The sequence below is a fragment of the Phaenicophaeus curvirostris genome, chromosome 3 (genome assembly GCF_032191515.1).
Source record: "Phaenicophaeus curvirostris isolate KB17595 chromosome 3, BPBGC_Pcur_1.0, whole genome shotgun sequence".
In the NCBI taxonomy this organism is placed as follows: Eukaryota; Metazoa; Chordata; class Aves; order Cuculiformes; family Cuculidae; genus Phaenicophaeus; species Phaenicophaeus curvirostris.
Genome location: NC_091394.1, coordinates 33683911 through 33972268, shown reverse-complemented (window position 1 = coordinate 33972268; position 288358 = coordinate 33683911). Strand labels below are relative to the sequence as shown.

At 41.5% G+C, this 288358-nt stretch overlaps 4 protein-coding genes across 6 annotated transcripts; 2 read left to right on the top strand and 2 right to left on the bottom strand.

The window, feature by feature from the left end:
• The first annotated feature begins 4226 nt into the window (after positions 1–4226).
• BLOC1S5 (biogenesis of lysosomal organelles complex 1 subunit 5) lies at positions 4227–22764 on the top strand. Its single transcript, XM_069853700.1, has 5 exons — positions 4227–4376; positions 6155–6237; positions 8576–8705; positions 12314–12372; positions 20668–22764. The coding sequence occupies exons 1-5, from the start codon at positions 4265–4267 to the stop codon at positions 20845–20847; spliced, it is 564 nt and encodes a 187-aa protein (XP_069709801.1). The 5' UTR covers positions 4227–4264; the 3' UTR covers positions 20848–22764.
• Positions 22765–52869: 30105 nt separating this feature from the next.
• On the top strand, positions 52870–78669 carry TXNDC5 (thioredoxin domain containing 5). Its single transcript, XM_069853680.1, has 10 exons — positions 52870–53057; positions 58051–58200; positions 60952–61057; positions 62291–62387; positions 64704–64819; positions 67018–67104; positions 70019–70162; positions 72840–72922; positions 75996–76125; positions 76649–78669. The coding sequence occupies exons 1-10, from the start codon at positions 52885–52887 to the stop codon at positions 76769–76771; spliced, it is 1209 nt and encodes a 402-aa protein (XP_069709781.1). The 5' UTR covers positions 52870–52884; the 3' UTR covers positions 76772–78669.
• BMP6 (bone morphogenetic protein 6) lies at positions 78651–175871 on the bottom strand. Its single transcript, XM_069853679.1, has 7 exons — positions 175407–175871; positions 106328–106520; positions 93425–93573; positions 92013–92210; positions 82091–82167; positions 79776–79886; positions 78651–79685 (listed from the first exon to the last, which is right to left on the bottom strand). The coding sequence occupies exons 1-7, from the start codon at positions 175795–175797 to the stop codon at positions 79536–79538; spliced, it is 1269 nt and encodes a 422-aa protein (XP_069709780.1). The 5' UTR covers positions 175798–175871; the 3' UTR covers positions 78651–79535.
• Positions 175872–231675: 55804 nt separating this feature from the next.
• DSP (desmoplakin) lies at positions 231676–271109 on the bottom strand. Of its 3 annotated transcripts, none has more exons than XM_069853643.1 (24): positions 270834–271109; positions 260761–260863; positions 259039–259187; positions 258514–258688; positions 255594–255722; positions 254391–254441; positions 253259–253420; positions 252450–252554; positions 251146–251241; positions 250776–250901; positions 249772–249924; positions 248092–248246; positions 247563–247689; positions 246930–247134; positions 246222–246439; positions 245272–245438; positions 244916–245054; positions 244035–244228; positions 243026–243188; positions 242347–242430; positions 241429–241536; positions 240740–240838; positions 237162–239453; positions 231676–235578 (listed from the first exon to the last, which is right to left on the bottom strand). In XM_069853643.1, the coding sequence occupies exons 1-24, from the start codon at positions 271025–271027 to the stop codon at positions 232384–232386; spliced, it is 8589 nt and encodes a 2862-aa protein (XP_069709744.1). In that variant the 5' UTR covers positions 271028–271109; the 3' UTR covers positions 231676–232383. The 3 variants fall into 3 exon arrangements, with proteins under 3 accessions (XP_069709744.1, XP_069709745.1, XP_069709746.1); XM_069853644.1 differs by having other exon boundaries at positions 238488–239453; positions 270834–271107; XM_069853645.1 differs by having other exon boundaries at positions 238956–239453; positions 270834–271105.
• Positions 271110–288358: the final 17249 nt, after the last annotated feature.

Below are 288358 nucleotides of genomic sequence, written 5' to 3'. Positions count from 1 at the left end.
ATTTTCATCTATTAAACTTTCCTTTCTCTGTTGAAGAACTAAATCTTTTTTCCACGTTTCCAGGCTGGTGATCTAATTTGATAGCTCGTCGGTGATGTCTATTCCACTTCAAAGAGGCAGGTAGCCTCAGGCTAGCCAGCTGCATTGTGGATTCTGCAGATTTGGCTTGCTGTTCCTGCTGGGTGTCATCTGTCTTCTGAGTCTCGCGGTGGATAATTTTTGTCCTCCCTAGCATCATCTGCCTGAGCAGTTTCTGCCTGGCAGGCCTGTCCATCCAGGTTGAGTGTCAAATACAGTAGCAGTGCAGCTAATCTGACAAGGCACTCCTCCAAAGAGCGCAGCCCCAGGCCTGCTTTGGCCAGCATTGCCATGGCAGCCTACAAACTTCCAGCCATTGCGCCCGTGGTTTCGGTCTCCCATCACGGCTACAGCCCATGGACTTATTCTGCTGGCACAAAGACTGTCCCTTGCTTTGCCCTCTTAAGGGCCGTCGCTCCAATTCCTCCCGTCTTGGCAGATGTCTGCCTCAACAGGTTTGGGTTTCCCTGCCTGTTGCCGGCATTTGACTCGGACACCGCCACTTGGATGAAGCAATCCTTTAGTGGATTATCATCGCTAGACAGCCTGTGGGGGAAATGACAGGACTCGGCACGTTCTTCTTAAGATTTTACAATTCAGAGTGCTGCTAACGCTAATGGGAAGTGGCAGGGTGATCCCTAAAAGAGAAAGCGGGTTCCATTGCATGGGAAAAGTGACAGAGGTTGTTTAGCCCATCTTCCAAAAAAATATATGATGACTGCATATGTTGATTTTCATGCTGCAAGCCACAGCTATTTCCATGTTTTTGTGACTCGATGACTACTTCCTACAAACTGACAGGTTAGGGGCTCTGCAAGTATTGTCTTTTTATAGCCTTCACCTCTAAGTCCTCCTAAATTCTTCTAAATATGTTTTAAGACTATTTGACAGGGCAGTGAGAGTAAGTGTGGGGGGAGGGCAGGGAAGCAGGCATAAATGCAGCAAATAAAGCATATTCTTGTATTCAAACAAAGGAGAAATGGTTTCAGGACAGTACTCGTAGAAACCAATGTACTTATCTGTCACAGGATTTGCCCCTGTGGTTCGGTAATTCCAAACCTGACATTTGTGATGTGAATATGCTTTCCCAGAAATGCAGTAGTTAGAAACCCTCTTAAGTACAGGATTTCCTCCTTAGCAAATAAAAAGATAGCTGGAGCATAGGGCTTAGAGGGGGAAATAATTTGTCTGAGAGACTAGGAAAGGATGACAGCTAGACTGGCAAGGGATAAAATGAAAAGTTGAACAATTCTACCCCTACTTATTAGTGATCATCAAGCCAGCTGGAGTATCTCCAGATATTATTAATATATAAGCACTAGTGTAATTTATAGGGGATTGACAAATTCTTACATGCTTTGGATCCAAGTGGAAAAATATAAATACTAATCTATAGGTTACAAGAGATGGTTACTTTAGTGGGGTGGGGGAAATATAAGTGAAAAGGAACAATATTGTTGCCTATTTAAAGTAATAATATTTACAGAATACATAAGACTGAAGGAGTGAAAAGCTATTTTAGATTATATATTTATGCTGAATTTAATAATAACTTAGTTGAAGTGTTGAACACTTCCCAATGTAAGATTCATTTTATTACTTAAGCAAATTCTAACCATGTTTTGACAGATTTTGTGGGAGTTATTTTCAACAAAACCAACTGACTCATTTTCAAGGCTGTGTTTAGAAGTTAATATGTATTGTCAAAAAAAAAGAATTATTTCAGTGGGCAGTTTCTGGGCTTTGATGATGAGACACAGAATTTAATAATAGGAGGTTTTGTCTGTTTTAATAGCTTCATACAGTTAAAAAAGCCTTTTTTTTTTTTTTCCTCAGCCAGGCAATCGCTCCTACTTATAAAAGATGTGCAGAATAGAACATGGGCAGAATTGATTTCTAACAAAGAAATACATACTATTTCTGCTTTCTACGAATACAATAGTAATTGTTGCAGGTAAAGAGATTCCTTTCAGGTATTCCAGGTCAGGGCACTGTACGTTGCAGCAGACTAATTTGTGGTCCAGTTCTTCCATCACTGACTGTATAGAGATATCAAGCAGCGTGGCATGTACTGCAGGGAACAAGGACCAAACTATACATATAACTACCTAAAAGAGGACTAAGCTGTTCTGAGCATTGTGTACACATAACATGACAAAAAAGAAAAACCAAGAACTGAAGAATTTGATGTGCTTTAATTTAGGGGGGAAGGGGTATATTAAAAATATCCTGACACTCTCAAATGGTTTTAAAATAAACATATAGGGGTTTATGTCTTTTTTTAACCTTTTTTATAGAACCATAGAATAGTTTGGGTTGGAAGGGATCTTAAGATCATCCAGTTCCAACCCCCTGCCATGGGCAGGGACACCTCCCACCAGACCAGGTTGCTCAAAGCCCCATCCAACCTGGCCTTGAACACCTCCAGGGATGGGGCAGCCACAGTTTCCCTGGGCAACCTGTGCCAGTGCTTCACCACTCTCATGGTGAAGAAATTCTTCCTTATATCTAGTCTAAATCTGCCCCTCTCCAGTTTATAACCATTGCCCCTAGTTCTGTCACTACAAGTCTTTGTAAACAATCCCTCCCCAGCTTTCCTGTAGCCCCTTCAGGTACTGGAAGGTACTACAAGGTCTCCTCGGAGCCTTCTCTTCTCCAGGCTGAACAAGCCCAACTCTCTCAGCCTGTTCTCCTATGGAAGGTGCTCCTGTCCCCTGATTATCTTTGTAGCCCTCCTCTGGACCCATTCCAACAACTCCATATTCTTATGTTGAGGATTCCAGAGCTGGACACATGAAATGGTGATTTGTAAATGGTGGGATGGAACATCAACTGTAATGTGTTAGGAGCAAGATTAACTAGGATAGCCTTAACGACCCTTATCCTTTGTCACCCAGAGTCATTTAGATTGACCACTCAGATATGGCCACACCTTAACGACTTTGAGCTGACCTAATTGCGTTCCCCCTGGATATGCAAGAAAGTTCCCAGAATAAAGTACAGTTGTCATTTTGAGGAAATAGTATGAATTTGAAAACAATCTTGTATATAAATTTTCCGTGAAATCACTGCTCGGCAGAAGCGCTCTGAGGACAAATCCCGAGTCTTCTCCAGCATTGAATAAAGTGTACCCGCCTTAATGGTGCAATTAAACTATTAAGCGTAAGTTTCTTTGTTTCACACAGTACTCCAGGTGGGGTCTCACAAGAGAGGAATAGAGGGCAGAATCACTTCTCTCGACCTGCTGGCCAGGCTTCTTTTTATGCAGCTCAGGATACGGTTGGTGTTCCAGGCTGTGAGCGTACATTGCTGGCTCATGTCAAACTTCTCATCAATCAACATCCCCAAACAGATGACTGTTCCTAATTCTATTAGACTACAAGTTCAACAGTTTGCTATTCACGTTCACTGCACCCAAAAGCAACCAGATGTATCTGAACTTGATTCCTCCCTATTACTCTGCTCTCACAAGGCACCAACTGGAGTACCGAATTCAGTTCTGGAGTCCTCACCGCAGGAAGTATGTGGATCTGTTAGAGCAGGTCCGGAGGATGGCCACAAAGATGATCAGAGGGCTGGCGCACCTCCCATACGAGGACAGGCTGAGAGAGTTGGAGTCATTCAGCCTAGAGAAAAGAAGGCTCCAGGGACCCCTCAGAGCAGACTTCCAGTGCATAGGGGGGAGCCTGCCAGAAAGCTGAGGAGGGGCTCTTGATCAGGGAGTGCAATGAATTTAAGCTGAAAAGGGGGAGATTTAGACATTAGGAAGAAATGTTTCCCTGTGGAGGTAGCACAGGTTGCCCAGGGAAGCTGTGGCTGCCCCATCCCTGGAGGTGCTCGAGGCCAGGCTGGATACGGCTCCGAGCAGCCCGGGCTGCTGGGAGGTGTCCGTGCCCACGGCAGGCGGTGGAGCTGGGTGACTCCCAACCCAAACCTTTCTGCGATTCTATAAACGCTTGTTTCTTCTCCTAAAACACAAACCAGCGAACAAGCGAGCCCTAAGAGTCTTTCCGGCGGTTGTTTTTTTTTTTATCTCCTTTGTTTCGCTCGGTTCGGTTTCCCTGACGCGGGGCCCTCCCCGAGGTGGCCGGCGCGCGCGATGACGTCACGCGGTGGCGCCGGACCGGAAGTGGGGCTGGCGGGGCGGAAGTCGGGCGGGCAGCGCGGGCGCCGCCGCCGCAGAGCCATGAGCGGGGCCGGCCCCGCGTCCCCCGGGCGGAGAGGGGCGGCCCCGCTGCCCGGCGAGAGGAGGCGGGAGGCGCTGGCGGCCGGGTCCCCGATCCAGCCCGTCATTAAAGGTAAGGGGGGCCACCCGCCCAGCTCGGTGCCCGCTCCCTGCGCTGTCCGGCTTGCCGGGCCTGGGGACGGGCAGCGTGGCCCTGGGAAGGGACTGATCTCAGCCGCTCCCCGGCGCTGTGACAAGGCCTGAGGCACTGGAGAGTCACAGAATAGTTTGGATTGGAAAGGATCTTAAAGATCATCCAGTTCTAGCCCCCCTGCCGTGGTCAGGGACGCCTCCCACCAGACCAGGCTGCCCAAGGCCCCATCCAACCTGGCCTTGAACACCTCCAGGGACGGGGCAGCCACAGCTTCCCTGGGCGACCTGGGCCAGTGCCTCACTACCCTCGTTGTGAAAAAAACTTATTATGTTTAACCTAAATCTGCCCCTCTTCAGTTTATTGCTATTGGCCTTAGTTCTATCACTACCAGTCTTTGTAAATAAACCCTCCCCAGCTTTCTTGTAGCACCTTCAGGTACTGGGAGGTCGCTATAAGATGTCCTTGGAGCCTTCTCTAGGCTGAACAAGCCCAGGTTCTCCAGCCCTCTGATCTTTTGTAGCCCTCCTCTGGACCCGTCCCAACAACTCCATATTCTTCTTATGTTGAGGATGGCTTTTGTGTCCTGGAGTCTGGAGCTCGGGCAGCTCTGTGGCTTCATTTGAGGAAGCTGGATCTGCCACAGGGACCTTCTGCTGGCGTCAACTTTCCTGGGAAGCTCTTTCTTTTGTCTTCTCCACCGAAGCACCTGCATTTTGTCTTGGTGAATCTGTACACTGAAGCATTTGAATTTGGGAGTTTGCCCAGGGAGGTGGTTGGGCCCCCATCCCTGGAGGTATTTAACAGGCAGGTAAGTGAGGTGCTCAGGGATATTGGTTTAGTAGTGGGCTGGTACTGTTGGGCTTGATGATCTTAAAGGTCTTTTCCAATCTAGTGATTCTGTGATTGGAAGTGGTTTCACCTATGCCTTATTTACTTTAACTGTGTTGTTCCCTGTATATGAAATAATAATTCTGTGCTTTTTTTGAATGAGGTGAGAGGTTCAGGTTGTTCAACAAATCTTTGAGGACACAGTAGAGAGGGAGAAGCCACAAGGAAGAATAAACGGCTGCAGAGGGGAGGAAAAGTAGGACTGTTCCTTTAGAAAGCAGTGCCAATTCAGTATCAGTTTAAAGTGCTTGATGGAACTATGGTGTATGTTTCATAAAATAGTCTTAGAATGCTGTGCTATCAGGGTGCTTTTTAATTTAATGGGCTTTTTTTTTCCTTTCTGTATGATAGTTAAGCTAATATCTCATACATATTGATGTTGTAAGTTCAAGTTTTTGACCTTGGAATACAAGAAAATGATAAGGAGCTTCCTACATAGTGAGCTTTCTTTTTGTCTTTTGCTGCAGAAAACTCCCGTACTCTAAGCTGTGAATCTGTTTTGTGTTACACCTTTTAGTTCTGCTCTGCATCAAGTTTTTAACATTGTTAATGTTTAAATAATGGAAGTTATACTGTGGAGGAGAAGGATTGACATGGAGTGTGCTTAGAGGTGGAAGAACGAACATCCACCTTCATAGAAAGGTGTCTGTGGCACCTAGAATATTGATTCATTGCATTTTATCCAAATTGGTCGTTTGCTAAATAGATGGATGGCCTACAAATTTTATTCTGGTATTCTTTTGATAGCGTATGTATTTGGTGAGCAGTACCACCTCTTGTATTGAAGTCTGGTGTGCTGCCTTGAGTTGTGTAGTCTAGGATGGAGTGTGAGAGAAAACCTAAAAATCTGATTTTCATTAACCTTCTAGATGTTGGAGAAATCTATTCAAGACTACTGGATCACAGACCAGTAATTCAGGGAGAAATACGTTACTTTGTTAAAGAATTTGAAGTAAGTATTTGTGTTGTATCGCATGCTGTAAAGTTCAGAGTCTGAGCCTTGAAACATTTTTAGTATCTTTTTAGAGATTATAATATGTACATCATTTTCTTAAGAAATACTTGGCACATATTTCTTCCCCAAAATAGTTTAACACACCTGTAGTGTGTGTCTGCATCTTCAGTAAACAAGGCTGTAATTTAGGTCTTTCTAAATAAGAGGTTCTGAAAGGGGTGTAAATATTTTCCTGCAAAAGAATGGCAGGTGTATTGATGTAGGAGACTGATGTAGTCCTAACATCTTAGAGAAGTCTTGTTTGTTTGAGGAAAATATTGTTGGCTGGTATAGGTTTACATCTCATTAAGAAACTGCTTTGTGCTTCGGCTGGATTCAGCTAGCACAGTTGTAATTTAATTTTGCTTTAATTTTTTGTTCCATGAAAGAAAGTAATTTTTCTGGAGGAGAAGAGCAACACTTTATGCTAGGTAAGAAAATAATTAAAAATTGAATGAATGTTATCTGTTTGGCTGCAAGGAAGGCTCAAGTACAGGAAGTGTAGAAGTTTATACACAACTTTGCTTCAAAAGTGTAATTCAGTTTCCACAAGGTGGCAGCAAAAGTCTAGAAAAGCAGAATCTTACGCCAACAAAAAGTCTATTTCTGAGCAGATTCTTACAGAACATGAAATTTAAAATTAGTCCTGAAAATACAGTTATACCTCAGACTTCTAGTGTGCAGATGATATTAAAATGCTTCCCTCACCACCCACTGTTGTATCTCTTGTTTCAAGTAGGTCTAGTTTATCTCTGTACTGGTTTAGCAAAATAAGCGCCTGAAGTAACATCATGTGAGATGCGTGTCTTATGGGCTTATGTGTCTTAAGGAATTATTTCTTTTCTTTGTTTTTCTGAAATAAGTTACAGGATACAGTAAATAGTTGCACATGGTTTTTCACAGGAAGGAAAATTTTACACTCAATTACAAAATTGTAGCTCTTATCTTTATAGTTATAATTCATATATTTCTGTCATTGCACGTGAAGCCTTATTCTGTTTCTTAGACAAAATTCATCTGTTCTTAAACCCTTTATTGAAATCTAGTTTCTTTTCTATACTTCTAGGGCAAAAATAGAAAGGAGAGGGTTATTTACATTTTTACAACTTAGAAACAAGTGTGATTTTTTTGAAGAAATGGTAACTTTGAGGTACCTGAAATTTTTTGGTTGTAGTAGGACATAAGCAGTTTCTTTCAATTATTAATGTAAAGTGTGTAAAGAATATAGATTGGCATTCAGGAAATCAGTTCTATTAAGTGACTTCACTTGTCTGTACCTCTGTTTTTGGAGTTTTGGAATGGGTATGGTGATCTAGTTGCCCACTTCATGCACTGTGGTATTTTTTATGATCTAGAATTGCTTTATGATTAGCAACTTTCAGTACAGGAATGCTTGTGTGCGGCTCTACTCTTAACTGAAGAGGTGGAAAAAGACACTGATGAGGCACTGGCACAGGTTGCCCAGGGAAGCTGTGGCTGCCCCATCCCTGGAGGTGTTCAAGGCCAGGTTGGATGGGAGGTGTCCCTGCCCATGGCAGGAGGGGAGTTGGAACTGGATTGACTTTAAGGTTCCTTCCAACCCAAACCATTCTAATTATCTGAAAAAGGAGAAGGGGGCAGGCAGCAACCTGGAGCAGATTTCAGAATCCTTTTCATTGTCTAAAGGAAAGTGCAAGCGAAATTCAGAGTGAAAGTAATGTTGTGACTTTAGAAAATTGTGCGTTGTTTTTTTTTAATGTAAACAGTAAAGCAAGAGCTTGTTCTTGTAATTAATCATGATAATCACTGAGCCAGGAGAGGGGCTGCTTCTTTAGTCAGCTGTGTATATTATATTTTAGTCTTGACTTCATTGCTTCAGTAAAAACAAATTTACTTGCACCATGCTAAATCAGGAAGGTCAGACATCAGGGATGAAAAATCACTGCTATATTGTTTCACTGTAGCAGTCAAGTTATAAAAATTCAGTGCTTTCAAACTCTGTTTCTCTCTGTTGTTTGTAAATTATCTATATAAAATAGTACAAGTACAATGTTTTTATTAGAAAATACTGACTTTTCTCACAAGGGCCAGAAAGTGTCATACAAGATATTTCTTTGGTTTATAAAGAATGGAGCATTATGCTCTTTTTTTTTTACAAAACTGTTTTATCAACTGTAGTAAATAAATGCAGCAACACTTTAATAGACAACGTATAGTCTTTGAGATAAAGCTATTAGTTTAGGAACTGGGTAGCCATCTAATTTTAGAAAGTGGAATTCCTTGTTTGCCACTCACTGTCTTTCAATTCTTCTGGCAGGAAAAACGTGGCCTCCGAGAACTACGAGTACTTGAAAATCTAAAGAACACAATCTTTGAAACAAATGAACACGTTCTTCCTAAGTGTGAGCAGGCCATGCATGACAATTTGAATGAAGCATTCAAGAGATGTAAGCACATCGCTTGTTATTGTGGCTTTAGCTGCAAAATTTATGCAGTTTACATGCCAGTGTGGGGTTTGATATATTTTATGTATAGTATGTTGTATAAGCATTTATTTTCATGCAGTTTATTTAAATGGCATCTGGCAGAATAGAAAATGATGCTGTACACAGAAAACAATGGAAGGAAAGTATTTGAAACTTAAAATTTAGTCATATAAATAAGGCATATGTTCTAATACCTTCTAAATGGAGTGCAGGATGTTACTCCCTGACTTTCTAATGGTCAGCTGCGCGATACGTCATCAGCAGTAGAATCACAGAATGGTCAAGGTGGGAAGGAGCCTCTGGAGATTATTTTGTCCAACCTCGCTGTGCAAACAAGGGTGGCTAGAGCCATTTGCCCAGGGCTGTGTCCAGTTGAGTTTTGAATCTTTGTACAGGTGGAGACTCCACAACTTCTCTGGGCAACCTATACCAGTGTTTGGCCACATTCACTGGAAGAAAATTGTTTTCTTCTGTTCAGATGGAATCTCATGTGTTTTAATTTGTGCCCACTGCCTCTTGTCCTGTCATTGAGCACTGTGGAGAAGAATCTGGCTCCCTAATCTTCATTCCCTTCAATCAGATATTTATTCACATTGATGACATCTGCACCCTGGGCCTTATTTTCTCCTGGCTGAACAGTCTGAGCTGTCTATCAGCCTCTCCTAATATGAACAAAACTCCAGTTCCTTAATCATCTTTGTGGCCACATACTGGACTTCCTTCAGTAAGTCCATCTCTTTCATTTCCTAGGGAGCCCAGACATGGACACATTACCATAGGTGCAGCCTCACCAGCACTGAGATGAGAGGAAGGGGTCACCTCCTTTGACCTGTTGGCAGTGCTTTTCCAAGTGCAGCCCCAGATGCTGTTGGCTGCTTTTTTTTTTTTTCCCCACAAGTCTGTATTGTTTGTCCTCGGTATGCATTGCTACCTGGGTTTGTTCCTCCGCATATGCAGGACTTGTTATTCCCCTGTGTTGAACTTCATAAGATTCCTCTCGGTACAATTCTCCACTTGCTCAAGGTCCCTCTGAATGGCAGCACAACCATATAATCTGTCAGCAACTTCTTCTGGTTTTGTATCATCTGCAAACTTGCTGAGGGTGCACTCAGCTCCAGCATCTGGGTCACTGACTGAGACCACAGTGCTGACCCCTGTGGTGAACCACTATTGAATTGCCTCTAACTTGACTTTGTGCATCACAGACTCTAGACTTGTCTGTTCAGCCAGTTTTCAGTCCACCTCACTGTCCCGTACTAACCCATACTTTGTTAGTTTATCTGTGAGAATGTTACAGGAGACAGCATCAAAAGCCTTACTGAAGCGGAGGTAAACAACATTGCCTACTTTCTGCTCATCTGACCAAGCCAGTCACTGCATTGTGGAAGACTGCTGGATCAGTTAAGGATGATTTCCTGTTCATAAATTCATGCAGACTCCTCCCAGTCACCTCCTCCTTTATGACTCTGGGAATGCTTCCAGGTGGACTTTTTCCATCACCTTTCCCAGGACTGAGGTGGGCTGACTGGCTAGTAGTTACCCAGATCTTCTTTCTTGCCCTTCTTGAAGGTAGGAGTCAGGTCTTCAGGAACCTTTCCCAGTGACTTTCCAAAGAGAGAGTGGCCTCGCAGTGACATCAGCCAGCTCCCTCAGCACCCGTGGATGCAACCTGTAAGGCCCCAAGGCTCCCTAACCTGGTCCTTCTCCACTGAGAATAACTCATCTTTGCTCCAGACTTTATTCTGGTCTCAGGGACCTGAGATTCCTGAAAGCTGGTCTTTATGGTAAAGACAAAGATGGCATTAAATGCTTTGGCCTTTTCCATGTTCTTTGTCACCAGTTCTCCTGCCTCATTCAACAGAGGGCTTGCAATTTCCTTGTTTTTTCTTTTGCTGTTTACATACTTGTAGAATCTCTTTGCATCCCTTGCCAGATTCAACTCCAAATCAGCCTTGACTTTTCTAACCCTGTCTCTGCACAATTGGACAGCAACTCTGTATGCCTCCTGGGTCACCTACATCTACTTCTACCTTCTAAACACTTCCTTTCTAAGTCCAAATTCAGTTAGAAGCTCCTGGCTTATCCATGCAGGCCTCCTGCCACCTTTGCTTGGTATCCTACTTGTTGGGATGGACCTTTGAGTTTGGAGGAGGCGATCCTTGAAAAGGGTGCTATTTCCTTTCTGCTACTGTCATACCTGATCCTTGGTTTGCCTACCCTATCCCAAACTTCCTTACTTTCTTTTTTTTCAGGTATCACTCTATCACCTGTCATTTCTAGTTTAAAACTGTCCCTATCAGGTTGGCCAGCCTGTTGGCAGAAGTACTTTTGCTCTGTTTAGTCAGGTGGGTCCCATCTCTTCCAAGTGGCTGTTGATGCTCAGATGGGTCTTATGGTGGTGGAAACTGAAAATCTGCTGCCCACACCAACTGTGCAACCAGCAGTTAACCTCAAAGATCTGTTGAGTCCCCCTGACTAGAAAGGTTCAGGAGAACGCTGTTTGGAGCCCCCATGCCTGACCACTCTCTCCAGATCCCTTTAGTCACTCCTGATATTTCTCAGATCACATTGAGTACCACTAGTGTCTACATGGAAGAGCACCAAGGGTAACAGTCCAAGCCTCAGTAGCTTCTCTTCAACATTCTGAATGTGAACTCATGGCAAGCAGTAAACCTCCCTAGATGACAAATCATATCAACAGGGGGGAGCCTCCATCCACTGCCACAGGGAGTCTGCTACAGCTGTCACTTGCCACTGCATTCTAATGGTCCTGAGTGGCTCAGGCTCAGCCACCAGAGATGCTCTGAGTTGTAGTGCTCCCAGCTCCTGGTCAGCTACAGGGGGCAGTGAACCTGTTCTGTAACTGGAAGTCCTCAGGGAGGCAGAAACCTCCCCTCTGGTGTGAGAAGTCACCAGATTTAAGCTGATGATAAATAAGTAAGGTAGTTCTTAATACTAGGATGTTTTAGTGGAATAAATGACTGCTTTGGGGAAATTATTTTAGTCTGCATTAATTAAATCTTAAATAAGGTAGGAAAAAATCTGCGTAGGAATACAGTTCCTATTTCCATTGACAAGTTTTCCTAGGCTTAGTCTTACAAGAAAAGAGGCTGGCTCCATTATAAAGACATTCTCTATTTGAGTTTTTTATACTAAATCACATTTTACATTTGTTGGGGAAAAAAAATTTAAAAAAAGACCCCAAGTAAAACATAGGGCTTGATCACCTGTTTCTACTTACTGACTTGAGAGGTTTTTTGATGTCTTCTGAGGTGCTGAGTAGCACACACTAGCTCACCAGCCACACTAAGGAATTATGGGCACAAGAGGATGTAGCTGTCTTTCTCTTTTGGCTTCTTGAACATACAAGAGTTCAGCTTGGTGATATGTCCACATACAGTTATCAGTGCAAAACATTTTTGGCACGTCCTGACAAATCTTTTTCATGCAGAGTTAAGTGACACGATAGAATATAATTTTTGATTGCAGTAGCCTTTTAAATGCCTTTTAAATCCCTTTCAGGATTGATTTAGAACAGCAGACTGATCTAGTACAATTTGTTATTTCAGTGCAAGCTGCCAACGATATGATCAATAGACTCCAAGAGAGGGAGCGTGAAGAGAGGAAGGTAAAGAATGGATGCATAGCTTTTTATAGTGCAATCTAAGTAAGAGTCTTGTGCATCTACGGCAAGTCTCTTTGCTTTCAGTATAGCAAAACTTAAAAGCATATTTTTCTGTACTTTATATACTTGCAGTAAAACATCTTTCGGGGTGATTTCTGCACTTATAAAACACATGCTTCAGCAGCATATATGTTTTTGACTGCGAAGTTAATGGAACGCTTGCTCTTCCTACAATCTCCTGATGTATGGAAACTATTTTTTTTTATTTCCTTTGCTTTATTTTCCCTCATAGCTCATACTATAATATTTGTCACATACAGGGAAAGCTTAAATATTAAAAAAATCATTTTCTGTGGAACAAAAAACACCTACTAACCTACCAGAATGGAAATGTAAATCTTTCCTAGTTAGTTGAGAACATTTACCATATTATATATATTGCTTGTTGAAAAGGAAGTGTTTTTTTCACTTGTGGATGGGTTGTTTAATGAAGGGCTATATTATAGGAACATGCGAATCATTGGAATCTTTTCAGTTGGCTACACTTAGCTCATTTGGAATACATGTGCTCTGAATCTAAAATCTGGAAAATTATACAAGAAATTAGTGTCATGTTTTCTCATTACTCCTTCATGATTGTCTTCCTGTGTTATCTTTTTACTTGAAAAATGTTATTTATAATCATTTGGTTTAGAAAAACTGAAGACATTTCTGTGGCCATCATGCAAAACAGGCTGTACGTTGATTTATGTAAGCTGATAGCCATGTTTTTCTTTCCTTTTTGTAATCAGTGAAGATGGGCAGTCCAGTTGCAGTTGAATACTGGTACTGTGCGGACCCTACTCTGCTGAACCCTGACAAGGTTTGCTTGTGTCTAACATTAGTGTAGATATTGATAGAGAGCTTAAGTAGGAAATTCTTATAGTCCCACCACTGTTTGTTTGAAGTAAAACTTTAATTAAAAAAATGTATACCTTATAAAATGAGCAGTCACTTAGTAAGAATTGTAGCTGTTATTTTAAAAACATTAGCTGTATGTTTCCACTCATCTTTTTTATATGCAGTGGAGAAATACTAATAGTTTTTCAGGATTTGTAGCGTTTTCTTAAGCTTGTATAGTAAGACTTCTTGGCTTGAAAATTACCCAATGTGAGTAGTAACAGGTAGGTACCTTTTTCTAAATTATAGGTAAAAATTGCCATGGTAGTGGAGCCAGTTGAAGAGAAACAATTTTTCCTTACTTTTCTTTCTGAAATTATGTGTTCTGGAAAAACCTTTTTTTGGTAAGATCTGGTGTCAGGTGATTGGTGTCATCAGCCCTCAGTGAAATTAATTCAATTTCTGCTCAAGTAACAAGAGGCAAATTACGTTGTCCCTACCACATTTTCATTTAGGATGTAAAGTAATTGGTGATTACAGGAGTGTCATTGAAACAAGCATTCATGGAATACCCTGTCTGGCTGAGTAGTCTTCCCATCCATATCAATAATATTTAGTTAGTAGTACAAGCTGCGGATTGATCTAAACTTCTGTGAGAATCTAGAGAAGGCTTCAAGAAATTTTGTAAATTTTTTTTGTCTTTTTATTTTCTTAATTTAACTATTTTTATGTGGAAGGGTACAGGCATGTACTTGAACCTACCTTACACTTCCCATTATGGTCTTAGGTTGCTTGTAGCATAAACTAGTATGGTAACACTTCTCAAAGCCTGTCTCTGATTCACATGGTGGGAGTTTTGAGTTTGGGGTTTTTTTGGTTGTTTTCTTCTTTAATTTCAGCAAAAAAGGCCCAAGTGATATTAAAAACAAAGTTTACTGAAAAATTTGATGTTTCTACAAATGTTAGGGGTTTTATTTGCATAATCAATGACAAATAAAGATAGAAAGAAATACAGCCAACTCATGTGAGTCAGTACTGTATACAAGAAAGCTTTACCATCTTTCAAGTTCAAGCTGTGTATGCACTATTGAGTGAGAAAATGGTTTTATAATCAGATTAGATTTCAAAAAAACCCTAATGTCTTAACTTAGGTGTTGATATAAAAGGAATATGAATTATATCACTGCCAAAATATATAAATTTGCTAACACAGCAAAGGGAATTCCCAGAACAGGAAATAATAAGGCAGCAGCTATATTTGTAATTTAGACAAGCTTTGTTTTATATCTAAACCGAATTATGAAACTTTAACTCAAAACTGCTTTCAACTTTTTACAGGAGCATGAAAGCTGAAAATCTTCCAAATTTAGTGATGTCTAAGTATAAAAAATTATTCATAAAAGTAATGGCACTGTTACGAGCACAGAACGGATTTACACTTAATCTGAGTTTCCCAAGCCCTTGTATTTATAAAGTTATATTGAAAGACAGAAATTGAGGACAAGTGTTCAGGTTACATGTGGAGCATGAAGTTTAACAGCTTGCTATGGCTTATGTTCTGTTGCGTGACTGAAGGAACTTCTAGCAGAATGGCTGAAATGCTGTTTGGAGAAGAGGAGTTGCTGAAAGAACAGATAACCAGCAGTCAAAGACAAGACAAAGCTGTATCAGTGTGGTCTGAAGGTGGAAACTTGAGAGGATAGAGCTGGAGTTCTCTAAGAGTTTTGGGGTGAGGAGACAATTCTCTGATTAAACAAACAAACAGAAAAATCTATGCAAATTTTGCCATATCAACAGCCATGAGAAACACTGTACTACCTTGTAGATCTTTTCAGGTGAGGTAAAAGTGCAGTAGATGATAGTAAGTGCCAGTCAGTAACACAGGTAGAAGTCTAAAGCATAATCTCCTATTGCTGACAGCTAAATTTTGGTTCAAATAGAAATCTACGGCATGGCAGGAAACACTGGATTTTCCAGTGCTTAAAGCATTACAATTTATAGCTAATTATTGAGATTCAACTGTTCTGTTCCTGCCTAAATATTGTACCGATACCACACAATATCATTAATTACCTAAGGCTTCATCTTGGCTCGGGTACATCTGTCTGCATGCTTTAGTTCATACAGCAATTTACCCATGTTACAAAGGTCATGAGTTTTTTACCTGAGAACAAAATCAGTTGTTTGAAGCCTGAATGTGGTGTCCTAATGTTGGCTTCTGTCTTGTTATCATGTAGTGGTAGGTTTATACAATTAAATACCAAAACAGTTTCATTTACACTTCTTGACTGGAGGAGAACGATGGAACTTTATATATTCTCTGAGGTGGCTATATTGGCCTTATTAAGTGCTATTTTCTAATTTATAATTAAGTCTGACCTAATTTATAATTAAGTCTGAGCCTTAATTTAAGTCTGCCAGAAAGATTTCATGTTCTTTGTGTTTGGTTGGTTGTTTTTTTTTACTTGTAAGTGTAGACTATAGTTATTTTACCTTTTTTTTTTTTTTCTTGTTTTAGCAGGTGCTTGAAATAACAAAATGTAGGAAGTAAAATTAGGCTGTACTCTGAAGAGTTGTTTTATGGAAGTGTACTGATTTTCCTGTTTGTGTGCGCCCAGGGAATACATCAGGTTGGGGAAATAAATAGAGATTGATCCTGGAATATTCTGCAGCTCTGTAACACCAAAACCATCTTGTGAGTTGGAGTATGTGAACTAGAGTTTTTTTGAGTAAAAATATATTTCATCATATATTTCTGACATCTCAAAACATGGACTACTCTACATATGGCTGGCTTTTTTACCTTATGTATGCATTACGATTTTGGAAGTCCAATAATTCATTAGAATGTATTTATTCTGTTAGGAGTGAATTTACTTTTTTTTTAAACCTAAACCACTGAGACACTGTAACATGTTTGAGGTTGCTTAGAATGTTGTTAAACCTTTCCTGAATGCAAAATTTCTGAGAACATACAAACACTGGAGTATGAATTATTAACAATTATTGTAGTCATGATAGCTTGTTCTTAACTTATGAAAGTTTTATTGCATATTTGGTTTATCAGCGTTACAGAGGTGATACAGATTCTCTAGACGCTGGTCATTCTTTTTACTGGTATCATACTTGTGTCAGCAAGCTGTAAGAGATACCTAGATCCTTAACTTTTTGTTTCAAGTTTCAGTTCACATTTAGCAAGAGAATGTATGTATTTCAAAGATTGCTTCTCTTAAATGGTGTTAACATGCTCTTTTCTACTCAGCATGAGTTTAAATGTGCTGTGATTTAATGCGTCATAACTAGGAACCCTGACATTTAAGATAGCAGCACCAGTTTGTATTAATATTTAAATTCTTTGAGGTTATTTCTTGAGTTTTAAATAGTGAGGCATTGCATAGTGAGAAATATAATACAACATTGTAAAGTTTCCTCAATTACAATTTGATGGAAAATAACCTGAATTCTGTTATCTTAAAGTGAAGATACAATTTTTCTCACCTTTATGAAATCACCCTGGAAATTAATTGACCAGGCATGCTCTAAACTTTTATGTGTGTTGTTTTCTGGAAAGCAAACTTTTTGCAGATCTATATATCTGGAAATTATTAATTAATAGTGCAAAATACACTGAGGATTGTCTCTACAGTTCACTAATATATGTAGTTGTATTGACTTTTGGAAACTGCTTTTTGAGAGTGGCTTTTCACTTAGCCAGTACAAGTCAATGCCAAGGTGTCTATATATCTTGAAAAGCTTTGTATTTTGAAGATTTTTCATGGCTACCAACAGCATGTTTAAAAAGAGAGACTATTCATTTGCCTGTATAGACCTCTGTGCTTTCTAGCTGTGCTACAACTACAGTTAGGGCTCAATAGTCTTTCCACAGTGCGTTGATTTCATTATCTTCTCCTCCTGTGTGTTGTGCTTAATTGAATAAAGCAATAAACTTCATAGCACTGGGTATGAAGAGGATGTGGTAGGAATGGAAAGCTGTGGTAAGAAAGCATAATATAGGGCAAACCTGAGGGGTACTTTCAGAGCTATAGTGTGAACATTATCCTTCTGTGCTGCAAAACTGAATCTTTTTGTGGCTGGAGTATGTCCTGCATGGGAGCCTGAGTCCTCAAGAGTCTGTTACTGGTGTTCTGCTAAACAAAAAGTTGTACCATGGCAGCAGTTGTTATGAGACAGCAGAGGATACTTGGATGAGGGAAGTCTTTTGTACCCCAGCTCTAGGGATGATGTCTGTTACAGCTTGAGTCTTGCAGTTGGGCATGGGAGAAACCTGCCTTTAGTCAAGATTTCTCCTTCATGTTTTGTGATGCTTAAAGAAATGGATGTGCCCATTGAAGTTTATACCACAGCTATGGCATTCATAGGTCTCTCCTGCATGGATTCTTTAACTTTTAATAAGAAGCAAGTTTACAGTGCAACACATGCTTTTGTTGAAAGATCTATGCCCTAAGGTGAGCATCCATTGAGACTCACACTTGGTTGTTTTTGTTGTTCACACAGCTGTTCATTTGGTAGAAATAGGAAGATTGGTTTCAAGATGATAACCATCTCACACAGCGAATACACAAACATATCCACTCAGCAGCCATCAGTGTTAGTGATTTGGAGGTGCTGCTGGGAAATTCTTGGGCTTGAGTGTGTCTTCTAGGAGGGAGAGCCTCAGTGTCTAAGGTGTGCATTGAAGCAACAGCGGGTTTTTCCAAATCGTTACTAGAAAGGCAGAGTATAAACAGTATCCAAGTTGTCACTGTCTTTTTGTTGGTATTTATTGTCATTCCTTCTTGCTTGCTCTAGCATGGCCTATTTTTTTGTTTGTTTCCTAAAGGGGTTATTCATATCTGCAGTTTCTTACTTTTTTAAAGGTGTAGCTTGCAGTTACGTGGAGTTACTTTATTTCCAACATAAATTTCACTCTTAGTTACCATTTCACTAGAATGCTGCTTGCGTTTGTATGTTTAAAGAAAAAGCACTCACAACAGTTGCTTCTCAGTAGTCAACCATTTAAATGTTTATGTAGGCGTAGATTAGGCAATGTACACAGCCTGGCCGATAGTATCACTTTAATTTGCAATGTCAATTCTCCTGGGCCAGAATAAGCTGAAGACTGATTGAGCACCAGAAGGCAAGGTGCTTTTTGGTAGGAGAAAGGGGTTAGACTGCAATTTTTTGATAAACTAAACTTACCTATTGTATGTTCTTAAAATGTCTTCAGATATTTTATGTATATGATTTAATATCCTTAGGTAGGAATGGTGCAGTGGAAAATGAAAATGGTAAGTAGCAGCATGAGTTTCATGTTCCTTGCAAACAATTCATGTTATGAGGAGCATGGGTTAGTCTAGTTGAAATGTTTGGGTAGGTGCTATCAGAAAGTATGTGACACACTGGCAGTTCAAAAACCTGTCAAATATGAAGTAGTGTATTAGTCAAACTAGTTGTATATACTGCTGTATTTTGTTAGTAGCTGATATTGCATCTTTTGTAAACAAAGGGGATTTTGGCATGTTGTTACAATGTGTATAAAATGCTGTATAGCAAAAATAGTGTATTTAACCCCCGGTATGTGGTCTTGAATAATGCACAGAGTGTGATGAGGACTACATAAATAGGTTCCCATTGCCTTTAGTTGACGAAAATGCCTGATGTGTGATAGTATTTACTCCTACACAGAAGTACTTTACATACAGAATAGTCATTGCTGATATATTAAAAGGGATGGGAGAAGGATTAATCCTCTCTCTTGCCAGAACACGGAGCAAACGTAAAAGGCAACTACCTGGATTTATTGACTTCAGCATTTGTAATATAAGGAGGCCAGACTGTTAATAACTGCATGCAAGCAATCCACACAAATATGTCTCATTTTGACATGCCTATTGGATGTGTCTATGATCTGTCTTTCTGGATAGTGCTTCTCTTTACCTGCCCAAGATAAGAGTGAAAGGAATCAAACTTACCAGAAACTAAGCAGTACAAAAGTGTGACAGGAAAAATAACTTATTTTTAGAGGAAGATGTTAATCACAGTGGGAGCTAGTTGGCTGAAGCAGAAACACTAACTGTCAGTTTCAAAACATGGAATGTCTATGTTGTTATACTGTATTTCACGATTTCCTTTTTGTTAGAGGCTTTTCATCATGACTAGTATCTGATAACTATGCTGAACATAAGCATTATGGTAAAATAGAAATGTGGCTTTTTTCTAGTTTTAAAGATGTATTCAAGAATGTAAAAAATATTTTTGTTTTGACAAATGAGACATTCAAGGGGAAAGTAGCAAATGTCAAGAAAAGAGCAGTAGGTTGAAGGGTTGGCTTATAATTTATATGTATTTTATTAACTTTTGTGATTTGTTGTGAAATGCAGAAACATTCTATTTACACATATTTGACATAAAACCTCAAATGTTATTTAGACTGTTGGAAGTGGATCCTTTAAGCTCTGGTAATGCACATATACCTTAAAAATGGACATGCATAACTCTGCACAATGTGTAGTTTGAGGTGCTGAGGGGCATGGTTTAGTGATTGATAGGAATGGTTGGACTCAATGATCCAGTGGGTCTCTTCCAACCTAGTGATTCTGTGAAATGTGAAATACATTGGGCCTAGTAGTTGCCTCATAAATCAGCTGTGGTAATGCTTCCAGTACATTTTTAACCTGTGTCATATACAATAGAGACCTATCTGTTCTTATTGTACTACATGCAGATTCTCAGTTTTTTAAGACCACATAATTGAAAATTGGATGCATTTTACTTAATTATTCTGGTTACTTTCAGAACAGTGGACTCCCTGAGTCTGCCTCTGTTGGTAGGCAGCTTCTTTCTGTGTGAATGCAAGAAAAGAAAAATAAAAAAGGGCAAGGAAAAAAAAGCATTGTCTATTTATTGATTTTTCCCCCCCCATAGCTAAGGGGCTGAAAGCACTGAATGCCATGTTCCCAAAATCAGAAGTTTATTTTAAAAGAAAATCTTTGTGAGATAATACAGGTATACGTCAGTTGCTTACAGTACTTCTAACATTGTCAGTAGTCACAGGAGCAAAAAATGCAACAAGTATGCTCGTTAGAAACTAACAGAAGCAAAGTAGGTGGGCTAGTAACTTTAAAGTGCCTTTCAATTTATTTATTCAATTAATTTTCATCAGACTGTAGCATAGAAAACTATTTTTCCTAATGCTGTCACATTAATAGTATCATAAACATTTATAGTGCTGTAGATATTATACCATTTGTTTTGAATTGACTGTACTTTATAAAATATGTTTTCTTTTTAGCTTCACTTTTTCATTTGTTTTCTTGCTAGTTGCACTTTCCTCTGCTAAAGTAAAAGCCCAGTAGATCATGAAACCCTCAATTTTAATCTAGAAATGATTGTTAAAACTTTATAATTTCCCTTTCTCAGCTTCAGATGGACAAGCTGATGGCACGTGAAGAGAAGCGCGTAGCCCACTGGGAGGAATTCATGAAAGAACAACAAAGCAAACAAACAGAGGTGGATGAAGAGCACAGAAAAGCTATGGAGCGCCTCAAAGAGCAGTATTCTGAGATGGAGAAGGAACTGGCCAAATATGTTTCTTTTTAAGACCTTACTTTTTTTACCAATGTTGGGTTTGTGCCAGTACTTCATTGTTTCTGACTGAAACTGAGATTCTTTTGGAAAGCCAAAACAAGTAAGAAAGAAGGACAATTTCCTCTACTGGTTTTGTTTGGGAGAAAAAGTTTGCATGCTTTCTACTTAAGTGCCTATCTATGCTTGTTTTGTTCAGGGCAGGTGGAATGTTAGTATTTCTTCATTTGTTGGAAGGTGGAACTGGAAATTACATTGTGTGACTACATCAGCTCAGGGAGTTGCAAACTGGAGTCCTCTCCCATCTGCAGAGAGTTGGATCATTTGGGAAAACAGACTAATGTAACATTAACTATCCCAATGTGCAGGCACAGCCCTTTCCCTAAAAGTAGGTGTAATAGGTTCCAGCCATAGAGAGCGGAGAATTCACTGGGAGTACTGTAACTCCTTTCATAGATTTCAGGAAAACCAGGTTGTTTTACAGAATACTTTACTTCGACGCTTCAGCAATGAAAGATCTCAACAGAGTTTTAAATCCAGTTGTAATTCCAGCTTTTCAGTTGTATGTTCAGTATTACGAAGTAGAGTTGAAATTTAAATGGGTTTTCCTAACAAAATGGTGATGTGAGCTTGGAAAACAAATAATTTTCTCTCTGTAAATGTCTCAGATCTCTCTTGTTAAGCTTTACTGTTCTAAGCAAAGCCAAAACAAGCTCAAAAGCAATCATGAGAAGCTTATCAGTCGTTGTATTAGCTTTGTAGCTAGTACAGTATTTACCTTAAATATTTGACATGCTGTTGGTTTACTTGGGATAAGCTCATTGGAACTTTACAAAGCAGCTGGGGAAAGATTTTGTTTCTCTATCAGCATAACAAATGAGCAGATTAGTGCTAAAATGCTTGTAGTACTGATATGCTTTCTTACTAACTGTAACTCTTAGAGAATATGTGAAGCTCCTGTATTGCTTTGTTTTATTTGAAACTTGCAGTTAACAGCAATGTAACCGCAGAAGTTCACTTAATCAGTTCATTAACCAAGCAAAATGAGACACAGTACCTTAATGAAATTTGCTGCAAGCTAACCGGTACTCCAGGAAATATCTTTCCATAATTTAACTGGGGTCCAATATAAAATGGAAACAGGTAAAAATAAACAGAATTTACCATTTACCTGCAGTAATATGCCAACAATGGTTGCTTGTGTAAGTTTATGGCTTGGTGTCAAGGCTTCATTCCTGGCAGCATGTTGATAGTGTGATTAAGGTTAGTAGAGGAGATGGAATAAGCATTTGAGATTTCTTTCAATAACACTGAATTCCTGCCAAGCTGCTCTGCCTGCTACCGTAGGCCGAAAACCTTCATCAATCATCATCATCGTGTATCTGGACTGAAAAGAGGACTTGCCGACACTGGGGCATGCTGGAATGTTGTTAATTCTCTGTTGTGGATGGAAAAAATGTAGATGTCTCAAAAGTATCCTGCACATGAAAAATAAGAAGGCCTCTTTTAGAACAACCGCTATTTGAATGGAAGGTGACCTCTAATGTTTTTCAGCTTATGTACTCGTGATGAATGTGGTAACAAAGCTGAGACTTTCATCTAAAAAGAAAAAATTAGTTCTTGCCTGTCTTTAGAATTGGGTGTGGAGAACTTTTGATTGTTTTGAGCACAGACTGAAAATAGCTTCTCTCTTACCAGATTATTTCATTTATATGTGCTCAAAGCCCAAATATCTTTATTAAAAATGCATTCAACTGCATACTGAATTTTTAATTTTGCACTGATAATTTTTTTGTTAAGATTTAGATATCTATTAGCTGTGCACTGGAGCTGTAGATTTAAGTATTTAATCAATTTGAAGGTTGTCAAGCAAAGATGCAAGCGTTACAAGTTGGATATTCACTGGCAAATAAAGCGCTATTTCCAAAATCATCTGGGATGTGTGTTTCTGATTCTTTTAAAAGGTACTAAATACTAACACTGAAAATGAGAATGATACGGTTATTTTTATGCTGAAGATCATTTGAAAACACTTTTCTTCATAGCCTGTATCTGCCTTTTGGCCCACTCTTATTCATGGTGGATACTACCTGAAAACTATCTGTTGATTAATTATTTTATTCAGTAGCTTTCACTGTTGTAGATTTTGCAGTGCTTGCAAATGCTTGATTGTCTTTGAAGCAACTTGCTGCCATTTACAGGAAAACCATTTTTTTTCCTGTCCTGGTGCTTAGAAAAAAAACCCATAATGTGTCTAATGTTGCCTCAAAGCAGAACATATCTGATATATAAAAGAGATTCCTGTCTCCATTTTTTTAGCAAGTTGGGACTATGATCTGTCTGGACACAATAGTGCTCCACAGTAGTGATTTCTTCTGAAGTCAAATTCTTGTTATTCAATAAGTCCCTACTATTTGGGAGAAACAGAAAAACAAATAGTTTAAAAGCTGGGTTTGTGTCATTGGTGCATGAAGGAAGTGTTTTACCTTTATGCTTGGTGTATTTACGTTACTGAATTTCATAGTTTTAAAAATCTTGAGAATTTATTTAATCTGTGCTAAACTTGATAGAAGTTTGCATTGGATTCCGGTAGAAGCCAGAAAAGGGTGCTTGACGCTTAAGTTAACTTCTAGCATGGCAGGCGAGTTTTGCGATCCATCTTTGTACCAGACAATTAAGCAAAAAGTTATATGAATAATTAGCACTGTTTATTGTACTGGACTGTAGGTTTCTGTTCTTTGAAACTGGAAATGGGTTTGGATGTCATGTAATCACTGGAATATTTTCTTAGTATTTCTGCTCTATTGAATACATAGCAAGAAACTGGTATCTCCCTTTGAACTGCTATGTGAAATCTGCTGTTGCTGTATTTAGGAGTAATAACAAACTGAAGAACTGAAGAAATACTTGGGGGTTTGTTTTGTTTCTAACTGCTTTGTTTTAAAAATAAACCTATGTGCTGTTCTCTTTGGAATGTTTTATACTGAAGGCCTATCACATTTTTTTAATCTGAGGAAGTAGTGAGAAAGCTGATTTATTTGCTTTTTCTCTGCTTCTTTCTGTGCTAACTAGGTAATGCTTTTTATAGGAAAAAATCTGTCATTACAGGTGGAATATTGCATCTTTGATATTTTAATTTATGGCTTCTTAAATCTTTCCTCAAATCTGGATAGGTTTTTTTTCAGTAGTTAAATAGCATATAAATGGCATAATCAACCAATTGAGTGAACCATACACATTAATAGTTCACTCCCGAGTCGAAAAGCTTTCCGTGTCTCAAGGCTATGGATTTTGAGATTTACAAATACACACCAGTAGGTGTCAGTGCAAGCCTAAAGAGGAAAGTTAGGAAGCCTCAAGCGAGGTACAGAATGTAAGTACTCGTGTTCAGTTGTAATACAGTATTTTGTACAAGACGTTTTCTGGATGAAATTACATGCTTTTAAGTAAAAAATGACACTACTTATCAGCACCATTTTGCCTCAAAAAATCTTGGAGCGGGTCACTGTTAAAATTATTTATGTAAGGTGTGTTTATCTGAACAATGTTGTCTACAATATTTATGGATTCTAATTAAGATTTATAACTTGAAGTTTAACTCTGCGTCAGAGGTGAAAACCTTCAAGAGCTGCTTTCTTACACTGCTGTCTAGTTTAGTGGATGAATTTTTATGAAGATTTAAGGCAAAAGTTTATGCTTATTGATAGAGATTGTGCCTTAATAAAAGCATGGACACTTCTGCAAAAATATTTTAACAATATTATTATACTTCTAAATAGACCAATTAATTTAATTGTTTAAAATTAACTTCTCAAAGTGGTAAAGATACAGTAAGCTCAGTGCTGTTGGTCCAGTGTATGATCTGTGTGTCAGATACAGCAGAATCTGCAGGTAGATGTGAGTGCAGCTGCTGTAGTAGGATTTTAATGAGTGACATAACTTTCATAAATAGTTCAGTCCTAAGACTACAGTATTATGTGCAATACCATAGCAGGTTTTTTAGGTGGTAGTTTTATGTATAGTAATGAGCAGAGCAGAAACAAATTTATTCAAGACAATGGTGAGCATTAGAAAGAAGAAAGGCTTGCAGAAGTCCTGCTTAGGACTTAAAGCTACAGCTTTGAAAATCCACAGCTCGGATTTGTGCTTCCTAACTAGAACTCAAGTAGAGATATCTACCCCAGGTTTCAGATTGCCTCCTTAAATGCTTTATCTGGGCCAAATTAGAACCTGGATGGATCAGATTTTTATGTAACACCATTTTATAGACAGTGAAGAAAAAGCTGACCCTTTCAATGTGAATTTTCAAGAGAATTGCACTGAAGGATGGATAATACTGTATTTTAAAACTGTAACTTAAAATAGAACCTTACATTTCCTCAGTCTACTCCACTGATGACTCACTGGGTGGACACAAGGAGACCTGCAACTGAGTATTGCTGGATTTTTAACAGACACTGCATTTAAGTTGATGTAATGGAAGTTGGTGGGAACCTAAGCACTATTTATGGCTTTTGCTTGAAATTTATTACTGACGTTTTGACATGGACGTAATCTAGAAATTTATCCAATGTTTCATGACCTGGACATATTTTGTAATGTCGAGAAAAATAACCATTGCTCTTAATGCAGCAAACAGTGCAGGACCTGGATAAGCATTTTTAGTTATCTCTTGAGTTAATTATAAAATAAAGTTGCAAGCTTCCTTTGCAAAGTTTTCAGGGTAGTACTTCACCAGTGCTCTCCCAAACTAAGATATGTAGAAGCGCTACTTGCTGTAACATGTTCTAGAACATGTTTTCAGTATCTTCAGCTTTGGGAAATTTAGTTCCAGATTGCTTGAGGTCATAAGAAGTCCTTTCGGAGTGGACCCAAGTTTGTCCTTTCCAGATGTTTTCAGCCCTTGTTAAATAAATTCCGATTCCAGAAAATCCCCTCTCCAGATGGTTCTCTAAATCTATTCCAATACTTACTATGTCACCTAGAAAGCTTGTAAGCTGAATTACATAAATAGGAAATACTGTGCATCCATCCATTTGAAAGAAAATAGAGCTTAATTTAGAAAATATTTACTAAACAATGTTAAAAATTCTAGAGTTACAGTAGTACACCTAATTAGCAGTTTGGTTTCAAACAACTAATTAGCATTTGGAATCCTAAGGAGGATTTATCTTTTAAACTATCAGTATAAATGCTTCAAGAATATTTTCAAAATAAGCAGCCCACAATACTTCGCAGCAGTGGAACAGTCTTTTGGAATCAAGAAGCACTCAGAGGTAATAGGGTTTTGATATTTGTGTTCTGAGCAAGTTTAGAAGTGTTTATTATATTAGGAAAACGTGTTGAATTCCATTGTCTGGGGCACCTTGAGTGCAGAATACAAATGCTGCACAGATGGCTGATGCAGGACAGAATCTTTCTCTAATTTTGTGTATTCATGTATCCAGGAGAAGTGGGTCCAAACATGAGCTGCTGTTTCTGGTTGTAAAAAGCCCTGTGTATATATATTTCATAGCATCATAGAGTAGTTTGGGTTGGAAGGGACCTTTAAGATCATCTAGTTCCAACCCCCCTGCTATGGGCAGGGACATCCCACTAAATCAGGCTGCCCAAGGTCACATCCAACCTGTCCTTGAACACCTCCAGGGATGGGGCAGCCACAGCTTCCCTGGGCAACCTGTGCCAGTACCTCAGCGCTCTCATGGTGAAGAAATTCTACCTAATGTCTAGTCTAAATCCGCCCTTCTCCATTTTGTAGCCATTCCCCCTAGTCCTATCGCTACAAGTCTTTGTGAACAGTCCCTCCCCAGATTTCTTATAGCTCCATTCAGGTACTGGGAGGTCACTATAAGGTCTCCTCTGAGCCTTCGCTTCTCCAGGCTGAACAACCCCAACTCTCTCAGCCTGTTCTCCTATGGAAGGTGCTCCAGCCCTCGGATCATCTTCATATCCCTCCTCTGGACCTGTTCCAACAGCTCCATATCCTTATGTTGAGGATTCCAGAACTGGACACAACACTCCAGATGAGGTCTCACAAGAGAGGAACAGAGGGGCAGAATCACCTCCTTTGACATGCTGGCCACGCTTATTTTGATGCAGCCCAGGATATGGTTGGCCTTCTGGGCTGTGAGTCCACACTGCCAGCTCATGTCGAGCTTCTCATCAACCAGCACCCCCAACTCCTTCTCCACAGGGCTGCTCTCAATCACATCATCCCCCATCGTGTACTGAAAATGAGGATTGCCCCAACCCAGGCGCAGGACCTTGCGCTTGGCCTTGTTGAACCTCATGAGGTTCTCACATACATGTGTGTGTGTATGTGTTTATATGTATATAAATGTGGGATGTATTGTGTTTTGAAATTTTCTTGCAGTCTTGACATGCAGGTGGTACAGCAAGTGCAATTTCCTTCAAAAACATCCATTGACAGATGTTGAAGTCGGAAGGAAAAGAATGGTGCAGGCCAGTACATGTGGTTGGTGTAGGACAGTGGCTGGTATTTGTCACTGAAGTGGCAACTACTATCGGCACAGGATCACAAGGTGCAAAATCTTCCTTCAGTTCTTTGTTTTTAGAGTATACATGTCCTAGAGAAGTGTATCATGGCCAAACTGGAGCATGAAGAGTAACAGCAGTTTCTTTGTGCTGTCCCTTTGTCCTTTACAGCCTCTCCTGAAGAAGAAAAATTCCTTCTTTACTCTTTTTCCAGGCCTAATTTTACTTCTATGAAAAACTGAAATTCAAATCTGAGTTGCATTTTTACTATTATCTTCAGTACAAATTTATTCAGAATAAGAGTCTGTGTTGTTATGAGTTTCAGCGCTGATTCTATTTTGCCTGTCAACACAGAACTAGTCTTAAGACCGCATACCTCTGCAAGGAGGTTATCCAGCAGCTATTGTATCAGTGCTACTGTAGGTCATTGCCTCAGTATGCTCCCTCTGAAACGGCTGCCATAAAGAGAAACTTTAGCTGAAAACTATTTCCAAATAATTTTCACACGGTAAGAAATTATTCATCATTTATGATGTGATTTCCACGTGCACCTTCCCCCTGCTTTCAAGTTCCCAGGCTAGTTTGTCCCACAGAATCCAATAAAAAAGTGTAATTTCTCCCTAGGGTCTATTCTGGTCATGTTTGATATCACTTAACATAATGAGCTTTTTACTCCCACATCATAAAGGGTTTTGTTTTAGATTTCTTTTTTTTTCTTCTTCAAGAGAAAGCATTGCTTACATCCCTTCTAAAGAATGTTCTTAGTTATGTGAAATGTGGACACGTTGTCTGGGCCAACCTCTTATCTGCACCAGATTCAAAAAGTCTGGTTCAATACAGTGGCTTAGACTGTATGTTTTTGTTGTGTTTTGTTTCTTTTAAAAATATATATGTATGTGTCTTGTTAAAAAACATTGCTGTCCCCCATCTAGGAACAATGCAGCTCTCACATCATTTCCCGAAAGAATAGAGTTGGAAGGCAATTATCTACTCACCAAACAGGCTAAAACAACAGTTCCTGATATTCTTCTCAAATATTTCAACTTCCCAGGAATCCGGAAAAAATAATTCCATGAGACGGTGTTATGAATGAAGGTATGACATTTCAGTTTCCTTCACTTGGAATCAGACATCCAGAGGTAATAAATTACCCCGAACTTGGCTCTGCTGGAAGGGGGGGGTCTGGCTGTGGCAAATTGTTTTTCTTCAGAGCAGGAACAATGAAGTGGTTTTACATCCTCCTTTGTCCGGTGACAGGCACGGCTTCTTTCTTAATGAGCTTTCAGCAGCAATCGCATGAATTACCCATAGAAGGAGCAGGAATCTGACAGCAAAGCACCTTGAACCAAATTTGTTTGATGATAGGAAAGTATAATAAAGGTGGAGCTTTTCCCATTTTACCTCTGAAATAAAGCTAGGAACATGGTCTGAGAACTGCTCTGTAACAGGAAAATAAATAGAAAAGAAATGAGTGGTGAAAAAGCATCCTTACCTCTTCCTATAAATTTCAAGGAAAACAATTTTTGCCAGCATTATCCTGTTCCCGTTTCTGTCACTCTGAAAGGACAAAATACATCTTCTCTCTTTATTTATTTTATGCGTATTCTTGGTTAGTATAAAGAAGAGAAGAGTAAAAGTACTGAAGAGGGTTCAGATACTGCTTTTGCAGTATCAAATTTAAATTTAAATGTATGTCAAATGTAATTTTCAGCTTACTCATTAATTCATGTTTGAATAATTTTAATGGGATTGTAAATTTGCATCCTACAATAGATACCATATGGACATATAGAAAAGTGAAATGCTGCTCTTGATCTCCAAAGAGCTCACTTTTGATGTTTATTAATCAAGCAGATGGAAAATACTTCTTCAGAAGTGTGTCCTTGGACCCAAAGTGAAGTGTTTTAGCAAGGTGGTGCAGGGAACCTTGCACTATTAATGCATTCGCAAAATCAGAGCAAGAAAATAGCAAATCAGTGCACATCAAACTGAAATACTATGAAACCAGAAGTAGGATTCAAGCCCAAGGTAGGATTTGATGCTCTCCTTTTCACCAGTACGGCCCTTTTGACTTCAGTTTCTCACAGCGTTCTGCTTGAGAAACTGTCAGCCTCTGGGCTGGACAGGCGCACACTCTCCTGGGTGGAAAACTGGTTGGCTGGCCGGGCCCAGAGAGTGGTGGGAAATGGTGTGAAATCCAGCTGGAGGCCAGTGACAAGTGGGGTTCCCCAGGGCTCAGTGCTGGGTCCAGCCCTGTTCAATGTCTTCATCAATGACCTGGATGAAGGCATCGAGTGCACCCTTAGCAAGTTTGCGGACGACACTAAGCTGGGTGGAAGTGTCGATCTGCTGGAGGGTCGGGAGGCTCTGCAAAGGGATCTGAACAGGCTGGACCGCTGGGCTGAGTCCAATGGCATGAGGTTTAACAAGGCCAAATGCCGGGTCCTGCACTTGGGGCACAACAACCCTGTGCAGTGCTACAGACTAGGAGAAGTCTGTCTAGAAAGCTGCCTGGAGGAGAGGGACCTGGGGGTGTTGGTTGACAGCAACTGAACATGAGCCAGCAGTGTGCCCAGGTGGCCAGGAAGGCCAATGGCATCTTGGCTTGTATCAGAAACGGCGTGACCAGCAGGTCCAGGGAGGTTATCCTCCCTCTGTACTCGGCACTGGTGAGACCGCTGCTCGAATACTGTGTTCAGTTCTGGGCCCCTCACCACAAGAAGGATGTTGAGGCTCTGGAGAGAGTCCAGAGAAGAGCAACAAAGCTGGTGAAGGGGCTGGAGAACAGGCCTTATGAGGAGCGGCTGAGAGAGCTGGGGTTGTTTAGCCTGGAGAAGAGGAGGCTGAGGGGTGACCTCATTGCTCTCTACAACTACCTGAAAGGAGGTTGTAGAGAGGAGGGTGCTGGCCTCTTCTCCCAAGTGACAGGGGACAGGACAAGAGGGAATGGCCTCAAGCTCCGCCAGGGGAGATTTAGGCTAGACATTAGGAAAAAATTCTTTACAGAAAGGGTCATTGGGCACTGGAACAGGCTGCCCAGGGAGGTGGTTGAGTCACCTTCCCTGGAGGTGTTTAAGGCACGGGTGGACGAGGTGCTGAGGGATATGGTTTAGTGTTTGGTAGGAACGGTTGGACTCGGTGATCCGGTGGGTCTCTTCCAACCTGGTTATTCTGTGATTCTGTGATTTTGGCTGATTGCCGAGTTGGCAATGTAATCTTAAAGGGTTAAAAGGTAGTAAAATATTTCTAAAATACCTTCAGTGGTCATTAAGGTGGCAACAGATGTTTAACTGAAAGGTCAGATAATTTACAATGTGGAACATAATTTCAGTTACCATCCTTCACAATTAAAAGTATGTAGTTCACCTACAAAGTACTCCAAGTGTTTGTGGCCCCAAGCAATTAGGCGTGCACAAAGGATTATTACCTAAAACCTGGGCTGAGAATCAGACTCTCACTTCGTTACAGAATCATGAAGAAGAAAGAGAAAAAGAGCAGACCCAGAGAGTCTAGTAAAGTAAAGTAAGAGTCATTATTATGTCCTGGTATTCTACTATATGTATGATGATATATTTTTAAGCCCTTTGATCAGAAGAAATTGAACTGAGTGGCAAACAGCTAAAGATTAGAAGACTCAAGTGTCAGCTGGCTTGAAAACAAAGTATATTTTAGCATATATGGTGCAGAAACCTTAGGCAATACATTTAAAAGAAAACAAAACATGGTATTTATTAGAAAAGAGGGGGATTGTTAGTGTTTTTTAATGTCTGTAGAAAACACAATTGTCACCTTTTCTTACAGTGGAAATAACAGAGTCATAAAGACACAGAATTTATATTCTATAAAATTTGAAAGGGAAGGGAAAGAAATGGTGTCAAATCATGCTTCTTTCTAACTGGCAACTGTACTGTGCATCCAAGGGTAATGGAGGTGGTGGGGGATATATTGGTCATTTTTTTTCCTGAATATCTTGCTGGAGTAGCTGTGTCTTGTGATAAGTATAATGTTTTGCCTCTAGGATCTGTATAACTTCTGTGTAAGTAAGTAAAAGGATAAAACCAAAGCTGTAGGGATAGAGGTACTACCTAGATAGATAAGGCATTTGCAGTTAAATTGTCTTCCTGTATTTCTTGCTATTAGTTGTTATAAACAGAGAAGTGGTGAAGGGTAATACATACTCAGAAAGGAATTTTCTTTTACCTACCAAATGCAAATGCATTTAATTTTTAGATCAGTGGTGGCTGAGCCAACATTTAAAATAATAATCTAAAAATTCAAAATAAAACTTGACTATCTGGGGGCTGTTGTGTTGTCAACCAGTGGCCGGATGCTAGGGCAGACTTTCTCCAATTAGCAGGTTGCGTTACCCATCTGGTTGGCCAACTTCACTGTTTATGCGTCCTACACATTACCGCAGTCGAGACTCAAAACAGTAAACGCTTCGAAACACCAAAAGTGCCAGAAGCCACCTTGTTTTTGTTGTTATTTTCTGTAATTATACCTGAGAGGATTGGAGAGTTCTAGTGCTTTTTTTTTTTTCTTTTTTATGACTTGGTTTTCGCATTTCATAAACCCTTAGCAACCGGTACGACAGCTGCCTTTGCACTCACAGAAGACAAGATCCTCTAGGTCAAGAATGCTTCCAGCAATGATCGGACCCCACATTCATCATGCAGCATGTCAGAGGTACAACTGAGAAAGCACATCATGTGTATGGCCTCCTTGCATCACATGGGACTTGCCTTCAAGAGTTGTTGTTTCCCAAGGGACGCATTCACTTCTGTGATTTCCCTCCTCTCATTTCTGTTCTGTTCGTGGCTTCCCAGTGAACACCGATGCCCTCTGAGCTCTAACATTCCTCTTTTACCCACCTCGTCCCTGACTGTGCTTTTCCTCAACAAGCCTAAACCAGGGCTTACACAGCTGAGTTCTAATTTAATTTCTTTTTTTTTCTTTCTTTGCCATGAAAAGGTCAGTTTGGTTCACTTTACAGTAAAAGGTCTAAGACTTCAGTGGAAAAGATGGATGCAACTTGTTTTCACAGAGCTTAAGTAAGGTTAAACACTGTTCCCCCAAGGTTTGCACTGGTGCTGGCGTTCTCTAATGTTTAACTTGAGGGAAGACACAAGCAGTGGCGTGGTAAAATCAACACATGACCAAAAAAATGACTTGGTCACATTTAGACATGATGAAAGGAAATGTAGAAGGGCCTAACAAAGAGCAGGTAACCTGACATAATGATGGAGCTGCAACTGCAGTGTGATATGATTTAGAGAACAACATTGACTATATATACTATAAATATTACATTTTAAATTTACTGAAACCAGCTGGGAAAAACAAAGACATGTTGCAGTGAAGAACTGAGTGGAAACATCTCTTCATTGTGCAGTGTTGGCTGAAAAGCAAATAGATACATGGGAATTAGATAGTATTGAGAGAAAAGAACAATACTAAAAATAAAATAATGTAATACCATGAGTATAGCGTGTACTCACATAGATTACTAAATACAGTCTGCTTTGTCTCAGAAGGGGTGTGACTGAGATGGGACAAGGACAGTGAAAACAAAATTAAGTTTGGAGAAGACCATATGCAGGGAGAAATCTTAAGAGGTCTAAATTAGAGAATAAAGAAAATGTCCTTAATACAGTAGACAGTGAAGAGAAAGTAAATCATATCTCTATTCACGTTCCTTTATTATTCAAGAGTAGAGAGAAAAGAACTGATTAAATCTATTTTACTTTTACAACTGATTAAATAAATTGGTTTTACATAACATGCAATTAATTTGTAGTCCACATTGCAGGCTGACATTGACTGCCTCCCAGGTAAACTTTCGGGCAAAATTACCTACACTTCATTGAAGGACAACATTTGGAAACTTTCCATTGGGTTTTTCAGGCAAATTTCATTGTGACTTTTCTTAATCCTTGAGTACCATCCTTTGAAAGACACTTCTAACTTAGTTAATGGCATCCCATCATACACTTAGCTTCAGGTATGTGTTTTCCATGGATTTTACTTTTTCAAACAATATATTTCACAGAATGTGTGTGTAAGTATTGCTATCTATTGCATATTTAGTTAAGGAGCTCTCGGAGTGCATTGACAAAAAAAAAAAAAAAGATCAGAAGTATGCTATTTTATTCTTTCTTTTCTTTAAGAGTCTCCCATCCTATTTCAGTTGATGCTTTTTTGGGTAGATACAGGTTCACGTGTATTTCACAGGAAGCTTAATGAGGAGGATCACATGTCTGATCATTCATTTATTTCCAGAGTTAAACTTGTCAATGAATATTTGGCAGGAAAAAAGAACTAAAGCAGTGCTATTTTTTAGAAGTACCTTGTAGATGGTGAGGTGGCTTTGGATCTTGCATAGCATTGCAAGTTGGTACAGAAAATAACAACATAGCATGGTAACTTGGGGGAGAGGGAGAAAGATCACACTTCTATTACGAAAATACAAAGATCCCCATTTTCCCTGTAAAGCAAATAGATCCATGCCACTAGACTGACTTTCTGGAACCTTGAAATATATTTAGCTTGCAAAGGTAGTGTAAGACAAGGCGGCTGCTGTCTGTGCCAAGCTTGTAGTACTTTGTTGCTCCTATGTAGTAAGAGTTCACTGTAAACAAGCTTTCTAGCTAGCTAGCTTTGCTTTATATGGAACTTGATAGTCCAGCAGTCAGTGTTTGCCTACAGCTGGATTTGCTTCTAGCTTTTCTTCTAAAGTGTAATGTATCTATCTTGCTTTAATTTAACATCATCGAGCTGTTATGTGCTTGTGTGAGGATTGACTGTTGAAGTATATCTTCAAGAGCAAGAGAGATCATGAGAGAAAGGAATAAGTCTGAGGAGATCTCACAGATGAGGAAGATGTGAGGTTTTCCCAATGCTGCTGCAAGAAAAGTAACAGTACTGTCCTTATGGGTAGGAGGAACACTAAGTGACTTCAGAAGAGCCAGGCTTTCTTTTCACCTCTATAAAATTTTTCACGGAAAGGGTCATTGGGCACTGGAACAGGCTGGCCAGGGAGGTGGTTGAGTCACTTTCCCTGGAGGTGTTTAAAAGATGAGTGGACAAGGTGTTGAGGGACATGGTTTAGTGATTGATGGGAATGGTTGGACTCGATGATACTATGGGTCTTTTCCAACCTAGTGATTCTATGATTCTATGATAATGGTATTGCTGGCCAAACACAAAGGCACAACCCAAATCGAATCTTCTCTGGCCTACAGCTCAAGGTCTGACACAAAAAAACCCCCAGAGACTGTGCCTCTAACTCTTTTTATTTGACAAATTAAGAAAATCACCTCTCATCACCTTCAAAATAGTTCTTTTCTGAGTTGACATGCAGCTGCATATGATGCTGCCAACATTCAGAGCAATTCCATGGATCATTTTCTGAAAGGCTGTTGAACACCTCTGTCGTATTTGCTTTCACATCTTCTACCAACAAAAAATGGGTTCCTTTGAGCACCAACTTGATCTTTGGGAAGAGGGAGCCAGGTCTGATGACTAGGGAGGGTGCTCAAGCCCAGTGATGTTGTTATCAGCTAAAACCTGCCTCACAGACAAAGCTTTGTGGGCTGATGCACACTGACATTTTCCAACTGAGGCTAAGAAAGCATCTGTATTTGAACACGCGTCCAGTCATACTGAGTAAAGCAATCGAGCTGTGGCTGGTTAGAACATGTTCCATAACCATGTCTTTGTCTCTCCCCCTGACCCTTGGTTCCTGAGCTATAGGTTTAGTCTTGTGGGTTTTTGTTTTGAACCTCATAAGCTATTGACAAAGCTGTTATTGTAAGGAGAAAATACAAAAATTGTCTTTTTTTTTTTTAAAGAAAACACCAAAGCAAACCCCACCAACGCCCCCACCAAAAAGCTGCAAGCCTTCCCCCTGCCCCCCCTCAGCCAAGTTCTGTGTTTCTGAATATGAATGCATACTTCTGCTTCTACACAGAAGAAAATTTCATGAGAATTTAATACTTCAGTCCTGAGCTTCCTGCAGAGCAACTGGCTTGGGCTCCTTCACAGTGTGGGCAGGATAAGCAGTAGGTGAGAGGTTTTCCAGTTAGCATGGCACACTCCACAAAGCAGAGAAGGCATGGAAATGGAGAAACAGATATAAATTAACAATTAAAAATAACCTACCTTCACCAGTAACAACACAGAAAATACTTTCCATGCTATGTAAGTAATACATCAACATTTAAGCTGATTAAAATTTGATAAACTACTAACTTCCCCATTTTCTGATAGGAAGGCTGGGGCCCGAGATAAAGCAGTGTCATGCTGGGGAGGACAAACACCCCAGCATCCAATAAACTTTTGTATGCATTTATTTTGTTAAGACTGATACCTGTTTCCTTTGTAACTCTTTGTTTACTAATGAGTTGACTCATCCAGAGTCCAGCAGCTTGTTTCTACACCAGAGAGAAGGATTTGCACCACTGCCAAGTGGAGTCAGAGGCAGAGATAACAGCCAGCAACAACAATAGTCTGCCCCGGTCCTGTTTGCCAAGAACAATTGGCAGAAAGGACTCGGGGAGTAACTTATCACCAGCACAGGGAGAGGCTGAAGCTCTGGAAGCACAGGGGTTGCTGCTTGCCTGCCACAGACAAACAGCGGGATGCAACCAAGAGCCAAGCTTACATTGCAGGCTTTACCTGCCAGAGAAGGAAGCAGAAGAAACCCATCAGTTAACATAAAGTTCTTTGATAACCAGACAGTTATTTTCAGTAGCCTACGACACAGCAGACTAGTGCAGCAGGGTCACTTTGTAGTGCCAAATCCACGTTGACAAAACCCTGAAGAGAGTTTGGTCCTGAAGTATTTTTTCATGAATGTGAACATGTCCTTGAATTGGTTAAGCTGCTCTTCTCAGATGAAGCGCTGTATTTTAAAATGTGAGTCAGTCATCAGGTCTTGCATTATTTGTGGCATGAAATCTGCTCAGGACAGTTCGTATTTGATATTTCAACCTGCTTCTCTCGAGTCTTGTTTGACAAAACGTTGAACACCTCTTCATATCAACTCCGCTGAACTTGATCTTGATGGCTCTTTTGCTTGAGAGAAAAAAAAAGAACAGCTGAAACACCTTCTCTTACAAAAAATTATATCAAAGTTTGACCTTGTGACTGCATTACGGTTGTCTGGGGGAAAGTCCACCTACTAGGTAGTCAAATAAATTCAGACTTCATAAACATTGTAACACTCAGACAGCTATACAACTGTTATTTGCATGGTTTGCTGGGCAAAGCAGACATCTTATTAAATAGTATTTTAAATCTAATTAAAACATCCACAAAGAATTCTGTGTGACAAAAAATCACTATGGTTAATGAAATATGACTCAATACATTTAATTTAACAAAAGAATATGGGCAATTTGGGGTTTTAGATTGGAAAGCAGCATGACGTGGCATGTTGTGGATTGTCTACTACAGCTGGCCTTCATACTGTTAAACCCCCTCCAGATGAAGGACAAGTCTGAGTATGTTAATTTGTACTGTGTTTCTTTATGTGCCTTGCTCATTTTTTCATATTGATCTGACCCAATGTCATAAACCATCTTTCCAGTCTGCCTTGGTAGAGATTATTTTTTGTTAGTTTCTCCTCCTCTCCACCTATACAGCTAGATTGTATTGAGATCCTTCCTTTTCTTTTTCTATGGACCTGTCTTAACTTCAGCCAAATCTGTCAGTTGAGTGATTATTTTAACATGTGTTACTCTTCAGCTATCTGCAAGTGTCCCAGAGACTCATGCTTTCCCTCAAAAACAGGTGTTTAATCTGCACTTTTATTTGTTTGTTGCTTTTTAAACTTTAAATTTCTTGGTATTTTGAATTCTAAAGTTAGGCTTTACTGAAGCTTAGGTGTTATTTTTGTTTCACAATAGAAAGGAGAGGGGTAAAAATCAACAGAAATATGGCTTGCAACAAATTTTTTCAGAACCACTAGACCAAGAGATGACAAAATTATTGATTTATGAGGTATATCTGTGTTCAGGGTGGCAGAGTAATGATTCCCTGTGAATCGACAATATTATTATAAAATTTGAACATCCAAAACGTCCTTATGCTGTAATCTTTGTCCATGAGCCCATTTCAGTCTCCTGCTCTCTCACTCCCATTTTATCCCATCATATCTAAAGTTAGGCTGTCAGCACTAGAGGAAGAGACCACACCTTTCCCATATCTTCTTTTTCTTTTTAAGAGTTCAGCCTATTTTCACTTGCTCTATAAATAAATAATAGACAGTGTGGTGCCAGGGAAGGAAAGGAAAAAGCTACATTAGATCACAAGACAAAGTAAGAAATGGATAATCTTAAAAATAAATATTTTTCTTACAAAATGCAGTAATCACTCCTGGGAAAAAAAAATCAATGCATTTTGTGCTCTGTGCAAGAATTTAATCTCTTTGCTGTAGCATCCCTGTTTGCTGTAGCATGTGACTAAAGACACTGTAATGATGTACAAGGACATTTGAGGTACCTAAATGACAAGGGAGACCTGTGCTATTGGGCCATTCACTGAGCATCACCTTGTAAGCCACTGGCAGGCAGTGAGTGGCTGTAGGGCCAAGGCTAAAGATGCCAAGCAGACCACCCTCAGCTAGTTTTTGCTGTGGTGCCCTTCCCTTGTGCTGGGTGTTTGCCAGCAGGATTACTGCCCCAATCTGCTCTGCCAGGTGATAGTACACACAGCTGTGTCAATACAAGAGGAAAAAGAGGAGCAGAGGTGAGAAGGAGCAGTGGGGCCAGGAGCTGCTTACAGCAGCATGACTTTCTCCTTATGTCAGTGTGGTAAGTGGTGGCTGAGTGTCTGTTTGTCCTCAGTATTAGCTCAGAGACAACATGTCACCAGTATGGCTATAAAAACCCATTAGTAGCCATTCCTTCTAAAGTACTGGGATTTTCAACCCATACTCTTAACATCATGTGTTTCTAAGCATTCACTTAGAAACATTAGCAGTGGTGCAACTTGTTTGGCCTTCCTGAGTAGGTGCTATCTAATTCTTTAAAGTGTTGTCTCATCAGTAACAAAATATGGATAAGGAACATGAACTATATTGAATTCCCAAGAGAAATGTAGGGGGTGAGGAAGTTAAATGCCTTCAGTGGGATCAGAAGGGAGAGTTGTCATAAATGCCTTTTTAAAAAGCGATCAAAACATGCAACCAGTTCAGGTGCAGTGTGATACTGCATGTTTGTGTAGGAGCATGCTTAGAGCTTCAAAGCACTTTTGATAGCTTTCTAACCTGGAAATGGCAAGAAAGGCTGGTCAGTCCTGAGTAACAGCAGCAAGGAGCCCACGAGAGAAGTTTCAGTCTAGAGGAGATTTGGAAATGCAATGTCAAGACTGTGGATTGTTTCCACAGCAGTCATGATTACCAGATATATTGGATTATAATTTATCATTTCTCCATTTACACCCTCAGGTTATGTTTGGCAGCTGATAGCACTTTCTATCTTCTCACAGATTGCTGGGCTATATTCACATACCCAGCAAGACAGAGTTTTCACACAAAGCATGAATGACTCTTCCTACCACTACTGGCATTGGCAACACCCTGGTTTTTCAGTTTGAGGTGGATCTTCATCAGTGAATCTTCCACTTGGACCTCAGCTGCTTTTCCAGTTGCTTCCTCACATACTGCAATAACATTGGCTCAAAGAGGACTCTAAGAAGTCAGCTCTTCTTTCTCCAAGCCCTTCTTAGACATAAATTAGTTAAGACCACACCCAAAATGTGTATCTAGTTGCTATGCCAGGCAGTAGCTTTTTTTTTATTCCTAACAGAGTAAAGGATGCTAGAAGCTGGATAACACAGCTCCTTTCTCACTTCCTTTCTACATGGGCAGGTGCAGGTGCCTGTGGGTTTTCTCCCCTCCCCAGTGGGTTAATCTGGTAGCACGCAGCAAACGCACCTGGTAGGCGTTTCTGAGGCTGAGGAGCAAACTGCACTGAACATGTTCACTGCACAAGTTGAGAAAGAGTACCTGATGTTATTTCAAAATAGCATTTGAAAGTGGCAAAGGCAAATAACCCTTCCTCCACCTACAAGTTAAGACCTCTTCTAGTTTAACCCAGCTCTGTAGGTTTTAGTGGAATCTTCCCCTAATAGGTTGGAGACCCAGAGTTCTACAGGATTTCTTAACTTCTCAGCAAATACCACTATTCTGAGGTGTCCATGGACAATATCTTCCTCCCAAAGTATACTGATAAGTAAATATGCTTATGAAAAAACAGGGTTTTATTCTTGATGGAGAGGACACAGACAATTACCCAGAGTTTCAGATGTGGTACATACACAGCACCAGGAGAGCCCCAGCAAAAGCAAGCCATGTGTGGGAAGGCAGCTTGATTTGGAAGGACAGTTCAGAACGTCGTAGCTGGGAGCTGTAATAAAAGCCAATGACATGTATTGACTTAGAGAGGTGTATCAGGGAACTACACTTCTTTCTTCTGGTATCTGAACTTTATCAGCAAACAGAGGTCCCAAGCCAGATGTCATTGTGACAACAACTGTTAATGTTAATAGCAGATACTAAGAAGCTTATTTTTTCAGCATGATTTCTCATAATTATATTTTTTTAATCTTTGCCTGCACAGTAGTAATGTTCAAGTAGAGTTGTGTGACAGCTGTAGGCTCACTGTAGTTTGAATGAAAGGAACAGGAAATTAAAGAAAGAATAATGCATATGTTATTCATGCGCTAGAAGTTGTTCCTATCTTTGCCAGCTGGAATACTCAGAGATTAATATTTACTATTTATGATATATTTTTCCAAAATAATTTGCAGGTATTCAAAAGTAGTTGATTAGTTCGTCACACCACTCACGTGGATTGAGTATAAATTTCTTTTCAGTGAAGCAGAAGCACAGACTTGTCACTGTGCGGTGACTCATCAGAAAGGTTTTTGAGTATATTTTGTCTCCAGACCTGGTAGCACCAAAGGCTTCAGTCTGGATACTTCAGTCGATGATGACTGATGTAGGTGTGTGCAGGCAGTGCCTGTCGACTGAGACGGCTAGAGGCTGAAGTCACCTGCCTGTCAGTCATGTGCTGACAATAAAAGATCCACTTTAAAAGTAGGATCTTCCATGAAAAAAATAACTCCATTTCTAAATAAGCTCTATGTACACAGCATTATCGATCGAACCTTATATTGCCTCCACTTTGAGATAAAAGTGTAAGAAACTGTAGCCAGGAGCACACCTGAGTGGGTAAAGCAAACACCCTTGTCACAGGTGCTGCCTGCTCAAGAAGGATGTGCTGTGCGTTAAACAGGATCCAGAGCCTGTAAACATACAGGATGGCTGGTTTGTGCCTTCCCTGAGGCACAGTCAAAATGTCTTTCTGTTCTTTTGGTACTTACACCAACCAGCTGTTACTATAGTTAAAACAGTTTTTTCAGGTAGCCTTCGTTCATATCCATGTCATTCACACTTGGGGAAAAAAAAAGGTAGTTTCACTGATTGTTTTATGTCCTTTCATTGTAATGTGGTTAGTTCAAAGGCTAAGATTCCGTTTCTGATGAAAGTCTCTGCAGGTCCTGGAACCAGGTATATATTTCTAAGCAAAGAAAGGCTATTGCATGGGTCTTTAAGCAGAAATATTACTTGACACATAAGCCTGAATGATGAATGTTTATCACCATTCTTCACAGCTATTTTCTCTGCTATACATTAAAGCATGGGCACTCTGTGGGCAGGAAACCCAGTTCTGTTCTTCGCTTGAGTTATTACAAATTTACACTGCATTTGGAGTAAAATATATACATAATGGTTTCATTACATCTGATCTAAGTGTCGCATTGACTAAATGTTGAGTGGACGAGTGCTGCATCTTAACCCTGTGTTTCCCCTCTCTCCTGCTCCTGCCATCTAAAACATGCTTAGCCCTTGCCTGTTATCGTCCTAATGTTTGTGGAGGGCAGTGTAAAACTCTGAGATACTGTTTCAAAGTTGAGTCAGTTTTTCCAAATATTTTCATATTTCTTGAATATAACGTTGTAATTTGGATTAAAAAGTATATCCGCTTTGCAGAGGATCTTGCTGGTGCGAGAGAAAAGACGCTTTCCTTTTTCTAGAGGGTGAGACACATTGCTGGTTTACACTGCCTTATGTGACCTGTGCCAGTGGGAGTGACTGTTAAATGCCTTTGTTGTATTACTGATTTAGCAACATGATCTGCTTTGCCATCACAGACTCCACATAGTGCCTTTTACGCATGAAAAACAAATAGTTACAACTCAGCTTCTGTTGTTTGCAGAGGCTGAGAGTTCTTCTGTGTAAAAGAAAGTCAGACCCTGAACCAGTTGCTGGTTTTGAGTACATGAAATCATTGATATGTATAAATAATACAAGTTCAGTAAGCAATGTGTGAGGATAAATAAATTTTTAATACTGTAAAAACAGAGTGAGTTTCTCCCCTTCCTCTTCTCCTGCAGGAACATGAGTAGCAGAATACATGGAATAAAAGACATTTTATTTACCTGGAGGTTTTGCAGAGAATTAACCTTCAGAGAGGTTCATTTTGTTTGCTGGTGACTGACTGTCTTTAAGAGGAATCTTACGACCCGCAACAGAACATGAGGAACTGACAGTAGCTCCTGGTGAAGGGTTTTCAATGAAAACTAGGCTTGATAGAAAAGGGGATTTTGGTTGGTTATGCTGCTAGCTGAACGTTCCCAGGCTGCTCTTGGTATGTCCATTTCATGATCAAATGACACATTCTTCTGCATGAGGTTTAGGAAGAAAGTAGATTAAATTTACCAGCAGTTGGCGGTACAACGTTTTGAGTCACCAGTGACTGCTGCTGCTCCAGCCCCTTTGCAAGCTACTGCTGTTTTCCTGCAGGATTCCACACTGGAGTCTATATGCCTCAGTGGCAACTCCAGCTTAATGCCCCAGTAACTGATTGTCTTTCCTTCATTTCAGAATATTTCTCACCTCTCTTGAGGAACAATTCATTACCATAGATCCAAGAGGAAAAGAAGATAATTACGAAATTCAAGAGTAGCTGCCTTTGTGTGGTTGGCTGCTTAATAGTTTCCATAAACCAGAAGTTTTTCAAAACTTATTCCTGCCTAATTGTGAGATTTTTAATTTTCTACATGCAGAGCTTTAACAAATGGTGTTTGAGCTCATATCAAGAAAAAATATTTGATGAAAAAATATTTTGTATTTGATGGAAAAAGACATGCCTGCTACTTTCTGGCACACATACAGTCAATACATCCTGGCAAGATGGCAACTGGGAACAGGTTTGGTTTTTATCACATAGACTGAGCCTTCACAGAAAAACCAGCGTGTTAAGTTTTGTTAAACTGTTTGAGATACCTGAGCTTTTCATTGAGAACATCAGCATGGAAAATTAATTTCTCCCTGGCTGAAGGCCTAAAGCTACAGTCACTGATTTTGTTGTGTTTACCCAAGGATTAGATCAGTAATATAGGTGCCTAACACTTTTCTAACATACTCAGGAACACACTCAGGTTTCACAACATGAGATGAAGTTCTGTCTCCAAAAAGAGCAACTTTTCTCCTTGAGAATGATGATTCCAAACTCTCTGATAACTAAAGTAGTTTAGAGAAAACTGAAATGGCAGGGACAGAGTTACCACTCCTAAAACAGAAACCTCTGCGTGGGAACCATATGGACACATAACGGGAATGACAGAAAAGCTGATGAAACTACACTGGCTACAGGCTTCAAAACAAACTCCAAAGATCCTAACACAGCTCTTCTTCCTATCTCATGAAGGGGTAATCGTAATAAATTTGTTCAACACTGTGTTTAATATGCATGTCTTGATGTCTTTCTCCACCAAGCAGGAGTTAAAAAGATCACTCAGAATAAACTAGAAAAATCACTAAATCACTGTCTAGCCAAATTAGTTATATTTCATCATTGTTATCTGCAGTCCTTTCATTTTTTGCCTCTCTTCAGGAAAACAGTTATACTCACTTCCAAGACAACTCTCTGTGTTCAGGGTAATGATGGCAAGTTTCTCCGTTAGCCTTGGCCTCCTTGATAACTTCATTTTGTTTGAAGATCTGTCTTTTCTTGGGGTTTGTGACATTATTTTTTCCCATTTTCTCTCTTATCGTGCCTTCCTTGTCCAAAAGTGCTCTCCCTTCCACCTCCCTGGTCTCTAGAGAAATGTCCCACCACGTTACGTCTTTGACCTTCTCAACACATAGTCAAATGCTCCTGAACAATTTAGGAAGCTTTAGCCTCCCGAACATCATTCTTCACTTTCTAGATTATGGCGTGATCCCTTGTTTTAAAGTGCATGACTTTATATTTGACTTTGACAAAACAGCTTACCAGCTTACCCAGGAATTTGCATCCTCTAAAATATTTGCCACTGTGACAGCCTTTGCCTTACTCATGAGGATAACTATCAACAAAAAGGCATGGGCATTGACAGCCTCTCTTGAGTTTCTTTCATGGCAGACTGGTTGCTCCTCAGCAACTAACATTTTGCAGTGCAGAGTGTGGTGTGTCCTGTGATTCCTGATTCATGCAGCAGGCTCAGGTGGGGTCTTCTAGCCAGGGTAATTTGCAGATGCTCTCATGCTGTCAAAGTACGTGGCTGAACACTTGGACTCCAGTTGGTGAACAGATTAAGAGATCTGGCCAGGTGCCATCTCTCCAGCAATATATCCTCGGTCCTGCAGCAGGCACACACAGGTTGCTGGACTCAGGCACGTCCTTTTCAATTGCTTCTCCCTTTGTCTGTGTGGATAGACACGCTGGCTCCCTGAAACTCTGCACGTGTCTTTATTCCTTTCTACCTTTGACATTTCTTCTCTTTCTCTCACATATTCTTGTGCTCTACTGCAGTCCATGCCTGCTCACCTTTCTTCTCGTCTTACTCTGAAGCTCCTGCCTTATCTGTTTTACAAACTGTTTTTCTTAACTGTCTCCAAACTTTCTTCATGCTAGTGCTGTGCTGTTCCTCTTGTGGTGTGTAGTAAAGTCCTGTACAGTGGGTAATTCTTTCGTGTGTCTTGGATGGGTTTGTCATGTACAAGAATATAAAGGTCGTTTAATTTTAGCCCAGTTTTGAAAGAAATACAATGAGTATTTAACATTTTTTTTATTTCTTTCATTTATCACATCATAACTAGAGAAATAATTTCATAATCCATAGAATAGGTAGTGTAATATAGCAATTTCTCAATGAATGTGCTTCCATAGCAGAAGAAGGGAAATACTGAGAAGTGGAGGTATAAAGATGTTAGACAAAGCAGTAAGATGAAGAGATTAAAAAAATAAAGAAAGGACCAGTTGGCTTGATGAGAGCTAGAACAAAAAAAGTCCTTGTACCAGAAGTGCAGAATTGTAGATTGGAGGGATAGAAGAGCCGAGTTTGCAGGGAGTAAAGTGCACATAAGGAACGCATTTGTGTTTAAATCCTAATCAGCTAACTCCCCTTTAAAGAAGGTGGCTATTCGCTTCATTCTTGAATCTTTGTACATTTTTCTTTGCTTCTGTGAAACTGTAAATACTGCACTTGACATCAGTTGTTACAAGGAAAAGAAGTTCATTAGTGCTTCGAAACATCCAAATTAGTTTATGTGACATACTGAAAGTACAAAGCAAACATTAAGTAATGGCAGCCCTGTCAGCTGGAATTAGAGCCTTCCATACTTTTGGGTCTTCTTTTCTAAGGAGAGGTGGTGTCACAGTTCAGAAGAGAAAAACGAAGGGAAAAAACCTGTTTATTGGTCCCCTAAAATGCAGCTGGCTTTGAAAGAGCAACATCAGAGTCCAACTTTTCTTTTGGTGGATATTGGAGTCTGAGCCGCTAGAAGGGTACAGGGCAGGGAGAAAGTGCTGATTAAAAAATAATTAAAAACAGTTTTCTTGGTATACAGCATACGGAGTTGGCCAGAAACTGTGAGTCAGTAACTCTGTCTACACAAGTGCATATTGGTTTCTTTTTCCCTAATCTTCATTCACCTTCTAGATATCTCAGGACATTTTAAAATTCTGCTCATACCTGTAGACACTGTTTCTTGAGCTTCAGGTTGGTTTTATTTAGGGTATGTGGAGAAATCATGGGGGCTCTTTAGTATATAAAATATCACGATGGACCAGCATTCATACTGGCAGATAAAAGCAGCTGCAGGTTACTTAAGAGGGTGTGTGTAGTGTAATGGAAGAGAATTCAACCACGGAAAAAAATAGCCTCCAGTATTCCATCATTAAGAGGAACACATTAAAGCAGCTGCAAAATTAATAGACAGGAAATTCTTTCTTTATGATCCATGAAATCTTCAATCTATATTATCCTATTCTTCCTAACAGCTTCTAATTGCATAACTGATTTTCCCTGTTTATTAATTTTGCAGCATAGTGACTTACTATTGGGAGTAAATTGCCTGAAAGCAAAATTCTGTTTCATTTGACTGAACCATAAGAATCGGAGGACCATGGAGTGAGTAGCATTTCCAGCAATTATTTATTCCTTTCCTGCAGCCAGTGGAGAGAGTAACTATTGGAACCAGGGTTTGTGGCCACAGTGGTCAGAGTCCCACAGAGACAGTGGTCAGCTGACACAATGAGCATACATTTCCTCCAGAAAGAAGAGTGCTCACTTGCCATGAGATTGCTCTTTCTTTACTGCTGTGCCATTTTCTAGGCTGTCTAACTCATAACATTTTGTGGGTGGCAAAATGATGTCATTTTATTCAACAGCTTGTAGTAATTTCCACTCCTAACGCTTCATGAGAGGTACAAATTACCAAAGAAAAAGGGCTATAAGCTTACAGATGGTAGTATCGCTTTTCTTTTCCATTGAGATCACAATATGCTTCTTTCTAGCTGAATGACAATTGTGCTGTCAGTAAAATTACATAATGTTATGTCCCCTGAGGGGTTATAGTTTGGGATTCAAAGGACAGCTGTCAAAATACAATTTGCTCTATGCTGAGCTTTAGAAGTCTCTTTAGGAGTCATATATATGAGTCTATCTTGTTCGGGGAGTGGATTGCGGATAGAGTCAACAGAGGAATGTAAAGGAGAAAACATTTACATGGCAAGTTAAGCAACACACCTGAGATACAAATGACACACCAAACTGGCGTTCGCTGTAAATCATGGGGACCAAAATCAGAGCTAGCGTGAATGGCAGCACTACATCAACTCACTGGAGTTTGGTAGCCTGTGGTAAACCTGGCTTTTTCCTTTCTTTTGTATACTACCACACTGTGCATTTTTCCTGATGTCTAATCTGAACCTCCCCTGGTGCAGCTTGATGTCATTTCCTCTCATCCTATCACCTGTCAGCTGGGAGAAGACATCAACATCCACCTTGCTGCAACCTCCTTTCAGGCAGTTGTAGACACAGCGACAAGGTCTCCCTTCAGCCTTCTCTTCTCTAGGCTAAACAACCCTAGTTCCCTCAGCCACTCCTCACAAGACTTGTTCTCCAAACAAGTTGTCTATCAAGCAAGACAGTCACTTGCTGTAGATTGCTTTTGTTGCTGGTAAGCAAATCATATTTTAAAAAAACCCAAACAAACTAAATGCGTACATAATATAATTTTTTCACATCAGGCCTACAGAAGTGAAGTGGTTATCAGTGACATGACTGGAGACAGAAACATCTACAAAAGAGTCGAACTCTTAGATAAGATGTTAATCCCATTTTATGGAATCATTTAACATCAGGGATGCACAGTGACTAGGATGCGCAGGCATTAGAACGCATTTGCTGCTCAGCTGTGTGTGAATGGATGAGAGGATGATGGATTTTTTTTATTTGCCAGTCTGGATTGTGAAGAAGATTTGTGGGACTGTACTCCTGAATGAACAGGAGCTGCTGGCTTGTTTAGTCTAGCAGAAAAAAAGCTGAGAGAGGATGCCAATGCTACCTCGAAGTACTGTCAGAGAGGAAAAGAGTATTTAATCTAAAGGACAATGCTGGCACAGGAAAACCCTGGTATGAATGAGCTGTAAACAAATATAGGCTGACTATGAACAGAGTTCATAATCCTGGGCAAGGAACTAAATTTCAGAGTGGAGTAAGTAAAAAAAGACCAACCAACCAACCCTGTCACTTGCTTTAAAATAGAGCTAAAGCAGTTTACAAATTGGATTGTACAATGCTGTTATCTGGCAGAACAAGGACTAAAGTCCATGACCTCTAGGGTCCTTTCTGGTCCTACGCTGACTTGCTCCTACAAAATGTTTCCATTAGGCCTATGCAATTCACAGCCTCCCTGACCACATACTGCCCACCAAGAATTTCCTTTGGCCAAGCACAACATGTGGATGAATACCTTGTTTGTACTCTTTCACCTCTGCAAGCCAAAGCAGCAGCCAGGAATCAGCCTCTTAGTCAGCAGGAGCTGATTGCCTGGGGAGTTAGGAGGCAGAGGCTGGGTTCAGGGTATCAGGATCTGCAAAGATTTTGAGATTGATTATGCTTCCAGAACTGAGGTCAAGACCGTGGAGGACCTTAGGGCTGTAGGATTCAATGGGAGCTACAATCAGCAGTGACTGTTGACATCCAGTGATGAGACCCTCTTGCTGATAAACAATACAGTTTAATTGCTGTGTATTAGCAATTTTATCTTAATAAGGTGGTTAGTTTAGATCAATTTAGGAAAACTTCTGTGGCACAGCAGGCAGAGGCTGGACAGCTGGAGAAGCAGGAGGTCTGGTGACGTTGGCGTGCCTCACTGGGGGATAAGGGTAAGAGGATTACAAGGTAGAAGACGATAGCTAGAGCGAATGGATAAGAAGTTGGTGACTGGCTGAAGTGTTCTACATATTACCCCTTATCTGATGTATCTTCACCTTGTATGATGGGACATGAGCATGGCTTGGGTTGTATGAAAACTTTGTGGGTGTTCTTCCAAACAAACTTGGAGAGACAGCAGTGGCCACCAGACCACCTACATCTTTGTTCTTCTCCCCACCATTGCTGTGTTGCCAATACATTTAACAGAAACAGGAGGAGCTAAAAAGAGTTTATTAGCTCCAAAGGCAGAGGGAGCAGGGATCTGGAGTGAGGTGGCAGACAGAGTAATTGAGTTTTAATGAAGATCCAAACCAGCTAGGAGGAAACACTAATTTACATAAGCAATATTAATCTTATTAGCACTTTATGGAGAAGAAAGAGATATTATCAGAGAAAGATATATTCGTATTGGCAGTTCTGACCTAGCAGTATTTCTCGATAACTGACAAGAGCTTAACTGTAATGTGTACCTGTTCATCTTGGGCAGATTGAACCATTATACTTGTGTTTCTCCTGAAAGTGATGCTATATCTCTGTCATTTTTATATGGTCTTTATATTAGATGGAAACCTTAAATTAGCACATTTATTAAAAATTATTTCAAAATAGCTTATTATTAATCTATATTTAATTAAAGTAAGAGGATCATTACTTTAATTTAAAAGTCTATTTTTAAATGCACGGGGGGAAAAAGCAGACCAAAAATACACTTGTACGGAAAAGAAACCAGCTTGCTTAATGACAGGAGGTAATTTCTGTGGTTAGAAATCGCACCTGGTTGTATCAGGACATGTTTCTTCAAGGACTGAGAATTAGTCATTCTCACCCTTTCTGAAACTACCTTTTAGTTTAAGGGGGTCTGTTGGTATTTTTTCATACACTGAAGGGGAAAATAACCTGCTCTTGTCTTTTTTTTTTTTCTATTTTCTGTTGAATTCATGATTAGTTAGCCACTTAATTTAAAGAGCACAGAAATAAATCTTGCTTAAAGAAAATGCTATATCTTTGTTCTTAGGGTTACTGATTTGTACTTAATTTCTGATTCTGGTGATTTGCTAGTTTTCTGGACAATCTAAGTTTGTCCTTTTTTCTAGCTTGGCAATAAATGTAGTTTGAGCCTTTTATAATTGTTTCACATCTTCATAGTAAGGACTCCCAGAAGCCTAGTTTTGAGGCAGATAGTAGCTTTCAGAATTAATATAAATTTTTTAAAGTGAGCTGAGTGCCAGCATTAGCTCCAGGTGGAAACCGTCCCAGGCAATGAGATGGGTGTTGTGTGACATGCACACAGGCAGTGCAGAGAACTCCTTCCTGGCATCTGTGAAAGAGGTGATGTCAGAGGGAAGTGGGAAAGATATAGTTTGGAGTGAAGCCTACCTGTCTGAACACATTAGTGCACTTGACTGCAAGCAGCAGCTTGTCAGAGAGAGGAACGATGCCAGGCTGAGCCTGTCCTGCTGGGCACAAGCCCTGATGCTACATGAACAGAGATCTCTGCAGAGGTGGATGTGCAAGGTACAAAGGCCAGCCTCGTGTGTCTGTATCTGTGTGTCTGTGTGCATGCTGATTCATTTAGTCACCTGTCATTTTCATCAAAATGTGCCTTCTTGTTAAACTAAGTGAGCCACTTCACTGTCCCAAACACAAGGACCTGCAGTTAAAATTTAAACCAAAATGAGAGCGATTAGAGAAATACAACCTCTTCTCCTGTGTTATATTAGCTTGCAGCTATCTCATACTGATTATCTTTTATTATTATTATATGCTAGTGCTATTATTATTATTTACTGATTATTGTTAAACTGCTGTGCCTTGAGCATCTCCTGGCAGTGCTAGCCCCTCAGAAGGAGGTGGGGACTGCAGGGCAGAAGAGCCCCAAGGCGAAGACCTTCTTCCAGCTGGGCACAGCACTGGAGGGAAGAGCACCTCCCATACCTGGACAGGCTGAGAGTTGGGCTTGTTTAGCCTACAGAAGACAATGCTCGGGGGACACCTTAGAGAAGCCTTCCAGTGCTTGAAGAGGGCTACAGGAAAGCTGGGGATGGGCTTGTGACAGGGAGTGCAGGGACAGGAGAAGGGGTAATGGTTTTAGGCTGAAAGAGGGGAGATTTAGATTACATATTAGAAAGAATTTTTTTTACTGGGAGGGTGAGACACTGGAACGTGTTGCCCAGAGAAGTCATGGCTACTCCAGCCCTAGAGGTGTTTGAGACCAGGGTGGATGGGGCTTTGAGCTGCCTGACCCAGTGGAAGGTGTCCCTGCCATAGGCAGGGGATTGGAACTGGATGATTTTTAAGGTCCCTTCCACCCTAAGCCATTCTGTGAGAGAGTTGGGGTTGTTCAGCCTGGAGAAGGCTCAGAGGAGACTTTATAGTGACCTTCCAGTACCTGAAAGAGGCCTACAAAAAAACTGGAGAGGGACTATTCATAAAGCCTTGTGGTGATACGATGAGGAGGAGTGGATATAAACTGGATATATCTACTAAAGATTTATATAAATGTAATTGAATGCATAAATACAAAATTAATTATTATTTTTATATATATACTTTTTTATCTATTGTATATATGACACAAGTAACATTATTTTAAATGTCTTCTACATTTTTTCTGGTCCACAAAGGAATCCTAGAATGGTTTGAGTTCGAAGGCACGTTTAAAGTTCATCCAGTCCAAACCCCGTGCAGTGAGCAGGGACATCTTCAACTAGATCATGTCGCCCACAGCCGCATCCAACCTGACCTTGAAAGATCTCAGGGATGGGGCACCTACCACCTTTCCAGGCAAGCTGTTCCAGTGTTTCACCACCATCGCATGAAAAATTTCTTCCTAATATCTAGTCTAAACCTCTCATCTTTTAGTTTTAAACCATTATCCCTTGTCCTAGTGCTACAGGCCCTGCTAAAAAGTTTTCCCCCATCTTTCCCGCAGGCCCCCTTTAAGTATTGAAAGGCTGCAATAAGGTCTCCCAGGAGGCTTTTCTCCAGGCTGAACAACCCCAACTCTCTCAGCCTTTCCTCATCAGGGAGGTGCTCCAGACCTCTGATCATCTGCGTGCCCACCCACTGACCTACTGCTCACACTTCTTCTGATGCAGCCCAGGATACATATAAAAATAAATAATTAATATAAGTGAATATAGAAATTATATAAATAAAATAAATTGTATACTAATATAATGTAATACATAAATACAAAATTAATACGTTCATAAATACAAAGTTAATGTTGATATTCCTCTTCTTTATGTATAGTAATTAAGATATATAATATCATTTTAAACAATTCTATAAATCATAGTATTTCATACATTTATATATAAACCATATAGTAACAAATAACATATAATAAATAATTTTATAAATAAATAGTAAATATTTATTATTTAAATAATAAAACAAGTTATACAATAATAGAATTTAATACATAAATACAAAATTAATATGTAAATGCAAAATTAATATTTATATTCCCATTCTTTTCTTTATATATAGTATTTAAGACATAGATAATATTACTTGTAACTAATTTATCCACTAAACTTTATATATTAATATATAAATTATATAAATAAGATTATATATGAATACAATTTAATAAATAATAAAATAATGCATTCATATATAGAAAATCATTTACATTACTATTCTCTCTCCATACTATTATGTATATTATATATATGCTATTTGTATATTAAGACATAGATAATATTATTTAAAACTATATTATAGACTATATTTTATATATGAATGTTTTATATGTTAACATACAAATTATATATCATATATGAATAGAATTCAATACATAAACACAAAATTAATACATTCATTCACACAAAATAATTTAATTTCTATTCTCTTGTTTACATACATTATTTAAGACATAGATAATATTGTTTAAGACTCTGTCATAGACTATAATATTTTATACAGGAATATAATATTTTATATATTAATATACAAATTATATGAATAAGGTTGTATATGAATAAAATTTAATTCATATATACAAAAGTAGTACATTCATGTATGTAAGATTATTTATATTTGTATTCTCTTATTTAGATATAGTATTTAATACATGTAATTTAATATAATTTTATACATAAATACTAAATCGGTACACTCATCAATGCAAAATTAGTATTTATATTCCCATTCTCTTATTTATACATAATATTTAGGGTAATTATTTATTTTATTTTTATTTTATTAAGATAATTTATTCATAGTTAGTATTTCATAGGTAATATTTAAAACTGTCATACAGTATTTTATATACAAATGTAATATCGTATATATTAATGTACAAATGATATGTATAAGAGTATATATGGATAGAATTTAATATACAAGTACAAAATTAATATATTCCTGTGCACAAAGGTATTTATATTCCCATTCTCCTATTTACACATAGAATTTAAGACGCGTAATTTAATATAATTGAGGCCTAAATACAAATCCGGTGCGTTCATCGCTGCAAAATCACTATTTATATTCCCATTCTCTTATTTACACGCAGTACTTAAGGCGCAGACAATATTATTTAAAGCTGCGTTGCGGACTCTCCTATTTCATGTACGAACATAAAGTTGGATGCGGGCGCGCGCCTCCCGCCCCCCTCCGCTCCCCCCGCGTTAACCCTTCCCGTGCCGGCGGCGCGCCGGGGGCGGGGCGGGGCGGAGGCGCCTCCCCCGGCGCCGTGGCCGCTGTCTCCTCCGTCTCCGTCTCTTCTCCGTCTCTCTCTCTCTCGCTCTCTGTGGGTGTCAGCGCCCGGCGATGGCGGCGGGGGGCTGCTGGTGGCGCCTGCTGTGCCTGGCAGCGCTGGGCCCCGCGCTGGGCGGCCGGGCGGAGCCGGACCCGGACCCGCACGGGCAGCACCTGTACAGCGCCGAGATGCTGCGCCACGGCGCCGCCGCCGCCCCGCACTTCGTCATGTTCTTCGCGCCCTGGTGGGTACCGGCAACCTCTCCCCCCTCCAACCCCAACTCCCAACTCCTCCACCCTCCCCGCTGACGTGGCGCCGGGGGCAGCGCCGCCCTCAGCCCCGGCGGGGCCCGGGAGCGGAGCCGGCCCGGCCCGGCCTCCATCCACGTGGCGACCGGGCTGATGCTGCGTGTTGGGGTGGGGGAGTAGGGGGGGTGTTCTGGTGGCTCTCGCTCGTCCCGCGCCCTCTCCGGGCTCGCAGGCAGTTCCGCTGCCGGGGTTGTGTGCTCTTCGCCGTCCTGATACTGAAAGATAAAGGGGCGGCGGGAGCCGCGCGCCTGGCGCGTGCCCGAGGCGGCGGGTGGCCGTGGGTGAGACCCCCTTGGCCGTGGGAGAAGATCCCCCCCCCCTTGGCCTTGGGAGAAGATCCCCCCCATGGCCTTGGGAGAAGATCCCCCCCCCTTGGCCTTGGGAGAATATCCCCCCTCCATGGCCTTGGGAGAAGATTCCCCCCCCCCCAACCTTGGCCGTGGGAGAAGATCCCCCCCCAACCTTGGCCGTGCGAGAAGATCCCCCCCCAACCTTGGCCGTGGGAGAAGATCCCCCCAACCTTGGCCGTGGGAGAAGATACCCTCTCTGGGCCTCTCTAGTAGTTTTTCACGTTATTTTTTTTTCTTTCATCTCTTCCCCTGCCCTTTTTTATCTGGCCTATCCAGTAGAGGTTATTGGGAGTTACATGTGTTGAGACTGGTTGTTCAGGTTTGAGTTTTGGTGGTTTTCTTTGGCTCTCCAAGCTGTCTTAAATTTAGATAAAATAAATTCAGGGGAACAGTCCGCAGAAGTTTTATGTTTTGATCCCAAGTCATCCATTGGTTTGTGGTGCCATTTAGGCATGTGTTATGGTGCTCTTTGAAAACAGCAGAGAAGGATTTCCTTTCAAAACTGAGGAACTACGTTTTTTATTAGCATCGACTTGTTTGTGCCATAAGAAAGTGTTAAGTGAGATCTTGAAAGAGCAGATGGCTGCCTTTGTTCTCTGAAGATCACAAAACTGGAGGATGCCTGACTTGCTGGTGACAGACCTGTGCCGGAGTGCTGCAAGGCCTTGGAAATGCCTATGCAGAGCAGGAGTGCTTCTGCTCTGTTCTCTTTCCAGGTGATAATATCTGTGTCTATCCAGGCTCTAACTGACTGTTCCACTGGCACCCCTAACACCAGATGAGCTTTTATCTTGGTGCAGTCTTCATAGGAGAACCCGTGCCAGATGGGCTGTTGCAGAGCCCAGTGTATGCTGCACATCCTCAGCGTGCGTCAAAGAGAGCACTGGTGTTTTAAAACTTGGACCACACTGTGGCCTGGGGAGAGCTGAGGATCTCTGTCCAAATTGAGTACGAGGGAGCTGTGTTGTTTCCCAGACTTACTGCAGTTTCTCCAGATGTTCTTTTCACCCTAAGCAAAGACTTCTCCAGATCTCTGGTCTCAGCTTCAGGGCCCTTGATCCGGACTCCTGTCTCCTGACAGGCAGCAACTGGGCCAGGTTTCGGGTCCAGGGGGAAGAGGACAACGAGAACATTCAGGTGTTTGAGTGAGGTGCTGATACACAGCAGTCGTTTTATCGTCAGTGGGGTCAGGTGGCAAACTGACAGCCCCGGCATCGGTATTAGACTCTCTTGCCCTATTCCTAGGTGGTGTTAATGTGCTCATCTCCTAATGCTTCTCACAGAGGCATGTGTTTTGGTGCTGCTCCCCTTAGAAGAGAGAAGCCCAGCAAACAACTCATCTGGGATTGCCTTTCACATTGCTATGTATCGTGCTAATTTTGTGTTGTCAATGCTGCTAGTTAAGTGTTGAGTTAAACAGAACAAACTCTATAAAGAGACCATTCCAAGTCATTTTCCATGAGATGTGTAAGGTGTTCAATCATCAGGCTGTCCCCTGTGGTAGTTACACTTGACAAGGGACAGAATCATGAGCAGGTTACTGTCTTCATGCCACTGGATATTCTTAAGATGCTCACTGTGCCTGTTGTGTATCTACAGAGGAGTTAGGCTCCCCTGGTTCCTTAGTTGGAAGGAATTTCAAGTGAGCAGTTTCATTGTGTTATTTTGACCATTACAAACCTTTTTGACATGTGTGGTCTGTGGAAGTCCACTGAGATGAAGCAGACTTGATCACCAGAGTTTGTTGCTGTTGAATTGAACACTGTTGGCTGGATTTTGCCCTGGCTGGATTCTTCTGTCTGGAGCAAGACTGGTCCTGTGCTGCTTGTACTGTACACCTATCTATCTCAGGGTCTCAAACTTCTTTAATTGGGCAGTGATTTGTGCTTCATCTTGCTGTGGAGCTGCCTTTGCTAGCTGCAGAGTTCAAGCTCAGCTGGTGGCCTCCAGAAGTGTTTCAGTTCTTCACTGGCTGCAGGAGGCAGTATCAGTAACTGCAGTTTTGACATACATGGTCCTTTACATCCCTTCTTGCCACGGCCCAGGAAATGCACCATTCAGTTTTGCTCGTGAGAAGCACTGATACTGTAGGAGGAGCACTGACCTGTCAGCGTGAGGTAGAACAGCCTAGTACTGTGTACCTAGTACATTTTGCCACAGCAAAATGATCTTCAGGCATGGGCACTTGTGGCACACAGTTGCTCCGAGTCAAAACGGGCAACCTATCTGCAAACTCTTAAAAATAATGTGCTTTCACCCATACCGCCTGATGTTAATGGTGTATGAGAAGCAGGGGTTTGGGCTTTTGTTCATAAGGGTGTATCTTTCTTGCAGCCTTGTTGGTCTCTTTCGGGTCTTCATTAATGTTTGTAAATGGAGATTATGAATGCTTGCACCTTCTTAACTCCTGTAGAGAAGGAAGAACAAGGCTTCTTATTGACACCCAGGATGTTCCACCATCCCCAGTGGTGGAACTGGCTGCTTTTCCAGCCCCAGTGGTGTAATGCGGAGTGGCAACAGTGAAAGTCTGTGGAGGTACGTGGTGCTCAGGAAGGTGTATGATGTTGCATGGGCTTGCTCTCTTTAATTTTGACTTTTCTGGGATTATATATTTTGCAGCTACCGCTTGTGAATTTCAGAAAAAGTATTTTAGGGACTGTCTTGTCTTGTATTTCCTTCTGCGTAACACTGAATTTTTTTGAACACCAGGACTAAGTAGTTAATGGGAATGGTTGGACTCTGAGATTCCAGTGGGTCCTTTCCAACCTAGTGATTCTATGATTCTGTGATTACTGATTTGGATATGAGCATTTTTGCTGCTTTATTTTCAATTTTAACTCATCTAATCTGAAGAAGGAAGGGGAGAGGAGACTCTGTGTGTAGCAGAGATCACATTGTTATATATGGACAAGGCAGCTCTGTTCTGTGCTTAAAAAACAGTGGGTTAATTACTTGAGATTGCCTTACCTGGTTTTCCATGCTCTGTTCTCTAACGCCATTCATTCAGTGTTTAAAACCCCTGCAGCTGCTGAGGGAAGAGAGCAGGGAGTCCAAAATTCTTCTCTTAATTCCAGCTCCATGAAAGAGTTGACTGTGGAGGGACTTCAGTCTGAAGTTAAATATTTAAGGAATACTTAATTTTAGTAGTAACACATCATATCCCTTCAACTTGACAGTTCAGAATAAGATCATGTGAGAGGTCATATTCCCACACATAGTGGGAGTATGTGTGACCCACTGCGCCTCGCTGTAACAGGACCTTATTAAGACATTCTTTATAGAATCATGGAATTGTAGAATAGTTCTGGTTGGAAGGGACCTTAAAGATCATCCAGTTCTACCCCTCTGAGACGGGCAGGGACATCTCCCACCAGACCAGGCTGCCCAAGGCCCCATCCAGCCTGGCCTTGAACACCTCCAGGGATGGGGCAGCCACAGCTTCCCTGAACAACCTGTGCCAGTGCCTCACCACTCTCTTGGTGAAGAAATTCCCCTTTATGTCTAGTCTAAATCTGCCCCTCTCCAGTTTGTGGCCATTGCCCCTAGTTTTTTATATTAAATATCAAGGTGGGTTTTTTGCCTTAATCGTATCAGGATACCCAGAAAAGTGTGAATCCATGCAGCTTTTCCACAAGTGGACTCAAAACCAGTTATATAAGTGAAACTGCTTTAAATGGGAACAACTTTCTCCAAAGTTCTAATGGTCTTTTAATTGTTTCTTGAAGGTAGACTGTTCAGGTCATGCCAAGGGCAGTAACAGCTTGCATACTGCCAGGTTTCCTGTTAATCCATTTATGTATTTTTAGATGCCTTGAAGTGTTGGCATAACCAGACATTAAGGAGAAATGAAAATCATTCCTTAAAATTTTGTATCATAGTTACAGTAGTATGTTATTGCTGTAATGAGTTGAAAGACTAGTAAAACAATGAGAAGAATAATAGCCATTTTCTGCTTCTGGGGAGCTAGTGTTATAGCAACTCTGTGAGGCCAGTTTTCTGTCTGTATGCAGGTATAGTTAGTTGATGGTGTGCTGCTGGGGCAAAGGAAAGTGTGGGAGGATTTTGAGGAATGCTGTTCAGAAATCAGTCCTGCTGTGTTTAGTGTCTTGTGTTACAATTCTGATGCACACAAGCACAAGTGGCCTTACAAAAAGGCTAGAAACCGGTATCACCTTACCTGCTGCTAAAATACACTGTATTTTGAAATGTTAGAATGGAAAGAAAGCTAGACAGGCCTCGCGAGATTTTTCTAGAAAGCTGGAAGTCTTGAGAGCACTTTTATTAATAGCGTCACTAAGTTCAGGGAGTGTATTTGTAACGTAAAAGGATAGTAGCAAGAAGTTCTCATCTCTTGACTATTTTATAAGGTGTTAGCAGTATCCTACAATTCTTAATAGTATTCACATTGAGATTGTAACAGTGTAACAGCTTAGTGTAATAGTGCTTGAGTATGGAAGATTGCAGGCTTAACTGTTTTTAAATTTATCAAAATCGCTGGCCATTCTGTGTATGACTTTTCCATAGATTCATTTCCCTCTAAAGCAGCTATTAAGTAAATATCTTGTTCCTTCTGTCACAGGTGTGGACATTGTCAGCGTCTGCAGCCAACTTGGAATGATTTGGGAGATAAATACAACAACATGGAAAACCCACAGGTCTATGTTGTTAAAGTGGATTGTACTACAGATACTCCACTGTGCTCTGAATTTGGCGTCCGAGGATACCCTACGTAAGTATAAAAGGCTGTCTGCTCCTATTTCTTTCTTTTTGAGTTTTCCATGATCCTCTGCCAATTTGTTGAAGTTAACTTCTAAGTTATATTTTTGGTAAGTTTCTTTCTAGCCCTTTGGACCTCATATGTTCATTTTAAGCCTTTTTACGTTGTTGCCAAATATCATGTGATACATACTACTCTTTTTTTTTTTTTTTTTTTTTTAAAGAAACTGGTTTGTGTCTTGGAAGATGTCTGTGTTTAAATTAAGTCCAGAATTGTCCTTTTCTTTTCTCTGAGAGTACCTCTTTCTCAAGCAACAGTACACTATACAGCCATGTTATGCATCACAGAGCTGGTTTCTGGCAGCAGTACTTCTAAAAATAACTTGTCACAAGTTTGTCAGTACATTGTAGCATTCAGACTGAATGTATAGATTATCTGCTCTTAAATTTTTCAGTGCACTTGGTGCTTATAAAATGATAAATTAATAGCATCACTTAGCGTAGCAGTGGTGATATTGTGCAGTCTTTTGCTATGTAATTTTGCTTATATTAATGTAGGAAAATTTGGAGTTTAAAGTTGTTAGACTTACCCAGTTACAAAGGATGTGTGCCTTACTACCTCAGCTTTGGTAAGTGGAACATGATCTAGAGCATCTATGACAGATCAGCCTAGATAGTGCTTTTGGGCTGGATACATGTGCTCTCTTTCTTTTGCTGCTGAAAAGTAACAAAGAGATTTTTTTCTCATGACTTCTTTAAAGCTTCTTGCAAAAATGGATGGGGTCATTTCTACTGCTTTACTAGTTACTCATCGTAGTAGGGATAAGTGGAGAATGTAATCATCTGTAGCCCTTCCACAGCCTGTGTTTTTCAGTTTACTTCGTTTGCTCGCTTTGTCTAGTGTTACTGCTGACCCCAGCAACAGCCTGAACTTGACATACGCTCCTGGCTGCACTCACTTTGACGCATATGTGTGCGTCTGAGTAGAAGTTGAGAGTTATAAATAGTAAAGTCCTTGTTGAAATAGGAATTTTCCTTAAGGGCAGTTTGTGGCACAGTTCCACTAAAAATACCAAGAAACAATGGATTTTACAACTCTGTTTTAATATCCCCCACAGTAGGCATTGGTTGTCTTTGCATATTTGAATAGATTATATTCTGCTGTTCCCTGTAAAACAGAAAAGAGCGGCAGAGATTTTGGATAAGAAAAAAAATGAGTGGACATGTAATTGCTCCCTCTTCCCTCGTTTTTAAGGTCATCAAATATCTAAGAATAATTGATGTTAATTTTCGTCTACTTCAAAAGTATAAATGATAAGGCAGTCGTCTGCTACTTATTGAAATATAGAGAAGAAGGAGAATTCATCATGTAAATTCTTTTCCTGTCTGAGCCAGTATTTAAGTAGCTTGTTTCTAAAAGTCTCCAGCAAGGGAAATTTCACAGCTTCCTCAGGGACAGAGGGATTGTTGCACGTCCAGGATGTGCTGCTCCCTATGCTGCTTTTCCAAACACCTATCAAAGGAAAGTCTGCATTCCCTTTCCATCCTCATGAGAGTAAAATTGGCTGAGATGTTCCCAGTTGTCTCAGGATTATTTGGTGCTGCAAATACTGTCTCAATTGAACTGTACGCAATGTACCTCATTTGAAGAAAATAAAGGTGCAGATGGCTCTTTGCGGTGTATTTTTTTTTCTTGTTACACCTCATGGCAATGCTTTTGAAGTTTATTTTAGATGTTATTCTGTTTCATTTTTGGTTTTTTTCCTTCTTATTGCAAAGTTGCTCCCCCTCCAAAAAAAAAGAAAAAGATTTGACTCTCTGTCATCACAAGGAATGTTCAAGAGTACCTTAAACAGAAAAGACAGTGGGACCTCCTATCTCTTTTGGATGCATTTGCATTAAGTGTTTTTTCAACACTTTCATATGTTCATTTTTTTTCCAACTGGAACAAGAAGAGAGAAAAAAACAAGAAAAAGAAAAAGCCTTACAAAATGACAGCTTGGCAAGGGGAACTGAGGACTAGGTGGCAGAAGTAACTGAAACTGTGATTTGCTTTAAAAAGTAAGACTAGGTCAGAAGTCAGTATTGGCCCTTTACCAGATACATTTCCATTTTTTAATTAAATGTTCAATAGCGCAAGCCTTAGGTAGTTTAGGGAAAAGTTTTTATAGCAATTTTTAAGTTTTATATAAATGAAATCTTGAATCCCTACGAGCCATTGCTTATCTCCTTGACCTATTGACTTGTTTCAGCCTGTTTTTAAGAAGTTTAAAGTCCTACCTTCCAAGAGCAGTCAGGGAACAAAATGTGGAAAAGAAATTCCTGAGAAAACAAGGATTGGGTTTTTTCCTTCAACGATGGAGAGTGATGAATGAAACAAAATTGAAGCTTTTTTAGAAACGGGAATAGGATTCATAGGCAAAGTGAATGATTAACCTTAGAACTGAACTCTGCAGTATTTTACTTGCTCTTGCTTATTGATCAAAGCAATAGTATTAGGCTATGTTGATTTTTAATGTGGTATTTCTTTTTGCTATTTTTAAAATCTCCTCTAAAAGCTTACAGGGCAATGAAAAAGTGTCCCAAGTTTCAGCCATGACCCTTTAAGTTGAGGGAGATGCCTGATGCTGATGTTAATAGTAATGAGAGCTGTTACTGCTGCTGGAGCTGCATTGCTGTGGATTAGCAAAGCGTGTTAGCTTTCAGAGAATGTTTCCTGTGTGGAAATTTTTGCCTCACTCTCTTCTACGTTTTGATCCTTTAGCCTAAAGCTGCTTAAACCAGGACAAGAACCTCTGAAATACCAAGGCCCCAGGGACTTCCAGGCGCTGGAAAAGTGGATGTTGGAGAAACTAAATGAGGAACCACCTGTAAGTGAAAAGGAAACAAGGAAAGGAAATACTCCCTTCTGCAGACTTCTTTATCTATCACTTCTATGTGTTAGGCTTCATCTTCCAGGAGGAAATCTGTTCCTGACAATAAAAGTCCACGTAACTCAGAGAAGTAATTAAAACTGTCATCTTGTGACCTCTTGTTTGTTTCCTGTATTCAAAACTAGAGTACATAATGCAGTTTTTAGTGTTTAGCATTTTGACATTTTAAAATACAAGTCAATTCAGTTCACACCTCTAGGCCACATTTCTAGGATGAGCAAAGCAATTTATCTCTAATACATTATAAATTGCATTTGTGTTGAACTTAATTACTTCTTAAAACATGGATGCTATCATTAGCTCAGTTATTATCTGATAGTGTTGTAGCCTAAAGAAAGGGTTTTAAATAATCAGGTAAATTAAGCTAATACCATCTCTAGGAAGCCTCTTGATTTTAGGGGTAGCACTTGCAAATAGTAACCAAGCCTTGCCTAAAAGTGAATTTGTGATTGCCGTTTCTAATCAAGATAAATCTTTAGCGATTGCAGAATCACAGTTAGAACATGATTATATTTACCACAAGCGTGCTATTTTTAATACTTAAATATTAAATGCTAAGCTATTTTAAGAAATGTACTTTGAGGTTCTTAAAAAGCTCTGACCCTAGTATCTAGAAGGTAGTCACTTGCTTTTGCTCAAGTGCCAGTGGGTTTGCTGCAAGTTATACCTATGAAGTGTTTGCTTTTTCCACATCGTTGCTGTCTTCAGGGAACTTTATGTACTGCCTTCTGGCCTTAGGGGAGCAGAAAATAGCTTTTTCACTAGCTGTTTTTAAATATCCCTAAGACCACTGAAACTGGTGTGATGGCAGATGTGGTGGATGGGTGATGCTATGGAGGAGCTGTTACATAATCTCAAGTGTAATGCTATATGGTGATGTGATGAATGCCATGGCAATTACTGTGCTCTGTGACTGTATGACAGCAATAACTCTTGTTATTCCGATGACTATGATAGCTCCTTTCTTGGTAGTCTTTTTCATGTTTTGCTTTCAGGTAGTTGTTTTTTGTTTGAAAATATTATATACCTAAATCAAGCTAAATAAGGACATTGCTTTAGGAATTTAAAATTTCAGAGTAGAGGGTTTGCCACAGAATGGTGGTATACAGGCATGAAATATTGTGTATTCACTGTACAAGACAAATAAAAGTTACTTTTTCTCATTAATAGGTTACAGAATCAAATGTGGAACCACCAAAAGCCCCCGAACCTAAGCAAGGAATGTATGAACTCTCAGCAGACAATTTCAAGATGCACATAGCAAAGGGTAACTGTTGTTTTTTTTTTCATAAGCAAGAGATACTTGGCATACAGAGACATCTGTAGAGGGAAATCTGCAACACAATTGTTAGTTAGTACCTCCTTCCCACTTTTATTTTCCAGTAATATCTAGTGAAAGAGGATGAAAATACAGGCTGTATAAAAATGCAGTAGTTTAATTACGTTACATACCATGAAAAAGATTAAGAACGGCACTATGCTCAGAAGGCAATAAAATTAAGGCCCCTAATCACATGGAAGAAGGTAGTGGGGCTTGTGTAACTAAATTGTCTCCTTCCCTTAGTTCCTTGCTCAGTCATAGCTTTGCCACTCACTTTTTGTTTTTGCAGTTCCTGTTTCTTCTTTCCCTAGGTCTGGGCTTGTTCTTACTCCCAGGCTGCTGTTCTGGATAAATATAATCCACTCACTTCCTCCCTACTGCCTACATCCCACTTCAGTCTGGCCCCCTTATTTGATGTTGTTTAGCTTCCTTCCTCCAGAATTTAGTGTGTGCAAACACTTCACCTGTTCAACCATTTTTAAAAATATTTTGTTTGGAAGCTTTAAAATTAATGCCAGGAGTGATGCCTACCATAGGGAATCTCACCCCCCACATAGTGGATTTTTTAGAGAATGAGTATAATCTTACAATACAAACTTTGGGCTGCCGTAACAACAGATGATCCTGCCATCTCTACCTGTTTTCCCAGAAACAAAGGCTGGATTACATTAACTATCCATTCCCACGTGACGCCACCAGTGAGGTAGATACTAGAGCTTCTTAAGGTAGACATGAACTGATTTGAAATATCTTCAAGTGTAGAAGAGCATTTTGTGCAGCTAACTTAAATTTTGCAGCCTGCGTGTCTTAGCACAGAATTACATCAACATTCTTTGTGGATTCTTCTCTAAGCCATCAGAGGATTCCTAAGTATTAAACAGCTTTACAGTCTGAGGAGATATTTAAGTTTAGTGTATGTGTAAATGTTGTAATGCTGTTAGTGTAATATTTTTATTATTTATTCATTGGTGTTCATAGAGGAGATATTCTCATGGTCACATCTGATGGTTGAGCCGGTTTATGACAATTTGTAAAAACTGTTGTCCTCTCTTGACTTCAGTTACAAGAAGTTAAATGCTTAAATTTAGCAGGAGGCTTAGCATTTCCAGCTGGAAGGTTGACTTTTGTTCTTAAAAAATCTCCCTTTACCTTTTTGGTGCTCTTGGGCAAAAAGAATTATAATTTTTTTTTCTGTTGAGGAGGAGGGTATATCAGAGCATGTGGTATAGAATAGCTGATTTTGACCAGATGTTCTTATTAATTGTTGAGAAATTTTACTTGGACAAAGCAAAGCGTGTCAATCAGTTTGAAAATCTTCCATGTGCAGACCAGGCAAGTCAGAGTACACTGCTACTGCAGTTAACATTTCCTAGTTATTTTGCAATGTCTTTCCTCTGACCTCCTTTTGTGAACAAGCCCTCAAACTAGAAATGAATTCTAGTAATATTAGGCCCAAAGCAGTCTTCAAAAGATTATGAATAATTCTGTTAAAAAGAGCTTTTCTCCAGCTGCTGCCATTTCCTTCAAATTAATTTGATTTATTTTTTTCCTTATTTTAAATAAATTATTTTTTATTCCTTATTAGTAGAACCTTGCCTCAAATTAGTAGTAATCTTAATTGAAGGAAATTACATAATTCTGCAATTAAGATTATACTTGTAAACTAAACATCATTAGGAGATAGAGCAGATACTGTCCTCTATAAAACACTACAAAAATTTACTAAAAGCAGTGATTTCTGAATAATCGACATGAAAATACAAAGAGCAGGGCAGAAAAAAAGAGAATGGAAAGCTGAACAAGATTATTTAGTTAGTTCACAGACCTAATGCATTGGCGTTCCCTAAGAAATGTTTAAGCTGAAGTCTAATACTCTCATTTATACTGTAATAAATACATATTCCTTGGTGGTTCGTTGTACTCTGCAAGAGGCCAAGTGATTGGCATGGTAGGATTATACGTTGCAGCAAGTGGTTAGATTAAAAATACCAGGTTTAATATTTCTTTTTTTGGCTTGAAGTTATGAAGCTATTTGGATTTTCAGGGAAACTGGCAACACTGCGGGACTGCATACAGTATTAAAAACCTAACTGCCAAAGTATTCTGTCCTGGCCTTTGACTCATAGTGTTTCCTATCTTTAACTCAGGAAATACCATGATAAATTTGCAGTTTGAGATTAATACTTAGTCTTTAATTGCAGCCAAATTGATCCCAAATGAGTTAAATATTTTTCTTTTTTTTTTTTTCCTTTGACTTAAAAGGTAATCACTTTATCAAATTCTTTGCCCCTTGGTGTGGTCATTGCAAGGCTTTGGCCCCAACCTGGGAACAGCTGGCTCAAGCCTTTGAGCATTCAGAAACTGTCAAGATTGGCAAGGTAGGCAAAGTGCTTTTAGTGTGAAAATGTGTTTTGTGAGATTGAATGTTTCAGCCATGTATCATGGGGGTTGTGCTGTGATTTGCAAATAACAATTGTTATGTTTGTCACCTCCTAAGTGCTTTTATACTCATAGTTTCTATTTTAATTTTGGGATGGTTATGTCTTTTTTTCACACATCTACAGTTGACAGGACTCTCTCATTTTAAGCAAGGACTTGTTAAAACACAGCTAGCTCCCTGTGTTTCAGAGACAGCTGGGAATATGTCTAATACTTAACTGCAGGGGATGATATTTTGTTTTTTTTTTATTGTTTCCCCTTTGTCAGAACTTGATAGACTTCAGTATTTATTTTGAGTGGGAAAGCGACTTCTAATCTGGTCTTAATAACATTGAATTCCTTAGCAAACTTTAGACCTACAGGACTCCTTATGGTGAATTATTTATTGGTTGGGGTTTTTTCTACCCCATAGAACTTATTAAAGGTTTCAGGGGGTCTTCCACCTTAAAAACTGATATCTTGTCCTGCTTTACTATTTCCCTTAGGGTTGATAACCAGGTTCTGTGGTGTATTTACCATGGGAGCTTGTTACTTGTACGTGGAGTGACTTCTCTGCAGAGGTATGGAGGTGGTCTGGCAATTGCAGTTACTGGCTTTATTTGCTGACCCATACCTAAGTCCGGGTGGCTCATGATGTGAATCCCTCTGTATTTTCCAGTGGTGGAAAACTGATTGGGCCCAGCTTCCATGTCCTTAAGCTGTCAGAGTGGTTTGACTGATCTGAAAGACTGTGTAACAGTCAGCAGTGTTGTCAGTCCTGCAGAGGGATAAAAACCCAGCTATCTCCCCTACCTCTGCCCTCATAGCACTTTCAGCTGTTGCTAGGGGGGATGAGCTTGCCTTTTTTTTGTAATTATTTTTATTTTTAATGCTTTTGAAAATTTGGTAAATCAGGTATGCTGTAGATGTACAAAGCAGATCAGCATAGTTGAACTTTAGAGAAAGACACATGCGCACACACACATGCATATACATGTATTTAAAAATAAAATTTTGAGATCTGGTGGATATAAAATTAGATTCCCTCTGAGAATAAAATATCAGAGGCTATTGCTCCTAAGATGCTATCCATACCAAATGTTGCATCTGCTGATATACTTTGTGAACCTTGCTTGATGTCTTATAAAATCCTTGCATAGCTTAAGTATCTTCTGGAAGTTACCATTCTCTGATACTTAGTAAAAAATACACAAAAAGTGTCCAAAGTTTCTGTTATATTCAGTTGTCTGTTCTGTTTGCAGTTACTATTACTGATTGTCGCCACTTAGATTTGTCTAGATTCCTAGTCAATTTTGTGTAACTGTATACCTTGTGAAACTATTTTAAGCTGTCTTGGCTAATTGTAAGTCTGTAAGTAAACAGGAAACACAACTGTTTCTAAGAAGGCTGGACCATGACCTTAATGTAATGTGAGGGAATAGTGTCTTAACAGCAATGATACCTTCAGACAGGATGCTGGTTAATCTTTAGAGTTGATCTTCAGTGATTTGCAGCACAGTTTTTTTAATGTAAAATTCAAAATCCCAGTGCTCTGTTGAGCAAAGGGTCCAGTGCTGAAGTTGTTAGTTTATAATCTTTCTTGGAACAGAAAAAAGAACTGATAACTTAACAGACTGGTTTATGATGTGTTAGAATTGAATGTTGCTGTGCTCTCGGAACTTCCCTTGGAGTAAAGTTAACTTGCTAGCTGTTGACATGTCTTCTGAAGCCTTTAAAGAGTAGTCTTTTAAAAAATGAATGAGCCAATATATCTTCACTGTAAAGCTCTCTCTCACATTAGCATTTTGTGTCATATTGTCCGTGCAGTGATTATATTCACTAAGAATACCAAGTAGTTTTTAGTTTGAATATTTAATTAAGTCTTCATTGTTCTTTGTCGCTGTTACTACTTCTATCCATACCTCCCTCCCTGATCCCTCCTAAAAAAACCCAAAAGCCTCTCAATTATACAACCAAACCACTGTTTGGCTGGCAGACATCATCTTTCTCAAGACAGTACTTGGGACTGAGTTTTGCCAAGCCATGTATTGCTTGTTCCTGTATGTTTCTGAGATTTTATACAAAAGGGAGGCTATGATGCTTATTGTATGTTTATTTTATGTACTGAGTGGTTTATATTTTTTTCTTCAAAATGTAGGTTGACTGTACCCAGCATTATGAAGTCTGCTCTGAAACTCAAGTTCGTGGCTACCCCACACTCCTTTGGTTTAGGAATGGTGAAAAGGTGAGTCTGCAATCTCAGAAAAAGATTTTTTTCTAAACAGTACTTGGACCTTTATTGCATCCTGGGGAAGAAAGATCAAATGGGCATATATAGAAGTCTGCTTGTGAGAGAAAAGTTGTTGGGTGTTCAGTCAGGTACTGGAAAAGATACAATTTGCCCATAGATAAAAGTTAGTTTTTGGCTCTTTGTGCTCTGCAAATAAGTGGTATGATGTTCATAAATGTGCAAGCAGTATCTCCCATTATGCTATTACATGAAAGAATTCTAGGTTTACTTTATCTTAATACCTTACCTCCTATGGAACACAAAACCATAGAAATAATAGAAATAATAAAGAAAAGAAATAATAGAAAAGAAAAAAAGAATAGAAATAGAAAAGAAAAGAAAAAATAGAAATAATAAGTATACAGTTTTCACAGTGCATATCAGAAGGTTCTTAACTCAGACTGGTGCCTGTCGGCTGAGTAATACAAATTTTCTTTTTTATAAATCTGAACACTTCACATGACACTGTGAGTGAGAGTCCTGTGGTCCCAGTTGACATTTTTCCCTTGCAGCAATTCAGAGAATAAACACCTCCCATACCTGGACAGACTAAGATAGTTGGGGTTGTTCAGCCTAGAGAAGAGAAGGCTCCAGGGAGACCTGGTAGCGACCTTCCGGTACCTGAAAGGGGCTAGAAGAAAGCTGGGAAAGGGTCTGTTTACAAAGGCATGGAATGGTAGGACTAGGGGCAACAGCTATACACTGGAGAGGGGCAGATTTAGGCTAGACGTAAGGAGGAATTTCTTCATGATGAGATTGGTGAGGCACTGGCATGGGTTTTATGATCTAGAATTGCTTTATGATTAGCATATTTCAGTATAGGAATGCTTCTGTGCAGCTCTACTTTTAACTGAAGAGGAGGAAAAAGACACTGGTGAGACACAGGCAATTTTCTGGCACTCTAAAGAGTAAGTGGCCATAAATGCATACCAGTGCACGTGAGGTTTGGGACAAGGACCCCTATGAGATAAGACACTCCAGGGAATTTAAATGAAGCAGCACCTGGATTTTTTTTAATCCCAACCTGATTCACACAGAAAATACACAGCCTTGCAACTGCTTGAGCAGAGGTGCCTGGCGCATGTCAGAAGCAGAATTGGAAGCTGAGGGAGTGCTCAGATCAAACATAGTGGCATGTCTAAGTTAAAGGTGTTTTCAGTAAACTAAACTTTTGTCTCTGTATGACACGAGTCTGAAGAATGGGATGTGTTCTGCTATTTCTCAAGAATGCTTTTCCACCTGTTTTGTTTGTATTTTTCAGATAGCTAGAGATGGCAAGGTATTTTGCCAGAACCATACTATCTTGATCTAGAAGAGTTAGCTCTGTTTTTTTCTCAGCAAGCCAGGTCAGGGTCTTTTTTGACCCTTTGCAATTATTGAAGTTTGAGTTGCTTGGAATTACTTGATTCAAGAGTGCAGTGAAAGAAAAAAGGCCAGACCAGTAGTATTGTATTTGGTAAAGCTGAATCTCGGCCATTAGTCTGAACAGTATATTTCTGTTGACATCAAACTGGTGTTTCTCCATTTGCAGTGCAGTATTCCCTGGTGGCATACTGCCACCAGAATCGTACGTTCCTTTGTGGGCCGATACAATATGTTTTAAAAAAACCCCACAAAACAACCCCAACAACTTTCCAGTAATCTGACACAGAAATTCCTGGAAATTTCTCTGGCTGCTATTATACTGTTGAGTTAAGCAGAGGGGAGGAGGAGAACTGCATCAGCCATCCAGCATTGTTGTCTGTAGTACCATCATTCCCTTTGTCACACCATCCCTCTTGGTTAGAAACAGCAGAAAACCCTGGAGGAATGAATGGGCATCGATCCTGCCCTGCTGAAACGAATACATTCAAGCAAGTTTAGGCTTCTTGTATTGTAATTTTCCAGAGGAGGGCTACAAGGATGATCATAGGACTGGAGCACCTCCCATACAAGGACAGGCTGAGAGAGTTGGAGTTATTCAGCCTGGAGCTTGAGGCCATTTTCTGGGGAGGGACTTTTTACGAAGTCTTGTAGTGATAGGACAAGGGACAATGGCTTTAAATTGGAGGGGGGAAGGTTTAGACTAGACATAGGGAAGAGCTTCTTCACTATGGGATTGGTGAGGCACTGGCACAGGTTGCCCAGGGAAGCTGTGGCTGCCCCATCCCTGGAGGTGTTCAAGGCCAGGTTGGATGGGGCCATGGGCAGCCTGATCTAGTCAGAGGTGGCCCTGCCCATATGGCAGGGGGTTTGAACTGGATGATCTTTAAGGTCCCTTCCAACCCAAACTATTCTATGATAATTCCTTTATGATTTATACCCAGTGTGGGTGAGTGGCTGTAGTTACAAATAATGTTATCAAGCACAAAAGAAGGAAAACATGTATAAAGAGTTCCAGAGATACAGGAAATAGTTGAAGAGATGTCTGTTCTCCATTCCAGTATATGGAAGATTGTTTATTGTTTCTTAAAGAGTATTCCTCATCTTTTAGAGGATATATATCTTGCAGTCCACACCTCATGGGACTGAAACTCAAGAATTCTATCCAAAATGGATATGTAATGTCTCCAAGAGATGATCTCTCTCTTTATAGTAACTCGAGTGAGAGGTGAAGGTCAGAGTGGAAGATTATCTAAAATCTGGTTCTCCATTTCTAAAATGCCATTCATTTCAAGGAAAGTTTAGATTATTCCCTTTTGATAGAAGAATCTGTGGCAAATCCTGAAGATGTGGAGTGAATGGAATGCTATGGAGAAGTTTAACATGACTCAATAATAATATTTATTATGAATATGCCTGCACTTAGCAGTCTTCCTTTTTCTGGTAATTATTTATTTGCTAGATTAACTGTTTATACACACTTATACAAACTATTTGATAATTGTAGAGTGACCAGTACAAAGGGAAGAGGGACTTCGATTCCTTAAAGGAATATGTAGATTTCCAACTACAGAGCTCTGGGAAAGAGTCACCAGCAGCAGCTGAACCCACTGAAGCCCCACAGCCACCCGCAGAACCCACTCGTGTTGAGGTAAGTTCTCCAGGACTGTGCAGTGATGTTAGAAGCATATAAACTGTTTCAGCAGCTTGTATGAATCTTCCACGTATTTGTCTTTCTCTGATAGCTTGACAGTTTCTAGGTGTAAACTGTAACAAGTACTTTCCTGGTTATTTTTTCTTAGTAATTAATGAGTGGAACCAGTACATAAATCCTAGCAATACTCTTATTAACTTAATGAATCAGAGAAGGAAAAAAAATCTGTTTCCTTTATTATGGTTGCAATAGTTGTTCAGGCAGAGCAGCATAAACGTCATCATTTTTGTCTGTGGAATTGCTGCTACCTTGGTCTGTGTGACAGCGTATTTCATCGCTATGGGGATGACTGTTTCTTGCGAGATACTCACTTGAACCCAGGAGGATGGTGCATGCTGTTAAGTCCCTAAAAAGAGCCAGGATCCTATACTTTTATCTGCAGAAACAACAAACAAGCAAAGATCATAAAGACTGTTCTAAATGGGTTTGAGGCTAAATCTAATTCTGGTTGTGGGAGCTACCATGAGTGTAAAACTGGTGAGGCTGAGAAATTAGGGATGGTTTTCAAGCATACTTTTTCATGAAATGTGGCAAAAATACTTCTGCCTAGAAAACAAGAGATGGTGATTTACACTTCCTTGTGATGTGGAATTAACTTGCATAATTAAAAAGCATCAATATAAGTAATATAAATACAGTTTATATTCAGCTTATCACAGGAGAATATTAGCTTTCCCAGTTGACTTTTCCAGCAGCATTACTCATCTTGCATAATGTGGCTTACCAAACACTATAGACAACACAGATTTGTAACTTTCATGCCTCTCAAATTTTTTTTTTTTAAATTGACCTCATATTGGAAGATCCTAACAAGCTGGTGTTAGTACAATGCAGAAAGTAATTAGTTGTCTTTCTCTTTTTACAGAAATAACACAAACCACATGTGATGCAAATTCCTACTTATGCCTTGCACACACCAGCACACATACAAACAGGAAAGGATTGGCGGGGGGGTGGGTTTGCCATATAATAGTAGACACACTGTAGGACTCAACTTGTCCTTGCAGTTTTACATCGCGGCTTTGGATGCCACGAGTTCTTGGTCTGCTCATCTTTAGATACCTTGGTTCTGCTTTTGTTTTGATGAATTTTGAAATGAGGGGGCTAGCCCATGCAGGCAGTAAACAGACTGCGTTTGCCATCAGCAACCCACAGTTGGAACCACAGGCAGCAAAAGCAATGAGTTCTGACTCCAAATTTGTGGAGCCCCTGTGTGGATTCTCTTGTTTTACATGGGCCAAGTATTTGCCAGCCCTTTCATGGAATCTGTACTTTTGTGTCTGTGAGACTTCACTCCTGCCAGACATTGCTAAAATTAATAAAAAAAATTCCAGATGGATTAAATTAGAGTGACCAGAAGATGCTCAGATTATATGATTGCATAAGATGTCTTTTCTTAAGAAACTAAAGAAGCTAAAATTCAGCTGATATCAGTTAATTTGTGGTTATGTAATTCACATTGCTGTTCTGATAGTAATCTACAGACCTTTAAAATTTACTTTACTGTGCAGATACTGGAAGATGTTATTTATGGGGTGTTCAGATTTGGTATCTTAGATTGTAAATTATGTTTGGAACATCTGTTTTTCATATCCATTTAGGAAATTCAGAATAGAAGAATACATATTTACTGCTAATTTTTCCTTCATTTAATTATTTGTGACTATTTAATACTTATTGAGAATAATTTCTAAGTAATTCTTTAGAGGCAGTAAAACTTAGACTTAATGGAATAACTTAATCTCATGGAATAAGAGTTATATACAGAAATATTTAAAGGTACTGGATAATTCATAGCTTCAAGTTTCTTTTTGGCTTCTCTTCATAAAACTCTTACTGGGTTTAAAGTACAATTGGTGATACTGTCAATTGCACTCTTGTTATTCTTTAGCTTTCATTTGAATTTGAAACTTTTATAGGCATGAGGTTTATTTATTTATTTCCTGTCCCTCCCACCCTTAAGGGTCTCACAGAAAAAAATTAAGATTTTTACGGTTTTGTACTCTCATAGGAGACTTGTCTGTAAGCAATGTGCTGTCCTCCCATTTTTCCCATGCCATTGCTCCTGATGTTATCAGAAGTAAAAATTCTTCTGGGCGTCCGTTCAAGTGCAGTGTGGTGCTGTCCTCTTGACAGGCAAATATGTGTTTCTAGTAACAGTTTTTTTATGTCTGCAACACAGGGATATAGGGGAGGGAGAACAGCTGTCAAGTATGCCTTGAATACCTCATTAAACTCTCAGAGGGCCAATACGGGCTTTAAGCCAACTCTCAGGGTTGTTCTTTGAAACATTTGCATGATAATGTATTAAAATGAAGGTGAATTTTATCCAATGACAAAAATCTGGATACAGGCAAATCCCCTGAAAAAAGGAGGTTTTGTTTTTCCCATCATGGACGAGATTCTGTGTGAAAAACACCACTTTCTACATCTCCATAGGGGAGGAAAGCAGCTGAGGGGTGAAAGTGAGGTGTGCTGCCGCTAATCTTGTTTATATTGTTAATAATATTGTCTTTACCACTTTGAGTTTCCCTTTCAGGTAGCTAAAAGCTTATGTGGCTGATGCTATATATACAAAAAATTTTCACTCTTCTTTCTTTTTTTTTTTGAACAGTCTGCAGTGCTCTCTCTCTCTGAAAAAGACTTTGATGCAACCATTGCTAGGGGGATCACTTTCATTAAATTCTACGCTCCATGGTAAGGATTTCAACACCTGTTGCTGTTGGGGATCATTGCTGGTCTGTGCTGTCAGTACATTAGTTGCTGTAGGTCTTTGAGTTTTGTGTAGGGCTGTGTTTGTTGTCTGGATCTAAAACATGAACTGACTGAAGAATGTGTGTGTTGAGCAAAAAAGCTCAAACTGTTTTAGCTTTCTTGGGATCCCTTTCTGTGGAAAGGCTGACAGAGAAGCTTTACTGTATCCACCTCCAGTTAACGCTGGGAAATAATGAGGGTGATCTTTCCTTGCAGGCTTAGCATGCTCCTATCCCTTGTTTAGGATAAGCTGAGGGTAGCCTATCACCAGTGTTGAGAAAGGAGAGCATGCTGGCCTTTGGGCCCTTTCCCGCTTCAGCCAGACTCTCTTGGAAGCCTCATTTGAGCACCTGAGAACTGGTACAGACTTTAGAGCTACAGATAATTGCCTATTACTGTTCGAATAATTGACAAAAGTCTAATTTGCACGAGTGACAGTTTTGAGATGTTCTTAAGAGCATATTCCATGTAATATGTTCTTACAGTGACCCGAGGTAGTAACGTCCAATGCAGATAGTGTAGGCGTAGACACCCAATGGAAAACACTGATGGGAGGAAAGTCCTGTCTGGCACCTGCCATTACTGACGTATCCAGCAGAACCAGGGACGCAAGCTGGGATAAGACCTTGGTATTACAAACTCATAGAAGAAATTATTTTCCCCCTTTTCTTACTATTCCCTTTCTGAGACAAAAATAAAGTTTTAAGTTTCTCTCTCTGGTTTATAGATTAATCTTATTTGTGCCTGGAGTTAATTTAATGAAAATTGCATGCCATCTTTCTCATCCATTGCCCAGTCTCTTAACCAATAGAAGGAAGCCTAGTGCTGGGGGAGAAATTAAATTAAGATGTACTTCACTGTGTGAATGATAACACATCTCTGATTTCAACATTAGCCATCCCATTAATACAGAATATAAAAAAAAAAAAAAAAAGATTTTTTGTGGTGGTTAAAGGTCACCATTGCAAAGCAACACAAGCAAATGCAACCCATATTTGAATGTCTTCAGGAGTATAAAATTACTGCAGCTTAACTTTGACAGTGGGCTTGAATGTGTTTCTTACTGTGGGCAAGAAGTACCAGGGAAGGTGTCATTTTACATAATCTCAATGATGCAGTCTTTTCCAGTGTTGTTACCCTTTTTATCGCAGTGCGGTTTGCTCCTTGAGAGCCGCTTCTATGCTTTTTTATGTCTGAAAGATCTGCTTTTGGATGTGGCCAAGCGTCTGCCACCGCTGTGTTAAATACCCTGCCCATACACCTCCCCACTGCCCCTGCTTCACGTTTACTGCTCTTCCTTCACTCCCTTTACCTTTTCTGCGCACTGTGAGGAAATGAGATTAAATCTGTGCTTTTACTGCTACTACACCCCCAGCAGAACTGGCTGGTAAATTCAGTTTACGCCTGTGCACAAAGGAGATTCTAGTCTGATTTCTGAACCGAGAGATTTTAACATCTGGGTGCTGCTGGATTTCACAAATACAGTCAGTGGTGGATGGCAGGCTGAGAAATGGTGACCTAGGCTGCAGAGTATCTAATTCTTAAACCAGCGTGTGCTCCCTGGCTGCAGTGTTCAGAAGGCCACCATTTAGGAAAATACTTCCTATATTTGTGTAGCTGGTATCCTAGTTTTAGATCTGCATATAAATGACCTTTTTCTCTTCCAGTGGATTAGCTTATGTAGCAAACACTATTCTATTGCTTGCTACTTCTGTCTTTCAGTTAGTTTTGGATAAATATTAAAGTTAACTTGCATAGTAAGCATAAAACCACCTTGTTCTGGTAGTTTTTGTGCATAGTCAGAAATGCTTTTGTACTGTCACTGTGTATTAAGATGGTTTAAATATACACTGGCTTGTATTAAGAAAACTTTTGCAGAGACATCTTTCATTATTTTTGTAAATGCCCTGATCCAGCCCTGAGGCAATTACAGGGCTGTTTTAATAACCCAATTAAGGTGCAGCTGGGTTAGAATAAAATGAGCAATGCAGCTTTAAAGGCTGAAGTGGTTTGGGAGTTCTTCTTGAAGGCAGCAAGAAGTTCAGGTTATGAACTTGGCCAAGCCAAGCCAAGTTCAAAGTATAAACAAAATTAGTACTTTACTATAGTTCCTGCCATGTTACTGTATCATTTTCTCTCTTGACACCAGTGTTTCAGTGCGTGTACTGTGTGGACCGTATTCTCATGTTACTGTAGGGAATAAAACCAAAATAGGCTTTTTGGTATTATTGATGGTATAACTGGAATGATTCTCTATTTAATGCAAACCAGAATAAGGCTTGATATATTTTTATTTTATTTTATTTTCCATCTGCTAATTGAGGCTCATTGATGATCAAACAATTCCATTGCAGATCCAACTGAAAGTATAGTGGCAGGGGTTAAACTTGAAAGTATCTTTAGCGAAAAAGTGCTTTTAACTGCTGGAGTGTTTCATAAAAACAGAATCTGTGATGACAAATGCCTCTATTAAAATTGAGTTTCCGGCATTGGGCAATGCTGCGTTGGTTGAGGAGGCTGTTAGGAACTGGAAGAAATTTAATAGGGAAATTGAAATCTCATTTAAATAATTAAATTTGAGCTCTGTAACTTTAGCGTAACTGGCATATGCTACCTGAAAGCATGATTTGTACTACAGACATTCTCTACCTTACTTAGAACATGCTTGTTTCTAAGCAGGCTTTCTTTTTTTTTAGGCTTTTTTTTTTCATTTGAATATTCTCTGTTTGCCTTTATTTGGCTTTACGTTCCTCTGTGGGTAAAATGTGCATGCACTGACATCCAGAATACCATTCCAGATGAGACTAACAAAGGCCAGAAACTACTTCAGTGCTAAACTCGCATAAACTCACCTCTTTTCTTAGCTCATTTACTGACATAATAGTGCAAGGGAGTTGGAGGGCCAATTCACTGGGGGATAGGAAAGGCAGCTAGTTAAATTTAAAGCTATTGCAGCAAGACAGTAGAGATAAACTGGAAGGTGTATCTGCTAAACAAATCTCTCTTTTGTTTCTAGGTGTGGTCACTGTAAGAACTTGGCTCCAACTTGGGAGAACCTTGCCAAAGAGCAATTTCCAGGTTTGACTGATGTCAAAATAGCAGAAGTAGACTGCACTGTGGAACGTAATGTCTGCAACAAATTTTCTGTAAGTGTGAAAGATCTGAAATGAACGGGATAGTATTGTGTACCAAATGTTAGCGGCTCCAGTGTGCAGCCAAGCCAGCTGCTGCGTTGTGGCTGCCTGGTGACAGTGCAGCTGTGTTCTCTATTAGCCAAAAAAAAAAAAAAAGTGGTAGTTTAGAACACCACCTGGTGACACCATTTCTTTCCTGGACTGTTTGTTCAAACTCAGTTCTCGTTGTTGGATAAAGTTAAGTTCCTAATTTAAGAAGCCTGTATCTATGAAAGCACCCGAGCAATCTTATGGTAGCCAATGCAAAGTTCAGTTCCAAGTCAAAAAAAGTCTTTTGGTGCTGGTAGGTAGACAGAGACAGAGCTAGAGCTGCCATTCTGAGAGCCTAAAGGAACATGTATCATCTTGCTCACTTATAAATGTTCAGAAATTGCAGGTTGGCGGCTTTCAGAGTCAGGGAAACACAAGTGGAGGATACCAGTGAGTTTGGACATCAGTAACAAGTCTCTTTTTTGTGTCTGTGTGTCTTTTGAAGGTACGTGGTTATCCTACACTTCTGCTTTTCCGAGGTGGAAAGAAAGTCAGTGAACACAATGGAACAAGAGACCTTGAATCACTGCATAGCTTTGTCTTGCGTCAGGCAAGAGATGAACTGTAATAAAAGTCTGGATGCTCCAGCCCTGGCTGTCTTTTTACAGTAGCTGAGGGATTTCAATTATTGTTAATTTTCAAATAGCGTGTTTAGGGGTGGGAGGGGGGCGTGGGTATCTTTTTTGTTTGTTTTTAGGAAATTGAATGTACTAAACATTGGTATCTTCCCTCTATGTGTGTGTGTTAAAGACATGCTACCCTGTGTGTGAAGGAAAACATTAACAAGTAGTTACTGTGCAAATTGAGAATATTTTCAGCATTTGTAGTGTTACTGCGTTTCTGCATTCCCACAATGAAGTGTAAATGGTTTCCTTTGAGACTAAAATACATTAAGAAAACAGACTTAAGGGCAACAGTAGAATATTTTTGTCTTCAGGTTAATTTTTTTAAAAAGTAATCCTAACAAACTGCCCACTGTTGCTAGAAAGAGGAAAGTTACACCTCTGTCAAGTCACTTTTGCCTCTACAACTGTACTTAAATCCTATTTGTCTTAATAGAGCTGTTGGTTAAGAAATGGAAAGTCATGGGAGGCTGAAAACACACACACACCCCCACACCCCCTTGGAAGATACCAGGCCACCACAAGCTGGTTGTCTCCTGTTAATCCTTTCAGCATGGGTGGTCTAGCCATAATGAAAGTGATGGTACTGTAACATGTGCCTGAACATTACCAATGCCATAGTGTACATGTGTCAGGTGGATTTTCGTAGGCTGCTTCCATCTGGCTCCAAAGGGGTAACTGTGCTCTACTTCGATAGAGCCACACTGAACAGGCACTATTATAACTGCTCTGTTAATATTAAACAATCAGTTAAATTTCAGAGCTGATGACATGCGTTTCCTACCCTTGCCTGAATCCAGACTTTGTGCTGACCTGTTCCTTAGAGTACTTGGAGAACAACAAGCAGTACGATGCTTAATTTTTTTTATTATTCAGCTGTTCTGTAGTAGTGTCAAATAGTTCCCCACTCTTGAGCCTTAACCTTTTTCCAAGTGTAAGCATTGCTAAGCTTGAAAGCTAGGACCACGCACCCTATGGTGCCTTGGATTATAATACGGATCTGTTCTTTGGTGCATAAGATGTTCCATGTTAGACATAATTGAAAGCCAAAGAATTTACACTGCAGAGACTGTCACGATGCAATGACAGCAGCAAACCAAGGACTGAATTCTGCCCAGAAACTCATGGAATGAGGATGGCTGCAAGCTAATTTGACTTCTGTCAAGATGCTGATTTTTGTCCATCATATGGAGCAGGTTGCGGGGTTGTTTTTTTGTTTGGTTGGGTTTTTTTAAAAAAAAAGGCAAAACAGCAACGAACTTTTAAATGAGTGAATTGCTCCTGGTACTTCACTGTCTGTCCAGAACTTTTGATTCTGTTCAATCTTAACATGCGTAAGGGTGAAAAAGCCACAGTGAGAGTTAAGTGTTGTACTGGCAGATGTATTTTATCATTGTATATACTTCTGCCTTAAAGGAAGCCTTTATTATCATGTTTTTAACAACTTTCTAGTGAAGCACAATCTCACGAGTTTCTTGTACAAAATCAAAGTGGTACAATTGTTTACACTGAGATTTTTCTAAATAAAAACTTTTTAAAAAAGCAGTCTTTCTATAAATGAAACAGCACAATGAATATACAGTGACAAGTGCAATAAATTATAGCTTGTATTTACAAGAAGCCTTTTAAATGCAAGAATTAGAGGTAAGTGCATTTGATACAAGTTTAATATTGATCAAAACAATTTGCTGTTAGTTTCTGCTAGACAAACTGTGGCTACACTGCAAATGTATCCTTTATACCAGTTTGTTAGTTGCATGAATTGAAGGTGAAAGGTTGGCCAAATGCTTGTATGTGTTGTTGACATTCCGTCTTCCTGCAAATAAATTGTCCAGTTAGAGAATGAATGTCCCCTAAACTTTTATGTCTGAATTACAGCTGTAGAAGTGTCCTGACTTCCTTCCTGGGCAAGTGGCCGTAGATGAAGCAGCTCCACATGGGGAGTGGAAGGAAGTTGCATAAGAACAAGTGTATAAAGTTCTATTGCTCAGTCAACAGTGAATGGGAAAGAGCAGCCAGGGTCTGTGTTCACACTCGTCTTTCTAACGTGGGGTGCAAACCATCCAGTACTTGCAGGATCAGACTTAAACTGGGGAAAAAGAGAACTGAAATATTTGCTTTGGCACAATTTAAGATTCTTCCTGTCATGACGTATTTCAGAAGGAGACTAACAGCCTAGGTGTAGATCCTTCTATACAAAGGACAATTCCTAACCTTAGGAATTTTATATTTTCTTGTACAAGATGTATGCTTGAAGTCTGAAGTACTAACACTGCTTTCTTTACTCTAGCTTCCCTATTTCTCCCCTTGCCTTCTCCCTCACAAAAAACTCACCTGGTCTGGGTGTTGGATGTCCATCTGGTAAAACTGCAGCATACATCCAAGCAACAGCTAAGGCCAAGCTGCTATGTGAGATTAAGACCATCCCAGCCAAATCAAGCATGTGTGGGCATATTGCTGCTTTGTGTGCCCTGCCTCTGCAGAGCTGAGTGGCCACCATGGCATAAGGTCAGTGGAAGAAGTCCAGCAGTTTGCTCACGCCCCCAAGCATGTGGTCCCCACACCCCTTTCCTTGCCCAAGGCACATACATGGTGTTCTGAAAGGTTCATCAATTTTTTTTTTTTTTCCTCCAAGGTCAGGTAGTTCATGAAAGTATGAAAGGTAGGATGGAAGTTCATGGTAGAAAAACAGAGTCCGTGCGAAGACTGTCAGTGACATCCACAAGCTCTTACTACCATATTCCTGTATTTCTTCAAGATTACATTAGAATTATCATCAAAATAAAGAACAGATATGGCATTTAGTTTGGTAGGTGCACAGCATGGTTTGGGAACGTAGTCAGGATTCATAAGATGAACCTGTTGCAAAAAAGAAAACACAACTGGGACGATGGTAACTTGTTTATAAATTCACCTATTGCTTTAGCGTGGAGCTTTCTGGAGACTTACCAGCGTTTGTACAATGGCATGATTGGTTGCGTTCATATGGGCGTTGAGTGGAAATGAGCACTCCCCGTCACAGTAGTTGGCTGCATAGCCCTTCGGAGCGATTATCCAGTCCTTTTTAGGAAGCAAACAGAACGTGATTCAAAATTAAAAGTTGCCAGCTTGTACAGACAACTGCATGCAATTAGGAGCAGCTGAAATTTTTCCACTACTTTTTTCTTGAGAGTGAAAATGTGTTTTCAGTGAAACTGCTGGGGATTTGTTTGTGGGTTTTTTGTGAGCCATGAATTCTCAGTGGACACACTGAATCTAATGACCAAAGAATGGTGCGTGTCTATGCACAGCTTAACTGGCATGAACTAAAAAAAGTTTTATTCCTAATGCTGTTGCTGGGTTGCCTTGTGGGGATTGTGGTTTGGATACCTTTATGTTCCAACGTTTCCTGCAGGTTAGGCCCTCTGGCTGAACTACCTTTCCTAGGTTGAATCACAGCCTCAGCTGGTGTCCCCTCCCAGAGAAAATCACGTGCATTCATGCGTGTGCATGCACACATGCACAATTCAGCCAGTGAGCTCCAGAACAGGACTGTAAAACACTGGTGTGTGCCTCACAGATACTCTTCCAGGGATGCTAGTCTGCTGAGGCCACTGGAGGAAGTGCTTGCTGTATAACAGCTTCTCCACATCTGCCAAACTCCTAAAAGGAGGGACAGGACAGCCAGCCCTGAGCTGCACGCGCAAGCCACGGGCCCTGGTGGCTGTCTTGAGTGCCGTGCTATGGAAGAAGGTGACTCTTGATCATAGGGCTAACAAAAAAAAAAAAAGAGCCCAATTAACAGCATCACCCATGAGCAGGAGACATTTCTCCTCCCTCAGTGTTGGGGGCTGCGGGACACCCTGCAGAAGGATGTACTGGAGCATTTCACATCCACACAATTCTTAGAGGATTTCCCCTTACGTGACAACAATTACCTGGGTTAGCTTAAATTTTGCCTCAACAGGCCTGATCAGCCAGAGGCTGTTGCTGCAGTTTGCTAACCAGTTTGTTGTTTGATTGCTAACATGAGAATACCTGGGCAAAGCAAAAAACAGCCCTTCATTTTATTGTACTAGTTCACCCATCATTTGTTGCCAGTTGACCAAACTGCTATTCATAAGACACTTTCCTGCTACAGAAGTCAGTACAGACCACGTAATTAAATTTGTGGTTTAATGCAGTATAAGTGTAAGAGAAATGCCCTACTGCTAAGAAAACTGATGGATGTTCTGAAGGAGACAGCATTGCCCAACAACTGCAGGGAGCTGCTGCCCTGCCTCCATCATCTCACTACAACAATTAGGATCTGGATTCCAGCTCCTGCAAAGAGCCCTTTTGGTTTGTGGCCTCCCTTTGGCAGCATCTTGCCTACCTTTCTGCAACTAGAAAAGTGAAGGCAGCGCCTTTGAGGCTTTGATTTTCACAACCGGAATATGCTGCCTGGCTGGCAGCAGGGCAAGCAAGCTCAGAAGGAGGTGGAAAAACCGCACAAGTAAAAAGAAAAGCCACTAAAAAGTAATGGGGAATGGACTCGGCACACAGACATAGTTGTGGCCAGTGGGCTGGAGCTGACATAATGTAAAAAATGCTGCTGTCCAGTTAACTGGGAGAGGACTTCCACGTGTAGGATATTACAGAAGCAGCAGGGCAGCCCTGGCATCCAGAATTATAACTGGTAGAAACATTAGCTGATAGAAATGGGACCTCCCTCACAGAAGGGCTGAATAGAAGGAATAAAAAAAAAGAGGGCATTCTTTGAAATGTGATGTTTGATGACACTGTGGCCTGGCCCTAAGTAACTTACTCTAAACAACTCTCTGGCCTCACAGTGTTGCAACTAAACCCAGTCTTCAGTCCACCTACCACAGCCCATGCTAATTATGGGGTAGGGGTGGAGTATTTCAACACAATGGCCAAGGTTAAAATTAGGCTGATCACTAGAAAAAAAACCCTCATTTTGTCAAAATCACTGCTTAACATCAGGGTTTTTTTCCTTGTCATTAGAGGTACACAGTTATGAACCTTTGCCCATACTGCGACTCCTGTGAGTGACACAGAATGACTGTATACTTGAATCTCATAAAGTATCAAGCTTCCTCTGGATCTTATCAAATGTCACAACTATCAATATTTATTTGCCCTTCCCTGTGACTGGTTTTAGTGGGGAGGCAGAAGGGACATTTTAAAGCATAATAGCAGCCTTGAGTGGAATTACCATGACACTGTTTAGATAACATTTCATAACAGTATGTCTAGTTTACCCAGAGAGAAACATCACACACCTGCCATCCCAAGTCTTGGAAGCTAACATAAAGCTCATGCTTTCTGCACGCTGTTTTTAAGTCACTGCTGTTGTAATCTGTTAAAAGAAAAAGAACAAAACAGGAATTAGAAAGTAAAACAGACACAAGCATCACTGGAGGGCACAGCTGGCCAGATGTGTGCATGCTGCAGCTCAGCAGTGAGAAACAGTGAGCTCCCTCAGCAGCCAAAAGGCTAAAGGTGTTGAGGGATATCCAAAGCAGGGCTGAAGCTTTTAAAATGCCTGTGGGACTGGAAGCACCCAAGTAATGGTGGCTTGGTAATAATTCCTTCAGCTGCTTTTAATAACTTGACAAGCAGTGCTTGTAAAACACCTCCAGAGAAACAACTTAGTAAAAATAAATCTGCTCCCAGACCAGCAAGGCTACATCCGTGCTGGGTACTCGAGCTTGCCCTGCTTCTTTGGCTGCAGTTTCTGATATGTGCCACCCTAACTGGTAAGCTCAAAATGTACATGCTTACTGAGAGAATTACAACACTGGGAAGGTTAATTGTTGCCTTGTGCCCCTGTACCTCTTAGAAGTCCTTAAACAGCTAAGATGTCTCATAGCCAGCGAAGCCATGTCCATGTCCTTCTGCGTGCCTTACCCCAAGCGTGCCTCACACATCAGACATGGTTCCACAAACACACCACCTCTGCTCTTGGACCTTTACAAGCCATGCTCTGAAAAAGGTGTCTCCTTCCCATAACCAGCTTATCTGCAGATGACACAGGATTTGACACACTCTCAACATTAACTTGCTCCTTGGAGCCAATACTCCATGGAAGAGTGGGTGTGCAGGGCGCAAAGCCCTGACCAGAGACCTTCCTCTTTGCCATGACGCAACATATGAGGATGTTTTGACCATGCAGAAGCTGCTCCCAATGGCCCTACAAAATGCTGCTATTGACAGCCAGTGGAATTTCCCATTTATATTTGGAAAGAGAGGCGGCTCCGCATGCGAACACCTGGAACCACAGCAAGTGGAGGAACTGAGCCGTGACAGAGGGGCCTTTCACCCCCGGGTCGTTGCACAAATCCAGCCTTGAAGGGCACTGGCTGATCTCCTTGCGCCTCGGGCAGCTGCTGGACCTCACCGCAGCAGCAATGGAAAACAGCTTTGCAAGTGGGGTGGCTCAAACCCGCACTTCGTGCCTGATGGGAAGCACAAGAAGAAAAGATGGTAGCAAATTCAGCTGATCAGTGTGGGAGCCCAGGTCCCCGTCTACTCAGTGACACACGTGCGCTCCTCCCAGAGCTGGACCCAGACTGGCTGTGTTTTCCTCCAGTAACTTATCTACAGGGGCCTCCTCTCCTCTTGCACACCTCATTTGCAAGTAAAGGTGCATCTGTCAGCAGGCAGATGCCACACACTGATCCGCCTGCTGCCCTGGGCCTTTTGGCTAACCAGCCCCCTAGTGCCCCTAATGTGGCTTTAAAGGGCACCCTCCCAGCGTAGCTTTCCCCAAATGTGGCAGCTGGGATAGAAAAATATTTTTAGTGACTTTTTCCTTGGCTCTGAATAAGCCTTTCTTTTTCTTCTCTCCACCACCCCCCTCAAAGTTTGGGAACTACAAAAGCAAATATTTATTCAAAAGAAAAACTATAATACTAAGAGCACATCCAACTGCAGTTAAGGGCAGCACAGCATTACAGCTGGGTACAGTTAACACTGAGGTCTGAAAAAACTCTACACCTCAAACCTATCCTCCAAACCACCAAAGATTAGAGAGTTGTTTTTAGAAGCAGTTTGGGTTTTAAACTTTAAGGATTGCATTTCAGACTTTCAATAGCTTCACTTCAATCATGGATTTAATCAGGTGAGCAGAGCTGGTTAACAGCCTGCTGCACCATAAACATTCATTTTCAGGAGCACTCGGTAGCAAGGATGGAGGTGTGTTTCAAGCTTTCCATTTTCAAACCAGACATAGCCTGTAGAAACTAGGGTGTGGTGGAGTTTTTCAGATGAAGCTTTTCAGTCCCTGGCTCAGCCCAGGCACAAATCTCTAGCATGCGATGTTTCTAAGTGATCCGATCACAAGGGGAATAAAATGAAAAGAGGGTACTTTTAGTGGTCAAAAACTTTCATTTAAATATCTGAAAACACAACTTCATTGTTCTTCAAGGGGAAAACCATCTGTATTTGACAGCAAGTTACAAAGACGTTGATCTATTCACAACCAAGTGGGCAGAACCATGCTGCGTTCCAAATCCAGCTACAACTTAACACAAATCAGCTATGGGAAACGCGAGAAGGCAAGGGAGGCAGAGAAAACAGTAGTGGGAAGAAAGGATGTGAGCAATCACAAGTTTAAGAAAATAAAGGGAAAAAAAAAAAGAGCTGCATAACAAGCTACACAAAGCAGAACATGTTTTGAATGTGTCCTCTCTCACACTGCCTGAAACCGGTGCCCCAAAACAAGGCCTGGTTCACTGGTTAGCAACCGAGTCACCCAATTCACACTCTGCATCAAGCACTGACTATTCAAGGCAGACACAGACAGCCCTGCCTCCTCACTTGTTCAAACTCAGCCTTTGTTTTTCTTGAATGTCAATGTATCAAACATCCCTTCTCCCTGTTTAATGGCTTTAAATTGAAAGAGGGTAGATTTAGTTTAGACATATGGAAGAAATTCTACACTACAGAATCATAGAGTCACTAGGTTGAAAAAGACCTTAGAGATCATTGAGTCCAACCGTACCTGTCTACTACTATACCACATCCCTGCGTGGGGATGGGAAAGATGGGATCTACCCATCTTTCAACTGCCTCCAGGGATGGTGACTCAACCATCTCCCTGGGCAGCCTGTTCCAGTTCCTGATGACCCTTTCGGTTAAGAAATTTTTCCTGAAGTCCAATCTAAATCTTGTCTAGTGCAACTTGAGGCCATTTCCTCTCATCCTATCACCTGTGACTTGGGAGAAGAGACCAGCATCCACCTCACTACAACCTCCTTTCAGATAGCAGTAAACAGGTCTCCCCTCAGACTCCTTTTCTCCAGCATAAACAACCCCAGTTCCCTTAGCTGCTCCTTGTAAGACTTGTGCTCCAGCCCCTTCACCAGCTTTGTTGCTCTTCTCTGCATGCACTTCAGTACCTCAATGTCTTTCTTGCAGTGAGGGGCCCAAAACCTAACACAGTACTCGAGGTGCAACCTCACCAGTACCAAATACATGGGCACATTCACTTCCCTGGTCCTGCTGGTCACACCGTTTCTGATACAAGCCACGATGCCATTGGCCTTCTTGGCCACCTGGGCACACTGCTGGCTCATGTTCAGTCGGCTGTCAACCAACACCCCCAGGTCTTTCTCTGCCAGGTAGCTTTCCAGCCACTCTTCCCCAAGCCTGTAACGCTCACAGGGTTGTTGTGTCCCAGGTGCAGGACTTGGCATTTGGTCTTGTTGAACCTCATATTGCTGGTCCCCGGCCATCAATCCAACTTGTTCAGATCCCTTTGCAGAGCCTCCCTATCCTCATGCAGATTAACACTTCCACTCAGCTTAGCGTCACTCGCAAACTTTCTAAGGGTTCACTCAATCCCCTCATTCAGATCATTGAACAGAACTGGACCCAGCACCAAACCCTGGGGCGCACCACTTCTAACTGGCCTCCAACTGGGTTTAGCTTCGTTTACCACAACTCTTTGGGCCTGGCCATCCAACCAGCTTTTTACCCAGCAGAGGGTAATGCATGTCCAGGCCAGTGGTAGCCAGTTTCTCAAGCAGAATACTGTCAGAAATGGTGCCAAAGACTTTACTGAAATCCAAGTACGCTACACCCACAGCCTTTCTTTTGTCCATTAAGTGGGTCACCTTGTCATAGAAGCCAATCAGGTTAGTTTGGCAGGACCTGCCTCTATTAAACCCATGCTGACTGAGCCTGATCACCTAGTTGTCCTGTGCGTGCTGTGTGATAGCACTCAAGATGACCTGCTCCATAAACTTCCCCAGCACTGAGGTCAGACTGACAGGCCTGTAGTTCCCTGGATCCTCCCTCCAACCCTTCTTGTAAATGGGCATTACATTTGCCAACCTCCAGTCAAGTGGAACTTCCCCAGTCAGCCGGGACTGCTGGTAGATGACAGAAAGGGGTTTGGTGAGCACTTCTGCCAGCTCTCTCAATACTTCAAATCACCTCAAAATGGGTGAGGCCCATATAAATGTGAATGTCCAATTGACCAACCAGGTCTCTAACCATTTCCTCTTGGATCGTGGGAGCTTTGTTCTTCTCTCCCTCCATCTTTTGGCTCAGGAGGCTGAGTGCCCAGAGAACATCTTACTTACTATTAAAGACTGAGGCAAAGAAGTTCTTAAGTACCTCAGCCTTATCTTCATCCTTTGTCATTATTGTTCCCCTGCATCCAGTGAAGGATGGAGAATCTCCTTGACTCTCCTTTTGTTGTTATTATATTTGTAGAAACATTTTCTATTATCTTTCACAGAATTAGCCAATTTAAGTTCTAGCTGGGCTCTAGCCCTTCTGATTGATCCTCCTCTGCAGGATCTCACTTCATGCTTGTAGTCCTCCCGAGATGCCTGCCCCTTCTTCCAAAGCTCATATACTTTCCTCTTTTTTCTGAGATATACCCAAAGTTCTCTGTTCAGCCTGCTCTTGTGCCACCAGGATTTCCTTCCTGAAAAGCAACCAGCCCTCTTGGGCCTCTGCCCCATGGCAGAGGGGTGGAACTAGATAATGTTTAAAATCCCTTCAAACACAAACCCTTCTATGGTTAACCTTCACCCCAAGCTCCCTTGCCCTCTCTTCTTGTTAGGTTTGCCTACCACGCCTACTTTATGGAACGTACTTTAGACCAACTTTAGGGATGCTACAAACCTTTGATCAACACTTAGCAGTGGCTTTCTGAATCGGGGGTGGCGGGATTGCAGAAATACCAATGCACATATTAGCGATCCATCCCCTACAGTCTGGGGCTCAACATATGCCCTAGAGCCACGTACTTAATACACATAATTATGGGCCTGAAAAAAGAGGAACCCACACAGTAAATTATTTTTGGTGGTGAGCTAAAGCTTGCTGAGCTACAGAAGTTGGCCTCCACAACCTATTTTCTCCAAAACCTAGAAAGCAGTATCAGCTACCCTAATTGAGCGTGCTCAACTGTTTTAGACCAAGCTGCTGTTTGAGGTGGTTTGCAGCACAAGACCCAACAGCCAAGAGGCAACAGGGTACGTGGCCCTCCCTGGAAGCCCTGCAGCAGGGAACCAGGGCCAAGAGGATGCAGCCTGCAGCATGGAGGGCACTGCAAACAACCACTGTGGTGTGCTACCATGACACAATTTGCAAGGATTTCTTGCCAGAAATCTTCAAAGTCTCTGAGAGTTTAGGGAGCTGCTTGGGAGCTCCTATAAACTTGTTGTGGGTTTAGCAAAATCATCTCTGTTTTCTCCCTGAATGTACCAGTTCAGAAACACTAGCCTGGCATTTACAAGGCACTGCATCTAAAAAAGTAAGATTTAAAAAAAAAACCCTAACCCCCTGGTTCTGCACTTAAAATTTAACTTCCAGGGCAGCACAGTTAAAACAGCACAGTAAAGGCAGCTTGTCTCTGTGGGCTGTTTGCACTGAACATTGTCTGCCTTCACCAGAGCCCAAAACTGACTTTCTGCAAGCACAGATGTTTCTCTTAAGACTGGACACTGGCATTTGTGTTGCGGAAAGGGGAGAGAGAATAGCCTGACCCTAATGGTCTTCCTCCTACAGATACTTATACAACCACCTTAGATTTCCTATAACCTCTCCCCCATTAAGTGCTGGCAAAGAATACGTAAATATTTACTGAGGTCGATCCAACAGGGAACACCCTTGCTGCTCCCAAGGTGCCAGCTTACCAAATTCCACACTGTAATTAATTGCTTATGTGGTTGAAAAGAGCTTTGACAGAGGTCTCTAAGGCCAGCCCCTTCTTCTTGGTCTTTGACTTCGGTGATTTGTCCGGATAAAGCCAGTGTAAACTGATCATGCAGTTAATAACAGCCCACTTCACATGAAAGCGATCTGCTTGGGTGGGAAGAAGGCGAGATGGCGGGCTGATTGTGAACTCACATGTGAAGGAACATACAGAAACACTGGCCACACCACTCCAGTGTGTATCCAAACACCCTACTAATGGGAAGATTTACTGTAAGATGATGAAGTTTATTAGTAAGCCCCTTGCCACTGCAAAAGCATTCAGCCTTATTTACATCCAGTGCTTGTGCATGCTGCCCTTTGCAGTATTTAGGTCTTGTACATGTGGGGGAAATCTGCCTGGTGCCATGCATGTCTGCTGGAAGGGAAGTCACTTGGAGGACGCCTCCATTTCTCACGTAGCACCTCACACCAGTCCCGGAGACCTTGAGGTGGCTAAAGAGAAGGATCTGAAAAGGGTTGTTGCATGAGTTTCACTCAAACCAGCAAGCGCAGCCTGAAGTCAGACATTTAAATGTGACTCTTTCCATAAGGAGGGGCTGATGGGAAGGGATGTGCCTGAAGGCTAACTTGCAGAAGAGAAGGGTGATCAACACTAGACAAGGCGATAGCCCTGTACGGAAACCGGTATTCAGGTAACTGACAGAGGAGCTAGCTATGTGGCAGCAAAGCTCTTATGCTCGAGGGTCACCATCTGTTATGTTGAAGAGAGTCCCCATCTCTTCAGGTTAACTAGAGGGTCAGCCCAGAGTTTGAGAACACGAGCTAAACCCACCACAAGACACAGATGAGCGAGGGCCTCCAAATCTTGCAGCCAACAGCAGAAAAACACCTGTACGCTCCTCCCATCCACCTCATTCCTCTATGTCCTGGGCCAGAACTGTTGTATGATTTTCTTCTGCAACAGACAAAGATACTTCCTTTTCCTCCTGCTCAACCTCCTTCTGCAGAAGAACAGAGCTTGGCTCCCAGAATGCATTGACACAGGACTCTATGTCAAAGCAGTTCATTGCCATGGGGGCTGTTCTGTTCTGCTTTATATAAGTTAGTCATAATTATGTATTTATAATACAAAGAAATTATCATTCTTGGTGAAAAAATACAGACTGTTGTGATTCTTATGCCATAACCTTAGCATCTAAGCACTTGGTTACGACTGCAAGACAACAACTGCATATCAAATGAAGCACAGCAGGGTCCCAATCACACACACAGCATCATGCCTTCAAGTATCATCATATCCAATGCTAGTGCAGCAGCACACTTCATGCACTCCAAACTGTGGGACTTGAAATGCTTTGCATATTTGGATAGTAAATGGGGCTTTTTAAAACATACTGCCCTGATCTTTCGGTAAAGAAAGAAAAATCTTTTGGACTGAAGAAAGAAAACCCTGTGTATTCACAAACACATAGGAAGAACAGTTCAATCTATGAAAAAACATCAACATCAGCCAGCTCTCTTGCTCTCCAGGAAAGAAACTGCCCTTAAGCCCTGAGAACCAGCAGCAATCTGGTTCAGAGAAGAGCATAGACCAAAAATCTGACTAGATGTAAGATACAGTGAGAGAAGAAGATGTAAACGGCCCACAGAATCTCAGTTCTGCACTAACTTTGGGTCCAAATGAATCAGGACACCCTCGGAAGAGTAAAGTACTCTTCAGGGTAACCCCTAGACTCATGTCCTACTTCATCCGGGAGCAAACACTTCCCTAGGCCCATCATGCATCAGGGCACAGATGCAGAAACCCACACAACTGAAAAGGAAAAAATCCCTGTGATCTCTTTAACACTAAAAACACGTATCAGTCATCAGTGCCTCTTGGGCTTTTAAATGAACCACTTCTTAAGGAGATTGGAGTCTAAGCATGTCACACTTAGAAAGGAAAATAAGCTGATGCAGTCATACATCTTAACTTAACTTAAATTCCCCTTCTTTCCCCCACCTTTAATCCACAGAGGCTCAACTACATCTTGTTGACTGCTGAACTGCCAAATTCCAGGTTTTAAATTAAAGCTGGCTTTGAGCTAGAAAAGCTCAAAAAAGCCCATGAGACCACAAAATGATCAGCTTTTTTTTTTTTTCCCTTTTTGTCATTTTATAATTTTAAGTGTGGTGTAGTCAAGAAAGCAGCAACATAAAAAACCCTTTTTGCCCAATATATCTGCTCCCTCTGGAGCTTCGAGTCACATCATCTGATTTAACAGTAGTGAAAATTTGGTTTTGGCAATACAAAACTTGCAGAGCTAGGGAGAGAAAGTTGGAGCCTATCCTGATCCTACTACCAGCGCCACAATACAGCAATGCAGTAACTAACTTTCCCAAAGCACTGTGAATTCATTAAAAATTTGGTTCTTGCGATGAAGAGAGCACACCAGTAAAGCCCACCTGAGCGGAAGAATTGCACGCTACCTATGTAACAACTGGGTTTATTGCTTATAGCGTCCAGATGAATAAACTACCTAAGCCCTTGGCAAGCTCATCACACGGGAATATAGCCCAGTGAGCCCGTGATACTCGCCTTTAAAACAGCAGCTTGGAAACCCCAAGATTAAAACAGAACCAAAGCTGGTCTCAGTAACTGGGACCAACAGACAGCTCCACCTCTGGGACTTACACAAGGTTCTCACTCCAGATTAGATGATAACTCCTCCAGCAATGCCATGCTGGCACTGGCTGGCCCTCCTCCGGGAGGTCAGGCTGCAGAACCGAGTTATTCCTCCTGCCCTTAAAATCTGTGAAGTGACATTTCACACCCAAATGAGTCCAGTACTTGCATGGTAAAGCACAGAAACCCACAGCTACGCTGCAGCATGCATCATGAGGACACACAATAGCTGCTAGTGGGCAGCTGCTGTAGGCATGCACTAGCCCTAAGGGCAAGTCTATTTCCATGCTGGGCTGGAGCAGTAGGGCTGCACTGGCACATGGCCATACCCAGAGCCTGGCCACCAACCCTGGAGGGGCTCTGAAGCTCGCTCTGGTTCCCTACAGGCTGCCAGCGCCACGGCCAGCACAGGGCCACCTCAGGTACAGTGTGGCTCACCCACAACCCAAACAGAGGACAGCCTACTGATTCACACCGGCTAAGTTTCAGTAACGCTGGCTCATCTCCCCATGCTGTGTCTGGGCACAGACTAAAAAATACAGCTGCCTCTCTTCCTTGGGGTATAGTCATTTCTAGACATGGGAAAAGCAGGGATCCTATTGGAAATGAAGGGGGCAGCATAAGCAAATTAATCAAGTAACTTGGAACAGGCTGAAATGTTTGAGAGGAAAGAAGGTACTCAATGAAGGAAGGACTTGTAATGCAGGACAGAGTAACTGGCAAACAGGCATGACTTAGAAGACAGGACACTTAACTTTCGTCAAAATTTCAGAGTTATCCTGTAACACACACTGGCACTTACAAGGCTGCTGTACAACAACTGCAACACACAACCCTTCAACAGCAAACAGGCAAGCCTCTTTGCCTGCCTGGAAGTGCACTTTACTGTGTATATACCGCTGTTCTCACAAGAGAAAAAAAAATAAAACGATCACATACTGTTCTACCAGGGTTTTTGCTAAGAAAAATCAAAGGAGACTCTGCTGGAAATGTGTAAGTTCAATACCATAAGTCTCAGTGCAAGCAGAGATGGACTCTTTTAAACATTGCATTTTATGTGGTGTAATTCTAAGTAAATACTGAGTACCAAACAACCTATAAGCACGAAGTCCGGAGTTAAAATGCTTCACCCCCCCATGAATTCAATGGTTGCAACTTCACACCAGGGTCTGGACTCCACTTGGATTTAAGTGGACTCCTGTAAGTCTCATTATGTGAGGCTCCCTCTCCCATCCCCATGCAGATGTAACCTGTTTCTCCAAGGAAAAGCATCCCACCTTACGTCCTCCTTCTTGCTTTTGCACTCTAAAGCAAATCGAAACACTAGAAGCTTCCAGACAAAATGGGTGTTGCATGATTACCTGTGACACCAGACACCCTGGAAACATCCTGAGCCTGAGTGGAGCGGTTGCGACTCTGCTGCCTGCGCCTGCTTGTTGCTGACCTCGTGGTCCGAACGTGAACTTCGCTCACTTTGAAGAAGGCCACCATGAAAGGCTGTTTGTCATAAGGGCCATCTCGGCCTATAAGGCCTGCTTCTCCAGGATTTACACTGAAACCTTGAAATGAAACAGAAGAGTGTTAGAGAAATGGTGCTGTTGGGTTGCTCTTTCCAGAATCACGGTATCCCCATAGGCAGCATTTCCTTTCTTTTATCACTAAACACACCTCTCCTGCCATCATGACCTATGGGAGTTTATAACATCACTCCATCCATCCTAGACAAGAGGCTCTGCCGCAGCACCTGGCTCTTTGATACACCTGTGTCATCTCTACTCCACTTCAGGCATTGAAGAGTTATACAGATAGATACACAAACCACAAAGTCCTGATGTGTTATTAATTTAGTACTGCTGCCTGTGAAACACAAGAAGCAGAGATGGGATCAGGAGACCTCTAGAGAAAGCAGAGGGCAAAGAGATAGGATGCTTTTGTCAGGAGCACAGGGACAGGCTCCCTGTCCATTTGGGGATGGGGGCTGGCACTAACATTTCCTCAGGGAGAGCAGTGAGTGGCTCCTCTGGCCTCAGTTGACCCCACAGGTGTATCAAACCTCAGCACAAAGCTAGAGGAAGAAAACATAAGTTTGGAGACCAGGAAAGATGTCACTGTCATCTTTTTGTTTACCTTCTGCTTATCTAGATCCTGTCATTCCCCACCACTTGTCTTCCAAAACTCAGTTTCACACTCTTTCATAGTATCTTCTCTCCTTTTCTATCTTTTGAAGTTTCTGTGGGCTGTGAAATGCTATCACTGCAGTCACCCTCAGAAGGGCCAGCCTCACATAGCAACTGCACTGTTTCTCCAGTGCAGATCTCCTGCTTCAGGTTCGATGAGATCCAAGCAGCCACAGCAGCCAGCTGACTTGCCATAAGCCCATATGTGGAGGCACATACCCATACACCTGCCCTCTCCTTTTCCTTTCACCCCTACATGTCACCCCACCTGGAATCCCAGCTCCAAGCCCCCTTCCACCTCCAGCTCAGGAACTGGGATCCAACTCCAGCCTGTCTTCACCACCTCATCCTGCTACTGTTTAGAGGCACCTGCCCTCACTCATAGGGAAAGCCACATCTGTCACGGGGCAGCCAAGAAGCTGACCTGACAGCCCTCAATCTGTGCCTTCAAATGCTTTGTTCAAAGTGTTGGCTACAGTTTCATAAGAAAGCAGAGCACCCATTCCCCACATCGCAACTGGACTCTGTTAGCATCACTTCTAGACAGCATCCAAGAGATCTGTGAGGTTACTTGCATTAACTGGTCTATAACCTACCATCCCGGGTCACCACGCTCAGCTGCAGTCCCATGTTGTGCTGAGGGTTCATCACCCACATGTTACTGGTGGCAGTGACATCAAACTCCAGCCAGCCCTCCTCCGAGGCCCACACTGCCCGCGTGTCCAGCAGAAACAGATCAGAGGCCCTGCAGAGAAGTGTAATGACAAGATTGTGATGTCTAGGATCTTCTCCCCTGGTTTTCACTGTTACAGAAGCAAGAAAAACTGAAATAAGTAGAAGTGATGTTAATAGCTAAGGAGAAACAACAATCTCTCAAATCTGCCAGTTTTTATCCAGAGTTTTGCTATGAGATGCATACACTTCTACATGGGAAATTCAGGATTACAAAGGTTTTTCACCATTTTTGAGTCTGGAGGAAAGCAATCCTAGTCCTTAGGTCTGGTTGTTTCTCCACTGGCAAAGGATTTGTAAGCCACTCTTCCTCCTGAAGAGTGTAATTCCAGCTCTAGCAGGACAGTGGTCAAACTACCAGCATTTACAGGAATTCAATGGCTTTTATCAAAGGGGTCTCATGGTTTCAGCCCACTTTCCACAACACAGATCTACCACCCTTGACCAAAAACCCCTAAAAAATCACCCAATAGGCCAATGATTGAACAGTGAAGGAAAATGAACCTCTAAAGGCCTCTAAAAACATTCTTCTGAGGCTTATTAACAGGGATTAGAGAAAGTTGTTCCAAGGCTGCTGGTACTTAGCCTCCTTTAAGGGCTCCAGCTTCAAATGCTATCAAGCCTGCACCTTTTTTGCAGCATCAAATGCCCACCAAAATTCAGTTCAATGAAATCAGCTGGAGAAGCACCCAGAGAAATCCCATGTACACTTTCTAACTGTATTATAGACATAATTTCACATGCAATTAGAGCTACAATTCCTACCCTTAACCTTTGGCCATAATAACTAAATGGATACCATGTGTCTACCCCATCTTCACCTGGTTTTTGCCCTGGATTTTTTTTTTTCCTAACAATAACTTAATGGAAGTGAGAAAACAGGCTACCTGTCTCTTCCAGAGATCAAAGTTTAACTTCAGATAAAAAACCCAAACCCATTTTGCTCGAGTTACATTTTATTTTTGGCTAACTGCTACGTCATTCTGCCCAGCAGCTTGGTTTGCATGAGATCACATGTGGAAAAATAAGCACTTAAATATATTAGGGCTCCTCATGTGTCTAGTTTTACAGCATGGAGGCTTTCCTCTCCCTCACTAGTAGCTGCAAGCTCTATGGTTGACTCAGCGGCCTTTCCCACAGGAGTTTTTGCCACCACTCCTCCAATGGGAAGAGGGTTCAGGAAGAACTCTGACCTTCACCTCCAACAGCAACGAGTGGCTGGGGCTGGCTAGCTGCTACATGTTTTGGAAACCTTAGGGTTGAAATATTTGGGCTTTCCCAGGCAGGGTACATAAAATGAAGCCTTGCTTAAAGGAGACCACAAACAGCAGCTGCAGCTGAAACCACTCTTCCCCCCTCCAAGTTTAAGAAAGGAACGAACTGCTAAGTCATTCCCACCTCTGAATACGATTTACACATTGGTCCTCTCCAAAGCTTGAAATGGACTATAACTGAAAAGGGAGTTATTTTCCTAGCACCTGTTCTGACCTTCCCCCCTTGCAGCAATTGCTTTTTGATCTCCTGTCCCATCTCCCCTCCTCTAAGTGCCATACTCTCCCTGGTACTTGCCTGCTCCACACAATGACCCACTCACCACAATGAGCCTCAACACCAAAGTAACTTTGGTGTTATGTTCCCCCCAAACCAAGCATGTCTGGCTGCAGAGCCACTGGGAACTCCGTAAGAGCAAACTCTCATGAACACTCAACCACATTTGGATTAGTCAGGTCTACAAAAACATGAACAGGAAGCTCAGAGCTTGTATTTCTATTGCCTTGCACATTAGGAAAAAAGTGGGAAACGAGAGAGCTGTAAAGCCTGAGAAGACCACATGGCACCACATAGCCCATTCCTCTGAACTCTGGGCAGGATCACATACATTGAGATGTTTGCCTGACCTGATCATATGGATTTCCAGCCTCAGGAACTCCACCATCTTTCTATGAAACTGGAAGCACTTTTTTTTGGTTTTGTTTTTCATTTCCCTATAATATATAACTTAAATGCAACAACAATCTCCCATTCTTATTAAAACATCTTCATTCTTTCCTTGCAAGCCATTTCTTACAGACTTTGATTATTCTCATTGCCCTTTATAGACCCAGCTCAGGTTAAGATCTCAAGGATGCCGAGTACAGTGGAAGAATAATCTCAATGAGTCTCACAGACTATGCCTCTACTCATACATGTTAGAATATGATGTTCGCTTCTTCACAAACCTCATACTGTTAACTCATGTTCCCCTTGTGATCCACTATAATTCTTAGACTCGTGCTGCTTAACTACAAAGGATCCAGTCACGTCCTAAGGTACAATTACACCACTGATTTTTCATGCCCATGCTGACTTTTGCACTGTTCAACCAGATGAAGCCAACACTGAACGTTCATCCTATATGTATTGTAGGTCATAGCAGTGATACTAGCAGGTAACGCATCCTAATACTTTCTGCTTAAGCTTGTTTTCAACTAATGTTTGTCATCCAAACCCACCAGGTTGCACAAAATTGCAAAATTATTAGTTTTGGTTTTGGCACGAAGGTTTTAAAAAAATGTTCCATTATCTATTTCCAAAGTCAAAATTCAGGGGGGGAAGGAAATAAGGAAATATTTTACTCACATAAAAAAGAATCCCAACTATTTAACTGAGAGTCCTTAACCACTTGTTTATATTTTTCGGAATAGAAACATTGTATGTCCTTCCTCCTTTAAGAAAATCACCTCAAATTTGGCCAAGCAGTAAGTACTTGAAAATTACTGCCCAGAAATGCACTACAGGGATTCAGGGCTTAGCAAGAATATCCTCTGGACTTTTTGTATGCAAGGGGCATATTTTCCCCTAAGTAAACCAAATGTAAACCACATATCACTTGAAGGGCATCTGCTCTTCCCTCTAGTCACATGGCTGAGAATAAATGTCCTTGCTACTCCTGCTAAAAAGCCATATGATATCTGATCTTGGAAGAGAGATGGGGAGATCTCCTAGGTTGGCCAGAGGTGGAAAGGAAAGAATATCTAATTAGTTGGGGAAGGGTGCTGCAGTTGTGGGGGACCACGGACATACAAGGACCAGATGGAGAGAATCTGGACAAAAGGAAAAAGTCTGCAGAGAAAAGGGAGTAGAAAGTACATCTGGCCACCAGACCTCTGTTGATCAGGACCATTATTCCCATCTCTGTGCTTCTAGAAGTTGTTGGAAAACTACAGGCAGCTTCCTGCACCGATGGCTCGTACAGGGGTACAAGCTGCTGCTGCTGCATATTTGCTGCCAACAAACACGGTGACAGATGACAGTGCTGTGAATCTTACACTTCGAGTCTTGCTCTAGTGCTCATGTGGAAACATACCCAACACAACTGGTCTTTGGTTTTACCCCCAGTTCTGCTTTTTGGAGACCATGAAAAACACATTTATTTCATTCCTCTCCCACGAGGGCTGCAAAAGAAAGATGGGAAGGATGAAAGCTAAAGCTGCTGCATAGCCTTATTACCACTTCTTATATTGGACTGTTGGCTGATTTTGGCAGGGATCATTTTTGCTATTGGTATTTGCTTAACAAGTCCACACTCTACCTGTTGCAAAAGTTGGAGAACATGCAGCAGATGAGCAGAGGATACCTGCAAACCAAAGAGCAGTGCTGGAGAAAGTTAAAAAAAAACCGCAAAACTGAAAGTTTTGAAACTAAAGCTAGTGGAGCCAGTTGACTGTCACTGGTATATGCATCAGCTTCACTTTTGCAAAATAAGAACAATACCACTAGCTTCACCTTACAGGCATGTCAAAAAAAGAAACAGTTTAGGAAGCACTTAAATAACACACTGAAGAGTGCTACATGCAAGTAGATGCAAGACAATAGTCAAAGCAAAATCTGAAGAATGGACAAGAGGGTAAGAAACGGACCATATACCAAGGAAGTCACATGAAACCAAGTATTGAATTTCTAGTCATTAAGTGATGACATTGATCCTGTGCAATGAGGCGGACAGTGGCCTTCCAAGAGAAAGCACACAACCATTTACACAGTCACATTAATGGAAGTATGTCTGAAAACTTCAGCATTTGAGAATAACAGAGGCAAGACGAGACCTGAGGGAAACAGGAAGGGAGCAGAAAGAATGGGAAAAACTAGAAAAAGAAAGGCTGGAAGAAATGCATAAGCTAGCACCATTGAGCAAAGAGTGACTATTTGCTCCCAGGACAGGCCAAAGAAAGCAGAGTCAGTCCAGAGGTTTCATGCCCAAGCAACCCTGCATGTCAAAGACATCACAGGACCACTGGCACCTGCACAGAATGACTTTCAAATTCAGTGTACAAAAAAGAAAAGTCATCACCAAAACAGGTAGTTTCTTAACATCCTCTCTTCCTAAATCTGCCTCTGGGTCTTCATACAGCGAAGGTCTTCTCGGTGTCACTATGGTGCCCAACAGTTTAATCTTTATTTTCAGTGTGCTTAACCATCTGGGTGAATTTAGTTAATGATTTCCATAATAAAACTGCTGTAGGCATAATATGTATTAACCTTAGATTATTAAAGGGAAGCAAATGAACAGGAGAAATTCAGGCAATGCACTGAAACAACTTTCCTAAGAGAAGAGAGGACACTAAAAGGGAAAACGCAAGTCAGCGATCTCCAATTCAAAACAGGAAATCTTTACTCTGGATCAGGGCTCCAAAGTACAGTATCAAGCCCCAAGAAATAAACGGGAGTGTTTCCATGGCCCTCAGAAGACTCTGGAGGAGAACAGAGAAGCAAAGGTCAACAGAGAAATCACAAGTGGCTGCAATAAACAGAAAGAAGTACACAGTTTACCAGAGAAATATGGCCTGTGTAATTCAGAAGGAAGGATTTAGCTCCAGTGCCGTCAGAGAGTGAGCTGATTTGTCAGATATAAATATCAAATATAGTTACTATTCTTAATGCTGGCATCCCAACCATGTACTCAGGGCTTTTATAGAAACAGCTTGCATTTAATTTCAGTGCTTTTCCTCTTTAAAATAAATATTTTGTTAACTGAAACCTCTATGTAAACCTTTCAACCAAATGTCTCTGGGTGCTAATTCTCTTTAATTGAACACTAATTAGATTAGAATTTAGTCAAATTAGTAACCAGGTCAAGTGGTTAATCTTAGTTACTACTTAGTGAAATGTTCACATTAAAATAATTTCTCTGTTCTGGGTACACATTACAAGATGGAAATCTGCTACAGGAAAAACAGCAAAGCTATAAAAAGCTAAATTTAAAGAAGCATCTGTTGAATTAGTTGGTGTGAGGTTTTTTTTCACTTTCTCACTCTCTCCAGCCTTCTTTCCCCAATCAGGCAGAAGTTTTACCAGGGAGACAGTGAGAACAAACAGAAATCTCACTTCCAAAATGACCAAGTTAAAGGTCTCTTATTTTAATTACAGGTCTTGGAACAACATTTTTGGCCTGACTTCAAAGCTCGCAATTACCCAGGTGTTTAAAGGATTGTCACGCATCAACAGCCATTTACCAAAGCATTAATTACTATAAGTCTCTAAAACTTTCCTCAGCTGAATCTTTTTGTTTACTTTTCTTCAAAGACAAGTTGACATAATAGTCTAGACTGCCTAGCAGCAGTTTCTCAAAAGGGAATTTTGCACAGAAGTGTGTAGGATTTACATTTTAATTAATGCACTTTCTAAACACTCTTCTGCATACTTCAGGATCTGAGTCTTCAGTCTGCACTGACATCAACTTTCTGTAAAACTTATCCTGCTTACAACAAACTAGCAAGATTTGCTCTATCCATTAACAACAGACTAATAATTGCACTCACAACTGCCTCAGCCTCAGAGTCGAACAGAGCTCCACACAGATAAAAATCTGAATACACAGCCTTTTCAAAGAAATCAAAGCTTTTTCTTTCCTGTAAACCCACCATCTTGCAGTAGATGTAAATGCTACATTGAATTTAAAAGTGTTTATCACTTATAGACCAGACTTTACGGGGAGGTCGCACAGCATGAAGTACTGCCAACAGATGCAATACAAAACCTTACCAACTTAGTAGGTCTAAATGATCACTGCTCCAAAGATTAAAAAGCACCATACAAAATATAATCAATCAGCGCTTTCTCATGGAGAGCCTCAGGCAGGGGAATGACAGTACCTGGAATGGGCTGCCATGGAAAGGCAATCTATCATTTTATGAGAAGAAGTAAGAGTCAGTTTAACTGTACTGAAGAAGCTATACCATCTGTGGGACAGAGGACAAGAAGAAAAGTGCATGACCTGTAAGAGCTCCTTAGAAACAAGGAAAAAACTATTAAGAACTGTCAGTCTCCAAATGAAGTTACTTCCAAGAGGAAAGATCAGCAACCAGGCCCTAAACTGCAGGGATTGACAGCCAAGGAGCAAAAAGCACTAAACGGAGATGTCAGGACAACATGGAGCGGGTCTACAACACGCCACAGGCAGAAGAAAGCCATTCTGGATGCATCCAGACATGGGAATGCACCAGAAGGGACAGGCAAATAAGCTCAGCTTCTCACTGCTCCTTTATCAGCCTCACAACACCACTGCTCAGTCTGATAAAAACTCCCCTGTGCTGAAAAAGCTGTCCTGTATCACTGGAGGTCAAGTTTTCAGGGGTGGAGGGTTAAATCTTGCACATTCACTGAAAGAGTAGCAGGGCCAAACACTGGTTTCAAGGCTGCCTCTGTTAAAGAGTGGAAGATCAGAGCCTAGACCTAGAGGATGTGCTCTCCCTGTGCCACAACTGCAGAAAGCTTAGTCTACAGGCCCATGATAATCCCCAGCAATGCCAACACTGATATTTGAGTGCAAAGGTGCCCCCTCCCCTCTCCAGCTCAAGATCTTGAGCTTTACAGCTCTGAGGAATGAACGTTTTACCAACGGAAACAGTGAAAAAAAGACACAAGTCACAGGGATAGGAGACGTAGTTCTCATTTCCTTGACTACAGTTTAATGAGACTATGGGGTATTGTAGCTGCAGTGACGCTACATCTCAGAGTTCAAATCCAGTTTGAGGCATGAAGACAGGAGAGAAGGCAAGGGTGTAGTATTCACCTCTGTCCTTTAAGAGAAGAAATAAGACACTGGTATGGTATTCTTTAGTTTTTTATAGAAAAAGACAGCTGATCATGGAATGAGTAAATTTCATCCAGATTAACTTTGACTCTTAGACTACTAAAAACCCAGCCACCCTAAACCACAACAAATTGCATGCCCATAGTGGGGGTTGAAATGAAATGGGGACACGCGCTTCTCTATAGCATCATGGAAACAGCCCTATCATACACAAATATATACACGCTATATACAAATCTGACCCCAACTTGAAACAGATTGATGCTAGCTTTGTCATTTGTATTACACAACCCATTCCAAAACCCAGTTGAAGACGGTTATTTATTTTTTAAGCTATAAACACTGCCGGCAAATCAATTTGCCCTTTAGATTAGAAGCTCGGATCACATTTGTATAAATATCCTGTTGCAAAGAGGAAGACTTCATTACCACTGCAACTGGCAGCTAAAAACTGAGTGCCTTAACCCTTAAGGAATTGTGTTCAGTACAAGAACAACATACTCCCCAGGCAGTAGCTCTGCACACCTATGTCCACAGGTGTCTTATTGTGCAGGAGGAATCTTTCTGCCCCATATTTCATCCTGGGTAAAAAAGAAACTATTTAATAAACTTTGACCATTAAGGTACCACATCTTCCTTTGATCACTATCACAGGCCACTGTGTTTTTCATAGATCAGTTGCTTGGACAGTGTGGGAGTGTTTTGAGGTCTGCATTAGCAGGATATTTACACTTGAAAACATACTGATGATCCAAACCAAGTACTAACATCTTTGATCAACCATAAACTGCCTTCCATAGTCCTGACCTGACACCTCTCTGGGTGAGAGCAAGGAAGTTTCAAGAAAGAAAAAGAAATTAATGAGCTGTTTCCAGGGGCAAACTAATTTCTTCCCTTTCCTTGCAAAGGTTTCGCTTATGTGGCAATCGACTCCCAAGAGGTATCAGAAGTCACAGAGGACTTTGCTGTTCCTTCCAGCAAATCAGTGCCTATAGCTTTGAAACAAACCCACGTGCAGGGCTCAGCTGTGCACTGGTACCACCGAAGGAAGGAGGGTTGAGGCTGATCCCTAGGGACACGGTTTAGTGGTGGACTTGGCAGTGTTAGCTTTCTGATTGGACTTGATGATCTTAAAGGTCTTTTCCAATCTAAACAATTCTAGGATTTATACTAAGTGCCCCCTCAGATACAGCCAAGGTGGGACAAGCACCCGGAAGCTGATGCCACTTGTCTCCCTAAACTGGTGCTTTGGTAAATCAGCACATACCAAAGTTAAAAAAAAAAAAACAAACCGAAACAAAAAAACACTCAACCCCCCCAAAAAAAAACTCTAGGGGGTCAGAAGCTGAAGGGCGGCAGCATCCGGCAGATGTATTGCCCATTCTCCCTCCCAACATCACCCCCTACAGCCCACAGCCCATTTAAAAAGCCAGAGTCGTCCTCCTCAGATAAAACCACGCATCACCTCACCCCTGTTTGGTGAAGCCTCTTCTTCACACAATCCAAAATGCATACTGCTGACAGCTGGCCACAAGCTTGACCCACCCTGAGGATTTCTTCACAGCCTCCCACTGACAACTCCAGCAGCTTGTGTTATAACAAAACGTGGCCATTAACTATGGTTTGGTTATAAAACAAAAGCCTAGTTTCTAGGCACTATTATTTTTACCTTATGAAAGGGTGGAAGGAATGGGGAGATGAAAATATTACTGACACAAGTGAGTCAGTATTAAAATGTTTTAAGAGAGAATGTACTTAGATCACACTATCTTCAATGTGCATTTCCCTGCCTGGAACCTCCACGAGTATTGTTTTCATATTTCTGGTGGTTTTGAGTGAGGATAGGGTCAAATTGCTCTCTGAAAGTTATGCTATTTCAGTCAACACTGATCATTTGTACTCTCTTCACATACACCCCCAATCAGGACACGGTTGCAAATGGGCCCATATAATCCTTGCTTCTAGCCTTGTCTACAGTGCTAAAAACTAGTTTGATAATTCAGTAACTGCAGTAACTGGTAGAAATTATAGCCTCAGGCTTGGTTTTGTTTTTAGCCATCAGGGAACAGCCAGCAGTGCCTTGTGATTCCATGCAGCAGCACACACATCTGGGCTGGAGTCACACACTCGGGCTTTTACTATCCAGATGAGCCTTTTTTTTTTCTTTTGTCAAGTAATACTCAATTAAGCCACTTCATTACATTTAATCGGAGCCAAGGGATACATCCAGACTGAGAGTTTTGGTGAAGAGTTGTATTTACTGAATCTCTCTCTCATCTTTTGTCCTCCCAAACTCATTTCTTTGAGAGAACAGGCAGGTTTCTTTTTTTCTTTTCTTTTCTTCCCTCAGAAGTGCACGTGGCCTTTCTCTTGCAGACTGCTGGCTTAAATCCACAAATCCCAACTACCCTGTTAAGGATTATTTGCACCCAAAAGTATTTTATTATCTACCAATAGTTGCCTCAGACAATAGTTAACCTCATAAAAGCCAAGACTAACATGGTGAGTTTGAACTTCCTTTCAAGATTGGTGATATTGACTGAACAGGCACTTTCTGTGGCCTTCAGAGATGAATTTTCCTGACTAGAAGAAATATTTGTCAGCAGAATAACATGAAAAAAGGTGCTACTTCAATTCCTATTTCACCTGCTAGTTAACTAGCCAAACTTCAAGGTCTGTACAGACTCTTCCTTATGCAATAAAATGTCATCAAATGTCAGGAAATATCAGGCTGTTATTCAGACCTTTAGTCCAAAGGAAGTGTGACAGCTTTTTTTAGGTGGTTGGTTTGGTTTTTTTTTAGAGTCAAAGGCAGCTGCTATTTTCTGGCTTGTAAAACGTCTGCTAAAATGCAACAGAGGCCTTGCAAATATTTAGCAAGTTCCTTAAAAAAATAGTTATTTTAATATTTTATTGGTAATTTAACCTTCTAGTGTTCTCAACAGGAAAAGAAAACATTATATCCCGCGTTAAGCCACCGAGACAAAAGTGAAGCCACCGAGACAAAAGTGAGAGAAAAAAAGCACTTTGGATTTCCCCCACCCCAGTGAAAGCAAGTAAGCAAACTGATGATCAAAACACAAACCCTCTCACAAAATACAGTTCCTTAAGGCATACCAGAAGAATCTGAGGCATTTTTCCCCTCCATGCAGAGATATTAGGGAACAGCTAAAAACTCTCTAGTATTTTTTTCGAGAATGTTTATATGGCTGCATGTTTGAATCTATAGCAGCAGCAACCTATGGAATCAGAACCTCTGCTGAAGGTAACATTCAAGAGTAGTTTCCAATATCTTATTTTAACTGTCTTCTAACACCTGCATATATTTACTATATAGAGGACAATTAGTATAGATAAAAATTAATATACATACACTCTTATATCCAGATACACGGACAGAATACATACATATGCAAGTATCTATACACAAGCACATGTTTTCTTACATGCTTTCATATTTTGCATGTACATGAAGGCGTCCTTTAAGCTGAAAGGAAAAAGGGCAGAAAAGGACATATAATTTTTAACAACTGCAAGAATCTGTGAGCCACGTTTTGGCCATCTCTGCACAGATGGTGTGACAAGTCCAGCACACTCATCCTAAGCACAAGTTTCCTTAGCCAAATGTCTCCCTCCTTCCCACCAGTAAAAATAAATAAATAAAGAGGAAAAAGAAACAAAAAGGGAACCTTGAGGGACTGGATGAGTCAGAGGCTAGTAATGAACTGCAGACACTCATGCCTGGGTCAGCAGTTCACGCCTAGCCCGAGTCAGGAGGGATGGCAAATTGCTGGCAGTCTGGATCTAGAGGAAGCCACTTTGTGTTTCCCAGTATCAACAGTGGGATCCCCTTAGCACAGCCACCAGCCGTGGCAGGAGGAATATGACAGAAGGGAACTGAAAGACCAGAAATACGCACCAGCTCCAGAGCGAGACCACCCTGGTGACCCCTATCCAAGCTGCTGCCTCTGCTTCATCCGTATGGAGGTCTCTAGCACCCAGACAAGCCCAATGTATGCAAATGCCAAGGGCCCAGTGCCAAAGGACGTGCAACATAGCTTCACAGCTCAATCTGACTTCGGCATGATGTTTGAAACAAAGACAGAAGGTGTCAGCGTCATTGCTGTACACAGAATTAACAGCAACTTTTGGAACAAAGAGTTTGCAAATTTGTTAGGAACTGAGCACATTAGGGGCAATACCCTAACTTTTATTCTCTTTCCTACAATGCATTACTTGCTTGCTTAGTTTGCCCTGAAAGGTTATATTTATATATAAAAGTTAACAGTTCTCCTTTAGAAGAGGCTGACTTAGACCTGACATGCTCTGCATCCTGAATGGCGACTAACCCAGATCAGCATATCTATTGCTTCCACAGACACTTGGCAGAGGTTTTCCTCCAGTTCCAGAGGTTGGATCTCTACTTGTGAAATCTTAAATAGACCATCACTCACTAATTTTCATTCAATCTGAACAGACTAACAGTACAGTTAACATCTATGAAATCTGCATGACCGTCTGGACTTCCATCAGCTCTTCAAGTGACGTAACATCCTAACCAGCAAGTATGTTACTCCAGGAGGCACTCAAGCAACGTGCAACTCGAAGTGCAAAGGAAACACTGACCTTTTAAAACTAACACCTTCTTCCCTATCACTTACATATCCAAGTATTTCTCTCCATTTCCCCAGAGACCACATTTTCCACTGAACAACTGTTTTGTGGAATCAAACTCTATAACGCCATTAAGGTTTATAAAGTAGGTATTTCCCCTATATCATATGCCCACACATCACAACCATTAACTACTTGATGTTGTCCTCACAACAGCAAATCATCAAAGACAGATCCCCCAAATGGTATCGATGGAAAGGATGAAGAAAGAAGGACCGGAAAGAAAAACACCCAGGAAGCCTTCATGAATGAAAGAAAGGGAGATTTCTTTAAACACTGTTGTTCCTGATTTCTTTTTTTTTTCCTGCCTGCAGCAGAGGAACAGTTACAGTCCCGACACATTTCAGGAGAAACGCTGAAGCACTTTTGTACCACAGCATTACTCTCACATTTAATTGACCGTGTACTTCCATCTTTTTGCCTCACACAATTCCCCCCCTCAGAAATATTACCCCTTAAAAATTAATCACTCCATTTACACTTGTTGGGATTTATGTCAGAGTTTCTATTAGGCCTCCCTCTCTTTTGCCTCTCATTGCCACTGGAAGCTCAGGTGGTTAGCACGGTGAATTTGCTTCTGCTTTAATTATTTTAATGTAAGTCCCCCTGAGAGCAGGTTGAGTCTGCACTAATTACCAGTATTTTTCCCACAGGGTATGCTTTTTATGATGGTAGTATTAAATTGAAAGGAGATATGTGTCAGTACACAAGAGCAATGCCAGCATAATAACTTTAGCTTAAAAATCTACTGCCTCACGTAAGATTCCTGCTCTATTTAAAGACAACACAAAAGCTGCAGCTAAGAGGAATCCTATGCTACAATACTGTGGACTTTCCTCTGGCTGAGGTCCATTTTGCACTCTACCATGCCCATTACCCACAAGGAAAAGACCATGCAATAATATAACCCTATTAACATGAACGAACCCGATAATTTAGCAGTCTTCTCAACATGAATGCACAAGCTCAGTCTTCCCCAGGACAGTGGATGGTAGCACAAAGCAAGCCCCTTCTTGCATACCTGTTCTGGTGTTCCTGCAGCACCTGGTAAATGCTGATGAGGAAAGTTTGGTTTTTAAAGCTCCCCAGAACGCAGTCCTTGTAGATCCGAAATTCAGCGGCTGTGACTGCCTCACCCTCAGGAATCTGAGACAAATTAAACTTGAACTCCTTGTGGTGCCGCTGGTGAGGCGTGAACTCCTTGTCATACTCAACTGCAGAGAGGAAAAGGAGAAAAAAAGGAATCATGACTAAAATTTAACAACAAAAGGTTTCGAAATGCTGCCACCTGTTCTTTCAAAAAACTGAAGAATCCTGTTTTTTTCCTCCAAAAATAGCCTTGGCAAGTGCCAGGAAAGCTTATGCCCCTAAAGCCTTTCAAATACAGTACTAAGAAAAGATAAATGTTCACCTTATCTAGGCAATGCCTTTGAGATCTCCTTTTTTTTAAAGAAAAGTCAGGTTTGACTGGTGAAATTAGACCATGCATTTTGCTCCTGTGTGAAACTGAAGATATGACTGCCCTAAACATTTTCAACTGGTGGATCTCCATGTTCTTTACAGCATTTCCTTAAGCCTCAGACCCTTCTTCCAACAGAGGAGAAAATTAGCTCCAATTTGCTTTAAGATATAAAGGCACAGACAGAAGTAAGTGTTAGGATCAGGTCAACTGATTTCCTAACTGTCCTAAAACCTGCTGTTTTCTGTCTCACAGATCTGTGCGTTAGCAATCCAACTGCCTTGTGAATAGAATACAATTAACATGACATTTATTTCAAGGGTTAAAGTTAACCAGAGCTCCCCTTCCTTTTGCAGAGGCTTATTTGAGAATGAGAGAACTGTGGAGGAGTGATCCCTTTTGGTTTCTGGCCTTAAACCTCCTCAGGTTTATTATTTGGTACAGAGTTTGAGACAGACACAAACCACGATCCCCCCTTCTTCAGGTCTCAGAATCTGCATTTTCTCTGTTTGAGACCCTTTTTGAAAACTCTGCTTCTGGTCCCACTTTTGTATTACTTGACTACATCTTGGTTTAGTCTGATTTGCATTTATTGTTCATTATTTCTTCTAATTGTCTATCAGATATTGCTAAAAACATTAACATATTATACAAACATACAAAATTATATCTTTGCAGCCCAGAGGGAAAAAAAAATAAAACCAAAAACTGTTTCCAACAGTGCAACTGATGGAGTATATGTCAGTGATGAATAAGTCACCATTATGTTATCATTAGGGACATAATTACATTCAGAGAAGGCAGCAAGAGAAATACAGATCCCGTTTCACATTTGTCTTTGCGCTCACTTTTTGTTGCTTACCCTCCACCCCCAACCCCCCTTAATACATCAAACTGTAAAGGCGTCCACGCCATTACCCTCACAACATCCCATGAGGTAAGCAGCAATCGCCATTTTACAGCTGGGATACTGAGTCACCAAGAGAGTGACTGGTCCAAGGAGGCTCATGGCAGAGCCAGGAAAGAGAGCCAATGTGCTTGAGGTTCATTGCTTTACCCACAGGTTACCTCACTGAAGAGCAGATACGCCTCCTGGCCACTGGAAATAGCCCACGGTGATTTTCCTCTCTACCTTTCCCAGCTGCCTGTTCCTCCTCATACCCTAGACTCAGCTTCATCTGTGTTCTCTCCCTTTCCTTTGGCAGCCCTTTCATGTGAGCTGCCTCATCTGGCTGGGTCCACGTCCTGGCTCCCTGTGAGACAGTTAGTCACATCCTTCTCTTTGAAGCTCACTTGGAAATCTTTTCACCTCCGCACGACTGCTGCTGAGCATTTTGTGGGACACCACATTCAAAGACACCGCGTTAAGAGCTGCCATAGGGCAACCAGGCAAACTCACAAACCACTGTTACAGTCAGATGTCACTGCCAATTTTGACAGTCTCACATTGCATCTGTCTGATTAGTTTAGATGCCAAATGACTGACAAATGTGGGTGACTGAACCCTATGGTTTCCAGAAAGGAGGTGGTGACACCCAGCATCTCCATTGGAGATTGCACCATGGCAAAAGATGGTATCGTTCACTTCTAGTGCCATTTAGCAATTACCTTGCTGGCCATCAGTTATTGGCAAACCAGGCTTCCATTTGAAGCACGTACTCCTGCTTTTAATTGCGAATGACTGGCAATGCTGGACTGGTTAGCGTGACTAATGTGGACGCTCTCCGAGAAGCGGCCTGAGCTGCCTGGTTACTCCCCACCCTGACGCAAACACCGCAAGACGCACTTCCCAAAACAGAGTGGCCACGTACTTTCAGAAACTCGCAAGCATCCAAACAACAAGAAACCGTGTTCAGCTGCTTGCTGCAGAAGGACGTGCCCAACTTGGCCTTTTTACTTGCTGCTACAAGATGAGAGGATGTAATTAATGGTGAGGGAATGTCTAAATCCACGGGTTTGGAGAGACACACACATGAAGCAATGATTCTTGATTTAGAATTCACAAAGCCCTTGCTTGCGGGTACAATGACCAGTCGAAACCCACATCCCCTCCCACACCATCACTGGGACAAGCTGACCTGTAGGCAAGATACAGCAAGGCAGCTTTCCCCCAGGCTCACAGCTGAGGACAATAAAGGAGGATGAGGAGTAAGGGAAAGGACACAACCAGAATGACCAGCAGCACCCCATCAGGGTGCAGAAAAACTAAAATTACACCAGAGTGCAACAGTTAAGGGAATATTTGACACTTCTTGCCAGCTATGGCCCCACGTCAAGATGCGATGTGGCCTCTCCAAGCACATGACAGAGACCACAGAGCTGTCCTACCCAGCACAGGGCTCTTCTGAGCCCAGGAATCACTTTTTCTTGTTCCTTTCTGACCTCAAGTCAGCTATGGCGGCCTTACCTCAACTTATCTCCACCACAACATATGCAGTTTAAAAGCGATATAGACAGACTCTAGTCTTTTGAATCAGTATTTACCCTTAGCCCTCTTCTAAAAGGTGAAATGGAAGCCACAAGAGGAAGAAAAAACAACCAAAACATCTACCACAGAGCATCAAAAGTAGCTGCAGGTAAAGCACTTGACATCGAGTACCCTTTCCCTGTTTGTAACTTGCCTGACATGTTTACAATAGTATTTTCCTGTTTTTTAAAACTTTCTTCCTTTCTCCTTGTCCTTGTCCGAATACCTCGCACAACCACAGAAGCTGACTAAACTGATTACAGGGGAAACATTCAGACAGATTTTGTTATCAGGCTTGGCAGAATCAACAACCTGAAACACACAAACAAGGAAATCTTTTTTTAATCCTTCAGATTAAGTAATTTAGCTTCTTCAAAAGGCACATTCAGAAAGAAATTCTGTTAAGTTGATGTTATTCTCCTCAGTTGCATCCCTACAACACCACAGGACGGAAAAAAGCCTACATTAAGGTCGTATGAAGCAAATATAAAAGTTTAATGAGTTGGAAAGTTTTCCTGGCTATGTATCTTCCCATGATACAATGGAGGGTGGGTTTTTTTTCTTTGTGGGAGTGGTGAGATATTTAAGTTCTATATACTCATTGTCACCCCATCAAGTTAATAATCAACTGTTTTCATTCAGCAAGACAGCTTAAAAAAATAAAATGCCAACAGTGCTTCTCTTGGGGGCTTTTTACCCCCCGGAAACTGTTCATTTTTAACAAAGAAGTCAAGTTTTAGAACAGTAAAATTTGTACAGGCCAGATCCAAGCTGCCAGTTCCCAGGATTACCCAGTCTGTATTGCTATCACATTACAACACATCAGATGACCTCGTATTCAAAATGCAGACAGTGCATGCCAAAATGCAAAGCAACTGCAAAAAGGAGAAAACATTTCTCAAGCTGCTTTCCAATTATTATTTTTTTCCCACATGGATTCGTTCAGGTCAGTCTGATCGGTGACATGTGTAATCCAAAGCTAATTTCTGTCTGAAGATGGACACGTGCACATCCCAGCTTCGTAAAGCCCTTGCAAAGAAAATCAGGCAGCTCTCAGCTAGAGTAGATTGAGAGTGAGCAGCCCTGATTGGTGCTGGCCTCCCATTTCCTCTCCTCAACACTGGCTCGAATGTCAAGACCAAGCCAGACAAACTCAGGGATTGCAGGGTCATGACAAGAACTATAGCTGTATAAAATTAAACCCCTTGGTCAGACTATATTATCCTGAACATTATTGCTGATTTGCTGGAGGAGCTTCTTGGAGACTACAGATCCAGGCACGTGAGGTGAGAAAGGAGATGGCAAACAGAGGCTTTAGCCCATCACGGATGCGCATCCTCTGAATCAAAGGGACTGTCAGCTCCACCATGCAGGTCTCTGCCCCTATCCTGGCTGGGGCTTCGGCTGGTCCTTCACTTGCAACACAAAAGAGAGACTGAACTGTGGACACTGGGAGTACTTGCCCCTGAGTTTTCATCATAGCACATTTCTGAGCGCAAAAACTGAATATGCACAAAGAGTTAACAGAGAAGCCTGCTAGTAGCTCTTTACATTCCCCTTAACAAATATTTTTAAATGCTATACAAACACAACACTATTGTTGAGCAGTTAAAAAGGCAAGAATGCCAAAATTAGGGTTACTGTGGTTTTGAATTTTGTGTATTCTAATTCTAACCCAGGGTTGCAATAGCCAAATTCAGCACAAAATGTCCTTGGTTTAAAAATAGCATAGTGCTTACAATACTTGTTACTTTAAAAACTCTGCACCAAAAAATATTTTAAAAAAATTAGGAAATTAACACAATGCATCTATTTTAGTAACTATAGTATCCTACTTTCATTTGAGTGTGTCACATACACCTTGGACCAAAGGAAAGCCTAATGATAGTCATGGCAATAAACTATCCTTGTGTAGAGGAATTTTCAGCATTTCTTTTTGGATCTAAAGTAATTGGCATGCAGAAATAGAGGGACAACAATCTTTTCCAACTAAACACAATTTTCACTCAGAACAGTAGCACCAAGTGTCAGGATATTCAGTGTTTTGCTCCAGTTCTCAGCCATTGAGAAAAGTGTTAGGTCAGGTACTCAGGTGAGAATCTCAATGGTGGCTTAAGAAAGTCTCTAGCTCATACTCTAGAAGCTAAAGACAAAAATACTGACACATATACTCATAACCCAGAGCTCCAAAAGTAATATTTTAAAATAAATTCTCTATATAAATAATTGTAATCTCCACAACAACCGGGCTCCTTGGAGGGGGAAGAAAAGGAGTGGGGTCACCAATGAATGAGATATGATTATCTGAGATAGGACATTATGCATCCGTCCTGTCTGCAGCAAGGCTGAAACTTCTGAAGAATCTTTTGCACCCCAAGATCTTCAATGATGACTTAGTTTTCCAGGACCACTGCAACCACACTCCAGCTAAAGCAACGAGTGTGCATAGCCTGCTTATGCAAAGTGAATTTTGTATAAGTGTTTACAAATTCACTTTGAGTACAAACATAAGCCATTACTACTCCTTTCTTCTCAGCCTTCATGCATGAGCCTGTTCCTAATAAAATAAGAAAGCCATTGAAAACTAGAGTTGTTAACAGGAGATTCACCACTATAGCTACATAGCAGAGACAATTTCTCCATTTTACATCACTGATTTCTGAATTAAGTCAACAGCATTTATCACATCTGGAGCAATGAAGCAGCAGATTAAGCCTCGAATGCTTTAAACATTACCACAACTCCAGCAGCCCCCTCTAATAAAAGGACCATATACATATATGACCTGTCTACTGCTGTAACCTTACAGCTGCATCGCCAGAATTTCTTCCATAATAGCTGTCGGTAGTTTGCACACGACAAAAATGACGTAAGCGTAAAAAAACCCCTCAATCTTGGTCACAGTTGCTGTAAAAAGAAGCAAAAGGCAGTAAGAATTGAAGTATAGGGCAGGATTAATATAGAAGTTAGTAGTACTTTTATAAGACAAGCTTTCCACAGTGAGGGAGGACAGAAGACAAGCTTTCAGACACACAAGCCTGTCATGCATCCAAGCTGAAGGATGTCCAACTTCAGTGCAAGACTCAGTTTTCATTTGGTTCTCACAATTTTCCTCCTGTTTCACAAAAAAATAAAGTGTTTATCTAGACTATCAGACATAGGGATCTATGTGGATGGGACCTGCAGCACATCCTTTTTACTCTGAGAAGATGCCCAGAATCTGCTTGAAGTTTTATCTGTATTTTCCAAATCTATCAGGTCAATCTAAAAAAAGACACCAAGTCTTCCAAACAGTCCCACCTCACTGGCAGATTATCACAACTGTAGGAGTAGTGTTACTATTAAAGACTAAAGCTGACCTTTATTACTAAAATGAGCATTATTTTTTAAATGCCTTGTAAAAAAAAGCAGAAAGTACAACCGAAGGAATCGAAAGTACCCGTTTAATGTCTTAAAATGGAAACAATAGAAGACTAAAAGGCTTCACACCTACTTTCTGCTGGTTAACAAGGAAATAGAAGTTAAGTTCTACTGAGTGGAATGAGCTCAATGGCAGACCAGCAGCAAAAACGTATGGCTTCTGGAAGTAGTGAGGATGCATCAGGGAAAAGATCACTGCAGTCTGGTTTTCACACTTAAATATAGTACGTGCCACTGTCAGTTGGATACCAAGCTAAAGAGATACATGGTCTAACCCACTGCAGTGACGCCCTAAAGCCACTACTGCCTAGAGAAAAGACTGACCACTTTTTCATTACAGTGAGGACCCAAAAGAAAGCAAAACCTTTCCATTCTCCAAACAAAGATTTATTAGCATGCAATTTCACAAACAGTAAATAACAAAATTCTTTAAAACAGAAAAACTCAGGTGAGACATTAAAATAAAAGGTCTGAAAGCAAAACCTCCATGCCCAGCATGTGCTAGGGTGGGGGAGATCCCTTCTTCCCACCTTGCTATCAGCACAGTGACTTCAAATACCTTCCACCACCACATCAACTCTACACAGCCCCTTAGGATCTCTAAGAAAAAACTGTTCCTTTCCATCATCCTGATCGTGACATCTCCATCCTTCACATCAAGTGCCTTGCCTACTGCTGCTGCTGCCACTCTCCTGTGTGTCAAGTCTCCTCAGATCCTTCCCTCTCCACCTTCTTGTGATAAGCAGAATGAGCAAAAATAAGTAATTCCAAAAAAGGAGCAGTTCCTTTGCTTTCCAGACATGTCCCCCAGATTTGCAGACCAAAGTTTGTTCTTATAGGTAAGAGCATGGAAAAACTCACCAGACATCAGTAATGGTGATAAAAAGCAGCTATTAAACAGAAAAAAAAAATCAAGATACTTATGGTTTAATCTGGCATTGCACTTTTTGTTGATCCCTCTGGGTCCAGCTGACACAGTCTAGAGTCAACAGCTAGTTGTGCTACCATAAATATAATGCAATTGGAAGTTAATGCCTAGACAGTTTAAAAATCATAAGAAGATTTAAGGCCAACAAACTTCAAAGGGGTGCTTTCTTTGAAACAGCTATAATATCACATCTGGGTCACCACAATATGAAGTGGATTTATTCCACTAACTTCAGTGGCGCAATGCCAGTTTACATCCAATGAAGACCTGGCTTTTTGCTCAATATCTGTGAGGGCCAGAAAAGAATGACTCAGAAAAATAACCCATCATTAACCCAATCCCAATGTAATTACGGAGATTAAATTTACACAACAGCAAACATAATACTATAGAAGATCTTTAGAGGAGGAGGACCTTTTACTTTTGGATGAAAAATAAAATGAGCTTTTCTTTGTTTCTTTGTGTTGGGAATCAAGCTGGAATCATCTTGTAAAATCAGATTAAAATACTAGCACAGCAGCCTCCTTTCAGGACTCTTGAACCAAAGGCAGTCAAAAAATCAAAATAATGCACTAAATAGATCTATAATACCCATGGCACATCAGAAAGTACTAAAAGGCATTTTCACAGTATCCACAAAGATGCCTACTGTATAGGCAGTAAAGCTTTTCCATTCTGCACTGGGAAGCAGGCAGCAGTGGAGACCAGTCTTGCTCCAGCTCATGATGGGAAAAGCTACAGCAAAGCCAAAGAGGAGGAGAGCCCTCAGCAGAGTGTTCTGCGGGGCTTCCCGTGCTGTCGCCCTAGCAATAACAGACATCATTTTGCAGCTGTAAAGGCCACCACCTCCTTTGTCCCCTCCCCACAGCTTCTGAATACAAATGTTAACAAAATCAGTATTTTCTTTCCATATGCTGGCACATATGGCAGATCCCTGCACTGAAAACAGTGTTGTATCTTAGGAAAACAAAGCATCTTGCTGCTTAAGAGATGCCAAATTGCTTTATCAAAAGCACTACTGTTTGCATTCTTGTGGCAATATTAATGCAGTTCCCACTGAGAAGTTGATAAAGACCCTGACTGCAAAAACACGCCTCTGGAAGAAGTGATCTGAAGCTACTTCTGTATCGAGTTTTCAAATAATTTATGATTAAAATAATATTATGCTTTCCAAAAATCATTCCTACTTCACAGCCAGGTTTCATGCACGCAGACCCAGCATTTGGGGAAGCAGGCGATGCTGTTGGCCTGGCAGCAGGGGCACACGATACTAAGTGCTTTACAGCTACACACATGGAAAGAAAAGGATGCTCCTACTGTTCCTGTTTACTTCCTTGGCTCTATGCTTGCTCCTGTGTCTATGTCCACACTCTAACTGCCCAGGGCACGTAGAGCCACCCGTGGAAATCTGCTTCCAGCATTTCCCACCCTCCAGGCTGACCACGGGTCATGCCGCATTTCCTGCTGGTGCGGCTGCCAGCACACAGCTCCCTGGAAGCACACAGCTACCCCAGGTGCACTGACTGGGTCTGGAAATGTTTTCATGATTTTTTTAAATGGTGTAGCACTTGCCTGGCTCATCTTGCACCATCCCTAAAAAATTATCCACCCTTCCGCAGGAATTTAAAGCAGTCCAAAGCGATTCACTTGCACGTTTGAGCTAAATTTCAAAACTGAGGTTGTGTAAAGTGGGAAAGATCTTTCAATTTATGGGTATTTCCCTCTATGCTTTTTTTTCACAGGGGAGGTTTTATGTTTATCGGTAAGACTGTGAATCAACCAGCAGCAAGTAGGAAAGCAGGCAACATAAAAACGTCTGCAAATTAAGTTGCATGTTTTCATTTTGTTGAGCACCCATCTCTTCGCATCACAAGCAGGCTTCAGCTTTTCATTTAATAGCTCAGCTGAGAAAGAAATCTCCTGAACACAGTTTAATCACTCCCTATAAAAATACTGCCCAGAGAGCTTAAGGTTTTAAAAATTATCGAAAAGGTTTAACCCAGCACTCGAAACACAGATACACTGAAAAAATCAGCCGTGCTTCAGAGTTTATAGTGCTTTCCCAAAGCCTGCGCTACTATACTGTAATGGTAGCATTGCTGACATGACTTGTGACTACAGAGGACACCATGAAATGCCACGGCATCACTTATTGTTTCGTGTTTAGTATTTTACACAGGGCTCCAATTTCAAATGACTACATTAAGTAGCATCCAGTCAAAGCACCACTGAAGATTATGGGCTTTGTAGAACTGGCAGGGCACTCTGTGAGAAAGCACAAAGGACACCAGACTTGCTATCAGCCAGAGAAAAGAAAAGGCATGAGAAAGGAGGAAGCCCAGCACCTGAGGAGGGCAGAAAGTGACAGCAGGGATAAGAGGAGTATAATCATCATCTGGAGATGCCACAAGTTTCCAACGTTCAACGCAACTACAGAGCACATGCTCTCTGGGAAAGTCGAGGCAAGAAGATGCCACAGCTCTGAAGACTGAGGCAAGTGAATGTCTGAAGTGTTTGAAGAAACATGAAATATTTTAAAGATTATTATTTCTGGTCATGTATATTTGTCTAAGGAGCAGCGTGGTTTGGAAATGAACCCTCTCCCTGCCTCCATTTACCGTGTGCCAACTTGGCACAATGATTTGCAGGAAGTGTCTCCAACTGGCCACCAGGATAGGAGGCTCCCAACCACTGCTGGAGTTGGGCATCACTGTGGCACCACAACAATACCCTGCGCCAACTGGAAGAGTCAGAACCTTGGAAAACATCAGTCTATGTAGAAACACCAGAGCACACTTGCTAAATACGTTATTTCTCTTGCTGCCTTTCCTATTTATTACTCCTTTCTCCACAGCTTTCATCCTGCTGGGTGCCCTGAAGGCTCAGGAAAGGCCTCCTCAGGCCCATGGTCACGGGGAGTGTGCACAGCAGTCGTGACTCATTTCAATTCCTGCTCATGGCATTGTTTCTGAGGGTTTGCCTCACCGAGGCAACGGTGGCAGAGCCCCTAGCAGGCGCACGGTGCCACCACGCAAGGAGACTCAGTGGAACAGCCCCAGGGTACCTGTGATCCCAGCAGCATGGGTCAGTTGGAAAGTCTTCTTACAGAAAGCTCTGATCAACACCTGTGTTGTGTCATGTTTGGCCCCTGGGACGGTACGAGACGCAAAGAAACACTCTTTAATGGAGATGTGAGGAGCTCCAGCACCAGCCGCGCTGATTCCTCCCACTCTGTCCATCCCCTGTTAAGGCAGACATGGCCTCCGCCCCAAGTAACAAGAAGCCTGATTGCCTGCAGGGTGCAGATAACCCTGCTCTCCAGCACATTGTGCTCATAGGGCCAAAGTAAAAGGCTGGGAAGGAGAGTGAAGGACAAGAAAGGAGGGATGGAAGAAGGAAAAGGGAAGCATCACCACTTCCACAACTTTGTCCAGCCAAGGCAGACAGGACGTGAAGCCCCACATGGATCCAACTGTGCAACCCTAACATGTCTAAAAGCACACAAGAGGTGCAACCATGAAAACTAGAAACTTTAACAAAGGACAGAAATCCTAGAATATTTTACAATGATTACATCAATGCGACGTTACTGCTCCTCTCTCCAAGGCAATACCATCTTGCAAAGCTCGCTCCCCACACTTGCCCTTGTGTCACATGTTGTGCCATACACATTTCCCCAAGTTTACATTCCTCCATGAAAGCTGCATTTACATCGGACTGGCCATGCCAGCTCCAACCAAAGCTCTGTGCTGCCCATCTCACACCCACTGAGAGCAGAAGAGGGCAAGCCTACCAGATACATTCCCAGAGCTCTCTCTTAGCAAGCACCATAGCACAAGCTCGTGCTAGGCACCACCCAAACCCTGGTTTAGACTAGCTCTGAATACATTCACTCTCATGCAGCCTACAGGAAGGATGCAGCTGGGGGCAATCAGAGGGAGCTATTGGTATGCCTTGGTCATAAAAATAGAGGTCTCCTGCCCCACCAAACCACTGAAATTTGATTTTTTTTAATCTGCCCACTGGCCAAGCCAGCAGGGTGCAATTTAGGAGGTGACTTTTTTACCTTTGAAATTTCATCTGCTGTCGACCAATATAACAATGCTGCAGAGAGCCAAGCAGCCGTCAGACATCTAAAAATTTGCAGCCGCTATGGGCGGTTGGAGCAGAGGTCATGAAATGGTCATTAATAGTTTTACCTTTCAGCTTCTCAAAACATGGATTTAAAAAGAAAAGAAAATGACATCACACACTTTAATGATCTGCATAGAGGCAAAGAATTTCACCCTTTAAAAAAAAATTAAAATAAGAAAAAAACCTAACTTGACAAAAAGCCCCAGTTTGCCTAACAGCTTTTCTTTAAGCCTTCCTTTTTCATTTTTTTTTTATATTCCCATACTCCCCAGTGACCAGAAGCATACTTGGAATGTCTCTGTCCATATGATAAAGTCATCGGCGGCTGCAGCCCCACACCGGCCCCATGGGGGACACGGCTTCTCTTCCCAGCCACAGAGCACAGTGCCCAGCCCTATCAAAAGCCAGAGAGATGCGATGCTTTGAGAAAGATGGGAGAGTCCTGATCAGGGTGAGAAATTCCAGGGAAAATGTAAGACCTGAGGGAAAACACCACTAAAAGAACTATTAAAACAGGATTTGTGGAATAATCCTTAGTTCCACATTGTTGGCCTGACTTTAATACAGTAGCGTAGCTGGGTAGTTCACCTGAAAAACATCCAGCAGCAAAAGGGACAGTCTCTGCCAAGTTCTATTTCCCTCCCCCCACCCCCTTCTTGTTTTTCCCCTCTCACTTTCACCAAATATACAAAGCAATCCTTGGGTTGTAGACATTTTAAAATCCAAGTTACGTACAAATGCCCTTATAGTTTCAGAACATAAATCAATTCAAGAAGTCCTCAGGTTAACAAATAGGAAATTGATAAACCTCACTGGCTTAAAAACCAACCTGGTATATAGGTATTTCTACCTGTTAGTTAATTTTGACCCTTTTCTTTAAATTAACGGGTTCCTGAAGACAGAATTTAAAATGAAAAAAAGAGAAGGCGTTAAAATTCTCAGCAAAGCCGTTTGCCCACAAATTAACTTTTTTGACATTTGGCGTCTATATCTTCCCTCTTTGCAATTCATGTCCCAGCTGTCTGGCTATCCCAGCATTTCTCTGCCCCACCCAATCCAGCTTTGTCATCACTGATTTTGTTTTTCCACCCCTTCTCTCTTAGTAATGCCCTCCTCTCTTGCCTTGACTGGTCACATGCCATCCTTGGAGAAAAACATCAAGACTCTTCCAACTTTTAGTAAAAATAAATGTGCATAGAGAGATCAACTTAAATAAATACCTACAAGCAATTTCACATTTTTGTTTTAAAACACATATTTTATCTTTTATCGTGCCTGAAGTGTTTTTAACATTGTCAACAGCTGCATTGCCCAGATACAGATTCAGATTTTAGTCTATGACTCAGTGGAGAGCACATTGTATGAAAAAAATTTCCTTTTATTAAAAACAACAGTCTTTAAAAATCTTTTTTACTTTTTCAAGTTATTGCAGGATGGTAATGCTATAGATCTGACAGTGTTAGCAAGACTCCAGGGAGACAGCTGCCATACCTAATCAGTTTTTGTTTGTGTTTTAATAAGAAACCACCAACCATTAGAAAGTTTGGATCAGGCTAGCACCTCAACACACTCTCTTTATAAACATAGAGACAGTAGGGTGATCTGACAAGCAAAACTCTCTTTATGCACATTTACTAAATCATTTTTATGCCTGCATACTAAATCACCCTAACAAGAGGGGCTGTGGCTTGCATGAATGACTGGTTTTACTGCCATACTCACGTAGAAACAATAAGACTAAAGCCTTCTATAATGTTTTCATGCAGAAAAAAGGCAATTAGTTAAATGGCATGTCCTAGTAAAGAACTTCCTCTAGTCAAAATAGGAGAACAAGAACCTAAATGTTGTATAATTGATGTTGTTAGCTGCGGCTGCTATCATACTTGAAGAAATCTACTCAGATAAAAGCAGTGATGAAGCACTCCAAGCTGAGTAACGATATACTTGATATTAAGGGAGAGGGATAAAAAGGATTCTAAAAAACGTGTTCTCTGGTACAATAACAGTCTCTCAGAGAACTGCCAGGCAGAAAACACGGTGGGATACCAAAAGAAAAACACACCACATTTAAAGTGTTGTCTCCATTAAACTGAAATTGAGCAGGGGGAGAAGTGGGTAGAGAGGAAACTCCTTGTATTTACCTAACCTACATGAATGCTAATGCTCACATGTGTGTTGTAACAAGATTGGGGACTTTGAAAGCTCTAATCAGTAGGTGCATGAGCAAATATTTATTCTGATCCATTCCAACTCTCTGTGGTTTGTAAATCCCCAAGAAAAAAAAATATCTGCAGAACAAACCAGTCTAGACCACAGATTTTGGCTACTTTACGCCAGTTAGAAAATTACAGGAAATAGGCCAGCTCCAAGGAGGGGGGTGGTTGTGGACTTCTTTGTAGTTTTCTGAAGATCTGTGACTACCTGATGTACATGCACTTGTTTGGGTAGCCAAGGAGAATTCTTTCGGGCATTCTTTAAAGCATTATCACTGCAATATATAATTCCACGTGCTTGATGTTTCAGTGAGGTGTTGATGTATATAACCTCACAGACTCTTTCTGACCCATGCTTTTCATCTAGAGGCATTAAAAAAAACCAAAAAGCCCAACCTGAATAATAACGTCTTTGTATTTCAAGATCCCAGAGGGCTTCTAGCAACATAATTTCTCACCCAGTTACCCAAATGAATGGAAAGGATCACGCAGTATCCTTCCATCAGAGGAAAATCTGAGCTGGAAAATATTTTAGATAGAAAGTTTATCTTATTGGGGATAGCATCCATTCGAAGTGTCAGAAGATCTTTCCATCCAGCATTAGAAAACCTTTTCTATGGGAAGAAGATAAAGTTTCTGCTTTTACTGCGAGGAAAATAAAAAAACTTGAGCAACTCAGCTTTAGGTTGAGCCAGAAAAAGTCTGGGTGAAACAGAACTCCTACTGCAGACACTGAGATAAGGCTGAGGCCGTAAAAATATAGTGGTAAATACAATGTATTTTCTAATAAGCATTTCCAGTAAAAGTGCTTTTCTCATAACTATGCTCTCTTTTTTTTTATTTTAGGGCTTTTTTTTTTTAATTAGGGAAAATAAAAATACCACAATAAGACTTCTTTTGGGGGGGTGGGGGGGGAGAGGGCAGGAATTCTGTTCAAAGACTAGCTTTTATTATAAATACAAAAAAGCTGATGCTTAACAACAGCAAAGCTGACAGAAACCTTCTTTAGTTAAGTATTTTAACCTCATATTTCTGGCTCAATTTTATAAAAAGTTTTTTTCCTCTGCCATCACCTTTCTGCTGTTTTTTCACAGCTGTTCATGGTGGCAGGAACAGCACTGATGCAGTGATAGCAGCTGGAATAGTTATCCTGCACCAGATGCATCATTTGCCACGGGACTTACCCAAGTTGCATCTCACCCAAAAGGCAATGGGCATGGGCAGTGGTCTGATAAATGACAGCCTAGCCAGTCTGAGATAAGGTTATTATTGCTTGTGATTCACCACAGTTATACAGAGGCATTGGCTCAGTGCATCACAAATAAATCCTCTTTGGGTACTGTGGGATTACCAAATGCAAACATAAAGGTCTTTAGACAGGTATCTGAAACAGTGTGACCTTAGAGATCACTGACTCCAACCATATCTGTCTACTACTAAAATCATGTCCCCATGCACCTCGTCTACCTGCCTTTTAAACACCTCCAGGGATGGTAACTCAACCATCCCCCTGGACAGCCTCTGCCCGTCCTTGATAACCCCTTCTGTGAAGAAATTTTTCCTAATGTCCAATCTAAACTTGCACTGATGCAGCTTGATGCCATTCCCTCTTGTCCTATCACCCATTACTTGGGAGAAGAGACTAACACTCACCTCTCTACAACCTCCTTTTACGTAGTTGTAGAGAGCAATAAGGTCTCCCCTCAGCCTCCTCTTCTCCAGGCTAAACAACCCCCGTTCCCTTAGCTGCTCCTCATAAGACTTGCTCTCCAGCCCCTTCACCAGCTTTGTCGCTCTTCTCCAGACACGCTCCAGGCAGGACCTCAATGTCTTTCTTATAGTGAGGGGCCCAAACCTGAACACAGGATTTGAGGTGCAGCATCACCAGTGCAGAGTAAAGGGGAAGAATCACTTCCCTGGACTTGCTGGTCACGCTGCTTCTGATAGAAGCCAAGATGCCATTGGCCTTCTTGGCCACCTGGGCACACTGCTGGCTCATGTTCAGTCAGCTGTCAACCAACACCCCCAGGTCCTTCTCTTCCAGGCAGCTTTCCAGCCAGATTTCTCCAAGACTGTAGCGCTGCTTGGGGGTTTTCGTGTCCCAGGTGCAGGACTCTGCAGTTGGCCTTGTTAAACCTCATGCTATTGGCCTCAGCCCATCAGTCCAGCCTGTTCAGATCCCTCTGTAGAACCCCTCTGCCCTCCAACAGATCGACACTTCCTCCCAGTTTAGTGTCGTCAATTGCCTTCAAGAGGGAAGCCCTCTCAGCTCACAGACTTCTGCTGCTCAGCACCTTCCAAGAAAATGACAATTGGGCAACAAGATGACTCGAATGTTCTGCAAATTAGAGAACCTTCATTGTGCTTCCTTTGTTCAATACAAAGCTACCAAGCTCCTGGTACATCCCAGCTCCCAGTGCTGCCCTTTGGGCTGTCACCACCACTTTCACTCTGTAGCAGGACTAAGCCATGCAAATGCTACTCCAGCCCTAGTATCTGCCAAATACCATGGTCACCAGTCTCAGGTCAGCTTAGAAAGCCCACTCCAACACTTTTCTGGATAAAGTAAAAAGGAATTAAATGAAGGAAGAGTTTCTTTTTACCTCCCTCTTCTAGTGTTTTACTTGTGGCAGGTTTACAGTTTATTTTGCAAGAGATCTCCAAAAGAAATTAGATTTTGCCTCCTCCTCCCTGTTAAAATCCATTTTAGAAGTCATATTGCTTTCATATTGATGGAGGAACCAACCTCCACAAAGAGAAAAGACAAAGTTCATAAGCTAGTCTATCCATAAATAAATACACACAAGTTTAGAAGGACTTGTTAAAGCCCTCTTATTTAGGTTACATTGCTAACAGCAAAATGTGCATTGATAAACTTTCCAAATTAATACATATACAAGGGTGGAATTCAGTAGAAGTTGCCTCAGTTAAAAAGAACACAGCAGTTTTGCCATTGTTGCTATTGTAATATAAAATATTTCTATAGATAGACTGTGTGAGCAACTCACCTTACAACAGGACCTCAGGAATCCTATAAAGACAGAAGCAAAACAGGTAAATGGATGTCAAATTAAAACTGGAAAAATTAATTCAGTGAAATGCCTTAAAATTTACTATCTGCTAATACATACAAAGAGGCAACTCTCAGATTAACATTCTGTGCTCCACATTGGTGGTTCCCTACAAGCAGAACAAGAGAAGAGGCTAAAGTTGCATATCTGTATGGTTCAGGTAAAGCCGTGGGGTGTATTTTTTGCTGTATACTTCTTCAAAGAGTTTTATTTCTTGTACACACAGCTTTAATATTGTATTTCCTGACATGGATTAGTTTTCTTCTTAAAACTGAATGTACTTGAAATGCTGTACACTCTTAAACAACTGATACAGATTGAATCAGAAGTCTCTTGGACAGATATATATTATATTCCATATACAACAAACAGTCCTCCTTTTCCCATACTGTATTTCTTGTCTAAGGAGATACACGTTACAAGCTCAAACTTACCAACAGTAAGCAACAGCAAGAAACTCCCTCACAGCTGCCCTTCCAACACGCATACCTTGGCTAGGAAAGTTATGGTCTTGCTTGATTTTCACATCATTAGAAAACAGAGCTTCAATAAGAATATTACTGAACAGGCAAGAAAAAAATTCTTATTTATGTTGCTATTAGAAATTCTTTACAAACTTTACAGATACCATCATGGCTTCTAAGTCTTATAACTGTAAACTAGAGTCTACAATGCTCTGCTTAAGAAGCTAAATACTTCTTCAACAGCTGCAGTGCTGGGTGCGCACTTGGGCTGCTGTCTCCACTGAGGACAGCCCCAGCTCCACAGAGAATGGATCAGTAGAGAAGGAGAATGCTATAGGAGTAGGTTCCTCCAAAACAGGACCAATACCTTGTCCAAAAAGTTAAACAGTATTGGGCTGTACAGTGGTACCCCTGTACTTTCTTTCAAGGCATTGATACCACAACAGGCAGAAACACCATCACTACCAATAAGACAGGTTAATTCTCCATGTGGAGACGCACAGCCATGTGTATGTCCTTTTATGGATACACTCAAAGTCCTCTCCAGAGACACAGGTGGAGTTTCGCCAGTAAATTAAGCTCAGCTTTACACAAACCTTGAGTGATACTGGGCTGGACGGCAGTGCTTCAATTATGTTGCATGAAACTGCCCAGAGAGGTTGGACCATGCAAAGAGAGAGTGTTCAGTGAAACCTGTCTAGTTTCGAGGGAGGCTGCTGCTTTGTGGGGTAGAATCCAGAAGCGGACTTAAACCATTTCAGATAATTCACAAAAAGCTCAGCTGAGCTGAAACAACTACCAGAAACACAGAAAGTATTGAACAGACCTCTCTTTGAGCAAGAAGGCTCAAACCACACCTGACACTCGTGTTATCTGAAGTAGTGCAGTCAAAACTGTTCCTCAACTAGAAATTCTGTAGAAGAAATTATTTTATTAACTGATGTAATAGCCACACCTTTCACAAACCAGCAGTAGGTTGGTTAAGTCTCATGAAAACCACTTTTCCACTCTTAACTCATTGTTAAGAGTGCTACAAAAACCATTTTCCACAAACAACCTCTCTCCAAGTTATTTGATCAGTTGCAGGTATTTGCTTCTGACATAAAACCAAACACAAGTCTATTTGCTTTTGTTTTTTTAAAAATATACCTTGGAAAGACCTTGGGAAACTAGAATGTATGTTATTTTGCAGCTTCCCTCACAATGTTTCTCTCTACAAGTTGAGATATTTTGCTGGCATCTGTAACAAACCTATACTTTTAATACAAGTAGTATGCTGGACAAGCAAGGCACTTTAATGCTGGAAAATATTCTACTTGATTTTCCTCATTTCCCAATAAAATTGGCTGAACTTTATTTGGCTGTTCACCTCCACCAACTGAAGACTGACATCTGCTTTTTGGTCTGTGTAGGTAATAGAAAGTTTCCATTCATTTAGAGTTGATTTTGCATTCCTAGAGATAGCAGAAAACTGTAACAAAAATTTGCACCTGCAGGAAATAGCATTCACATCACAAAGTATACAGTAGCAGACATTCATAGAGACTAGAAAATAAAAATCACAAGTCACGATCACGTACTGCAATACCTGTTTAGCTCAAAACCTATTTAACCTCTTAAAAAAAAAAATCTACTTTCCACCCTCCTCGTTTAGTGTACATACACGCACTTGCTATACTTTTATCTACATTACAAATATAACACCATGAAAAATGTGGTTGCAGACCATGTCCCAGTTTTTACTGCGGGGGTTAACTGTGCTTTGTAACAAGGAAAAAGCTCAGAAGAAGTTTGCATCGTCAAGTATCAGTGTAGGTGCATTAATAAAGGAATTAAACCCTTCCTCTCATTTGATCACCATATGCAATAGTATAACCACAGATGAACTGCGCTCCTATTTTCTTTCTCCTACCCACCTGGCTGCATCTTTGCCACAATTCAAAATGGTAAACATTGCGTACACAAGTGACTGCCTTCTCCTATATAACCCGCCTGGAGTTAAGAGCTCTCCCTGCTGCACCTGGGTACAGATGAACAAGCACTTTGTTTACATCTCTTCTGGGAAATACCATGAGTATTCATACCAGTACTCATGCACCACCAGTACCATCCCCATGTAGATGAACTGGTGAAGCACAACTAAGGCACCCTCAACACTTCACAGAAAATCCTTGCCTTGTTTTCTTTGGGGACAGGACTCATGACCGTGTTTGCCTGCATAAGTACATTCCTACTCCAGCTCATAATTTCTTAAGTCAGTGGAGCAGTTCTTGCACCCTCCAGCTGAGCTGTTTCTTTTCCAGAGTACTATCCCTCGCTCTCTCACACACCCTCACTAAACCAATAGTGGGATGAGGTGTAAATACTTACGTTCATTTTGATGACGAGAGACTGGTAATAGGTATGTCTATATACAGATTCAAATTCACTGTTTTCTTGTATGTTGAGTTTGCACCCACATCCTAAAGCCTTTCAGTCCTCCCTATGGCCAGCTATTATCTAGGGAGGGAGATGGCACACAGTGCTATACTAACTCCAAGCAATAGACACATGTTGGGAAGCAAGAAGAGTCTGCAGCAGATAAACTCCATCCACTTTTCTTACCTCTTCAAATAAGAAATTAAGACAATTGCTTAAAAACTACAATTTACATAAAGGTAAATCTTCCCTTTCTTCTTGTTACATGCATCAGATCATTTGTATACTGCATTGTCACAGACCACTGGTGAAATACTGAGCAGAGATGATGATGTGGCCCTCTCTAGCACCCTGAAAAGTCCAAGAGGGAAACAAATTTTTAGTTTCCTGTTCACGCCCAGCACATTCACCTGCAGTGCCAGGAGACTGGTGGCAAGGTCCTGTTTTTTTTCTTACCAAGTACAGAGGTTTATCAAGGGGATAAGAGTACTAGAAACATGAACAACTTCTGCATGTTAGATTTAACCTTGAAGAGTTGGAAAAGGAGAAAGGGGATTTTATGTTACACCAGTAGTAAAGCCCACTGAACAGAATCAGTGGAGCTATGAAAACCTTCTGGGAGTGAAAATGAGAATTTTGTACTCTTTTACACATGGGCAAGGCTAATTAGAAGACTGATGGAACAGTCTGTTTCCAGAAGCTGGGGTGGCCACACCAGTACTCAGGCAAGCTCATACTCTGTCAACCTTGCACAACTCAGTGATATGCTGCAAGTGCTGGGATGCGGGCTGGGAGTGTTGTCCCCCTCCACCGAGTTCCCAGGGGGTAGAGCTCAACATCTAAATGCAAGTTTTAAGTGAATTAGACATACGTTTCTATATATAACATACTGGAGTTGAACAGGGTTAAGCCACCTGCCTAGACATAGCCAACTATGCTTTGAATAAAGCCTTTTAATACTAAGAATATTCAGTACAGTATTTTCAAAACTTTATGCTACCGTACTCAAAGAGCTGGGGAGACGGAGTGAAAACAGAAGACAAAACCCCTTCCAAAAGGGCAGCTAAATCTGAGGTTTAGGTCTACAAATAGTTTAAATCCCCAGAAAGAGCCTGCAAATGCCCAGCATAAATTCCCCTTCTTTGTCTATTGAACCCTTCCCTACTATTCCCACCCCCTCCCAGCCCACATGAAGCCTCAAGTTCAAACATAAACCCAATTCACCAGCTGCAAAAGCTTAAAAGAGATACTCACAATAAATCACTCCTCAGGAAAAAAAAATAAACAAATCCTTGACATTGGCATTCTTATGGATTCTGAAAATCCCTAATGGGTGGTGAGTGGGATATGGTCAGTGGTCAGCAGCATCTCCTGTACATACATGCTTTCTATGCAGTCCTCCAAGGAGAAGAGCAGTTGTCTGCATTTGATTTCTGAACCACATTTTCATCCTTTTCTGCCTGCATCTAACCACAAAGAAAAACAATATCCATTCTGTGCATTCTTTTCCCAACTCAAAAGCTGCTCTTCCACTTCTCATCAGGACAGCTCATCTGCTACAAAGCGCTTCATCTCACAGCCTAGCAAGATAAGCTTGGATGCAAACATCAGGACTAACAGCCTTTTTTTTAGGGGCTGCCAGCCAAATCAGCGCTTGTGGGGCTGCCAATCTGTTTCTGTCTGCAGAGGGCTGTATACTGAAACCAATTCTGACAGCCCAAGTTAAACTGCAAAGAGGACGGTAGGGATGGATAGATAAGGGGGCAAAGTCCTTCCCAATGTATAGATCAAAGACAACACTGTCATAGTTTGAAAGCCCTGGAATTTTTGCTAGAAATTGTGTGGTTTTCAGAAGAAATGACTGTACACTTTCTTGACAGTCTGAAGATTTCAGAAGCTTAAGGAAGCATAAAAAATAACAAGAAGCGGACAACGCTGGTTGCTGTGGTTCACCCAATGGTCCAATTCTCCCTATCTCTTGAAGTAAATAAAAATAGACAACTCTAGTGCCAGTGGTAACAAGGAAATATCAACATCTTTCTTACCCTTTGTTTCCTACAAACAAATGTTCAACTAAAAAAAATTTTAAACTTTAAAAACAGAATCTCAGCTGAGCTATTTGTTGCATTTAGTTGAGAGTAACAGGTTTTGACATGCTGGCTTCAGCTTCAAGACACTGAAAACATCTCCAAAATAAAGATTTATGAGACACAACCCCATTTTTAAAAACATCCCTCTCTGTTAGGCTTTGCTGATCAGAATACTTCCTTTGGCACATGACATAAGAACAATAGGAGCCATAAGAGGATCTCAACAGATGATAGGTCTGGAAGAATGTTAATCTTAAAATTTAAGACATTAAATAATCATGCTTCATTTTACTAAATCATATAAAAAGTAAACCACAAATCAATATACACTAATTTAATTCACCATCCCACTGTTTTATACAGCCACAGAACTCAACGCTGACGTTATCTATGCCTTTATGAAATAAATGTGCCAATACTCCAGGTTAAAAAAAAAAAGTTTGAATAAGCAATGTTACCACCATAAAAACTTGCTCCTCTTAGATTTCATACTGCAGAGACTACTGCATCCCCTTAAAATTATGACTAAGACAAATTGTCCTCATGTCACTCCAAAAAAAGACAGTATATTAAGCAGTTTCTTAGCCAGTCTTTCCTGAATTATTAATACTCGAGAAGGCATGATAAACCACCATGGGAGTAACACTGCTGACAAGATCCTAGAACACACTGATTTCTACTTAGTTGCTCATTTTAGTCATCCACCACCACTACAGTAACAATACCAAAAGTCAGCAGAGATATTGTGTGGTATATCAGAAAACCTCAGCAAATTTTTTTATCTGTGCACATTATGAGGGCATTCTGTCAGCTAATATTTTGCCAAAAAAATTGCAATAATATGGGGTAGAAATTTCCTCCCTTCTGAATAAAGTTGTTTGGTTTAGGAATTTTTTGTTTGGTTGGGTTGGGGTTGGATTTTTTTAAGTTTTGGTATACAATATGAGGGATGGGAAAGGTAAAGTGAGAAATGGGAAACTCTTGCTTGATCTAGACTGGACACTAGCTGTTCTCTTATCGTCCAAGACTGACATGTCTGTGTAACATAATTCCTCCTGGAAATCTTTGAGGACACAAGAGCACAGATTGCCAGGACCATTCCATGAAGAACAATAGGATTTGTGAAAAATATGTTCTTCTGGATTTGTTTCAACTTCCCCTTGCAAGCAGTAATGGCACATTGTATTCCTTGAAATGGGTATCAAAAAGTCCCAATCACAGACATGCACAGGGTTAATTTTGTATTCTCAAGGACTTAAATTTAAAATGCATTAAACATCAATCATTTGCAATGCTTTGAGACATAGTGCTGACCCGACCCATTAAAACAGAGCAATCCCTATGAGTGAAAAGTGTGTAGTCTTTTTAACCTAACACTTCACACTTCAGCACTAACGAGACTAAATCCCAAATGAAGTCATGTGTCGCTTTGAATGGAGATAAACAGAGCTAACTCTGCTTTATTTGATGACCTCCCATAGTGTGGGAAGGCTCAGCCTGAATGTTTTCACATACATATCTAAGGCATTGAAGTTTTTGTGACATTTTTTTCATTGTGCAGTATCTTACGCTCTCATTTGGGCCCTCTGACAATCCTCTGGAATTTTGTTTTGCCATAAATGGTTCTGCAAGTTCCTTTTTGAAATAAAGACTGCTGAACCCACTGTTGGTGCCATGTTTGTTTTCTTTCATCATAATGAAGTATCAAGTAATTGATTCATAGTCATTCCTATTACATGAAAACTTCAGCGTGACCCTCACTGGGAAAGATCCAGTTTCATTCCAGAGTATCTGATACATCTGCACAATTAAAATTCTGTCTATTTTGAACCATTTAAAAAAAAGATAAGCTATGAGAAGAAAAGGAACCCATGGAACACAAAAAAAATACCAACATCTCAATGTCTGAACTATGCTAGGTTATCATACAGAACAGTTACATCCAGTCTCCTATTCAAGTTAATTGTGTCCACATAACAATCTTACCTGTGCTGAATGGATGCAGAGCTCTTCTCATACCTGTATATCAGTATATGATTTCATAATCAAAAAAAACCCGAGGCAGGAACTATGCATTGTTAGAGACATTTACAAAGAACTCGCTTGTAGCAGTTCAGCACACCAAGGCCAATTGAGTCAGCATCTGACAAAGGCTGGTTTGTTGTAAAGGAAAAATATACATTCCTCTCTTCCTGCTTGCAAAGCAGGAAAACAACAGGGCATTAAATGCCACAGATGTTTTAACAAACATTAAATTTTCACAATCATTACAAAAAGAAAAAGGTAAAGAGAAGCTCTCAAGTGACAGCTTCCACTACAGCAACTACCCTAACACCCGTCTTAACCTTCACAGAAGTGATGGAAGAAGCAAAACTCAGTGCAAGTGAAGCTGATTATCATATTTCTGATCAATTAATGGAAATGTTCAAAGATTTCTAAAAAACAATGCTTCTGAATTATACAAATATATTCTTGTGGCATAGTACAGACTACATGCACAAACCTTTCTTCTGTATTTTTGTTTCTTTCAAATTAAACAAGCGAGGCAGATGCTCTGTTCTCCCTCTGGTACAGAAAGGAGTTTCAGGATGCTCAGTGGGTGATAAACAGGCTCCCCTGTGCTGAACATCACATGTTTTTCCAAGGTGCAGGAAAATAATACCCATCCTCTCTCCACTACTCCAAAACATTTTATTCCTCTTGTGACATTAGGCTAAGCAGGCTTTGAATCGTCACTCACTCAGACTGCAGACCAGCATGACAGACACACAAACAAAAGTGGAAGGCAAAAACCTTATTGTGACAGTAACCAGAGAAATCTTTTGGATGAATGAATGAATATTCCTCCATCATTTTGCAAAATACTCTGAAGATAGAGCAGCCAGTTCCCCAACCCGACAGAAAACAAGGATGGCTTTCACGATTTTAACAGGAAAGCCAGAAAAGGGATGAGCCAAGAACCACAGGTTCAAAGGGCAAGGCCCCTTATGTTTCTCAGGGGAGATTACATGATTTACATAAAGTCAAAAGGGAGCCAAGGTTTGAGCTGCAATCCAACTTCACATGCTTTTGGAAGCCTCATTTTTTGACACAGTTTAGAGTGTTTCATCTTATCTGAAGAGAGCCTGGGAGTCTGCCTTGATGTTCCCAAATTAAGAAGTACTCAACTAACTACATGCCCTTCAATTCCTCTTTTCTTCCTCCCTTTAGGACCTTCAGGGACAAGTTTTTCCCAGGACTCTCGATCCCAGCCAGCAATAAACAAAGAAGGAGTGGTACCAATCTACTGCACCCTGGGAAAGCACAGAGTAACCAGCTGTGGGGGGAGTCTGTAGCCCTCATCATGTCCGTAAGTTTCCCCCAGCACCAGCCCAGTGTTAGCACATTATGGCTCTGCCATAAGCCCACTGGCTAGGCTCTACATGCCAAAATGGAAAGACAGGTTCCTGTGCTGCATCAGTGCTGGGAACACCTCAGCATCAGCATCTGGCATCAGCAGTGAAAACCTGATATGGATGAAGTCCTCCTCCAGAAATGCCATCTTTGCCTGTCCAAGCAAAGCCTACTTGCTATAGCTTTGCACAGAAATAAGGATCCAGTCCTAGGGAGCATAAACTTTACCCGTGTGCTGAGGGTTAGCTGCATTTTTATAACCCTGATGCATTGAACATTGGAAAGATTTCTTTTTTTCCTTGAGACTTTTTTGGGCGGGAGGAGGAAAGAGTCCTTGCTGTTAGGAAAATATCTCTAAGAGATTTTTGATGTAAAAGACTCCCAAGCATTTAATAAAGTGGAAAGTTAGTATTTTTTGGGGGAAAAAAATAACATTTATAGCCTTCACAGTGTCTATGCCAAAGCTAGACATCTTCAGAAGTAAACTCAGTGTCCGTCAAGCAAAGATTAGTAGACTATGGGGAGGAGTAGGGCAGAGATTATTTATTACTACACAGCTAGTAAAATTCAGTGCTCACTGAATTTTTACAGGCTCACAGTATTTTTACAGGCCATACCTAAGTACAGCTGCAGACACAAGTGTCATCCCATCATGGGGCCAGAATGCAGGAGGGAAGGCATGACCATGGTGGCCTGCAGCATTCTCTTCTTCTCAGCCGCAGAATATAATCTGCAATTTTAGATAACAAATTTACACACCCCCTCCCCAGTTAGTCTGCATTCTGTCCCAGATCTGAAAAATCCCAACATATCAGTGGAGAAGCACCCTGGGAGGTGCTGTTAAGCATCACTAGGAAGGGGAAGGTACAGCAGAATCCTGATGAGAGCACCACATGGGGTACAAAGAGATACCGTGCCAGAAGCCCAGAGATGCTTGCCTCAAAATGCTCCGTACAACACACACAAACACACTTAAAGCCGCTTCAGCACTCAACTAGATCAAAAGCAAGAAAAACTTTTTGGCACAATAAAAAAGAAAGCAAGCAAGGCTTTATCATATGATTCCAATCACAGACAAGAGGCCTTTCAGCCCTCCAGAGATTAGCTTGAATGAACAGTGTAGATTTGGGGTGGAATAACTCTCCATTTCTTAGGAAGTTAATCTGTCTAATTTTGGAGGGGTGGTGGTGAGGGGGCTCTCCTCCTCAGGAGATAAGCTGCTTTTATAGACTTGGAAATTCTTACAGCTGCCAGGGGCATTAACAAGCCTCATACACATAGTGTGATCTCCCCTTTCAGTAAGAGCAAACCTAGAGCAGCTGGCAGCCCTCTTTACAGTCCTAACAGGCAATAGTCAGGTCACGCCACTGACAAACAGGTTCCCAAAGTATTACCAGATTGTTTGTATTAATTTACAGGAGACTTCCACTTGCAGTGGTTGGTTGGTTTTTTGGTTTTTTGGTTTGTTTTTTTTTTAATAGGAGGCAAGGAAAGTTTCAGCATTACCCTCAAGCATAACTACATTTCTGACATGTTAATTGCCACTCAGAAAGCCTGCAATTAGCCAAGCCTAACATCATTGCTTTCCACATCTATCACCAAAATCATCATTTCAAACCAATTAAAGAAGCCCTTCACCCACCTGATGAATTGGGTCAGGTTCCTTTGACACACAAATACCTTTTGTGGTAGATACAATTACTTGAAGAACCATGCTGGTCCTTTCACCAGTTGGAACAAGGCTCTTTCTCTACTAAAAGTTTACTGACAGAGAAGAACTGCTTCCTGCATCTGACAGAAAGAACATGAAACTACTTCAGGACTATCTTTGAATGTTGTCTGTCCCTCTTTCTGACTAGCTATGCCTTTCTGCTCTGCTTATGAACAAAATTCATCAGTTTGCACTAGCATCTGAAAGGCTACTCGCATTTGAACCTCCTCACATAATTTGTGTCTTGTCATGGTCCTCACAGTCATCTTTCATTTGTCAATGACCTAATATTTTGGCCACATTCTCATGATACAATCTGCAAACCATGGGGGTTAGAGACAGCAGCAACACGCAGGTCTCCAAGCCTGCCACCTTCCTCTGCCTCCTCTGAACGCAAATAGCAGCTCCAAATGCAACTCCATCCCCAGGTTCTGCTTCACCAGTGTTTCTGTTACCATTTCCTTTCCCCAGGTGTGTGACAGTGCTCCCAGCACGACCCACCAGACAGAAGAGCGACCCTGTCAGCAATGTCCATTCATATCAAAGGACTCAGTGAAGAGTCAAAACACAGCATCTGCACTTCCTCATTTTAGATACTCTCTGTAATTAGACTATCAGCAGAATTTGTCCACGACCTCTCTTTACCTGCCTGAAGTAAACAAAGCCAGCACAAATGTTTTTGCCTCCTGCAAATTCTCAGCAGTATCCCTTGACCCAGATTAAGATAATCCTCCAACTAGAAAGGGGGTTTCTGAAGTTACTGTCAAAATACATGGGAATTATTTTCAGCAACATATTATCATTCCGTAACTTGGTTGTGGTATCTGCCAGGGAGAAAATAAATTTCCTGAACAAGTCATGTCCATAAATTCTGTTTACATATTGGAAGCGACTCCTGGGAGGTGACTATCTGTAAGTTTTATTTCTGCATTACTACTGGTGATATGCAGAGCAACTGTGGAAGAGAAGCGAGGCACAAAGTCCTAATATTTATTTTGGCGCTTTCAAAATATATGTAGTGTTTGACTCCGAATTGCCTGAACAACAGTAACGTAACAATGACCTTACATTCTGTCTTTGTCCTGGATCAGCCATTTCATAAAACTACTGGCGAGTAGGTTAGAAAAATAAATATGTAGACAACGTGTGACTTGCCAAAATCCATTTATAACCTGTCTTAGTATTTAATCACAGTAGAACATAGTATCAATACCCAAATTCTGCCCCCTTTTGCCACAGGGGTAGCTGTACAGGTGCATCTGAATGTGAAATTTACTCCTAAAATATTGATGAAGGGAAACAATTCTCACTTCACCTGGATTTGCTTCCCCTTAAGAAGTACTCAGATGCAACCAAGCAAACCCCAACTTTACAGTATGAGTTCTCACAGGTATTTCTATCACGTTTCAACCTATCAAAATCTGATGACAAAGAGTTCAACTTAGGTCTAGCAACACAACAATAAATTAAAACTTTTAAGGATGTAAGAAAACAAAACCAAAGCTCCATAGCAACTGCAACTTAGGTTTGAAAAGCATAGATATCTGGATGGTTTTATATACAAAAAGTCATGAAGGAAGCCAAGGCGCAGCCCCAGTGAAGGTATGCACCTTCCTCCCACAAGTGATGGCAGCCTGACCTACGAGCAAAACTACTTCTAAAACAAGAGCCTGCTATGGCCAAGGCAAAGGAAAAATACCCACAGTAACTACACCATCACTCTGGAAATCCAGGTTTGCTTACTGTCCCACCAAGACAGCTGCTAACAAACACTGCATGGCAGGCAGAGGTATGGGAGAGCAGTAGGAGGAGCAGACCTTCCCACCTGCTCTGGGTGGTACCAAAAGCAGCAAGCCCAAATGTCTCCTCTTCCCCTCACACCACCTTCCTTAGTCAAGAGTGGCCAAATCTCCACCCACGATGCGGGTGAGGGTGGTAAAATTCACCAAACAAAAAAACCAGACCAAACCAAATCCAACAATTTCATGGGGAAACATATAGACAGTCTTTAGTTAAAGGGTGACAAAAGAATTAACACTTAACTATATTCACTGTGAATTCTTTTTTTTTTTTTTTCTTCTCATAAGAAGCAGAAAAGAGAAAACCTTCTAGGGGTTAGTTAAAGGCAAGACGTTTCTGTACCAAATACAGCTGGTAGCTCACCAGGTGTTAGCCTAAGGGTATTTCTTTTCCCAAGCCTTGCAGCTGAACCACAGGGGATACTGTGCCGAGGATGACTCCTTCAGTTCACTGGAGAAGCCTAAGCAGAAAATACCACTATTTAATCATGCTCTTTCCTATATGTGACACACCTGCTTCCTCCTGTGAGTAATCCCCTTTTCAGCTGCGGAAATATCTGGTTATGAAGACAGCGTGGGCACAGGGGCGTGGCTAACAGGTGACGGCACTTGCCACCAGGGCATAAACATGGGTAGTAATGGGAGGAATGGTAAGAACAATTACACTGTTCTTCAGTGCCAACATGATTAAGTACCAGCTGCAAAACATAGGGCCTAACTGAAAGGCCAACAAAATGAACAGAAGCTTTTCCAGACAAAGATGCTGACAGCAGCCTTAGCAAGGGCTTCACTACAAACGCCTGGGCCACCTCCCCACCAGTGGTGCCACTCACAAGCCCATCAGCACCAAGGATGATCACATGAGCCCGATACTTCCTCAAGTCAAGCCACGCGGGCTCAGTTTCTGGTTCTCTTAAATCTCACTCTACACAATCTCTTTTGGAGTTAGAGTACATAAAGCAAAGCAAAGGAGCACTCATCTGCCTGCAAGCTTGCTGCAGTCTCAAAGCGCCTGGGACTGAAACAGCTTCATGCTGCTTTCTAAATTTCTACACATAGAGGGAAGAGTCATTTTGCAGGATTATTTACAGGTGGGATTTTTAAGAGTGCCTGAAGCCTTTTCAAGGAGGTGCCTGAGATGCCAGCTGACAGGGGCGTTCATTAGTCCTCATCTGTTCATGTTCCACATCAACTATCTTAAATCAAATCCTAACTTACTCGTGGTCCAAGTCAAGCTACTGACTTCAATGTTCATGAAAGCACACGTGAACATGTCACACACAATGCAATATAAAGACAAAAAAAAAAAGTTATGCTCCCAGTTCATTCTGCCTAATGAACGCCTGTATAAAAAGCTCTCTGACCAGACAGTCAAGATGATAAAAAAGCACATTTAACATGCCAAGAAAGAAAAAAACAGTCATAAAAGAAACACCACAATTTTTGCCTTTGGTTTCTTTTAGTATTGTTAAAATGTGCTTACTCTGGTCTTTAAATACTTTTCTGATCTCCAGTTACTGCCTGGAGGCACCTCTCTGAAGAAGAGAGTTCTTTCCTCCCCATCTCCAGTAATGTCCATAACAATATCTACGTGAAAAAGTGGGAGTTTTTAAGAAGCCAAGACTGAACATAAGATTTATTTCATATGTCCAGAGTTGCAAGAAATTTCTTTGTTTTCTTAATGACAGTCTTAAGGTCATTATGATGCAGGTGTGCTGCTGAAACTGTGACATTTCCAGCAGTTTCCACAAAGATTCCTCCTTACTGGCACTGCTGCACTGAAGCATGCCCTGATCGAACAAACTCCTGTCAAAATGTTTGTAACAATTCACAAGGGGGACAGTGATGGGAAGGGAAGTGGTTGCTCCCAGTCCAGGTTCTGAAAGAAATATCAACATCTGCAAGCCATCTCAGATGGAGTCCTTCCTGCCAGCCTTGCAGAAAGGCTCCTTAACAGACGACAGGGTTGCAGCCACAAGCGGAGAGAGGACAACAGTCGGACAGTATGGTGAAGCCTGTATTGCTGCTGTCCATCCCACGTCTGCCTCGCAGGACTACTAAGGAGGACTAGACAGTGGCTCAGCCCTCCTGCTTTACAAGGCAATACCTTCATTTTTCCAAAAGGGCTCACTCCTGCCAGTGCCTAAGTCACAACTCGCATTTAATCAAAGGCAGAGGGAAGACCAGGAGCAACCCAGAATCATCGCTAGTTCAACACATATACTAAATGCCTGGTAAAGGATACCCAGTCAGAGTGTTATTAATGCAGAGACTTTTATTAGTGCTCTCCCTGTGTTTCTTTGCAGACTGAGCTGATGATGGTTGAGGTATTTAGGTCCAAGACTCCAGCAGAGGTGTCTCCATTAGCTTTGCACTTGTCCAGGCTCCCACCAGGAGATCTCTCTACCACTGTAACCTTCATCTGAATATAGCTGTATAAATCCAACTGTGAAAGAATACAAAGTGTACTAGCAAAACAACTCCATAGCTTAAAATACTGCTTTCATTGCTATGAATTTTGGTTTAAATGTAAATCTGAAAGCAACAAAAAACACCGTGCATTTCCCTTTTTCCATTCCCTTTTGACTTTCAGGTAAAGATACTTATTGCATCTAGTTTTAATTACACTTAGACAAGGATTGATCTTCTAGTAAAGCGCCTTTCACAAAAGGAGAGGACCAATTTGAATCAAGTCTTCCAGATATCACCATAACACAAAGAAAACAGTATGTTCATAAATGTCAGTGGCTGTCGTGGTATGCAGTGGCTCTCAAGGAGTTAAAAGGTTATTGGTTTATGCACTTTATTCACATATTTAGCCAGGAAAACTGCACTTCTAGTTCTAAGTCCCATAAAAGCACAACCATTTTCTGAAAATTGTTTGAAGACTCAAGAGTGGCAAGATATACATTCATAATTTTACAGCTGTCAACTGGCATTTTCCTAGTTAATTAGGATGCATAGAAGCAACATAAATCAAAGATACTAGAGCATACATCAAATTTTAATAATCTTTTGGAATCAAACTCTTTGGAAATGTAGCTTCCAAGTTCATATTTAATATACTATAATGTTTCCAAGAGGGAATAATATTTTCTGCTCTGATTCTATTATGTAAAAATATGTTTTCTCTGCCAATAAAACATATGGGACAGTTTTTCTGTTGTTAATAACTGAAGTCATGCAGTACAGATTTTCACATTTAGTATTCTGAAACTTAGCCCTTTTTGGTAAAAAAACTTGGCCAAAGATAATCCTAAACAGAAGTGAAATTAATTGCTTTCCCATCGTCTTCTCTAAGGGTGAATTTACTTACAGCATTTTTTTAATAGTCACTGAAACACAACAAACATGGGCAAAAAACTTTCTTAGGGCAGATCTTCCACTGAAGAGAATCAGTAACAACTCTGTAAGAGAAGGGATTGCAGAAAGAGGCTCTAAGGAACGTGCACGGTTATGCTTTTCAAGCTAGACACATCAAAGTAGTGCTCTCTTTCAGTTGAAGCTGAATGCAAACTTTTTGCTTCATCAATCTGTGAATGCCTCAGTCCTCAAAAATGGTATTCATATGCATGATTTTTCTAGTGGTATGAATTCCACCTGAACTCTAAGGAGTCTCCTCCAAGCAATAGGTTTAAGCATCAGCTTAAGCTTTTGTGGTATCCAAACTTAAATCGGAAGCAAGTACATTTTAAAGAGAAAGAGGAGCTCCATACTAAGCTAGCATCTAGGCAGAACTGGTAGTCTACATGAACTGAGAAAAGAAATTAGAACTTTTATTTATTAGGAATAAAGGTGCTTCACTTTAGGATATAAAAAAAAAAATCCTGGCTCCTACTGCTTAATAAACCTTAATGAGTGGTTTTGTCCTAAAGAACATCTTTACAAATACGAAAGCCAAATACACCTTTCTAGGCTTATAATGGTTTTCATAGTGCATTTCCTAATACTGCAAATGCCATAATAGTGAAGAAATTACAGGAAAAATTTGCTGCATAATTTCTTTGCTGTTGCCAAACTGCCTCTCACCACACTAACTCTGAAGTTTACTTCAACAGCAGATAAGCTCTGAAATGAACCAACTGCTGCAGCTTTTGCCACACAACAGAAAAGAAACTTGAGTTCAAAAGCTACCGCCAAATACCCAAAGTATGGAAGTGAGTTAACTAGCAAGTACCATCCCTGGTTTTGGCCCTCCTGACTCAGCAGGCAAAGAAATTGCATTTTATTTTGCACTATGCAATTCTAGCATGTTCAGCTTGAACCCATTTAATATGGCAGAGGAGACGCAGATCACAGAATCACAGAATCACTAGGTTGGAAAAGACCCACTGGATCATTGAGACCAGCCATTCCTATCAATATTGTCCTGGCCATCCCCAAACCCAAACCAAGAAGAGATGACTAAGTCCAGTGTCCAGAAAAAATTCCCAAACCCATTTCATTTACAAGCACAGATGTGGTTGAGTGGAGCCTCCTACTGTGAGTAGCCCAGGTGGTTATAACTGATTTGCACGCTTAGTTTCAGGGGCAGAGCTTCTCATATTTTTTCCCAATGGATGCTGTATATATATGGTTTTTACCAAAACTATTGGAAATTTGTGTAGATATTTTAAAAATTGAAATCATACACACACGTGTCTGTGTCTGAGTATGTGTATGTGTGTGTGTGTGTATATATATAAAGTGAACACTTGTTTCCCAATAGATTTTGAAATATGGCATGCTGGGAATTAACTGAATTTGGTCAATGAATTTTCTTTGGAAAGCTGAAAATTTTGTGAAGAGGTATCCGCAGTGCTCCTACAGCTTGAGGGTGAGTTGTAACATATCACTGCGACAGCAATGCAGAAAGGGGAGTCTTTACAGGAGCGATGCATCTCAGATACCAAAAAAAAAGCTACTTGTAGAAGCAAAGAAAAATTAAATCCAGAGCTGGTCAAGACTACATGTATCTTCTGTAATGCATTTATCATGTCAAAGAAAGATAATGATTTCTAAACATCTTGCTCAGTTCCATAACATACCTTGCACACTTTTGGAAACTGCTCAGATCTTGCCTCTGTACAGAAAAGACCTAAAAGCATTGCCCTTTCAGACCCTTTTGCCCTACAACACTGTATCCTCTAAATATTCGCTAAATATCTCAACTGTGTGACCCACAGCAAACATAGACAACAAATGCCTGTGGTCAGAGAGAGCAGACACTACCTGACATGTCCATTTTCAAGACATCTGAAATTGCCAGCATTGGTTTTGTTTCTTTATCTGGGAAGTTAAAAAGTTGATATTCCACCCTCCTAGCTCAAACTAGATCCATCTCTGGTTATTACAGTCTGTTTATACATTTCACTTTCCAGAGCTAAGCCAAAAGATGTTTCAAATAGGAATTCATCACCATCCACTGTAAAACTCCCAAATGCTTGCAAAGCAGTAGGTTGCTCAACAAGTGGGAGAGGAAAAAAGTCCATCTCTGATCCAACTGTGTGCTGTGAGGAAACTGAGCATCAGGCACTGCTCCACGAGGAAAAAAGGCAGGGATGTTGCTACAGTAATTACCTACAAATCCTTCTCTTTCATGGGCACTCTGACCCCAAATCAGGGGATGGATGCCACCATGTTCCTCCCTTGACCCTTCCAGCACAGATCCCTGAGACCCTCTGGCTTCCCTGCTGCACAAGCGCACAGACACACACATTTGATAGCAATCCAGCCCATCACATCCTATGCATTTCTTCCCTGCCCCTGGATATGTAGGACCCCCTGCAGGGGCGCTGCCCTCATGCCCTGCTCCTCCTCTGCCGCAGCCTCTGCTAAGGATCTCCAGAAATAAGTTAAAGATGAAGACTAGCCTTCAGGCTCCCTGTGGCTCCTCTCCAGGTCAAGGAGCTCTCTGTCAGCTTGTGTAACATTTATTCTATTCAAATCTGATTTCTCAGTGCTTTTTTCCTTCCATGCCCGTGCTTTCCCTGCTCAATGTGCTCTGCAAGAAACCAGAGCTCAGTGGCCACTTATTGAAAGAGAATTACAGTGTCTTGCTCTCAGTTTTGCAAGACCAGATGGTTAATTTAAGTCAGCATGAGGGGCAACCGGTGGAGCCCTTCCACGAAAGTATCGTACAGAATGCATAATCATTTTAACTTGTTTCTTTATCTAGCAAAGGTTGGTTTGGCATCCAACCTTCCAGCTGTGGCTCTGAGAATCTGCATGGAAAAAAATAACCTTATTTCCCAGAGTTACAAAATTGTCACAAGTAATTATCTGCCCAGCCCAGACTTGACAACGTGATGATGAAAGAGCAGACAAGCCCTGTAAGTTAACAAAGCCAGACCTGATCCTCAACCAAACACCCCAAGCATCCTCCAGAGCAGGCAGCATACGAACCCTCCCGTTATAAAACTTGAAGCCTCATTCATTAAAAAAAGGAAGCCCTGGGTTTATTTGCCTCACACAACAGATGCAAACAGAGCTGCAACAACCCCAGAGCACCCTGGCACCATTCGCTTGCCCTGCGCTCCTTCAAAGCAAATAACTGCCATTAAAAAAAATTTAAAAGGAAAAGCAGCAGATGGAGGGTTTTCATGATTTTGCAAACAAGTAAAGAAACAAACAACTTTACTAGAGAGTGTGTGGAGATAGGTTTCATCTTTGGACTTAACCCCTCCTTAAACAATGCACAGAAATCTGCTGAGAGGAAACATGAATGGGAGAAAATCTGGCTCATGAGTCAAGGATTGAGTCGCAAATGCCTGGGGAATTTTGTCAGCTAGCCAAATAGGGCACTCCGGTTTGTTTTCATTCCTCCTGCTTCCCATTACCTGCAAGCGCAACATTTCATGTCAGTACTGGACAAATCTCAGCACACCAAGGAACACCATGGGCTGAAGGCAGCAGTAGGCAAGCAATCACACACTCTTCTCCAGGATGACAGATAGAGGACGTGACTCAACATTTTAATCCATGGAGCTCGTTTAACCAGAAGCAGGGTTAAAGCTATTTGAGTAGTGTACCCACAAGACAGAGTGTGCCTCCTGCTCCCATAGAAGGCCCCCAATGTGACTGACCTTCATCGCAAGCCCTTTTCCAACTTTTGCCTAGGTCAGCTAAGAAAACTGTCAGCCTCTGGCCTGGACAGGCGCACACTCTCCTGGGTGGAAAAATGGTTGGATGGCCAGGCCCAAAGAGTGGTGGCAAATGGAGTTAACTCCAGCTGAAGGCCAGTCACAACTGGTGTCCTTCCGGGCTGAGTGCTGGGTCCAGCCCTGTTCAATGTCTTTATCAATGACCTGGATGAAGGCACCGAGTGCACCCTTAGCAAGTTTGCAGACGACACTAAGCTGGGTGGAAGTGTCGATCTGCTGGAGGGTAGGGAGGCTCTGCAAAGGGATCTGAACAGACTGGACCGCTGGGCAGAGTCCAATGGCATGAGGTTTAACAAGGCCAAATGCCGGGTCCTGCACTTGGGGCACAACAACCTTATGCAGTACCACAGACTAGGAGAAGTCTGTCTAGAAAGCTGCCTGGAGGAGAAAGACCTGGGGGTGTTGGTTGACAGCGACTGAACGTGAGCCAGCAGTGTGCCCAGGTGGCCAAGAAGGCCAATGGTATCTTGGCTTGTATCAGAAACGGCGTGACCAGCAGGTCCAGGGAGGTTATTCTCCCTCTATACTCGGCACTGGTGAGACCGCTCCTCGAATCCTGCGATCTGTTCTGGGCCCCTCACCACAAGAAGGATGTTGAGGCTCTGGTGCATGTCCAGAGAAGAGCAACAAAGCTGGTGAGGGGGCTGGAGAGCAGGTCTTATGAGGAGTGGCTGTGAGAGCTGGGGTTGTTTAGCCTGGAGAAGAGGAGGCTGAGGGGAGACCTCATTGCTCTCTATAACTACCTGAAAGGACGTTGTAGAGAGGAGGGAGCTGGCCTCTTCTCCCAAGTCACAGGTGACAAGACAAGGAAGAATGGCCTCAAGCTGCTCCAGGGGAGGTTCAGGATGGATATCAGGAAATAACTTTTCACAGAAAGGGTCATCGGGCACTGGTGCAGGCTGCCCAGGGAGGTGTTTGAATCACCATCCCTGGAGGTATTTAAAAGATAAGTAGACGACATGCTCTGGGACATGGTTTAATGGCAGATAGGAATGGTTGGACTTGATGATCCAAGAGGTCCTTTCCAGCCTGGTGATTCTATGATTTTATGAAAAGCTGTAGGGATGTTGGGCCGTCCACCTGCAGCTGAGCCCATGGGCCCCCAGGGTCACTGCAACCTGCTGAAGCGCCCCTCTGCAGTAGCAGGTGCTGCTCAGGGCTCTGCCCCAGGACCCTGTAAGAGGGCTTGCACCAAGGGAGCCCCCGCCAGGGTTGTGAGCAGTCAGCCTTCCTCAGGGACTTGATAAATAAAGGAAAAACAGACGAAAGAAGGGAAAAGCAGCTGTTTTGAAATGAACTGTAAAAACATCTGTAGCGCACCAGCAACGGCCTCTGGCTGCGGCGGGTTTTAAAGGGCCACGATGCTGCAGCAGAGAACTAGGACTTTGCAGCTGTCCTGCCTAGCTGCACACTGGCACCCCAAAGCAAAACAAATAAACAAAAATGGAGGAAAATTCAGTTGTGCTGCCACAGCAAGCCCTCTGCCTTTCAAGCCATGCAAAAGAAAGAAAAAGGAATTAAACTATAAATAAGGAAAAGTCCTTAATAACACTGTAACTACACCCTCCAACAGCCCCTCAGTAGTGATACATTTTTTGGTGAGTGGCATCAAAGGCAGGTTTAAATAGATATTTGCAATGTTTTAATTTACTACAGGAAGGCCAGTGTCTGCACTACTGGAAGTGGTTAGCTCACACACAGACAAACTCCATCGCTGCTTGCACTTGACTGGCTGACAACATACCAAAGAAACATTAAAATCAATCTATTTGGCTTCAGTGCGTATCATTCCAACACAATTTTATGCATTTGCTTCAGAGTTGGGGGGGGGGCTGTTGGGGGAAGAAGATTCAAGGGTCTAAGTAGCTTGATTTATTTTTCAGTAACTAAGTTACCAGGGACTTGTAGGAAGATTGTATTTATTTTCTGAAGGAGGCTCCAAGTTGGCAGAGAGGTCCTTGGAAGTACATATTTCTTCACGTTCTCTTGATCTCAGTGTGTGGAGATTCACTTAACAGCTGTTTTATGTGCAAATGTTTTTTCAGGCATGTCTTCCCCAACCATAAACAGATTTTTAAAGGAAACCCTCTTAAAAGAAGTTAAGAGGCAAGAAATCTCTGAGCTTCTTTCTCACCCAGACTGGACATGAGATGTGAGCAAGGCTTGGAGGGTCTTCACACCACAGAAGGTTGGGGGGATTGGTTTGGGGTATTTTCTTCCTTTTTTTAATGTCTCAGTACTGTAGTCTCCTTTCCAACAAAAAAAAAACCCAAAACCTCAAAAAACAGTGCACTGACCTCTGCACGGTTGTACTTCATTCCTTTTCTACATACACATGTATTCATAAACATTCATATATGCAACATCTATATTAGGTCTACCTACATTTAATCTTAAAATGACAAAAACAACAAGTTTTTTTGGTAATGCAGAAAACAAGAGACGATCATCTTACAAAAGTCGCAATGAAATCATATAACCATTTGGCTACCACACAAACTGGCCATATCCATAGGTGTGTACATGTGAGTGCACACAGGCACAGTGAATTCTGGAGGCAGAAGAGGCCGTCACTTCCTGCAGTTTTCCAGGGCACAGATTTAATAGAGAACACTTGGGGTTACTGTTCATTAACTCATCTCAGAACTAAGTTTCTAAAAAAACCCACTGAAACGTTCTGCTAAATTGTTTGTTAACTGCCTCATATTCCTGCACAAGACTGAGTCCTGCCCCAGTTCTGGGTCAAAGCGATTCATGGCAGGAAAGGGGAAGAGGCGACTCAGATTCACAGACCCCCTCAGCATGGATTAAGGTGATTTAACACACAGGGCCTGTACACAAACAATCAACTTGAATAGTAAATTTCAATGGAACAAGTGAGCTCTGAGTATAATTGATTTAAATGGAAAAAATATACTGTAGGCATTGACCATCCTGCACATAAATCCATATGAGCTGTGCGGCTTTACGGGAAGCCAAGGCAAACTTTGATTTACTTAACAAATTTAAGAGAACAGATAGAGAGATGGATCCAACATCAATCTGCCAGCTTAGTGTGGTGTTCGGTGTACGGACCCCCCTCGAGGCTTGCATGTGCACCTATTTATAGACCCCAGTCCCAGGTCTTCTGACCCAGCTCGAGGGCTGGCTGAGGCACCCATCATGTCAAGAGAAGTGGCCTGAGGCCTCTCCCCATAACACTCCAGAACTCTCTCTCCCCATAACACTCCAGAACTCACTCTCCCCAGCTACAGAAGCAGTTGCAACATCCCTTACAGTGAATTCAGCTTTAAAACTCCTACTACCGAATAAAAAAAAAAATGTGATAAAGAATCAAGATATGGTAAAAACTTCCTCTGCGCCACTCTTTACTACTTATTTGACTTTGTACTGGCAGGGTCCTGGCCAAGTCATCTGTCAGCCTGTGCCTCCCACAGGCAACATCAAGCCATCGTAAAGCACCAAGCTAGCATTAAATCCTATGTTGTCTGTTCACAGCTGATCCAGATCACATCTGTACTGCAGAGTGATCAGGTTGGAGGCAGAGACCTGGGACAGAACCATGGATCCATGGCTGAGTCATTGCCTCACATGAATGAGTAGGCAAGACAGTTGACAAAGCACTGATGAAATCTGCTTCCTGTATTTAACAGTGCCAGTACCTCTTCTGTCCCAAACTGTCAACCAGTAATTAGGATCTTGCAGGTTGTTTCCATTAGGAGATGAAATTGAAGCCAGGTATAGAGCTGGTGGAAAAAAAGGATTTCCAGTTGTCAGGAATTTTTAATTTCTTTCAAGTATGGTTTTGGACTAAATCGGGTGCACTTTGCTGCAGCTGGGGACCATGGTTAAAATTCTCCAGTTATATAGACTCTGGAATTAGGGACTTCAAAACTTCCCACACCTCCAGTAACAGGGAAAGTCTGCCACGTGCAACATGCTTCTTCTGGACTCTGGATTCAGCAGCAGCTCAGTAGCCCAAGATACTTCAAGTGAAACCATCTAGGCTCGGCTACTGGCATTTTCTCCTTCCTCTTGACAATTATTTCCTCAAGCTAATAAAGCTGATTTACACAGTATTTATCCATACGCAAAGTCCTACTCCCCTGAATACAGCAAAGGGGTCTGGTGAGTTCTCCAAAGTGCCTGCCTTTTGCATCCTCCAAACTGCAAATCAAACTTGAATATCTATGTTCTGAACACATAGAATTAATAAATGGCCACAACTAAATTCAAGCTCTGAGATAAGTTGTCAGAAGCGCCTAACAGAAAATTATGGAAGAAGCAAATCCTGCCTTTTGGAAACCCATTGGCTCAGACAGTAGTGAGGAACAATGTGTACTTGGCTGCAGATACCTCCAAGGTGAACCAGGGAGAGTAAGGGTGATTCGTATCACGCTCATTTTCCCTGAAAGTTCCTGTGAAAGGTGTGTTTCCAAATTTAACTTACCAAAAAAAAAAAATCTCTTGAACTAATGTTCTGTATTTAATTTGAAGTGTTCCCCCTGCAAGTGCTGCTGTTCTCAGATACTCTACAGCGATTCAACTAGTCAAAACATGTTTTTCTTCTTGCCAGTCTCCACTTGCAAGTTGTCAATGAGTAGTTTCTGAATGGCCCCTATCTGTTAGTTGGAATAATCCATTCCAGTGTTTTCTACAATTAAGTTCCTGGGACTACCAGCTGCAGAAGGGTAGTTCACAGTCGCAGTTCACTATCTGACCTATTGGCTAGTCTAGTGGATACCACATCTGCAGCTTCTTTTCATGACTATGTACAACTGAACTAAAATCTTTAACTCTTATGCTTGGCATCAGCAACATGGACGTTTCTGCAGGCTTTTGGATAGCGTTGTTTCTTTCTCCTGTTTTCATTTAATAGTTTTCCACTAAAAACACTTTTGAATTCAAAATTGCATCATCAGGACATGGCATAGAAGGCATGGTGGTACTGGACTGATGATTGGACTTGATGATCTTGGGCCTTTTCTGACCTTAATGATTCTGTGATTCTATAATAAAATTCCCTTTCTATTATCCCATAATCACCCAAGTTTTAACTCCTTCACTAATATCCCCGCCAATGTATTTGCTTGTTTACAGGCAACAACTATGAAGGAGGCCCAGAAAATAAATTTGTTTAACTGTTTTTTAAGATCTGTCAAACATTTTTTTTTCTTTTACCCAACTCCATGTCCTTCTATTTAACTGAAAGGCATTCCTACTAGTAATAGCTAGCATAAACATGATTCAGATTTTCCAAGATAAATATTTAGAATCCTGCCTCTTGTGTAGGTAGATTCCCTATTGTCCACTCACTTGAACAAAAAAAAATCCCTCCACAAAACAACTAAATTCTCGCAGAATCCAAAAACACACAAAACCACAGCATTGCCCCCAAAACACAATGCGTAGCGCATGGACCATGGCCAGTCAAAACAACCCCACTGCAGGACCACTGCTCAGCAGAGGCAGCAAGACCACACAGCGTGGCTGGGCTCGGTGGCACTGGACAGGCAGAGTGTCCCGAACTTGCCAGGGAGGCTCTGCTACCCCATCCACTCCACATCCACACGTCAGTGATATCCACGAGTACCACTGCAGTTTGTGCTGGCACATGCTTTCTGAGTCATTTCAGGACTTTCTAAGTCAATTGTGAGATCTCCCCCCAGCCCTGAACCACAACTTGGACTGGATATTTTATTCAAAACAATAAAAACCCTTGAAACAGCTGTTTGCACTTTTTTTTTTCATAATTATAGGTATGTCCAAACCAAACAATCTTGCCTTAAAAGGTTACCACTTCTATGTGTCCTCATAACATAACTCCCATATTAATAATGGGTTTACTTTTTTTATTAGGTCTATATTCTATCACTTGGGTATATACTCAAGGACCTTTAATGAACAGGTCTAGAACTGAAATAACAGTTACTGGGATCTCTGTATTTCCATAAGTGTAATGCACCTAAGTTAAAATCTGTAGAGCTGACCAACAATAAGCAGTTTCCTGCAGCTATAGCGCAGCTGATGCCCTCATGCCGTCAGTACTACACTTCATGTCAAGCTGAGGAGCTATATGATGAGTCTTATAACACATCTGTATTTATTTTCAGATGTTCAGAATCCTTGAGTCAGCCAACAACGTAAAGCCAACTCCTTTTCTTGTATTAAATTATATATATAATGGTATCTTTCTAAGCTTCTACAGGAATACTCAGAAGAAGAAAACATAAAAAACCAAAACTCAAAAACATTAAATACCACACTCTACTCAGCCCAGACAACAACCTGAGGAGTTTAATCTTTGTTGCACATTTCTGCTCTAGAGACACATACAAAAGAAATGCTGGCAATCCCACCCCCTACAGTTTCCATGCAGGAAAAGGCTCATGGGGGTGAAATCACAAAAAGCTATGGTTATTTGCCGATGGCAGTTTGCTCACAAGCTTCTGTCTCATGGCAGGCTGCTGTAAGGCAATGCCTGAGTGAAGCCTTACAGGAAAGAAAGCCAGCAGCAGGCAAGCAAAGGGACAATTTCCAATAAAGAACCCCAGCACTGCTCCATGACGACCTCAAAAGCTGAAAGATCTGCTCCCATTTCAACTGCTTAATCAAAATACACAGACACTGTGAAGGCTGCTGAAGGACTGAGGCTGATCCTTTAGTCTGTGAGGTGATGGTGAGCTAGTCACACTTATTCACTCACATGCTTCAGCTTAGCCCTGTGCACAGTCAGCAGCCACTTCTTGGGCCTTTGTGGTCTCTGGTGATTTGTAAAGTGCTTTGGAGAGCAGGTTACGTGCAACCACAAATGATTAATCAATTCTGTGGAGCACTGAAATGGTTCATCATACAAACACATAAAACCCAAGAATTAAATCCTTCCCTAGGGTACACAATCAACTCACTCACTAGGCCATCCAGAACACAGGTAAACATCCTTTTAGGTGTAGGCTAGAGCATACACTGGACTGAAACTGTAATTCTTACCTGGAGGTTACATCTGTTCTTCAGCTTTTATTAATGTGAATCTGCAGGCAAGAAGTCCAGAGGCAGGTAGCATTTCCCCATGGGTTTCCACCAGCATATTGCTGACGAGCTACATGCTGCTTGCACCATGAACCAGACAGCACTAACCAAAGTTAGATTTGCGAGATCACAGAAACAGTTTTAATGCATGAAGCATTCAGACAGCCCAGCATCTTGTCACCAGTGGTGGCCAGTAAGAAATGTTTAGGGACAAACACATTGCAAGAAACAAGACAGAAGGATCTGTACCCTGGCACAGAGTCTCCTGGCCATCAGAAGCTTAGTAGCTTCCTGGAAATGGAGATAATCACATATATCAGTTACCAATAGGTGTATTATGTGCACCATTTTTTGAATCATTCATACTACAACATCCTTTGGTAATGGATTCCATAATATAATACTGATACCCTACAAATTACTCTTGCAGGGGTAGGAGAAGAAACTGCACTTCTAAGACAAATTAAACACAGACTGATAACAAGATACACACAGCCCGCAGATGGACTGTAAGCCAACCAAAAGTTGGTTAAACAATGAATGCATGAGAATGAAATTAACGACAAAAACACATGTTCCGAGATAAAATCTGAGAAAGACAGCAAAGGAATTTTTGAAGTACTGTGCAAGAAAAAGTTATGAAAAGGCAAGATCAACACTGTGAAAGAAACACTTAGCATGACTGTATGAAAAGAACTGATTTTTCAATTATTTTTAATGGAAAGCAAAAACATTGCTCCAAAGTATAGCAACCTGGTTATTTTCTTTGCACTCTACAGACTAGTCTTCAGAAGATGATAATTTTTCACCCTGGTGTTTTTGACAGTGCACGAGATACATGCTTTCTGCATAATTTCCCTGGACTAAACAGTTTAATCTGCGCCCACCCTGTATCTTTTGGCTGGTTCTCTCATTATAATCCTACTCTTGCAAAAAAGGACAACTGTTGTGCAGAGAGCCACTGACAGAAACGGTTTCGAGAGACTAACTAGGTAGCTCCAATTGGTAAATTGAGCTCATAGCAAAAAAAAAAAAGCCTCCAAAATGAAGTAAATGAAAAATGAGATTTTCCACATTTCAAATATTTTCTCCAAGAAGAAAATGGCTGGGGGCTCTTAAAAAAAGAAAGAAACTTTTACTAATATCCACCACATATGCCAGTAAAAGGATGGAAAAAAGAATCTTAATGGAAAAGACACTCTATTTTTTCATTTTCTTGCCCTTCCCATTTTCATTTCCATTTCAACAGAAAAATTAATAATGTCCTTAAAAAGCCCAAACCGTAACACTTTAGCTCTTTTGTTAAAAAAAGCTAAAATATTCATTTTTCAAAACAACTGACCAACAATAATGCTGAAATTCATCTATGCAACTCATGACAAGTCATAGTTAGGCAATACCAAAATCAGTGTTTACCAGAAATAATCGCAGAGATACCTCTCACCTCTGAAGGCGAGAAGCCTTCAAGTCAAATTGAATCTTCTCACTGCTGGTAGCTACTGTCAACTCAGACCCCCAAATCACTACTGGTGGCTCCCAGCACTTGCAGAAGAAGGAACAAGGAAAGGTTATGCCCAGCCCTTCCCCACCATGAGGTATGCTGTCGAAAGGTTTGAAATAATCTCATACCCATAGCAGGGGTGCTCAGGCTGATGCTAGGATGTGGAGGGGACTAGGTTGGTATCCAAATAATCTCCCAAGGAGGACCGACAAAAGACAGGGCAAAAGATGACCTGCAGCAGGAGCCCTGGAACCTAGAGCCCAAAAGCCTTTTCCCTCTTCTTACAGGTGTGATTGAGACTTAGGTTGGAGCATGACTGAAGCTCAAAGGCAGGAAAAGTATGGCAACTTGCTTTGTAAACTTGTCCACTCCTCCAAAACATTGCTCATAGTGTAATTCAGTGTCTCACAACTCTTAAGAATGTTCTTCCAACTTCTTTCACATCACCATTTACCATCCCTTCTACAAAAAGCATTGCATTTCTGCAGTGTTGTCCCAGCTACCACAGCAGCACTCTCGCATGCAGCCTCGAAACCCAACCCACTCACACACCACACTGATAAGCCACCTCACCCATTCCTGCGCTCACTTCTTCATCCACCCAGGGATCTATACAGAGATGTTCTTACCTCCCACTCACTGACTCACCCTTTTTACCATCCCAAACGTCTCACCTCTCCATCCTTGACCAATGCAGGAATCTGTCTCAAGACAGTGGCCACTTTTTCCACCCCAGCTTGGCTTACCACTGGTGTCTTCTCACTGCCACCAACCAGGGACCTGATTTACCGCCCGAATTCCTCACTGCCACGTGTTCCAGAGGAGCCCATAAGCATTCACACTTCACCATCTCTCACTCACAAGGGCCAGCAGTTCATGAGTGCAAACCACAAAGCCAGTCTAGAAGGCATATCGTGAATGCTGGCTGGACTGGTGGAGGTGGCTGCTTTCTTCACAGTGAAGAACAGGAAGCCCCAGAAACAAAGCCCTAAGAATGAAACCTCAGTGTTTATGTAATCAGCAAACGGGAGGCTTAGATGGTAAAACCTGAGACAGTAAGGTTGCAACATGGCGCACAGCCTCCCACATTCGTCCACAAAAATGTGACCATCTCAGAATTACTTGATCAAATTACAAGGCTTTGCATAGCTGAATAGACAACGTTTCTGTCTTCAATTGCTCCAGACAGCCCACAGCAGAGAAACCCAGAGCTGAGACAAACATCAGCTTCACTGTAAGAAATGGGAACACTTCTTCATTTCCTGTCTCCTCAGGCAACTTTTGTCCGTCATTAACCCGACCTGGTCTCAGTGTGGGGACATCAAAATTATTATTCATAGGAGGAAGGCCAAAAAGTCCATCTAGCAGATACAGGAAGAATGTGCCCCTCACCTACAGGGAGCTCATGCTTCCCCTGCAGGATATACCACCAAACGCAAAGCCATTCCTACAACCTCCAAAGATGCCCACAGCAAATAGTGTGGGCAGGAAATGGCAGGCTGCCTTTATCTCAGTGACTCCTTCATGTTATGAACCCCACACAAACTCTTGTCATCCTCCCAAAAAAATAGGCAGAAGGGTTCCTTTCCGTTCATGTCTGGGCTTTGCACTGAAATAGAGATTTGTCTGTTCTCCTGTTCAACTGACTGACCTGAATCCCAACACCTATGGTCTGCAAAAAGTAGGGTGATTTTTTATATTCTGATGATACCAACCGTCAATACAGGTCCATCATTTCACAACAGAATTGATCCCTCTGCTCTCCAGTGAGCAGAGTTCAAAACATCCCTTCACGATCAGAATATCCACGTTCCAAATCCAGAACCTGAAAATGATTTCTGTGCACACCTAACCAACCTCAATTCTTTTTTCAGTGTACACCTTTCCCAGGGACACTGAAACAAGATCAGGTACAGAAGTCCTGTCTGCATGTACAAAACCAAATTTTACCCAATCCTTGCTTCTCCTTAGAAAAAAAAAAAGAACATACATGTCCAAATGCGACTTAAAATATTGTAAAAATGTATGTTCTCATGTAACTGACACATAAAACATTGTACTTCAAATAACTCGTTTAATGTGGGTAGCCCTATATTTATCTGTTAATCTCTGTGCATTCTGTTACTCTGTCCTCCACCCCTTTTGTTACTTCTATCATCCTGTCATGTCCTCTTAGCTGTCAAGGGCAGAGCTTCCTTCTCTATTATGTATTAGTACAACGCCCAGCACAGACTTCGCATTACGAACTGCAAGCCCCGCTGTAAAAGAAATAGCAATTAAACCCATGAATAAATAGACAAATTTCTGAAGAGAATGTTCAATTTACATAATGACACAAGTTCACAAAAATGCTGGTTTCATGTCAGTCAGCACTGCAAACTCTAACTCCCTTGAGATCCTCCATATTTTAAAGGGTTTTTTATGGTGCACTGGGACAGAAGTGAGAAGATGACAGCCTAAAGCCAACTCTTAATCAAATACAGATTTACCTATGGAGCACAGACCAAAAATTAGCGAGTTACATTAGAAAACAGCTGGGGAACCCAAATAAGTCTTGGTGCTAACTAAATCTCAGCTCACCTGAATTTAAAGCAAAACTCTTGAAGAAAAGACTCTTCGGTTAGACATCATTTTTTATTACCGGTATGCGGGACACTCCCTGCTACAAATTCCTGCTTCTCTGGGTGGAGACTGATCACTTCTGAGCCATTTCTTCACTGAGTCTGAACCACCCACATCTACCAGGAAAATTTATTGTGATGAATAGACCTATTAATACCAGCTTCACCCCACCCTATACTGCTTCAGAGTATGGAAACTCGATGGATGTATCTGGTTTTGGTTAGTATGCCATGACTCTCAAGTTTTACAATGGGAAGGCAGAGGAAACAAATTATATATTGTAATGTTGTATTTTGGCACATTCTTTATAAAATAGAAAATTCAACCTATAGAGATCCAATCTGCAGTCTTTACTTACCAAAACCTGACATGTTTCTTTGCCTTTTTTCACAAAAATTATTTTCTCTTTCATACCTCACCTCCTTGCCAGGAGGAGCTAGGAGCAAACCTTAGGTCCTCCCAAGCTCAGGTACAAACCAATTCCAAAAGGACAACAAGAGGACAGCAGCACACAAGGCTTTGGATGGGAAAAGCTTTCAGGAGCAGTTTTGAATGTGGCACGGACTTGCTTTCACTTTACCTTAAAAAGCTTGGCCATCACGAACATCTATTGATTTCAGATATTAAATGCTGATTTAAAAATCAAGATTATCACAACCTGAGGAAAACCATACACAGGTGTCACTCAGAGGAGACATCTACATAAAGGCAATGGCTTAGATTGCTGTGAGCTATCCTACAATTATAGATCTCAAGTCACAGAGCAAAGAAAATAAAAGACAGGAATAAAGGAAATAAGACCGGAGTCCAATAGCACTCCCAGCACCTCACCAACAAGGCTTCTGGACAGGCATGTCCAAAGCACAGGACCTTGGGTGGGCTCTGTACAGAAATCCTCTAAAAGCTACTTGTCTGCCTCCAAGCTACTAGAAAACAAATCTCACTTTTCTATGTTTCCTAGCACTGCAGGAGACTCTTGGAGGCCATCTCCTCAGGGCACCAGGACTTCTTGGCACTGAGTTCCAGAACAGCTTCATTCTCACCACGACTAGGGTGACCAGGTCCCACCTAGTCCTCCCACAGAAGCAACTGCCTAACTTCTTCAGCAACTCTTGCTCCTCCAGGTAGGAAGCAATGAACATCAAACACGGGGAAGGGCAGGAGAAGTGAGCACTGCTCCATACTATACCTCAGAGCCACAGAGAATGTCCAGGACCATGGTGGGGGAGAAGCAGCATTGCAAAGATTCTGCCTTCTCTAGCTCATCTGACAGTGCCAATAGCACAATTGGCTCCCAGCCACCAAAGTGACAAAAAGAGCAACTGGATGCTCGTGAGGAATGATTGAATAAAAAATTAATGTTTGCATAAACAGAACAAAACATCTGGTGGGACGACTGCCACACATCCAGCCACACATACCAGCAGCACCAGCACTGCTGCAGTGGGGACAATCTTTCAGCTCAGGCTGGTTCCAATGCAAAGCCTGTAAACAGTTTTGGGCCACTTCTTGGCAGAGCTCTTCAATTTATTTTAGACCACCAGTACTTGCTAGAGGGAAATACTGGGAGGTCCTAGCATCAACTGATGAAGTAGTCTTCACTTCCTGACCTCAGTCATTGTATAGTGCTACCACCTGCTGTTACAGAAAATTGCTGTGTGACAGTAAGCAAGCTGACACCTAATTGTTAAATTTAACCAAGTGTTTTAATTAAGGGAAGAGCATCTTTAAAATAAACTCTTGGAAGGCTTTGGCCCACATTCAGGAAAGCACTTAAGTAGAAGCTTTAGACTGTCCCTATTCAGGAAAGCACGTGCTTAAGTTCTTTCCTGAATACAGATATATTCCTGTCCTGGGGCCTTAAAATTGCACTAAATAATAAAATTTATAACCATTTGACTTCACTGTTTTCTTGAAAGATTTATTTAGCTGCTTCTTTATTATAAGTCACTTAAATATTGTATCTATTTAACAACACTTACTGCTCGCTGATTGCATTCCAAGAGACAATCCATTAATGTTGTCTCAGTCAAACTAGATTTCCCCCCATGAGGCATGAAACTGCCTCATTTTCTTGAAAAATATACCAATTAAACCAGCTACTCTGAGACAGGGTACCTACTGGCCACATACCACTTGAAATAATTTTGCATGGAGCTGGAGATCTTTTGAGTTCGTTCTCCGTCGTATACATAATAGGGATATAACATCAAACCCTATCTAAACCACCACTCGTGCCTGGGGCATTCATTGAACAAAGACATTCAGTCACTACTTCTACAAATATTAATGTACATGTTATTTTACCAGTATAGGTATCACAAGTCAAAATAAAAGCCAAATTTCAACAAAAGCAGATTCTTTCCTCTTCAGCCAATACACAGAACCTGTGTTTTATATCTCTCGCACGCTACCTCCAATACCTTCTTGCCGTGAATTTTAGCTTTTCCTAAGAGAAAGCTGACAGTGTTGAGCAGAAGGAGAAGAGAGCGTGCACACAGCATACATATGTCCACGTGAAAAACCAGGAGAGGAATTCGGGTGAGCTTTGTCCTGCTTAAGCATTTCTCCTGCATCTCCCAAAATGGGAATCTGAAACTTGGAAAATGAAGCCAGAGGTGTCAAATCCATCAGTACCACCAGAGCACAATGAAGTAGTATGCAATCATTGTGTTCCCACATTTGTTTGGCCTACAGTTATACTGTATTAGTCCTGCATTCCATGACTTACATCGATGGCACGAGCCTTTTTTTCCATCATCCTGTGAAGCATCAGAGATTGACCCCAGCTAGACAGTCACAGCACCTCTCATGGGGCAAGAGCCTGCAGGGACCCAATTACTGACAGTCAGGCACATGCAAAGATGACATCTGTGAAGGCTATGACCAGCAAGGAAATTTTCCTCAAATCAAAGCAGTAAGGAGAGTTTGCATGTTAGGTCTCTTCCCTCTGTAACACCAAAGACAGTCCGTGCCCCACCTGGGAACATTACCTAACAGCTGCTGCACTCTGAAGACCCAAGAAATCAGTGACACTGCTGATCTTTCTTGCTCCCATGCACATCTCCCCCAGCAGCTTGCAGCTGTAGGAACTGATATTTTACTTCTTCACTCTCTATTGTTTTCAAGGGCAGCTGGCAGGATTCCTGTGACCTGTGAGGAAATGGGGGAAAACTGCGCAAGATTTCTGTGGAGTTCGCTGGACAAAAAGCCTACAACTTAAATGTCTGCAATGACCCTGAGGGTCCTTGTCAGTCCTAACAGTAATTTGCTTTTCTTGCTCAGATTTGGGCTTTTTGTGTGCACTGCGACTGCTAATGAAACTAACAACGTTCATACCTTAGCTTACTACCTCTGTGCTCTATGCACACACAGACATGCCCAACCAATGAAAAAAAAGGACATTTAAGTGTATTCACATAATCTGCACAATAACCGAAAAAAAAAAAAGTTTTCAAAGTCTGGAAAAAAAATCTGCAAGATGAATTGACCTCTAGTTACATAGAGAAGCAGGTGAAAATACAGGTGTCCCAACTGTGAACAGCAGTTACCTAATTAAGGGAACACCACATGACAACATGAGCTTAATTTGTTCAGGTGGCTAGGTTAACAAAATAAGCTCAGGAAACGAATGCAGCACAGCAAAATCACTTAGAAATTAAGTAAAAGACGGTCAAAATGAATCACTCATCTCAGTCAAATAAAGGAAAGTCTTCTTGCTTTAAACTTGATTGCAATTGGTTTCCCCTCACCTTCCAAAAATGTATTTAAAATGGAAAACAGTGTTTATGGTGCAAGCTAAGCCACAACCATTTTATTCATCTGTTGTTTCACTTTTTCCTTAAGGTCTGCATTTAAAGACAACCCCAAGCAGCCTACTCTCAGCAGCCTTTTAACACACACTGCATTTAACAAGAAAGAATAAAGAACCTTATGAGCAGGCTTCCAAGGAGAGGACATTGCAAGAAAACCAGAACAGTATCATTTCCTCAGACTTCCCTCCTGGGCGCTGCCAGGCAGAGCCGGCTGCTCCTGCAGCCGCCCAGGGAGCTCAACGGAACACTACTTGGGGATGCACAGGGAACCTCACAGACAAAACAGCTTTTAGAATCATAGAGTCATAGAATAACCCGGTTGGAAGAGACCCACCAGATCATCGAGTCCAACCGTTCCTATCAAACACTAAACCATTCCCCTTAGCACCTCGTCCACCCGTGCCTTAAACACCTCCAGGGAAGGTGAATCAACCACCTCCCTGGGCAGCCTGTTCCAGTGCCCAATGACCCTTTCTGTGAAGAATTTTTTTCTAATGTCCAGCCTAAACCTCCCCTGGCAGAGCTTGAGGCCATTCCCTCTCGTCCTGTCCCCTGTCACTTGGGAGAAGAGGCCAGCACCCTCCTCTCTACAACCTCCTTTCAGGAGGACAGAGAGCATGCTTTAGGACAGAGAGCATGCCTATTTTCTCAGCTCCATTAGTTGGTGTAATAAAGATGGCAAACCTGCTGCCCCTGCAATCCTTGACTCTTCCACACAGCTCTGCTTTCACAGCAGTGAGGCACTGTTACCAGTGTTTACACAGGTCTGAATCATGCAAACTAGGAAAGATGGAATAAGAGGTAAAATAATCAAAAGCTGCATCAGCAAGACCTGTGGTTTCATCCCGCTTAAAATATTATTTTTAGAAAACTGGAATCTCTTAGGCCCCATCCTTCAAATTCACTTGCCTGCACAGGCAAAAGCCAGGACCTGTGCACACACCCCTCTCTCTATCCCCAGTGCCCCCTCCACGCTCAATAAGTCAGACATGTAGCCAGCCTAGGTAATCACTGGACAAGACCTACCCATGATCAATTTCAACATCTGCTCTGAAACTGGTGGGGGTCTTCCAAATTTTGCTTGTCGTTGTATCCAACATTTTAGAGGGAAGTTGAGGTGGTGAGGGTGCTCAGGGGGGCTCCCCAGTTGTGCTTCAAATTAACTTCAGCCTCAGACAACCAAGGCAGCTTTCACGGCCCATTTGCCTCGAAAAGCACTCTGATTTTTTTTTTCCCCCTCAAGTACAGCTTGGGTTTATTCAATCAGAAAGAGCAGAAATAGCGACGTGCGCCCTTCGTGCCACATATAGCAACAGGCAAATACTCTGCAATCCAGCCAAAGATGGTTTGAATTGCTGTGTAATTGACTTAAAACCTTGAACTAAATCTGGGTTGGCAGATCACATATGATTCTGCTGAGGATTCCCCTCCTCTTCCCCTACCTTTCTTCTCTGCACCCCAGTTAGCCTAAACACACGTGACTTGGGGACCTCTAGCTCCAGCAGAGGATCAGGCAAATTTATTGACTCTGCTACAACAGCTCTGACACTGAGTGTGTGGCAAGTCCACTAAGACAACAATAATGTGAGTCCCACTAGGAGACTGTGGTAGAGCACAGGTAAGGTTTTTTTCATTCAAGAACAAGCTCGTCTGCATGAATTTCTAAAGTGACTATCGGAGCTTTATCTCTGGATACTGATACTGACCTCAGGCAACTCCCCACAACCAGAAGGGAGGTGGGACAAGAAAACAGCTTGGAGACAAGCTATGAATCCCAGGAAGGTGACAGAACATCTCCTTCAGGCCATTATAATCCCTAACCTCAGGTTTGGTTTGGCTTTGTTTGCACGCACTAAGCAAAGGTTTTGCTATCCTTACTCCTCAAATAGCATCAGTGAAATCTACAGGACTCTCTGCACTCTACAGCCTTCTCTCCAGGTAACTGCTGCCTCTGGCACTGTTTGATATCAAAGACTTCAAGGTTTCTTAGTAGTCTTTCATATTCTTCTGTAGCTTCATAGAATTTTAGAAAAGTTTGCTAATTGAAAAATAATGTGCTTGTTTAATCACTATATCTCTCTTTTTTAAATTGCTAAGAGGACCTGTAGTACAAAACCAGGTTTTCTTCCATCTCAAACAGGTACAGTCCAAAGCCAAGAATATATATGTTGCTAGCTGGAAAATAAAGTGCCCTTGATTCCTGACTTTATTTTGGACAGTCAACTCCAAGTTATTAAAAGCCAAATTCAGTAGTGAGAAAATATATATAGCTTTAGCTACTTTGTGTGGGTTTAAAGTAGTATTTGCTTTATGAGTAAGAGATTCAATAATGCATATATTTACATAAAAATAGTTCTGACATTTAAGTTAATTTCTTGCCAAGCTGGTGCAAAAATGGAAATGTAAAAAGCATAAGCACAGAAATAAGCCCCTATGCTCTAAGTCTGCTATTTACAAGTAATTTTTTTTTTAAATTGGCAATAAGACCTGAACAGTATGTTTTATAGAACTAGACCTAACCACTCTGAGTCAATTTAGTGTTTATGGAAAATGCCAGACTGGCAGTTCAAGAATTAAACTCTCCATGCCAGCATATAGTTGAGTAGGGGTAGCAGCAAGGAGAGTTTCCAAAACCTGGCCTGCTGATGAGCCCTGGTCATATTCTGCAGACATGACAAAATTCATGATAGCACAGTCTGGTCTGCAGCAATGCAAATGCCGAGTTATCTCTCAAGCCCCAAGAGGCTTCTGAAGATACTGGCACCACTGCATGTCACGGGAGAGTGTAGAGTGCCCCAGGTGGCTATGAAATGTCTTAAACTTTCAAACTGGTAGTGTTCAAAAGAAAAAAAATCTATCCAGAGAAGATTTGAATATTACAAAGCAGATGTAGATTTGCAGAAGGTGGTAACCTGCCACTCTGGGTGCTTTTAGGCCCCTGGGACAGAACAAGGAGCAGCTGAGAGAGCTGGGGTTGTTTAGCCTGGAGAAGAGGAGGCTGAGGGGAGACCTTATTGCTTTCTACAACTACTTGAAAGGAGTTTGTGGAGAGGAGGGAGCTGGCCTCTTCTCCCAGGTGACAGGGGACAGGACAAGAGGGAATGGCCTCAAGCTCTGCCAGGGGAGGTTCAGGCTTGACCCTTGGAAAGGGTCATTGGGCACTGGAACAGGCTACCCAGGGAGGTGGCTGAATCACCTTCCCTGAAGGTGTTTAAAGGATGGGTGGACGAGGTGCTGAGGGGCATGGTTTAGTATTTGATAGGAATGGATGGACTCGATGATCCTGCGGGTCTTTTACAACCTTGTGATTCTGTGAGTGCTGGAGAGCACTCATGGAAAACTGTCTTGCAAACTGCAGAGCCCAAAGCAAATGACAGAGGAGTCTGGCCTTCTGTCTCAGCTACATAACTTCCCAGCAACACACATGCAACTGAGCTGGCCATGGACCTGTCAGGCCATATCGCCTGAAAAAAGGCCTTCACAGGTATAACCACAGCTAAGTGTTGAAAGTGAACCTTCCCACAGAGCACGCAGACCTTGTTAACGCAGCCATCCTCAATGCATAATGCACATACAAGTGTTTGCACTGAAGGATTCTCTAGTAGCAACCCCTCCAATGATAATTCACATTTGGTGATGCATATTCCATCTCATCCACTCTCCAGTACCTTCCACCTGAACTACCTAGCTCCTTCAAGCTTTCTCTCTTCTCAAAGTCTTGGAGGAAAAAGAAATGTTTTTAACACTCATGATAACTGATGCACAACACAACATTAAGCACATTACTTAACTGCAATGTGACAAGCCATAGGAGCCCTCCACTAGATTTGGAGATGACCACAGAGCAGTCACTGAATAATTGATGCAATGGACAGAGGAGGCTGGAAGCTGTCTTTCCTACTACAGTAACTAAGACCATTCTTTGCTTCATTTTTATTTCCCCAGAGCAATTAGTCAGCTCAGAGATGTCAAAATATATAACAGGGCCACAAGACAAATTACAGTGTAAGTGCTGCTGCTTTGCCAATGACCTAGCAGGCTTGGCCCAAAGTTTCTAATGTTTGAAGCTTCACGTCTCTTGTTAAGCATTGCAGTACTTCTAAAGACTTTTTAATAAAGATTAAATGACAGGCAAACCTACCTGCCTGGATCCTTCACATATATAAACAAATAACCACAAAGCCCAAATGGCCAAACTGATGACATAATGGTATGAAAAAGAGAAATACAAAATATGTACAAAAGATTCAGTAAGTCTTTGGTCCCTAATTCAGGCCCTTTTGCAGAAGTTCATGACAAACGGCTCATAGGTACTTAATACTCGACTGTCACAGCTAAACTGTCTGGCAATTAAAAAGCCATCTACACTTTCTACTTACCCTACAGCATCATAAATAGATGAAAATATATAAACAGAAACAATTAATCAGAGCTGAGGGTAGTCTTGATCCTTACCGCAGCCTCATATGTTACGTATTTTTTCTGCCGTGATCTCACTAGCAATGTATCACTGTTTTTAACCACTCTGAGCACTGATTCTACATTCAGCAGCTGTGTTTGTTTACAGGACTAAAAATTAGCACAGGACAAATGGACTTCATCCAACTGAAATTTTTTTTGGCATTTTCCACTGCACTTTACAATATATTGGTCCTCGTAGTCCAATTATGTGTTTGCCACTGGTGCTGGCCAAAGAGAATGCATAAGCATAGATGATGCTCACTAATGCTGCATGGGGATGCTTTTTATTTCTCCAAATGTGGGCTCCCCAATTACTAAACATTTTTCAGACACTTGTAGTCAGGGAAGTCCACTACGGTATTGTCCATACTTTTTTCACTAGGAATGTAAAGAATGTCGCCATAATCCATCCTGCACTTTGCCTTCTGCCAGTTCAGTAAGAGTGATTAAATGCAATTATATTTTACACTTAAAGGGACCTGCCAGTGCCCTTCAATCTTGTAACCAAGCTCTCAAAGCCAATTCCAAAAGTCTGTAAACCAAATTCAGACAAGTCAGCTCTAAAATAATTTTCCATTTCAATATCCATATGTTTTTTTCACAGACAGTTATTTAAAAACAAGCAGAAGAGCAGTCCTATACCCCTATGTACTTTTTATCTCCTTGACCACTTCCTTAGCACAGAGTTGGGAGGTGCTTTGTTTTTCCTCCATCCCATTTCAGAATAAACAACTGAAGAGGAGTTACTGATTTCACTAGGACATGTCAGCAAACACTCCTGACCTAGTTCTCACACACCTGAAGGTAAACACAATTCTAAAAGTTTGCCCTAATTATTTGGAATATTTTTGTAAGCAACCCCTATTTATGCTAAAACTCACAAAGCAGCTAAACACAGCATGCATTAAGTTGTAGCTCACAAACTGGTTTTGCCTTCCACACCGCTGAAAATACTCCAGTTCCATCTTATAAATCATATTATACAGACACTAACAAACAGCCTCCTGGACAGCTACCAAATCCTAGTATTCAAACAGCTTCTCCATGCAAACACCCACACCTGTTAATTCACCAGTAAACCCTGACCAGGCACCTCTGTGGACAGAGCAAGGTTAAAAGCGCTATGCCACTTCTTGAAATATATGTTTTCTTGGGGACCAAAAAAAGCCCATTTTCAGGAACATTTGCAGGGTACTCAGTTTCTGAGGGGGTGCTTCTCATTATTTTTAAATTTGTTTCATGCAACAAAGTCCGTATTTCTCTGATAATGTCAAATAATAGCAATGATGATGTTCTGACATCACAAGATGCATGAAGAACTCTGTCAAAGTAATGTATTGCACTTTGCCGTGTAATTATGTTATGTTGGAGCAGGGTGTTGGAAAACTTAGTATAATCATTAGCTGAGCACTGAATGTTTTGATTGTCAGACAGGTTGTATATGATGCAAATATATGACTCAGAAATGATTTCACATAAACATTTTGGTAACAGTAATCTGACTCATAACCTCCAACATAGAAAATAACAAGCTGCACAAAACATCTGTGCACTCCAAGCAACGCCAGCTTGTAGCAACCTTCACAAGTCTCGCAGCACAGAGAAACCAGAGGAACCCTGGAGGACCTAAGGACCCGAAGCAGAGAGGTGCAGAAATTTACCTTCCCAAAGTGTCAAAGCAGGAGTGGAAAAAGCTGTCATTCTCACCAGGGATCTCTCTCAAAAGAGCATTTACTCCATCTTATTTCTTTATGGTGGGCTTTACTTGGTTTAGGTCCACATTTAAAAAGGATAAGACAGGACGGAAGGCTTGTTGTTATCCCACCCCAAAGCTTTGCTATGTTAAGTAGGACAAAATGCTCAATTCTTCTTCTATTTATTTTCTCATGCATTAGCAGATGGACAGCCTCTTTCACGGCCCCTTTCTGAAGACGAATGTGCAGTCTTGAGTGACAGGGAGGATTTACCGTCTGTTATTTCAGAGGAGGTTTGCCATGTTTATTCTGGAAAGTGCCATGAATTAATGAACTATCTCTTCAAGCCTCAGTGAGCCAGAGCTGCCAGCTCTCTGGCTGCCAGAAGCAATAGACTGTTTTGGGACCCCATAAAGTTGTTATAAGAGACTAGTGATAGCAAAAGTATCAGGCAGACCCAATCCCAATAGCTACTGAAACATAAAGAAGTCATTATACCGACTTCAGCTACAGCACTGATTTATTTTTTTTTTTCTCTTTTCAGAGTTTCTCAACGAAACTATCAGTTAACTCAGAATACCAACTACTATTAGCTCCCCTGCAGTCTGGACATTACCAGTATCACGGTCATTACCAAAAGCCAACCAAACTTTTACGAGGCTCCCCAATAGTTTCAAGTGAAAAATGTGCTAGCCTGTGACCACTTCTATTTTTATTGTTCACGTCCTCATGGTCATCAACTTATGCCCATGCAGAAGAGCTGCACTTCAGCACACACATAAAACCACAGCCTGCCTGCATGCTCACACTGCCACCCGCTGCACCCAGGTGTCTCCTATGCTGTTGGGTCAGAGACCCAAAAGGATGAGCTGCTGTCTTACACAAGCAATCACTTAGAGCAAATAGTACATACCGTATACAAATGGTATGTTTGATATGTTAGTGTTTGATAGGAATGGTTGGACTCGATGATCCGGTGGGTCTCTTCCAACCTGGTTATTCTATGATTCTATGAAATGGATGTCTTGTGAACACTCACATTCAGGTAGCACCCACAGAGTTCAGAGGTGTTACCCATGTTGAGCTGTCTGCAAGCACATTGAAGAAGCTGTGTCCCCAACAAAGCATGATTGGAGAAGGTACAGATTGTGCAACACGGATGAGTAAGGTTCACAGCAGGAAGGACTAAAGCCTAAGTCAAGTGGGAACTTGTGGTCTCCAGCTGACCACTGCTGCAACCTGAAGAAGGACGGGTGTCATCAAATAAGACCCTACTGTTCTACTGACTCCATGAGCCACTTGGGCACCTGCCAGGACTGTAAGGTGGTTTTGTGGTTAAATCACAGGAGTGGAAGCAAGAATTTCAGGGACCTCATAACAGCCCTCATCCAGTCATGCCCTCCAAGCCTCAGCTTAGCCATTTGGGAAATGAGTATAGTAGCAAGTTACATTTGTCAGAGCACGTTGTGAGATGTCAATGCTTATGTCAATGTTTTGTGGCCCTGGACAAGAGACAGAGCAATACCCTTACGCTGTCTAGTAAATAATGCTCATTATACGGTCCTGCTGAACAGAATAATTTTGGACAGTACAGCTGCTACTATCATTAAATTGCAAAAACTACTACATGCAAGAGACAAGACAGACATCTCAAAGTGCAAATCTCTCTTGTAGTGTTAAACAAACATATTTTCTCTCCAGCTATCTTTTATTCTTTTATAGTACAGTAAGGTGGAACTTGCTTAAATATGAGAATTTTTTTACATCTCCATTTTTTCTTCACTCCCTTCCCCCTCTGCGTTTTTTTTCTTTGTGGCTTTAAAAAAAAAAGAAAAAAAAAAGAAACTGAAAGGGCAAGCCAAGAGATTCACAATCACTAAAGCCTGCAGAACATACAGTGAATTTTGGCAGGACATGCATGTTTATCCTTTTCATATGCTGTTTAAATTATTTTTATAAACAAGTCATTATCTTGCATAGCCACTGCTTGGTCCCTTTCATGTCAAATACGTTTGATGTTACAATAATTAAGCAAAAGGGTCTGCATGCTTGAAATGCGGTCTCAGGATGACGGTTTGTGGGCAAGCAAGACTCCTGCTTTTCTAAAATGAAGGGTTTCTTCTCCAGGCTTCGTTGTTAAAGCTGAACACCTGGATTCTGTATTTGCAGATCAACTCTTAGGGTAGGTTTTCAAATACTAACTTCACAGTAGGCTTAAACTTTAGAACTATGCTCCTACTATTTTGCACCAAAGTTGTGCAAAGTCTAGATGCGCACTTCAGTGAGACAAACAGATTTAATAACCAGGACTACTACCAAAGCAATACCATCAGTGCATCATAAAGTTGATAGTTAAAAATAAGCACACATCTTCTCTCACATATGTAACCAGGACTCAGGATTTTCTAATTCCTTTGATATTTTAAAAGCCCAACTTTGTATCTCTCTGCTCAGCATCCCTTGCTGACCACTAGAAAGATGTCAGTGCCAGTTTTCATCCTTAAAGCTCCACAGGCTTGTAAGGACTGAGTGCACAACAGTGACTGTACACGACCCCTCTGCATAGCTGGACCCTGCGTCTGACCCTGATAAGCCAAGAAAGGGTCTTCTCCAGACTTGTGGAGAAGCCTCACATTGCTTGCATGCAAATGTGTTGAGGAGCTGGGCCTGGCATCATGAAGACAACACAGGTATATTAAAAGCTTATAAGGCCTCTTCACACACTAAGAAGTGTACTTATCATGGCAGAGCTGGACCATGCCATCATGCCAGTGTGGGCGTAAGAAAAGAAGAAACATGTATGGAAAGCTTATTCTAAGAGGCAAAGAAAATGCCACCTCCTTTTTTCCTGCAGAGCTTCTGATGATTCAAGACTGCCACTTTGACCTGTGTTCATCTAGATTCAGCCAGAGGGAGCTTGGCCCTCTGCAACATAAGGAACTAAAGCTCCAACCACTTCTTTGTTCCCTGATACAGAGCCTTATTCCAGATACTTCCAATGGAGTTTGAAAAATACAGAAGTTAGGCTGCAGTAAGTGTTCTTGTCCAAACAACTTTTATTGCAGTTTACAAAGCCAGAGGTAAACAAGTCTTTTGTGTCCTGTACGTGCCTGTTACCGTTCAACATTTTTTCCAGCTCATTTGGATGCTTTTTTAGCTTGTAGGAGAACTAAGATGGATTGCTTACAACTTTTCTCTCCTGGATTTCTCTCTCAAGTGGTCTGGAAAGCCTAGGAGACACAAGGATGCAAGAAAGCACCTCTGTTTCACACGAAAACTACAGAGCCGTTCCACCCTCTGACACCTCTTGGCTTACAGGTGCAACTATCACAACTTTTCTACAACCTCTAATCAGTTCTCAGTTTTGAAATGTTCCTTGTTGCCTGGTATTCAGCTAAACTCCTGTGCTTCAACAGACATTATGTCACCTCTTAGCCCTTGTACAAACAGAGCGTCCAATATCTTGATCATATGCACCACGTGACTGCGATACACTAAAAGAAAAGATATCTGCACCTGCATATAGTAGTGCAACTCACTATGAACATTTGTCTGCAGGCTTTGAATATAACATATTTTACAACCTGCACTTGATAATAGAAATTGTGGCTCTGCATTTGCCACTGCTAAGATTTTAGGTTGATCAAATCTTACTTGTAAGGGGGCTTCAAACAGCTGATTCATACATCTTTCACAGTGCAAGTGACCATTAAAATACATGGAATAACACATCTTTGGAATACTGTTTGAAAAACACTTTCGTATTTACTATTGGGAAATTTGACTTCTTCAGAACAAGTGTTAACACTGTCTTGATTAATTTGTAAAGCTATTCAAGCCATGAAGTACATCTGCACACTGAGTATATTTCAAATACTGTGCTTCTGTTCTCATTTTCAAAATGTTTTTATTTATACACTAATATTTGACCTATGAATATTCCAAGTTTATATGGAGCCAGCTGTTCTAAATTCTGGTTATACTGAGCATTTGTGCAAAACATCAGGTGATATCATTGGATATTTTTAAGGGGAAAGTTCATAGGAAAGCAGTTATGTATTCTTGCGATTAACACCACATTGGATCAAAACAGTCATGTCTAGCTCTCTGAAAATACAGCTACTGTTTTAGTTAGCAGAACACTTCGGCTCTGTCTACATTATCCTTTTTTGCCAAAAATTCCCACTGTTGCTACCACTGAGTCAATTCTGTCATTGTGCTATGATGAACACTGCAACATAAAATGAAAAGAGCTGCAGGCAGTGCTGTCAAAATCTTTGTGCCCTTAACAACAAAACAAAAAATACCTCATGCCATCACCAAAAAATAAAAACCCTGAGCCAAACAAACAAAAACCCACAACAAATATCTACCCAACCCCGCAAGGCTTTTTCTTAGCCCAAGAGCCTAAGTAACTGGAAGTTCAGGAAATACCGGACCCGATTCATAGCGGGTTTTAGGAATCAAAGTCTAGTACAATGTATTAAACACCCCTGCAATATCACAGGGGCTCAGTTTCTTTAATTATGTTTTTCTCTTCTGCAACAGCCCTGTGGGAGCGGCAGCGCCATGCCCTTCCCAAAGCCACTGCCTTGGGAACCTCCTCCAGATGCAAAGCATGGGACTCCAGGGCTCCTCAAGAAAGTGGACACCTTTTCAGGGTGCTGGTGCAGGTCACTGCTGCTGCAAGTGCTGCATCCACACAGCAAGCAGCAGGAAGCACCATTCCTCCTCCTCCTCTGCCAGCCATGACTGGAGAAAAAAAAAAAAAGTGGGAATTAAAATGCACTGAAGGGGTTTTGCACACATCCCCTTACCCTTGGTGTATCACAGCTGGAGAACCCCAGTTCCAAACTTCCTCTCCACACTTAGAATCACAGGTGGTTTGGGCTGGAAGGGACTTTCAAAAATCATCCAATACAACCGCCCTGCTATAGGCAGGTACATTGTTCACTAGATCAGGTTGTTCAAAGCCCCATCTAACCTGACACTGAACGCTTCCAAGAATGGGACATTCACAGCTGCTCTGGGCAACCTGTTGCAGTGTCTCACCATTCTCATTGTTAAAGAACTTCTTCCTTATATCCAATGCAAACCTACCTTCTTTCAGCTTAAAACCGTTGCCCCATCAAACAGGGAACCTGGGTGTGACCCACCACCAGCCTCCAAGAATGAGGTGCATGGAAGACTTTCTGGTCCTTAACCTCAGTCTTCCGGGCTCTAGGATGCCTGCTAAAACAAATGGGAATCTCTCAATCATGAGCCAATTTTCCATTCAGGCAATACTGTTTGCTCTCCATTTCACGCTGCTATATAAATGGTCATATGGAAATGCTAAATCATTAGTAGGTGGACTGTACTTAACAGCAATACTAGGATACAGCAGAAGCACATGATGGGACTGTTCTCGTTCCAAGTAACTCGTACCTTCCTCTAACCCTCCCACAAGTTAGCAATGAGGCAAGATGACTTAAAAAGAATCATGCTTCCATGGCATGGAAAGTCTAGACACCACTTTCCTTCCTCCTAAATCACAAGCATCACTTAAAAGTTTATATTTAAAACTATGAGAGAGAGTGTCACTTCCACAATGCATCAGACGAGACTTGGCAAGGACCCATAGCTCCTCAGCAGAGGTACAAGCCTGTGGCAAAAAGTCCTTGCAGAAGCACAGCACAAGACATCCACAACAGAGTTGCCCTAGTGATTTTCTGTCAAAATCATGTTTAGTTGGAAGAAAATTTCCAAAAGAAAATCTTTTTATAAGAAGTGGGTTAGCTTCCTCCTTGTTGGAGGAAAAGAACTAGGAAGTGCTGCTTTTATTTTTACCAAAATAACCCAAACCAACCAACCCCACACCTGGGTTTGTATGTAGTTCAAAATGCAACTTTTCAGTTACTTACACATACAAAATTTTACACTAATCAGTCAAAACTGGTTTGGCAAGCCTGACCTTTTCCAATTACAATCACTTTCTGTTGTTGTAAGTAAGACTTCAACATTTTGCCTGTATTTCAGAGTTCAAATTTTCAAGCTCTGAATAGCTTTCACAAGATGGAGAAGAGCCCTGCTAACGCCACGTGGCCTGGTTCAGTAGCTTAGTCCAGATGACACTTAGACCTGGATAAGCTGCCTACACAAAAGTGACCTTCCACTCATTTCAGCCGTGCAGGTTTTGAACAACAGCTTCTCCGGGAGCCACACATTCCAGGGCTCCTAGACAAGCAAAGAACGATGACTGCAGTCCCTCAAATTCAGAGTCCACAGGAGCTGGGGACTTCTAAAAGACCATTCTCCCTTTTTTTAATCGTGTCCTGAGGCAGCTGCACACTAGCAGGCAGGCTGCAAGCAATAACTGCTTGAAGGAGATGACATAAACGAGGACCTTGAGATGCATCAGTTGAAAACCAAATGTAAGGCTGCTCTTTAACACTTGGGATCTGTCTTGGCACCGAAGCCCAGTATACAAGGCTTAGCAGAAGTCAGTAAACTCATTTACATCAACAGCTTCATGATTTCTAGTACTGGCCTGCTCTGGAAACACATGGAAGATGCTGCTTGCATGCCGAGAGCGCAAGGCTGTACACAGCCAGCTGGCAGCACAGCCAGATCCACAGTATCACACACTCCAGTTATTCCCTGTGAGAAGATGTCTTGACCTTTACAGCATGTGGCCAAGAGTATAAACAGATGGGATAACAGTATGAATGGTATGGCCCCGTCAATATAATCATGCAACCTCCCTGAAACATCTTGGTTGCCTAATTTCGTATCCCCTGACAGCAAGCATGATACCAGGAAAGAGACAGGTGGGCTGATCAAATCCTTCAGATGAAAAAATTCACCTGCTTTAGAAGTGCACATGAGGTTGCCAGAGCACCGCTTCCCTCCTGTGAAAACCCATGCAGAGCAAAGGCACATTCATTGCTTGCACCTAAATGCTTGCCATGCATTTGAGCACGATCATTCCTAGAGGGAAATCTGGTAGGTGACAGCTGCCAAAAAGATTAAAAGCCTGTTTGGAAGACATCACGTCCATAAGCTGCTGCTTTTACAGGCAAAGGGAGAGAGAGTATTTGTACAGAGAACCCTATACTGACCTCAGGACGGCTCCCTTGCACTGACAGGGAGCACTTTTGCCCCAGCAGATACTTGCGAAGTCTTGCAGGGAAGACAGGGATTGCCTGAGGTTTTGGGATTCAAAGATAAAAGAGGCTTTTCACCATGGTCCCAACTCAAATCACGTGTAAGAGCTTGAGGGCTGCCTGCAGGACTGCCTGGCAAACAGCTGGGTTTCCTCTCATTCTTTTGCCTTAAGCCCTCCCAAAAGATCTGTCTATTGAAAAAGAGGAAAATCCTCTCTCCAAAAGCAGGGAGATACAGGGAATCCATGCTGTCAGTCTGCTACAAAAAGGCACCATGCTGTGGATAACCAGCCACCCCACTCCAAAAGCACACTTCTTACCATCCTTATCCCTGGAGGGTTGAATGGGGTCAGACTTCTCCTGCAAGGCTATCCAGCTGTCAGCTGCTCCAGATTTGGGTCCCAGCAGAAACCCGTGAAGACTGTCAATGGATTCCTTCATTTTTCCTTATGAGAAGCTCATGGGTTTTTTTCCCTTGCTGCCAATGCCACGATAAGGCACGGGTGAGGACTAGGTAAGCTTCTTCCCCATTCTGACACAGGACTGATTCACAGCACCTTTTGTTGTATCAGGAACAATTCTGGCCACAGATGAAGTAGCAAAGTCTTCCAGAGTCTCATTTCTGCTGCTACACGTCACCCGCACTAATTTCTAAAGACATTAGCCAGTGCAATAAGGGCTGGAGAGAAGCTCCCCTTCAACATCAGCACTGATGACCCTGAGGAGACCAGTGAGAACTTCAGATCTGCCGCAGCCCCTGTCCCTAGCCTCCAATTTGGTTTGAGTAGCGACCCTTCTCTCCTCTTCCTGGACTGGGGAGAAGGGGTTTGTTGTGAGAAACTCTATATATATCTCACTGAAACAGCCACAGCAGCAAAATACGGGGATGCTTGTCTGCATTGTGCAGTCAGTCCAGCATCACTGCCTCAAAGAAAGATTTCTATACCAACCCTAACTTGTTTTGCGAGGAGAAAGAGGAGATAACCCTATCTGGTGCCATGAGGAAGGTACATTAGTCAAATAGGAAACATTAATAGATGTTATTTTCCACAACAGTGCCTTGTCAAGACATGCCATTGCTACATTTACAGCAAGGATGGTCCCAAAGAGGAACTGAACAGTTTCATGAGGACACCTGTTGGCCCACAACACCCTCCCCAGCACCACAGCCCTGCTCTACAGCCATTCCCTTGCCACAGAAGTTTGGTACCTTGCTTGGCCTGATAAATCCCAAACAGAGAGATCCAAACCCCAGAAGTATCCCTCTTTGAAAAATAGCCAGACTTCCTATGTGGGAAAGAAATAGGCACTTTTTGGGTGCCTCATCCTAGTGAAAATGCCTGAAATAAACACTATTAGGGTCATCTTCTCAAAATAGGGACCAGGTTTACCAAGGGCAGTTGATATGTTTTTGGCAAATTATTCTTATTTATCTAACCTGATAAATTAAATTTATTATCTAAATGATCTGAACTGGTTTAGCTCTTAAACATGTGTTTCAACTTGTAATGGAAACAAATACTTATTTCTACTCCCTGATAGTGCTCTCCAAGTGCTTTATAAAACAAAGTGCTAGGCATCTTCTAGAAACTCTGGACACCAGAATTTCCTCTATAGACAACCCCTTAGCCCCTCTGGGTATTAACACCCACACATTACAAGTCCATACTATTATGTAGGCATCACTAGGTAGGCAAGCTAAATCCCATACTCTACACTTTGAAGACTGATGTTTCTTGTCCTCCCTGTATGACAGCAACTCCCTGTCTCTGGAGAGCCTCCACACCTCTGTGCTTCCCTATTTTCACTTTTATTTAAAAAAAATAATAATAACTGGCTCCCAGGACATCACCTTTGAGCTTAGGACAAGCCTCCACTGTCTGAATAATCTGAGACCTCACCAAAGTCGCCAGCTTTGCAAGACCTCGACAAGGAGGACTTGCACCCTCAGCAGACCTGGAGACACAGCCTTCTCCAGGCAGAAAGCACATCTGCTGTACCACTAGACCAGAGGACTTCATATGTTGGTCAGGAAGGGCTAGAGCACATTTAAAAACCACCAGTAACTACAAACTACTGACTCTTTTTGAGCTACAGGGCACTTTTAGAAGAACATGAACACCTGCAAACTTTCAGGACAAAGAAGGACCTCTCCACACAGCTGACCTAGATGACGGCTTTGCAGCACAACACAATGCACCATCAAATGCCTGCCTGGTTCTGGGCAACAGCAGAAACAGTAACAGCACCTGAAGGCAGGTCATGGGTGCCACCCATATGACCTTCCCACTGATACCTACGCAGCCACACACGTCTGCAAGGCAACCCGCACGAGGTATACCCATGTAACATAGTACACTCCTGATCCTGAGAGAATCTAAAGGCCCCTCACATCTCTTTGGTAGCTGCCCCTTCAGTAGTGGAAAGACAAGACTTCAAGGTTGAACTTGGGTTTAACAAAGCTCCTCAGAAGCAGATTTTAACCCAGGAGAACTTATTATACTTCCGATCACATGGAGGAAACCCCAGATAAAATACTTCTGGCAGCATCTGCTCATAAGGAGACTCCAGCTGTGGGTTTTCAGGGTTGCTTGGCATACACTTCCTTAGAATAGTCAGTGTCCTTCATGTCAGGAAACCTTCCCTTTCTGATGTGATCCCACCACCTTCTGCTGCATTTTCTAGACTACATTCAATAAGCCACTTCGATAGATCACAGGCTGGCTTTTTCCTATCACACCTTTGGTTTCTATACTGCAATATAACCTGAAGCTTTCTCTAGTTTTCAGGCACTAATTATTGTTTCGTGGAAAACTAAGTGTCAGTACATATGTGGAAGACCCCTCAAAATCCCCAGCGTATCAGAAGAGCTACGGAAAGCAGCCAAACAGCTGTTCGGTCTCAGCCCATCGATTTGCCAACCTCCTGGTAACAAACCATCACGTTAAATGACACTACGGTTTATGACTCGGAACTTGGAAGTCGATGAGAAATTTCTGCAGTTGATTCATACTTCCTGAGACTCATAACTAGCATTTCAATCGCACTATTTTACTACATTACAGGAATAATTTTCCTTGTTGTTACATAAGCGTCTAGATCCAAATTATCAGAACTGATTTGAATCATAAAAGTGTTTTATTTTGAAAAAAAACACATACTTTCAGGTCTACTGCTCTCCCAGTGCTTTATAAAGCAGGGGGGGGCTAAATATCTTTTAAAACACTGCCTGCTCACATTTCTCCCTGAAATCAGCTCCTCTGGGAACCACCCAGCCCCTTGCAAAAACCTTCCTCCAAGTCCTTTAAATGAAACGTGCTATGGGGATTGCTTACAGACAGTTACAACCTACGCCATGTTTCTCAAACTCACAGCTCCTAGTTTAGGTCCTGAGAGTCCCCAAGGCAGCAGCTCCATGTACTTAAAGGACAGAGAAGTTTGGAAAGGCTGGGAGGAGAGAAGCGTAGCAAAAATAAGCATAAAGGCAGCTGCCCTTTGGACTCCAAATCCACAGAGTATTCCCACATCTCAGCACATCTCGGGGTCTGAGCTAGACATACACCACGCTGGCGTCATTGACGGATGGTTTCAGGATGTCTCAGACAAAAGCACCAGAGCTATGAGATGGCAGCACCTTCTGAACACCCTCGAGCTAATTTTAAATGAGAAAGCTGAGACCCTGACAGCCCTACATGCAGTGTACGGAATCCACAGAGCTCTGCACTGCTCTGTGTGCCGCCTACCCCGTATCACTCAGCTGTTCCTACAGGAGTTGCACTCACCTCAACTTCAACATAGACAAATGATTCAACAAACATTCACAGCACAAGGGAGCCTCTTCTGAGCCACTGTGGGTCTTTCACCAGGTATAAAAATCACATTCAGCAGTGGGGAGTTGAGCTAAACTTGTTCTAAACACATAAGTCATGGTACAAAGCTGTTGAGCACATCTAACATCTCTCAGCTGGGAGCTCGGAGAAATTTCCTCCTGCAGTGCGATATCACTGCTCTACATGAGGAAAAGCACAATTATCTGTATTTTCTTAAAAACAAGACAAGCTGTTCACAGGTGCCATCATTGCAGCACTCAGCTCTGGAAGCACTAGTGAAAAGACACAGTTTTCAGCAGACTGGCTAAGACACTTGAGCTTCCCAGGAATCTCCTAAAAAAAGGAACTGCAATTTGCCAACTGAAATATTTTTGTTCTCCACATTAGGCTGAATCTAATTACACTGTTTCCTTATAATTGTAGCCTAGTACTCAGAGCTCCTTCAAATAAAAAGCTTAACAGCTTTCCCACTTGAAATGCCCACCTCGGAGCCCTTCAGTTCAGTAACACGCTGACAGGATGATTTGTTTGGAGAGCAGGTTGACGTCTAACAGAACTTACTTCAAGATTTCCACATGATACAGATTTTTATCACGTTCCCTGGGTCAATCACCAGAATATCCAACACAGAGTCACATATTCATCATCACGCTAGCTCAGACACCCTGTACAACATTAAGTTGAAAAAAAAGAAGAGACAGGGACACCAGGGAGTAGCACGGGACATATTTTGCTCCAGCCCCATCTGTACCCTGCTGGACCTCACACGGAATGCACGAACACAACTTGCGCTCTGGGATGGTCCCGACTCCGCCGCTCGGGAACCACAGCAGGGTGGGTTTAATCCTAAACGACTGGCTCCGATGCCTTGTCTCTGTTGGCTTATTTCTTTCTAAAAGAAGGATTTCGGCCACCCTTCCCTTAGAAGACCGCAGGATAACAGAACCGTTTGGGTTGGAAGGGGACCTTGAAGATCACAGTCCCAAACCCGCTGCGATGGGCAGGGACGAGATAACGAGGACAAAAAGACGGTTCGAAAGGAAAAAATAAAAACAAAACCACAAACAACGACAAACACATCTTCTCCTCTCCCGTCCCCTTTGGGTTGCAGGTCCCAGGACGTTCTTTTTCCTTCGCGAGGGGGGAGAGGAGGTTTTCCCGGGGCGCGGGGCGCTCCCGGCCGCCCCCCACACCTCCCGCAGCGGGATGCGGGCTGGATACGGGGATGGAGGCGGGAGGGATGCGCTCCCCCGGCCCCGCATCCCGGCACTCACTCACTCACTCACTCACTCACCCAGGTTGACGAAGCTCATGACCATGTCGGCGTCGTTGAGGAAGGCGCCGTCCCGCGGCGGGGCGAGGGGGCTCCGCTCGGCGCTGCCCTCGGCGCCCTCGGCCAGGGCGCGGTACAGCTCCAGCATGAACCGCGGCGCCGCCGTCATCCGCCCCCCCGGCGGCGGCTCCCGCGGCTCCCGGCGCGGCGGCCGCGGCCGGTGGGGCAGCCCCAGCACCGACAAGATCTCCCGCTGCATCTCCCGCTTCTCGTGCGACTTCAGCCTCCGGTAGAGGAAGCCCGGGGAGGAGGAGGAGGAGGAGGAGGAGGGGGAGGCGAGAGAGGCGGCGGGGCCGCCGGAGCCGCTCAGCAGCGCCCAGCAGCAGCACAGCCAAACCAGCCGCCGCGGCATCGCGCTCGCCCCGGCGCAGGCAGGCGGCGTCCCCGCTCCCCGGGGGGCTCCCCGCCGCCCTCCAGCCCTGCCCCGGAGGAGGAGGAGGAGGAGACGGTGGGGGGGATGCTCAGCGCTCGCCTCCGCCGCCCCGCATCGTCCCCCCGCGGCGGCAGCTCCGCTCAGGTGCGGCGGGGCCGCTCCCGGCCGCTCAGCTCGCCATGTGGGCGGAGATGATGGATGTGGATGATGAGGAGGAGGAGGATGAAGAGCGGCAAACTTTCCTAGCCGCTTCCCTTTGCTCGCGGGCTGTCCGGAGCGAATCCGCAGCGCGCCCGCCTCTCCGGGGCGGGGAGCGGCCGGGGGCGCAGGTAGCGGCGGCCCCGACCCGCCCCGCCTTGTCTCTCTTGGCTTGTTTCTTTCGAAAAGAAGGGTTTCGGCCGCCCCTCCTGCTCCCTTAGTAGATCGAGGAGTAGTTTGGGTCGGAAGGGAGCGTAAAGATCGCCCGGTTCCAACCCCGCTCTGCTGTGGGCTGGGAAACCTCCCGCTAGATATCTGTCCTGAAAAATAGGTGGAGCGCTACCTATTCTACATCTGAAAAAAGCCTTGCCGTTCAATTTGACCGGGTTACAGCGTCCTACAGATTTTTCTGGAATACGGTGTAAAACTGAGAAGATGGCGAGTTGCAGGTACTCCCCACCAGCCCCGACTGATGAAGAACCTCTGCCCTGCCCGCTGTGAAACAGGTTATACTGCTATAAAAGAACATAAAGTCATAGAATGGTGTGACCTTAAAGATCATCCAGTTCCACCCTCCGCCTCCCGCCAGACCAGGCTGCCCAAGCCGACCTTGAACACCTCCAGGGATGGGGCATCCACAGCTTCCCTGGGCAACCTGTGCCAGTGCCTCACCACCCTCATCGGGAAGAATTTCTTCCCCTCCTCCAGTTTAAAGCCATTCCCCCTCATCCTGTCACGACATGCCCTTGTAAAAAGTCCTTCCCCAATAAACCCGTTCCTACAGTAGAGCTTTAAGGTTGCACGTCTGATTTCAGCCCTTTTATAAAAGATGGAAAAAACACAGCATCCAGCACTCCAATAACAGTGCTTAGGTTGAGCAAGAAGCAGCTCTTCCATATACAGATCTCTGACTTCACAGGTCTTGCTTGGTTTGGGTCAATAAATCCAGGGTAGCCCTGCTGAAATCAGTGCAAATGTTCTAGGTTTGAACAGGGATAATTTCATAGGAGTTGGCCCTGGGAATAGTATCTGGACTACTTGAAGTCACTGGCAAAATTTCCATTAACTTTATTAGAATCAGAATCTGGCAATAAGCTCATGTTCAGTTTCCCAGAGACACAGCTGAGAATATTCAAGACAGAACATGCTATTTTCAGACATGGAGGTTACACCAAGCATTCACTTATGTGAAAGTAAGGTTACAGATCAGCGTTTTAACTGCACCATCAAGGGACACTGTAACACTGGATATTTAAAAGCTTGTTTTGGAAGGAAAAAAAGGCACCTGTAAGGAGATTTGAATACAGATATTATGGGGGTGGAAGGGGAGAGCATGGAAAGGGCTTTTGCAACTGTCCTCTTCTTTTTTAGAGTTTGTGAAGATGTTCAGAATTTGAAACTGGGGATGCATGTGACAGCATAGACACAACATGCTTCTTTTGCTGTACTGGACCCCATTACCTTCCTGAAAGAGGTCTGTGTCATCCCCTAAGGATTGAGGAAGGCAAGGTCCAGGGAAACTTTTGTTCTGCTGCTTCATTTATCCCTTTTTCTCAGCTTAGCGCAATGGGGCTGCTGTCATTAAACAAGGTGAGGAGGTATCACTCCCAAAGAGGAGTTGAACAACACCCCTCTCCTTCCACAAAGCAGTGTGGGAACCTGCTGAGAAAACTCAGGCTCCCAGGAGGAGAGCCCAGTGCACAAGCTGTCCTGTGTCCCACTCAGTCCACCTCGGAAGCGTTTTGTAGCCACATTAGGAGGGACGTTCAGAGACTGGGAGGAAGCACAGGAGCCCTGCTGCCAGTGGGGCAGGTACTTATTCCGTGGGTGGTGAGGGAAGAGATAATAACAGTTGGCAGCACTTGAGCATCTGAGTTTGATGTAGTCTGGGGACAGGTACACACAGCAAACCTTCCACTACTTCGTGTAAAGTTACCGTATTCTTCAGTTAAATTCTCCTGTGTATCTAGGAAGCTAACAACCTCCTTAGGAAGTCATTTTGTTAAGTTTAATTTAACTGTTTCACTTTTTTTCAGCTGTGCTTCCCAGAGATATAGACTACTTATCCCTGAAAATGCCCCTCATGTATAGAGGTGTGGGTTTCAGCTTATGGTATCAGACATGGGAAAGTCACTGCGTCACTCAGCAACTCGCTGAGGGGTGAAAGAATTAAGCCTCCTTACAGAGGTCATGTACAGCGGCAGGTTTCAGTTATTCCTGCCATCTGAAAGGGCAAGTTTCTGCAGAGGATTTTAAGACCTTGGAGGAAAGCTGAAAAGCTAAAATTCTGGGGGAGCACCAAGTCTCCGTATTCGTCAAAAGTTGCCGGCTGACATGCAATTTTAAGAGTTAATTAAACATATGTTGTAGTGCTACCGGCAGAACTTTTTGCTTGCCAAGGAGCCTTCATAACATATCCACCGTACAAAACTGCGGTAACATGTACTTTCACTCAAACTTTCCTTTCACTGTCATAGCTTCAGAAATGCTGTGGATACAAGCTACTGGGTAGTGTTCAGGTCATCAGATTTCCCTGCTCATGACGGACATCTGGTGGCAAAGTGGAGAAACTCGAGTCTGTTCTTGGAAGTTTCCTTCTTTGGCAAATTAGCAATAAGACCTTTTTATTTTCCCTAACAAAAACCCCTAATAGTTCAAAGAGGCCTCCTACTTCCCTCAGAAAAATCCTTATTTAGTTTTCTGCCCATGAGCCAAACTTCAGTCTGTATTCAAAACTGCTCAGTGCTTCATGGGGAACTTATTGTGCGCGTGTTCGCTAGCAGAGCCCATACCCCACGGGACTCCCATTCCAAGATGTGGCGTGGTGCCAGCGAGGATTAACCACAGCAGTTAATTTCTTCTGGCAGTGCCAGTGTTTAGGTTGTGTGCAATTAAAAGCTGGGCTACCTGTTCCTAGTCAAAAAGGATTCGTTGGGGTTTTGGTTGTCTTCGTTTAGGAAATCTTTCCTTGCTCTTATTTAGGCAAATTAGGTTTCGTGGTTGTTTTATGCACAAGTTGTGAGGCGTATAAAGTTCCACACATATGAAACACTGAGATGGTAGAGAGTTAATTTAACTTTATCTGGAAGCTTTCCGAAAAAAAAACATCCAGAGAGGTTCCATGACTATGTCTTAAAATGTACCATCTCATCAGTATTCATGATGAGGTATATGCAAAACCTTTGTCAATACTCTTAGGTGTACAACTTGCTGGGTACCAGGATGACGTGACTCTAGCAGAATGATACACCTCGATTTCAATTTTTTTCAGGACTAATACTTGTGAATATAGCATAGAACTTACTGTTCTAGTGATCCTTTCTCTATCTCCTGCAAACAGAAAGGACGTTTGATTTTTATAACTTGCATTCCCAACTTCCCTCCAGCTGAACTATCAGCTACCAGAGACAGACTTTCCAAAGTGCCTGTGAAAAACCCAGGCACCTGTGCTTACGGGGGTCAGCAAGGACACTGCAGTAAGTCTTTGCACTCCTATTGACAAGCAAAGCCAGGTATTCTTTTAAAGCATCGTGGAAGAGCTGTAAGCAATAAAAAAAATGACGTTTGCTTTCTAAAAAAACACACCCCTGTGCTGTACAATAATGACATAGCTGGGTCGGACTATTTGCAGTGCTACACTTGGAGAATTTGAAAATGCAAACATACCTCCTAATTTTAGCGTGTTGGTTTCCAAAGTCTGCTTGTGAAATGGGAAAGAGTGGTTGAGTGTAATCTTAGTTCAAAGATCGAAGCAGGCTAAAAACAGTATTTGCTATGAAAGCTCATTTTTTTCCTTTCACTTTCTGAACTTACTTTCTCCTCTACAAGGAGGGACAGCTGAAAAATAGTAACATCATCTTATTTGCACATACCAAACCACTAGTATCTTTACTTAGAAATCTCATCTAAAAATAGGCAATGATGATTTCCCAGATCAGAACGCTTTAAAAAGTGGTTATAAATATCAATTCAACAACACAACTGGACCACTATCCTTGCAAAAGCAAACAGTTGAAAGTGAAGTAAGTCCCAGTATGCATTTCACAAACAATTCCGACTCTGTTCCAATCCTGGCCACCACATGCACCCTATCAAGGATATACTTATGTGCAAACAATTATACCCTCAAGTTTATTTGAAATCAACAGTATCAAATATTAAGGGAAACTGACCTGAAATAGTAGCAATTAAATAAATATTAATGTATCGTACAATAAATAGATTTTCTCTGATTCTTTTTGTGGTATTTGCATTGCAGTTTATCTTGCTAGTAATGCTTTTTCTGTTTAAAACTGAGGAAAGTACATCATCAGCTATAAAAGGGAAACAGCAAAATCTGTTCTATATGGGCTGTGAATCAGGCTTAGTAAACTAGAAAAGCAGTTACATCAGTCTCAATTCTACACATAAAAAGTAAGTTAAAGGTCAGTAAAGATAAAAATATATTAGCCAACGCCAGGTAAGAGCCTACTTCTAGCTTGCATACAGCTGCCAGAGGTAACAACAGTAGCAGAGATGCATCTTGTGATCTATTTAAGTTCTAATGTTTTCAGTTAATAAACATGCATAAGTAACTCTAACTCCGTCTTACTTTTTTGTTTGGTATTTAATACATGTTTCTTCTTTTTTTCATAGAGCTGTATGGAAGCAGAAAGCTTTTCTGTAGGGTCAGTTTAGCTTTAAACCTTGGCAAATTAACAGAAGGGGCTACATTAACAGAATAGTCCTCTTTCAAGCACTAGAAGCTCTTCAAAGTTTGTAGGAGCTGCCACTTCTGCCTTTATGCAAGTGGGTATTTCAAATGGTGAGCCCCTTGAGCTCATAAAAACCATTGAGATTGAGTAAAGAAACTGGAAAGCTGGAAAAATTTGAATAGTTTCAAATACCATTAGTACCTTCAAAATGTGCTGTGTGTTGTCAATTGGGAGTTACACTTCACAAGTTTAGGAAGATTTTAATCCAAACAGTCTATCCATTATAAAGCCACGCGCTCAACACACAAGTTTCTGTTTTAAGTCTTTGTGTTTTCCTGAAGGGGGAAAGATACCTAAGACAGTGAAGGACTCTGCATTAGCCAGTTAACAAGAATGAGTGAGTAACTTCTACCTCAATGTGATAAAGATGGGGTTCGGATGTTTTACCCCAGATATTACACATTTTTACACAGACAAATAAAATGTGTATTTTTGAAGATACCAGGGCCTGGTTGTCACTTTTTGCTTTGAAGAAAAAAAAAAAAATGAACAAGCAAGACCAATAATAATAATTAAGAAAAGAACAGCTGTTAAAAATTGCTAACAAATATTGTAGAATGGGACTGGAAAAATATCCTGGAAAGAACTAAACTAGGGGGAAAAAAAAGTTCTGAAATCCTATTTAAAGTAAGTCTGATGAGCTCTGCTCTGACCACTGTGCAAAATGTCTTTTAAACAACACTTTTCAATAAAATTGGATAGACTCAAATAGCACGGTGCCACACTACCGGATTATTTAAATTTGAAAATACAAATGCTATTCCCAGCAGCAGCCCATTGTAGAGGCAGCTGTACTCTGACTGTCTTTACCTCACATATTTGCACACAGGGGCAAGTCTTCAAAGGTAGTAGTCCCTCAACACCCTCCAAAAATAAAAGTCAGAAACTGTTCCCTGCTGCATTAGGCCCAGCAGCCGTTTCATACCAGAAAGCTGAGTGGACTCGCACCCATCCCACCCTGACCCTGCTGGACATCTCCCTCCTGGGCTGGGCAGCTGCTGGGAGTGTGGCAGGCAACCTGGTGCCTTCTCCTGTCCTCGACCATCTCTGAGGCTTCCCCGCTGCCACCATACCCCCTTCTTAGGTCAGCATGACTACAGATGAAGACTTGCAGTTGTGGCACTGAAAATCAGATAAGATCTGCCCTTGACGGCCCCAAACCCTGCAAGCCATTTGGGAAGGACCTGACAGTGAGTCTGCTCCAGGTCTGTATGAGTCTTTCCTCGTGTGTAGAAGTGTGACTTGCATGGGGCAGAAAGAGTTACCCCTAATGTATTGGTACTGTTTTCATATTTAACAAGCACAGTTCTATAATAAATAATGTAAAACAATAAATAAATAATGTCAGCTAGAAGATAGGATTAGCTTAAAACCAAGTACCTTGCCTGCATTGAGATGACAGATCAGCTCGGAGGAGTTTTGGGGAGAGGAGAGAGCATCTATGGCAGCTCCAGAGCCACATCCTCCTTTTTGTACTATGCAGATGGTCACGTTCAGAACAAGGTCCCTGCACCTTACTGATCCTTCACTGTCAGAGCGACACATGGCCAACTTCAAATAGCTTATTCTATACTGTGCTGGGAGACTTTCCCAGCAAAAAAGGAACAGCCTTGGAAACAGGCAATTAAAAGGTCATGTCCAGGTACCTTATAGATATTTGGTATAACTCTGAATGCCACAGCTCAAACACCAGAAGCTGCGTAGTTGCATTAGCATGGCTGCCCAAGCTTTCTAGCTGGAGCATGGTGGCTAACCTTTACCTCATTGAGCTGGGGTGGTGGGACAGCCCCTACTGACACACCTAGGGCTGCAGGACCTTCACTTTCCCTGCTTTGAATTTATATCTTGTTGGCACTGCTCTCTGGGACTGAGCCCCTGGGCAAGGAGGGCTCATGTCCACATCACTACTACCTTACTCCCCAGGACTACCACTAGTCTGCACTAGTATCCACCTGTCTTGGGAATCATTTGAGACAATGCTGACTGTTCCCAAGCCAAAATAATGCCAAAGACCTCTGTGCTCAACTATGCATATGATCCTGTCCCAGGACCTAGGAACGTAAGGGGGCACTGCTTGATTTATGGGCACAGACGTAGCATGAGTACCTGCCAAACTGTGATGCAGGCTGGGTACTTCGTGAGCATCCTTTGTGGCAGCAGCCTAGTGAAGTGCACCATTCTTAGCTCTGGGCAAGCAGCTGTGGTCTGTGCTGATGTAGATTAAAAATACGACTCATTTCAAAAGCCTACTCAAGGGTTTGGGCAGTTTTTTCTAACTGCTGGGAAAGGCTCCTAGAGGAAACACAGCATTCAACTTGGGAGGGAAACATTTCTAAGCTAACTTCTTGCCTAGAGTAATTCTAGTCTCTTACGATGTCTTTATTTCACTCGGCTTTGAAGAGATAGAAGAGGGAGATAATTAATTATAAAAGACAGTTTCAAAAAAAAAAAAAACAAAACAACAAACCAGTCATTCCAGAGTCTTACCACCCCAACAAAACCGATATATCAGTGACAGCATATGGGTCCTCATTAGTGTGGAATCAAATGCCTGCAGCTGATCTCTATTAGAAGAGCCTCTGTTCACTTCCCTCACCCAAAATGACAGGGAAATCCATTTCATTTTCCTCAAACCATACGACAACATTTGGCAAGTTTTATTTCCTCCCATTTAAAATAAAATAAAGCAATAAAATATGATAACAGTCCATCAAGTGATATTCCAGTTTCATTTATGTGATGCTCAGAACAGTTTGTGGCAATAAAAGGAACGGGTACTTGAACAAAGTATTATGGTTAGCAGCCTGCGGGAAGATATATTTAGTTTAAATACTAATAACAGCCTAATAGCAGCAAGGCTAGATAATGGAATGTGACAGATGTTGGATGTTCTCTCTTTGTGCTGTGCCAGATGTATATTTTAAATTACTATTTGCATCACGAAATGGCCAAAAGGCCTCAGTTTTTGATTCGGGGCCCTAAGAGGGTGGACTCCACAAACAAGTATTCAATCCCTTCCCTAAAAGTAGAAATGACAAGTTATTTTTATGACATATATCAGCATTTTTGCATAGCCTAGTCTTCATAGAGCAACCCTAAATGGGGCTCTGTCTAAAGGTTTACATGAATTCCTTTTTATTTCCCTACACAGGTCATTCAGCAGTAACCTTGGTTATGGGGAGCACTGCTTGGTGAGGTAAGGACTCCAAGTTGACTGCCTGGACTGAGATCCAAAGCTCCTGGGGGATCACTTCATCTGGGCATTCCGACAGTGTCACGGGCAACCGGAGGAACCCTTTCCAAGAACAAAAGCGTACAGATATTATAGGCTTTTTCTTTGCATTAGGTTAATGTCAGAAACATTCCTCACAACTGAGCCTTACCATTAGAAAGCTTTTTTAGTATTTGCCTTTCAGTTTTACATTTGAAGAGGCAAAAACTTACGTATAATGTCAATTGCAGGTTCATTGTATAGGAACAACCCTGAAAATGAAAGATGTTGACTTCTACACTTTTCTCCTGCTAGCGATATCTGATACTTGTTACCAAGTTATTTGGATTCCTAGACACAAACAGTACCCATTCCTTCACAGGATTCCAGCACTGAATATTCATCATCATCGGTCCATATCATGCCCTGAAACACATTTTTGTAGACTTAGGAGCTGTAAATTAGTAAACCATTGGATCAATTAGCAGGAAGAGGAGGTGTTTCCAGCTCACATCCTCTTTACCTTGTCAGAAGAGAAAAACAGAGACCTGCTGGAAATCTCTGTGATAAAAACTATCCAGATGAGAGCTGTATTATAATTACATGCTGAGATGAGCTTATGTTGCTGGGAGTAACTCCAGACGGCCAGTGTTGTCTTCCATGTGGCTGCTCTGTGACTTGGTCAGTTACCACACTCTTTGCTCCGATACTAAAGTAATTCAGGAGTTACAAAGAACAAACACACAATCATCCCTGTCCTATTAATAGGCATCATTTGGGACTGAATCACTCACACCCCAGAGGACATCCCCATCTCATATCCACAGTCGCACCCGTCTGAGTTCCTGCCATCACCAGGCTGCCTAGTTGTCCCAGCACTTAATGATGACTCTATGTGAAAGAAAAGATCAATTTTCACCTGTGAAACTAAGGAACAGGAAGAATGGAACAGTCCTTCTGTGGTTAGATGGGAAATTGGGAGCTGAATCCTATTTCACTGATTCCTAGCCAGTGCCCTAAACTTTAGCCTATTTTTCCTCTAATAACAGATTCAAGCTGTGCCAGGGTTCTGACATATGGATTTCCTCCCCCCACAAGGGTTTTGAGCATTTGGATTTTGATCAGCCACTGTCACCACCATGTTTCTTCAAAGAGATGCTCTGAAATGTTCTAATGAACATCAGCCGCAATCAGAAACAGGGAGAAAGGGAGAAATGGTTCACAGATCCTCAGAGCTACTATGCAGATATGTGGTTGGGATCAAAGGAGACTGCAGATGACAACAGCAGTGCTTAAAAGCGATCTCGAGAGTTGTGTTTTCTTGCATAAAGTTTTATATAACCGCACCACTTTGTTCTCAAATATTTAAACAGGTTAGTGACAATGAATATAATAGTTATAACATGACAACATATTGAAGCCAGTGTGGTGAAAGTGCTTTGCATTCCCAGGCACCCTATGGTCGTCATCTTCAATATCTGACCATAACTCAGATCCAAGAAAGTATTAGAAAAAATCAGGCTGTTAACAAATGAATTATTAGATATATCCTTGATCAACTACTTCCTTTACATAGAGGCCCATATGTTGGCTATCCTACAGTGTCATCAATAAAATCTTCAGCTGCTTAAGTGAGAGCTCACAACTCCGTGCTGTGAAGTACAGTTGCAATGTGACAGCTCTTCACAAAGTTGTTGTTTTAGTTCAAGACATGCATTAATTAAAGAAAATTCATCTTGCTCTTGAGCAAATATTTTTTTTCTTGAAGTGTCTCAAAATGGTGTGGACTTGAGACCAGTGAGATACAAATAAATATGTGTTTGGTAAGAAGCTATTAATTTCTCTCAAAGATCTTAGGTAGTTATGTCCACTTGTTCGTGAGCATGCCTGCAAGGGAGATACTGTCACTTGGTGGGCAAGTCAAGGACATGTGCAAGCCATGAAAATACCACTGTCCGAAAAACAGTCAGGAAATTAAAAGACAGAGATCCACCCAGGCCTCTTCTGAAAATGACATAATGCTTGAAATAACAGAGCGAACAGGACTGAGTATTACTGCCAGTATAGGAAGCTGCACAGGTCTGCAGGACTGAATCTTTCTAACGGCTTCCCTGTACCCTAACTTTTCCCAGCACCTTGTTCCTCAAACATACCTTTGCTTCTGCAAATCCTGCCTGAAACTCCTTAATCTTACAATTTCCCCTCCCTCCATAACCTATTTCCCACAAGGACAACCAAAGAAAATACTTCAACAATATACTTTTATGCACTCTGCTTTCACAGTATTTCCCAGATATCTGTTTTCAAAGGACGAAGTATGGAAAATGTTGGGACAAAGAGTTTGCTTTTTCTGTTTATTAAAACAGAAAGTTACCTTTAGCTTTAGTTGCAGATAAGCTATCACCATCCTTTGTGCCATAACTTTAATTAAACACATTTAAAATTTTTCATTTCCATTTTCGTTGTCTGTGCACAAACTCTTTTCATTGGAAAAAGTGACAGAATTTAAGTTTAAGAATATTTGTTAGTTGTAGCTAGCTATGCTTTTAGTGGAATTTAAATTAACAGTTGATTGATTTAAATTAACAGTAAATGCATAAATGAAAATCCCCTGTCACAGTAGCACTGTAAGCAAAGTATTCACTTTACAAAAGTTTTTTAATGTTTTCCAGAGTAGAGAGAATGGGAAGAGTTGCAAAAGAATAATAAGACACGATCAATGCAAGAGCTGGAGGGACTGAAGCAGGAATAAAAAGTGAGCATGGGTATTGCCAGAGATGCACTGGGGCCCTATTAGAGCTGGTACAACAAAACCAGCTGCTGAAATCACAGCCTGCCCTCAAAACAGCTCTGAAAAATTGTTCCACAACTTTGGCCTGCTATTGCCCCTTACCCAAAAGCCTCGCACTGCATACCTGCTTCTTTCAACAGCCCCTGATCAGGGGGAAGAATTCTTCCATGAGGAAGAATACCATTGAAATTTAAAAAAAGCGCACATAAATGTACATTAATATACTGGTTTTATAGAAGGATCTAACTCCACAGAAACACACTTCAGTAGATAAATAGGATGGAGGACAAAAAGATTTAATCCAAGACCTCAGATCTGTGCCTGACGCGGACTATTTGCAAGCTTGTGCATTGCAGTAATTCTGTTTGTAGCCATTGCATATCAGCTGTGCATGCTGATCCTGGATTTGTTTTGACCAGTTTCTGTTTGTATCAGTAAAGTGTGCTTAGCTTACTGGAGACTGCTTTAGTGCAATACATTCCAAACACCTACCAGTGCAATAAAACTCAATGAATTAAACTCCCATTTAATCAGACATGTGTGAGGGAAAAGATAATCCACCCAATGACAGAGACTTTAATAATGATTAAGCAAGAGTTAATAGATGTTTACTTCTAATTTCCACACAAAGCTTGCCTATGAAGTCTAAATACCACTGCAAACCCACATACCTCCTCAACTAGATCTAGAAAACCCCACATCTCTCCTCAGTAACAGTAAAGTCTGTTGGTCTTTTGGCTGTTAGCATCCATGTGACTGTAGGATAAACTTTAGACAATTTATTTGTTTGTCTGTTTATTTATTTGCACATTACTAAGTTTGGTTGTTGGGTTTTTTTCCCAGGAGAAGTGCAGCTCTGAAAGTAAATTTAAGCCTACTCTCAACCCCACTTTTCTTGGTTAATTTTCACGGAGGCTTAGAAGCTATCTGTGGAGCCCCTCAGATCTGAGCATCACAAGCTGAAAAATCTGTATTTGAGACAATGCAACTGCACAAACCACAGTTTGGACAATAGGGACTTTGTTACTGGTTGTCACATAGATAGCAGAAAGAACCTTCTTTGACTTTCTCAGCCCACGTTACAATTTTCAGGTGCTTGCAACTGGAAAGAAACAATGCCTTTATTTGTAAACTGAGGAAGAAATCCCATGAACTTGGAAGTTTTTCTCACTGCCTATTCCACTGATTCACTCTTCAGAACCAAACTGAGCTTTGAATTAATGCACAAATCTGGCAAAGGACAAAACAACATTTAAATTACCATTGATAAATACCCAGCCAAAAGTAATTACTTCTTCTACTGTGGCTCATTAAGAAAATGTTCCATTAAAGCTGTAGAGTTAAATAATGAAGGAGATGAGAGAGTTAAGCTTCAGCGTGCTACTGCACAAATGTGAAAGCATTTGTAAAATGCTCAGGTAGTATTTTCAAAATGCTGGATCTTTCTTTCTTTCCAACCTACCTTAGGTCTTCCTAACATCTCTTTACTGACAAAGACAATCTTGTCATTTTTGCCTGGCTGGAGCTGAAAGGAACCAGCAGGCTACAAAGGGTTACAAGGAGATGATAAAGTGGAGAAGGAGTGCTGGATTTCAGAGGACTTGAGCTGACCACTGCCATGGCTACTCTAGCTGAGCTCGGAGTGCAAGAATATATGGAGAGGATGGGTTTGAGCTGGGAGAATCAGTGGGGGCTGGATATTGGGCTACAGAGGAGCTCAATGCCATTACATAAAATAGGAAGCTTAGAGTGGAGTGGCAACCTAAAAATACTAGATAACACTGACTGAATTCACACAGTCGGGTTCTTTTCTGCATTATGGTTTTGGCTAGATATCACAGCCCTACAACCCTGTTGCTACAGTAAGGAAAGACTGTAAAAACTGATAGAATAACATCTTTCTTGGCTTGATTTCTCCCATCGTTCTCCAGTTTCGCATTTCAGTATCTCTGCAATAACTAGGCATAAAGGGACAGCGGTAGACACCAAACATCACTGATTACTTAGTATAGAAATAGCCCATGTGATCCTGTCCCACAGGCAGCCCGTGGAGTTTTACACTTCTGGCATACTCATTTCATACTGTCCTATTCATTAATTTATCATGTTTTATCATTCAAGTATTTAGTCATTTAATTCTTACCCCCGTTACTCCTATTAGAAAGCCAATTCAGAAACCCAGAGCTTTGATACTGACAACTCGCTTATTTCCAGCCTAAAGTTATTCATGGCCAGTATATACTCATGCTTCTTATTTGATGCTGCTGACTCTGCAAGTGAAGAGTAGAGAGTCACAAAATGCAACCTATATTCTCCACAAGTTACTCCTTTAAAAACAATGTACAGCTCTTAGCCCAAACCTTTCATTAGACCTATTCAAACTGCTTTAGAAGCCTGCAGCAGATTTCTTATTGCCTTTAGCAAAAGAGGGAAGACCAGAAGTGTGATGCTGTTTACAACGATCTATGTGCACCTTTGAACAGCCCAGGCATTTTGCTCAGTGGAAGTATGTTGAGGCTAAGATTCTTCAGATTACATAAGTAAAGCATCTGGAAAACTAACTTTCAGGAAGCAAACCCACTGTATTAGTTACATAGCTTTGTCTGTCAAAACCAGAGAGCGATCTCCAAAGGAGAGAAGCTGCTACAAATTTCAGGTGACACAACTGCCCTGTTTCCATTTCAGCTGGAAAAGCCTACTGACCTTGCTGGCTCTAACATTACCTAAGGTGAGACCAGAAGAGATATAGTGTTGGATCAATAGATACTGATACCTGTGAATCCAATACTGATACCTGTGTATCTAATTCAAGCGTTTGCTTTCTGAAACTGTATCCACCTGCATTACTTTTTATTAACAGGCCATTATGAATGTGCCTCTGGCAAATTCACTGCTAGTGGAAATGTAAATACATCCCTGGATACCACCTCAAATGATTTATAAAGAACAGAAAATGATTGTGGGATACGGAGCAGTGAAGCAGTGTAAAAAGTCACTAGCCCAATACTCCCTGCCAGTAACAGGCTAGTTTGTCCCAAGCCTCTTTGGTAAGCCAGACATCCTTCCAATGCCCACAGCAGCTCTGAAAGTGCAGGTGACTGGTTTTAGAAGCCTTTGACTTTACAGTCAGCCTTTATTCTCCTGCAAGGCAGGAGCACCTCTCCTAACATCTTTGCAGGAGACACAGCGGAAAGGACTCTGCCTGCAAAACCATGGGAGTGAAGTATGTCTTCTAACACACCAGACGAACTGCACCCTGCTTGCCACCAACACTGCAAAAAGAGGTCATCTGAAGAACTGGCTCAGGAGCTCTTGCTGGATGCCATGTCTTCTTTGCCCACATCAAAAAGTGCCTCTAAGTCAACACCAACAATTTTTCCAGACCTTCAGTCTACCTCTCAGTCTCAGGAAGACAGAACATATACATTAGCCTGATCCTGACAATTTTTATGGGATACTACATGTACCCAATGATGATTACTTCTCATTTGCAATGGAAAAGTTCATCTAAGTGGGAAATGTGCACAGGAGGCAGCCTTAGAGATGAAATAAACTGGAGACTACCCAAAGCTTGCAAGGCTTTTGGGATAACTCCGATGTAATTTTGGGGAAGGGCAGGGAAACAACAGATTGGGAACAAAACTTTTCATCTACAAGGCAATAGTCATGAATTCCTACTTAATATGCATAATTTTTGGACTGCCCAGCACTCCTGAATTAGGGAATTCTATCAAATCTCTCTAGGTTCCCTCAGAGAATTTGCGGGAGACATCAGGCAGTAGAAAGTGAAATCCAAGGATACAGACGATAAGAGCAAAAACATAACTGAATGTCCTGTGTTAAAATTAAATTTGATAAATCCTCACTTTAAAAGACAGAAAGACACCCAGACATAAATATGTATTTCCACTAACATACAGAAACACAATGGTATGACAGACAAAAAATGTTTCAGAACAATTTATTTATGGCTTAGCGACATTTGAACAACTATTATTAAGTTAGCTAAAATGAAAAAGAAATCACTGGCAAGTTGGAAAAGAACAACCCTTAGGTCAATCTGACGAATTTGTTATCCTGCATGTGGGAAAACATCCTATGCAAAATTAAGACTTCACAGCGGCACAAGCAAACATAAGCAAGTTTAATGCAGAGCATAAAACCAGTTGGTTGTCACCACCAACAATAATGTACAATCAGAACACGCCATGTAAATGAGAAATGACCAGCCTCTCTCCCTTTCTTGAGAGCTGTGTGGAAATCCAGATTTACCAGCAAAACTAGGGTGTCTCCATTTCACTCTGGGCCAAAGCTTTCTTGCAGATCTGCTCAAAGTCACTTAATGTACTCTGTTTGAAAAGGGTTAAATGGAAGATCCTAGTAGAACCCCCTTGATTTCTCCATAGCCTCTGCCTAGCAGCATTGCATTTCCATTTGAACTACAAATGACCCTGTACACACAATCACGTAATTCATATTTATATAAACAGAGGGTATAGTGTGTATAATTTGAAAGATTTCTGGGAGGGGATGCATCACAACTAAACTCCTACTTTCCCCTTGGGGAAACAATCCCATTTGGTTTTAGTTAACTTCAAAGGAGAGAAGTATTTTCCCTTCTGTGTCAATAATTTAACAGAAATTTGTTATTTCTGTCCATAAATCAAGCTTTCAGAGTAGCCCTAACTGTTAGCAGTAAAGCAGTGACACACACACATGCAAGCACACTTCTCCCCCCGCTCCATAAACATACAAAGTGTGACAACTGCAACGCAATGAAATGCTCCTGCAGCAATTCCTAACCATGGAAATTGAATTTAGTTTCACTGAATTGCCAGAAATCTCTCCACATTGGGGAGTTGTATTTCCAAGCACATACCATGGGACCAAGACCTTTGGTGACATGTTGTTCCAATTCAATTGAGGTCGAGTTGTGGGCCAGACCTTTCAAATCATGACCAGCACAGAAATTATCTCCTGTGAAACATCATGGAAAAGTGGGACTGTGCAGCAGCAAACCCAGAAAAGCTTCAGTTTGGGGTCAGTGCAGCTTTAAGCCTCGCTGACTTCTTTTCTCTCAGAAGTTATCCAAGAGCTGTTTTGGGGGAAGGCTGAAAGGACACTGCTTACAGGGAATTTATCTTGCCCTGATTGCCTAACTCAGAATTTGGGAGAGAAAAAAGTATGAATATCTGAGGCAACAGACCTGGATTAGAAAACTTTACATATAAATCTTAGGCAATCATCACATTTTTCCAACCCATTCACCATCTGCGGCGCAGAGCTAGGAAGGCATTATTTTCAAAATGAATTAGTAGAATTGCGGTGATGTCTATTGTCTATAATGAAGCGTACAGTTTAATTCATAGCACGTAAAACTCTCCTGGTTTTAAAAATCTGCAAATACATTACCTGAGCCAAGTCAGAGCTGGAGATCTGCCTCAATAGGAGAACCTTTAACCCTGGATGACACTGGCCTGATATTCCTGTACTTTCAGATCCTTGGTGTGAAAGCTTCAGCATGGTCACTGCACACCATTTGCAACTGAGTCCAGGTTCCTCCAGTCGTTTGCTTCTCTGCAGGAGGGGTTACTAGCAGCTTCCTCACTTCTGAAACTGATATTAGGTCAGATTACAGCATTTCATAATGGATTGTAATGTTTGATAGACCTGTTCAAACATAGTGAAAAGGAACTAACAGCTAGAAATATGCTCAGAAGCATAGGTTAATAATGTATCCTGCTTTCAAATGTTTAGTTTAAAAAAAAATAGAAATTATTTTAATTATAAAGTTCAACAGAGCCTTAGGCCCTATAACTACATAATATTTAGAGCTGTGGAGCCAGTAGATTGGGGCAGTTTCCTTGACATATAATTGAGATTACACTAATTTAAACTAGCTAAAAATCTGACACGTAAACTAAGATATTTAAACAAGAAACAACACTTCTAATACAGCTCCCTCTTTCAGCCATATAAAATACAAGCAAAAGGAGACAAAGTACTCTGTTCTTACTTACGTTGATGTCAATTACACCACTGTGGCAACTCAAAGGTCCTTACAAAGGGATAACGTATCTCAAGACTGCTGCAAAAAGTCATAGGATGTTCTGAGCAGCTTGCAGCAGCGCTCCATTTCTCACTAACAGCACTATATTTTCAGTAACATAGGCAACAGGCCAAATGCACACCTGAGATTTTTTTTCAAATCTTTTTAATAGTTTGTTTGAGAACTAGGAAGTGGTAAGGCACTAATGGATATAAACGAGGGCAGAGAAGAAAATTGTACAGATAACTTCAATTCTTCTCTCATAACTTAATAGTTCCTCTTTCTATTCCTCATTTTAGTGCTTTCTAACCTAAGGCAGAGATCAGGGGACAAGCTTCTTTCCTAATGTGGATTCGCCAGATATTTGCCACCTCCTGAGGGCCTTTTCCTTTGGATAAGCACGTGTCTAAGCATCTGTAATGGAGCCATGAATCCAAACTCCTAAACATTTACATGAACACTCTGCCTTCACCCCTGGCAAACAGCTCTATTCTCAGGGCTAAGAAAACTTTTGCTTGAGTTCCTGCCCTAGCAGCAGTCTGCATATCCCCTCAGGTACAGAGATGTGCCCAGGTATACCAAAAGAAAATGTACCCCACTGGTTTGCAAGCAGACAGTTCTGAATCTACGATCTGAACTACACAGGGGTGCCTGATGGATGGAAAAAAATCATGTCTCTCCAGGCAATGGAAAACCCATCCAGAGAACTTCACTCACAGGTAAATGGCATTCTTCCTCTTTGTTGGGATCCCTATTGCTCAGCTACTGCACATATGGCAATGTATTATAATGACAGAAGGGTGCATTTTTCATTTTCTCCCAAGGAAGGAAGCACTCTTCCCAGACACAGACATGTAAAGAAAACTCAAAAGAAAAAAAGCCTACAAAGACTAAATAAAATATCTGCGGTAAAGCGTTATCAGCCTACGGAGCAAGCTGAAGCCAGGCTGCAAACAAGGATACAACATCTGATTCAATTTGTTAAAATAAATTTTCTTTTAAAAAGTATAGATTGAGGTTGAAGCTTTGTCATCATACATATTACATCAAGAAGAGAATGTGAAACAGTTATTGTTTTCCTGCAATGGAAGGAATGCAGAGTCATGTTGCCCCAAAATGAATGAGTGATGTTCTGCTCCAGGATAGATCTTCTACTGGAAAGACAGTACGTTGACTCCTGCCAGTAGGTTAAGAACAAATTCATGCCTTTGAACTATCTTCTAAACCTTTCTTGAGCATGTTGTGAAAGATGAGGATGTATTCACCCAAGTGCAGGAAAAGATCCTTATAGTAAAAGTGGAAAAACACATACAAAAAACCCATGCTGGTTCTTTATCATTGAGATGGTCAAAACAATGTCAAAAATGTCCTTGAAAGAAGAGAAAAATATCTCACCACATGAGTTAGTCCCAGTGCTGTGGAAGATTAATAAAATGCATATGCAAATCTCTCATGAAACCACTTTTTGGAAGACATTAAAAAGGAGCATTTCATGAACACTGAGCATCAGCAACAGCTGTATACACCTAAATGCCTACCTGCATCCCAAACTGAAAATTGATTAAAAGATAACCAAGATTTTTTTCACCCACAAATGCTAAAGAAATACCGATATAAAACTGATTATGTATTCAAGTTTACAGTATGAATGAGGTGAAGAAAATACCAGGTGTCAAAATCTAAAAAAAAAGGAGGGGAAAAAAAGAAAGAAGTTTCATAAATGGTTCAAAAAAATAATGCATATTCCAACTAAGAAATCTCCAAGAACTATTGTTCAAGAGTATTAAATCTATGAAAGTTACATGACAAGGTTCAACTGCTGTGTTTAATCAGGTTTAAAAAAATGTCTGTATTTGGTAGTAGGCTGTAGGGCTATTAAGACAGTCACTGGGGATCAGACCTAATAATGTTTAACTACATGTTATTGCCAGGGCCTTTGAACTTTTAGGATTCCTTCGTATGTACAGGATCAGGTAAGATATGCAATTACATATTCTATATCAAGAGTCAATAGAGTATATGGTGGCATTTATGCAGGAAGGGAATGATTTGCTTTCTGGTATTGCATCCAGTGAACCACAGAATATAACATTTTTTATTTCTTGGTGGTAACTGTCAAAATGCATTTAGTTTTGAGGAGATGAAGAGGAAATGCACAAAGAAGTGTAGAATAATTGTGTGTTGAAAATTAAACCCAGTTGTTTGAACTGGGAAGAACAATGAAATGTACCAAAGGACGGCTGAAGTGTTCTGGCCAACAAACTTAGAGGTCATCCCAGACGACATATTTTGTGAACAAGAGGCAAAAGCAATTCTCTGTAGTTCATTCCTCACCTCTGTTCTTGAGTTCAGATCTATGTTTAACACTGTAGAATTCATAGTTTAGTGGCATAGGGCTGTTTCTTTCCCACCTGTCCGAACCCAACAAGTAATGTCCAAGGACACAGAGGTGGGCCCAACTTCTTAGTTCACAGATGTGTGTATGTCAAGGACTGCAAGAAAGAGGTTTTAAAGAACAAATTCCCATTCAAGAGTGGTGTGAAAGAAGGAATTTTCTTTCAGCTGCAGGCCAACAGCAATGACAATTGGAAGAACACCACTCAACCTCTCCAGGATGCCTGTGAAGCTATGGGTCTACTGGTAAAACTTTTAACTCCTAGTCCGCATCCTGAATAAACTTGCAGGAGAACAGGCTCTCTAAGGCCCAGAGGGTCCGTGTCTACCATACGGAACACCTGAATTACAGTCTAACACACAGTTTCACTGCTGGAAATTCCCGCTACCCCTCCTAAGAAGCAGTGGGAAGAAATAATTGTCACTGTAGAGCATCCATGCAAAAAATATGGCTCCCTGAAAGGTACAGAAAATGCTAAATGTCTTGGTGCCACAGCCATCAGCACTGTGACAAGACTAGAATGGTCTAGCGTGAGCTCACTGCAATTAAGACATTGCTTCCCAAAAAGCATTATAACAATTGAACGAAATAAGGCGCTTGCTGTGCTGATGGTGGAGATTCTTGCCTATCAGCAAGATGTTGGTATTGCATTATTTTTCTGGTAATCTCTCCCATGTTCTTTTCTTACATCCTGACTGATTATGCCCTGAAGAGACACTACATTCCACAAAGACATGTCATTGAAAAAAGAACAAGCACAGAGCCAAAGCAAGCTTTGCAATGACTGGTGCCAAGACAAAGGGGTACCCAAAGGGAGGTTAGGCAAATGATGTAATTTGAGCGTGTTGGACAAGGCTGTGTATATACCAGAAAACACAAAGTGAGACTGCAGACATGTAACCACCACATGACCTGCATTTTAAGGATTGATACACAGAATAAAGACTTTAATATATTTCCAGAGAGTTTTGACAGTGTATGTCAGAAATATATCCCCTCCCAATCCACAGTCATACTTTTTTATCTCTGGGGGTGTACTTCCTCTGTCCCTGCAACCAGACCAGACAGAGAAAACTAGATTTGGTTTTGGGTGACTGAGCTATTGTTATTTTTAGGTCCTGCAAGAAAACTCAGCTGCTGATTAAGCCACGCTGATGGAAATCAGAACACAGCATTTACTTTACTACCAGACTGTATGACAACATACAAAAAAAATATCTCCAAAGCATCAAAGGAAAGCAGGAATTTCCCTTGTACAGCTTAATGGACAGAATCGCTGGGAAAGGCTGCAAAATTCAATGTTGCAATTTTCTCACTTTAGTTCATTTGTGTGCTATATATAACTCCTATGTACGCCCCAAGAAAATAAAGCTATAAATCACAAACAAGTCCCTTTCTTTTTTCTGTTTTTTTCTTTTTACAAAGTTTGTTACAATAATTTTCATAAATTAATAAAACTTGCAATACCACTGCCTCCAGTTTCTTGCTTTCATCTCTTTTCTCTTCAGAACAGAAGTGGCATGGCTTTATAATGATGTATGATGTTAGTATTGTTATCATGCCATAAGTATTTTAAAAAAGAATCACCAACAGTCTGGGAACAGAGGGGGAAAAAAGGTTAATAGTTAGGCTCAGGGTAAAGTTCTCAAAAAAATTACTTGCCATTCACAGTGTTTTTGTTTCAGAATGCTCAACTTAAGGTATTTTAGAAGAATTTTGATTTTTTTCTGAGTAGGTGGTCAGTACTCCTTTGCGTTACACCTCTGTAAGGAATCTCAGGTCATGCTCATTCAGACAATGCAAGCAGTTGAAGGCTTTCCTTACTTCCCTCCAGTCAGTAACTGTCCCAAAGGCATACAGACAACAGCTCTGCTTAAGCTACAAGGTCATGCTGACTGGCTAGCTTAAAGCACAAGTGCAGCAATTTTGCATTTGTTGATGTCAGACCATATATGGGTGCCATCAACTTAGGCACTCTGAAACCTAAGAAAGAGTTTCCCACAAAACAAAACAAACAATCTGGTGACTCGTCTTCTCAGAAGCAGCTGGTAACATCAGGAATACAGGTATTTTTGCAGAGAATATGATGTTGTTCTGAATAACAGGCATGTCTGTGTTTTCCAGACTTTTGGGGTTAACTAGTTTTACAGGACACACACACACACAAAAAAAAAAGGTATTATGAATCATACTACAGAAACAATAGGACAGAAAAAGACAGCTAAATATATAGGGGCTGTAGCACTATGGAGGTAAATGAGGATATTATCCACAGAAATTTGGCCCAGCATATTTTTCTTGGAGTGAAGGAATGAAATTCTTCCAGCACTGGTAGGGGAGCTGTTCTTCCTGAAGCTCCAGGTCATCTCCTCTGACATTCACGACATAAATCAAAAAGCTGACAGAGTCATCATTTCTGTGTGTCTTTGAGGAAAGGGATGACTTATATCACAAGTGCATTCCTTGCTAGTCACTCTAATGCCACATATACGGCTTCAGTTCAAATAAAGCTCATAAAAAAGCAAAGATCCGAGCAGGTTGCAACCAGCAGGGTGATTGTATCTGCAGTGGCCAGGTAATAAGATATTATACAGTTGGCTACTTTCTTTTTTGGAATAAATCGAAGTAAAGATAGACCAAGGTTTCATTTGATTTTTCAGTTGATTCACTAAATTTAGCAAAACGAACTTCACTGGAGAAGACCAGCTTGCAAAAGCCTGGCCATCTCCAAACTTAGAACTGTAATGTTAGGTTGAGTGTCTGAACTGCTTCTTCCCCAAAATAACTGTTTTCTCTCAAAAACTACAGGAAGATTGGATTTGGACTTCTCCAGTTCAGAAACACTAAGTGAGTTCCACTCATTTAGTCTGTATTTTTAAACTGTGTTGAAAATACACCATATAAAAAGTAATTACTCCAATTTTATTAATAATATTTGAAAGACTAATCATCAACATTTGACACTACAGGATGTAGAGTTTATGCACATGTATCTATACACGCTACAGATGTCATAGAATCATAGAATTGTTTGAGTTGGAAAGGAGATTATCTAGTTCCAACTCCCCTGTCATGGGCAGAGACACCTTCCACTAGATAAGGTTGCTCCCAGGCTAGACTGGATCAGGCTCTAATACCTCCAGGGTTGGGGCATCCACCACTTCTCTGGGTAACATGTGCCAGCGTCTCACCACCCTCATAGTAAAACATTTCTTCCTAATATCTAATATAAATCTCCCTTCTTTCAGCTTAAAACTGTTACCCCTCATCCTACCCCTGCACTCCTTAATAAAAACCCTCTCCCCAGCTTTCCTTTAGACTCCCTTTAAGTACTGGAAGGCTGCTCTAAGGTCTTCCCAGAGCCTTGCCTTCTCTTCTCTTCTCTTCTCTTCTCTTCTCTTCTCTTCTCTTCTCTTCTCTTCTCTTCTCTTCTCTTCTCTTCTCTTCTCTTCTCTTCTCTTCTCTTCTCTTCTCTTCTCTTCTCTTCTCTTCTCTTCTCTTCTCTTCTCTTCTCTTCTCTTCTCTTCTCTTCTCTTCTCTTCTCTTCTCTTCTCTTCTCTTCATAAGCTCAGCTCTCTCAGTCTGTCTCTCTCTCAGTCATATGCTTATATGTCCACAAGCATATCTTTCACTGAATTTTAAATTACAGAAAAGAGATTCAAACACTAACTTCGTTCATTTGGGGGCAGAATATGCCTTCAATTTACTCTCATTTACAAGAGTGATAAAATCAGCTCTGAGGCTGGATAATTTCTAAGGCATACCAGAGGACAAAAGCATACACCTGAAAAAAGAAGTTAATACAATAATAAGGGCAGTTATTTATAAGTACTGGTCCTACTGAACTCAATGCAAGGTGTTGTTGCTAAGGCTTTGCCCCGCAAATGTAAATAACTGCCTTTCAACTAACGCTGAAGGAATTGCAGCAAGCATTTTTAATAGTTTAACAATGAACAATAGATATGAATATTCCCCACCTATGCAACAGCAGGGCATTTACTTCTAATTAGCAATTAATAATATCTCTCCCTATTTTGCCATCTTCATTTGACAATTCACAGTTGTTCTCCGATCTATTCATTGCAGTGGGGTGCAGGGTTGCAGTTTCCAGAGCTGGGTTTTACATATCATCTGTCCACTACTCCTCTGCTAAACTTCAAGATAAATGAATGTAGTATGAAGAAGATGGACACGTTAAACAAAACACACCTTCTCTTTCCCTGCTTTGGGTTTTGTGTTCACATGCCTCTGGCTACTCTTACACAAAGAAGCAGAGTGGCCTGAAATTGTTGGTGTCAAGGATCTGATGCCTGAGCTACACAAATTTCAAGGGCAGGGGGTTACTTTCTCTCAGTTCTGGTGTGGTCTGATGGAAAGAACACCAGTCACTAGTTGGACCTACAACAAACTCTCACTGTAGTAATCTGTTGACCATTCTCTGTCAGGGTTGATAGCCCTAGGAAACTTCACTTTTTTCAGGAAACACAGCTACAGCAATCCACTTCAAAAATACTGAATGTCAGCAAAAACAAAGTAGTGGTCTGCTGGTTTACAGCACTGCTAGCTTCTGGCCCGTTAATCCCACTTGTCACAACGGCTCCGTGCTTTTCTGTGCTGACATCTCTCTTCCCACATAAAGACAAAAACCAACAAACTTTATTTTGCAGTTGGGTTCATTAAAATGGGTGTCTGGGATGCTTATGTCCTCCCATTAGCTTTACCATGACACTTCAAAATAAACACCAGAGGTGAATCTAAATTATTACTTTTTTACCCCATGGAAGTTACTTATCACATATGTGATCCATCACAAAGTATGATTTCAATTTTTACACTATCATGTTTAAATGAATTTTGCTCAGCTTGTGTTTAAAAAAAAAAAATTAACAAATTAGAATATACACCATTTCCTGGGGATTAATAAGAATGACCAGCTGTGAAGAATGGATGGCCACAGGCACAGCTGGGGACCACTAATCTCCCTGCACAAAATGAAAAATATTAAACTTTTCCTTAATGACTAGAGAGATCTAGTCGGGCCTGTAGGCATGCACGATCTGCAGAGACTTAGTTCACAGAATCCTGCATGCTTTAAGTTGCTTGAAAACTCTCTTGGTAGTTCCTCTTCAAAAAACATTAACTTCTAATTAGTCAGTAATTGGGATTAAATGAGAACAGAGAAAAACTACATTTTCTTGAGATACAAGAACTCAAATGTACCAAGAATTGAAATCCAGGAATTAAATTATATTCTCAGAGTAAAGAACTAGCCTGCAAACCTTCTGGGAAGGGACTGGCTTTTAGTACATGTTTGAAGAGCATCTAGCAAAATGGTTCAGATTTCTAGGCACCATTGTAACACAAAACAATAAAAATAACTGCAGGAATTTACACAGAACTATTCCAAACTGCTCAAGCAAAATGATGAGTACTGTTCAAAGACAAAGGTACATTTCTTGCAAATGTTTTCACTGCATGTAGGTAGAAATACAATATTTTGAATTAAATAGAACTCTAGAGGGAAATGATGCTTGAAATTCAGAGGAAATAATATGGCTTATTTTCAGCCTGTTTAATCCTGCTTTCCTCAATACAGCCAGTTACATTTACACAAACTAAGGTTCTGGTCTTATTACTCATTTCTGATAGACTCATGAACAGACTTATCTCACTTTCGGCCTTGTACTGGTAGAAATTTTAACACCGAAAACTCTTCTGCTAGAGAAGGAGGGCAGGGAGCCCCAAGGTGGGCCATAGTCTACGAAGAGATCCATCAACCCTGCACAACTATCTGTTTACACACTTGGGGATAGAAGGGCTAATAGTTGTGGGAACAGGATACTTTGTCATATATTATTATTCTGGACTGAGAGCGAGGAAAAACTGCTGGCTTTCCTTCTACAGTTATTGTATTTTCAATTGCTCGCAAGGTCTCCTGGAGGCCAGAGAGGTATTCTTTAACACTGAAATAAATAAAAACTGCTGTCTGATTGGCCAGAGATGAATAATTTATACTACCCCCAGATGTATCCATCTAGGATGTGCTTATTCGTATGATATGTGAACTAATTGTTTAACACTAACCCAGAACATAGTATTGTTCACTCAGAGAAAGCTACACAATAGAAATTTATTGACTCATCACACTACTATTTTTTAGCCAATTATGTGCCAGGATTTTTCCTTCGGATGTATAACAATAGCAGAAAGACGTTTCATTTCCTTGGGACTATTACTCTCCTGGGTGGCAAAATTAAAATCAGCCTCTATAAAACACACTTGTGACAGCTTACAGCAACCCTAAACAGCACAAAGAACATCCTTTATTCTTATACACTATTAGCAGTGACCTGGAAAACTGAGGAGGAGAGGAGTAGAAGGGGTGCTGTGCAAAATACGGTGCCATCTAGGCCAGCACAAAACCTTTCGGCCACCTCTGTTCCACCAAAATCTTCCACTCAGGACAGCGGCCATCATAAACAACAGGGTTCAGAAGCAAGGAGGTGGCAGCAATCACAGTAACTACTGAACAATCACAGAAATATAGAATGGTTTGGATTGGAAGAGGCCTTAAAGATCATCTGGTTCCAACCCCACTGCCATGGGCAGGAACAGGTCCCATTGGGTCAGGTTGCTCAAAGCCACATGCAGCCTGGCCTTGAACACCTCCAGGGACGGGGCATCCACAACTTCCCTGGGCAACCTGTGCCAGTGCCTCACCACCCTCACAGCAAAACACTTCTTAATATCTAATCTAAATCTCACCTCTTTCAGCTTAATACCATTACCTCTCCTCCTATCACTGCATTCTCAGATCAAGAGACACCCCCCCTCATCTTTCCTGTAGGCCCCCTTTAAGCACTGGAAGCTGCTCTAAGGTGTCCCTGGAGCCTTCTCTTCTCCAAGCTGAACAAGCCCAACTCTCTCAGCCTGTCCTCATATGGGAGGTGATCCAGCTGCAAACACTCATTGCTGGGTCATGTTGACTTTCTCATCCATCAATGATGAAATACTTGGTAACAAACTGCCTTGCCACTGCCAGGTGGGAGGAACCACAAGGTCTTTTCTTTCCACTTTGCTACTGCAGAATGCTGGAGGCTGCTGGAAAAGCCCTGCATCAGGCATCAGCCCTAGGAAGAAGCAGCAGAATTTTCCCCAGTTGTCCTGTTAAACAGAACAAAACCCACGAGCTTAAGAGGAAAAAGATGTATACAGAGGACTGTGCTCAGAATTTTGCATTATGCTTGGTGCATGAAAATATGTCAATGGAAGTTGTGTTAAATCTATCTCTGTCATATGCTTTACATCTGATGGTCTCAGCTTTTAAGAGACCATGTGCTTCAGTATTTACCGGTAGACATCTTTGGAGAGCTTTGAAAGGAATAGGTGAGGTTTCTAAAAGGGTTTTAAGGTGCATGCTTTGTATTCAGTGGATTTCCTGTGTCAGAATTTAATTTAAATGTATTAAACCCTACTTAAGGAGATACTGAAATTACCTGTACGTGGCACTCTGCCTGGGGAAGTTAAACAGAAGACATTTATGTAGAACTACCATGTTATGTTCTGATCAGCTTCCACAGTTGCTCAGCTTTATCAGTGGTTTAAATGGCGTTTTTGATGCTTGGAACTCAATGACCTCACAGGTCTTTTCCAACCTGACCGATGCTATTTGCACAAACGTGCATGCGCCCCACGCCTGCCGCAGCAGCAACCCCTGCTGGGCACTTGACACCCCTCTGCCTATATTTATGTATAACATATAAATATTTATTATATATTACAATATATAATAGATTGTATATTATAGCTTGTATATAATATAATATAATGATAAATATGTAAGTATATTTATGTAGTATATAAAAATATTAATTATGTTATAATATATTTCGTATTGTATATCATGTTTTAAAATATATTTTATGTATATTTTTATATAAATATATATTTAAACATATAATAATGTATATATGTTATATAATATATAAATAAACTCTGCTTCCCCTGGCAGAGTTCACTTGCATTGGTGACCATAAGGTCCAGTACTGCATCTCCTCAGGTGAGGGTCTCTATCAGCTGGACTAAGAAGTTATCCTCAATGCACTCCAGGAGTCTCCTGGGTTGCCTACAGCTTGCTGTGCTACTTTTCTAGCATATGTCAGGGTGGTTGAAATCCCCAAATAAGGTGAGAGCTTGCGGGCATGAAGCCTCCTGTAGCTGGAGGAGGAAGACTTCGTCGGTTGGCTCTCCTTGATCAGGTGGCCTAGTATACACCAACCACAAGGTTCCCATTCATTCTTCTGTCTTTAATTTTGACCCACAAGCTCTCAACCTGTTTGTGGCTAGTCTTCAATGACAGCACTTCACATTCTATCCCTTTCCTGACAGAGGGCAGCCCCTCGTTCCCAGTCTGTCCCTTCTGAACAGCCTGTGGCTGTAGATAGCCACACTCCAGTCATGGGATTCGTCCCACCATTCATTCCGTGACGGCAACTAGATTATAGCTTTCTAGTAGCACATTAATGTATGTCATATAATATATATAAAAATATATAAAATATGTATACGTGTTATACAATATATATAAAAAATACATAAAATATCTGTGGAGTGTGCTGGTAGTAAATGGTAGACTTTTGACAGGAAAGCTTTTTTTGCATTTTTATATAATATATATTTTACATATATATTAAAAAGATAAAATCAATAATATATATTCTATATTGTTATATACTATATATTTTAGATCTGTAGTATATATATTAAGTACATGCATTTACATATAATATATTAAATAGCTTTATATAGAAAATATTTATACATATATTTTTATATTTACATATAATTTTATATTTTTATATATGCATATATACACACATCACCCCCAAAATCTCAGCATTCAGGACATGCAAGGAGGAGCAGGAAATTTAACGTTATTACCTTGTGGCTTAAATAGCGCAGTTGGACTTAGAACTGATCCTTTTTCACAGTTTATGAGCTATGAGAGGGCGTGGCGGAGCAACTTACGACAACAGCACCTCAGTAACTGCTTGAATGGCACAGAGGCTCAAGCCCATGCACGCAGGGCCCTGGCAATGCTCCCCAACAGCAGGCTAGACAGTTGGTTTGGGTTTTTTTTAAGACGCCTGTTAAATCTAGTAGACATACCCGTGCGTTCCCTCGTGGCAGCTGCGGCTGCTACAACCAGAGGCGCTGGTTTCAAAAAGTATAAATGTGCAGCCCTACGGAAACATCCTCAGCCACCTCAGGCCAAGCTTGAGCTGCTATTTGTTAAGTGCCGTCACGCTGACAGCATCCCAGCTGAGCAAGACATTTGGGCAATAGGAGGCTGAGCAGTCTGCACATGGTCCTGCTGTGCAGGGTCTAGCGCTTCTATTGATTCTGCTTAATAACTTAGGCAGATAACCTACGACTTAGACATCCCAGCATGAGTGTATCTGCCGCTGCAGACATCGCATAATAGCATATCTCTGCAAGGAAACTTTTATGCTTTCTACAGATACTCCTAGTTTGATTTTTCCAAATTCCTCTCCTTCTTAAGACACCCTACTGAAAGTCCTTTTTACTCCACAGACACCCATATTACTTTTGAATGCTGCTAGTCTTGGCTCATATGAGCAAAGACAACTTTGCTCTTAATCGGTAAAGGAACAGAAGTTTTCTAAATTAGTATTTTGAGCATTTTCATTTATGAGATCTCAAGCCTTTGCTGGCATATAGCCTTCTTCCAGTCACTTGTGAATATTCTGCTTGCTTTTTTTCCACAACCTCTTACTAGACAAAAGAAAGACCTCCAAATAATAAACATTGTAGATCAAAATGCACATATCTGTACATCATTAGAGTAGCCTCCCCAGCTCTGACCTTAGACACGGGCTTTTTACTACAGTTTAGAACAGAATAGTGTCATGTAGTCTCCTATGACACAGGACTGTTGTGATACAGAGTCAGCTGTAGCACTGCCTGTTAGTAACACACACACTCCTCCCTTCACATCACGCATGTGAAAACTTCCATATGTTGAGCTATCTTTTTTAAAATGTGGTTTCCTGTTTGCTGTTTCAGTGAATGTGCTTCCCTATAAAGTCTGCAATCCATAAGCACTCTGCTGCAAGTCTGGACTAGATTTGAAATATCACTTCTAGGTACCATCCCAATATCTGCTGTAAAGCATAATTTTTTTCATTCTTAACCTGAATACATTTTTAGTGCTCAACACATCAAATACTTGTTTCAATCCATCTCTGCTCTTCTATTCTGTCAATATGAGAAAAGTTTTAGAGAAAATATGTTAGAATTCTATAGCCAATCTACCTTAATCTTCTGAATTTTTATTGGTTCTACATTGAGGGAAAGGGAGATGGTCTTCATTTCACCAACCAAAATCTCATCCAGAGTTCTGATCTTCAGGATGACTAAATAATTGGTGCCATTCCCATATACACCTACTGCATTCAATAATTTTTAGGCAGAATTTGTAGCCTTCTACAATGGCAAAAGATAAAAAGACTGTTCTTCATGCTGCTATCAATCTGGATATGTCATTTGGCAAACTGTAATACCTTTTTAATTATTTTATGTCAGGGAACATTGTGTCTTTCCAGAAAGAATATTTGGCCTGCCACTGAAGTCTGCAGGTTTCCAGTAAATTAGCTGATAAGTAACAAAGTTGGTTACAGTAGCCTCTCTTTACTGCATGTAGAAAACCTCTAATAATTTATTTGCAAAGGGCTTGGCCATGACCCAGAGCAGAGCTCTGAAAGCAAGGAGACCGCTGCATATCTAACTTAGACTAATACCTGGACCCTGGGGGAGTGGTTGAAGATAGATACATACACTAATGTGGTATTTTAAAAGGCAGTGAACAATCATAGACATAGAAGCCCTGAAAACATCCCCCCTCCTAAGAAAATGAGAGGCTGAAGCTTGGACTTTCGTCCAGGATTATTAATGCTGCTATTTTTCAAATGACAATCCAATGCATGGTGCACTGCGGAGTGTTGAGTGATGTCAGAAGTTGCCTCTCATTCAGTGGCATCATGAGGGCAAAATCCACTGGCTAAGGTTCCCCAGGGCAAGGTTGGAGCTGGCTAATGTGGCTACAGAGGGGATTCTGTTCCTTCTTGCTATGGATAGAAGATGTAAGAGCCTCAGCATAGACAAAATTGGAGTTTCCTCCTCAGGCACCTTTCCTTTGGGAAAGCACATCCATTTTCCCCAAGTTCCCTCTCCCATGCTGTAGAAGCAGAGTGAGCCCAAGGGTACATTACATCTCCTGGCAAGACCTGGCAGCCGCTGTTACAGCACAGTCCACCAAGGAACTGCCTCCCTCCTGGAACAACATGTCCTTACACCACATCATGGCTAAGTGAGAAGTACAGTTAGCTCTAGTCAAAGCTGTGTGTATGGCTAGACAGAATGCACAAATGCATTTTGACTATAGAAAAGGAAGAAGCAATGCCTGGGCCTCGTTTTGGCTAGTATGTTTTAAATATCAGCTTGATCTGGAGCTTCCCCTTCCTTTGCCAGACTAGCCACTATGAATTGTGCAAAACCTACAGATGAAATCATTTTATAGTACACTGATTTCCTCCTCTTATTTCTCGGTGTAGGGTGTGCTGGCAGTAAGTGGTAGACCTAAAAGGAAGGTGCGGAGAGGAGAGTGCTGGCCTCTTCTCCCAAGTGACAGGGGACAGGACGAGAGGGAATGGCCTCAAGCTCCACCAGGAGAGGTTCAGGCTGGACGTTAGGAAAAAGTTTTTCACAGAAAGGGTCATTGGACACTGGAACAGGCTGCCCAGGAAGGTGGTTGAGTCACCATCCATGGAGGTGTTTAAGGGACAGGTGGATGAGGCACTGAGGGGCATGGTTTAGTGTTTGATAGGAATGGTTGGACTCAATGATCCGGTGGGTCTTTTCCAACCTGGTAATTCTATGATTCTATGACTTCCGACAGGAAAGCTTTTTTACCAGACTGGCAGAAGCAGTGGTAGATCCATAAACACAAGTTTTTCAGGAATGAGAGATTCAGCTCTGATATCCTTCCTTATCATCCCTTCTGTCCTTCCTCTGCTGAGGCTGACAATTAATGCAACAATTAAAAGGGGCTTAGACTACTACATCTCAGAATCAGATTTTGCAGTGGGTACACTTTTTTTCTCTTGGTGAAATACACCAACAAATATAGCAAACTATCAGTTCACTAATTGATCACCTATAGGCAATAGATGTATACAGGAAAAGCATCATTTCCTTGGTCATCCTGAAGATCAAAACACCAGACAACACTTTGACAGTCGTTTGCTTGAGTGCATTACCTCAGAAGGGTTTGTTCTACAAACTTAAATATGAGTACAAAGAGTAAAACAAACTGCTAGGTCAATTAGCTTGTTGGCCATGTACCTTGTTGCCTTTGTCCCCTAGCTCTCCAGAATCCCATTAGAAAAGAAAATAATTAGAAAATTGCATTTGAAATTACCCTCAATGTCATTAATGTGATGTGTTCTATTTTTCTCTCCACCATATTTCAACCACATGTCTCAAGTTTCTGTTTCCTAAATGACTGTTTTGAGCTCCCCCCAAGCATGTTTATAGGCCACATTTTAAAAAGAAACACATTTTAAATTAAGGGTCAGATGACTGGAATTGAGGAAGCATCTACAGTTTGCTTTTGCAAATGTTCTGTGGTGCGGTGAAGACTTTTCTTGCAAAGTTTCTTGAAAAAAATATTTGCTTTTTGAAAATGTTTTCTGGGAACAGTTTCTCTCATTTGACAATGCTTTTGATTAGAGAATGAATATCCAAAATATTTGTGTGAGAGAGGCAGGAATATATGCATTTTTAGCATGATTTTATGCATCAGTAGTTTTAGGAAAAAAACAGCCTTCCTTTCTAGCCTTATGGCTCCTTATCACTTATGCATTCCTCACTTCTAGGGAAAAAAACCCAAAAAATTGTGTTCCCTTTTAATGTTCCAGATGTAACTAATTTCAATGGTAAAGATGAGGAATGTGTAATCTTGAACTGAATTAACAGAATTATTTCCATGGAACTTTAAGGTTCCTGTGCTTTGTGGGTTCTTTTCCTTTCTTTTTGGGTTTTTATCATATGTTATATCATTTATTTGGGTCTTAGAAGATTAAGAAGTATGTCTAGGCCTCGACACCACAGTGCCTGAGTGTCTCCCAAGTTATCAAAACCAGATATAGCAACAACATGAACATCTATTTTTATGTGTAGTGCAATCATTTGTACCCTTACCCCAATTCAGAAAAGGATGTATACTCAGAAATAAAGCAGCAACATATGTTTAACTAAACATTTGCATGACCCACATGTAAGTGGCAATTTTTAAGTGCTCAACTGGAGCTAAACAAGGTAATTTTGTGTATCATCATACATTCAACTACCAGTTCCACAAGAAATTACAACTGCAGAAAAACACACTTGTTATTGAATAAAATATAATACAGCACCAGTTTTAAGACAGTTACATATTGCCTTTAAGTTATAAACTAGTATAAAATTTCTGCTTATCTAACTGCTTCTCACAGGGTTTGTATCTTTTTGCAGAGCTCCACTTATTCTAACTGGTATGTGCAAACAGAACCAGGATTGAATGGTCTATTTATTCCAGCCACTAGAGAACAAACCAGAAGAAAATTTGAGGCTTAAATTAGTGGCAAGTGAATTAAAATTATAACTTCTGAGAATGATTTGTGGTCTTCTGAAACTGTAAAAAAGAAATAGTAGATTGAATTATGTTGCCTTACTATGCCTTTGTCAGTTGCAGAAAAGATCAGTAGTCAAAGTGATGATTTCTATGAGGAACTACTGCCAAAGAACTGTAAGCTACACAGTAATAAAGTTACCAAGCGCCTGTATAGAATTTAGTGACTTTTGGGAAACAATGAATTTGGTTTGAAGTTGTTTCACAGAGCTACAAAGCTGGGTTTGCATCAATAAAAGCTGGTTGAAAATAAAGTTTAATTTCCTTTCTCCAGTTTTCTAGGCAAAGCCATGCGTTGCATCCAAACAAAATTGCCACTGGTTTTCTTAAAACCTGCCCCATCCATTTTGTCCCTATATTTCTAAGGGAATGAACTACACCAGTGATTTTCACTCTGTCTCTGAAGGCCCATAGAGATCTGCAGTCAAATTTCAAAGTATTTAAGAACAGCAGTTCAGAAAAGCATCTCTATTACTAATCAGCTTAAGTTGGGGATTTAGGGACTACTTTCTTCTTGGAAAAAAGATAGAGAGCCTGACAACAAAAAAAGTAGAACTCAGTAATTTCTATGTACCTTTTATTTGCGTATCTCTGCATACACTTCCATTTTCACATCCACATGCAGCAACTAGATTCACCTGCCCCTTCCTGGGGACACTTGCACAGGTTTCCCTCTTCCAGACACATCTTCTAGCTAGATCAGGTTACAGCATTTGCACCGCTTATTGCAGACTGGGAATGGCTACCAAGTTCTCACTGCTGAACACCTTGACTCTGAAGTAGGTGTAGCCTTTGGTCTGACCCTGTGCTTCAGAGAGTTGAACTTACTTTCTGACACACACACAAAAATATGGAGCCACTAGATGGCACTTTCAAAACATGGTTTTATATGCTCTCTCCAGCTAGCTACAGCTCTGGGTCTGAAATGCAAGGTGCACTGTAAACCTAGATAATAAAAGCCATATAAAGGTTGACCAAGCAAAACCTCCTTTTTACTAAAGACAGAATTTCTCCTGCCTTCCTCTATAACATCATCCTTTCTCAAGCACAAGGCCATCAGTACAGGAAACATAGCCATACTTAGACATTCAATAACTCCTATAATATCTGCAGGGAGAGAAACTTCATGAGAGATGAGATACATGACAGCAAGAGCAGCAGTCTCCTTTCTAGATCGGAAACTATCCAAAAGACCAGATTTTCCAGCCACGAGACTAGAAAAATCTATTGCATCTTAAGTATATTTAGTATGCTTCATTCCTAGTTTATCCATTTTCAACCAGTCATGCTAGATACAAAATTAATGAAGGAAATTGTTTTTAAAAACAGAAAACAAAACAAAACAAAATCTTGTTTTAGACAGTAAGTTCTTCAGGGCAGGCTGCCTACCTCCATTTCTCTAGCGCTCAGCACTATGACAGTATGCGCTGAGTGAGGTCTCAAAACTTTTCTGCAGTGTGGACGATTACATTAAAAATAATCCCCTTCTATAACATTGCAAGCTGTTGCTAATTAGTCATTACAAGTACAATGGCTACTTCTTTTGCCCAAAGACAAAAAAGACAGAAACATATTACTAGTACATCAGAAGGCCACAGTCTGTTTAGCCTCTGTGCAAGGGGGTTTCAAATCAAGGTAACCTTGCAACACCTGAAATACAGAAGCTGGTAGGCTGTGTGCTGCTATTCAGAATTCGTTACCATGGACTTAAATATTTCAGTTTTATTTTCATTTTCATCACTCATTGCCTACTCCTTGTCTATATCTACCAACAATACATCAGCTAACACTTTCAGTCATTGTATCTTGTTATTTTCAGAACACTATGTGTAGTTCACGGGACTAGCTGGGGTTTAACGGCTCTTGCTGTCTTTGTTTTCATGGTAGTGGAAAGACTGCCATTATAAATGTTATATGACCTCTATATGATTTTCTGCAGATGGAGTTAGAATAGATAGATGGAGTTCGAATAGATAATCCATGGAAGGACTTGTAACACACAACGTATTAGGATGATCAAGAGATACTAGAAGCACAGTGCTCTGGGGGAAAGTTCTCACAGTTCCAGACTTCATGCTTCAGAAAAAGGGCAGAAGATAGCTGTATTCATCAAACAGACAAGGCTTTGTTCCACTAAGCTAACAGTTTGGATGGCATGTGGAAATCTCATTAACTGTGACAGTCTGCTTAGTCTGCAAGGATTTAAAATTTTTGTTAACAAGAAGAATTTTAAGTGTTTTCTAGGGTCATTTCTTTGTCAAACATGAGGAAAGACAGGCTTTATGAAAGTAAAAGTGTAATTATGAAAATGTCACATACACAAAAAAATACTAAAAGAACCTCTTTAACATGTGAAGTTGAGCATATCAGAGTCAGGAAATACCAGAATTAAGGTTACTTATGGACCATTAATTTAGTTCCTTTGAGTCTACAAATGCTGTTAGTCTTTAATTTCATTATAACAGGTTGGTGGTGTTTCTTTTCATACCAGCCCTGTTCTATTGATAAATAACAGATTGTTATGTTATTTTCTTATCAATATATATTTTGTCTGCTGTCATTCAATGTATGATCCTTATTTGCTGTGCATTATTTAAACCCTACTATGAATACGCTCATTAAATTTTCTAAAGCATTCATCTGTTGAATTGCTAAGTGCTTCATAAATAATTTATTTTCATAATACTCATGTAAATAGAGGGTAAATAAGACAACAAGAGATCTTACAGATGGGAAAGGAGGCAGAGCAATTAAGGTTAAAAATATTCTTTTTGCCTGCTTAGCTGGCAATTTCTATAATTTGGCTTTTGGCATGTTTACCTTTATACGTCAGTAACATAGGCAGGACTCTACTGATACTCATGCGGTAAATGAAACAAACTTTTTTCATGAATTCTAAGTGACTCATTAACATCAAGACTGGGAGAAAACACCATTTTCACTGGAGAAGCATATATATATATCTTAACCAAATGGCATCTTTCCTACTTTTGCAACATTCTGCTTTATTTCCTAGCACGTTTTTTCCAACATCTGCAACAAAAGGAACAAATCCAAATACAAACCAATGTCTTCATTACATGGCCTTAATTTATCCCCAGAAAAAGTTTCCAGCTTGTGCTTTCAATGAGGTAAGATTTCCATTCAAAGTGATTGATGGGAATAATTAAATGAATATGTCCTAATGATACCACCAAAGAGCCAAACAGAAGGTGGAACAGCAGCAACTGCTGAATGTTGAGCTCTTGAATCTTAATGTTTTCTTGTATGTATTACATGCATCATAGCCTTCTAGTTTTTTGAACAGTAATTTGAAAGCTTCATATCTGTCCACCCTTCGGCCACCGAAATTCCCTCTTACAGTATCATGTTGACACTCAGTTATTAACAAACTTTTAACTAAACACACTGAATTCTGGCACTTACAGTAAAAATGTCATTGTAGCAAAGCTGGCACTTTCTTTGTGAATCAGCCTTACAGGGAACTGCCACATAGTACTTTGCCAGAAAAATAGCAAACCTCTGGCATCACCTTCCAGTGAAGAAGAGAGCATGTTCTGGCAGCTACAAATTCCTTTCTCCCTTCAGAAAGAGGCAGTTTCATTCATCAGTTCACATCATTCCCTTTTCCTTATTTATCTTATCAATCTTTTCCCTGCTTCTAGTCTCCTTACCTACTAAGCCTGTTCTTGACTTTTCACATTAGCTCCAATCTCCACAACTTTTCTTCACTGAGCTCGAGTCAGGTTCTCCCTTGTTGCCTTTCTAGCTCCCTTCCTAGTTTCTTTATGCAAACACCTAAGTGCCTTGTTCCTATTTATTCATTCAAACTGTATCCTGCTACCCCTCCCCATCAATGACTCCCAGTCCAAGCTTCCAACTCCAGGTTTGTTACATCTCAGCAACCTCACCTTTGAAATGCATTTATTTGTATCCTTCCCTGGATTTATCTGGGGAAATCTTCCTCTAATGTACATGTGAAAAAAGAAATATATTTGTTTAAGGTTTACTAGCTACATGCAATAACTCGGGACAGTTCATCTATTGTAATTTTTAAAGTATTAGTTTTTAGTTAAACTATATTCTACATGTGTAGATAATTTTTATCAGAAAAAGAAGGCTTTAATTTAGTGTTCCTAACTTGCTTGTAATCCATATTTATCATGAATTTATATCAGCTACCCTGGCTATCCTTAAGTATAAAAGAGACCCTAGAAGATGCATCTTTGAACATAGAATGAGCTGGTGCCTTTGAGTCATCTTACCACTTTGCATCTTTCACTAGCTTGACTTTTGACTGAGGCCCCAAATAGGATACGATACCAGTAAGAATCACAATACCTAACTGCAAAGAGAAAGCGCATAGGATTCAGAGACATCATTAATATATGTGCAGAGGGATCTTTTGATCAATGCATGTTGTCCTTCCGCAACATTTGCTTTCAAAGCTACTAATAATATCATATGTTTTCTCTATTTTAGAATTTTCTCTATATAAGTCATCCACCTCAGAGCAATGTGAATTAAATCATACCATCTACTTATACTATCCATTATGATCTTATTGACAAAATTCTTGCTCCTGTCAAGCCAGCTGTTGTGCAGTTTGGGTAGTGCTTAAGATCTAGGATAATGAACAGGAATAGGTGGTGACACATAATAATGCAGGAAAGAAAAGTTTAAGGGACAAGAACCAAGGAATAATTTTCTGCAAGATACAAATTACAATACTCCGTATACTTTCTCTCTCTTCTATCATATGGTTTCTATAAGGACTATTAGGGCATTAAATAAAGAGGACACACAGAATGAAATTTTTTTCCCCCCTTTGGAAGAGTGAAAATTAGATGTTTGCTTGTTTGGGGTATTTTTGTTTTGTTTGTGTGTGTGTGTGTTTTGTTGTTTTGGTTTGGCTTTGTTTTTTTTTTTTCTTTTAAAGGACTCCCATGTCAGTCAGACACTAGAATAAGGAACCAAGTTCTGAAAATACTTTCCAGGCTGAACGGCTCTGAGATTCTACTCACTGGAATGTGCTTCGTACTGAAAATTTTTGCTTGTAAAAGCACAGAATTTGAGCAAACCACTGTTAAATACTGCACAAAGTATATGGTTAGTTTGCCTTATAGAAAATACATTGGTACACAAGTGTTTCATTGTAGATGAAAGGTTGTTATCAGAGTGAATAACTGACTCACAGCCTGATTAGTCACAGCAAGTGAGAAACAAAAGGCAAATTCAGTGTAACTGGCTTGCATCTACTAAGGAACAGGCTATTTCAGTACAACTTTTGTTTATATCAACAGGCTGTTGGAAGACATAAAGCTTTGTACTATATGGCTTACAAGTTTCAGCATATCTCCCTTTGCTTCTCTGGATATCCCTCTTTATTCATTTCGTGTATGACAAAATGAATTGCCACACCCATTTTCAAGGGGCAGATTGTCCAGTAGAAAGCGTACAAGGAAGGGCAAGGATTTTTTGCAGTAGACCTAGCTTACACAGAACACCAAACTGCTGGTGCCTGCATGATCAACAGCATCACCAAGGCCAGGTTGGATGGGGCCTTGAGCAGACTGATCTAGTGGGCAGTGTCCCTGCCCATGGCAGTGTTTTTCAAACTAGATGTTCTTTAAGGTCCCTTCCAACTCAAACCGTCCTATGACCACATCCCATGAACACAATGAGCTTGGTTTGCCAGAGGCAGGTCTTGCACGTCTGCTTTTGGCACTGTGGTTCAGCACCGGGGACAGCACCCTGCAAAGACCCCAGGGCATGGTGGGCACCCCCGACACAGTGTGTCTGCAGCCAGCGTGGCCATAACCCACCCAGAGCAACCGCCGTAGTATGTTGCGAAGTCAGAAGAGAAATACACACAATGTGTAATTTCTCTAAAGTGGCTTGTAACAGCCGAGCTACACACACCAGCTTCTATCCCCTTGCATCGTTTCATATCTTTTTAAATATACAAGCTATCAGGTGCCAAAGTAGGATGCTCAAGCATAGAATCATAGAATAGTTTGGGTTGGAAGGGACCTTAAAGTTCATCCAGTTCCAAACCCCCCTGCCATGGGCAGGGACATCCCACTAGATCAGACTGCCCAAGGCCCCATCCAACCTGGCCTTGAACACCTCCAGGGATGGGGCACCCACAACTTCCCTGAGCAACCTGTTCTGGCGCCTCCCCAGTCTCATGGTAAGGCAATTCTTCCTTATGTCAAGTAGATTTGCTGCCAATACAGGCAGGATTGAAGACAGACGACTAGTAAATTTACAAATGGTCTGATTATCACTTTAAAACCTGAAGTTCAACAAATTATTCATTTAACGTTAACTTTCTTTGCTTTCAGGTAAAGTCTTGATTCTGCAAATACTGATGCAGTTCTCTTAACGAGCTGCAATAAAGAAGTAATACCCCTAAAGAAACAAAAGAGAGATAATATTGATCATGGTACAGTATATACATAAATAACATGATCGTGGTACAGTAGCAATGAGGTCTATGAAAGCAGAAATAAGGTTTCATTATAAGAGACAGCAGATCATTGTGAAGACAAATGCAGTTTGTTATAAAAGATGTAGGGAAAGTAACTAAGAAAGAAGAGGAAGAGGAGTGCTCAAGGCAGTGAGGTGAAAGGGGTAGGCTGGAGTGAAAGAAAGACAGAATCAGGACTTCTTTTCAGATAATAGAGTCTGACGTGACTTGAACTAAGAGTTGACATGTTAAGGGAATGTTCTCACTATGTGTGTCTATACATACACACCCAGAAAACATATCAGAAAGGGAAAGATAATTTGATGTTTGAAAAAAGGCTAGATTTAAGTTATTCTAGCCCTACAAATGTCAGATGTCCTTTATTTGTTGTTTCAGCACTTCAGTAGGATGCAGGAAATATCCCTTTGATACTGGTTTTCACATTTCCTCTTATAGAAAAGAATAATAAAAAATACAGAAAGCGTACACATCCCGAATCATGATGGGGTGAGCAGTGGGTGAAAAGAACTGAGCAGGGAAGCTAGGAGTCAGACACATATGCATTGTGGAAGCAGGTGTTTCCCAGCATTTTGAGAATGAGCATAGTCATGACTAGAGCACAAACATCAGCATGCAACTGCTGTCATACAGTTTCTGGTGGAAAACTGCCTTAAAATATTTCACTAGGGTAAGGGCAGTCAAAGAAGACAAAAATATACAGAGATGAAGCTATGATTAGCAAGCGCTAAATGAGGAACTGTTACTATATGAGGAATTACTAGCACATATCTGGCCAGTGCCTTTAAAGCCCAGTAATTCAGAAATGATATCTGACTCAAGTACAAAGGTACAGCAAAACCTGTCTTTCGCCTTTCTCACATTTTTTCACTAATTATAAGCTTGTTTATATCTCGGCCTTTGACTGTTATTCCCAAAATTAAATCTGGAAGAGTGTGGCTCTCAGAATAATTTATCCTGGTGACAGAAACTTACAAAAAAATATTTCCTTAATTTTACCTTAGGCTATATAGTTTTGGGCTAATCTTGCATTCTTATAGGCATCTGTTTCCATGTCATACGGCAAGTTGGTCCTGTTTCTCTATTCGGCTGGTGTTTATAGCATTATCAGAACTGCATGGTGGTAAACTAGACACTTTATGTGACCAAAAGGACAAAAGTATGGTGCATTTTGCATGTGAAGATATGAGCAAACGTGTTTGTTGTTCTAAATTCGGGCTAGAAAAAGAAAAATGGAGAGAAGAAAAAGATGCAAATACACTCATCCTACTGTCCTATAATCAACTATAATTAAAGATGGAGTTGTCTGCACAGTCATCTGTAAGGGACAACTCTTGTCCTTCCTCTCCAGTGGAAGCTAGATACAGTCAGAATTCTTGGCTTTCTAGACCATCTAGCAACACTGCAATAATGTATAGAATAGCTCCTAAAATCCCACCACGTGAGCAATGACACAGAATCACACCCAGGAATATTCAGGCCATTTTTTGATCAATACAGCTGAAGCTCGATGGAACTGTTCACAAATAGGTGTGAACAGGGACAACTGTTCTGGCTCCTTCCCTTTCATAGATGGGTACTTGGAAACAGATACATCCTTTCCAATACTACTTTAATGCACCAGGGCTCCATTTGACACAGCATTGCTCTGAGACTGCAAATGGGCAATAGTGTGACCTTTGAAACAAAACTCCTCTAATAAATAATTCCAGTGCCTCTAGCTCAGTATTTCAATTCACTGTTTAACGCTTCACTCTGAGCAAGTAAGAAATAAGCTGAAAATTTATTCAGACACCCTTTCTGCAAGAGCCACTGTATTGAACATCCTTCTGTTCATCCAAGATCGGCTCCTTTTACTTTCATTTCTGCAGTTCTCACATGAATGCAGAGTTTAACAGCCTGATTTGAATAGCCTTCTACCAAACATCGTACCATTTAAAATTAAATTGAAATGAAATGAAAATATTTCCATATCCCAAGGGAGATTACTCAGACAGATTGATAATCTGCAAGGCAAAACTGTTAAAAAGTTATTGTGGTGTGACACACATCCAAGACACACTGCAGATTAATACACGCTGCTAACCTGGGTGGCCTACTTGGGTAAACAGTTGTTCCTCATGTATTACAAAAGCATATGTATAAGTACATATATCCATATATATTGTATACATATGTATCACTTGTTACAACATCTTATAATGAAAAAATAAAAGATTTTACTTTTATCAATCTTAAGAGATTGTATAAATCAAGTAACTTCTACAAAAAGCTGTAAACTGTTGGCTTTTAGGACTTCAAGCCTAAAAGAAGAGCATATTAACAAATAGCTACAGGGTCAAAAATATTCTTGGCCCAAAACAAAAACAGGGAGACAAAGTTGCTGCTTAAAATTGTACAAATCCCTGATTTTCTGACACATCAGGGTCATGGGAAGGTTGAATAATTTGCTGCCGTTTCAGAATATTAAGCCACTGTGACTGAAATATTTTTTGCATGGTAAGTTTTGTTCCATTTTAAAAGCACATTATTTCAGAGAACCACGGAATCATTAAAGTTATTTGTTTTCATCACTGTGTTGATCTGTATTCATTCATGCTCAAAGGTAACAAAGCACATAATTTTAAACACATCTTGAAGCTCCACAGTGTCTTAATTCAAAATTAAACCGGGAAGTGGTACACTGAGTCAGTGCTTCCAATAAGGGACAACTCCTTTTCCCCTTCCAGCATTTTAAGATGAAAACGAGGTTACCCTTCTCACTCTCTTCATAGGGCTATTAACGTAAGTGACCATTCAATGTGACACAAACTAGTGCCACAGTTAAACCTATGAAGCAAGGAGAGACACTTGCAACTTCATGAAACAGCAGAAGAAAATCTCAAAGTCTGTAAAGGAAGACTGATTTTGCAGAAGACAAGAATTAACAATGAAGAGGAAAAATACCCAAATGACACAATTATTTAGAACAATAAGAACTAGAGAGTACTGTGGAAATTTCATGGGTCATTTTTCAAGACCAGAAAGTGCCAGAGCTGTTTTAATTCAGTGTTGATAAAGCATGAAATGAGGCACATCAGGAGAAAAAATATGCAGGAATTACTAGGTCATTATAGCCACCTAAGGAAAGAGCTGGTCATTAACACAAGCTTAGTTTCTAACTGAAATCATATTAAAATTTATTTAAGATATATACTACAGGTATTTTTGCATTAAGTATTGTCTTGTTTGACATTGCAAGTTATTACATCTAGTGCCTCTCATACCTGGAGCTACTGGAGAGACTCCAGTAAAGAGCCACTAAGAAGTTGAAAGGACTGGAGCATCTCACATGTGATAAAAGACTCAAAGAGCCAAGACTGTTCAGCCTGGAGAGGAGAAGATTGGATGATGTCATCAATGTCTATAAATACCTGAGGTAAGGCTGCAAAGGGGACAGAGCCAAGCTCTTTTCAATAGTGCTCGGTGGCAGGAGAAGCTACAGTAGGCACAAACTGAAGCACAGAAGGTTCCCTCTGAACATCAGGAAACACTTTTACTACAAAGGTGACCAAACATTGACACAGGTGCCCAGGGAGGCAGTGGAGTTCTCTTTGAGATACTCAAAAACCCAAGCACTGTTCAGGGTAGCCTGCTCTAGGTGACCCTGCTTGAGCCACGGAATGTTGGACCACATGATCTCCAGAGGTCCCTTCCAACCTTGACTATTCTGCTAATCTGTCATTAAATGAATGCTAGCAATTGAGTTGAACCTGCATCCATTTGCAAATGCTACTGCTAAAGATTTTGATTGAGATTTCTGGGCACATTAGCCAAGTGACAAACCACTAGACAGAAAAGGCAGGCAGTTAAAATTACCATGTGTCATAGATCAAGACACTTAAATCATTTTAGCAGAAACCATTTTCTGTTATGCTTTGCTTGTTTTGCATGTTGAATTGGTCACATTCAGTCTTTATCTGGATCTCTGTATATAAACAGAGCTATCCTATTCAGTAAAGTTTTGCTTTTGAGCAAAACATCCAACACTAAGATTTTGCATTTGGTTATCTCGCAAGTTTAAACAAAAAAATCAATGCATCTCAGCAGCATTCAAAAAATCAGGAGCTCTTCCTCTGCATTCAAAAGGTTCTGTATAACCTTCTTCTCTGGCTGGGAATGTCTAGTGTTGCTGCCAGACGATCCTAGTTACTCACATTCCTGACCAGAATCAGTAATTAATAGTTCCTAAACACTGGGGAGGACTGCAACTCAATTCCTTCTTTCTACTTAGAATTTAAGGAGTATCTTCAACAACGATACATTTAGTAAGTGACCAAAAATTAGGCAGGCAAGCAGAAAAAGAAGTTACAAAAAATTACAACCCAACCCACAAAACTTTATTACTAGATACACCATTTTAAAAAAGTAAGAGGGGTAGCTTCTCAGTTGGGGGTGTCCCTGAAGAATAACTGCTCTTCTTTCTTTTACTTTGAAGGTTATTATATATTGTTGTCTTGGTTTAGCGTGTGGTCATGGGATCATTCAGGTTGGAGAGGACCTCAGGAAGTCATATCATGCCACTGCATGATCAAATGCAAGGCAACAGCATAAACTTGAAACTGCAAATCTTCTGAGAAGTCCACAAAGATACTGTAGTTTGCCATGAGTTGGAGAAGTTTGCCTTTCTGTTATACAGGTCCTGATTGTCTTTGGCTGTACCAACAGGCTTCCTCTGTGATGTGGATAATAGTGGGGACCTGGACTCCAGCCTTCCTTGCTGTTTGCAGACAATTCAGCAATTAACTCAGCTTGGCTAAAAGAAAATAAACAGTAGTTCTGTTACTATAATTTTCAGTTAGTTTACTCATTTTTCCCAAAACCACTTAGATCCTACTCTAAGTAGTTCAACAGCAAATCCAATTACTGAAACACCAGTAGATAAAGATACATGCATGCAGCAATAAGTATTGGCAGGATACAGCAGAAATGAATCCAACACGAAACTAACACTCATAGCTTTCAAAGCCAGGATCCGACCTTACCACTTCAAAACATGGGTGACTAGTCTAAGCCTATCACCTACCTTACTTTCAATGGGTAAAAATAGAGACAGGCACTGCTGATGTGCACTGTGTGAGTCAGCAAGCTTATCTAGCTATTCCTTCTCTTTTTTCCTCTGAATACAGAGAATATTAGGTGACCAGCTTAACATAGCCACTTAAGATTTAGATGACTAAAGCTTGATGGGGTTAACCTTTCCTTTGGTGTGTCATAAATTGCTATACAACCTGAGGACCTTGAAATCCAATGGAGTTTTGCAGAGGTATGTATTACAGGATCAAACTCCCAGAAACATCAAGCTAGCAGACTAAAAGCATTCATCTTCATTGTTACCAATATCTCATGTATATTGGGTTATGCCAGGGGACACGGGGAAAAAAGCATCACAATCCTTCCCAGCTTTCCCCAAACCTGAAAGTATGGGAGAAAAAACTAAGCACCAGAAACATTCCTATATCACAGTCTATCCTGATTTTGTGGAGAAACAAGTGGCCTATCTTGAATCCACGTATACTGGCTATCATCCATAGAAAGCAACCTATATCTATCCTAATCTGACAGAGTAAGACTTATAGCAACACAAGAGCTGCCACAGGCTTCACACTGTTCAGAAGTTGCAAAGGAACAAGGTGTGTGGCATGCTGATTTCTGCTGTACAGTATGTTGTGAAAGTCAAATACAACATCCATGTGACAGAACCCAAATAAGTTTTCATGGACTGAGTATGTATATGGCTGAATAAGGAAAAGGACATTTTATTCACATAGCATTTCAGGCTCATTTTTGATCTCTCTTATTAGACCAAACAAAAGCGAGAAAATTTGGAAGCTTAAACTAAAAAATTGTCTGTATTCATATGTAATTACATTTCTCACAGATTATTCTACTTCTGCTCCATAAATCTGTGCTGTCTGGTCCATTTATTTTCTGATAGCATTCCAAGTTTTTTTTGTTGTTGGGTATAATTTCGTGGGTATTGTTTTTAAAGTTTTGAAGTCTCACTTTTCTCTAGTTGGAACCAATGGGACTCCTCTGCTATTTCTCTCTAAGATCACTTCGTCTTGGAGGTGGCTTGTCATCCAGACTTTTCAAATAGCATGCATGTTTTCCTTTCTTTAAAAAAATATATCTTTGAAGTATGTTTAACTTTTTAATTATTATTTTTCTACTTCAGTCATTGATCTGTTCAAGCAATTCAATGTAACCATTGGTTTTGAAGTCTACATTGTTCCAGGGTCATAGAGAGACCCAACAGGTTATCAGCTTGAGCCAACTGTGCAAATTAAAAGAAAAAACAGGTACACAAACTTGCATTCTGTAACACTTAGACTTTTATACAGATATTATGCAAGCCTTTCCTCCTACCGCCATCTTTGTTTTCTATGATAGCAAACTCATGAACTGACTGCCAAATCAAGTACTAAAAACTACACACCATATCCATATCTCCTGAAAACTGGTGTATCTCTACTGAGTTTCATGGAACCTGCAGGTCCCAGTTTCTTCTGATTCAAATTAAGGAGATATGACAGTAATACAATAATTAAATTTTATTTTACTCATTTGTCTGGATATTTCTCCTTCCTCAGGAGTGTTACAACACATTTAAAGCTTTGTTTGATACATTTATTTTTGTTCAACTGACAATCATATTCTCCCATGCCAGGCATCATTGATAGAAAAAAAGAAAATATTTCACGGGGGCTTCATATTGTTACAGTGACTGCAAAGAATGAATACTTCTAAAGTTGTCCTGTATTCCGTTTCTAGATTTGTTCTTCTTGAGAAATAGTCCATTGCCTCCGCCATCAAAATGAGAGATGACACTAAAATGACGTGAGATCTTTAGGATACAAAAGACAAAGATGAAGCTAACCAGTTCGAGTTAAGCTGCCACTGGAAGAGTACAGGGACATAAGATCTGGCAAAGTAACACAGTATCTCACAGACAAAATAAATTCTAGATACTCCTAGCTGGAATCAATTTATGCTTAGATCTTAACTCTCTTATAACTAAATGCACAAGATACCTCCTTGAGGTTTAGTGTTTCCACAACTAGTTTTTCAGATGCAAGCACTACAGCCCCAGAAACCCTCTCCATTCATGCAGACAAATCCACAAGCCTATGAGACTCTTTGCTCTCACAAACAGGAATTAGTATACTTAGTCCAGTATTTGGGAGGTGCTCAGACCTGATGGCAAAGGCATCTGTATGGATAAGCAGACAAAGGTGTAGTTTGATTGCAGCCATTGAGGCATTTAAAACCTGTCTTCCTATTGACTTATCCCATAGGTTGGTGTGTAACAGGTTGAACTATATAGACTATAATGTTTCAGCAGAGGAGACCTGCTGTGAAGTTGTCAGGATGGTGAGCAGACTGACTGCAAATAATACATCCTTGTGGCTTCTGTTCCTGAGACTTTAGCTAAATTCATTTGCCTAGTGTTCACTGTTTTTCTTTCCTTCACCTCTTTTATCTCCCTGGAACGTAGATGAGTAAGCAAGTTTCTTACTTTATGGATGTGTAAATATGGAGATTAGACATACTTAATTTCTTCCACTTGGAACACACAAGGAAAGTGTATATCAAGTACTGCTTAAGTGTGCCAAGTTTAGCCTAGCTACACCTATTAATTTGACTTTCTTGTTGCATATTTATTCACTTCCCTGCAATAGTGCTAGTCTGGGATATGTGAAAACTGCAGTGGATTACAGCAGTGTTTTCAGAGAGTCAGGTCATGCCAGTCCACCTGGTAAGGGCAGCAGACATTTACTAATTAAATTAGAACAAGCTTCTAAGAGCACATGAAGCATTAAGGGATTGCAAGAGTTTATTTACTTGTGTGCTTAAAAGATTGAGTTTGTTTGAAAATATTAAAGCACTACAGTGAAAAACTGGTCCCACTGGAAACAGTAGTCAGTTCCCTGTTCTTTTTGCAGAGCCAGAACCTCATCCTAGACCTCCAGGAGGCAAACCCTCTCTTCTTATAGCTGCAAATCAAAGTATTTCTAATTCACCTTAATTTACCTAAGACTACAAACAGGTTGGGACCTGTATTTGAATCCAAGTGTAAATTTCATCTCTAGGGCCACTGTAAATTTAAGTTTTGGAGAAGAGAAGCTTTTTGTAGCCTCTGAATATTTTCCTTTCTTAACTCTTAAAGGTGCCTTAGCTTTTACCAGTACTGATGTACACTGGACTGGGGGAAAGATTCATAAATATCAAAGGAAATGAAAGATTAGTAACCTGCAGCCTACTCCTGTAAGACCCTTAAGTATTTCTGGCTTGAAGTCTCAACCTCATTGTCCTGTCTGACATGGTCCTGGGCAGCCTGCTCCAGGTAGCCTTGTTGAGCAGGAAGTGTTGGACCAGATTACATCCAGAGGTCCCTTCCCCCCTTAGCCATTCTGTGACCATAGGGAAGACAACACTGTCATCACGCTAGAAATAGCAAAGAGTGGTTCAATAAAAGACAGGAAACACTCACAATGACAGCACCTCTGCACAACTGATCTACCCACCACTATTTATTATTTGCAGTCTTTAAAGAAAGCAGATTATTTGCCCACACACCTCATCCACATATGGTTATCAAGAGCTAGCACAAACAAGAGCAGCGGCTTGCCAACATTTGCCACTGGTTATTCACCATTTGTTGCACTCAAGAAGCTTTGAGCAAGTACAAAGTAGCAATAGCCAGTTCACCCTTCCCTCACACATCTGTGACATTGGTCTAATCAAAACCCTTTCTCTACAGCCTTGCCCAAGTCAGGTGTGATAGCACTTGGCTTCAGTAGAACAAACTTAGCAATACACAGACTAATTCATGAGCTAGGCATCATAGATTTATTAGGAAATCCTTCAGGGTACCTTCAGCCAGAAACAACAATATTTTGGTCATGTTTAAGACTACATTTTACTCCTAGGGACCAGGAGTAAAAAGAGTGTTCGAAGTTCAGATAGCCAATTACACAGCTGTATCTAATACACATGCCAGTGCCTGTCTCCTTACCAAATTGACACTAACCAGTTCTCTAGGGCCTCCTAGGATGGCAGGGCCACCTGGGAAAAAGGTCAGAGTTGCACCAGCATAATGCACCTTAGACCAAAACAGTCCTTGCTCCAGCAACAGCTTCAATCACAGGGACCAGAGCTCAACTCAGAACAGCAATAGTCTGTGCTGACTCCTTACAAATTATCATGGCTTATTACAACATAACATAGCAAGTACTCACCACACGCAGGAGGTAAGTTTCCAAGGTACTCATGTGGAACTGGATATTGAATGTGACTTGAGCTCACACATATCACCTTGGAGAGCCAGCAGTAAGAGGAGGTAGCAACCACTAGAGAAGAGTCCACACCATGTCTTCAAAAATTCCCCACCAGAAGCTCCCAATGGCTATACCATGTTCCTTATTGAATCTGTAATCACTAACAACAAACTGAAAGAAAAAGAGACTCAAGTTCCTAGGCTACTTATCAAAAGTATAAAATTTATACATGTTCCTTATCCAGGTTAAGTAAAATAGTGACCCATCCACCTAAATAAGGGTGGTGATTAGTGTCTGTGGGAAAGATGACTCATCATGATACCAAGTCCCTTTTCATTCCTAAATTCTATCAAGCCTCTCCTGCCTCTCTTTCACTCCTCACTGTGGTCCCACTCCCATTGTAGAAAGAAAAAAAAAGAAAATTTGGCTTCACAGTCAATTATGATTTTTCATTTGTTCTTGCTTGAGTTGCAAATACACAAATTCACTTCATAGAACCAAAGGTATTATAGTTTTCAAACAGTGATGGAGCATGCACCCTTCCTCCTCCAGCTTTCACAGCAGAGGGTCCATAGGTATTGTTGAATAAAATTGGAAACAATAGATCATAAACTAACAGCAGCCCCCAATTCTTTGCCAGAAAACCACACAACATCAGATTGATAACAACTATTTTGAAACTTGTACCGAAGACCATGAATAGTTTTAAAATTTTTTTTAAAAACCTTAAAGACTTTTTCTGATATTTCCTAAATGCAAATGTTCATAGTAACATTTTAAAACTGAACTAAGCTTAATTATGTAGTTTTATAAGTGCAGCCATATGTAAATAAAACATTGGATTAGGAATTCCTTAGCTCAGCTAAGAAACCAAGCACTCTCCCAATTCTAGCCTTGCTTGCTAATTAAAAAAAAAAAAACACTTTCCAGCACAGCATTCTTCAGGGTTTATTTGTTTTGTTTTACTCTTGGCCTAATTTCAAAATAAAATAAAGAAATCTAAAACATTTTAAAATAGGGAAAACCTGGTCTGCCTAGACTTAATGGTGAGCCTTGCCCAGGAAGACCTATAGGGCTTCCTGGAATAAAGGGAGCAGCTAGGAAACAAAATAGGAAACTAAAAGCCCCAAGGGTTAGTTCACAAAGCAGAGTTGCTTCTCCTTGCTTTGTCATGCAGGAGTCAAAGGCCATAAATGATAGAGGGATAACAGGGCAATGAGTAACTGTTTCTGAGTAAGCAATGGTGAACCCCTAGTCCGTTTCCATGAGCAGAGTGCAGCATTTAAGAGAAGGCAGGTCTCTCCCTGGTGCTTTGCTGCTCAGTTCTCATTGACCTTCTAACCCTCACCATTTGTTCAGGATACTGTTTTTCTTTAAAACATGGGCTGGAGTCAGATCCTCCTCAAATTTTATATCAGTGTATTTTCACCAATTGTCATGGAGTCACTCCTTGTTAGAGGAGAATGAGCAGATGACTTGGCAGTGGATGGTGAGGAGTCAACTCTTTCAGCCCATTTCCTTTACATGAACTCATTTCCCCTTTCCAGGGTCTCCTGGATACCCTGTGGCTACCCAAGGTAGGTAGCCAGGTGAAACATTTGTCCCCAAAGTGACCGCCCTGGGTATATCCAGCACTCCCTGGTTCACCAAGTGCACCTGGACTGGGTGAAGCAACAGACTGTATTACACATCCACACGAGCCTGCCAACAGAAGAGGAATCTAAAGAGGGACCAGCAACTTGAATATCAGATGTAGTAACAGATGGATGTTCAGCTCTTCTAATGGAGCCTTCTACTGAAGCCTTCTACTGGATTAACTCTACCCTAAAATGTTTTGCTGATAAACTATTGAAGCAGAAACAGACTCCAGGAGATAATCAATGGATCCCTAAACATTGCTTTTTCTCTATTATATGATGTGGTTATATATGTACCAGCCATACATTCAATGTAATTGTGAGAACCAAAAAAAAGTTAACCTCAGATTATAGGTGCATAATCATAAACCACTCAGATGAAAAACAAAGGCCAGAAAGAAGTAGAAAAATCTATCCATCGCCTGCCTTGAGGGGCCTAGGAATTGGCCCCAAGTTGTTTGAGCATTTAAAGACATATTTTCAGTTACAGTGTTATTCCAAGAGAGCCATGCTACACGAGTAAATTCTGCTCATCTCAGAACAGCCTAGGTTCACAGGAATTTCAGCGAATTAAATGACTCCTCCAGTTTGATATTATAAAAGTGCATAGAAATTGAAACAACTAAAAAAAAAATATACTAGTATATACTTTGGATTCTCAGTATCAGTCATTTCCCAGTCTCAGGCTGAAGGACAGCAAATTCACAACATCAAGACCATTAACTCAGTCAATAAAACTCTCAGAAACAAATTCCAGTCCTGTTGATAGTAAAGCCCAGTTCCCTAGAGAGTTAACCTAGCTAATGACTGAAGCCTCACTAGCCACAGCAGCCAAGTCAGCATGCTGGGCACCCATTTGCCATTGAACAAGGTGAGAATCACCTACCCCAGGGGTACAAGGAGGAAACCAGAGACAGCAAATTCAGCAGCCTGACTGCAAACCACAAGGCTGCAGATGGATACACCCAGTGCAGTACTTCTCTTCCATTAGAAAGTACTCACAGCCACAGGCTGGACCACAAAGTTTATTAGGGTTTTTCAATACTAAGGAATCACTGTCTCAGCAGCAGTGGTTATCCAAAGTTCCCAATCTTTCTTTTAAAGCATATGAACAAGGCTTATTTCACATTTGGTGCCGAATAGCTACAGAGCCTGGGAGCATCCTGCCCAAAATCCACAGCAGCAGCCCCATAGTCGGCACCCCTACATCACATCATAACAAACCCCAGGCAGGGATCTTGTAGCTCACAAATGCCAGGTACTGATGCAAAAACTGCCATCCTCAACTCCCTCTCTGGATGCACTTACTTGCTGTATTGCTTTCTGCCAGCTGACCACTACACAGCAACCACCAGACTTCAGCTCCAAATGTTCTCCCTGAAGAACCTTCCTCAGCACCTTTTTATGTAGGAGGAAAACTCTCCACCTACCTCTTTAGAACCCCACGTTATCAGTAACCTGCCCCACCTGCTGCCTACTCTGGCTCAGCTGCTAATCAGGCCCTGGGCACCTGTCTCCTGCACCAAACACCCCTGGCCATACAAGGCCACTGCTGACTAATGTCATGCTAGCATCTGCTGCTGGGCAGTGCAAGCAGGGACACGTAAACTAGGAAAAGTATAGGGACTCTGCCCAGTTTTGTACGGTTGAGGTCAGGAAGGCCAAGGTACAGCTGGAGCTGAGCTTGGCAAGGGAAGCAAAGAGTAACAAGAAGAGCTTCTATAGGTGTGTAAACCAGAAAAAGAAGGTTAAAGAAAGTGTATTCCCACTGATGAAGGAAAATTATGATCTCGTATCAACAGATGCAGAGAAAGACTGAGGTACTCAACAACCTTTTTGCCTTGGTCTTCACTGGCAAGTGCTCTTCTCACCCCTCCTTGGTCGATGTACAAGACGGGGAACAGGGGGGTAAAGCCCCTCCCACTTTAGGGGAAGATCATGTTCATGACATCCTGAGGAACCTGAACATATATAAGTCTATGGGACCTGATGAGATGCATCCCAGAGTCCTGAGAGAACTGGCTGAGGTAGTTGCCAAGCCACTCTCCATGATATCTGAAAAGTCATGGCAACTGGGGGAAGTGTCTGGTGACTGGAAGAAGGGTAACATTGTGCCCATTTTTAAAAGCAGTGGAAAAGATGACCCTGGGAAATACTGACCTGTCAGCCTCACCTCTGTGCCTGGGAAGATCATGGAACAGATCCTCCTAGAAGCTATGCTAAAGCACATGGAGGACGGGGAGGTGATCAGAGGCAGCCAGCACGGCTTCACCAGGGACAAGTCCTGCCTGACCAGCCTAGTGGCTTTCTGTGATGGGATGACAACATCAGCAGACACAGGAAAAGCAATGGATGCAATCTATCCACATTTCTGTAAAGCCTTTGACACAGTCCTCCACAACATCCTTCTCTCTAAATTGGAGGGATACGGATTTGATGGGGGGGCTGTTCGGTGGATAAGAAATTGGTTGAATGGTTGCATTCAGAGAGTAGCGGTCAATGGCTCAAAGTCCAGATGAAGATCAGTGACAAGTGATGTCCCTCAGGGGTCCATGCGGGGACCAGTGTTGTTTAATGTCTTCATCAATGATATAGACAGCAAGACTGAGTGTACCCTCAGCAAGTCTGCAGATGGCACCAAGCTGAGAGGTGCAGTTGCCAAACCAGAAGGATGGGATGTAATCCAGAGGGACTGGGACATCATCCAGAGGGACTGAGACAAGCTGGAGAAATGGGCCTGTGCAAACCTCATGAGGATCAACAAGGCCAAGTGCAAGGTCCTACGCCTGGGTTGGGGCAATCCCTACTTTCAATATAGGATAGGGGATGATGTGATTGAGAGCTGCCCTGCAGAGAAGGACTCGGGAGTGCTAATTGAGGAGAAGCTTGGCATGAGCCGGCAGTGTGCACTCACAGCCCAGAAGGCCAACTGTATCCTGGGCTGCATCAAAAGAAGTGTGGCCAGCAGGTAGAGTAAGGTGATTCTGACCCTCCATTTCTCTCTTGTGAGACCTCATCTGGAGTATTGTGTCCAGTCCTGGAATCCTCAACATAAGGTTATGGAACTGTTGGAATGGGTCCAGAGGAGGCTACAAAGATGATCAGAGGGCTGGAGCACCTCCCACACGAGGACAGGCTGAGAGAGTTGGGGTTGTTCAGCTTGGGGAAGGCTCTGAGGAGACCATATAGCGACCTTCCAGTACTTGAAGGGGCTACAAGAAAGCTGGAGAGGGACTGTTCACAAAGGCTTGTGGTGATAGGATGAGGGGCAATGGGTATAAACTGGAGAGGGGCGAATTTCGGCTAGAAATAGGGGAGAATTTCTTCACCATGAGAGTGCTGAGGCACTGGCACAGGTTGCCCAGGGAAGCTGTGGACACCCCATCCCTGGAGGTGTTCAAGGCCAAGTTGGATGGGGCCTTGGGCAGCCTGATCTAGTGTGACGTGTCCCTGCCTATGGCAGCGGGGATAGAACTAGGTATTCTTTAGGATTCCTTTCAAACCCAAACTATTCTATGATCATTTCTGGGAGATGCTCTTATATTTAGGCCACCACAATGGGACAGAAAGTAGATCCAGCGGTGAAAAAGGTAATATGTAAAGATGGAGCTTTAAACAACCTATCAGTGATACCAGGAACGTGTTGTGCAAAAATGCAAACCCATCCATGTAGCAATTCTGCCATGAAAAGTGCAGAGAATTCCCCAGCTCATGCAAACTGCAGGGGTGCATGCACACATTAGCAGCCTTCCCATTAGTAATGACCAATACTTCTATTACAGAGCCCATGGACCTCCTAGCCAGTTAAAAGTCAGAATCAGCTTGAGTTTAAATAAGGCCGTGTTTGGGGTTTTTCCACAGGGCTGTTTCTCCTTAGCATTCAGAAAGCTGTTTAGACACTGGATCTTCCTCCATGGCACAGTTAATGAACTTAACAGTAGAGAGAAACCTCTTAAGCTGTGGAGATTCCTAGCAGGTAGGATGCTCTCTTTCACCTGCTTTCTGTAGAGGTCTCTAGCACTGACTTGTACCAGCCCATTTAATTACTTAGTTCAGTAACTGAAGACATTTTATATATAGCAGAGATTTCATACACAGCTCCCATATTCAGAAAATACTGAAAATGCCTTTCAGGCTAGAAGGTACACTTTAGCCAGAGACAGCGGTATCAAAACTGTTCCCTACTGCAGCAAAGGAGCATTCTACAGAAATTAAGCAGTGTCATTAACAATGATTAGCATTTGTGCCTAGCAACTTCTTTCTACCTGTAGCAACTGATGAAGATTCATAGATAGGTGGAGCTCCTACATGGTGCATTGCGAAAAGCAGGTATGTGCTTCAGGCAATACTTTCAACTACTTAAAGGAAGTATTTATATCAGGTACTGGCAAATTATACTAATAGTTTTTTCATCAAAAGTCTATGTTACCAGTTGTCTAAAAAAACTACTAAATTTTTCTATGTGATCACCCAGCTATGAACATAGTGCCTACCCAGAGGTATCTGCACTGTGCGGTGAATGGAAAAGGACAGGACAGTCTCAACGTATAGAAATAATTTTCTGCTCTGGCTCAGGAACTTTCATGGCAGCTTAAGTGGTTCCAAACCACGTTGTGTCCTCCAATCCTGCATCACTTAGCCCTGCCCTGTTTCTCAGCTCAGGGGCTTTCTCAGCTCAGATAAAAGGAGGCAGCAGTCTGCCAATAGCTGATGTAGAACTGTCAACAGCAAGGCATCATGCAAATGCTGATACACTCTTGGTATTGCCTCATCCTAGGCTTTCAGGAACTAGCAGAAGAGGTGGGAGGACACTGAAGATGGTGACCTTTCAGGTTTCCAAAGATCCTGCTGTGCCACCATACTGGTCAGCTAAGCCCCATCATTATATCTTTGTTCTGCTCATCATCCAAAGTTACATTGCTGTGTAAAGGAGAATCTGACTCAATCCCTTGTAGCTGCACAGACAATGGGCTGGATCACAAGCAGAAAAAATATGCTTCTGGTCATCATCAAGTCTATAAACAGGCTTTCTGCTTCTAAAGGTACAATTTCCATTATTGGTGCTATCTTCACTTTCCTACTGAAAAGGCAGAATCAGAAGTCCACATTAACAGAAACTATGGATCAGAACCATGAAAAACAATGTGTATGTGCACTGTTTTTATGACAAAAATAGTACTTGCTACTTTTTAAAACAGTTCTTTCCCTAATCTGTACTTCCAAGAATGTCCATAGCTAAATTTAATAAGCACACAACAAATGTTTTAAAACTTCAAAAGTTTATTGCCCAGAATAGCTCACTTGGTGCAGTCAGAGGTTTGTTTTTTTCTTTTCATTACATGGAAGTCAAGCAAAACAGCAGAAAATATGTATGGGTAACAGTAAAACAAAAGCCCAACCTAAAAATAGCCCTTTATATCCACCAAAGTTATCCTTAAGAAAATGGCTAGCCAAACATAGAGAAGTAGAGCATCTGGAAGACAGAGCTTTTCATATTATAGTATGGATTCTAAACCAATACTAAAGGCATTTTCTGTCCATATTGTTAATCTTTCTTTACTTCATAGTAGCAAATTTAAAAAGGCCCATGTGGAAAAAAATTAGCTACATCAAGACTTTCAAACCTCAGTTATAAGCTTACGGGTTGACAGTTACAGATAACAGGAGAAGGCACATGACAGAGTATTTCAAATATACAGAGACCAATTAAAATCCAAACACTTGAAGGAAGTGGGAACCAAAACTCAAAATTCACAAATATCACTTTTTGCATCCCCTAAGCTATATTCCATAAATTTGCATTCAAGCATTTTACAGCTTTTTCAGAAGAGAAATTGAGCACACTCAGAAAAGACTTAAGGGTTTTGCTTTGGGTTGCTCTGTTGTTGTTGGGCTTGGGTATTTCTTAGGAAAGGGGATGTAGAATAATCTAAACTATAATAAAATGCAGACACATTCCCTCACTTGTTATTAGCGCCCAATAGACCCACTGCTGAAGGTTGAATATGAGTAAGAATATGAAGAGCTTGATGAGGCATCAAAACTTCCCCTCCTAGACCCACTGCGTGACCCTGAACGTGAGCCAGAACGAGAGCCAGAGCGAGAGCCAGGTGCTGAGGAGACATTGTAGGGACTGGATATGCCTTTAGATGAAACAGAGGCAGCTTCCAAGAGTTTAAGCCCAGTGATGTCTTCTACCATTGACCGATTCATTGCATCTTTGTAGGATATTTTCAATTTGGTCTTGGGGCAAGTCAGAATTTTGGGATAGCTGTTCATGTCTTGCAATTTCTGGGCAGCACGACCATCAATCAATCCATTCCTAATGGCTTCTTCGGTACTTATTCTTCCACGCACTTCTGGGTCCACAAGACCTCCAGTGAGGTACTGGAATTCAAGGAACCGCTGCCCAGCCTCATAAGGCAACCACTTTTCCTTCACTGCTTCCGCTGCTGACATCCTCTTGCGTCCACCCTTTATGCCTTCAAACCCTAGGAAGGCCTTCTGGGCTGGTTTGAGCCTTGTGGCCATATCCTGATCAATGATACCTTGACTGGTGGCTTCCTGAAGTGAAAGCCTCTGGCCTGTGGTAGGGCATATTATGCCCCCTGTGCAGGCCTGGGCTTCAAGTAATCGTTGTCCAGTGATGCTGTCCACAATGCCCCGCTGTATAGCTTCTGAAATGGAGATTTTCTCCAAGTTTTCTGTGTCAAATATGGCTGCAATTGGACTGCACTCTTCTGGGGTCTCTGAGAAAGAACCACTCCTGATCACCGAGGAAGAACTCCTGACACTCAACACTGTGGGAGACCGAGTCACCGATTCATGCCGAAATACCTCATCAGTGCCATTACGGCAAGAAATCATGTCTGCAAATTGGGTCAGGCTTAAACTGCCAGAACGGTACTGGTCAAAAAACTTCCTCTCAACCAGGCCTTTATCAATAGCATCTTGGATGTCATATTGGCTACCTGTTTTTCTGTCAACAAGTACTACCCTACTGCTACCATCTGATCCTGTAATAGTTATTTCTTCCCACTCACACTCTTGTTCAGCTAGTTCTGTATAGGTGTCAAAATCTATGAGACCTTTGCTGTACGCCTCCTGCACGGACATCTCCCTGTTTGTTTCTGGATCTACAATGACAACCCGACGCTTCCTAAGGGTGTTCTTCTGTGAGGTGTGCACCACCTTCTTCTTCTCTCGCAGGGGCAGAAGGCAGAGCCCTGTTGCTTCATCCTTTATGCACCTTTCTTTCAGCTGCAAGTAGGTCAAGTTCTCCTCTGTGTTGGGATCAAAGAACCCTTTGGTGTCATCACTTGGATCACTAAGTATCTGATTGAGCTCTTCATTGAAGTAGCCACGTTTGTAGGCTGTCTCCACAGGCAAGCGGTAGCTCTCCTTGGGGTCAATGATTCCTCCAGTAGCAATCTGGGCCTCCAGCAAACGAATGCCATGGCCTCTCTCTATGAGCTCTTTATTCATTGCTTGAAACAGAGAAATTATGTTTCCAGTTTCAGGGTCTTTGTACCCAGTGACAGCTCTCTCAGCGGAGAGAAGTTTCTCTTTAAATTCAATTCCAACAAGGCCTCTTTTGTAAGCTTCCTCAACAGGCAGCCTCACATTGCTGACAGGATCCACTATGAACCCTGTGGCTGCCTGGGCTTCTAGGAGTTCAAGAGCTGTCCCTGGTCTAACCAAACCTATTTTCATAGCCTGGTAAATGCCAAGTTTCTCTTTAGTAGCCTCATTGTAGATACCTGCAATACAGCTAGAGCCCTGAAGGAAATCAATAATTCTCTCACTCACTTCTTCCACCGTAATTGCACCTCTTTCCAAGTCGTTCCTTGTTGATTCTTTAATGATTCCAGCCTCAAGCAGTGCATCTGCTGAGACAGGCTGCCTGATCCCTTGGAATGACATACTCCTCTTCTGTACTGGGAGGAGAAGCAGACCAGTGTGTGGTTCAATCCTACATTTTTCCTTCAGCTGCATGTAAGTGACTGCCTTTTTGGTGGTAGGATCAATGAAGTTCTTCGTAGCGCCTTGGCAGTTATTTAGGATCCTGTACAGGTCTTTGTCAATCAACCCACGGGATAAAGCTATATCTTTGGGTAAGAAAACACTGTTGACAGGATCAACAATTCCTCCTACAGCCAGCTGGGCTTCAAGAAGACGAATCCCAGTTTCTCTGTCAACCAAGTTTTTCTTGATGGCTTCAGATACTGGCACAGTTTTGCCCGAGAAAGGATCTTTAAATCCTGTAATAGCCTTTTCTGCTGTATAGATTTGTTCTCTGTCATCAAAGTCAATCAGATCTCTGGCGATAGCACTGTCCACCGTTAACACCTCATTGCGGTGCGGGTCTATCACACCTCCTGTCGCTGCCTGGGCTTCTAAGAGCAAGACTGCATTTTCTGCTGTAAGAAGCTGATTCCGTTTGGCCTCGACAAAAGAGTACTTCTGCCTGGGCGAAAGAGACACCCCTGCAATAGCACCTGCCCCTTTGAGGTAGGGTTCAAGGTCAACCGCAACTTCTTCCACTGACCTCTGCCCCTTCAGGAGTTTATCCAGTGTGAGTTTGTCTATCAGTTGACACTCATACAGCTGCATTGCTGTAATCTTCTTCCGCAGCCCGCTAAATAGCAACTTGGAGGCATCAATACAGAAGTCTTCCTCGGTTTGTGTAGATCTATGCGACCCATATGGGCGTTGCTTGAGTTTCTCAATCTCTCTTTGCAGTCTGAGACGCTCGGACTCCAATTCTGACTGGTTTTTGACAGCAGTCTCTTCCAGTCTGCACCGGTATCTCTCCTCAATCCGTTTAATCTCCATCTGCAGCCTTTCAATCTCACTTCTCAGGGAGTTCTTCTCCCTCTCACTCTTCTCTCTCTCACACTGGATCTTTCTTATGGATTCCTCTGTCCGGGAATGCTGGCTCTTCCACTGATTAAGGTCATTCAGGATTTGTTGCTTCTCACTTTCCAGACGCTGTTTCAAACGAGATTCTGATTCCAGAGTAACTTTCAAACGGTTCAGCTCCTCTTCCAGTCTCTGCAGCCTGGCTTTGTCTTGCTCCAAAGCACTCATTTTTATCAGCAAGGTTTCTCTTTCTTGCATAATGTGACTATACTGATTTTTGGATTCTTGAATCCTATTGGATGCCTACAATTTCAAAGAGGAAATAAACCAAAAGAGGATGGTTAGAGTTTATGGTAGTTAGTATTATGCTCTCCACTTAAAATGCTCTTCACCCTGCCATTTAATCTGCAGCAAGCTGCCACTGGAAAACGTTCCAGTTGCAGCAGTGTCTTACCTAAGACCATGGATACACATAAAGCAGTGAAGGTACATTGTCCCTCCAATGAGAATGTCTCTAGTACTTCCAGAGTCCATTCTGTTACCCATGACCTTGATTTTCTGCTCGTTTAGTTAGCTCTTTATAACATTTTAATACTTCTCATAGTACACCTACACATACACAGGGCACTCAAGACTCATTAAGAGCCTGATGCTCGACAGATGTACCCTGTGTTTTACTAATGTGTCAGCTATGGACTGGTCATGCATGGAAATATACGACTAACTTTTTTTGCTTTCCTATGAGTTTCACGTTACTCCAAACAATTTTGCCTCTGTTGCTTTACATTTTAATTCACTTTATGTCTTCATATATGTATACGTATACTGCAAGAGACTAATTCTGCAATGGAAATGGCCTAGGATCTCCCCCAGCAACCCCCGGACAGTCCAGTTTGGGTTGCAACACACACAAACACTTACAAGCATGCAAATTTGCATGCAGTCCATATTAAATGGAATATGAGTTTATATATATGTATATGCACAGATATCAGATAATCCTAAATGTTAATATTTTTCACAAAACAGTATTAAGGTTTTTTAAAGGAAAGAATAAAGAAAGAATAGCTAAGAATAGGAATGAGAAAATATTTATAAAGGGCAAGTATAGGAAAAAGCAAAGAAATATTTTTCACAAGTGCTCACTTGTATATATTTAAACAGTAGTTCTTTAGACAAGAAACCAGGCAGAAGAAAGAAAGACAAAAAAATAGTTTCCTTTAACTTGTTTATGCTGTTGCCTCAAGGTTAAGAAATAAGGGCCAATAGTAACAATTGCAAGTGCAATTGCCTTTAGTGACTGAGGAACATAAATCTCCAAAACAGTCGATGCAATGTAGGCTTTAAATACCTTAGGTAATCCTACCTTGTAAGTCAACACCTTATCCAGCTAAGCAGCACTTTGACAGCTTGTTGGTTCTGGGGTTTTTAGCTGGTTTAGTTTGTGATAGTACTGAAGTGAGTCTCAGAGGACTGCTTTAACCTATCCTGGCTGGAACAGCTGGGGGAAGCACACAGACAGCAGGATGCAGCTAAAGCACAGCAGTACTCCATGTACTCTCATCTTCTCCTAGGATGGTTTAGTGGAGACTAGCACAGCCCCAGGGTTTCTCCTGGGGCAAGGGCTGAGGGCAAGGCTCAGCCAGAAAATTAGACAACTTACGGTTCCCCAGCAGAGCTCCCAGGGAGTCAAAAGGCTAAGGAAGTGGCCAAATCCTGCCATTTTTGCTTAAAAATGAACAAGGGGAAGTGTCATGAAGAGGGTATTAGTCACAAGTACAGTGAATTGAAACAGCAAAGGGTGAATTAAGTTGATTCAAATGGACACTGTGATTAATTATACATCTGAGAGACAATAAAGCTGGGATCAAAATATGTGTGAATACCTCTAGAGCTTGCTTTTGGAATTTTTCAATTTCCTGTCTCAATTTTTCCCTTTCTTTCTGTAAATCATTAATCAACCCCTGAAGTTCCAGGGTTTGCTTGCTGCTTGTCTGAAGCTGATTCTTTAGTTCAGCAATGGCAGTATTTTTCTCATCAACTTCACTTCTGACCATTCTGAGGTCATCGTACTCCAATCTAACATTTCGCAGCTCTTCCTCCAGTAACAAGTGTTCCTTGGTTAGGTTCTCAGTGAGAGACTGAAGCCTTTCAATTTCTATTTTGCACTCGTTCAAGTTTTTGCTTTTCTCCTCAGAGGATTTCTGTAAGTGCTCATTTCGTAGATGAGCCTGTTTTAATTGTTCTTGTTCTTGGACTAGCTGACGGCGTAAAGTCTCAATATCAGATGTGTATTTTCTTATCTCCTCCATATATCTCTGCTTCTCTCTCACATGACCATCTAGTACTTCTCTCTGGTGTCTAAGGTCATCTTCATTCCTCTTCTTTACAATGGACACTTCTTCTATCTGCTGTGTGAGATTAGTTATTTTAACCGATTGTTCTCTGAGAGATCTCCTCATTCCTTCTATTTCCTCCTCCAGTTTCTTCCTCCGGGTTGTCTCCTCCATTAAATTTTTATTCTGCCTGCAAAGTTCCTCCTCCAGCTTGTGTTTCTGGATTTGCAAGTCTTTTACAGTGCTCTGGAACTTTGCACTTTCTTGATCCCTGCCTTTTTTCTCTTGTGAAACTCTTTCATAGTCAATTTTCAGTCGGGCCAGTTCCTGCTCTTGAATCCTCAGCTTGTTAATTGTCTCAGTAGCACTTGTATTTGCTTTCTGCAGGTCAAACTGGACTCTTTTTAATTGACTGTTCTCATCCTCTAGTTCTTTTCTCTGACTTGTTTCAACATCCAACAACTTTCTCAGCCTTTCAATCTCTTTGTTTCTTTCCTTAATGGTCTTGGAAGCATCATCAAGTGACTGTTTGTATCGCATGCTTTCATCAGAGTGCCTCTGAATAACCTGTTTTAGCTCGATCTCCAGCTGCTGTTTCTTCTGAGAAAGCTCTGAGCCAGCTGCCTTCTGCTGCTGAGCATTCTCTTCTACTTTCCTTAGATTATCTGTTGTCTGACTTATCGTATTCTTCAGTCTCCTAATTTCCTCACACAAATTCCTATTTTCTCTCATGGCATTATCAAGCTGTGTTCTATAATTATTTGTGTCCTCTTCCTTTTGCATGGTGACCTGGTGAATTGTGGTCTTTGTGATATTAATCTCAGTTTCATATTTGTTCTTTAAACTAATAATTTCCTCATCATAACTGTTCCTTACCTTAGCCAATTCATTTTCAAGTTCCCATCGGCTTTTAGCCTCCTCCTGAAGCTGAACCTTTAGCCTTTCCAGCTCCTTAGTTTTATCCTGGATAGTTGAGGCTGCCTCCTCAAGAGCCTGTTTGTATCTTGAGTTGTCTTCGCCACGAAGCTGAATGATCTGTTTCAGCTCAAGCTCCAATTGGTGCTTTTGCTGTGACACCTCAGAACTGCAAGCCTTGTGCTGAAGAGCATCTTCTTCTGCCCTCCTCCGCTGGTCTGTGGTTTGCAGAATGGCATCATTCAGCCTCACAATCTCGTCCTTAAGGTCTCTGTTTTCTCTCGTCAGTCTGTCAACCTGGGCTCTGAGGCCTTTTGCATCATCATCTTTCTGTGCAGCTATCTGCTGGATTGTGGTCTTCTTAATATTAATTTCTGTTTCATACTTGTTCTTTAAATTACTCATCTCCTCGCTAAACTGATTTCTTACCTTAGCCAGCTCATTTTCATACTCCCTCTTCCGTGTGCCTTCATCCTGAAGAAGAACCCTTAATCTTTCTATCTCGTACTCCTTCTCCTTGATGACCTTCTCAGACTCTAACTTTTGCCAACCAAGGCTGTCTTTCTCGTTTTGTCTTGTTTTCTGCAGCTGGTCATAGTCATTCTTCTGCTGCTCGTATCTATCCTCCAGCAACTTCCTTTTCCTTTTCTCATCTTCAATTTCATAAGTCAGCCTGGTTATTCTATCATTTAGATCCTTTATTTGGGCATAGCATTTGTCAAGGTTTTGCTTAGCAGAATTTCCATCCATTTCAGCTTGTCTTTTCATCTCCTCCAGACTCATCAGCTTTGCTTTGAGCTGAGAAATGTCTATCTGGTACTTCTGCAAATTTTGTTCCAGGAATTTATGTTTGTTACTTGTCTCTGAATTTGAATCCCTGGCAAGTCTGAGTTCTTCTTCTAGGAGTTCAATTTTGGTATTTTTCATCTGCACAATGATAGTAGAAAAAAAAACAAAAAAAAATCACACATAAATACTTGTGGCAACTGTTTCAAAATCATCACATGCAAAACAATATATATTTGCAACACTGATGACTTAAAAAGCTTTTTTTTCCTCTCCTTCAATGAGAGCTTAAAATCTTTTCATTTAAAATCATCAAGACAAATTCTGAAATCGTTATTTATTCAGAGTTAAACCTCATTCAGAAATCAGCACAATGAGTTTCAGAGGGGAAACTGTACTTGATGGGGGGAGGGAGGTGGAATACAGATAGTAAATTCTAGCCTACCAAGAGTTCACTAGAAAAGTATTAAATAGTCTCCATAAGAACCCCCACACTTTTCATACAGGTGATTCACATTCCATATATATGATCTCTTAAATGGGCTTCTCTGCTTCTGCTGAACTGTATCAAATCAGGACTGATGCCATATGAAACAAGTGTAGATGGGGCCTGAAATGAGGTGTGGTCCCTTAACCATGAGGGGCAAGTTTTCAGCACTGAGATAACTGCACTCTGACTGAAGTCAGTACTTTTATGAGCAAAGAAGGATATCTTTACCAAGAAGATTAATGCTCCACCTCATATAGGACTTTAGAGGTAACTTTGCAAGGTACTAATGCTCTTTGACAAAAGATCCATGAAACTACTTATACATCTCCTCCTTAGGACACACTGAGCTCAGCATTTGGTTTTGTGAACTGGACATTGGATCTGTTAGATTGCGTCTAGAGGAGGGCCACAAAAGGCTGGAGCAACTCCCATACAAGGACAGGCTGAGAGAGTTGGGATTGTTCAGCCTAGAGAAGAGAAGGCTCCAGGAAGACCTTAGAGCAGCCTTCCAGTACTTAAAGGGGGCCTACAGGAAAGATGGGGAGGGAGTTTTTATCAGGGAATGTGGCAACAGGATAAGGGGTAACATTTTTAAGCTGCAAGAGGGGGGATTTAGATTTGATATTACGAAGAAACTTTCTACTGTGAGGGTGGTGAGACACTGGAACAGGTTGCCCAGAGAAGTTGTGGATGCCCCATCCCTGGAGGTGTTTGAGGCCAGATTGGGACTTCGAGCAACCTGATCTAGTGGAAGGTGTCCCTACCCAGGGCAGGGGGGTTGGAACTAGATGATCTTTAAGGTCCCTTCCAACCCAAACCATCCTATGATTCTATGATTCTAACTGTTTTGCACTACACTTAACCAGAAAGTCTTTGATTAGTGATGGCATGCTAACCTGATAAAAACAGAAGGTAAAGAAAATAAGAGTTAGATTACCTTCAAGTCCTCCATGCTTTTTAACATTTCATTTAAGAATCTATAATAATCTCCTGATCTTGTAAGAAGCTCTATGTAGCGAGACTGAGCCTCACTGGCCTTGAAAAGAAAGAAAAATGTTAGCAGCATGCACTGCAGAGTTAGATATGTACATACCTATGTCTCATCATTTAAAGGATTCCAATCCACTTGAGAAAACACATCACTTAAAGTAAAAAGCAAATTCTCCTCCTCACAAATACACTTGAATTTCCAGGGACCCCAAATGTATGAATTCTCCCCTCTGATAATTCCACACCTTCTTTTTCAAGGTTATTATTTCCCCATAGCTGACTAAATCCAGGACTTCATTACCCTCTTTCTGCCTGACAGTCACAAGTAACCTAAGTTAACCTTTTAATAGTGGTTAATTCCCAAGCTGAAAGTGACTAAACCACTTAGGCCATTAATCTTACTTTCTCACAATATGTATACAATAGAAATTGAATAGGAATAAGGTAAATACCTGAGGGAATTAGCCTGAGTATGATTTTACAGCACAGTGACTATTCTGCACTAATTCCTTGTGCTTGCATGTTTAGTACACATTATGAATGACAGTGCGAATTAGACAGCTGGATATGACTCACAATGGATCTCACAGACAAACAAATGTATTCAAAAGATTGATGGGGAGGAAATAAAAATACCTCTTGCAGAATCAGCACTGCAGGAGATTGAACCACACTTTTCTTGATAGGTATGTTGAGCAACGTTTCTAACCCGGAACTGTAGGAAGCAACCTGTAGTTCATAATCCTGAAAAACAACAGGGAAAGGTAAGGCCCATTTTGCAACTGCAAAGAAACTCTCTGGGAATCTGGAGTTCCCAAAATGCAAATAAAGTTTTGGAGTTGTTTTGGGTTTGTTTGTTTGTTTGCCCTTGCTTATATCTCTGGCCATGTACAAATGACGCTCTATCATAAATCAAAGCTCATCAATTCAAGTACCACTGTGAAGACTTATGAAGGAGAACAACAAAGAAAATATCTAGGTGCTGTTATCAACCAAACTTCATTAGAAATAACTACATATCTCTTTCATTTCATATACACCCCACCGTATATATAGCAAGATCTTTGTTACAGAAAATAAGATTGAACTGGAGATAGCAAAGATATAAAGTTGACATAAAAATGCAAAGACCACAAAACTGTTCCCTGTGTGTCTTCCTGTCTTTCGTGTCTATTGCACACCATTCCTCCCGGTGATCTGCATTGTCTTGCCTCCTAGACCAGACCCTAATCTGGCCTAATTCCTAAACTACCAATCTGTTCTTTATTCCCTTATTTTTTAACATGTGAACTGGAAAGTTTCATCTGAATAGAAGGAGGCTCTGATTTTCCTGAAGGAAAGTTCTCATTCATATCTCCTGCATCATCCTGTGGTCATCATGTGGGAAGTACACAAATTGCCTTGACTATATTTTGTACACACAAGAGCTTCACCTCAATCATTTCTGCACGCACACAGCAGGGAGCTGACATTTTACCTGCCAGCAAAGCAGAGACAATGGGACGTGCCCAACCATGAAAAACCACACCCATAAAAATGCTGAAATCCAAGTACCTTAATTGCTGCTGAGCACTGATCTGCATGCTTGAGAAGCTCCTCAACCTTGTCTCTCTTCCCACAGATTTCATTGTGCAAGTTCTGTCAGGAAAAAAAGTGAGTTGTAAAGCACTCCCTCAAGATTTGCCAGTATTTCCTCCTGTACATGCTGCCTCCATCAGAAAGTGCCTGAAGGTGCCTGCAAAACCCAGAGGATGAGATCTGAAATGACCTCTGGCTGTGCAGTTTTGACAAAGGTAAAGTCTCTGTGTATGAGAAGGTTGTTCTCAGAAAGAAGATCTAGCAACCAAACAGCCTCCAGAGATGGGGAGTTGCTGACTTCAGCTTAAATGTGTTTGCCTTCCTTTTATTTTTGTGCTATAATTTGTCCTGTGGAGTTGCAACATCATACAGTCCCTTGAATTAATTCAATATGATATGTAAAAGCGTCAGTGAACATGTAGGAGTCACTTATGGTCTTGCTCATAACCTGAATCAGTGCTGACAGAAAGTAATGAGGATAATAGTATTTCTTCTCTCTGACCTTCTACACGTGTGGTGGGTTTAGGCAGCTTGTGCACCTTATAATTCCAAGCAGACTACTGTGTTGCAGACTGCATTGATACCGATATTTTCTGAATAGTAGAACCATTTAAAAAACAGATAACTGAAGACAGTTCAGTAAGATCCTGCATACCTTCTGGTCATGCAGGTATCTCATGATAGTGTTGCAATCGCACAGCTTTGTGGACTCAATAGAATCCTGCCTACGCTTGGCATCACAGATCCATTTGCACAGAGCCTGGTACAGATCTCGGTAAGTTTTCAGCTGTTTGATTTGCCTTTCCAAATCCCATGATCTAAGGAAAAGAAAATAAAACAAGAAAAACAAGAAAAACCATGAAATGGAAAATGTATTCTCTTTGTCTTTCTTTAAAGTTTTTCTAGAAATAAGACTCCTTGATAAATAAAGTAATAAACCATGTAAAATTACAGGAAGCTCTTAAAGGAGATTCTGAACAAAAATTTCAAATAAATGAAAATTGTATGGGGTTTTAGTGCCTCACTTTTGAGTAACTGCAATACACAGAGGCTGGCACTTCCTGTCAACTAAGCAAGGAATTGATAAAAACTTGCAGTGATAAGAATCAAATTCACTGACTTCAGTTCTCTCTTTCCACCAAAACCAGCAACAGCTCAATCTCTGTTAACAAGACTAGATTCTGGCCCAATATTTTTAAAAAAAAAAACCAACCAAAATGACCAAACCAAACCACAACCCCCCAAAATCCTACTAAAAATCAGAATACACCATCAGTTCAATAAAGTATTAGAAAATAAATTTTTTACTTAATTCCTAGTGTTACTTTTTTAACCCTCAAGTAAAAGGTATGCAGGAATAAGCACAATTGCTTTGTTTGAGGGTAAAAATGCTGGCTGTAAGTACTTAATACAAGAACAGTAGCAAGAATAAAAAAATAATTGGAACAACTCCTTAGCACATAGGTTATACCTTTACAGGAATAACTACATTTTCCTGCTTGGTCTGACATAATCCCTTTTAAAGTATGTTCAACCTATTCACAATTGCTGTAGTTTTACTGCAATGATGTCATCATTTAGAGTACAACATTTCTTTTTGAGTCCTTGTTAAGACGACCTTAGTAGCAATAGCAATAAGAAGCTATTAGGAAATACAAGCAAACCTGTTATCTATCTGCTTATCAGCTCTCTGCCAGCGGTCTATTAGCTGGGTAACTTTGTCAGAGAACTTTCCAATGTCCATATCATACAGGGTATATGACTGGCAAGACTGCGAGTGAATCTGAAGTGTTTTCTGCAGCTCGTTTTCCAGGGCATTCAGTAGTGACTTCTTCATGTTTAGGTCTGCTTTCATTTTCTGCAGAAATAAAAACCAAGACAGTGTAATTTATTTTATTCTTGAGAGGATACTTGGATTTAACCATCAACAGCAGGTCCAATGTGTTAGGATGTAAAGATTTTGTTTCTAATTCAGGAAGGTATGTATGCTGGTGTCAGCTGGACTTAATAATTTCAAGAGAAACACTTACTTTGGTAAACAGTTTCATTTCAGAATGTGTTTAAAGTTAGACTTAGTCTTAAGTAATTTAATAAACCAAAGCCTCCTGCTCTCATACTCTGTGGCTAATGTTTCAGTTTCTCAGAACTACATAGAGCATTTACCAAAGAAAAAGCAAAGGGCCTGCCTTGCCTGTTTCTACAAACAACTGACCAGAAAATGTCATTGACATATAAAAGATTCCTGCACTTGAAACACCTGTGGTTTCAAGCTCAGGACTGGCATATCCAGTTTTTAAATGTTATCTAAAAATCTGCATTTTTTTTTCTCTTTACTGCTGTGGAGGCAGCAACAATGAGGGGATAGAAGAAGTAGTACCCTGTACTTTCCTTGTAGTAATTTGCAAAAGCATTGTATGTCTATGTCATAAAATACAACAGAATCAGCTCTTCAGTCTCCTGTGGTTTTGGAATGGTTTCACCTAGCTCAAGAGTCCTGGCAGCTACGATTTTTGCCTTGCTCTATCCATGAGTCTTAGTCTCTCACCTTCAGACAAGCCCGATAAGCCTCCACTTTATCAAGATCCAAAGGAATAGTCTCCTCTTCAGACAGTCTGACTTCAAAAACTCTGATCACATCTTCTGTTTGTAGAATAACCTGGAGCAGACACCTCAATGCATTCAAGCTAAAATAAATAATACAAGACAAATCCGTTATGGATTGTGGCATTTCTACTTAACTGCAGGTCATCTGTTAAAAAGAGATTGCAGAAGAAATTATTTCAGTGATGCTCATGATTCTCACTTTTTTTTTTTTAACGTCTTCCAGAAATGAGTAGGTTTCTGGACTAAGAATTATGGAAGAAAGTGAATTATTTATTGCTATAACCTCAGTTTTCTTACCTGTCTAAGTAGCCAGCAGAAACACCATTAATATTTTCCAGTTTTTGAAACAGAGCATTTATCTCTGACTGCAAGTACACATACTTTTCAGAGCCTCTGAAGTTAGGCAGCAAGTCCTTGTGCTTATTCAAGGTTTCAGCCATTATTTGAGAGTCATTCTGCACACCCTAAGGAAAGAGAATGCCTGATTTACACATTTTTGGTAGCTGAATGATCATCCTACAGCACATACACAATCGATCTCCTTATTCAAGTTATCTAACCAGCTTAACTGAGGACTGAAGCAGTGCCTGAGCTTGCTCTCTTCAAGGTAAGTAACACTGGCTGGTTTCTTTTTTGCACAGCCCACAACAGGTAATACCTCTTTTTTAAGCACCTCATCAACTCTGAAACTCAGCTCTATTGAAAGCAGAGTGCTTTACTGCCAGCTGCCTACTACATTCAGTAGATGTGCCAAAGTCCCTCTGCTCTTAAGACCATTGCAACCTCATTGCCTTAGGTGACATTCTCATATACTGAACCTGTTCTCATTTCTTCCTAATAGACTCTCTCCAATCTCCTTCAAATCTTAAGAACTGAGAGAGGGAGAGAGTCTGTAAGTCTCACACATCCACTCTGCATCCCACAGGCAGCACTTCAGAGGTAGGTGGTAAAGCGGGGTCTGTGCAAAGGGATTTTAACAGCACTTTAACCCGAGTAAGGCTTAACATGACCTCAAGTCCACTTGACATCAGGCTTTCTGTAATCTCTGCCTGACAGGATTTGACTTCTAAAACCCAAAAGGCAACTTTTTCAGCTGAGAAGCTAAACTCCAATCCAAATCATCATAGTTCCAATTGAGACTTTTCTGCACAGCATGTCTTTCCCAGCTGATCAGAAACGTAAGTGCAGTATGATCTCACAGAGTCATACTGGGCTTGAGATGCTCAAACAAAAATATCCACAGTTACCTCTAAATCCTTTATTCTGACTGAAAAGTCATGCATAGCCCCCTGATCCACTCCGAGAGAAGCTCTTTGAACCATCTGAATCTCAGAAGCTTCAATCTGACGCCGAAGTTTCTGAAGCTCCATCAGCAGCCAGGCTTCTTGCTTCTCATGTTCTCGGTTTCTCTCATTAACAATAATGGTATTTGAGGAACCCACAGGACAGCTCTCAGTTGGGACCACTGTAAAATGAATTAGTTAAACGTCAACTGCCAAAGAACTGAGTATCTACACACAGAAAGCCAATGCAGTCCCAAAGTAGACTAAAACCTGAACTGATCTGTGGAACAAAGAACAGATAGAAGTTCTAGGCCCTTATGCAGCTCTTTCAAGGAATGAAATCTCTCCTTCACAAAGAGACAAACTTGCCTCCTCAAATGCAGCAGTAAGATTTTGTTCCTTAATAACTGAAGACATCAGATGGACTACCTTACTCTAATTTGAACTTCAAAGGACTACTCCCAGGCTCACACCAGAAGAAGCAAGAACAAAATAGAATTTTCTCAGTGCATGACCAGTTTTCTTATATTGAGAGACAGTAGTACAGTTGCTGAATGCATTTCCATTCATACACTTATGAGAACACTTTTTTACAAAAAGAATGCACCACCAGACCCTGAACAAAGAAACCAAAGCAGTAGAACCTCTACTAAAAACAGGAGGATGACAAACCTATTTGTGGTGGTCGTGGTTGGTTGGGCAGTTGTATAATCAAGGTTTGGTAGTGCTTCTGCGCATCAGTGAACTGAGTCTGGATCTTTCGTTTGTCTTCATCACCAAACATCTCTGATCCTTGGCTGTTTCTGAGGAATTCTTGATAATGAATCTCCAGGTCAGTTATTATTTTTTGGTAATCTTCCTTACGCATTGTTTTCAGCTGAAATGACAAAAAAGAAGTTCGGGAACATTTGTGACTAGTTAATCAACTAAGGAACAAACGTACACCTACAGGAAAAAAAAACTCAAAGGATTCACATTTCAGAATAAAACCTATCTGAGCTGCCTTTAGAAGTATTGTGCTAAAAGTGCCTTTGGAGCCAATCTGTTCTTGTTATATATATACGTTATAAATTCCCTTAGCTAATCTTCACATTTATCTATATTATGTTTGAATGGGAGAGCATTTTGCTTCTCCTTTAATAAAATCACAACTTCCGTATATAACTGCTGGTGCTTCGCAGCAAGAGGAAGCCCACAGTTTTGCAGAACATATATTGGCACAGGACACAGCAAGCACTGTTTGGGACAGCAGAAGTCAGGTCATAGATGTCCCTGGTCTACAGATAAGGCCAGCTGGAGTCTTACCTTGGCAATAGTCATCGCTCTGATTTTCTCAATGTCAATCATGCAATAATGCCAAGACACCAGGCTCTTCATGTTGATATAAAGCTGATTCCACAAAGCTAAAATAGCTTCATAGTACTGCTCAATTCTGTGATGAGAAAAGAATTTTTTTCGTCAAAATACTTGTGTCCATGTAGCATAGCTACAAAACACCCCAAGAAACATCCACCAGATGTTGAGTGTTTTAAGGCTTATTCTGTACTAGAAACAAATCTTGGGAATTAATTTATCCATGACTTTCATTACTAGAGAGGAGAACAACCTTGTAAAAATTAAGTTTTAATTATTTTTAGATGCCAACCTAGATCCCAGCAAGCTTCACTGAATTGAGTTTCCTAAGGTCAAGGGTCTAGTCTCCTTCTGTATAAGGGTAAGGGATTAAGGACACTTTGATCAAGGCACAGACCAAATTCTGTGACTGACCGCTATTTTGGGCGAATTCCTCTACCTAATCCCAGCTGGAGTTGTCCAAATCCAGGCAGTAACTCACTTGGTAGCAAGATCCACTGCTAACGGATTGGGGGGTGGAATTATAAGACTAACAGATGGCACCAGCATATCCACACCTCCAGGGCCGGTCACCAGCCACTTGCTGCGCTCATTGTTGTCCTTCAGGATACATTCATCTCCTTTGCGCACTGTTTTCTGTAAGAAAAACAGAACAACATTTTTTATTTTTTTTGTTAGGTAAGATGGGGTTTCTAGGAGATAGACAAGGAAAATGCATCTAGATCTCAGCACTAGGAGTGCTCCTCAGCTGCCAAGTCTGGGTGGGCATCTCGGCTTCATGCTTGGCCAAGAAATCAACACAGATCAAATCATTCCTCCTAAATCTTGTTTCCATGTGAAGAAAACTAAGCAAAACCAAGTGGAAGCCACAGAACACTGAACAATTGCTTGCCCATTCGATCGCCAGACTGGGGTCTTGCCATGACAAACATCAAAGACTAAGCGTAGACATGGCCACAGTAAGCTACCCAACTATGTATGGCTGTAAGCCCATGAGCTGGAGGCATAATGATGCTTAGCACTGCATACATATTTGCAAAGGGACTGGGAGCGAATGTGGCAGAGCTAGATCCACCAGCCCCAACAGGCAGAAACCCTGACACCCTGCAGCCATGGGTGTGGCCATAACGCAGGCTAGAACCCACTCAAATTCAAGAGGGAGAAGCTCCTCATATCACTTATCCTGACAGGACTCTCTCCCTGCATCACACCTCTACAGCAAGCCAATATGATCTTTGACCTAACAAGTAAAAGGCCATGTAGGCTTTGCATTGACCTGACCATGCAGGGACTTCACACTTAGCTGGGCTTGCCTTTACCTGAGCAGAATTTAGCTTGCTCAACCATAAGAGCAAGTCAGGTAACCATTGCTTAAATCTGTTTAGCTTTGCTTACAGTAACAATAAGTAGCTACACTGTGTGGGCTGGATTTCTGTAACTCTGGAATAAAATGTGATATCGCAGAAGCAGAAGGGATGGCAGAAACCACAGATCATAAACACAAATCACAGTGGTCAATTACTGGTCACTACAGGAATGCAACGTAGCAAATCAGGTAAACCAAGTTCTACAGATAACAGAACAAAAAGGATGGGTAACTGGGAACCAGTGAAGAGAATGAGCACATAAACAGAGAATGCATCAAAGCAGACCGTTAAGAAAAACTGTAGAAATAAACCCAAGAAGTCCCAGTACCGAGAAAGAAAAAACACCACCAATTTCATACTCCATCCAGCAAAAAAATGGGGATATCAATGACTCTCTGTACATTCCTCGCTTTTTGTTAGATGAAGGATTGACCTAAGGACTCAGAGGGACACTGGAAAGGTGAGCAATAAGAAAAAAAACAGATGGGAGCCATCTGTATAACAATTTTAACCCTATTATCAATGAGACTTTTCTGTGCTAATTTGAACTATGAGTATTAATGCTGTTTATTGGACTGCTACTAATAAATTCTACCAGACGTATTAACTAACCAGAACCTATCTTTTTTATTCATAATCACATGAAAGATAGAGCTTTTTTGTTGGAAGGAATTTGAATGCTGACCCAAAGCAGACAAAGGGGTGTACCTAACAGCTCAACAGTATGTTTACTAAACCATCTGCCATCTTCTAGTCTACATGATGTGCATCTTAACAAAAAAGGGATACAATACCAGATCCTGTTTGTAATCACATAGTGCTTTGAGGATAATGGGTTTGTTACTCCGGTAGTCTGGGTTACGTGGCTTCAGCTGCACAATCTTCTTGGATTTATTCACCAAACTCTGCACTTGTCTCTTGTATTCAAGAATTCTCTCTCGTTCATTCTGCAAGGATTAACTGTATGTTAAAAATTATTCTAAAATAAAAGCACATCTAGTTCCCACTGTTTTATTGAGAGAGACACATCTGGAGCTCATGTAGACAAAACTTCCTTTAGCTCCATTGGGATGAGTCTTTGGCCTATAATGTAAAACAGCAGTTTAATGAAAAAAAAAACCACAAAAAATACCAACAAGAGAGGAGAAACATCAAACTAAGTATCTTTGCAGCTTTGGCAAGTTGAGAAGTTTGCAAAACTGGCAAAGCAGGTTTCTTGTACAGATCTGCAATGTGGTTGAAGTATTGTGTAAGAAACACAGGAAAAAAATGTAAAGAATCATTATAACATGAATGTTAACTAACTACACTCTCAAAACAGACTTCATCAATTGCTCTTTTAGATCACTGATAATTTCTTCTTGAGCATGATCAGTTTGGAATTGTAGTATTTAATTCACACTGAATGAATAGTTATCTAAAAATTGAGTTCAGTCCTTCCACACTACAGCAATATAGTGACATAATGAACCATTTATGAATGTACTCATCTTTTGAGGCAAAATCTATTCTACCATATATGAATGAAAGTCTTTCCTTTTATTAATTTGTTAGCATGTCAGAAATTTGGGAATTTTCCAGGCTCATTCCAGATTTAAAAAAAGAAATCACAAATTCCCAAACAGTATTACAGAAGTTAAAGTAACAATCCATTTGTAGGCTTTCCTAAGAAAGAGGAGGGAATATACCATTATGGTACAAACATTGCAGTATGCCTGTGTTTACATTTGGCACCTGAAGAGGGCAACCGATTTCCAAGGAAAGCAGAATATAACCTGTCAGGTGGGTGTGACAGTACCTCCAGCTCTTTGATCTGCTCCAGCAAAGTCTGCAGTGACATGCTCTTATCGCAGATGAACTTCTTTCTGATGGAGTCTTGTAAGTTTTTCAGGTAGCATTCTGTGGCTTGGGCCTCTTCAAAGAACTACAGAAGAGAAGTTGTGATTTGAGTTATACACAGCTCTTTAAAATGCCTGCTAAAGACCAATGGATTCCTTTTACGAGAAATCCCAGTTCACATCTAGAAGAATGGTAGCATTTACAGTATGGTAACAGTGTGTTACTTAATTGTGCACAGATTTAGAAAGATTTTGGCACAGAAAGAAATATCTGTGATGGGATTCACGCTTTTAACAAAAGTAGTGTGAATTCTCCACATCACTACTCACCTGAAAGTAAGCCGCATTCTCTTTCAGATGAACATCAATACATTTGGTGATCTGAAGAATCCAGCTCCACTGAGTTTGTAACGTATCCATGTAGGCCTAATAAAAATAGCAATATACAGAACTCAAACCACAACATTGATCTCCCTCCCAAGCAAAATTTGCGCTTCACATAAATGTTAATAAAAAAAAATCTGCTAAAATAAATCCATGTACACCAGAATAATGTCACTCATGCAAACCGTTCCCCAACTTCTAAGCATCTACCTAACTGAAAAAGAGTTAAATGCCTGCTTGTGGTATTGAGAGAAATTTGTTAATGCCTTGAATTTTGTTTGATCAGCGTAAAGCCTGAAGTGCATGAATGGAAAGGGTGAAATGCACAAACACTAGTGCAAATAAAATATTTAAATTGCAAATTGTCACGATCTGCTTCCTCCAAGGAACAGTGTCAAACATGACTTTGCATGATGGCTACTTTTAAATTCAAAATTCTCACCTAGTCTTCATATACATTCTTTAGAAAAACTTTTATTTTACACCTGGAGCTTACAAGGATCTTTCCTTTAAGGCAGAAACTGACCATAAAACAAACACGAATGGTGCTTTTACATATGATAACAGTTAACAAAGTAAATACACTGAAAAGCATAGAGGAGTATTTTTTTTCCTACTAGCTTCTTTCAGTTTCAGCACTCTTATGCACTCTTAAAACTATAGCAACTACAGCATTTCCTAATAAAATGAGATTTCCCAAATTGTTGCAGCCTTTTTAATTGAAAAGCAAATGTACATTAAGCTGTGAAAGCAAAAGTGTCTTGGCTGAGCTGCAGAAATGCACTATGAATTTCAGTTGCAGAAAGTATTTGCACCTGGATTAAACATAAACCCTCAAAGGGTGTGGTTTTCTTCAAAACATGCCTACCTAGATAGCAGAAGAACAACGATATGCCTTCCTACCATAGATTCCACTGCCCTGTAGTCAACCCAAATAAGATATGGCAATTTCAATGCACTCAATCAACTCCCTAAGCCTTATTTTAATATGCATCTACCATCAAATTTGATAGCAATGAGAGCTCTCCACATAGCACTTAAAAAGCTTGCAGTCGTTGTGGCCAGGACTGTAAAGGAAGGTAGTAACATTGATTAGAGCAGCTCATACAGCTGGATAAAAATGGACATGCTTTTTGACAGGCAAACCCTTCTCAGGTCTAAATGCAGCATTTCATTTGCAGACTTTCACCAACTACTTTTCCCACATAGCAACTAAAGGAGCAAGAGAAATCACACGAAGTCTAACCTACCTCAATTTTGTCTGAAGCGGGGTGCTGGTTGAGCACTAGCTGGTCACTTTCTTGCTTTAGCTTGTTGAGTTCTTTTTCTTTAAGCTCCAGTTCACTCATGCGTTTCTAAACAACCAAAGCACAGTATTAAACAACCCCCAAATGTACACTGCTTAGGATGATTTACTTAAAATTTTCCAGGTAGCTATACTTTTATAAAGTTATCCCTGTTAACACTACATAGTAGTGCTGCTAAATATGAATACAGTAGAATCAAAGCAGTTACAGTCATTTCAGCTCTTCTAGTCTCTAGCCTTGCCACTTCACAGCAAAGCACCCAGAATTTAGCCTTTTCTGTGAAAAAGGAATGATGGAAGCAAAAAGGACTGCCTTGCAACACCCACAATAACTGAACTAAAAAAAAAACAAAACTCCTTAATAGTGTGAGCTTTCACTTTTTTTTTGATCAATACTAACATTGGTTAAAGAAATGCACGTACCCAGTTTCCCAACATACCCACAGAAAACAAGGAGCAGTGCAAACCACCTGTGACAGTGTGTTCAATGTGTTGCTGGCAAACCCATCAGAGGAAGAGAGCAGAAACCTCTGTTGTAGCAATGCTTGTTGGTGACAGACATCAGGATCAAACACAGAGACCTCCTAGCCCCTACACAGTCCTAACAGGAAGAATTGTTGATAAAAATCCCCAGTAACTTTGAAAGAGTGAAGAAATGCCCATCCTGTTATCAGTTCCCCTAAGCTTGGCTGTTCCTTCCTCACTATCCCAGAAGAGGGCCATGGAAAACAAACAGAGGTTGAGCTTTCTTACAGAGAAGGCCTCCTGCTTCCTGGCGATGTCAGTGTTCCTGTCACTCCAATCGTAGAGAAGCTCCTCTTCCTCACAGTCATTGATCCACATGATCTCTCTGCTGGTGGCTTGGATGAGGTTCTGGAATTGACGGAGCTGATCCATTCTCTCAAAGGAGTATTTCTGCAGGGAATTCCAGAAATAAGAAGCCAGGAACACAGAAATGCCTGTGCTGGGTGGAGAAGGGGAAGCCAAGAGCACAGCATGGCTTTTGCGGGGTTTTTTTCAGTTTTTTTTAACCAAAGTAACAGTAAAAGCCACGCATCTATAAAGCCTGTTGGCAATAGCACATAATGTGCCTGGGTTTTATAAAGCTATGAAGCCTGCTGGCAACGGACAGTGGACAACCTGTCTGGATTTATAGAACAAAGGGAATCGGAAGCCAGCAGCTTCTAAAATTCATTTCAAACAGTGTAGCAGACATGTAGGCAAGCAATCAAAAAGGCATGGGGGAAAACACAAGAAATGTCTGAATATTTAACATCACTTTTACTTGCATTTGCTGCTCATCGTACATACTTGGTGTTGTAGCAGCGCATTTTGCATAGGTGATACTTCATGAAAAGATTCTTTCTCTGCCCTCACATCATAATACACATCCTATTTCTTGCAATATATATAGAAATCAGCTTCCAATCCCAAGGGTTAAATCTACCATTTGCACAAGAATATCACTGCATTTTATATGAGGATCCAAAGAGGAGAAGTTGCACAGCCCTTCACAGAATTTGGTCCTAATCCCACCTTTGAGTAACTTCTTAAGCTTCATATGTAGACTAACTTCATCACTATATTTACTCCCGTTAAGGTGGTTGACTTCTACCAACTCCCTTCACAAGGTGCAAACTAGAAACTTTCTTGTGATAAGTCAATTATACTCAAGAGAATGAATTCAGAATCTCAAGTTCGTAGCAAACTGAATCTTATAGGAACTACAAAGCACTGTCCATTCACTGCTGAATACAATTATTTAAATATGCATATGTCACTCTGTTGAAACCTGAAGTGCCCCTTGACTGGTGTCCCACCAGTGTTAGTAAAGCACAAATAACACTAACAGAAGGCATCAGAAATGAACACATCTCATGCTCACCAACAGTCCTTCATATTCTTCTTCCAGCTGATGAACTGCAGCCTTCTCTCGCTGAAACACAGACAGCAAATATTTAATGAGCCTTTTACAAGTTCCCTGTTTGCTGATATTTCCTTTACAGTGTCAGTATCATGATGTTATAACTACAGGCAGTAACCTGCAAATGCTGCAGGAGATAGACAAGTGGCAGATCTGCACTGTTGGAGGACCACAGAAGTATAAAACCACTGCTTGGACAAACTCGCTTCCCTTGGGGATGCTTAGTACGTAACCAAAGTTGTACATAAACACTGTAATACCAGAACAGCTCCTGAAACTGGATCTCTTTCTGTACCAAACTCCTAGACAGCTGTGGGGAACCAGTCAGTCCTAGAGCTAGCTTTGGAGATTATGAATTAGTATAAACCACAATATGAGAAAGAGGCTCTGATTTTTATTCCCAGTCATAGAAATGGGAACCAGCACAACCTTAGAACTGGTATTCCATAGTGCCAAACTTATCATCTTTCCTATATGAAGAAGGGAAAAGTGTGAAACACCCCTTCTGCTCTTCAGCTTGGCTGAGAGATCAGAGCTCCAGAATTGAGTCCCTTTTGTTTAGATCCAACTCACTCTCCTCCTGTCTGTGTGAGCATTTAATAGAATAACAAGAATAGGAATGAAGTCAGCCTCCTCCCTCCTATATCTAGCTGCTGGACTCATAGGAGAGGAAGATAACTACCGCATTTTCAGTGATTTCTTCATTCCAATCACAAAAAAACAGAGGGGGGAAAAGAGCCTCAGAAGAGGAAAAAAATTGCCCAGAATTTGGGCATTTTTCACAAAAATTCCTTTATTACACAATAATCTTAGCACCCACCTTATTCTTTCACTTTGTTTTAATGTAGCTAGACAGAAAGTAAGAATACTCATTCTTAGCCACTTTTCTCAGAAGAATTGTTGCAATATTTGTTTGCCAGCCTTGGTAAACAACAACAGAATTTTAAATAGCTACTAATTTTTCATTTAAAAATTCTGGGGAAAGAAGTGGAATACAAAATAATCTTAAAATAATAGATATCAGGGTTGAAAATGGCTGCCACCATAACGCCAGTGCTTTCTGAAGACAGGCTGAGCTATTTAGCATTTTTTTTGTAGTGGAACACCTGTGAGCTAATGATATATATCTAGAGTAAATACCATGTAAGTGTAAACAGTAATTACCAGATCCGTTTTGACTTTGTCCAGGTGCCAGCGATAGTCTCCAATGGCATTGTGAGTCCTCCTGTGGTCACTAATTTGTTGTTCGATGGATGCTGCATCAAAACCCCATTTCACTAGCTCCATTTCAGCCTAGGAGAAAAAGACAGGTATTTCTACTTTCATTTCCAACACTACATCGGAGCACAAAGGAATTGAACTGAAAGAAACACGATTATGCAATAGAGTAAAACTGAACAAAGGGAAGTTCAGAATAGGGAGTTATAATTTCTTAGAACTGTTGTATTTAAACTGTGAGACAAGTGACAGGCTCACAAAGAAGAAACAACATAGGGAAGATATTTAAGTTGCTCAAAATTAGACTACTCAAAGCATACTTGGTGGTATATTTTCATCTGTTTTCTTTGGATCAAACTGCTCTTTTATGTTCTACAGTATAGTTACACTCGTATCACTCTGAAAACAAATTATGACTTTATCAAGCAACGCTATAAACACAATTCATGTGAAAATAACCAGTCAGGTTCCATAGCCCAGTACACTACATTTCCATTCTAATTATGCTCACGTAAATACCAATATCTTAAGTTAAATCTCATCAAACCTAATTAAAAAAAAGGAAGATAAACTAAAATTATCATAGAACTTGTTGTTTGTCTTGCATTTTGGCAACATTTATTGTAGGATGCTGAGTGAAAAATCTCTAGGAACAGCCTTTGATAAACAGTAATATATCTGGATAATTGCTAACCCAAAAGCTACCTGATTTAGTTCTTTGTCTCATTATTTTCAAATCTTAAAAGCCACTGAATTCACAATTCAGCTCTTCCGACTCCAAACCATCTTTTAAGCTATAAAGACACACTCCACCTGTCGGAATGCCTGTCTGCACATGCTCACAGTAAATAAATAAGTATATTAATCTTGGGTTGGGATTGATTTCGGTAATTATCAACTGGGAGCCAAATCTCTAAGAGTCAACAGATGACAATAAACCCTGAACCACATTCAGGTGTAGGGGTTCAAAGGCAGTGTTGAAAACGATCCAAGAAACAAAATCATTGCATTCAGACAACTAAATGTTACAGGACTTTGACCCTTTTTATTATAGTTGAAGAATCTAAAGAGTCTGTAGCAACCATGGCAGCCCTGGATGGCTGCCAGCACATGAACAAAGACCAGCTGGATTTCACTACGCTTTCCCTAATTCTTCACTGGAAATTTGATCAACCCTTCTCCCAACTGATACTCCTGTCAGAAAACCATCCATATGGAAAACAGAAAATTACCACAGCAGCTCAGATTTTTCCCACATCTCACCACATTACTAGGGGAAACATTAGCTTAGTCCCAAAGCAAGCAGGTAATGGGACACAGAGAGGCACAGTGGAAAGAAGAGGCATGTTGAAAAGTTCAAAATAAAGTTTCCTTAACAATACCTCAAAAGTCCAACAGAGAGCTAAGTGCTTACTGCTCCCTACCTCAGCTTTGACTTAGAAACTGAAGAAAGGAGAAAGAGAGATATTTTTACTTTAACAGCAGGTTTTGTATGGGAACACAGCTACAAAGCGCTTGCTTCTCCTCCTTGTGATTAGCATGGGTTGTCTGAGCAGGGTGTCACATGGCATCTTTAGGAGGTGCAGCATGTTCACTGTCTTTCACGCTGGAAGCATGCCCGGTGTCTGTCCAACATCGCTCCTCAAACCATGGCAGGTCTGACCACGAGCCTGCTCTCTCACAGTGTGTATAGAGCAATCATATCTGCTCTTGCTGTTTGGGCACAATGCATGTTATCACTCAAGAAGTGCATCTCCACTTCCCTTCTTCCTCTAAAACATGCCATACTATGAGAGGGCACTGAAAGCCTAGACTACATGACCAGCACTCAGAAAAGTATGGGAACTGTACAGAGCTCTCCTCTCCTCGTCTGGTTTGCGTAGCAGCCACCTGGCAAACACCATGTGCCAGATAACAATGACAGGATCACTAAGCAACAACCTAATTAAGAGAGATAAAAATAATGCTATTCCAATTTACAAGGAAGCCACCAAGTATACCTTCAGCCACCTCATTCCATCCTCTCTACCTATCTTTCAGAAAGAGCTATCCAACCACAAATACACACCCTTCATTTCAGCAGCACAAAACCAGACTCTCAACATGTGTTTCCTATTCCAGGTTACACCATCAATGGCTGTGCATAGGCAAATTAATTCTGGGAATGCAAGAGACAGCAACAGCATTTTCATCTGTATTCAGCAGTGACTTCCAAAAGGCTAGTCCTATGGCAATCAACAGGTTGGAAAAGACCCATCGGATCATCGAGTCCAACCATTTCTATCGAATACTAAACCATGTCCCTCAGCACCTCGTCCACCCGTCCCTTAAACACCTCCAGGGAAGGTGACTCAACCACCTCCCTGGGCAGCCTGTTCCAGTGCCCAATCAACTCTACCTTCTGGCTCCCACCACAATAAAGGCAGGTTAGAGGGGAGAACAAAATACCAGACAACGGTTAAATCTGTGAAGCTGGCCCTGTCTGTGTAAAGAGTTAAAATAAATATCATAAAAGAGGTCTGTGGAAGGAAGGAAATATTGAGTATAATAACCTCGAATGCAAACATGCCAGTGCTTTTTGTTATGTTAACTGTTGTGTCTCATCTAACTTTGAAATCTAACTCCCACACTTCTCCTCTGTGAAAGACAACCCTAAATCCGTGTTCATATTTCAGTGGAAACTCACTATATGTACAATACTGAAGGGGAAAAAAATGAAAAACAAAAACAAAGGAACTTGGAATAATATATGAGTATTTATGTGTACTTTTAAATTTCTACTGGAACACAAAACTTTACTACATGCAAGGTGATCCTCAAACAATTCTAAGTCTTAACATTGTCTCTGGGTTTTGCACAAATTTACCTTCTGTTGCCTCATCCAGTTTAAACATTCACTTGTGACACGTTTCGTGAACTCATCCCAGCCTGAGCCACTCTGAGAGGAGTAACAACCACCACCTTTGGAGCTGGCCCTTCTGGCACGGGGAACACTGATGGCTTTGTACAGGGCACGCATTTGCTCTTGAAGTTGAAGCAGCCTGAAAGGGAAGGAGCCACTTAGCATCTCAGAGAACAACACCCAGAAAACATGGAAACAACGCAATTCATCTCTCCCGCTGGACCACCAAGTATTCCAAAAAAAGTGCTGTAAGCATTGTCTGTGGAAAAAATATACTGACTAAAACTTCATCGGGACAACCAAGGTGTGAAAATCTGCAAGAAATATATTACTGCAATGCCCTCCTTCATATGCTGCAAACCGATTTAGTTCCACCTTATTGCTTTCTGTCAGAGCCTGCAACACCAAGGAAGGTGAGCACTCGAGACACCACAAACGTTTATCAATCAGCCATATTCCTACCACCCCACAGCCTTTCCCCGGCAATACCTTTTCTGATACATCTCACAGGGCTGGCCCATTTGCCTCAGCTCTCTGATCAGCCCATCCAGGATATCCATTTGGTCATTTGCCTGCGCAAAGCAGTCTTCCAGATCTCTATTTCCTCTAATTTGGACACCATCTCCATATTTCAATTCCTAAAACAAACAAACAAAAAAGGAGGGGAAAAAAAAAAAAGAGAGACAGAAGATTAAACTAAAAATTCATCACCCAAGCTTCAGCTTGGTTGCTGAACTGCCAAGATTTAAGGCAAATTAACAAAGGATCCACAGTCACTGGAAATCCCTTATCAGAAATAAAACATGAAAGAAAATTATTAAAGCATCATTCCAACCCAGCCTTTCCGTAAAGAAGAGCACATCCTGAGTGATGTTTATTTCAGGCTTCACTCATTGTGATAAGTTTTTAAGATTTTACACTTTTGTGCTTAGAGGACGAAAAGCAAACACTTTTCTAGTAGAAGCTGGTGGATACTGCTCCTGATTTTTCAGAAGTTTCCCTGAGGTTCTACAACTTTCCTCCCCTTTAAGAATACAGACTGCATCCTGCCTGCTGAGGACAAGCTCTGTGCCCCACGAAATTTGCATCCCACCTTATCACCCAAAGTCCAGGCAAATTCTCCATGCCCCCTCTCAGCAGAGTGGAGCAGCATGGTGATGGTACCTCAAGCAGGAAGATGCAGCTTTTTGATCTCATCCCACATTGACACAGCCATGCTGAACAAAACATAACCCAGCTGTGATTTGATTTTGCAAATAAAACATTGATGTACCTCATTACTTTGTCCCTCAAAAAGAAAAGAAAATACATATTGTGGCAGCAAGGTGGAAATTAACACCACTTTCTTTCAACTTCACTGGAATAATATTAATCCTTAACAAGAGGCAGTGTTTACTCTGGCATTGATTTTTTATATAAACATGCTCACATGTGTTGTATCTCTGAAAAGGAAACTAACCACTAACCAGAGTTCATTTCTGAAAGAATTTCTGTCCACGGAGGGTCAAAAAGTATTCATTAAATCACATCTACTGCCAGCACTGCAAATAGGTTCTGCATCTCAGTGGCCTCAACAGCAGGATGCACTCACCACCCTGCACCTCTGCTGACTTCAGTGGGAAGAGAGGACATTCCGTGTTCACCAGCACTGAATCTAATGTCAGTCAGTAACCCACCTCCAGGCACTGTGGGTTTATATCAGTGTAGCGTACAGCAAGGATGATCAGTATGCATTTGGGATGAAACAGTTAAGAAGAGTTTAAACCAGTTTCGTATACTTCCTTAGGAATCATCTGGAAAAATAAAGATAATGAAGGTTTTCCTACAGTGGTTCAGGTTCACTATGGCTCACAAAATGATGATGATATTCTACAGGACACACTAAGAGAGTGTAAGTGGTCATAACACTACTAACAGTTGTTTACACTGACAGCGGCCTTGGTCTAAAACTTAAATATAAGACGCAGTAGAATCTGTTTGAAGGGTCGTGTCCTCCTTTTCTTAATTGGATGCATTTAAATAAATTGTCCTGAACAGTGCAGAAGGAAGTGGAAGACCTAGGAAGGAGGAATACTTTCCACTCCCAGTTGCATCATACAAACACCTCAAAGGAGATGAAGAAGCAGAGCCTTCAAGTCCAGGAAACAGCACAGCATTCATTCCCTGTTATATTCATGATCACTTTTGATAAGAAAAACAAGAAGCACTCACAGGTTGTACTATGAGCTCAGCTCGCATCAGGCAATCCGAACAGTTTTGCAAAAGTTCCTGGATGGTGTTCTGGCGTCTGGACACTGTACAGGTCCCATTCTGACTGTTGTGGGGGAGAAGAAGATGAAATAAATACAGAGTAATCACACACTTTGAGGAGACAGGAGAAATACAAATTTGGAACAGTTGAGGGAAGTTACATGGAATAATCCGCCTCATTTAGCTTCAGGGAGACACATGTTTTATCAGGCCCTCCTACATTAACTGCATTGCGAAGTTTTAATGCTGATTCCATGATGGTAGAGCCACTTTATATTTCTACAACAGCCAGCAAGGACTCACTTCACCACAGGACAGAAGGTGGAAACTGTCATGCCATAAAGGATAAAGTTTTTCTTCCAGTACAGGCATTTGTAGCTTTTTTAGACAAAAACTTGGTACTATTACAGTATGAATGAATTATTCACGATCTTTGTTAAAGCCAATACATTAGAATACAGTCTTTGTGTGATGTTACCATACATGTTATCACATCTGCCATTGAACGTCACAGCATAAGAGGAAAGCAGGATTCTCTGCTACACAAGCACACAAGCAAACAAGTCCATACAAGCATACGAAGGGCCCTTTTATCAGCAGAAATGCATAAAGCTAGTGCAGCGACTTAAGAAGGAATTGCAAGGTGCATGAGCTACCACAAACCAGATCTACAGCCTGGAGTTACAGGACATACTTTCCTACAAACAAATAAAGTGGGAGTTGGGGGGTTCCAAGTAAAAACTCCACAACCAAAAACACTAGTAGGGGAAAAACCTAGGACAGATTAATAGGGTTGTTATTTCCTTGCACATAATCTACTGCATCCCTACCACCAGAAGGATGCTTTTCCAGCATTTGGGATTCAGCCACCAAAGCGAGCCACTGCTAGTTGAACGTGGGTGAAGTGCTTCAAGCGAGGAACCATTCCTTGTTGATGGAATCAGAGCTCCCAAGCAAGCCCAGGCAGCTCCCAAGCCGAAGCACTTCAAGTGAAACTAAAATAAACCACTAAGAGACAGTAGGAAACAAAGACTCTTAAAAGCCTTGCTTCGTTTTCCGATTCCTGCACTCACAGTAGGTAGCCTTTTCCATTACAAAACACTGAAGGCCCAAATCTTCCATACAACAGTAGCATCAAAAAAGTCTGTCGGTGCAGATCTGTCCAGCTCAGAGACAGCGAGTCATTTAATCGAAATCTTTCCACCTACTTCAACAGACTCTGAACATCCTTCACAAAAGGAACTGTGCGATGTAAAAAAACTAGCAGAGCTGTCCTTGCAAGAATCACTGCAGTGCTGAGAAACATTCAAAGGTATATTTTTAAGAGCTCTTCTGCAGTGTGTACTTCAGCAGCCTGCCATTCTCCTATCAGCTCATCTTGAACAAGCTGAAAAAATCTGAGCAACTTCTCACCAGCTTCCCTCAATACCAAGGTGCAGACCCTCAAAGACACGAGAGACAGGACTGGAGAACTACCGGGAGACTTAAAACAAGCTGTACACATGCAACTCCTGGCTTGCACTGTGACCCTTTGGCTTCATCAACTCTGTGCCCTACTATGCTACGCGTGCCTGTATATCTTGGAAACAGCTTAAAGAAAACAATTGTGAAAAATAACATAAAGGTCTGATTTTGTGCCAGACTTCCCATCAGCTTCCTTTTCTAAATAATTCCTTCTCCTTAGGCATTGCTGTTGTGTTTGGACCTAGAAGTATCTGACTGCATCTAAAATTTACATTTAATTATAGACACAATTATTCTCATGAATGAAACATAATAAAGAAGAGAAAGGAACTTGCCAAGCAATTTTCCCATTCTAAAACATCAGAAGACTTGGGTTTTTTCTTCAATCGCTTTCTCAATCATCTCCTTACAGCTATAAATGCTGGATATCCATTAAAGCCAAGAGAACTGTAGATGAGAACCAGAATTCTACTGTAAAAAATCAGTATATTCCATTGGCTTCAGCATAACTTCACTGACCTGAAAGCCATGGCTTCACTTTACACTGAAAGGAGATCTAAACAATGACTATCACAGTTAACATGAAATAAATTGTAAATAAAAGGGTTTTTTTTCAAATAAATTAAGCTGTTAATACAATTTAAAATATAGAAAAAGTAGAATTCCAAGTATTCTGTGTTCATCGCAATGATGTTAGAATACCACATTCAGAATTATTGTCCAAATAATAAAAAAGGTGGAAAACTGAAGATGGTTTAATATAGATGCACAGAACTGTTTCTAAGGTAGCAGCTGATGCCTTGAAGTGGGTGTCTTAAGCGCACCCTATTTAGATTTTTTAATGAAGATATACAAGTTACTTGTTTACAGTTCACAAGGACCTTCACAAGAAGAAAGCAGCAAGAGTTTAAGGCCATCCAATCTAGCAGATAAAGGCATAACCAAAATAATTGCAGAAGCTGGAGCAGTACAAACTGAAACCATAAAACAGCAAAGTATTTCATCAGTGCTGCTTTTAACACCTTGGATGTCAGTTTTGCTGCTAAGCAACTTACTGCTTTGCTAGTCAAAATCGTGAGGTCAGTACTAGGATAATGGGTGACAAGGCAGTGGCCTGCTAAAGGCAGCTGTTGACACTGGGTGAGCTAATAGCCTTCAAATCCATCAGACCACCAAGTGGAGCTACATGGGGTTATGGGGCACACCCAGAGACAGCACATGCCAGTACAGGAGCTGCCGTTTGATGGCATAGCTCCACCAAGTCAACAGGACTCTAGGACTTAACATCCGAAGAGGATTTAGCTGTGCAAATATACTGAAGAAGGGCATACATCAATCTTCAAGTTTGGAAAATAAAAATATTTAGCACGACAATACCTCAACATACACATCAGAAGGCACTAGCACAGTCTCACATGGACACGTCTTCAATACTTTTCACCCAAGTGACAGGAAAGTATTTTAACAAGAAGTTTCAAAGGCCCTCAGTGTTAATATTCCCCATATTGAAGCCAACAGGCCTTTTAAGGGAATGAGTAAATCAAAGCAGAAACCCCAATGCAGAGTATGCAGACATCCAGCCTTGAGGCAGAAGGAAACAGCAACCAAAGGAAAACCATACCCAATACAATGGCAGAAGGAAAAAAAAAATACTGCATTAAAACAGAGGCAAATCCTAAACCATGAACATGTATCATATGAACACACACATAGTATAATGCAGAGGCAAGAATGCAGCTGGATTTTCAGAGTACAACCATGTAACCTAAATCATATATAAAAATATATTTATGTGACTGAAAAACATGTAGGACCCCAACAATTCTCCCAGGACACAGATTAAGTGGATTACTACAGACAGTACTTTGATAATGTCTTTTGCTTCATCTGATTTTGTTAATACAAAACTGAATAACTTTAACATAATATTTTGTCACTGTATACTACCCCTATGATGACGATTTGATTTTTACTCTGGCAGCGCCTAAAACTCAAACCTGTCAATCAGATCCCACAAATACTGCAGGCACACCACCCAGTGAATATATGGACAGGTTTTTCACTTGTTTTACTGCACCCCTGTAAATACACCACGTTTTCAACCATTCCAGAAGAAAGGAAAAGAACTGGAGCTTGGTCTTTTAGCAAGACACATGAGTGCAGGAACTTGACTCCTACTAATGAATAACAGCATCTGCAAGATTCTGACTATTTGCTGTACTGCTTTGGTTTTGTAAACTCTGCAGAACAGCACTGAGTGAATATGCTTGGACTGCTTCAGACTGTAACGACCTGTTTGTCCCAACAACTCAAAACTTTAGACCATGACACTTATTTTGAAGGCAACTCATGAACTTCAAAAAGATGCTATTAAACAGAGTTCTTTATTAAAATGACATAGTTTTAATAGTTATAAACTACTAAAGGAACAGAGGAAAACAAATGTGGGTAGCATCTTTGTTTTAAAATTATGAGAATACTTCAAAACACAGAAGAATCACTATTACTTTGGACCTTAAAATGTCCCTACTGCCAGAAGAACCCTAGGAAAGCCATAGCAATTTCACATTGTCATCATTCTGTACAGGAGCCGCCCTGCTTGTTGCATGTCAAGGCAAAGCCACTCTTGCTGTACCACCCTCTTGCTCTCCCAGAGGAATGACAGGATCGCCCAACCTCTGCTGCCAGCAGGCTCTGGGCAGGACAGTAGCTTAGACAACACCTCCTTGCTGCACTATATCCCACCTAAACTAAACTCAGCTGTTACCTTTCTGGTGAATCCTCAGCTTCCAAATTAGGTTTGCCTTTAACTGTTATGCAGTATCAGTGATCCTCACAAGACCCGCAGTTCCACAGAAACAACTATTCCTGCTTTTTGTAAACAGAACTGAGAAACACTCTTGAGACCATACAATGAGGTGTGAGAGTTGAGACAGACAGGGCAACAATGTCCCTGGAATGCAGCAGGGCTGACTACTGCTGCCACTGACTTAGGAAATCTTTCGACTACTTGAGTAAGTAATACATTTTGAATAAATAAATAATTTCTGCAAAGACTGGGCTTGCAGCCTTTACAGTCGGCATTACTGCAGAAGCCAAGGGGCAAAGAAGAAAGCCAGTTCCCTTCTGCTTTCTCATTTGCCTCCTGCTCCTCAAGACCTGCACACCCCCAGCATAAATGCCTGCAACTGGAGACCAATCTGGTTTCTGCCTTTGTTAACACACATCAAGAGGCTGCTGTGGTATCTAGGGGGTGATTAGCCTCTAGAGAAGCAAGGCGAAGGAGACACGCAGAAGAACATCCAACAGCAAAGGAGACTCACAGAAGCTCATCCAACAGCTCTCCAGAGCCTTACAGTAGCCTCACAGCTTCTTAAAACTTTGGAAGCGTAAAGGGGACACTCTTGGCCCAAAGATACAATTTAAACCCAATTAGAATAATCCCAGTGAAATTTTCTGATTCCACCACAAAACTTTTAGCCTTTTAAAAATTCAAAGCCTTTTATTCATTCAAAAGTAAAGGAAGCTTAAAAAAAAAAAAAAAGTCTTTTTGCAGTTTCTAAGTATTGAGCTACTCCCTTAACTCAATAATGAGAGTAAAACAAGAGCACTTTTTCTTCTCTCCACCCCACAGACCAGTTTGAACAAGCAAAAGAGTCATCAAGGGATTACCGGGTATGCCTAGACTGGTCAAGTTAGAAGAAAAACCTGACCTGGAATCTGCATTCCCAGCACACAGCCCGCACACAACACGGGACTAAACCACCACCCAACCACCACCCCCTGCCACCCGGGGGTGAGTGCCCCTGAAACCACACAGGCATACCCTGGCAAAAGGTAGCAAATCACAACATCCATAAGAATATAACCAGAAATTAAAATGTTACAACATAACTTCCCCTGCCACCTCCAAAGAACATGAATCCAAGTATGAGAAATCATTCAGTTTCATAACTGTGTTCTTCCCATAGGTTTCTGCTCTTACTGGAATCGCTTTTGGCACATCATGGCCTCGAGAAACCAGTCCCATCTACCAAGTATGCACACAGACTAAGGCACGATGACAGGAAACCTCAGAAAACGTCTGCATCTTGCACGATTGGGCTCTAAACACCATTAGAAACGTGCAAAAATGTAAGAGTTGGCTAGTGAAATCTTAAGACCCCTGGGGCCAAGTGCCTTCAGAGCAAGCAGCGTTTCACAAGGGATCCTGCCACACCTATTCACAGAAAATCCTCGTACTTTTAACCACCGGTATTAATCATCAGGAGTGACAGCTGCGTGTTTCTAAAGGCTGTACCTGCCCTGTGCAGCAGGCTGCAGACATGCTGCCTCTCCCACTTCCAGCTGAGAGAGGAAAGTACCAAAGGCAGGGTCCACCCTGGACCATGGAAGTACAGCTCTGCTCGAAGGAGCAGCTCTGAATGTCAGAAAATCCCTCACCTGACAGAGGCTTTCACACCTGTAGAGGTATCTAGCTTGAAATCTCATATACGCAACTGTGCATTGGTGCATAGGTACAACCAAATGCAAAAGGTGCATTGGGATAGGTACAACCTGGTTTTCTTCTCACGGCATGGTAGCATCACCAGTCGTAGCTGAAACCCATTTATTGGGCAGCTAAAGCACAGCACCGGCTCTGCCAGCATGGCAGCCACTCAGCAGCAATTCAGACACGTTCCTCCATCTCTGTGTGCCCATGTTCTTATTTGTAAGCGGGGCAGTTTACCCCCCATGCAACGCTGTGGCAGAAGAGCTCAAGAGGGACGTTTCCACACCAGCCCTACCACCACTCAGCTCAGCGAGGACCCTGCAGATCCCTACAAGACTGACGTGAAAGGCAAAAACATGGTTTAGAATCCGTTTTCTCCAAGTTTACTTTGTCTGTCAGCCCATGAAAGTAATGTCAGGGGACGGGATATGGATTTCTAACTCCTTTTCTAACATAACGCACAGAAGTTACATCAATTCCTAAGCAGAATTATGTACCTTAAATTATTTTCACACCTTGTGGTGACCATGAAACCCAGGTTGTTGTTTGTCTTTTTTTGCTAATGTCAGCAATGACAAATAAAAATGCATAACTTGCCGCTTCTTTTCCTTCTCTCACGGTGCATCAGATTGTATCTCTCTGTAGCTACGACATTGATAAATATTTGACTGATGAATCGGCACTTTAGGAGCATGTGACTCACCATCAAGCTGTGTATCTGTACTCGGGGCCAAGCTCATCCTGAGTTCCCAAGCCAGAAGAAACCGGGAATGTTGTAAAAGCACCTTGCTGAGCCCTAAGGGTAGGGAGCGTCCTATATTGCTCTGTGAGTAATGTAATACTCAGCACAGACTTGTTTGGCAGAATACGCCCCAAAACTTACAAGACTAGACCCTAAATTGAATCCTACTGCATTTAAAACTGAGGTCCAGTAATATCCCTGATTGGAAAAAGAAGTCTCGGTTTTCCAAGTTCAGTAACTGCCAGCAAACTTCGGCACAAAGCTATCAGGCTGAATGCAATTACTAAAACCAACTCCATAGATGACAGCCTTGAGCCTGCAAGCACAACATGCACAGGATAGAGTGAATTTTCTGCCTGCTGTGTATGTACAAAATCAAGCATGACTGGGTTTTTTCACTAACTAGCAAGAAGCCCCTCATTTTTTATGGTAGGGGACATTTTAATTCCACTCAGCATTGATTAAAATTAGACCAATGCAATTCAGTGAGGTGCATACACAAGTATTGTTTTGCAAATAAATAAAGCATTTTGTACGGTCTGATGTTTTCATATAGAAGAAAATTTTACGTAAAATATTTTGATCTCAGTAACAGGGGTCTTTAGTTCCATGCAGCAGCCTTACAATAAAGTGAACAGGAAGTTTCACTGCAACCTCCTTACCAGATATGCCTTTTGAAAAAAGGAGATACAAATATTATGTTATAGAAAATAAATGAAAAGGTATTGATAGAAGGTTGTTAATGCCTTGATCAGGTCTGTCCTTTCCATTCGTGCTATGTCACCACTAAAGAAAGAAGAGCCTAACAACCTATGGAGTGTTTTAAAATATGTTAGAAAAAAAAAAACAGAGAATGCTAAATTAAAGGAAGGTATTTCTCCTTCAGTGAAAGTCAGGAATAATAGAGAAGTCACTCTAGTGAACCCAATACAGATGCACCAGAGTAAGCCTGGAAATAAAAAGAACAGCTTGAAAGTAGCATGTTCTGCCATTAATTTTTTATGTCTGTCTCTTGTAAACACTAAAGGTATTTGCACTGAAGTGCCATTAGCAGAACAGATCCTCACAAACGCGATACAAGGACAGCATTTTGGAGTCATAGTATGCGCACTCTCCAATCATAAAGTATTGAATTGTTCTAATTATACAGAAACAAACAGGTGTTCTCATATTACTGTAACAGAAAGTAGGTATGTTAAAATTGCAATTCATTGTTAACTAACTTACCTGTGTACACACCGAACTGAAAGTCGTATGAGGAACTAAAACTACAAAATGGGTAAAGTAATAAACAAAAAATAGGTTGAATGCAAGTTTCATTCAGTGGTCCTCTAGCAACAGGTCTGATATACCTAAACAGAGTTCTCTGTGCTCTCTAGGGTAAATGCTAATTCTCTAAATCCATTTACAGATTTGCTTGATTTAATAAACCCTGGCTGTTCTCATCTGCTCTTTATTTAGTATTTACGTTTAATCCTCATCCTTCTGCAAACAAATAATGATGAACTCTCCATAAGATTAGGCAGTAAATTCTAACACATAATACACAACAGCACTTCTAAAACAATTCCCAAATCAATGGCATCAATAATTAGACCAACAGGTTTAATGGAGCCATTCCACATGTAAAAAAGTCAATCACCAGCCATGGTTTTTTTGGTGCCTTATCACACACCAGTGCTGTTTTCTTCAGTGACTAACTGCTGCCTGCTGCTTTTCAGCCTCACGTACTCCCAGCCAAGGGGATTAATGGAGATGTCTTTATGACCACTGCACTTATTTTGCCAGAACTGATCTGCACGGATTGCTCGTACAGCTACATTCTCCAAACCAGGATCCACAGCCTGCCTGCAAGACCTTCATTGTGCTCAAAGCAACAGGGCGAGTTAAGAAAGCAGAGAGAGGAGGAAGCAGCGTCTATCTTTGCTCCCCAGCCACCAAATATCAGGGATCGCTGTATAAAACATCGCAGCCAAGATAGAAACAAACTAGAAAATCAATAAGAAAATGATTCCCAATAGTTAAAATTGTTTTATAGCCCTAGTCATTCAGCTGCTGGTGAGGGCAGCGAGAGGGGAGCCTACAGATAAGCTGGGCAGGGGCTAATGCAGCGATAGGATGAGGAGCAACAGTTTTAAAACTGAAAGACAGGAGATTTAGATTAACTATTAGAAAGACATTTTTCCTGTGAAGGTGCTGAGGCACTGACACAGGTTGCCCAGGGAAACTGCGGCTGCCCCACCCCTGGAGGTGTTCAAGGCCGAGATGGAAGAGGCTTTGAGCAACCTGGTCTGGTGGGAGAGGTCCCTGCCCATGGCAGGGAGGTGGGAACTGGATGATATTTGAGGACTTTTTTGATCTAAACCATTCTATGATTCTATAAAGGAATTTACTTCAGCACAGCTTGTTTTGCCCCACTGAGCAAAGACAGCTTGCATCAGCAGGGATCTGTCGGATCGCTACTGCCAGCACTGACCGAGAGCACAAAGGGAAGAAACCAAGGCTTCCATTCTACCTTTTACCCTGTTAATGGAGGAAGGTGATTCTGCCACTCTGTTCCTCTCTTGTGAGACCTCATCTGGAGTTTTGTGTCCCGTTCTGGAATCCTCAACATAAGAAGAATATGGAGCTGTTGGAACGGGTCCAGAGGAGGGCTACAAAGATGATCTGAGGCAATCCCTGGAGGTGTGCAAGGCCAAGCTGTGCAGGGCCTTGGGCAGCCTGATCTAGTGGGAGATGTCCCTGCCCATGGCAGGGGGGAGTGGAACTAGATGATCTTTAAGGTCCCTTCCAGCCCCAACTACTCTATGATTCTATGAATGTCTCCACAGAGTCCCCACCAAATTATTTTTTTAAAAAAACTTCCATACTTTGCTTGCATTTAGAAACGTTTTAGAATTTAGGGCTCCTTTAGAACTTCACACTCCTTTAGAACTTAAGGCTCCCCACCGAAATATCTTTTACAAAAAATCATAAGTTCTTTGCTTGTATTTTAGAAGTCTTTTAGAACGTAAGGCTCCTTTAGAACTTAACTTAATGCTCCGCCACCGATTTTTTTTTTTTTTTACAAAAAATCAGAAGTTCTTTGCTTGCATTTTAGAAGCTTTTTAGAACTTAAGGCTCCTGTAGAACTTAAGGCTCCTTTAGAACTTAACTTAAAGCTCCCCACTGAATCTTTGTTTTAAAAAAATCCGGTCCTTCTCTTGCCTTTAGAAGCCTTTTAGCAACTCAGACTCCTTAGGGAGGGGAAAGACAAGGCTGGCGAGCTGGCAGAGCTCGGAATCGAGCCCGCGGGCGGCTGTCCCCTTGCCGGAGCGCTCTCCGCACGGCACCTACCCGTATCCGTCGGAGCCGTAGTCCCCCCCGTAGGTCTTCTGGTAGTAGTAGGTCTTGTGGGTGTGGGTGCCGCCGCCGCCGCCGCCCCCCACCACATGGGAGCTCATCTCGTAGCGCAGGTCGGTGCCGGAGTCGGCCCGCGCCATCCGCCCCAGCGTGTTGATGCGCGGGTGGGAGCCCCCGTTGATGCTCATGGTGCTCCCGGGGGGCCGGAGCGGGCCGGGGAAGAGCGGCGGAGAGGAGGGATCAGGCCCGGCGAAGGGCGAGGCATTCACCCCCCGGCGGGACCCGAGGAAGCGGCGCGGGGATGCGGGGATGCGCTGCGCGGTGGCGGCGAGAGCTGCGCCGAGGTCCCGTCCCGTCCCCGCCGGCAGAGGGAGGAAAAGGCGAGGCCACACCTTTCGCCGGGGGTTTTAAGAGGCGCTCCTGGGCGTGGAGCAGCCGCCGCCTCGCCTGCGCCCTCCGCAGCCCCGGGTTCCTCCTGCCGTGTCGCTCCCCGGTGGCCGCCCGGGCTCCCGAAGGGCTCTCCCAGCCTCGCACCGCTGCTCCCAACCTCCCTCCCCTCCCGCGGGTCGCTGGTGGCGCTGGGAGCCCGTGAAAGACTCGCCCACAGCGCCCGCGGGAGACCCGAGGCTCGAGCCCCGAGGTGAGGGATGCTCAGGATGCTCAGCGCCCTCCGTGCCGCTCTGGGAAGCCACCACCAGCAGAAGGCGGCAGTGCCAGTGACACTGGTGCCACCATGCCAAGGATGAGTCCCCTCCGCTGGTGGCAGCCCTGTCCCGCTGCTTGTTCCACATCTGGGGAGGCTGATCCCCCGAGCGCAGTTCACTGCGGCCTTTCCGGACTCAAAGGAGGCTTGTAACACAGATGGGGGAAACTCTTCAGCAGGGCCTGTAGCACTAAAACAAGTGACAATGGTTTTAAACTAAAAGAGAAGTTTAGACTAGATATTAGGAAGAAATTTTTCATGCTGAGAGTGGTGAAACGCTGGTAAGTGTTGCCCAAAAAGGTGGCAGGTGCCTTATCCCTGGGAACTTTCAAGGTCAGGTTGGATGGGGCTCTGAGCAGCCTGATCGGGTTGAAGATGTCCCTGCTCACTGCATGGGGTTTGGGCTGGATGTCCCGTAAAGTTCCCTTCCGACCCAAACCATTCTATGATTCTGGAAACAGCCCTGAAACTTGTATCCCAATGCAAAAAATGTTTGAATTGTGTCACGCACTGACTACATTTCTGTGTGAGAAAGACGCTGAAAGAAACTCCAGAAATGGGTGTTGAAACTGATTTTTTTTCCCTTAGTTTCTCTTGATTCCAATTGTATTCTGGCCTGCATCAAAAGAAGTGTGACCAGCAAGTCAAGGAAGGTAATTCTCCCCCTCTGCTCTTGTGAGACCTCACCTGGAGTTCTGTGTTCAGTTCTTGAGTCCTCAGCACAGAAAGAGCATGCACCTGTTAGAGGGGGTCCAGAGGAGGGCCGTGAAGATGATCAGGGGGCCAAAACAATTCCCATACAAGGACAGGCTGAGAGAGTTGGGGTTGTTTATCCTGGAGAAGAGAAGCCTCCGGGGAGACCTCAGAGCAGCCTTCCAGTACTTAAAGGGGGCCTACTGGAAAGATAAGGAGGGCCTTTCTGTCAGGGAGTGCAGTGACAGGATGAGGGGTAATGGTTTTAAGCAGAAAGAGGGGAGATTTAGATATTAGGAAGAAAATTTTTCTGTGAGGGTGGTGAGGCACTGGCAGAAGTTGCCCAGAGAAGTGGTGGATGCCCCAATCCTGGAGGTGTTCAACATCAGGCTCAATGGGTCTTTGAGCAGCCTGACCTAGTGGAAGGTGTTGGAAGGGGAGTTGGAACTGAATGGGCTTTAAGATCCCTTCCAACCCAAGCCATTCTACGATCCTGTGATTCCTGCCTCTGGGGCTCTGAAAGTTAAGCTTTACTCTTGAAAAATAAAAAAAATAAGCCAGATCCTAGAGAGAAAATAGTTTTAATACATTTGTGTGCATGGAGGGTGCCAGCAAAGGCAGTTCACTGCAGGACACCCAGCAGTGCCTTCATTATCAACCAGCGGGTCAGTCATGCAGGTGAACTGAGACCAATTCCTTAGTACACACTGTGGTGCTGCCTCAGCTGGTCTGGCCACTTGCCCGTGGTGTTACAAGACAAGAGGGAAGATGGTCAGATCTTAAGCAGCAGCAATCACTTGTGAATAACCCTGCCAAGCCCAATCCCGAGGCTTTCATCCCAAAGTGCAGTATGGGAGTCAGCCATATCAGTCATCTGATGGTCCGCGATGATTCGTGCACTGTAAGTTGTTTAAACTTGTGCAAGATTGCCAGCAACCCAAACCAGCCATAAATTCTTGGGCCTGTTTCTATCTTCCTTGGACTGATCATTTTCACAGTATTTTAAATGCAAGTGATGCAGGACAGTAAATAACTACACAAACATATCAGAAGAACAAGACTTTCTGAACTGTTCAAGAGAAAATCAAATGAGAGTAATTCTCCTCAATGCCACTGAAACTGCTGGGGCTCTGCAGGAGCACCGTGGTACAAGTTATGTGAGAACCTGCTCTGCTGTTAGTGGTGATGGTGGGTGCAGCGTAGCGGAGGCATAAGAGCTCCTCCAAGCAAACATGGGGTAGCTTGATCTTGAAAGGCATCCTGATGGCGCAGCCCAGAGCTGCATGGAGCACTACAAAGAGGCAGAATGCAAGTTTGCTATTATCTCTGAAGGCATACAGTGACGTCTGTATTGTAATATATATATGCTGTATTATACATAACATGAGTCATTCTGTATCAGTGCATACATATATGTACACAAACACGCACATACATATATATGTGTGTGTGGATTTGGGGTGCTTTTTTGAATACAGATTACATCTGCACGATTTGATGGTTTGACATTACATTCCAAAGTCATTAGGGAGCAGAATACAAAAGTAGTATGAGTAAGAAAAACAAAGACATAAGCTTAATGCTGTAAAGAAGGAAGTAAAAACGTAGAAAGCAGATGTAGAATAGAAAGGAGATGCAGAATGAGGAAAGCTTCAACTTTATGCTTTAATATTTGAGTCCACACTTTTTGAAACATAAATGTAGATCACTGTGTTAGTGCCACCCTAAAAGTCATATTTTTTGAGAGATGATATCCCAAGCCAGGCATTTGTATTTAGATATACATACACACAGCATTTTATTCAGCAAGTCCCTTTGAGAGCTACCCATTTATGTGTATGTGTATTTAGAAATCTGGAAGTGTTACACTGATTTAGGGTTCTTGCTGAGTTTTAGCACTACCTGCAATCAGCCCCACCTTTGAACTTGGACTGCTGTGCCAGCTTAGGGAGACAATCCATTATCTGTGATGGAGACAGCATGTGTGTGATACACCCAGAGGCCTGCATGACTCACACATGTCACTGGGACACGTAGAAAAATGTACTTAAATAGCAAGTCAATTCTGCTGGACCCGCTTGCACAATTAGCACCACTGTGATGAAGAGAAAAGCATAAGACTGAACTGATACTGAAAACAGCTCAGTGCTCTTATTTGAACTGTTCTCCTGCATGGGCAAACAAAGTAAGTAAATACAAATATTTTTATTTGCTGAAACATTCAGTTTCACTTTGGTGCTACCCTAGGAGGACTTGAAGCAGGATCAAGTCACGTGCATACTGGTTAAAATTATACCAACTATAGGAAAAGATCAGTATTATGACTGGAAGATCTTGCTTAAATATTGCTCTGCTACTTCTGGAAAGGCCCAGTCCTGATGTACCTAAGGACACATCCCAAGTTCCTTGACTTTCTTCAACTTCAAAGAGTTTTTGAGAGCAAATGTCCACATTCTTATTTCACTCTTAAGGAAAAATCTGTGCAGGAGAGAATAACATGCAGTAATTTGGAAGTTTTTGCTCTTTAAGCAAATCAGTTTAAAGAAGATGTAATATCCCCTCCAGGCTCCTTAAACCAAGCTGGAGCCGAGGCCTGTGCTGCAGCCCTATATCCCATCACTTCCTTTGGAACTGCAGACACCATAAAGATATTTGGAGGCAAAATACCAAGGAGGCAAATAGCAAGGCAAATACCAAGGAGGCAAAGGGGTTACAGTTGGGCCTGAACATTGCTTTAATAAACAGAGGGAAGCTCCTTTATCTGTAATACTAGGGGTAGGCATAATCTATTTCTTTAGCTTCTGTGAAAGACTCCTTCCCAACCCCAAATGGTGCACTAAAAAGCTCCATTTTAGACAGAGATGCTGGATAGCACGTCTTTAATTATTCAGGACACTACCTGAGGTCAATGTTACAAGTTGCACTTGTTCCTGTCTATACCAGGGAGACATCTGTATTTTATCTTAAGAATTGAATTCCCAAGACCACTGAAATTCCCATCAATGGCTTGTTTACAGTAGTCAACAACTACTTTTAACAGTAGTTGCCAGATATTCCTATTTCACATGCCACCTTCTGAGCTTATTTGATGACATCCTCTCCTTAATGTCCTCCTTGCATGGAGAAGAACCAAATAAATTTAAAGTAGCTGAGACACACTGATAACCAGTGACATCTGGCATTCAAAACGGAAATCTGAATATGACTTGGTAACTGATTTCCATTATTGTAGCTTGCAAAAAATCAGGTCTAGCATTCCAAACAGAGATCAAATCAGCTGGGTAAAACAGCATATGACTCCTGTGTTCCTAACTCCTACGGGTTTGGGCAGTAAGGACAAGTCTGCACGTGCAAGCCACTAATCTGGCTACATGTCTTTGTAAACCGACTGCAATGCACCACCACTCCTGTGCAAGGGCTGCCTGGGAAGCAAGAGCTTAGGCTGAGCGTCAGCATTCACAGACTCCATGTTAATTATGACATGAAGGTCAGTTCTGGGAATTTCCACTTCCTCGCTTCCATCAGGATGAACTCACCTCAGAAAATTCACAGTTAACACTCCCGAGCCCGCAGTCCGGACTCTTCTCTGCGTGGGAGGAGAGGCTCACCAGCTGGTGCCAGTAGCAATGCCTCTATAGCAACTGCAGAGATGGTCTGAAATGTCATTAATAACAAACCGAGAGGGCTCAGACAATTTACACAGAAGTATCCTGTCATGAGGAAGATGTATCTTAAATGCATGCAATTATTCCTAATTATGGGGATATTTACAGTGCCCTGCAGCATAATCCGTTTTAAAATGTAGATATGCCCCAGTGAGTGTTTGGAGGACCTCGGGAGGGCAAGGAATGACTGGCAAAATGTGCTCAGTGTGAGCTTGTGACTAGTCAAGCCTGGGACTGCCTGCCAAGAACTGTCATTCCCAGGTCCCTGAATACTCCCTGTGCTCCTTTTAGACAGTCCCTGGAATATTATGCTACCAGTTTCTGGTAGGGTTAAAGAAAATGTCTTCGAATTCAGCAGGAGGTAATGCATCTTAGGACTGCACAATTCCTTCTGTACCATACAAAAAGTAGAGGGTGTGGCGAATGATGTGTCAGCCTCGTCAAACCTGACTGACTACTCAGACAAAAAGTTTCAGGATGCCTGGCTGCTTTGCTTCAGGAGGAGGAGACGAACGCCTGACATCCTTTTCCCACCATGATCCCACTATGACCAACAGAGCATGCACACAATATTCCTACACAGTTCTTGATTTCACCTTGCTGCGTGCCAAGCACCCCAACAGTGACAGTACAAGGTCAATTATTTAGTGTTATGTTGTTTCTGCACATTTCAAAGCTCACTTCACAATTCTGGTTCATCAACACCTGGTGACATTTGCTGGAGCCTGAGAAGTTAACATGTAGAAGATACTTAGTAGTGCTGAGAGCAATACAAGGCTATTTCTGACCAGCTATTCTTCAGTGGTAGGACAAAAATTTTTCCCGCAAGATGGCATGCATGCAAAATGCATTCGCTTGTGAAGATGAATTACTTTAAGAAAACATGAACTTTTGGCAAAGTGCATCTCCCCCTCATGATTCAGACAGTTTGATAATTGGTTTTAGATACCACATCGCAGTTCAGCCACCTGCAATACAAGAAGAGAAGTGGGACGGTGAAAGCTCTCAAGGGATCTTTACACTTGCTTCACATTGTGTCTGCTCTAATTTACACCCGGGTATCCACAAGCCCAAGGGGATAAGGAGCACAAAGATTTTATTGATGCCTATGCCTTTCTTCTGCCTGTGCCCTTATTCTTGGAAGTAGCAGTGAAGGGTCAAATTGTGCCCTGTAGACACCCAGGGCTCCCCCTCATTAGCAGCCACCTTCCATTAGCAAGGCTGCATATTGTAACAGATGCTTGTCATCCCAACATATCCAATAACTGGGTTATGGCATTGGCACGGGGCACTGTTAGCCTTATTAAAATATTACCACCCTAATTAAGAATATCTCATAACATGTAAGAGGGAACACCAGATCAGAGCAGTTATGAAGGTCCCAAGTATCTTTACTAACTTAACGGAGCAGAGTTAAGACTTTTAAAACAGATTTCCATGCACATCTCACCTATGCTGAACTTCTATGATGTAAAATGGCTGCAGGCTGAAAGGGACAATGGAGAATTGGACCTAATATATACAAAAGAATGGCAATTAAGTCACTTTGCATTAGTTTTTGCAAGCAGACCTGTTGTTTCATGTTCAATTTGTGGGTCATACCACAACTATTTTGATAACAACCAGGGAAGATAAAGATTAAGTTCTTTACTGTGCCAGAAGCTCTGCTTCTCACAGCTGAGGAGTGGAGATGTCATCCTTACAGGAATATTTTATTCAACAAACCACCAAGTCTATAGAGGGCAATTTATCTCCTGGTAGAATTGGAAACTTCCTTACCGAGACTCCCTCTCTACAAACTCCAGATGTTATTGCAGTGTGTTGTGCTCCATCTGTGCTTGCTTGTACAACCAGCCAGCAGGAATTTCCCACACCAAAAGGATCTCAGGCTACTTGGTAAAGGCAGCATTAAGAATTGCTTAGCACCGAACAAGCCTTTTAGAATGTGTAAAACTTAAGAAATATTCCTAAGAGTCTTCTTTTCTTCCAATCATTTAACAGGGAATTCTGTTACTATAACGTTTACAGTACAAGTGAGGAAAGAAAGAGGCAGACTCCCTTCTCACACACAGAGCCCGTAACTCTCTAAAGAAAAAGGCAGAACTGAGAAGTGGAATTTAGCCTTCCTTCTCTCTTCAGCTGAACAGAAATGGGAGCTCTTTTATTAGAACTGTATTTGCCTCCACTACAAAAGCACAACCATAACTATAACTCACTTAAATCTTGAGCAGTTGTCATCAGTGGGGCCAGAAGGCCGCCACTGGGGATCACAAAACATCTGCGATCTCCTCAGCTTTCAAGATGTGATGATGTAAACATGTTCTCCTGTCTAGACCAAATTCCAACACTGCCTACGTTTCACTCAGACTTGCAATGGAATATTCTCCTCCTCCTCAGTCCTCAATTAGTGCTGTAGTGTTGCTGCTCAGCATTCAAGAGCTGGTGTGCTTTGCTTCCTTCCCTCAAACACCTACACAAATCTTGTAGTTCAAATAGCAGAATCAATTGCATTTAGTTTTCCGCCTTCTCATTCTCTGCTCCATGTAATTATAAAAGTCTGATAAAGAGACTAGAGGATTAGAGCCCTAATATGATATGAGATGCTAAAGAGGTTACTTTGCATTAATGTTTTCTTCCCAGCTCTCCATGTGATTTGGATGTGTCCGTAGGCATCTACAATATCTTCCCTATGTAAGTAGGTCTAAGTCAGACATGTAGGAAATAAAATTATCACTTTATTTTCTCTTTTTCTGTTCAGATTCACTTTTCTGTTGGAATGATTTAGCTCCCTTTAGGATACAGTCAGCTGCTTCCATAAAAATGTTTAACTTTTGCATGATTAGTAGCATAAGAGCTAACAAGGTTAACATTAATAAAAAAGACGTTGATGGGAAACAGGGAAGAAAAAGGATTGTTTCATGTTAATCTTCTTGTCACAGCTCTGAGCTCTTATTCTGCCACTAAGGGACTAACAGCTCTCCTTAGTTTTATTTTCTGTGTAGATTCCTGGGAAATCACCTCCAAATGGCATCATAGGAAACGAGACTAACTTACTGTAAAAATGCCTCCTTGTGCACCTCTTCAGTGAATTAAACATGCTGAAGTAGTCATTAAAACACCTGTAACAGATACTGGGAGACCACTTTATGTGGAACATTTATGTAACACTCTGTTTATGTGATTTCCTTCAATGTAAGCAGAAATTTCACTTGTCCATGCTCCTCTGTTAAATGTAGTGTGAGTTTAAACTAAGAATAAATCCAATCCTGCCAGTTGTATGATGGGTATGGCCTAGCCTCCAGGATAGACTCTAGCCACATCCTTGAAGAAATGCCAGTTTTGTCGGCAAGACAGCAATAAAATAATAATTATTAACTGGGCTAGTGTTTACAGTACTGCACTTCCTTGTGCTTTTGTAGCTAATGCACTCCATTGATGCAGACAAGAACAAGAGGAACCACAGCCTGGCTCTTCTGGAAGAGGCAGGGGCACTCAGGGTTTTCTCCATCTAGCTTTGAGCTGAGCAAAAGATGTATGGGAAGTGGCATAAGGCACTGCGGTCAAGGGGAGCTCCTTGGCAGTGGTGCTAGGCTGGAGGAGCAAGAGACTTTCATACATATTGGACATATCTTGCCATAAAGTTTTGCCTACCTTTTCTTATCAGGCTGTAAGTTTTTCTGGACGTTTGTGAATAAGCACTGACTAGCACTGGGAAGTTCCTAATATCACTAGAACAACATCAGGGCTTCTAGGTACTAAAGAACTTAAGTAATAAGGTCTCCTTTCCCATTTCTAACAAGAAATCATGGAATGATTTGGGTTATAAGCAATGTCAGGAGAGCTGTTGTTCAATCTCCTGCTCAAAGCCCTTTAGCTATGAGAACTAAGTTGCTGGGTGCTTTGTGCAGCAAGGTCTTCAGAATCTTCAAGGATGGTGCCTGCACAACCTCACTGCCTGTTTCACCAGTTGTTGTCCTGGGGAAAAGTTCATCTTCATACCCAATTGCACCTTGTCGTGTTTCAATTTACGCCCACTGTCTGCTGTCCTTTCATGAGGCACCATTGTGAAGAGCTTTGGTGCCTTGTACTGACAGGCTGCTTTTAGGTTCCCCTGAAGATGTCTCATCCCTGGGCTAGACAAAGCCTGGTCCCTCAACCTCTGCTCACAGGGCTGCTCTTCAAACCCCAACCATCCTGGTGGCTTACTAACAAGTTTATCAACCAGTGCTGAAATCTGGGTGCAGTACTGTAGATGGATCTAATGAGTCCTGCATAGAGGGGGATAATTGCTCCATTCCATCCAATGGCTGTGCCCCTGTTGATATAGCACGGGCTCCACTAGGCTCTTGACCTCCGTTGCTGCCAGAGCACACTGCTGGCTCATGTGTAGGCTACTACTCAGTGGCACCCTTATGTCCTTTCATGTCTAACATTAACTTAAAGTCAGGGTGGATAACAACCACTGCTCTTCCCTTATCACACAAAGCAGTCAGATTGGTCAAGTAGGGGAAATTCCCACTCAGTACTAAGGAAAATAAGTTTACCATGAGAGTAAACACTGGAGCAGGTGCCCAGAGGGGCTGTGGAGCCTACACCCTGGAAAAACTCAAAACCTAACTGGGGAAGACCCCGAGCAACCTGCTTTACCTGGAGCTGCTTTGGGCAGGGGTGGGATGAGAGACCTCTAGAGGTCCCAAAGTCTGCGTGCCCTTATGATCTAACCTTGGCAGATGCATGTCAGCTATCCAAATCACTTTCTTCTCATTCATGTGACAAAGCTTTCACATACACCAGTGTCCCTCAGAAAGGTTTGACAGCAGTGCGAACATACCATATCTGCTCTGGATATGCCAAAAGGCATAAAACACCTCCCGTGTTGTTCAGTAGCATACACACAAGTTCTGGCAGACTCAGTGGAGACCCTTATATTTCTGTCTTCTGGGTGGATATAAACAATGTTTTTCCTAAGGGATTTTTTTTTCTTGCTTAATTCCTGTTGCTGGGCATTAGGTTTTAAGAGAAGGTGGAGCTGTCAGCATTGTTTCTATAATGAAGAATAAGGGATATAGATGTGTCCAAGTGTTGGTGATATCCACATTCAAGCATGTTAAATCACTAAAGCTGGTCATAATTTTCCCAGTAAAAATACTGATTAAACACTTTCCATATACCTCCCCTGTATTTTGGGGGAGATGAGCCGTCTTAATGAGATGAGACAACATAATGCCTATGCTAACATTAGAACTGTAACAAGCAGAAAACAATGCAAAATTATCAGGAATAAACAGGAAAAGAAAGCTGATTTACAGATTAAGATTAATCCTCATTGCTTACAATAATACGTTCTAAAATTATCAAGTCTCATCCTCAGGACACATCTACACTGTCATTGCAGTTCGCTCCCTGTTTCACTCCTGGGCCCCTGACTGTCCATACCACTTACATGATGGTTTGCCCACAGGCTCCTACATGGAGAAAACCACCTTGCTCCCTCCCAGAGGGCATAAAATTCCCATGTACCAGCTCCAAGGACACAAGACACTCCACTGCTTGGTAGGTCAGACTTTCATTCCCGAGGCGGTTGTGGTTTACTTTCCAAGCAGACCACGGATTGTGTAGGCTCAGTTGTAGCCTCTCGTCTTAGTAAGATATTCATTTTGCTCTGTTGCTTCATCTGGAGCAGACGAGCAGTTTTCTGCAGGGCAGCTGGAAGGTTGCTCCAAGGAAAGCTGTGGGAACAGCTGGAGGAGCTGCAGCAGTGAATGGCTGAAATCTTTTCTGATCAGCAAAACCTGCAGCTGTATCGTGACTTCAGTATTTTTAAGGGAGAATATATTCCTGTTTCCTGGCTAGATGAGTGCCGCAAGCAGGGCCCACGAGTGGTTGTGCTGCCCCAGACACAGCCTGCAGCCCTCCATTGGGGCTGACTGCTCAACCATAGCGTTGCCCATGACCACAGCCTAGCAAGAAGCCTCTGGGTTTGTTTCAACCAGATGCCAGTAGTGAAGAAACTCCAGCAGCAGGGACCTACCATGGCCAATGCCAAGAATACATGCCTGAGGTCCCGGGCAGCTACATGCTGATATTGTATTGCTGTTGTTATACTACCTTTACTACCTGAGCTGACACCACTAAATGAAGCCCAGCAGAGTCCACCCGTGATGCAGTTGCACCTTCAGCTGCAGTGTGGACATGCTCCATGTGGCAGATGATAATCAGCACAATGTCAGCATGATGTCAGCCGTCCCTTCCACTGCCACCTCCTTGCCTTCTCCATAAGGACCTCGCATCCCTTCTGGGGACATAGCCTTTAAGCAAAATAGTCCACGGTTGTTTTAGCAACAGCCTGTCCCCAGGATCACTGGTAAGGATTTTGTGTAGGCTGGCTGGCTCTGTTTTAACCACTACACCGACTAAATTTGCCCTGAGCCAATTTTGTGGTTAAAAAAAAACTCTGTTTCCTCTAGAATCCTCATGCCACTAGTAAAGATAGGGATCACTTGTGTAGTAGAGGCAGATTTCCCTACAACCCTCCATCATAAAACCTGATTTTCTGTACGTTCATAGAAGGCTGGGTTATTCACACATAGACATGGTGACCTCCTTGGCATCACTTCTTTGAGAAGTCTGAGGGATACCCTAGCTCAGGAGGATGCCTGTCCTGTATACAAAGGTTTCAGAACTGTGTGCAGAACTACCTTTAAATAAAAACACAAAAAGTAAGACCTAGGGGTCCCCAGCATTTTTATGTTCTGCATTGCTATAATCTACATTGAATTTCACACATTTTCATGAAGATCAGGTTTTGCCTGTCAAATTCACTTATGGATATAGTCTATATGCACTACTACACATTTCATGCAGAGTAAGAATAAAAACATCCTGCTCCAGAAAAGCAACTGAATTAAATATTTTTTTTCTCGCATTTGCTTCCCCTTTATCCCTTCTTTCCACAGACTTTGACAAGTTTCCACAGTTAAAAACAAAATCTGTGTCTAATTTACAGCAACAAACTGAAAAATCCACTGCTGTGTGTACTTGTTTTTAATGGGAATAGCCCATCAGGGTGCTTGTTCTAACACGTGTGGTATGATTTCTGCACCAGCAAGCAAGTTTTTATCTAGCATGCAGAACTTATTCAAAAGGTATTACTTCTGCTGGGACTAGAGGCAGGAATGAGTCACATCTGTTTAATACTCATGAAGTGCCCTGCCCCAAGGAGTGCCTCTGTTTTCCTCCCCTCCCTGTCTCGCACGCTTTCTCTCAGGTATTAATTGTCTTGAGTTATAAAGCTTTAGAGAAATCACTCTTAAAATTATGAGTACTGTTAAAGTTAATTAGATGTGAACTCAAGCCAGGAGAGCAGGGATAGTTTCATAATTGTTATTCTAGCTGAAAACAGAAGGATTCCCTGACCACAGGAAGTTCAAAGGACCGGCAGCAAAAGGAGGAGATAACCTCAATTCCCAGGGAACACCGGCTTCACTTGGGATGCCAGCAGATTTATGACGTGAGCTTTGCTCTAATTAACGTTTGGGGTGGGGACTCTCACACTGATAAACAATAAGGTTTCTACAGGGCTGAAGTTTGCAACAGCACCACGTTTTTAGTCATAGGCATTATGGCAACACACATTCAGCTTTTTTTGGATTCTGCTGTCCCTAAAGCTGACTATTACCCCAAAAAAGAGGGGGTGTTGCACCATGTGACCCATTTGGAAAAAAATTAAACTTCAGTGAGGTCACAGGCAAAATGTAGTAATATTTACAAATTTACCAACCAGAAGTCAGTCAGATCTGCAACACTTAAGAAAGCAAGGGAAGCTTTATAGGGCAATATTTGATCTATGTAAAAAAAAAAAAAGAAGATGAAGCAAACTAATGAACTAAACTTACAACAGGACGATGATAATTTTAAGACTGTATCCTAAAACACCCCATGGCAGAATTCCCATTTATAGGGACCAAAGTCTCACCCCACAGATTTTTCATAAGCTTGTTCCTCACATAAAAATAATTTCAAAGTAATATCAAAGATGAATAACATTCTTATTTATTGAGCATCAGCTGTGTATTTAGCAATGTACAAACATGCACAGAAGAGTCTTTGCCCAAAGGTCACTGCAGTCTAGTCAAAATAACAGCTAGAATAGATTTAGAAGAGTGTAGTAGGTACCTAATATAAACATCGATCATATAAGCAGACAGATACAAATATGGAGACCAATGGAGAAACATTTCAGATGCTGCTTTTTAAAGGGTTCATGCATATACAGAAGGTTTTGGAAAAAAGAGAGGAAGGTCATATGACTCACTGTCAGGATGAAAGCCAGTTTTGTTAGAAGGCACCAAGCTGGGATCTGTAAACACGTATGGTCCAGGGTCAGAAGGGAATCTGGAGCAGTGTGAGAGCAAGATAAGAAAGGAATGTGTGAGCAGATACAGAGAGAGGGGGTCACACAGGGCATTGCTTGTGAAGCCAAGAGGCCCCAAACTCAGTGCAGAGGGATGGGAAAACCTGGAGAGAGGGATTGTGAGAGGGCCAGTATGGTGGGAAGGGAGGCTGACTTCAGCAATAGAAGCAGAAGAATAATCCATGATGGGAAGCAAAGACTTACGAAGATGCTATTTTAATTTTTCATACAAGATTTAAATAGAGATGATTTCTGTTAAAATAATACATTTTCTCCTTTTTTAAAAGTATGCATGACAAAACAACCATGTATGAAATACAGAACTTCCCTCGACCTACTGATGTTATCTCTCTCTAATACATTCAAGAAGAGGGTTGAATCCTGCTCACAGAAAGGAACAACTCAACATATTTCTGTAGGCAACATTCATGCTTTTCTGTGAATATAGTATTCATTTAGCAGAGGGCAATTTGACCCTGTACTAAGCATTTAAACTCCAGTAGGGCTGAGATATAGTGTGAGCCTTAGCCGCAAAGAACAGTGCCTTGGAAGGCAATTCAGAAATTCGGGGGCAATGTAAGCACAAGTAGATGCAGGTCTGAAAGCAGACTTGACTGCCAGGATTCCCAGGTAATCTCCCACAGCACAGTGGAGCAGAGAGACACATCCAGGTTGGGACTGCCAGCACTGCAACCACAGGAATCCCAGTTTACACCAGGTAAAGGATCTTTTTTCCACACCTTCCTCTCATCCATCTTTGCTGGGAGGAGTGGCTGATACACCAGAAGGCTGTGCTGCCATTCAGCAAGACCTAGACAGGATGGAAAGTTGGGCAGAGAGAAACCTAATGAAGTTCAACAAAGTCAGGTGTAGGGTTCTGCACCTCAGGAGAAACAAGCCCATGCAGCAGTACAGGTTAGAGATTGACTGGTTGGAAAGTAGGTCCATCAAGAAGGACCTGAGAGGCTTGGTGGACAACAGGTTAACTATGAGCCAGCAATGTGCCCTCATGGTCAAGGTCAACAGTACCCTGGGGTGCATTGAGAACAATGTGGCTAACAGCTTGAGGGAGGTTATCCTCCTCTGCTCTGCCCTTGTGAGGCCACACCTGGAGTATTGCGTCCAGTTATGGGCTGCCCAGCTCATGAAAGACAAGGAACTACTTGACAGAGTCCAGGAGAGGGCCACAAAGTTGATCAGGGGACAGGAGTATCTCTTTCATGAAGAAAGGCTGAGTGAGTTCAGTCTGCTTAGCCTGAAGAAGAGAAGACTGAAAGGGGACATTATCAATGCTTATGAATATCTGAAGGGCAGGTGTCAAGAGGATGGGGCCAGACTCTTCAGTGGTTCCCAGTGACAGGACAAGGGGCAGTGGGAAAAAAATGGAACACAAGAAGTTCAATCTGAACATGAGGAAGAACTTGTTTTCTGTGAGGGTGACAGAGCACTGGAACAGGCTGTCCAGAGAAGTTGTGGAGTCTTCTTCTCTGGAGATATTCAAAACCTGCTTAGACAGATTCCTATGCAAGTTGCTATAGGTGAACCTGCTTTAGCAGGGGAGTTGAACCAGATGACCTCCAGAGGTCCCTTCTAACCCCTACCATTTGGTGATTGTGTGATCCATAAGAGCCCCCAGACACTGTCAGATGGTCAACAAACCACTGCCTCCCAGAAAAACAGCAAGCACAATCGAACGGCTGGATATGCCATCACGAAGTGGCTGGAAGACTAACAGAGACCATTTTCAAAGTCATGCCCTACCCTGCATACAGCCATAGCTGAAAAATAGCTGGCTAGTTTTCACAGAGATGAACATTTTAAAGCCAGAAGGAACTATTTTAATAATATAATTGGTTGCCAGCACAAGACAGACTATGTAATCTTACCTTGTAAATCTAATCTTGAATCAAACTTGTATTTTGTGGCTGAGTTAAAGCATAACTTTTGGAAAGACAGGCAATCCTGATTTTAGTTCCGACAACAATATGACGGGGGTGGGGTGGGGAAGGGGGTGGTTAAATGCTTCAAGAGGAAAAATCACCTTCAAAGGATCATTTTTGATCTTGGGTCAATGAAGCTAACAGTTTAACCTCTCCCTATCCCCTACCCCCAGATTAGCAAGCAGTGGGAGAGCACATCAGTCCTGCCCAGCAACGGGAGAAGTGGTACTTTGTATGGGAGCAGATGGGAAAGCTTGGGTGAGTTAAAAAAGGAGATGTGATAAAGGGATACTGAGGTGGAAAGCTTGTCTGTCTTCCCAGCAATGTTACTTGATATGACAAAAGACTTTTAGTATCTTGACAAACCTTGTTTTTCTTTCATCCTTAAATCATCCCAGCTAGTACAGTTCTACCTCTGCATCTTGCATCTCACTTTGGAAAACAGTATACACGAAAGAAGGTCTTTCAGCTACAGCAAAATACCAAAGCATATTACACCCCCATGCATGGCTCGCAGCCAGATGGCATGGTCTCTAAACGTGTTCTTAGGCATTACATAAGTAATATACATTTGATCCTATAGATGTAAATTAATGCATTCAAACAAACAACGCATTCGTATACATGCTGTCCATCTCCTGTCTTGCATGCGTAATGTATTACTTCCATAAAATATGCTTTTTATCTTGCTGCAGCTAATAACAGATCCGTTGTTAAGAATTTTTCAGGCATGCTCCATCCAAGTCGTTCTGCCTCAACAAAGAACTGCTGTGCCTTCTCCCTCCCCTCACAACCCTGGCCAACCAGCATATCCCAAGGGAGGCCTGGCACAATGGAAAACTGTCTCTTGCCAAACTTACCTTCAGAAAAGAGGAGGGGTAAGATGGGGCATAGCCACAAACCAGAAATCCTCCTCCAAAATGGTCTCTCTGCCTCCAGGATAAAAAAGCTCCGACAAAAGCAGACAGGATTTTCTATTGCACTTGTCATCCCATCAGTGAGAAGCAAACTCCTGTCACTCCTGAGCTCTGAAATGAGCTGGAAATAGCTCATTGTTGGTGCACAGTGAGCTTCTTGTGGTTCAGGGGTGGTGTGGAGAATGAACTGTTTCACATAGTCTCTTCTGATTAATGCAAGGAAAAGAAACTAATTTAATCTTTTACAGTCTGTGAAGTAACACTCCATGTTTATAGTATCTTGGAAGACTTATCAGAAGATTAGGTACTGCCTGGCACTAGCTAAATATTTTTATATCTAAATCTCCACTTAGACTAACAAATGTAAATGTACATTTGCATTATATTACATAATTTTTAGTGCTACCACTTCTGCACAGTTGCACCAAGGATTCCTGAGATTCCTGGCCTTCTGCCCCCTCCTCCATTACCTGAGAGAGCTGAGGCCCCTGCTCTACTCCCCAGGCTCCTACAGCCTGCTCAGGAGGTCCAAGGAGGAGGATGTCTGTGTGACCTGCGATACTGGATGCTAAAAGTGCAAGTGCAGAATAGATAAATGTTTAATTTCACCTACTGAACCAAACGCATCTTGCATTTAAACCTGTTGATATCAGTAACTGTGCATGAGGTTTGGATTTGCTGCATTGCAGCTACCCACTGGATACCAGAGAGTGCTGTTTGCAAATATTGTGTGGTTTCATCTGCTTTATCTGTACATGTCCTGGCTATGCTGACCTCAGCCGACCTCTCTTATTTCCATGCTTCCTGGAGTAGCACTTTTAACATCAACCCCTTGTGAAACAGCGAAGCCAGAAAGTTATGTGAGTGTGAAAAGCAGAAAACTGAGGTAAGCAAATTCCATATGGAAAGGAGCATAGAGGCTCCAGATTTAGCCCACATTTGCTGTTCATCTAGCCCCAGCACTTTCTTTCCAGTAGTGGTCTTCAGAAATAAACATACCTCACAAAAAAAGAAAAGCTCGGATAATTCCCTGATGAATATAATTGTAACAGTGCTAAGAATTATTTGTGTTTCAAGAGGAGAGAAGGAATAATTTTCCTTTTCTTCTCTATATGAATGAGAATTGATGTGAACCAAATGGCCAACAGCCTAGAAGTCTGTCTTTTGGTGGGAATCCTCCAGAGTCCC

Coding starts and splice junctions, on each gene's coding strand:
- BMP6 (XM_069853679.1), bottom strand. CDS start 175,797: ATGCCGCGGCGGCTGGTTTGGCTGTGCTGCTGCTGGGCGCTGCTGAGC. Junction 79,887..82,090: donor TCCAAGACTTGGGATGGCAG/GTGTGTGATGTT, acceptor CTTCCTAAAAAG/GACTGGATAATCGCTCCGAA. Junction 79,686..79,775: donor ATGCCATTGTACAAACGCTG/GTAAGTCTCCAG, acceptor TTTTTGCAACAG/GTTCATCTTATGAATCCTGA.
- DSP (XM_069853643.1), bottom strand. CDS start 271,027: ATGAGCATCAACGGGGGCTCCCACCCGCGCATCAACACGCTGGGGCGG. Junction 252,555..253,258: donor GGAAGCAGGAGGCCTTCTCT/GTAAGAAAGCTC, acceptor TTGGTTGTTTAG/AAACGCATGAGTGAACTGGA. Junction 250,902..251,145: donor AGAATGCGGCTTACTTTCAG/GTGAGTAGTGAT, acceptor TCTCTTCTGTAG/TTCTTTGAAGAGGCCCAAGC.
- TXNDC5 (XM_069853680.1), top strand. CDS start 52,885: ATGGCGGCGGGGGGCTGCTGGTGGCGCCTGCTGTGCCTGGCAGCGCTG. Junction 70,163..72,839: donor CAGAACCCACTCGTGTTGAG/GTAAGTTCTCCA, acceptor TTTTTTGAACAG/TCTGCAGTGCTCTCTCTCTC. Junction 72,923..75,995: donor ATTAAATTCTACGCTCCATG/GTAAGGATTTCA, acceptor TTTTGTTTCTAG/GTGTGGTCACTGTAAGAACT.
- BLOC1S5 (XM_069853700.1), top strand. CDS start 4,265: ATGAGCGGGGCCGGCCCCGCGTCCCCCGGGCGGAGAGGGGCGGCCCCG. Junction 4,377..6,154: donor GATCCAGCCCGTCATTAAAG/GTAAGGGGGGCC, acceptor TTAACCTTCTAG/ATGTTGGAGAAATCTATTCA. Junction 6,238..8,575: donor ACTTTGTTAAAGAATTTGAA/GTAAGTATTTGT, acceptor TTCTTCTGGCAG/GAAAAACGTGGCCTCCGAGA.